Source organism: Opisthocomus hoazin, chromosome 1, assembly GCF_030867145.1.
Source record: "Opisthocomus hoazin isolate bOpiHoa1 chromosome 1, bOpiHoa1.hap1, whole genome shotgun sequence".
Lineage (NCBI taxonomy): Eukaryota > Metazoa > Chordata > Aves > Opisthocomiformes > Opisthocomidae > Opisthocomus > Opisthocomus hoazin.
In genome coordinates this window covers 21,424,623-21,651,585 of record NC_134414.1, presented here as the reverse complement: position 1 = coordinate 21,651,585, position 226,963 = coordinate 21,424,623, and the positions used below count along the sequence as shown (strand labels likewise).

General features: G+C 41.3%; 4 protein-coding genes across 13 annotated transcripts; 2 read left to right on the top strand and 2 right to left on the bottom strand.

The window, feature by feature from the left end:
* The first annotated feature begins 22,269 nt into the window (after window positions 1-22,269).
* On the top strand, window positions 22,270-87,153 carry POGLUT3 (protein O-glucosyltransferase 3). Of its 4 annotated transcripts, XM_075418469.1 has the most exons (12): window positions 22,271-22,492; window positions 39,678-39,835; window positions 42,250-42,394; window positions 46,984-47,032; window positions 49,301-49,427; window positions 70,281-70,478; window positions 71,899-72,185; window positions 72,618-72,834; window positions 74,194-74,390; window positions 75,379-75,573; window positions 76,596-76,700; window positions 77,566-87,153. In XM_075418469.1, exons 1-12 carry the CDS (start codon window positions 22,374-22,376, stop codon window positions 77,689-77,691), a joined length of 1,923 nt encoding a protein of 640 aa, XP_075274584.1. In that variant the 5' UTR covers window positions 22,271-22,373; the 3' UTR covers window positions 77,692-87,153. The 4 variants fall into 4 exon arrangements, with proteins under 4 accessions (XP_075274565.1, XP_075274584.1, XP_075274574.1 ...); XM_075418476.1 differs by lacking the exons at window positions 22,271-22,492; window positions 39,678-39,835; window positions 42,250-42,394; window positions 46,984-47,032; window positions 49,301-49,427 and adding an exon at window positions 63,024-63,234; XM_075418450.1 differs by lacking the exons at window positions 70,281-70,478; window positions 71,899-72,185; window positions 72,618-72,834; ... (2 more) ...; window positions 76,596-76,700; window positions 77,566-87,153 and adding an exon at window positions 51,394-59,243 and having other exon boundaries at window positions 22,270-22,492.
* Window positions 87,154-101,180: 14,027 nt separating this feature from the next.
* Window positions 101,181-176,606, bottom strand: ATM (ATM serine/threonine kinase). Of its 5 annotated transcripts, none has more exons than XM_075418420.1 (63): window positions 176,443-176,606; window positions 174,901-175,002; window positions 174,709-174,821; window positions 173,324-173,469; window positions 172,759-172,923; window positions 170,076-170,241; window positions 169,543-169,781; window positions 168,583-168,746; window positions 168,025-168,194; window positions 166,192-166,563; window positions 165,449-165,643; window positions 165,019-165,114; window positions 163,784-164,009; window positions 161,681-161,812; window positions 160,821-160,946; window positions 160,610-160,699; window positions 159,414-159,585; window positions 157,991-158,190; window positions 157,414-157,496; window positions 157,152-157,307; window positions 156,624-156,699; window positions 156,340-156,470; window positions 154,880-155,000; window positions 153,396-153,572; window positions 152,444-152,613; window positions 151,891-152,137; window positions 151,170-151,285; window positions 149,744-149,870; window positions 148,092-148,291; window positions 145,574-145,748; window positions 143,451-143,615; window positions 143,046-143,178; window positions 139,279-139,374; window positions 137,727-137,898; window positions 137,147-137,288; window positions 136,332-136,508; window positions 136,002-136,176; window positions 132,703-132,790; window positions 132,199-132,354; window positions 130,384-130,492; window positions 129,208-129,296; window positions 129,008-129,110; window positions 128,109-128,257; window positions 126,496-126,600; window positions 125,853-125,972; window positions 124,541-124,775; window positions 122,545-122,712; window positions 118,181-118,300; window positions 116,933-117,150; window positions 116,022-116,229; window positions 114,993-115,106; window positions 114,447-114,605; window positions 112,736-112,874; window positions 112,297-112,379; window positions 110,828-110,968; window positions 109,715-109,831; window positions 108,052-108,201; window positions 107,174-107,339; window positions 105,769-105,855; window positions 105,576-105,690; window positions 104,007-104,070; window positions 103,206-103,342; window positions 101,181-103,087 (listed from the first exon to the last, which is right to left on the bottom strand). In XM_075418420.1, the coding sequence occupies exons 2-63, from the start codon at window positions 174,970-174,972 to the stop codon at window positions 102,904-102,906; spliced, it is 9,207 nt and encodes a 3,068-aa protein (XP_075274535.1). In that variant the 5' UTR covers window positions 174,973-175,002; window positions 176,443-176,606; the 3' UTR covers window positions 101,181-102,903. The 5 variants fall into 5 exon arrangements, 3 of the variants coding, with proteins under 3 accessions (XP_075274535.1, XP_075274544.1, XP_075274553.1); XM_075418429.1 differs by having other exon boundaries at window positions 101,181-103,084; XR_012763695.1 differs by lacking the exons at window positions 101,181-103,087; window positions 103,206-103,342; window positions 104,007-104,070; ... (3 more) ...; window positions 108,052-108,201; window positions 109,715-109,831 and adding an exon at window positions 111,951-112,180 and having other exon boundaries at window positions 110,889-110,968.
* A 380-nt stretch (window positions 176,607-176,986) lies between these two features.
* On the top strand, window positions 176,987-204,931 carry NPAT (nuclear protein, coactivator of histone transcription). Of its 3 annotated transcripts, XR_012763685.1 has the most exons (19): window positions 176,987-177,132; window positions 181,121-181,239; window positions 182,876-182,936; window positions 184,458-184,530; window positions 185,021-185,061; window positions 185,809-186,039; window positions 186,261-186,345; window positions 187,873-188,005; window positions 188,542-188,633; window positions 188,717-188,804; window positions 190,524-190,620; window positions 190,921-191,052; window positions 191,825-193,516; window positions 195,159-195,274; window positions 195,368-195,476; window positions 196,541-196,598; window positions 198,691-199,846; window positions 200,675-201,362; window positions 204,294-204,931. XR_012763685.1 is itself a non-coding variant. In XM_075418397.1 (18 exons), exons 1-18 carry the CDS (start codon window positions 177,096-177,098, stop codon window positions 200,750-200,752), a joined length of 4,395 nt encoding a protein of 1,464 aa, XP_075274512.1. In that variant the 5' UTR covers window positions 176,987-177,095; the 3' UTR covers window positions 200,753-203,615. The 3 variants fall into 3 exon arrangements, 2 of the variants coding, with proteins under 2 accessions (XP_075274512.1, XP_075274499.1); XM_075418397.1 differs by lacking the exon at window positions 204,294-204,931 and having other exon boundaries at window positions 186,264-186,345; window positions 200,675-203,615; XM_075418384.1 differs by lacking the exon at window positions 204,294-204,931 and having other exon boundaries at window positions 200,675-203,615.
* Window positions 203,267-221,602, bottom strand: ACAT1 (acetyl-CoA acetyltransferase 1). The gene is made up of 12 exons (XM_075418408.1): window positions 221,499-221,602; window positions 219,794-219,841; window positions 216,538-216,655; window positions 215,480-215,575; window positions 214,503-214,603; window positions 209,648-209,791; window positions 207,616-207,766; window positions 206,953-207,048; window positions 206,173-206,286; window positions 205,706-205,770; window positions 204,925-205,082; window positions 203,267-203,642 (listed from the first exon to the last, which is right to left on the bottom strand). The coding sequence occupies exons 1-12, from the start codon at window positions 221,550-221,552 to the stop codon at window positions 203,522-203,524; spliced, it is 1,266 nt and encodes a 421-aa protein (XP_075274523.1). The 5' UTR covers window positions 221,553-221,602; the 3' UTR covers window positions 203,267-203,521.
* Between the last annotated feature and the right edge of the window lie 5,361 nt (window positions 221,603-226,963).

The following is a 226,963-nucleotide window of genomic DNA, read 5'->3' as shown; positions in this document are numbered from 1 at the left end:
TATTATTTTGATTCTATAGTTTATTCACTAGGTGCATTGCTCAACTCTGAGGTGCACATTTCTCTCCTAATTATAATGATATAATAACACCTCTTTGTGTGGCTGTGAAGTGTAATCCACCCAGCCTGCCCTATCTATCTGCATATTTCTGGCTGTAGAAATGAAATTTGGTTTAAATGTTTGTACTCATTAGACCATATTTGATAGCAATGGATCATGAGACCAGTTTTAGAGAAGAGACATGGTCTGGGACTCAGTCACAGAAAAGCAATGTGGGAAGGCAAAAAGAAATCAGAAATAAACTGCCTTGGTAGTACCTGTTTACGCTGACAGAAGTGATGTGGGACCCATGCCCATGTCCATACTACTCAACCATTCCTACGGACAATCCCTGTACTTGTGCTCTGGTAGGAATCCAGCGTGGGCCCGTACGGATAACAGCTGCATGAACTGTAAGGTGGTCAAACCAGGTTCATCCTCTGTATAATTGCAAAGTCACATAAAAAATAAATTTATCTTCATGCTTTATTGTTTCAGTTGTACAGGATTTCTCAAGTAGCAGGTGTTGTCAAGACTCAGGTGAAAAGGGTACTGTCACGATAGTATGAGTAGCTAAAACCAGAATGATCGCAGCAATCTAAAATACAGAGACAGAAAAGCTGCTGCAATAAATCCCCTCATCTACACAGTCGCTAATGCAAGGAAAGGGTACAAGATTTTCTTTCAGGGGAGCAGTATGGTGATGAAGCTGTGCAGATTCGTCTACAGTTCACGATGGGTGGAGTACAACCATGTGCCTGAATAGTTGGATAGATCTGAATCTAACTAACATTTCTGTACTACTGCTGGTTGTAAGAACACAGGATAAAGCAAAACCAGAAACATCGTTAAGAAAAACAACATTTTTAATGGGAGGTTCTGGATGCTTTTGTTAGACAAACCAACGTGATTTAGCATTTCTTAACAATATCAAATCCCAGGGGTGGGATTCAGTTCCAGACTGTAGATAAATACACATAGGGATCTAAATGGAGCGTCTAGGTTCAGTTGCTCTGTTGCCACCTCAGATGCTGTAAGGCATCCTGCCTGAGCCTCAGCTGCCTCTCCACAAGGACATATGCCCCATGTCATATCTGCCAGCCTTGTGCAGATGGTTCTATACCCTAGGGCACTAGAAGCGTATGTTTAATCCTGCTGGAAACTGTAGAGCTATTTGGCTCATTTTGAAAGGGACATCTTATTTAGTCATCTGAATCCCCCTTTAGAGTCCATTAGCTGTATTGACTTGATCTCCACTCACTGTAATGGAAGCATGACATGTAGGCATGACATTTAAGTGCCTACAAGCAGGAACTGACTGTCCCACATCCCTCCCCAAAGAGTTCAGTGTTCAAATGTAAAGACTCAATAAGAGGCATGTGAAAACATGGACCTAAAAAGCTTCGCTGAGCCTCTCAGCAGGTTAGTGTTCCAGTTTCACTTCAGTTAGCAATCCTTTAAATCATTTTAGCATCAACAATAACACTCAGGAAACAGGTTGTTTCAGCAGATGTGGTTGATTTATGGGCAAAGTTAAAGTCTAACAAATCTTCCAGCGGCTATTTTTTTTGATCCGGTTCACAGAATGTTCGCTATTCTTTAATGAAATTAGCATCTCTACTTTAGATTTAAATTATACAGGTTTAACAACTCATAACAACAAACAGACAAAAAACCCATGAAGAACTCTACACAGCTCTACAGAAGATTGGTTCCTGCCAAATTCAGGAGCCTGACAGCCGCAGCCGCTCAGTCTAAGCTGACAGGCTCTGCCGCTCAGCAGACTTTGGCAGCATAAAGTTCCTACCGCAGAGCTCAGGTTCATGGTTTCCAGAGGGGATGCAGATAACCATGCAACTGTTGGCACTCATCTATGCAGATGTTACTTGGCAATCTCCCATTCTGCTCACAAAGAGAACAAATCAAATATGCCTGAAAAATATTTAAACTATGTTTATAAGTACTTCTTGCACAAATAAATATTTTGAAGAGTAAAGGGAAAGCACTGCTGGCAATCTGTAGGGTCTTTTCTGGTCCATGATTTTCAACATATTCAGAAGTGATCTGAAAATGGAGTTAGGAGTGAGGAGGCAAAGCCTTAGCAGTGGTCTTTGAGCTATGTTGCAAGTATGCCCATGCCTGGCCATGCACCACACTGGTCTGGACACAGACCGTGATACACGAAGTTGACTCCCTGGCTTGACCCTGGAGCTTGGATCACCACAGACTTATGTGTCTGGCAATCACTGGCATGTGGCTGAGCTAGGTGACCACCACGGGGCCTGCTCTGCTCGCCCTGCTCAGGTACCGTGGGACCGTGCCTGTCCCTGCCTGCCTCGCTGCCAGCCGGCACTCCCGGCTCTCCTCTCTTTGCAGAGCAGCCCTGCTCCTCCCAACAGTGCATTACCTCATGTGACAAAGGATTTCCTGCGAAGGCTGTAGGATAACTGTCTCAGCAATAAAACAGCAATTAAAATTCAATGTAAATAAAGGTGAAATTATGTACACGGGGAACAACCATCCCAACTTTCTATGTACCAAAGAAGCGCTCCGAGTTGATTTTTACAACCCATAAAATCTGAGTGATATGAAGAGACAGTTTCTATTCTAGGATTCTTATTAAGACATTCACTATCTAGTTAGAAATTATCCTGTGGGGGATAAATAGGAGCAACTAGAAGTAAAAGCAACTAAAAGAAAAAGCAACTAAAAGTAAAAGCAACTAAAAGTGAAAGCGACAAAAGCCCCAGTGCTATTGCTGTATACCATTATGTTGTATATGTGTATGTCGTCCAGCTGGATGGCTACATGTAAAGCTTTAATAGCAACAGTACTCAGCTTTCTACCACCCAGACTGTAAGTCTGTGAAGATTTATACTGCATGTCAGTCAGTAAAGTCCAAAGCAAGCCTTCTATGCTCTGGCTTTCCTTGTCTGGCACAGAAGAAAATTCATTCGCATCAACCTATACCAGTCAGTTTGGGTTTTCCATACCATCCGGCCCCTCAACAGCCGTGTGACATCAGGAAATAGTAGGACCTTCACTGCACAGAAAGGTAAAGAAAGGCAAGAACACCCGAGTAGCTTAGCTTCTCTTAGAAGAAGACCCAGAACACTTGCATCCCTTTAAACACAGCAACTCAAATACTGCAAAAAGATGAAATCCAGTCCTCGCTGGAGTTTTACATTTACAGAATGTCCACAAGGCTTAGGTTTCACTCTGCAATACTTCAGATGTGGCAAGCAGGTAGCTCCTTCTAGGGATGAACAGAACTGTAAGAAGGACATGTAATCACGCTGAGTGTTCGCAGAAGCACACCATGGCAAGAATGTGTCCCTTCGCTGGACATTACCTCTGTGCTGGGGGTAGTATTGATGAGTTCAGAGAAAAACACATATGAATTCAAAATTGGAGTGACAAAAAGCTTCTGTTCTTCCTACCATTTATTATTGTTACTGTGTTTTATTGTTACTGTGTTTTATTGTAAATCTGTGCCTACTGTTTGTTGTGCCATAAAAATTAGCATAATACATATCAGCATATATTGCATATTATGCTATTGAATGAGATTAAAAGTTAACCTAGAAGACAGGTCTTGCTTAAAAAACAAGTGCTTGAAAAGGAACTAAAGAACAGAGCAGAAAACCCAGGACACACAGTGAGAGATTTCAGTTTAAGTTTACGAAAAAGGAAGAGGCATGTGAGTTGCTTTTTATTTTCTCCTAGAGGAGAAGAAAAAGATTTAGTTTTTCCTAATGTGGCATTGTTTTAAACAGTGCAGCATGTGTGAACTTGGTGGACTGAGAATCCAGATCAATAGCTTTAACTTACTTAGAACAGTTTTTGTGTGCATGTTTTGCTTTGGTTTCCCTTCAGTCACCTTTTGAAAGCAATAACAACCAAAACCGCCCATTCATCACCTTCTCTTTGATCCTCGCTCCTGATAGCATCTATTTTGCATTTTCATTCTAATCACTCCACCCCATTCCTTGCAGTCATATTAACGAGAAACTTCCTGTTCGTGGATGCCTTTCTGCAACGAATCCAATTACTGCGGCTCCAGGGAGGGGTTCAATGGGCAGCGAATGCAACAGGGAAGACAGATTGGTGTCACAGATAGATTTTTAAAAGCTGTTCACAGTCCTCAAGGTTGTGAGGCAGACAAGGCAACGGCTACAGGTCAGAATAGGTAACTGCATTTGTTTTAGGCCCTAAAAAATCCTTGTATAGGATGAACAGATTTTGTGCCAGTTCTTGGCCAGTATGGACTGGAAAAATACGCTTTGCCAACCAAAGAACTTGGAGATATACTTACTGTAATTCATAAAGGATGTAAGGATCAATTCAAATTTCAAAAACTGTGGTGAAAAATAAGGTGTTAAAAAACATGCTCTTTTTAGAAAAACAGAAAAGCCTTTATAAATCCCGTGACGGGCATAGTTAATTGTATCTTTTAAAGGGATTACAGACTAACCATATCATGAACTATCAGATTAACTCTCTACATGCTGATTTTTTGTGCAAGACATTTATCTGAAGCGTTCAGGCAAATGGCTCCGAGCAGACCTTGTCTCAAACCCTGCTTCCCAACACCATGGTGGGGTGCGTAAGTCCAGCACATTTCCCTGACCCTTCAACAGCTGGGCAGTGTGCTGCAGGGGAGCGTGGAGGCACCAGGATGCCCAGCGAGTCCTCTGAGGTTCTTACAGCTGCCAGGAGGAGGCTGTACTCACAGTGTTAAAACTCTTGTGAACCGGTAAGCTGCAGATTTTGAAGGGTCCTTGCTGTAAATTTATCACCATTTCCGTTGTCTTTAGCAGCTTAAATGTGCAAGAAGCATCCGCAGCGTATTGCTTTTGAAGTATCTCAATGGTCTCAGCTGACATTCCTGTGTTGGATTCAGATTTTACTGGATAGATGGAAGCTGCCCTGGAAACCTTGAAGCTTGATTTTCTTTCATATTCTGTGGTCTAGGATCAACATTAACAGGGTGTAAATTTTGCTCCAATAGTGGTTTAAAATTACTGAAAAGTAACTGTCTTGGATTTACTTCATGACTTTCTTCAGCAGTAGCAGACTGTTATCTGAACATAAGCTCACAGTTTACTACCCTGATCACTTAACCACATCATTTCACCTCTGCAGCATGTAAATAAAGAAACAATAAAAGGAGGAAGAGCAGATTATGGCGAGAGAGGAACAAAATCCGTAAGGATTTGAGACTTTCATTGTACTATCATAATGTAGCCTTTAAAAGTAAGTTGGGAAAGTACTTTACAGACTGGATATTCTCCAAATGTAGACGGCTCCTATCAACAGCTATCAAGATATCAGTATTAAAGTAGTTTCTCATATAGAATTCAACATTAACAGTTTTTCAGTGAAGAGTGTAGACACAGAACCTGTGCATTTACATGCCTTTAGAGACCTTTCTTCTGACTCAAGGCCTGATTTTGCAACGTATGAGGAGATGAGAACTGATGACATATAAGTTCCCTTCTTCTCCTGAGATTCAAAATAAACAAAACTAACTTTTGCTTAGATAGTGAAAACCAATCCTTCAAAACCAATGGCGTATGCTAGTTTGTTTTTAAATAATTTTACAAGTATTTATGCACTTATTCGGTAATTTGTCATTTTGGTCTTCCAAGAGCTTCTAATTAAAGCAAAAAAGTTGCACTGCAATTTCTAAGATAGCACTGTGTGTTTTTGCCTTGTTGCCACTTATAATATCCATAGCATAGCTACGTACAAGGATGTGTAGATTGTCATATAGCAGATCTACAGCTGTTGAAGTGACATCATTCACAAATGTTTTAATGGATACCACATCTAATGAGATGAACTGGTGTTATCAGTCTTCTGCAAAGGCTTCTACATGTAATGGTGACAGAGAAACAAACACTTCCCACAGATACACATAAAAAGTACCAAAAAAGAACCTACCAGCAGTTTGTCCCAAAGAACACTGAATAAAGATATTCAAAACATCTAGAAATCCGGCATTACAGTACAATCATATGCAGTTCCACTGGAAATACAGGGTGCATCTTTTTATCAGGAAGACAACTTAGGAGGAGTGGGTGGAAAATAGCAATAATATCCAGGGGTCCGAAGAACAGACAAAAGATAAGAAAAATCCTCAATGGCTCCGTTGCCTTGTACTTTGAACAATAGTTTATGTTATCACCACATGAACATAATACACTAGTATAGTTACTAACAATGACTCCAATTTATAATCACTTTGCACTGGAGCAAGATCTTATTTCATAAAGTCACTAACAAATTATTGATATTAAGTCTATGCTTACGTGGATCCCCATTTAACAAAGTTACTCAGCCAGTTTGCAAATACGTCAGTGTATATAAACTGTGTTTACCCTTAACTCAAGGAGCTAGACAGTATTCAGGACTATTTTGTTGGATCATTTTCACTGGTAGAAAAATATCTGTTCCCTCTCTGCATACCCTGGTTGTGCAAATCATCTGCCTGAAGTTCTACTTCCTAACAACTGTAACAACACACGACAGCAGGAGGGGAACTTCCACATTCTAAAGCCTAGCTCTGCTTCCAGAGAGGTCTGAGTTCAGAATTTCTGACCCATGTACAATTACAAGTACTGGATTTTACTGTTTGTTTTATTCCTGTAGTGGAATACAGGCATGAACACAAATTCGATGTTTACTGTTTTCTGTTAAATGAGAATTTTATAATTCTGTGGCAGTGATAATAGAGAATTATATGCCATTAAGTAATGGGAATTAAAAATCCAATAGAAGATTTGAAGGTTGTAAGCCAGTGACTGAGACCTACTCCTCCTTTTGGGTGCCCCTTCAGGCCACAGTACTAGTGCTCTGCAATGCTCCTTCGAATTCCAGGGTGCTTTCATGCATGCACACAGTCTGATTCTCATGCAAAAAAATCAAAATTCTTCCCTTTTGCCGTTCCAGAAGTCACTCTGGTTTTATCATCAGCTAGAGTGGAGCTGAAGCCTCCTACAACTAGGTCAATAATATTTTAGCATCATGACACAAACCAATGACCTCGTCAAAAGTATTCTCTCAGTTCTAAGTTATTCCAAATATGTTGCTGTGACCACTTCGCACTAGCAGGCTTTGTCAGGTTAGGCATTCCCTCTCTGTGCAAGTGGTCTGCGAGACTCCACAGCTGCCTCATCATCCTTTTCATCAGTTTCTCCTACACTCCCTCCTCATCATCAATACTGGTGATCATTGGGTCTGGATGCTGCGGTTCTAATTGAACACTTTGCTTTAACTTCAGACTCTTACCTCAAACTTTTCCTAATCTTTCACTCAGTCTCTCCACTGGGCATTTGCCTTCCTCAGAGCCTGTTTTGTTCCACCCTCGGCCCATGCTGTTGCTTCCACTGTCTCGTGCACAAGCAAGGTATCACCACAGCCCACGCTGGAGCCAAAATCAGGTTTCCCAGGTAAGAAGGTCATTTGCTAGGTCCTTTCCTGGTTTCCTCTTTTATCATTTTCTGGGCACACAGCCAGGTTATGAGCATTTTGCCAGCGCACATGCCAGCACGCACCGCACCCTGGATCTCCTGTCTTAGTGCCTACCTCACCCCTGGAGCTGTGCCTGAGGCCGCACCCCTGGCTGCACCCCTGCAGTGGAGCTGGTCCCAGCCCAAACCCCTCTGCGCCGGCCCCACCTGGGAAGCCGTGCCCAGGCGCGGCTGCTCCCCACACCCTTGGCCTCGTGCTTCCCCACTGGCTTCCTCCGCATGTTTACCCAGCCTTGGAACCCGGCCTGAGTCCTTCAAGCTGTAGTGCTTCGTGCCTTGAAATTTGAATGCAGACGAAACATATACACAAGTACAATTCTAATTTCTTCCGTTTGAGAAAAGGAGAGAACGTGGGCTGTAACAGTATGCTTCTCCCCCAGATAAGCATCAATCATACATCCAACGTGTTATCCATTCTTAATTGATTTGTAGGTTGACATAGTGATATGCCATCCCCAGACGCATCAGGCTCCTCTGCAGGTACATCTTCCAGCACAGCACTTCCTCTCCTCTCCTGATGACTTTTGCTGCAGCAGCAGCAGAACATGATCGGCATTTGCACTGGGTCTGGCTGCGGTGGAGTTAACTTCCTTCACAGCAGCCCATATCCTGCTGTGCTTTGCATTTGGGACTAAAAAAGTGTTGATAACACACCAGTGTTTCAGATGGTGCTGTGCAGTGTTTGCACAGCATCAGGGGTTGTTTTTTTTTCTTTTCCTCACTCGGCCCCACCAGCGAGTAGGCTGGGGGTGCGCAAGAAGCTGGGAGGGGACACAGCCAGGACAGCCGACCCAGAGAGGTGTTCCATGCCGTGTGGCATTGTGCTCAGCACTAAAACCTCGGGGAAAGGAGGAGGAAAGGAGGATGTTTGTGTTTAAAGCATTTGTCTTCCCAAGTAACCGGTACGCGTGCTGAGGTCCTGCTTCCCAGGAAGTGGCTGGGCGTCTGCCTGCTGATAGGAAGTAGTGATTTAATTCTTTATTTTGCTTTGCTTGCACCTGCATCTTTGCTTCACCTGTTAAAATGTCCTTATTTCAACACATGAGTTTTCAGCTTTTGCTGTTCCAAGTCTCTCCCCCATCCCTCTTCGGGGGGAGTGCGCAAGAGACTGGGTGGGGTCTCAGCTGCTGGCCAATGTCAGCCCCCCCCAGCATCCAAACTATCTTTTCATTACGCTGAGTTAATACAGACCTGTACTTTGTCACCAGGGCTGATGGCAAACAGGTACAAGTGTCACCATCAGGGCATGGAGGAAGAACTGGTTTTGCTCCTGATCTTGAATGAGGAGGTGTTTGAATGAAAAAGTATTTTTGCTACTCTGACCTGATCATCTGTGACAAGGGTTAATTGCAAAGGCAGAGAATTATTTCTGCCTCCTTTCTGAGCATTTTCTGCCAAGCATCACAGTGCCAAGGAAATTAAGGAGAGAGCGAAAATTTTTGTTGTTCTGGGTAGCAGGATTCAGCCCGTCCTTAGAAACGTAAACTGTTTTTTTGTTACTATTCCTCCCATCCCCATCCCCAGTACAACATGTCCAGCTGCTAACAGCATCATGATTTTTAAGATTATACAAAAAGTATCTACCATCACCAGAGGCTGCCATACAGGGGAGAGAAGTTAAGGGTGATAGGCAGCTCCTAACTCCCTCCACATTAATTATTTTTCCAGCTGGGAGGCCTACTACTGCTTCCACTGCTGCTGGCAGCTGCTGCTATTGCCGAGTAATGGTGTGTCACCCAGGTAATGCAACATGTTGCTTTTCAGTGTGCTAAAACGCTTAGGTAGTCAGTCCTACCAGATTAAGGTAGTCAGTCTTACCGGTGCCATTTTCTATTTCCTGGGGCAGCAACTGATCTCAAAACCAGGTTGTCAGGTACACCAGCACCACTGCGTAAGGATCCCTATAATGCAATAGGACTGGTATCAAAGGACCTGCAGGGTAGGCAAGTCCTTGCAAATTAGCCTGTGACAGCGTATCCATGCTACACGTGGCACAAAATCATTGTTGTGCAATTTTACTAATTTGGTAATGACTGTTGCCATGCTGATCATGTGGCAACATTTCCACCATCAAGTCCAGCAGAGTAGATGAACACGATTATTTACCGAACACACAAATCTCAGATAAATCTCAGCCATTACTAAGACTTTGCCACCTGGGTTCTGTATTGTTCGTTTGCTCTTAAGAAAGAGGCTTTTATGTAGTTCATGTGAGCTTGTAAATAAAACAAGAAGCTAAAACTGGGCAAGTTACTTTAACAGCTCTTGTGCCATCAAAATGTTTTTACTAGGACTTCTGTGCTAGCAACTAAGAAAGTGAAACTCATCCTATCTTTATAGTGTTATAAAACTTGTGTGTAATGCTTTCATCTGATGAAATAGACCCATATAAGCTAAAATTTATGGATGGTATTACAGGAAAATGAGATCATATGTAAATTCTTCGGCACGTCACCATGCCAACAGTTACCAGAAAATGTGGATTATTGATTCAATTTCTGGTTTTCGTTATTCCTCATAAAAGCCCTAAGTAACAGATTGCCTATCACTGTCACTTTGAATGCACACAAACTTCATCTTTCTTTCTGTATGAAATATAAAGTCTGCAAGGTTAATTAACAAAGTGATAATCTGCAGGAAAACTACTAATGTAGTTAATTCAGTTGGTACAGGAAAGACTTCTTAATTCTGCATCCCTTCAGGACCTAGAGTTTCAGTTAGTCTACACCAAATTTTCTTAAATACAGGTTGACATGATTAGAACAATTCAAGCACAGACTTAGCCGGGAGGAGAGCACCAAAGGTGCTGAACTTACCCTACTAGCATTAGATGCTATCATCTTCAGTACTCCCCATTAAAATCCTCTGCAGAGCCCACAGTTCTCCCTTACGCACTTACACAGACCGACTGTTCACAAGGGGCTGGATGTAGTGCTGCAATAAAAGGTAGCCAGGATGTTGAGTGGGTGAAAGCTAGAAATGGCACAGCACAGCTAGTCAACAGGAGAACTGGTTGGTTAGTAAAACTCTCATGCCACAAGAATGGGGTAGGGAGAATAAACATAAAAGCATTTGATTTTGCATCATTGTTTGTTTCTAACCTCTCGAAGATGCTTATATTTCCCTGTCTAGTTAAATCCTCTTCTTTTACTGCCAGGTGCACCGGAGAGAGTCCTTTGCCTCCAGCCACTCCCATACTGATCCAGTTCTTCTAATTTAATCCTGCTACTAGTATGCAGAGTAGCTACTTCAGTTTTTAATATGTTTGAAAGAATCCTTCCAAGCTGACCTCTTTTGCCTTTGGACTAGGGTTGTCAAACAGGGGTTGGCTGGAGAACCTGTAAGGTACAGATCTCAGCGCAGAGCCAAGAAAAGACAGGCTTCTCCCTCACACTGCTCACACAGCTCCTGGGAATGTTCTGGCTTCAGAATCTCAAACCTGTATTACTCTAAAGGAGATTTTCAGATACAAATAGAAACTAAATTAGACAATAGAGGTTTAGAGTTTAACTCTAGAGTTTGGCAATCTCACTCAGATGCCAACTGCTTCAACACAATTCCCTCTCTCCCCTCCTTCAAGACATCTGTACCAGTTGCACATGCAAATCAATGAACTGTGAAGCCAGCTAGATATTTAGCACAAATTCAGCAAGGAATACAAATATTTGGCTATGTCTTTCCCATTAGTGCAAGCAGAGGCTCCTGGCTACATGTCACGGTCACAGTCATGTAAGTGCCTGCCCACTGTTTCCTCAGTTCCCCACACTGAGATCAGGACTGGATTACGCCCGGGCTACACAGTGTATCTTCACTGGTTTCATTTAGATAGCTGTTCATTTTCATCAGCTACACTAGGCCCCAAAAGTTTTTATCAGATTTTCCGACTACAGCTCCGTTGTACTTGTTGTATGAATAGTATTACTTGCCTACTGTTATCTGGGGTCCAGCACTGAGGAGGTTGCAAAAGTGACAATGCAAAGCAAGTTTCAGAGTCATCACTTAAACAGAGCAATAACATCCTTCTGGACTTTGTTTAATATATTACACATATTAATTAAAGGGCAAATCATCCTGTGTAAGGAAACAATATCTGTACTTTCTGGTGTTGCTTGAATTAGAATTATTAAATACATTTATCACTAAAGATTTATCTATACAACTCACATATTTATTTTAAAAGATGGAAGGAAAAACAATAATTTACAAAATCCCTGTTCAAAGTATAACCTGTATTTATAGAATATCCTTTCTCATTAAGCATTGGGTATCCATTTCTCATTTAATTTAGTTAAGTATCCTTGATGAGAGAGTAAACAAAAATAATTGACAAGGTTCATTAAATTCCTCTTAAAACATACAGCTATTGACTTCAATGGGAGTTGAATCAAATCCTAAATTAAGAGCTGAATTGCTCAGGATTAAAACAACTTGTTTTAAAGCCTGGGGACAGTTTGTTCATTTTTATACTGTATTGGCGTTCTTCTTTTATTAAGTGTACAAACAGGTGGGATGGGATTCCTCTCACCTAACTTTAGACATGTACAGTGTACACTTCTGAGCTAGTCATGCCAGACTCCCTTTTATTCAGCGGAGAAAAGGAGCCTCTTTTAAGGCATGATTCATCTGACCTATTTTAGATGTCTACTTCAGAATGAGATAAATTGTGTACTATAAGCATTTGGTTTTCTTCATTGAAAATAAAGGTAATTAGGTAAACTCATTTAAAGGGAGCTGTCTACACTACAAGTGTTTACATTTAGTAAAATGAATACTTTCTGTGGCAGGTGAAGATATTTAGACTCATTGTCAAACAGTCAATGTATGTAGAAGAGGATTAGCTAGCGAGTTGAACTGAAGCATAAATGTGTCTTTCACCTGATCTTCCAGGGTGAACTTGCTTGGTATAAACAAAGTGAGGGTAAAATATTTTTTAAGTCTATAGTACTCTTCATGTTTGTTCTTCTGACATACTATATTCATAGCTGACCAACATCAACAGCCACTGATATTTAAAAGAAAAATGTGAATGGGCTACTCCTCCAGCTTCCACTGTTAGGAGTATTTATGCAAACCAAGTAGAGTAAGGATTTTGCCTTATCTTAGGGGTCCTCCTGCAATAAAAGCACTCTTGGAGTTAAGTGCTAAAAAAGATCACAGAATTATTTGTGATATAATTAAGTGCTACACAATCTGCTTCTTAGCTGGAATGGAAGGCATTTTCACTCCACAACTTACATTGATTTCCCCTGGTACATTCACAGAGGCAAAATGACACTGTGGTATCGTAGCTGCTGTACCTTGTCCTCCAAAACAGAGCATGAGAATAAACCCAGAACTTTCTCTGAGGTGTTAATAACTGTACTTGCTTCAGGGTTTAAACAAAGCATGATATGCTTTTAGTACAAACAATTTAACTAAACATATCCTTAAGTTTTTCTGTTACGCAACTTCAGTTTAGATTGTGGTATTTTTATTGTTTCATTTATTTGAACTTTCTTAATTAAATTAAAAATTAAGTAATATTCTCTGTAAGATGTACTACCTTTCTTCTTCATCCAGCACTGGAATTTATGAGATTCTAAGGACACCAATCACTGTTGCTGATAGTTACTATCTCTAATAATCTGGTTATTATCCTTTAGTAACAGATGAGCTGATGTATACCATGAAACAAGCTTCTTCACAATGGGTTACATTTACATCTTGCATTCAGTACACAGAAGCATTATGTATCTCTGCAAATTGCTGTTTTGAAGATTTAAGTGTGACATATATGCTATAAACCACTTGGAATCACAGAAGCATAAAGTCATCTAGACTGAATTTGGGAGGTCATCAGGTTGAATCCCCTGCTCAAAGCAGGGCTAACTTCAATGTTAGATGCTCAGTGCCTTCCCCAGACAAGTTTTGCATATCTGCAACCTCCTTAGAGAACCTGCTACAGTGTCAGTCTGGAGGGAGCTTTGAACAACTCGATCTAGTTAAAGATGTACCTGCCCATGGCAGGGGTTTGGACCGGGTGATCTTTAAAGGTCCCTTCCAACTCAAACCAGTCTATGATTCTATGATTTTTTTTTCATAATGGTGAATAAGATTTTTTTCATGCAATTTATGTCCATTGCCCCTTGTCCTTTTGTGGTGTACCTCCCAGAAGATCTCTCTGTAGCCACCCACTAGAAAGTTGTACACAACAATGAGATCCCCTTACCCTTTTCCTCAGACTGAACAAACCCATTTCTCTCAGCATCTTCTCATGTGTCTCAGGCTGCAGCCTTCTAGTCGGCTTTGTGTTCTTCCACTATACTTGCTCCAGTATGCCAGTGCTTCTCGTATTTCGGAATCTAAAATTGGACACAATATTCCAGATGCAGCCTCTTGAGCTCACAGGGAATAGCCACTTTCCCCGGCCTGCTAGCTACACTCTTGCTAATGCAGCCCAATATGCAGTTAGCCTTTGTTGCTGCAAGGGCATGTCGCTGGCTCACGTTCGGGTTGTTCACCATGATCCCCAGGTCCTTTCCTGAAAGAGTGCCTTCTAGCCTCCCAGGCCCTAGATTGTACAGTGGCATAGTATGTTTCAGGCCCAGACAGAGCTTTCGATGAGCTTTACTTGCCTTTTTTTCTACTTGCCTTTTTTTACCTGCCTTTTTGAACTTCAGGAACTTTCTGTCAGGCAATTTCTCTAGCCTATGGAGATCCCTCTGAATAGCAGCCCTACCCTCCAGCACACCATCTTCTCCACACAATTTAATGTCATCTGCTAATGCAGTGAGGATGCATTCCATGTCATCATTCAGGTCATTAGTGAAGAAGTTATGTAGTACCAGGTTCAATATCTAACCAGGTAGTACCAGGTTCAATATCTAACTCCGAGGAATACAACTCCTAACTGGCTGCCAGTTAGACTTTCAGCTACTAACCTTGGAGCCTGAAGGCCCACTCGTTTTTTCATCAGCCTTGTAGTCCACCCATCCTGGACAAGGATCCTGTCCCTCCTGGACAAGATCCTGTGCAGCCTGCTGTAGGCGACCCTGCTTCGGCAGGGGGGTTGGACTAGATGACCCACAGAGGTCCCTTCCAACCCCAACTATTCTGTGATTCTGTGATTCTGAGATCCTGCCCATCTGTCTCAAGTGTGGCTACAAGAATACAATCAAAGATGGTCTTGATAGTCTTGCTAAAGTCAAAATAACCAATAACCACTGCTCGCCTCTCATCCTCAAAGCAGTCATCTAATCATTGAAGGCAGACAGGTATCTGTGGTAAAGTCATGCTGGCTGCTCTTAAATTGTATTAGTTTTTTGTGAAGAACAGTTGTATCACCCTGCACAGCTGTAGCAATTCCAGGGGCTATAGATGACTTTATAATGGAGTGCTCAGACTGGGGCTAGGTTTTACATAACAACACATGCAGAGGGAAGCACGGGGACTCTTGAGCTATGTCTGTACTATCATGTTAGCCTGGACCTGAACTTGCATGCCTTATCTACATCCCTCACATCCTGGTTCACATAAGCCTGAGTTTAGCATAAGCAAGAAAGCTGGCCTGATAAGGAATTAAGGTACAACCAGAGGAGTTCTGAGTTTGAACCTAATTCCTGTAAGCAGTGTGGGTGTAAAAAATGCACAAATCATTTGAATTTGCCTACTCCCAATCCTATAAAGTTGTCCCATCATACAGAGCAGCCTCACGTATCCCTCTGTATGCCCTCATATCTTGACACCACTATGCTTCAACTCTGACACCACTCTGTTAGCTGCAGCTGATGAGATGCAAAATTTTTAAGACTTGGACAGTGAAGAATATCAGGTATAAACAGGGGATCTGTTTGGCTCCAAAAGATGTAACATTTAGTAGTATTCATAAATATCTGGAAATTATTTGGGGACGACCACTCCAACAAGATATCATGGCAGTTAGTCATGATCACATTGGCTGAACAGCTGAACAGAAAACATATAATAAGATAAAACCTCAGGAACACCTAATTTAAGACAAGGAGCCCTCTTCAGCCACATAAAATACATATTCATGACTGCAGTTATGGATCTAATTGTGTGGCAGGTGAGATCCCAGAGACAGGTCTCTAACGTTAGGAATTATTGTTCTCAAAGAAAGTCCAGCTAAGGCTCCACAGCTAGTCCAATTCACAGCCCACCCAGAAGCGATGGTACCCTGCTGTGAGCCCATCTCCCCAGGTTGCATATACATGCCCTCCATGTATGTTCGATAGAGCATGCAAATGCTCATACTGGTTCAGGGCACATGTCCATCTAGTTTAGTGTCCTGTTGCCATGAGCAACCACAAGCAAACACCTAAGCAAGAACAAGAACAGGGAAAAAGTACGTGAAGCTCTCTCAAAATGTGTCTATTCTCAGCTCAGGGTTTTTCCCGGGTGGATTCTGTATTAAATAATCTTGAATGAATCTCTTTTAACTACTTCCACAGTCTCCCCTCGAAGACTTTTGCATCCATAAAATCTTTTGGCAAGGAGTTGTACAAGTTCACCTCCTTTTGTTTGCATTGAAATCAGCTTTCTGTTAGCTCCATTTGATGGCCCCTCGTTCCAGTATTTGAAGAAATGCCGAAGTCTATTCCTTTCCACCCTTTCTATGTCATATACAGATATAGAATACATAGAATTATATATTCTAATTCCATCATCTACATAGAGATTATATATGAATATATATTCAGAATACATAAATAGATGAATCCATGTTCATATTGTATATGAATAATTAATGCAATCTATATTCCATATATAATTCCATATTCATATACAAGCTGTAGGCAAACCATGGATTTATTTTTCTTTCTTAATAAATTCTAATGTTTGATTTGTTCTTCTGATGTTTTCACAAGTTATGCATATCTTAAAGAATTTGCTTCTCCAATTGGTAGTAGTCAGCTCAGGGTCCATTGCTTACATGTGAAAGCTAGCTTAGATGTGAAGCTAGGATTTTTTCCCACACATAGTTCTAAGTCAGTCTGTCTTACAAAGGCCTTTTGGGGTCACCCACAGTCTGCCTTTGTCCTTACTATCCTAAATATCTTCATATCACAAACTTCCATACCACACCAGCAAACCTCACCTCACTGCTCACTTCTTTTCCAGGTCGCTTAAGAGTGTAATGAACAACACAGATCCCAGCACAGAGCTTTGGGGAACTCCAGTGCTGACCTTCCTCCACTGCAATAAGTAACCAGTCCTCTTACCCTCTGTTTCCTAACTTGTAACCTGTTGTTTACCCATAAAAGGACATTTTGTTTAGTCTCATGACTACTAAGTTTCCTTGGAAACTGTTGATGATGATACTGTCAAAAGCCTTCGAAAGTCCAGGCAGATTGGATCAACTTGGCTGTCTTTGTCCAAATATTTGCTGACGCCCTTCAAAAAGAGGATTGTAAAGTAGGACTTCTCCTTTTAGAAGTCACACTGACTCTTCCAAGGTAACTTGTATGAACCCAGGTAACCACTCATTCTGCCCTTTATTACAGTTTCCACAAATTTCCCCAGAGGTCTGATGCATAGTCCCATAGTTCCCTTGATTCTCACTGAAAACTATTTTACAGCTGGTATCTATTTGCCACACTCCAGTCCTCGGGTATCAAGGACTGCAGGGAGCAGTTACAGACTACCGTAAGTCTTGTTAGAACCACTGGATGAAATAACTTCTAGTATTGGTGATTCATTAATGTTCATGTTGCCAATTTGTCACATAATCTCTTCACAGTCATTTCACTTTCAGTCAGATCCTCTTCTGGAAAAGTATTCTGGCACGTGGGTTTTTCTAGTTTCCTCCACATTAAACAACATCCGCTTCCCTGAAAAGGTCTTCTGCTCTCTGTAGTGCTGCTTCTATACCCTGATCATTGATCAGCTCTACAGACTCTCTGATAAGCTTCTTCATGTGTTTGAAGATGGGTTCAGTGCTGGTTTAGAGTCCTTTAGCAAGTTGTTCCTCCCAGCTCTTTTTTTTTTTTTGGTCTGCTTTATTATCAGCCAGAATTTATGAATTTTTCTATTTTCTTCATCTGGAGATGATTTCAGCATTTTGAAGGTTGCCTTCTTGCTTCTAATAATGTCTCCTCTTTATTTTTTAGTCATCCCTGTTTCTTTTTACCTTTACTCAAGCCTGTCTTAATAGGTTGCATGCAGTGGCATATAACCTTAATATATTAAATGCATACTTGGCCTCTGGTGATTATGTTTATGCACATATTAGTTAAGGAGGAAGAGAAGGTTACATAGTTTCTGTCAAGAGAGCAGATGTTATAGGCCGTACTAGCCAACCGATGGCTCTGACAGTCAGGACATCACACCTACAATAAAGCAGAAATCCTGCATCATTTCAACAAAACATATTCTCCCTCCCCTTCCAAAGAGATGGACTGGTAACCACCTTCTTCATAAGCCTCTCCAGGCCACAGCCCTCCACAGCAACCCCCTAAAATCCCAACCTCTCTTCCCTGTGAGGGATCCCGCTCACAATCTTCTCCTCTGTCCAGTCTGGAGAAAGTGCAGTCCCAATGAGTACTCAAAATGAAATTAGCAACTAACTGAATCCTAGATGTAAGGAAGGAAGAAGGGCAGTCATGAGCAAAAAGGAAAACAAAGGGGTGTTGTGGAGTCATTCAAAGAAACACCAAACACCCTGAGAGCAGCGTCACAAAGTGCAAGGGTCAGACTGCAGTCACTACATTTCAGAGATCTCTCTTATGACCACTTTTCTTTGCGGCCATGCGAAGCCAACATGCTTCTGGGGTATCACTCTTGCCTTTCTTCCGGTAGGCAAAAATTTTGCCATGTTGCCCTTGGACCATTCTAAGAGATCAACTGCTATTTCAGCAGAAACAACCCTGTACTGGAAAAAATTGGGGAGTCCATACAGACAATGCCTGGGGTAGGAAGGCGTTAGGTTGAGAGGCAGCGGCAGCAGTGGTGAGCAGTACTTGTGAGGTGAGGAAGCCCGCCATGTTGGTCGGACAAAGTCTAAAAGCAGGGGAAAGGAGTGGCCCACGCTCGAGGGGTTGGGAGGAAAAGCAAAGCGGGTGAATGAGAGACTTGGCGAGAGGAAAGGCTTGAGGAAATTGTGAAAGGGAGCAGTCTGCAGCTGCACAGGCTGTAAGATGTGGCTTGTGAATGTGGTGTACCTTGACGAATGGCTTTCTCTGGGAGCAGGCCTGCCGGCTGTGGCGGTTTCAGGGCGGACAGCAATGCCCTACGCTCCGCAACCAGCTCAGCCTGGTCCCGGCTCCCTCTTCGCCTCACGAGAGGCTGCGTAGCACACAAATGGCTGTAATAACACGAGCAGCATTTGGATGTTGACGTCCAGGCAATCTTCAAAGTGTGCCACTTCACAGCCAAAACGCCCAGATGAAAGCCCAAAGCTCTTTTGAAGTGGGGGCTGAGGGCCCAGTGACCGATCCTGGAGGACACTTGCTGCTCAGTGGAAATGTCTACCCGTGGCAGTGGGAACCGGGCACTGCAAGCCAACACGTTGTCTGAAACACAGCTGGACCTCTAGTTGTTACCTTAACACACATAAAACAATAATTACTATGAGAGTAAACCGAGATATAAATGATGGTCTTGTCAAAGAGAGGGAGAGGTGCTGCTTTCGTTCTTACAAGTGGTATGATCAAAATATTTTTGACCTAGGTTAGTGTCAGAGATATTTCTTTCAAATACAATAAGCAGATTTAATAGATTTTAAATGAAAGACGCTTCATATTTATTCTTTGCCTTGCCATGAAGCCTTTTTCACTTAGCACAGGGAGTTAATTAAACTAGCCTTCACTAAGAAGCGTGACAATTTACACAGTAATTAGTTCAACAGGACTAGACAAGACCTTACAGTTCTTCCAAGCCTCAAGGCTGATTCGAGCCTCAAGGCCAATTGCTACAAGATTCAGCCAACCCTCCTGCACATGCCCCCAATTCCCTAGCTACACAGCATCTTTTAGAAACAGCCCCTCTGGCTTTCAGGACTCCAACACTTTGAAATCCTCCACTGAGAGTAAGTGGCGTTAACACCACCCATTAGTACAACAGGATTTGTGAAATGTGCTTTTTGAAGAATTTGCCCTATAATTAAGGTATGTGTGTCAGCATCCTCTTTAGTGGCATTGGCAATTAACGTTACTAATAGACGTCTCATGTCTGCAGCCTCTCATATGCTGTTTTGTCCCTCTGTTTCAGCTTGCTAAACAGAAGAAATGCTACTTGTTTACAAGGAAACACTTCTGTATCTTCCTGGAACAGCTGTTAGCTAAAAACCATGGAAAAATACTTAGAGCACGTATCCTGTCTTAGGTTTATGCAACAGAAATTAAAGCACATAAGGTGCTAGAGACTCTAAATACTGGAATATGGGCAGTGTTTCCTTGCCATCATGATATGATGAAAAAGACGTAAACTTTAAAGTAGGGTGGAGTAACAAAGAGACATATGGGAAAGAGGTTGTTTTTCACAAAATAAATTTCTAGTAGAAGACTCCACAGATAGCAGCTGTTTCTAGTCATGATCCAAGGCACATTTTGTAATGCTGATACGACATGCCAAAGGTGCTGTGTGAAATGAAGGTCTTCTTGCCATACAAGATGGCTATGCCCTAATCTCTAAACATTCTGGATAAAAGCCATTGAAATCATAACCACCGTGATGTCTGGCAGCATCCCTCTAAAGCCACTAGTGTACGTACTTGTCATTCTTCTAAACAATTCCATCACTTTGTACAGAATTAAAAACTTCTTTCTTTGTTATTACCTGAAAGACTAGACATTGCTCATATATTAAATTAACATCTTGTCTCTGCTCCCCTCTGCACTGAAAGCATGCTAACACACATTTTGATGATGAAAAAAAAAAGGCAATTAATCAGATTGCTAGAAACAACGAAAAAGGATGACAGAAACTTAGAAATATGATTCCACTCTTGCATGCAGAATAAATACAATTATAAAGTCACCAAATTTATGGGGTAATGTCAGTCTTTCTTTGTAAGGTCTAAAGTACATAACTTCCTTTGCAAACTCGTAAGAGCATGCACATCCTTCCTGTGTATTCTGTATGTACATATTCATTTTTTATCATAGAATCACAGAATGGTTTGGGTTGGAAGAGACCCTTATAGGCTATTTAGTCCAACCTGCCCTGCAGTGAGCAGGGACAGCTTCAACTAGACCAGGTTGCTCTGAGCCCCGTCCAGCCTGACCTTAGATGTTTACACAAGAAGGTAAAAACCCACAACTTCATCGATAAGATAAAACATTGTTTTTAAGGCAAGAGTGGGCATTGATGAGGCATTGTGGGGAGTTTTTAAGGCAAGACTGGGCATTGATGAGGTTCGTTGTAGTGGATGTACAGAAAAAAATGCTATCACGTTCCCCCTCAGCTCTGGGAGCAGATGCAGTGTGATGCAGAAGCACTGTGAGCAATTGCTTCCCATGTCCTGCCGGGGCCAGGCAGACAGGGAGAGTGATGTCTCATCCGCTCCCTGGGAGAGTCCCAGGGCAGCTCCACACGCTCAGCTTCTACTGGTAAAACAGCCACTCCACTACGCTCAGAGCAACAGAGTGGGGAGGACAGGACGTTTACTCTTAGAGAGAAGTTGCTCAAGCTCCAAATACACCAGTGATGGCTGTGGCTCTCGCACCTTTAGAAATAACACACTTGGACTTCACCCAGAAGCATCTCCTATGCCCTATTGAAAATTATTATATCTTTTCTCTGTGGGAGACACTTCCTCTTGACATCTTCTAAACATCATTATTCTTCAGAGTTTTCATTACTTTTTCATCTGTTGCCTTGTTTTCATTGTTTGGTCACCAGGAATCGGGTAAGTTCCTCTTTGGGCCAGACTAGTGATGCCAGAAGCTACAGTGAAGGTACTCTGAGGTCCTTATTTCCACTTGTACCACACAACTTCAGTGTGATGGCAGTGACCATGCCCCTGTACTGGGCACTGGTGAGGCCGCACCTGGAGTACTGTGTTCAGTGTTGGGCCCCTCACTACAAGAAGGACATTTAGGTGCTAGAGTGTGTCCAGAGAAGGTCAATGAAGCTGTTGAAGGGTCTAGAGCACAAGTCTTATGAGGAGCAGCTGAGGCAACTGGGGCTGTTTAGTGTGGAGAAGAGGAGGCTGAGGGGAGACCTTTTCACTCTCTAAAACCACCTGAAAGGTTATAGTGAGGAGTGTTATGGTCTCTTCTCCCAAGTAACTAGCAATAGGACGAGAGGCAATTATCTCAAGTTGCATCAGGGGAGGTTTAGATGGCATATTAGGAAAAATTTCTTTAGTGAAAGAGTGGTCAGGCATGGGAACAGGCTGCCCAGGGAGGTGGTGGAGTCCCCATCCCTGGAGGTGTTTTAAAAACGTGTAGATCTGGCACTTCAGGGCATGGATTAGCAGGCATGGTGGTGTTGGGTTGATGGTTGGGCTTGATGATCTTGGAGGTCTTCTTCTGGCGAGGGTCCGAGCGCTCCGGGGCCTCGGGGAGAGCCGCGGCGGCGGCGCCGCGGGCCCTGAGGCGGACGGCGCCAGCCGGGCAGGGGAACCCGCACCACCTCGCACCGGTGCCGGCTGCAGCGGGGCGGCCTCCCCTCCCTGCCCCGCCCCGCCGGGCTGCGCTGGCCGGGGCGGTGCGGGACGGGGCGGCGGCAGCTCCGGGTCCCGCCGTCCGGAGTGTGCCGGCGTGCGCCGTGCTGCCGGGGCTCGGCCATGCTGGTGCGGCTCCAGGCTCCGAGGTGGTCAGCGCTGCCCGCCTGCCTGCGCCCGGCGGTAGCAAAGCCATGACCGCAACTCCTCAGGGGCCGGATCTCAGTTTTTTGAACGAGGAGGAAGCCAGGGCGATTTTTCGGGTGCTGCAGAGGGACTCGGAGCTCCGGCGGGCTGAGAAGGACAGAGTCAGGTACCAGGCTGAACGCCCCCCCCCCCACCTCCCCCTCCGCTAGCGCTGAGGGGTGCAAGGCGCGGGGGGGGGGGGGGGGGGGGGGGGGGGGGCGCGGAGCCCGGCAGCGGCTCCTTCCCCGAGGAGGAGGAGGAGGAGGAGGCCGCTGCTGTTTTTCACCGTCTCGCTGGCGGGGGGTGTAAGGCTAAAGGCGGCTGCCGGGGGCGGGGGGGGGGGGGGGGGCAGCGGTGGCGGGGAAGTTTTGCGGGACCTCGCAGGGAAGCGGGGCGGCTCTCGGGAGCGGTCAGATGGCGGAGCCGATCCCGGCAGGTTTGGGATGGCGAGCCAGGCGCTCCCCTGACTGAAGGGCTGTTGTCCACAAGACCCTTTCAGGCGGCTTGACTGAATTCCCTCCGCATGCAGGCACGCAAGTCACACCTTGTATTTGCCGTAGGAAGAAACAGAGCAGCCTGGACCTTGTTTCCAGCTCGCATCTCTCCTCCGTGCAATCACCAAGGCTGTTTCTGTTGATAGTGAAAGCAAAGGTCAAGGGATTAATGAAAAATTATGCTGGAAAATGAGCCCCTTATTGTTCAAGGTTATAAATTCTTCCTCCAGATGAGAGGTGAGGTGCGTTGTGGCCGTTGGCGCGCGGGAGGCCGTGTCCTCTGGACGCCCAGCGGGCGCATGACTTCCCGCAAGCGAATGCTCTCGTGTGGCAGGGGCGTTAATGAGTAACACTTCTGTCAAGTGGATTTTTGTACCGTCTGTTTTTGTTTCAGACAAGTGGATTTTACAATGGGCATGGTTAAACATTACGTGTCAACAGCGGCTTGTGTCCAAAACTTGTCTTAGTTTCTGCAGCGTGTGAACTCAGATTGAGTGAAGTTTGGCGATTTCTCTCTTCCGTAATTTGGCATTACCTTTCTCTCTTTGATCAATTTCTGTTCCACATGTCCCATTATGACCCAAAAGGAGGAATGTTTTGCTGGATGTGGAGAATTGCATGTCTGGATAGTTGTAAGTTTAAGTTTAAAACTCTGGGTGACACTAAAACCGGAGCAAGTGCAGTGAGGCTTCCAGTGCTGTGGAAAGGCTTCTGCGGCAACAGCCTGCTCTTCAGCTCAAGGCTTTCACCTGCCCCCAAATTTGTATTCGTTTCTTCATCTTTGTTCTTAGGATTTTGTCGATAGAAAGTGGTCTCTTTTTATGCAAAAGCTGTCAAAGTAAACTTGGTATAAGAGGATGGTTCTGGTGATGCTTTACTGAGGTGAAGCCTACTTTAAAGCTCAGCTGAAGAGGAATTCAGAAGCTGTGCAGAAGATAGGTTTATGATCAAGGCACCATACTGAAATCTAGGTTAAACTCTGGATCTGTCAAAGGCTTTGTATGTGTCCTTGGGCAAGTTTCTTAATCTCTCTTGGGCCTAATAAAAGCACTTTCTTTCTTACTCCACTTGTCTACCTGGTGTTATTTAGACTGTAAGCTCTTCAGGCCATGGGACTCCCATCAGGAGCAGACGTGTTCCAGTCTGTGTGGTGTTGCCCTGTGCTACTATAATCTAAGCAGTAACAGTGATCACCCTGGAGGGCCAAATCCTGCAGTTCTTATATGACCACAGTGAGCTTCAAGGCTCTAGACAAAATTGCCTTTGCTCCTCTTGGACCCATATGCCTGCCCTCTTAGCTCTGTGTCATTCTTCTTATGATTATTTTGATAATTAAATTTTTACACATTTATTTTCAGTTCAAAGGTTTTAAAATAATGCCAGAGTATTGTGGCAGGCTACTCCTGGGACGCTTTTGAAGTGTGATTTTGAAGCTATTTGATTTATGCTGTCAATCAAATGAGGCATATAGGAGGTGCTGTGGAATGGAAGGGTCAGTTTCGTCAGTACTACTTTTTGCATGACATCACTGAAGTGAGTTGTCCTGCAGACTCCTCCTGAGCATGGTTTTGGAAAGAGCTAGTTGGAGCTCAGCAGGGCCAGGGAACAAGTCAATTGTAACCAGTGGGCTCACTGGTCAAGTTTGTTCAGTGACCCTCTTTATTTACAGTATAGCATGTCCCTTTATGGATCAGCCTGGACTGGATTGACAGAGAGAATGATGTGTTCGGTGGCAGACCACAAGTCAGATTCTAATGACTGTGCTGATCTTGTGTGTGCTGTTTGATGTCATATGAGCAAGCATATAGCTGTCTGCAAATGAAAAATTGAAATCCATTCCCAGATACAACTCTGGAATCAAAAAAGCAGGAATGGTCTTTTTTTACAAGCTGCATTTGTTACATTAAAAAAATGCTAACACCAGTTAATTTTGAAAGACAAAATCATAACTAAGATCAAAAGATGAATCCTGACATCCTGCATGGCTTATCTTGTCCAACAAAGGACAATCACGGTTCAGGGGAGCTGATTTTCACATAAATACAAATGCACTGCTGTGCAGCATGAAATACTGACCAATTCCTCCTCAAGTGCATTGAGCTCTCAGCTAAGTAACCGTGAGGTCTCCAGGTGAATTTTTTTTTTTTCTTTTCTTACTGCTTACCTACACTGGAAGCTTGATAGAACCACTGGATCTCTCTTCACCCAGACAGCCCACACCTTTGCGAAAATAAACGCGTATTGGGGGTGTTGTTTGGGAAAAGGCTGGTTGCTTTACACAACCCCTCTGTACCTCTCTTTCTTTCTTGCTGTAGCCTTTTTGTAGAGCGGGAATGTGTGACCTTTGTGAACATTTGCGCACGTTTGTGTAGCCGTGGGCCCCACTTTGTGCTGTCCCTCCCTGTTCTTCCCCATGCCCCAGCACATCCTCTGGCTACCATCAGCCCTTGCTCAGCTCCTTTGGCAGGCTTCAGACCTCTCTGTCTGGCTCGGAAGACCTCTCAAGTTTTGCTTTTCCTTTTATGCAGGAGTGAATTGTATGACCTGTTGGACCTTTATTTGTTCTTGCTAGTAACAGGGAGCTGAGTTCCTGACCTGCTCTGTGCTGCCGGCTCCCACGACTACATTTTTTTGCCTGTTTTCTCCTTTCCAGTGCCCTCTCGTGGCTCCTCTCAGCAGTGCCTTTGACTAGCGACAGCAAACCAGCCGTGCCTGACTCCTCCCGTGGAACTGGTTCAGAGAGGCAGCAACAGTCAGCTTTGGTATAACTCACCTGGCTGTTCACTGCCATATACACGGAAAATGATACAGAAACTCAGTAACTATTTAATAATTTAAAAGAAAAAATACACATTAGCGTTGGACTTGGGTAACACCCAGCTTCCGTATTCTTTGTTGTTCGTCAGATACATTCAGAACACCAACATGGAGAAAACCTCATTTACCATAAGTGTTAGCATGGGAGAAAAAAATCAAATATAGGGTGTGTATATCAATATACTTGCATTGTTCCGTAATTGTAATTGCAATATTAAGACAAAAGTCCAACTCAGTCACAAACTGCTATTTTAGTAAGCCTGGTTAATGAAACTCAGGATTTTGCAGGTGCTTGTGGAAGAATGTTCCTTCTTTCAGATATTTCAGTATCACAGTTAGATGCCTGGGAGGAGACAGGAAGGAATCCAGCATGTTCAGAGGGCAGTATCGTGTTCAGATGGCTCCCTAACAATTCAGTTTCCATAAGGACACAATGAATGCTTGCTGTAGGCACAGGTATTAATACCAGAGGTCAACTTTCCATACGTAATGAAATAGGCCTGAACATCATGACATAAAAACATTGCAGGTCTTATTCGACTTCTGGTTTCGAGGCTTCAGGGTGCACCCGGCTCATCTTCTCAAGCTTTGTTCTGCAGCTGCTGGGGACAGAAATTAAAAAAGAATTGACAGCTGATATTTGCATGCAGAGCCCCAGGTCCCAGAGGCTTAACAAACCTGTAGGTGGTTCTCTCTTCTGCCTGGTCTCCAAGCAGGCAATGGGCAGGGTGACCAGGGAGGCTGGCTGCTTCTAGCCTCCTTAGGACAGCACTTTGGAGCACAGCAGGTAGCAGAAGGACTGGCAGTCGCTGTAGGAAGGCTCAGCAGCAACAGGGCGTGAAGCTATGGGATACAGAGGTGGAGTTGCTGCCTTGTACTTCGGAGGCAGCTCCTCCCTTTGCAGAGTGTGGAGGGGCGGACAGCGCCCAAGCAGGTGTCTTTCCAGTCAGTGTTGGGGCTGCGATGCCTCAGACTGCCTGATCACTGGGTGCAGAGATGGACCTCTGCCGCTGACACAGCTCCAGGGCCCAGAGAACGCAGCTGGGACAAGGGAAGCCAGGAGACGTGGAGCCGGCTGCTGAGAAGAGGCAGCAGGTAGGGGGTTGTGGCATGGCAACGGGTAGCTGGTACCTTTGCAGGTTGTCCAAAAAATGAACAGTTGCGAGATACAGCAGAAGAGCTATGGATAAATAAAGAATGTATTGAAAAGGGCAGAAAAGCTCTAAATTCTTCAGTTACTAAGTTTTATTTAGGAGATTCGTCTGTTTTATGTAATGTCCCTATTATGACTACACACAATAGCCTTGTGTCATTTTGGTTTATTAATCCTGGAGAAAAAGGGAAATACTGTTCTCTTCTCTTTCAAATGAGACACCAGAAAAAACTGAGAGACTGAGCCACTGAACAGGGAAATGAACCTACCTCCCTGAGTAGCAGTTTAATTGCTAGATCATGTTTCAAGAAGTAACTATGCCTGAATTGTGTAAGGCATTTTTTCTTTTTTTTAGTAGAAAGAATGGAAAAAGATTAATTACCAGCTCTAGAACATATCTTAGGCATCAGCCACTGTCTTTGAATAGGAACTGAAGAAAAGAGGAATGGGAAATGGAGCTTTTGGGAGAAAAGAGCACTCATTCCATTTGCTTTAATTTGTTTTGCTGGTTTCCAGGTTGGTTTATGCTTTTGCTTTTTTTCTTTAGTAGATTTATTCTTACAGATCTGTGACAATGAGAGTAGAAGGCAGCAAAGCAGAGGTTTGTTTTAATTTATCCTCAAATTTAAAGATAAAAAGCAGAAGAAATTAATGGGAGGTACAGTCAGCACCACTCACTGCTTCTCTCTTGGTGACCTATTAATAACATGATTCTTGTGGGAAAGACGAATCCCCTCCTTATTTTGTTCTAGACAGTCTCTACAACAGATCGTTTGGACGTAGTTATTTTTTACAGGACACAACTGTTTACACTGCCTTACGGCAGATCATTTACTGAGTTCATAATTTGCTGCAAGTAATTCCTTATGGTATTCTCTTGACTGCATCTGCTCTCACTGGTCTGGCAATAGAAGAAGGGAATAAAACGCTGCGTGGGGAGTATATTTTTTAGCTTTTTCCGTACTCATAACGTTGGAAGACATTTGTTGCAGAGGTGCAGCCATCCTCAGCACCCTCTTGGTGCTTCAATTATTTTGTCTTGCTGACAGTTTGAGGGGTCTGACATTGCAGCCTTTATTGTGGCTTATTCACAGAAGTAGTCCCGTTGACCCTCTCGCACACTCTCAGAAATGAAGAATAACTTCTTGGGTGTTAGGAGATCTAGATTAGGGGCCCAGCTCCTGATAATTACAAAGAATTTTTAGAATCCACCCCAAAATACCCATAAGCTTCAGGGGTGAGGAGAGCAGTCAGGATACCAGGACAGCACTGCGTGGGTATATTGCTGTTCCACTGGAGCTCCATCCCTGGACAAAGCATTAATAAAGAAATTCTTTCATAAGAGATACTCCACCCGGGATGTTTCAGGGCACAAGTGCTCCATTGTGTCTTGTTTGTGGAGGAGATACTATTATTATTTATTACTGATACTGTGCCACCTTGCATGTTTAGTGGTTTGTAAACACTTACGAAAACAGGTCCTTGAAGCCCTAAAGCACTAATATGCTAAACAAGTGTAAACAGAAGCAAAAATGGCAGGGCAGACTGTGATTTAAAAACCTTTGCTCAGTTTGGTAAACAATTAGTGTCATAAATAATCCCACTATAGGACTCCCCTTATTCAAGTGGGGGTACTGTAACCAAAGGCAATTAGTTAAGTTGCGTATCAATTTTTTTCCCCATTGCTGTTTTTTGATAATCCTGTCTTGTGGCGGGGCCTGAAGTCAAGGACTGGGGCTTCACATGAGCTGAGGAGGAGCAGATGTTGGCAGCTGGGGGTGGGTGGACACAGTGTGTACCGTTTTCTGTTTCAGTTTTTAGCCCTGTGCATCTGGACTAACTAAACTGAAGTCTCTGGTGTATGGAGCAGGGTCCAGATAGGCATTGCTGCCAGCTCGTTTGGTCTTGTCTTTTCGTAGTAAACTTATTTCAGTGTTAATGAAAGGTCAGTCCTTTCCTCCAAAGCTTTGCACTTCTTTGTGTTTGAGCATAGGGGGCTTTCTATAGCTTGTGGCGGCAGAGTGAGACCCAGAAGCACCTGCTGAGGTGTGTTATGTTTGGAAGAGCATGTCTGGTAGTGTACTAAAAGTATTTCTTCTTTCTTCACGTTGTTGGGGCCACGGGAGCTCCCCATGGGGCTGGCAGGGCAGGGTCCCACCTTCCCGCCCTCCCAGCGAGACAGCCGGGTGCAGCCCCAGCCCGATCACCATGGTGGCGAGGCAGGCCCAAAGCCAGGCCATGGTTTGGGCCAGGGTCAGAATCAGGGCCAGTGAGAGTAACCATGGTCCACCACAGCCCGGTGATCATGGGGCAGGGCCATGGCGATGACGCAGGGCCAAGGTCAAACCATGAAGTCATGTCAGGGCCAGGCCTGGTGGCAGTGACTGGGGTCAGCCATGGCCCCATGATGGCTGGGCAGGCCAGGGCTAGGGTGGCTGGGCTGGAGCCAGGCTGTGACGTCAGCCTGGGGGTCAAGGCCCGGATCAGCACGGCAGTGGCCATGCACAGACACAGCTGGGACGCATCTGGGGCAAGGCCCAGTGGGACAGCCTCTGTTTAACAGCAGCTCCCAGGGGAGGGAGGGGTGGCCCTTGCTGAGGCCGCTGGCCGTCTTTGTGACAGCTTTCTCCAAGGCCACCAGCTCTGCTCTTTCCACCTGGCCCTGGGCCCCAGCAGCCAAACCCACAGGAGAAGGAAGGACACACTCAGGGCATTTTTATCTGTGCTCATTCAAACACAGGCCTTGTGCCAGGGTTCAAACCAATGTTTGCATTGTCAAGTGACAAAATACTGTAAAAATGAAAATCATAATGATTATTATTATCTAGCCTACTTGTTGATGCCACTAGGGGTGCCAAAAAGGAGATACTTGTTGAAACTGATGAGATTTAAGCTAAGGCTTGCAGTTAAGCCCATGGGTAGACATTTTCTAAGTCCAAGTTTAATAGAGAAAGTAGAATTAATTGGGCTGTGTATATATGGATAAATTGACCAGGCTTCAAGAATAAATAGGTGAGGCACAAGAGTACAAGCTAGCATCAACTATGGAGTAGTCAGTCAATATCGGGAGTTATTCTGGAATAGCTAATGCGGAATAGTCTGATTTTGTTAGTTTTTCTGTGGAGCTGTGACCCAGTTAAGGACTCATGCACTTTGTAGGAAGTCTGTGCACTTCCCAGGTTTGACCTTTCCAATAGTGATGTGTATATGTCCTCAATACCCTCTGTCCCCTCCATAATTCAAATGCAGAAGTAAAAATAATCATTTACATTAGTGGGTTGGATTTGATGATCTTAGAGGTCTTTTCCAACCTTAACGATTCTATGATTCTATTCTATGATTCTATGAATTGGAAGTGGCCATCAGGTGGAAGAAGACAGCTTCCCGTATTAAGCAAGCAAAGAGTCATGGAGGTGCATGGAGAAGAGAACTGTCTGAAATACTGAAAACATCAGCAAAGTGTGGTCACTCTCACTTTAGCTCAGCTTTCTTACTATATGTCTATTAAAAGTTGTTTGTAATGCCAGTGGCATGTGCAGTAGGGTCACTGGGCCTCTGGCAGGTAATGCCAGTGAAGTGTGACGTGCGCTGCCTGTCATTGCTGCAAGGGAAGGAATGAATATCACTGTGCAGTGAGCAGCCTTGGAAGCACTCCAGAAATGTTTTCAGGTGCTGACAGCTTCTATACACTGTGTCCCAACACCTTCAAGTCATTGCACATATTTCAGAAATATTAAATAGATTATGCCAGGAACTCCAAAAAGTGTTGCGCAGGAACATGTCTGATTCATGTCCAGGCTGGGTATCTCCCCCAGTGCTGGCACAGCTGTGCTCCAGAGGTGCATTCACATTACATGTGTCTTGTAAACCTGTCAAAGGCTGCAGCACATGCTTTTCGTGGTGAAGCCCAAGGTGCTGGAGGTTTGCTGGGTTTGGTCCCTGAGGTACTTCAGAGTCTTGGGTCCGCCTGGACATGCAGCACTTGCCCCTCCTGTAGACATGGCTCTTGGAGAGACCTGGCTAACGGCTGAGAGCAAAGCTTGCTGGGCTCAATGTCAAGACTTCAGCTGATGTTCGTTGGTTTGTATGAGATACTGTTTTGACAGCATTTGAAAAATGTTGCATGTGTCCGTCTCCTTTTCTTCTTTAAAATTTAGGTTTTGTCAGTGGCTTATATATACTGAATTTAAGCATCCTTTAAAATCTTTTTGCTCTCTGAATCTAGTTTTCAAATCGAGTGGAGTTTGGCCCAAAGAAGTTTTGAGCTTTGGGCACTGAGACTCCATTTTCTTCTGTGTTCCATAACTTTAACATGGGCCCATACAGACTAAGGAATGACCTCAGTTCGCCCCTTGCTGTACTTGCTTTAAATTGAAAAAATACTTAATTCTCTGGAGCTGACAGTCTGAAAAGTTTCACAACTTATATATTTCATGCGAGAAATGCCTTAAAGCAAGTAGGGAAAAATGAGGACTCTTTCTTGAGGATTTGTGCTTGTAGATGTTCACATGAAATGTCTTTCTAATCCTTTTTTTGCAGCTAGATTATTATGTTAACACTCTTAAATATAATAAGCTGTATTTCCATGCCTGCATTTTAAACTCCTACCAGAAACTATGTTCTTTTTATCAGTCTTACCTCAGAAATAAATAGGTATGTGTACTGCTACCATACTAACGGTGACCAAACACATCACAACCACAAAACAAAAACTAAGAGTAAATGATGATAAGTGCGGTCTGTTTGCACTTTATTGCTTGTTAATTACACACCATTTAATTTGTGGTTGGAATAATCAAGGAACTGCAATACTTCTGCTTGCCATATCTTTGGATTTCTGGATACGGGGGCCTGACTGCAGAGCTGCAGTGAAGCAAAGCTGCAGCAGTGTGGCTAGGGTCTCTGCAGTCTGCTTCTTCCTGTACTATAGATTTGCGTGTTCTCAAATATAGATTTACATGTATATATATAAAATATTATGCATATAAATATTATATTTAAAAGTATATTTCTGTTTCCAGTGGAAGATTTGTGATAAATTATGAGATTCTAAGCTACTATAGCAGAGGATCTGTGTAAGTGTACATTATATGCATATATATAAGCTTTATATTTCCAGATGAAAAAGATCTGCTGTGACAACTTTTAGAGCTTACATTTATTCTTATGACTGCTTTCCTTAATTTAAAACAGTGTAAACGAGGCTTTTGTAGTGTTACGGTAACACATAAACTGTGCACAGGTACACTCTGACCTTCTGTCTTACTTGAGTTGACCAGAATCTTGCTTCAGCTCTGTGTGAGACTGCACAAATACCTGAGATTGCAAAGGTGTATTTTGAGAGCCCGAGGCTTCAAGCTTAGCTCTGTACAAACAAATGTCTAAGCCCGTCTGGAGCCTCTAAATTTTAGAGCTCTGTCCAGACCCAAGGGCTATCATACACAAACCTGCTTGCAGAGGTGAGACCTTTGTCTTCATTTGAAACCAATTCCCCTCATTCAGAGTTCTTACCTGGCCAGTGTCTCTGTTTTCTTGGTTTTCCCCTTATATTTTTACTCAGAAAAGATTCTGCAGGAAGAAAGTCATACATTAACATGAGGAATAGCATCTGCATTATATGTCTTTGGGAGGCTGTTACATTTGTAATACATGGCTGAGCTGTAAATTACTTGCATAGATGGTTGTCTTCTTTGCATGCTATCAATATTCATGAAAGATCTCACAGTCAACTAGCAGCACTACCCTGGAAGAGTAAATATGTCTGCTGTTAATCATTAGCTTCAGATGTACTGGGAGACCTAAGAAGACCTGATCCTCAGCCTTCCAACCTATGATACAGCACATATGATATACATCTGTATTTCCCTATATTTCCGTGTGAGATTTTCGGGACAAAAATTCAGGAGCCCAAAACATGCTCTTGTCATGCAGTGTTTTTGGATTGAGACTACAGCTATCCTTGCAAACAAATCAGAATCTTTGCATGGAGAATTATATCCATTGCACCTATTACCATGTATTAATGCTAATAGGAATTCCTATTAATGAAGTAATCTCTTTAGAGATATTAATTACTACAATTCAGCAGCTATGTGACACACTTTAAAAATGATAGGTAGCCTTCCTTTCCATTGCATCATGGATTTGTTTTGTTATTACCATATAATATTGGTAGGTAGCTTGTGGATATTGACAGCATGATAAAGTAACACCCTTTTTTTTTGACCTGTCATTTGCGGCCTGTACAGAAAGGCTGTAAATCATCTGTAAAACATTCTCAGAGTAGGGCTTTCCCATGTAGAGGAAATGGCAGAGGCAGCCTGAGCTGGAGAGTCACCAACAGTTGTGACATTACTAGCGGTATTTCGTCTCATTCACTCTTGTTGACCAGCTGCCCAAAGGACTCAAAGCTTTCATATCCTAAGTATGTATAAACTCAATTAAAAGATATATACTTAGAGCCTTTTGTATTTGTTCCAGCGGGGCTGAAATAATGTTTTCACTGTAAACTCAGGGTAGCTACTAAAGAAATAGTTTCGTGTTTCAGTAATGTTTTGCTGTATTGCTACAGCTCAAGATGGGTGATTAATCACCCTCAGCTCCCGTGATCTGTTTTCAATGCTCTGTGCTTTAAAAGCTTAACTTTATGAAGACAGTTATTGAGCTTCTGGTTTGTGAGCTTTAACGAAGAACTTGTGATTCCTGAGCTGCCAGACCAGAGAGGAGTTATGTGGTCAGCATGAGAATGAACCTCATCCTTGCCCTTGCGACATTTCCTAGTTTTCTCTTTCAAAGGAAAGTGTCAGTCTGTGCTCTTGCCCAGGGGAACAGACAGAAGTTTCAAGGGGAAATGGAGTGTTGGACTCGGTGATGGAAAACAGCAGCTAGAGTAAGTCATTTGCAGTATATTTGTTTCATATAGTTTCATATGAGAAGTTAATGCTTTGGGAAAAAACAGAGGTAACTTTTAGCTGCTGTACAGAGGGTGCTTAAGTTCAAAAATTGTAGACACGAGAGACATTGTGAGTTATAGAGTGGAAAGAAGTATTCAGTGGGAGTCCAATGAGAATGTTTCATGTACGCTGATAGTCTCGCCGCCTTTGTGGATTGTGCGTAATGAATGTACACATTGCCACCGTATTAGGCTACCTCAAAGCAGGTGATCAGCTTTAATTTAAAAGAATAAATCTGCTGAATAGAGGTAGCGTAATAATGTCAGATTTTGTGATTTTTCTGCTTTTTAATTAAAAATATGAGAGGTGAAAATAGAAGGATTTTCCCCATGAGTGGATGAGGTAGAACGTCAGTAAGGGCAGAAAAGATGTTCTGCCTTTAACTCGCATATTTGCTGCCTATATCCATGTGTGAATCTGATGTCTATTGTCAGTAAAGTGTTCTGGGGTCAGAATGACATTTACTGTTTGCAACTATCTGCTGAAGTAGCCCTACTTGCTGCTTGAAAGGGTACTACAGGGTGGGTATTAAAATCATGTGCAGAAGTGGTATCTTTGTGTTTAAAGTACTTCTACCTTTAAATGTACAGTTTGGGAGAAAAACTGGAGAAGATTAATTCCCTTTTCACTTTCTCCCTGCTTCCATCTCCTGGTTTTGCACATCTCTGGAATCTAAATATTTAGGGATAGTTGTGAGCTGGCAACTTGATGCCCCTGTCAAAATGAGGTTGAAAACATATCCCATACAGTTCAGTGTCGGGCTGTGAAGTGTTTCTCCTGTCCTTCAGGTGAACCTTTGCTGGCAATTCCAGTGACTCTTTTCCATCCAGGGTTGTCACCGCTGGGTGACTCTCTAGCAGCCTGACCAGACGCCTGCTCAGGGCAGTGAAAGTCCTTCCATTACATTTATTGGCATTTGGGTCGTGGTCAGAAGGAAACACCGAACCAACAGACTCCTCGGTTTGCCTTGTTGTGGCACATCCTCTTTGCCCATATACATCTTAAGTTTTATTGGTCACATATTCAGGCAAATAGGTCTTCTGAAGGCAACTTAGTGGGCCAATGGGCATTATAAAATCAATACATAACAACAAAAAATGACAGCAGCAGTAATAATAATGAAAAGGATGAAGACTTAGATAGAAAAGTAGTATTTTGGGAGAAGAGAAATTAACATCTGAGTGGTTGATTAGCAACGACCTAACAGGTTAGATTCAAGCATTATTTCCAACACAACATTTTGTTCATCAAAATATAGGGGGCCTTGATTTTTCAGAGGATTGCTGCAGAAATGCTTAATTTTACAAATACAAAACCCAAAGAAAAATCAAGTGTGTTTTCAGTTCAATCTTTTTGCATTGTCTTCAGTGTGTGCAACCAAAACACGGGAGTCAGATTTCCTCTCTGATTCACCTACTTTTGCATAATGTTTTACATGTAATAATGAAGCTGACTTGGTTTATTAACATTAACCAAAGAGAAAACAGTAAGAAAGAAAATAAACAAGAGGTTGCTCTAATGTGAGTAAAAATATTACCAGCTACCAAGAACACAAACTGCCTTAGAAAATAGACCTATTGTGTGTCTGACGTGCTAGGAAAGAGTATCTTGGCTCTGTGTATCATTTTTCTTCCTGGTAGGATTAACCTGGCACAGGAGCTTCTCTGGCACCTTGGAAACCAGAATGTTGTTGTTACTGCTGTCGTATGTTTCTATGAAATGGCGGATAATAATTTTTTCAGATTACTTCAGCTGTGGTAGTCTTTGCCGTTGTCAGTAACACTTCCCCTTTTTTTCCTTTTCAAATAAGATGGCAACTTGAAAGTATGTCTGTAAATTATTTTTATAGACTTAAAGGGAATTATAAGTAAGAAAATATTCTTGCATATGCATTTTACAGCTGCCCATGGCTGTGGTAACAATCAGAGTTTTCTAGAAGATTAACTGGCCGTAGAAATGATAGAGGTGCAGAGGTCACCAGTACGGCATAATGTATAAAACAGTGGGAAGGTGATCAGTTGAAGCAAAAAAAATAGGAAAGAACTGGTTCTTCAGGCACTATTTTTTAAAATTTCTAGCCTTTTCTTTTAGACAAAGGAATACAAACAGAGTAAGACATAAGCTTGTTTTAGGTAATGTTTTTGCAAATTATCTGCCCTGCTGTAGTTTTTATCCAATGCTTTTGGCCCTGTTTTTATTTGCAGTCCTTTCAGCCTTGTCTTCTCAGACACGGAGAGCTTTGATCCAGTGAGCAAATACTGGTCTGCTTATCCTTCACCCAGTGCAATTCCTCGTGCTTGGTGGTTGCTGTCTGTCTGCTCTCTCGTGAGGTGTGTGGTGAGAGTCCCTTACGGCCCAATCCTGCTTCTACTGAGATCAATAGGAATCCGAATTTCTGCTTTGGCAAAAGCGGGATTGAGTCCTCTGTCCCCTGCAAGCGGCAGAGATGTCCCCAGACGTCCTGTTTGGCAACCCAGTTTCTCCTACCTTACACATCTGTCTCCTGCTTTATATTCAGGATGAAGATGGTAAATACCTTTCCTCTTACAGCAGCGATTAAAGGTCCTTGTTATCCTCGCAGGAAGTGGCAGGGGGAGGCTGCAGCGCTTTTCACAAGATTTGAAATAACCCACATGAAAGTCTGGCACATACAAACATTTAGGTTAACTTTCCCCTGGAGATGTCTGTGTGAGAAATACGGAGCCATCCTCGTGCCAATAAGGAAGAGATGTTTTTAAAAACAGCGCAGAGGAAATGCTCGTGGGTGATTCATTAGTTTAGATGCTGTGTGGGATAATAGATGGGAAAAGGTAACGAGGTGTAGCCTGTGAGGTCATTTCGGATTGCCGCCTGCTCCGGTTTGTGGAGCAGTCTCCTGTAGGTTATCCTGGGAATGGCGTTGCCTTTAATCCTGCAACAGCTTGCAGGTACTTTTCCCCAGTCACAGTGGTGGTGTCTCCTCTCAGAGGGAAGTGGCTGCGAGCGTCCAAAGTGGCTGTAGAGAAGCGAGGAGGAAGGATGGATGGATGGATGGATGGATGGATGGATGGATGGATGGATGGATGGATGGATGGATGGATGGAGCAGACAGGGAAGCAGGATTACCACAGTGGGTTCAGAGGGCAGCAGGTGTTTTGACACTGGTAGGGAGCAGTGTCTCAATACGTAATTTGCAACCTGAGTAACAGTAGCGCTGCCTCAAAGGCAACTTCGTTGCAATTCTGACTGCAGATACCATCTTCTGCTGTGGTGGTTTCTCCAGACGGGCTTTCCTGCTGGGTCACAGCTGTCGTTCGCTGGTGTCAGGAGGGGGCACGCAGACTCGCTGGAGCAGGTACACAGGGAGATGATGTGGTTTGGCTGGGAGTCATCGCCACTGCGAAACGTTTAATTGTCATCCGATATTGCAGCTATGCATTCTGTATCTTATTAATATTGTTCGGCACTCGCATAGCTGTGGGTTACATACCCTATGTGTAGGGTTCAGTGTGCGTGTGGCTGTAAGCACAGCGCAGCGACCTGCGGGGTCGATGTCCCGCGCGGGGGGCGGCAGCGCGGCTCCGACCCCACGGCTCTGGAGTATTAACGCCGGCCCAGTGTCGGCGCCAGGCTTGTCGCGCATTGGTGCGGTGAGGGGGTGTTCACGCCGTGCCTGGTGCGGTCCCTGTCGGGGGGGGGTGTGTGTATTCTTACTGCTCTGCGGGATGCGTCCAGGTGACCGGGAGCAGCGCGGGGGCGGGGCGGCCTTCCGCCGCCAGGGGGCGCCGTGGCCGCGCTCGGCGGAGCAGGGCGGGTGTGGGGAGCCCGCGGGGGGGGGGGGGGGGGGGTTGGTCTGAGGAGATGGTCTGCACTGGGCTTGTTATCCGGGAGACGGCTGGGGCTGCAGGTGCTTTTGCTCCTCCCGGTGCGTTTACTCCTCGCGGTGCCTCGGATCCCCTCTGCTGAGGCCGCAGGAGTGAGGTCACGGAGCTGGCGCCGCAGAGCGCCTCGGTCCTCGGCTCCTCCCGCTCCGCGCTGCTGCCAGGCTGCTTTCCGCGCTGCAGAAAGCCTTCACGGCGCTTAGTCACTCCCGTGGTGCGGCAATGTCTGTGGTGATTAACATTTTTGCCTTTGTAATGAATTTCTGGCAAATGGCTGGTGCTTGTGTGTGTGTCTGTGTCATCTTCCCCAAGGGAGATACTCATATGCCAAAAATGTCTGTCTCCTGCCCTCCTAATCTTCAGATGCGACCAGACGAACAAGAGGTGTGATATGGACAATACACCCTGTATCAACTCCAGATGGAAATGCATCCGTTTCCAGGCTAGATATTTAATTTCAAGTTTGTTTTGTGAAGTAACGTTGTCTCAGAGAACATGAGTTTTTATTTAAATTGATAACTGAAATAATTTACGTTCTCTGAGAGCATCTGTATTCCTAGACGTGGGTTCTACCACTGATTAAGGTGGAAGATATACATGAAAGCCTTGCTAAAACATTGGTATTACATCTCCAGGCTGTGCACAAAGTCTTGTTCTGTTGCCATCAGAATCTGCTGGGGCATGGATTTGCTGCGTTTGCGTCTGTACTTTAGGCACTTGTGTAACGTAATTTCACAGAATCACAGAATGGTAGGGGTTGGAAGGGACCTCTGTGGGTCATCTAGTCCAACCCCCCTGCCGAAGCAGGGTCACCCACAGCAGGCTGCACAGGACTGCGTCCAGGCGGGTCTTGAATGTCTCCAGAGAAGAAGAATCCACAACCTCCCTGGGCAGCCTGTTCCAGTGCTCCGTCACCCTCAGAGGGAAGAAGTTCTTCCTCATGTTCAGCTGGAACTTCCTATGCTTCATTTTGTGCCTGTTGTCCCTTGTCCTGTCACTGGGCACCACTGAGCAGAGTCTGGCCCCATCCTCCTGACACCCACCCTTCAGATATTTATAGGCATTTATAAGGTCCCCTCGCAGCCTTCTCTTCTTCAGGCTGAACAAGCCCAGCTCCCTCAGCCTTTCCTCGTAGGAGAGATGCTCCAGTCCCCTCATCATCTTCGTAGCCCTCCACTGTAGTCTCTGCAGTAGCTCCTCAATTTGTCATTTGAAAACAAGTAACTCTGCGTGTCCGTTGCACTATTCCAACTCCTTTGCAACTGTACCTTTTTCTTTTATGTCCAGATAAACAATTCATTCCTGTGACCTCTTGGTGTAAAACCTGAACTTGCTACTAAACAGCTTCTTCAGTTGCAGCTGCGTGTGTGTAGCTTATTCAGCCTTCACCTCTGTGTGGTGGAACATTCATATTCATTATTAGTTGCTCCCATACATATTAAACACAGGCAGAATCACTATGCAGCAAGGAACTGGGAAAATGTGATAAACTCGTTGAACACGTTGAATGAATACCTATTAGCTGAATTCACTATTTATTAATCTCCTTTACAAAGAAAATGTGTGGTGGGGCACTTCACTGTCAAGGCCTCAGAATAATCTTGTCATTGCTTCTGCTTAAATGAGAGAAAAAATATTTAAATAATTCTTTTGTTAGAAAATTATTTATTCTAATTCAATTATTGGCTGAACTTAATCTTACTTTCAATTAGTTTTGTAGTGCTTATGAATTATTACCTCAATTTTGCAAGGAAAAAGGATTCATTTCTTCAAGGCAGAGAATAATGCAAGCATATGTGTCATCCACTTAACCTGGTCACGTAATCTCATTGTTAAAATGGAGAATTCTGTTGTCACTAAAACTTCTGTGTGATTGCTGTGAATGTATGATGTCCCACTGTATCTTTTCAAAAGTCATTATATTGAGAAATGTACTGTAAATACTTAAATGAACAACAGGGAGAGTTCCTAATGACGTGCCTGTAATATCTAAAATGGCTCAAAATAAATTGGAATGTTTTTTTTCCCTTTCTAGCAAACTTCTGAAGATAAAAAAGTCTGAAACAGGGCTGCAGGGAGCAACTGGAGAATGGTTCAAAGAAATACAAAGAAAAAAATTTCCGACATACATTGATGTCAATAGAATGCTAAAACCACCATTAGAGCATCAGCTAAGGAAGAGCAAAAACACCAGTGAGTTGCATTTTTTCATTTACTTATCTATGTTATAATGGTCAACAAACCAATGTCTTAGAGTATTTCAGAGTGTAGTAGCTAAAGAGTTTCTGAAATTGCGTTGAGTTTCTTCTTATGTCAAAGTTTTACCAGAGATATACTTTCAAAATGACTGTGTTTCTTTAAGCAGCTTCTGTTAAAAGCACAGCTGGGAGTCACAACAGAAAACTCCTGATATCCCATAGCTAGAACCGTAGAACCACCCAGGTTGGAAGGACATCGGAAGATCATCTGGCCCAGCCTTCAGTGGAAAAGGGAGCCTGGATGAGGTTACGTAGCATCCTGTCCAGTCGCATCTTGTAAACCTCCAGCAATGGGGACTCCACCACGTCCCTGGGGAGGTTGTTCCAGTGATTGATTGTCCTCACTGTAAAAAATTTCTTAGTCAAGATGAAGTTGCTGTAATTATAGTAAATATAGTGGTGGTTTCCCAGTCAAAGCAGTTATGTTTGCTTTGTACAAAAACTGTTTCAGTTTTCTCTAGTTTTCTTAAAGAAACTAGAAGCACCTAAAAGACATTGGGAATAGGTAGGTAATCTGGGTTTGGGTGAGTGAGGTTTGACTGTACCAGTGGAAAACTTTTCCTGGTAACACTGGGCTAAAGGCATGCCAGTGCTGATTATCAGGGCGGGTGACAAAGCCTGGAAAGTTGGACTGACCGAGAAGCAACTTCTAGAGATCTGGTTTCACAGGTCCTGTTGCCCATGTATGCCCATGCACAAGAAATATGGTGTCTCTATTCCAAGCATGGTATTCTGTACTTTCTTTTTCATCTTCCATCCAGATAATTTTCATGCATAGTACGTGCTTTCATTCCATTCACGTTTCTGCATGTTTTTCATTGAGCTCTACCTGTTTGTGCTTCATAGCAACTGGAAGCAGTCTCATGTATTTCAAAAGAAAAGTGAAACCCTAAAAATTTTCCTGAAACTACTGACCTACAAAGAACAGATCTTTCTCTTTCCTGACCATTTTTCCCCAACACCCCCTCTAGTCCACAGTTATCTACTGTTTTTCTGAGGTGGTCTAATTGATGCATTGGCCAACTAAACTCTGTGTAATTCTTCTCTAGTATTTAACTCTGAAAGCTGCTGTTTCTGTTTCAGATCTGAAGAAGAGGTTGTGTGCCTCAGAGTCTTGTCTGATATTTCCAACTGTATAGGTTGGGTTAATAAAAGGTACTACATCTACCTGCAAGCTTTGCTTTGTCTACATCCCTAGACCATCCTGGCTACGGCAGAGTGCTGTTAGGACTCTCCCGATGTCACCTTCATTGTCATGTCAAACAATGCCACCAAGACATTAGGCTCTGGAAGGGGTAAAGGATGCAGCATTTTGTAATACACAGCGATTGTCACGGAAGTGAAAGCCATGCGTTACACACAGGATTTAAATCACATGACATTAATTATTCACTTCATTTTGGACTAGGTCCGAAATGCTGCCCCTAGCTGTTGTTATCAGTGACACTTTGCTCTCATCTCTGGCTTTGCTTTCTCCTACAGTCATTGGATAAGCCATTTTCAGGCTGTTTTATTGCTTCAGGCATGTGATGTTTTAAATGAGGGAAAAAAAAGATGCAGTGCCTTATTCCTGAGTGAAGTCTTGTTTCCGTACGTCCTCCGGTTTCCTGTGGCATGTTTTAATAGCAGACCCTGCAATTTCTTTCCTAAACTATGAGCAATACTCATCCTCTCCTTCACACCAATTGCCAGCTGCTTTTACAGGCAAACTGCATTTATGTTCCATTTGAAGAAATCAAATCATAACCTTCCCAAAGAAAGCACTCATGATATCTTGCACTTAAAATACAGTTCTGATATGCAGTTTTTGTAGCAGAAAAAATGTACTCCAGTGGCCATGGGAATCCCATCATCAAGAATAGTATGATACGGAAGACATCTTAGTCTGAATTACTGTTATATAGTTACATTACAGTCTATTAAACCATTGTATATTCAGGGTTGTCATATTTGTATTTCTTAAAGAGGTGAAAAGAAAGTGACTAATGATTGTGGGTGCCTCAGCTTTCAAATGTCTAATTTGCCTGTATTTTAAAACAGTTGCAGTTTTCAATTGGTTGAGTGCTGATTACTTTCTGAAAATCAGCGTCATTTATCTCACGTGCATCACCCAAAACCAATAATACTTTTTGAAAGTTTAGACCTGTTTGTCTTGCTCTTAGTCTTCTAGTTAGTAATTATAAACCAGCATGTCACATAGTCTGTCCAAAAAAGTTAATAAAACTGGATTTTCCTGGCATAAAAGGTAAGCAAAAGAAATTTGTTTATGAAGACATAACTTTTTATGTATATTTTAATACTGTATTTAGTAAGAACTTGAAACAAATCGAATTTTTGTAATATTTTTAGATCATAAAGAATTTAAAATGTCATCCTGCACAAATCCTCAAGCACAAAAGAACACTTCAGCTTCCTTTCTGGGGTTCAGATCACCTTTTGCTTGGCTATTCTCCTTTAGAAAATCAAGGAAAAACCAGACTCAGAAGCAACCACGGTGAGCTATAATCAGAACATACATTATTTCCAGCTTTAAAAAAAGTCTATGAATTATTCTGTGTTTTGGTGTTTTACTTAGAAAACTTTGTTAAAATTATTTTTCCAGTCTCTTTCCTTTCACCTCACTGGGAAGACTGGGATTTTACTTGGTCATGTAATGAGAGGTTATCTGTTCTGTCAGAAGAATGAGGACTAAGTGGCAACTAATAGGTAAAGTCTGTTGTGTAAATCTATTTTGCTCAGGTTTCACATAGAGGCTATAAGTCTCTGAAAGCCCCTAGACTTAGGAGCAGCTGTACTGTATTTAATTCCCTCTCAGGAGGACGAGGTGTAAGGCGCATGGGGATCTGGTGCCCCGTGGCTGTGATGTAGCAGGAAAGCGTAGCTTTCCCAGGCCACAGCAGAGAGTACCGGCCCCAGGCAGCTCTGCTGCACCAGTTCCCACCATTTCTAGCCCGGAGGCAGCTTAGAGGCAGGCCTGCAGCTTTAGCTATAGCCGGGCAAACAGGGCGGCTCTCCAGCGCTTTTGTGTTCCGTGCTTCGTCAGGGCTTTGCTTTCACTGGAGCTGAACCAAAGATGGTCTCACACGCAGCGGCTGGAGCTGCTGTTTGAAGAGCATCCTTCTCCCATGCCATCCATGGGGTTAGAGCTGCTGTTCAGAGGCAACGGGGCTCAGGCTGGTTAGGCTGACTGTCCTCTCCTCACTTTTGCCCTGTGTGGTCCTGTATCTCAGCAACACCTGAGTGAAATATTGTTGTGTGCACCTTAGGGTAGCGCTTGGGACTGGCAGTCATAGGTAAACGTGCATTGTGCACTGTTGTGAAATCCAAGTACGAAGCTGCAAGATCTTTGGCACAAAGAGCTGATTTTCACTCTTGTTTGTGAGTCTCAGGCTCGTATTCCAGTCCATGCCTGGGGCTCCTAGGTGGCATGACGCTAAGACAAGGAACAGCTGTAATAAACAATGACAGGGAATGCAAGCCTCTAAAGAAATGATGATTAGTCTGATACCTAGGTTTTATAGCACAGCAGCTTGCCATTGTGGAGTGTTTGTATCAAAGCAGAAGGAGATTTAAGGAGAGGTTTGCATAGAGGCTGTGAGGTTAGCTTTGTGGATGTTTACTGGTAACAATTCTCCTACATAGCAACGGCAGCATAGAAAAAAAAAAAGTGGCAAAGTTTTAACACTGCTCCATACCTGTCGTCTGCTCCCTTCTCTTCCCCGTGACATGGTCATGCTCCCTACACTGGGACACACCAACACCAGACCGCAGCCCTCCAAATAAAATGGAATAAAGGGGCACCTGGGTAACCAAGAACCAGATTTCAAGGGCGCTTTTTCCTGGGTGCATAGTAAGGTAGTCAATGCACGAGCGAGGGTGTAGGCTTTGCTCTAGAGTCTGAGCATTGAAACGATTTCTTAATTTAAGAAGGCAAAAAAATAAACTATGCCTTCTTATTGCATCAGCTTTTCTAATACATGTTTATCTCGCTTTTCCATGGAAAATCTATTGTATCTCATGCTCAGATGCCTTTGATTTCTTACAGAGCACAGCTTGAAAAATAAACAAGTCAATCCTGACGTGTAACTGAGCTGATTGCTACATTTTCTAGTCACGCCTCTCTGTCGAAAACTTCCCCCACCCTCTTCTAGGTGTTGCCGCGGCATGTGGTTTGCTTTATGCATAGACAAAGCACTGAAATAATCTGCCTCTCAGCAGGTAGAGTTATTTTGGAGAGCTAGTGAAATACAATAGGAGGCAGCACTGTAAATCCTGTAAGTAAGCCTAACTGGCAGAAGCTTTTAAATAGCTAAATACTAATGGCTGTTTAGAGGGTCCTTTCTGTGCTGGAGAGACAGTTTCATCAGCTGCGGTGGAGTTTTGCTGTGAGAATAAATTATGGATGCTGCAAAAAAGAGTATACTTGTGTGGAGATACGGAAGATGCTAATAAAAGGTTTGTAACTGGAGTCTGAAGGTAGTGAAATGTTTGATCGCTTTTGGTTCAAAGGTGTTTGCTGTTCTTGAATTCATCCTTATTCTTTTCTAATACGTGAAGCGTGATTCATACTGGAAAAGAAATGCTGTTTAATTGTGTTTTCAGCATATTTGAGTTATGTGTTTGTTGCTTAGCTGTCTTCTTATGTAGTACTGACAAGAATAGTATAGAAGAAAACGGATTACACTCTTGACATTAGACAACTCGGAGATGACCTGGGGAAGGCAGGTGCCTCAGTGAAAATACTAATTTGCAGCAGATTTTGATTCATGAATTTATATTATTGCTACCAATAGTGATAGGGATAAGTAGTCATCTTTTACTTTTAACCTTACATGCAGCTGTCATAAAAAAGATGCATATGTATATAAGTGAAAAAGTATAAAATATAACTTCTTGTTTTCCATAGTGAGTAGAATTTTTCTGGTGGCAGATATTTCTGAACTTGAGCTGTAATTTAACTTCTTTTCTGTTTATGAATAATAGATAATGTTTACAAGTATGTGTGTATGTGCGCGTGCATGTGTGTGTAAAATGATGTAAACATTGCTCAATATCCTTAACCAAAAAAGAAACTTAATTACTTTTTCCTAAAATCAAGCAATATTTCTCTGGAAGCAAGCAAAACTTTAATTTTGAAATGCTGAAAAACTTAAAAGGTTTCAGAAGAAACAGTGAGGTAGTTTAAGAAGTGCAGGGGTTGGCACAGGGAAAAGATTAAAATAACCTTGTCTATGTAAGTTGGCAGAGAAGAAAATAAAACAGGATGCAATGACCAGTTATTTCTGAAAGAACAGTGACAACAAAGACATGGAGGAATTTAGAACAGTGCCAGAGGTGCAAATGAAAACTTAATTTTTGCCTAGACTGTCAGAAGACATTTCTAACTAACATGTCTGCTTCATGTAGCTTCACTGCAACAAGCAATTAATGCAACACCAAGCACAGCACCAAGTGGGGAGAACTGTGGAGCGGCTTTGCACAGTAAAGCTGAGTAACAGGGCTTCTAACAAAGCTTTTATATTTTTGTTATGCAGATAACTAAAATTAAGGTAACTCACTGAGCCACAGGATTTCATTAAACTTGGTTTGCAGGAAATCATTGCAAAAAATCTGAAACATAAGTTTCATTCTTAATGTGTTGAAAAAGCGTTAAAACATATTCAACTTTATTTTAGTTTAAAGGAAGAGCTACATCCATCTCCGAGTCCTGGTTCTGTAAACTTCATTCACAGGGAGCGGTAACCCACTGAATTAATGGCTGTTCATATTCAGTGCTGCAAGGAGAAGTTAGGAATTTCGGATCCAGATTGTCTGGCCGGATCCTAAGCCCACTGAGGTCAGCAGGCTTGTTTCCTTTGGTTTCAGTTGGACCCCATGCCAGAGAGGAATCCTGGTTTTACAGTTCACAATTACAGAAGCAAAAACAAATTGCACCTTTCAACTGTTCTTCCCTGGCTGCAAGCACATTGCAAACAAATGACAAAGCACTTCAGGAGGAAAGGCTGGGCCACAAAGAACCTGCCAACAAGCCGGTTTATACTTGCTGTTGAAGCATAAAAAAGTAGTCTACCTGAGCACAAGAAGGTTTTAAGAGCCTAAGAACAAGGTCATTCAAAAAGACTTTGAGCCAAACAGGACTAAGCAGAACCGTCTTTCCCTACTTCACTTTCTCTCGAGAATTAACTTCCTGGGAAAAAACAGTTTCTGAGACAAGGAAGAACTGGCAGTAAGCACAAGCTGAGGAACATTTCCTTCAGGGCTTTTCAAGGGACTGGGTTTGCTTAGTTGTAAAATAAGGATCTGCAGACTCGAATAGACTCGGTGAAGTCTAGTCCTGTTCTTGTTTCTTTAGTTTATTTTGTTTGTATGTCTGCAAGTCACCCTGTAGAACAGAATACCTTTTATGTTCAGGGCTTCTCAGCTTGTTCTAACCACTGCATTACTTACAGACGCTCTAGCCAGTTCTCTGCCAAGCCCTTGCAGTCCTAAGTAGCTTAGGAAAACTGAGGAGCCTTCTACCATGTGTTAAAAATTGGTAAATAAAGGCTGTTTCAGGTGAGTAGCAGCAAGTTCCAAAGTTCACGCCAAAAACCATCTGCTGTCTGTCTCTGCTGCTTTGCAGGGACAGAGCACAGCTCCGTATCTGAGCAGGGTGGAATGGAAGAGATGAACAATAGAATTGCAGATGCAAACCACTTACAGATTTACAAGCAGTTAACTTCGGCTGTTTGTAGTACCTACTAAATTATTGTTGTTTGGAAAAGGAAGTAATACCATCTTATCGTAAAGCTGGATTGAAACAATTACTTTATGGCTGTTGCAGACATTGAGATGCCGGTAGGTTGAGTTCATTCTTGGCTGTGCAGCTACAACATTTGCAAGCTGACAAGGCCAGACTGAGTGGTACATTTCCCCAGCAGTTATTTGTTAGCAGGAGTTTTGGAGGGGGAAGGATGGATTCGTCACAGAGCCGCCTTTTTTCAGATGTTTCTCAATAGTTGTTAAAATGCTGGATATTTGCTACCTGGTAAAATTACATCACGTTCCTTTTCAAAGCAAATATTTAAATCCTTCTGCCCACAGATATGACAGTTCTGCTAGCCCATCTGCGAAAGTGGAAGAAATGGCAACGGTAAGTAGCTTATCAACTGAATTGTCAGCAATGTTTAAACCACAGATTTTCCAAAAACTAGTCCACTTTGTTTAGGCTGTTGATACAATGACTGTTTAAACAGTGTTCTTGCAGTTTAATTTCCTAGGCCAAAACCCTCACATACTTTGTTAACCAACCTGTAAATAGGTCAAAACTCACACTGAATAAAGAATCTAGTGTATTTACTTTGTTTCTTTTCATTTGTACAAGGCTGAAAAAGAGTAGCTGACTTGGGTGGGCAGTAGGTTAGACCCTCTCCTGCAATATTTCCATGCATAGAATCACAGAATCACAGAATGTTAGGGGTTGGAAGGGACCTCTGTAGGTCATCTAGTCCAACCCCCCTGCCAAAGCAGGGTCACCTAGAGCAGGCTGCGCAGGACAGCGTCCATGTGGGTTTTGAATGTCTCCAGAGAAGGAGACTCCACAACCTCTCTGAGTTATCATGTAAATGTAAATTTTGACAGTAGGAAATTATTTTTTGGCTGACTGTTCCATTTTATAACCACAAGCTCAATTTAAGGATGAAACAACAGATTTATTTCTGATGTAATTTAAAATCACGCTGTTGAAATAAACACATTTCCTCCAAGGATGATATTTACTATTTTAATTACTTTATTACTCTGTATTATTAACATGTCTGTCGTCCTCTTCAATTGTGTGGTATAACCACAGAGGGGACTAAGAAGGTATACAGTATATAATGAATGGTGTAGAGGAGGTAAATTGGCCACCTCCCTTCTCTCACATTTCAAAAACAAAGGGATAATCTATATTAATATATGACTGAACAAAGATCTTATCAGAGAATCCTGCCTATTATATAAATAGACTTTTATAGCTAGACAAGTAAATTATTTTGAATATTGAGAACTAAAACATAGTAAGGGGTTTTATTTTAAAAAAGGAGGAAGAGTCTCAGCTAAAATAAATCAGCAGTACCATCTGAGACTGTGAGCTGAGAGAAATATGGATGAGATAGGAACCTCTCCAGCTTAACGTGTAAACTAAACTCAGCTGGGGAATAGGATGGCATTTTTCCCACTGCTAAGGTAATTTATCACAGCCACCTAAAGTACTGTCTCGCAGTATGAAAATTGACTGTGGTGTTAAATTATTAAATCTCTGTTGGGAGGTCAGTGTGTGAATTTTAAAATGTGTTGGTCAAGGAAGAAGTGCTTAGGAAAAACTAAATTAAAAGAGACAATGCAAGAAGGATGCATATGGAGAAAATAAGTAAACTATGCCCCCCACAACAACCCCATGCAACGCTGCAGGCTTGGGGAAGAGTGGCTGGAAAGCTGCATGGAGGAAAAGGACCTTGGGGTGTTGGTCGACAGCCGGCTGAACAGGAGCCACCAGTGTGCCCAGGTGGCCAAGAAGGCCAGCGGCAGCCTGGCTTGTGTCAGGAATAGTGTGGCCAGCAGGAGTGGGGAGGTGATCGTGCCCCTGTACTGGGCACTGGTGAGGCCGCACCTGGAGTACTGTGTTCAGTTTTGGGCCCCTCACTACAAGAAGGACATTGAGGTGCTGGAGCGTGAAGAGCAACGAGGCTGGTGAAGGGTCTAGAGAACAAGTCTTATGAGGAGCGGCTGAAGGAGCTGGGGCTGTTTAGTGTGGAGAAGAGGAGGCTGAGGAGAGACCTTATTGCTCTCTACAACTACCTGAGAGGAGGTTGTAGTGAGGCAGGTGTTGGTCTCTTCTCCCAAGTAACTAGCAATAGGATGAGAGGCAATGGCCTCAAGTTGCATCAGGGGAGGTTTAGATTGGATATTAGGAAAAGTTTATTTACCGAAAGAGTGTCTAGGCATTGGAACAGGCTGCCCAGGGAAGTCGTGGAGGCACCATCTCTGGAGGTGTTCAAAAAACGTGTGGATATGGCACTTCAGGACACGGTTTAGTAGGCATGATGGTGTTGGGTTGATGGTTGGGCTTGATGATCTTGGAGGTCTTTTCCAACCTCAAGAATATTATGATTATAAGGTCATTATAACTCATGTATCCAAAACATGCTACAGTATGAGGACAAGGTGAGCAAATCTCCTTATTGCATATGTAAAAGTCTCTAAAATGCATGCAAGTTTACAATCCTCAGTTGTACATTTTAATAATACAATATTTAATGGACATACAGAGAGTTTACTGACCTCTATGACTTGTGACATGATTTGTGATGTGACATGGGAAACGTGATTCGAACCCATATGTAGAACTAAAGTGATGTTGCCTTCCAATTTTTAACAGGCTGAAATGTGTAATTCCCCAATGTCAAATGAAACAAGTGGTCATTCTTTTGATGCAAACCAAAATGAAATGATGGCGAAAAGTACACAGGAATGGAATGAAGAGCTGGAGAAGGAGTTTTTCAGTGGTAAGTGTGTGTCTTTACTTTGTTCTGGTATTAGTGTTACTAGAAGTGACTTTGGTGACTGATTTGAGAATTTTCTGCAAAAGTGTAGGCTGTGGAGATACGGCTCATTACTTTCCAGCATAGTGGCTGCATTTTGCTGGCTTTGTCTGACAGCAGAATGTCTACTCTGACATTGACTTCAAGATGTAGATCATAGATTGTATGATTCTATGATTCTATGTGTCACCGGTCACTCTTGGAGTGCATTTCATCTCAATACTAATCCAGTTCAGAAGAATCACATCTTAAAAGCGTACGTTTCTCTCTGCTGATTCTGACAGGAGCCCATGTTGCATCCTTTAGATGCAGACATACAGTTACGTGAGAAGAATTTCATCCCAGTTTCCTGCATACATAATTTTGATAATGATGAGTTGTTGGGACGGGTTTTATGAATTGTAAAGCCTCAGACCACAGAAGCAAGAGGCATTATGGCATTCAGTTAGCTTTCTGGGAGCCCTTATAGCACCAGCTGAAAGTTGCTGGGTTGTTGGGGTTTTTTTCCCATCACTGCTGGGATATGAGGGAAGATCAGACCCAGCCTGTGGGAGTACAGAGGTGTTCTTCCACAAACTTGCTCAGATCTATGCAAAAAAATGTCCATGAATATTACTTTCTACCACCCAAAATTACAAGAGATCACAGACAGAAAACATGATTGGGAAGCAGTGGGTGAAGAGGAGAGCACTGCATGGTGGACAGTGGTCCTTCTGAAACTCATGCCTGTGACTGCTTTTGGGTGTCAGTCTAACTCTGCACACTTGCCCACTGACAGAGAAGAACTGTACATAGCTTGTCTGATGTTCTCCAGATGGAAGACTCAGAAACAACTTGTCCTTTTTCTTGTTCTAAACTGGCTCTTTCAGGAACCTTCTCTCTTCTGTGCCAAAGAGAAGCTTAGAAAAATGCAAAATTTTAGTACCTTTGTATCACGTTTTATTCCAATTGTACATACCTAGCAATGCTTTCTTAATGATTACTATTAAAGAGTACTGTTAGTATTGGTACTCAATGAGTACTATTAGCCCAGATCTGCAATGACTGATCAGTCAGTCATTTCTTTTTAAATGGATTAGGAAATGCTGTAACAAAACAGCCATATCCATTTGTGTTTGTATCTTATCTGTGCTATTTTCAAAATACAAAATGAATACAGTCAGCGAAGGCATAACCAGTTTTGCCAATAAAAATACTTTAAATACATTGCTGTCACTTAGTCTTATGACTGAATATCTTGGTTAACTAAGCTGTATGATGTTTAATTCCAGTTCATGACACTGTCTATATATATAAATACTGCTTTGTTGCTAGAATGAATCACAGGTTCCTAACTATTACATTACCCTTTTTATCCAGAAAATGCCTTTTTTGGTGCTCATTTTAAAGTAATAAGCTACAATTTAGTGGAGAACTCCTTTTCTGAATGAAACAAATGGTGGGCATGCCAGACTACCGCATATGCGTGTTTGATGGTTTGCAGGATTCTGTGTTTTCTTACAGTTACATCATAACTGTGCTTTGTGAACACACAGAAAGGTCTGTGTTTGCCTAGTGAATTCTTTTCAGGAATTTTTTGCTTACCAACTAGATTTGGAAAGTTTACACACACACACAGAGCACATGAGTAAAAATTCAGACTTCAAATTTTGTTTTTCTTTTAAATAGCATAAAGACTAACTTTTACATGAAGAGCAGTTTTAAGATCACTCATGGAGCAGCACGTTTTTTAACTTGTAGTCATAATGGATGACAACTGGAAGGTCCTGTGGCAGAAGAATGTGTGGTTTGGGAAGGGTTTTGAATGCTGAGAAGCTGACTCCTCTCAAAACCAGTTCTCATTATTAAGGTAGTCCATGAAACTTTTTAACATAGTCAGAAGATTATTAGAGAAAACAAACCCAGGTATATATATGTTTTTTCTGTGCAGTTCTGCATGACCTGGATGACCAGCTGGCCCAGGAACAAGCCCAAGACCCACTGGACAGGACAGTTTCTACTAGCAGTGCATCAAGTGTCCAATACAGTAGTGCATTTCCTACTTCAAAGAGGCAGACTGTTAGTAGGGGGCAACACAGAAATGACTGGAGTGACATGCCTAGCACCTTTTTCCCAGATGGACTGAGAACGATAAGAGCCAAAGATGAACACAAGATTTTCATCAGACCAAGGAAGTTACACAGTGCGTATATAAACTGGCAACAGACAGCCTTTCAAGAAGACTACAAATACGGTGATCCAGTCGATGAAAATCCTCACCTGCTTAGTAGCAGGCTGTCTTCCACTTCTTTCGGACGGTCTTCAGAAGGCAGCTTATATCCTCCTTCCGTAACACAGAGCAGTGGATTTAGGCACAAGAGTTGTATGAACAGGGATACAGCTGGCAGAAGTTACTCTGTATGTTCCCTTCGGAGATGTCCATCATCAGTATCTTCTGACCAGCTATCAGCATCTAGTTTACAACATCCGTTGGCAAGGGAGAGCAACAATGGTTTTGCACCGAGGTTTGGTCGGCAGAATCCAAAGAGAATTCCTCTGTCTTCTATTGTATGGAACAACACACCAGACTCTCCTGGACAAACATCAACTCAAGAAAAAATGTTCAGAACCCAATCATTGATGGAGTTTCATGCTGCAGACCACGGTAGATATCCTAGCTCTTTGCAAGAAACCAAGAAATATGCATGTTACCACTCAAAACACCTCTACAGAAGATCTATTTCAAGCAGTAATTGCTTTAGTAAAGTTAGTTGCCCTGACAAAGCTATGTCTCCATTGCCCTTTGATAACTGGGAAAACTATCCATTATACAAATCGGAAAATAATCTCTCTAGATCCTACTATAGAGGTACTTCTTCTCATGGCAAGTTGTACGCAAACCAAAAAAATTCTCCTTATGGAAAAAAAGACAGCTATTCTTCCTGGGCTGATATTCCTCAGTACTACAGTGATGAAGTGTTTATCTCCCCTGATGACAGTTTTGAAGTGATTATGGCTAATTTAAATGACCAGCACTGGGCACATACAAAGAACATCAAGTTTGGTTCACAGTGCCGGCAGAATGATTTCCACGTGTATTCTCCAGAAAATATGAATACTAGAAGGATAACAAGAACTGCAAATAGAACTTCGTCAGAATTCACCAAGGGCTTTCAGCCTTGGCTAAGTTGTAACTCTTCAGTTTCTTCATCTAGTGTCAGAACTGATGAGTCAGTCTTTCCTAATTCAAAGGACCAAACAAAACCTGTAGGACTGAACAGGAATTCAGTCACTGTTACCCAAAGAAGTACTAAGGCAGACTTTACACAACTAGAAAAGGGTGAAGGTATGAAACTGCCAGATGAAGACGCGCCGTTACAGTCAGTTTCTCAGCAAGCAGATAGAAACTACATCAGCGCCCAGAGTTTCCCCTCTAACAGCCCTGCTTCTGCCCTGTTGCAAAGTGATGCATCTCTCTTTAACACTATGAGATCAAAGAGACAAACCCAAGTCAGTGCCAGAGGAGATACTGCAAAAATGTATACAGTAAGTGGCGACAGAAGAGATGTACAAATGAAGGAAAACGAATGCCCACCCAACCGTGTGTTCAGTCAGCCTCCCTCTATTTTGCCAGCTGATGAGAGCAGGAAGGAACCTTTTCTTCCAAGTGAGAAAGAATGGGAATGTAATCTGCGTTATGCAGCAAAAAGAGAGAGCGTCAGCCAGCATCATCAGAGTGCAGAAGCCTTTAACCAAGATACTCCAAAGAGACAGTCCTCACTGCTGAACGTTGCTTCTGCTCCATCTGCTGAAAAATTCGCAAACTGTCAAGGCATGTTGTCCTGTCCTCCTGAGTGTTCATCCAGCTCCTCACAAAGCTCTCCACAAGCACTTTCTCATAAAGACAATTCTAAATGTTTCGGAACACTAACCAGCTCCTCGGTAAATTGCACTCTTACTGAATCTCAGGCAGAAGGTGGAAAAACAGCTCAAGTGAGCAGAATAGGTGTTACCAAAAAGACTTCACAGAAAACAGCACAAAATATAAGCACTTTAGTTACTAAGGACTGTAATGGACAATTCACTACTAGTTCTTCACAAAATGGAAATTCTGGAAATATTTGTATTCGTAGCTTTGACGGAGACCCCAAGACCTCTGAACATAGTTTAAGTTATTTTTGCCTTGAAAAACAAGGCGGAAAAATAAGGAGTAATTCACCTTGTCTTGAAAGGTTTCACAAGCCAGACGGCTTGCTGAGACATACCAGCAGCTGCAGCATTACTGGCTCCCTGAGCAGAAACAGCCTGAGGTCTCCTGACCCGCTTGTTATTTATTACACTTTGCCTAGAAAATCAGCTAGCATTGCTGGTAGTATTATGTCAGATACGCCCATCTCTTTACCTAGAGAAAGCAGAACAACATACGATTGTTTAAGGCCTGAAACTCCACGTAGAGCTGATGCCTTTTGTTCTAATCAAAGAGATGTGTCTTGTTTAGACTCAAAACATTCCTTTTTAACATTAGCATCATTAAATGCTGCTACAAGTAACAAAGGAAAAGATTACCCCAGTCCTTTAATCAAAAGTCCTAATGATTCAGTAAGTAGTACGTCAGTTGAACTGACAGACACGTGTAAACATCTAAGCAGAAGAGAATCCTCAGTGTTTCCAGATTGTAAGGAGAGGGGAAATGTTTTGCAGAAATACAAAACTACAAGCACATTTACAGTTTGTGTTGATGAAGATCATGTCAAGTACCATGAACTAGTTTCAATTTATTACACATTACCACGGAGGCATTCAAGAACATTTTGTAGCCTCTTTAGGGATAATGCAGAGGATACAGATTTACCTTGTCCCAAAGAAAATGCTCAGTCACCAAGAATACAACACAAGAAAAATGAAGGTCATGTGAGTTTAGCAAATGTTTTTTTCCCCAGTACTTTGGAAAAAGAGGTGCCTTCATATTCTTCTGACCAAGTGTCTTCAGCTCTGGTCACACCTCAGAACTTAGGAACTGCTGTTGATAGTGAAGAAGAGAGTTCCCACTTATCTCCTAGCTCTGAGCAGATATGTACTTCAAAGTCAGTGAGTATGGTACGTAACAGGAAAGATAGTTCAGCAGATCTTTCATCAGCAGAAAATGTGCTTTCTGACACGGTGACGAAAGAAATTTCTTTTGCTGGTCCACAATCCGCTGCCGTGGTGGCTAAGTCAGGTGAGGCCGTTTCTGATGCTTCAGGCAGCAAAAATACAGGAATATGTCTAGAAGAAAAGAAGGAAGTTTTACAGAGAGCCACACAGCGAATGTCCACTTTATCCACCCCTCCCAAACCAGGTAGATGTTCAGAGAATCCTTTGTATTCTACTTCAAGAAATAAAAATATTATACAGAAGAGAAACTCTGAACACTGCTGTCAGCCCCCTAAAGTGAACACCAGTAAAAATCTGAACAGTTTACTCCGCCACCCAGGAGAGAAGAGCTCCCGTGGAAGGAACGGTAACACAGAGCGTGCTGACGTGCCGCTTCCTCCTGCAGAGGACACACACAGGGATGGTACTGAAGTCAAACAGGGAGTAAATTTCCTACACCAAACCACCCCTCTGTATAATAATAAATGCAGTGGACTGCAATTAAGGGCTGACGGTTCAAGAAAAGACGCAAATGATTTAAACTCTTGTAGCAAAGTGCTTTCAGAGTCTGAGAACAAAGCATCTGATATAAGCACAGCTTCCCGTGCTGATCCATTACTTCAGCTAGATAAAGTGGCTAGCACAAACACAAATGAATTAAAGAATTCAAAAATTAAAGAGCAAAACTCACAGAGTGCTCAGATGGGTAAAGATTATAGTGGTTTGCAGGAATCGGAGAGGCACAGTGAAGGCAGCCTGGACATTAACGATAAAGTCCTCAGGGTTACACAAGATCAGAAGATAACACAGGGTGCAGAAGACGAGAACAAGCTTCTCTCTGACTGCACAAGAGACAAAGTCAAAGATATAGAAAAAAGAAAAAACAGACCTTCCATTAAAAATAAACTGGCAGCTGTTTACAAAACAAGTCGAAAATTTTCAAGTAAAAATTTACCCCCCAAACGGCACATAAGTAACATTTTTTCACAGAACGATGGAAGTGCCACTTGTTTAGAGGTCGACATGTCCCTTGATTCACTGATTTCAGCAGATTCCCAGGAGCCATTCCTGCAGTTGGACAATGAAAATCAGAATCACAGCCTGGACCCTGATAAGAATACGCCGAGACCAAGAATAGCTGAGAATAAGACTACAAATCAGAACAATCCTTCTTTGCTAGTTAATAACACCAACTGGAGGTCTTTTACAAGCTCATACACCCAGAAGGAAGCTGTCAGTCCCCAGAAAACTACAGTGAAAGTGGAAAATAGGCCAAGTCTTACAACCCTATTTCCAGATAAAGCAGTAACCACAAGAAATAAGAATGCCCAAACACTTGATCTCAGGTTAGAAAGCAAAAGCCAGCCCATCTCTCCCAGTGCTACTACATCAGACTCGCTGGATGGTGAGAAGAGAAGAGCTAGCAGTCCTGCCTGCAGTCCTCCCTTGCCACTTTTAATGGACAGAAACTCAAACACATACATAAATAGCGGCTTGCAGGCAGATATACATCCAGAGCAAAACTTGGCTTCCCAGGCCGTGCTTGGTCGGTGTCAAAATACCTCTCAGTCTGCTAGCTCGAAAAATGCTAACTTGCATAGCTATCAGTTGCGCAAGAGTCATGCCAAAAGCCAGCGTGAGCGTCACCTTTCTGAGAGCGTTTGTGCTCGAGATTCCCATGAGACCTTTGCCTCAGGAAGCAATATTCTGTCAAAGGATGGTATACATGGGAAGAGATTCAAATCTTACTCAGAGCTGTTGTCTTGTGATGAAAATGAGAACTGGGCATCGGATGATGAAAAGTGTTACAGCACTAGAAACTTGATGTATCCTTCTGTTGAATTTGGTATATTTGGCAAAGAACAACAGCTGGCTTTCCTGGAAAACATCAAGAGGTCACTGACAGAAGGGCGGTTATGGAGACCTTGTCTGCTAAATAACCCTGGTGCTCTCAGAGATGGAGAGACCCCTTCTATAAACAGGGCCGAGCTTTGGAGCTCAAGTTCTGCTGGGAGCAAAATGTCATCGGCTGCTTCATCCCCCCGAGAGCCGACTGATATCTATGGGGAAGACCCAGCGGCTTATTCGGACTCCGACAGTGATACCACCACTGATGATGAATACTACCTAGATGAGATAGATAAAGAATCGGAGCTATGACGGGCCGTCGTACTAAGATGGCACAATAGCTCAGTAGTTTCTGGGCAGGCAAAACCATGTAGAATTCTTCGAGCCAGTTCTTGTGCTGCTATAAATTGGTACAACTTCATTAGTTCAAAAGAAGTTAGTATGTCATGTTAGCTGAGCGTTTGGCTTTTGTATTAAAATATGTAGCGTCACCATTGTTGTTTCTCCTAGCAGGGAAAAAGAATGTTAAAAAATGCCTTCCCAAAATTATGGAACATAAACAACTGCGGAGCTTTGGGCAGCGTGACTCCAGAGATGGCTTTCCTCTGAGTCAGCAAGCAGTGGCTTAGGCTCCTGCCAGCTACGCAGTGCTGGAATGGAGAAGTGCTAGCCTGAGCTACTTTTTTTTACAAGACTTAAGAGAAACCCAGGAGGTTGCTTTGCTGATAAATTGCCGTTTCTCCAGTTTTCCTTATTTACCAGATCAGGCATGATCATGCCAATCCATCCCACCCTACAAACACCCCCACAGTTTTTACAGCGTATTCTGTATGAATGTTCTTTTCCTGCATTCCTGGGAAGCGTTGCAGCAATGTCCCCAGCGGTGTGTGTTCTGCTGTGCAGTCGAGGTGGATTCCACTTCGGGATTTTTCTCCTCAGCGTTGCAAGAGCAGTGAGCAACGTGAGCTGCAGAAGTGCTGCTAGGTCACGGGAAACGCCTCGGCAAAGGGCGCAGCGCTGGAAAACACAACGAAATTCCTGAGGATGTTAAGAAACACAGCTGAGCATGGAAATCTGCTTTTCAGACATGGGAGGTTCAGAACCAGCACAGCTTTGGTTACAGTTGAGATGAACGGCCAGATACCTGCCTTGGATTTAGGAACATGTTAATTTGGATTAATAATCCGACACTTTAAACCAGGCAAAATGTAAGAAGATTTATCCCATTTGTTTGCTATATAAACCTCGTGGGTTAAATCCTAAGTTGTCCTAGCAGTGGGAGGACAAGGGTGGCCGAGGCAGGTTGTTATGTCCCCCAGCTCTGCCACGGCCGCGGTGCTGGGCCGGGCCCGGGGTGAGGCCAGCGGGGCACCTGGCCGGGCCGCGGCTGCGCCGTACAGACTGGCGGGGTTTTACACACAAAGTAAAACCAGCAAGAAACGCTCTTTGCCTTTTGCTAAGTTACCATCCCTTTTTGGTATTTTTCAACCATCCCCTCTGTCACCACGGTACTTTTCATCCTTTGAACTGAGCGGCTGTAAACAGTTTCTGGTGGCCCTTCTTCAGCCACACTAACAACACAGTATTGTTACTCGGTAGCCAAAACTCGTCCCTGGCCGTTAAATTTCTAACTAAGCTTTGATCTCTTTTTATGCAAAATCAGAAGTGGCTCACTGAACCAGAATATAGTATTTTTAAATAACTATACATTTACTTCTCCTTTCTTTCTAATTTCACATGTGGTCTAAAATGAAGATCCATATTTTTGATACACTTTTTAATTCAATAAAAGGTCTGTAGGCCATAATTATATTTTTGTAACTGGAAGGACAGTATACTGGTATTTTAGAATAATATATTTTACACAAACCAAGCAATGCCTGTATCACTGACTACTCCACAAGAAACTAACAGATTAAAATATTACAGTAGGCAACTGGTATCCTTATTTTTGTACTGTAAACTTCGTTAAAGAAGTGGGGGTGTAGTTCAAATCTGTACCGATATATAGGTATTATTACTTTATACTGGGGAATTTGACTTTTGTTGTACATAGAAGGACTAATACAAACTATGTATTTATAGTCAGAATTGATCTCTACGACATGCTTGTTTTGGAAGGATATAAACATACGCTGACACGTGCAATGCTGGAAGGAAAGGACTGCTGTATAATCACAGTCTTGTAACGTGGTGTTCTAGGGAGAAGCTACGTTTTTCTGTAAGTGGCTTTATTCCGTGCGTGCAGGCTTCTCTAGAGTCAGGCGATAAAACCAGCCGAGCATCAGTGAGGAACTTCTGCTGCTGTACATTTCTGCAAAGTATGTTAAACCAAAAATTGGGATACCAGCCTACATAAGGTAAATAATAATAAAATAAATGTTTACAAGGGAAGTAAATGGTCATACAGTTTTGCTTGACCAGAAGTGGATGGTTTAGAACATTTTTATTTGTAAGTATTTTCTACCTGTTCAACAGAAGTTGGATTAAGTTCTCACCTTGTTGGCATACTGTTTTTTCATTTGCTATGCTATGTATGTGCAGAAGATCAGGTGGCTCAATTTAATGTAATGTAAGCAAGTGAAAACTGCTTTTGGTCATAAATCAGTTGTGGAAGACTGCAGCCTATTCTGTCAAACAGTCACTTGCATGAAAGCATAGCGAGAAATGCCCTTTGCGTAGCGATCGGCTCCGTTCAGTTCAGCAGATCCAGGTTTTGACACCTTCGCTCCTCCAAGCTTTTTCTTTGGCAAAAGCATATTCTATAAATGTTCATAATTTATAGGATTTTCATATTTAAAATTACTTGTTTGAAATAAATTCTGCATTCAAACGAAAAAATGTATTGGTACTGTGTTTATTTTTCACTTGCTATGGATGCCGTAGACAGTTTATTTTAAAAAAATACATATGAAATCCAACATCTTCGTGTTGTTGCCAGGGTGCTGATGGCGAGTGCTGCCACAGGTGTAAAGCGGGGCACCCAGCCGCGGTCCATCACCCAGCTCTAGGCCGTGGCCACTCTCACGCCGGCTGGGTGGCAGGGGAAGGATGTGCCCCTTAGCGATGACGAGTCTCTGGTACACAAACAGTCGTCCACCAGTGGTAGTATCTTTACAGTAGACATGTTGACCCCCGAGCAAGCCATACGCCTACAACTTGAGGAGCCGATACCCCATGTAAGGGCCAAGGCTAGTATTTGACGAGCAGTTTTACAAGGTGGTGAGCTCCACGTGAGAATCGCTTCAGCTGGAATTAGGCCTGAGTGGAGCCCGGCTGCCACGTGCAGTGTGACAGTGTGTGAGACTCACCGCTGGCTTTCAAGCTTAATTACTACAGCCAGTGTGTGTGGTGCCTGAGTTCAGCGACGCAGTCCCTCAGCCTGGTTTCAGAGCAAAATATGGTTTATGAGCTACGGTGGTGTTTCTGTCTAGATCGCTGCCCACCCATTAGGTCACTCGTGTCCCCAGATGACCTTCAACCTTTCTAACATCTCAGTGACATTTGAAAGAAGGGACAGAAATCTCATGGTTTCATCACAGGATAGCTCAGGCTGGGAGGGACCTCAGGAGGTCTCTGCTCCGTCCTCCTGCTCACAGCAGGTCAGCTCTGAGGTCAGACTGGGCTGCTCAGGGCATCATCCAGTCCAGTCTTGAAATCGTTCAAGGACGGAGACTGGACAGCCCCTCTGGGCAACCTGTGCCTCTGCCTGACTGTCCTCATGGGGAAAATGTGTTGCAGGCTGAGCCTCTCTTCTTTCAACTTATGCCTGTTGTCCATCTCCTCCTTCCACCCTGCGCCATCTCCTCAGTGATCTCCCCAGGGGTACTGGGGGCTTCTGCAAGGTCCACCTCTGCTCCAGGCTGAACAAGCCCACCTCCCCCAGCCTCTCCTCACAGTGTCAGTGCTCCAGCCCCGCCACCTTGGTGGCCTCCTCTGAATTTGATCCAGTTTATTGATGCCTTGTGTTGGTTGGGGAGCCCAAAGCTGGATGCACTATCTAGATGTGGTCTGGCAAGTACGGAGTGGAGGGGGAGATGACTCCCCTCGGCCTCTGGCTCTGCCCCTGTTGATACAGCCCAGGCTGCCGTTGGCTCTTGTTGCTGCCAGCACTTGCTGCTGGCCCAGGTCCCCCTCATTGCCTGCCAGGACCCCCAGGGCCGTTCCCACAGAGCTGCTCCCAGCAGCCAGTCCCAGCCCGTACCTGCGCAGAGGTCTCCTTCCCAGGGACAGGGCACGAAGAGCACCCGGACCCCCCTCCCCAGAGCTCCCCCCACCCTGCCCATGGCCCAGGACACCATTTCAGCCCAGCCTGGGGCCATCAGTCCCTGCCCCAGCGATGCTGTAGGACGCTGATCTTCATCTCCCCTCAGCCCTGCCTGGCCAGCCACAGGCCCCACGGAGTCCGGCCCCACCTGCAGGGATGTCCCCAGGCCCTGCAGCCACCCCAGGGCTGTGCCTGACCCCGGTTTCCCTCATGGGGCCTGATCCTGGTCTGCAGTGACGTCCCTGCCTGCCCTCAGCCCTGCCCTGTCCCCGCAGGCCTGCTGGGGACGTGGCTTCTTGGCTGCCCCAGATGCTGTTTGTCTGGTGGAGCCCTGCTGCTGGCCATGGTGCCATGCTCCTCAACCTCATTCCCTGGGGAGCAGCCCGCCCTCGCTGCTCCCTGGCAACCAGGTGCAGGACTTTTTTTCCTGAATTCCATGGCCCGTTCCTCCATCCTGCCCAGGTCCCTGGGGATAGCAGCCCTGCCCTCGAGCACACCAACTAGTCCCCCTGTTTGGCATCAGTTGCAAACCTGATGATGGAACTCTCCATCGCCTCATCCCAGGCCAGGTCCCAGTGGTGCTCCCTTTGTCACCGGCTACCAGGCAGAGACGACCCATTAACCAGCCCCTTGAAGCCCAGCCAGCCATCCTGAGGGGTTTTTACCCATCTGGTTGTTCTCCATCCAGACCACAACATCCTAGCCTGGATACAAGAGCACTGTGGGGGACAGTGACGTCTTTGCTAAATCTAAGGTAAACGACATTCCGGGCTCTCCCCTCCTCCGCAGAGCCGGTTTATCGCCAAAGGCACTTGGGTTGGCCAAGCATAGTTGACCCTTGGTCAATCCACGGTGACTGCTCCCAGCCATCTTCTTCTCCAGATGTGCTCCCAACTGGCGCAGAGGTCTTGGGTTGATGGTTGGACTTCATGATCTCAGAGGTCTTTTCCAACCTTAATGGTTCTGTGATTCTATGAAAGTCGCCCTCGCCAGTCTCTGCACTGAGAGCAGCAGCCAGAGATGTCCTACCTGGCCAAAAAGAACATAGCTAACTCCAGATTAACACTGCACATGTCTTCCCTTGCCTGCTGGGAGTATCACACACGGTACGTCGGTGGAGATCTCTGGTTATCTGAGGCGAGGGAGTTTCGGGCACTAAAGACAAGAGCAAGGAGGAAAGCAGGCTTGATAATTCCACTTTCAAGGAACCTGTTTTCCATGGTCTGTATGCACAGAGACTTGAAGTTCACGTTCTTCAGAACCACGCAGCATTCATTCATGCTCTCATTGCTGTGCATGTGAAAATCCAGGCTTGCATGGAAGCTTGATTTAATTCCCCTGCAGCCTTGTAAGCCCCCCCATCTACTGACACCCGGCAATATCTCCTGGCAGCAGCAGCAAATGCTTCTGATGAGATGATACAGCCACCTCAGGAGACAAATCATTGGCGGTTTCCCTGCATTCCATCATTTTACATCCATGAAATTACCGCGTTGTTACCTTTTCTAGAGAACACCATCATGCTCCGCCTTCCCCCATCACCGAGCGCTGCCGCGATGAGGGATGCCGGCTGCGGGCCCTCACCCGCAGCCCCACCAGCGCTCCCCGGCTCCCGGCCGTGCGTGCACGCCGAGCGGCGCTGGGACGGGGTGCTGAGATGGGGCGCTGGGGTCGGGGTGCTGGGACAAGGTGCCGGGGACAGGGGTGCTGGGATGGGGCACTGGGCTCGGACCCTCGACGGGTCGGAAAGGCGAGCCTAGCAACAGCGAGGAGAAATTTTAACTTCCGTGGTGTTTTCCTCCTTTCGCAGCAGTCTCTGTCTGTGCCTAAGCCGACACGGGCAGTAGCGATCAACAAGCTGTAGACAAACACGGTTTTTTTACATTCCAGGCCAGCTGCCCCGCCGCGGCCGAGCCGCACCCGACCCGCAGGCAGCGGCTGTGCCGGCGGAGGGTGAGGCGCAGCCCGCCCGCTCCTCAGGGAACCCCTCAGGACACGGCGGCGCTGGGTCCCCCCGCCTGCCCGCAGCCCGCTCCTCGCTCCCCGCTCCCGCTCTCCTCCGTCTCCCCGGCTCGGCCGTTTCCCCGGCACGGCCGCGCCCGCCCTGCCCTCCGCGGGCCGGGGTCCCGCCGGGGAGGGTTGGCGGAGGAGGAGGGAAGGCAGCGCCCGCCTCAGCCGCGCGGCCCTCCGCGCGCCTCCCTCCGGCGCTGCCCGGCCGCGGCGGGGCGGGGAGCAGGCGGCGGCCGCCGGCGGGGCGCGGGGCCGCGCAGGCCCGGAGCAGGCCCCGGCCCCCCGGCGCCGAGCGGGCGCGGCCAGCGCGGCGCGGCGGGGCGATGGGGAGCCGCGGGCTGCTGCTGCCGCTGCTGCTGGGCGCCGCGCTGCCGCCGCTGCTGCTGCCGCCGGCGGAGGCGGAGGCCCCCGTTAGCGCCGAGCGGAGCCTGGCGTGGGGCCCCGGGCTGGAGGCGGGGCCCGCCCTGCCCGTGCGGTACTTCTACATCCAGGCGGTCAGCGCGGCCGGGCGCAACTTCTCCCGCTCCCCGCCAGGTACGGGCGCGGGAAGGGGGCGGGGAGCAGCGGCGGGGGCTGCTGTGCGGGTCGGGGGCGCAGCGGGGCCGCCTGCCAAGTACGCGCGGCCCCGCCGCGCCCCGTCCCTCGGAGGCTGCTGGGTGTGAAATGGAAGAGCAGCCGTGTGCGGTACGGGGCCTGGCTGCAGTCCGGCAGGAGCGCGGGGCTGCGGGTCTGACCGCCTCCGGCTGCTGTCGCGTCCTGGCGCTGGAGTGCAGTGAGGGTAGGAGGGTGTGAAGCGCAGCTGGGTTCTCCTGTTAGGTTACATCCCCCAGGATAAACTGATAGGAGGTGGGTACTGAGGACCGAGCTTTTGACCTCCGTGTGTTTATGTACGTCTGTATTTATATTCGTAAATGCAGTGTCTCTGGGAGTGTTCCCAGCTCCTGATGCCCTCTGGCCTGGAGCGGTCTCCGCTCACGCCGTGACATTGTGTAGCCGCCAAGCCCAGGCGGTACGTCCGTGCTGCTGACAGAGAAGAGTTGTTGGCTAGGTAGGAGAGTGCCAAGGATCCTTTAACAATTTAGCGGTACAGGGGATCATATTCCAGTGCGTGAGCACTGTGTAATGTGCTCATATAGACGTGGGCTATAAATTTCAGTTCTCAAAAGCTTTTAAATGTTCAAATTCTATTTGTAAAATGTCAAGAAGATTGCAGTTAATGATAGTTACTAAGGCACTGCTTTCCCATATAAACTAAATACATCTCAAAATACCCCTGCTAAATAAATAAATATCCCCAGCTAAATAAATCCACATTATCACCTCCGTTGCACAAGGAAGAATACTGCCGTCAGAGCGGGAGAGCTGCATTAAGGCTTCCTGTTTGTAAAACTTGCCCTAAGTTTTAAGTTGTGTTTTGTGTGGATTAGAATTTCAGTCAAGTAGGTCAGTATTTACTGGTATCCAGTATGAAACTTACACAGGATAATTAGTAGATTTTAAATCTCAGTGAGTTTTTTGAGTGTCGAGTCTGATCGCCAGAATTAATGTGCACCACTGCACACCACACAGTGACGTTGACCAACAGGCTGTAACTCTTTGACCTGTCATGTTACGAAGAAGCCAAATGATGCATAATTCACTCTTTTCCTAGAAAAAATATTCCAAAGATTAAAAAATCACTGCTGAAAATGCAGAATTTACTTTTACAGGGATCCCCTTATCCTTCTTTTCTGGTAGATTCTCCCCTTGGCTTAACCATTGCCCACTGCGTCTTTATGTACAACTGATGACAACAAAGGCATCTGTTAACTCATTTTCAGATGATCTACATATTCTGCTAACGGATGTTGTCAAGGCCTCCCAGGTGTTCCTGCAGGTTTTACCAAACACTTGCAAAGAGAAGTGTCGTGCTTCTTCCAGCGCTCATTTCCGTGCAGCTAAAGAGGGTGCATCTCGGTTACGCTCACCTTCGTACCTGCAGGACCTCCCTTCAGGTCTTTCGTTGACCACGACGCCTGGGCTTTTGTGATGGTCACGGGCAAATTCCTACCACGACCTGGACTGCTTTGTTCCTGGACATAGGCCCTCACACTCAACCCTGTTAAAGGACGTGCTTTTCACAGGAGCCCATTTTGCTGAGTGAACCGGTTTTATTCAGCTGCCTCTCCATTGCCACCAATTTCCATCTGTGAAAATAACCAGCAACGATTTCAGTAAAACAGTTAAGGATAAAACCTTCTTTTTAGATCTTTTCCTTTCTCTACCGCATACATGTCAGAAGTTGGGTGACTGGGTCTTTTGTTCTTCTCTAGCAATTTGCGTAAATTTGTTACCTTTACTTCCTTTCCATCTCTGCATTTCTTCACTCTCTCATCCATGCGTGGAGTACCTCTTTTGCAAGCTATACAGAAGAAGAAATCCCTGCACAAAGGAAGTTTTAGCATCTGGGTTTCTTAAAGTATCCCGCTTTGACCGTGTTTGTATTTTAGTCTGTCTTCAGACAGTTAAAATGTTATTGTATAAAATGGATAGAAAGAGACATAATACCTACAGAAAACTATCTTCTCTGTGATCCTACCTCATGACATGCTCTGGATTTCAAGGCTGCTTCATCCAAATAATACTAGGCAATAGTTGTAGGGAGAGGATACCTGGCTTAAGTCGGTTGCTTTTAAGCAGGTTGAAGGTGGTTGTGACCAGCAGTAACACTTAAAGGCAGAGGTGTCTGTTCCTTTGGGAGAGTCATTCTTGGAATCTTGCCAAATTCAGAAGGAGGGGATTCACTCCTGCATTAAGACCTCTGGTAGTGTTTACTTGAATGACGAACAGAAATTGTTGCTCACCTTCGGAGAAATGTTTCTTTCTTCTTAGTTGGACTACAGCTCCACACTGTCCTCATGCAAAAGACCATTTATGAGGAAACTAACCCCCTGACATTTTCTTCTCAAGCCTTTCAAAAGACTTAACACCATCTTAATGTTTGTGCTGGCCCTAGATTCAGTCTTCAGAGTCTCTGAAATCTCTGAAGTCTCTCCACTCTGATAGAGTAAAAAGCAGATACTTTGGCCTTAAAAGTATGGATCACACAAGAGGAAATTAATCAAATGCTGTCCCAGATGTCTAAGACCTGGGTACGCTGTCCTTCTCATTTAATGAAACTGTCCCCAAGTCTTAACCACAGGGGCTCAAGTTTCTGCGGTGTCATCTTAGTTGGCATTTATTCATTTTCTCTGAAATTCAAATCCAAGAGAAGTCTAATTCCGTCAGGATCATTGTGAAGAACGAAAATTTAAATACTCCTTTTCTTCTGAAGAAGTCATTCTTCCCTGTTGCCTTCTCAGCTGCCTGATATTCAAAGCTTGTCTCTTCTAGCTCAAGAATGGTCCATCCCTACCAGCAGGAAATCAAAGAAAGATGGCAGGAGGCCTGTGGGGATGAACATGGAGCTTGTGGCTAAACGCAGACAGAAGAAGGAAGTGTACAGGAGGTGGAAGCAGGGGCAGGTGATCCAAGAGGAATATAGAGATGCTGCCTGATTGTGCAGGGATGGGGTTAGGAATGCAAAAGTTCATGTGGAGTTGTGTCTGGTGAGGGGTATGAAGGGCAACAAGAAAGGATTCTACAAGTACATCAACAGCAAAAGGAGTATAGGGAAAATGTCAGGCTGCTGCTGAATGGGGCAGGGGACCTGGTGACAAATGACACAGAAAAGGTCAAGGTACTTTGCCTTAGTCTTTGCTGGTAAGACCAGCCTTCGGGAATCCTATGCCCCTGAGACCAGAGGGCAAGTCTGGCACAAGGAAGACCTATCCTTGGTGGAAGAGGATCAGGTTAGGGAACACTTAAAAATCTGGACGTACCTAAGCCTGCGGTGCCTGATGGCATGCACCCACGAGTGCTCAGGGAGCTGGCTGATGTCATTGCGAGGTCACTTTTGATTATCTTTGAAAGATTACAACAAATGAGACAGGTTTCTGAAGACTGGAAGCAGTCATGTGAAATTCAGTCTGAACACAAGAAAAAAGCTTTTTTTTTCTGTGAGGGTGGTCAAACACTGGAGCAGATTACCCAGAGACATTGTGGAGTCTCCATTTGTGAATATACTCAAAACTCAACAGGACACAGTCCTGGACAGCGTGCTCAGGCTGACTTTTCTGAGTAGCGGTGTTGGACTAGAAGATCTCAAGAGGTCCATTCCAAACTCAACAGTTCTGTGGTTCTCTATCCTGTGTTACTCCATCATGTATCTGTTATCAAGTGCATCATGTTATCATCAACATGATCTTGTACAGACTGAAGAAGAACTGAAGGATATGTTTAGAAAGAACCTGACTGCTCTCTGAATAGTTCTGGATATCTGACTCACGGACAGTTTTGAAACTAGTTACAGGATTCAGGCTGATTCAAGGAGAAGAAAACAAATGGAGAACTATAATTCATTGTTTCCCAGAACTTCCTTTAATGCCTGTAATTCTTGTGTTATCAGACAGAAGAAGTTTTAAAACAAGTGTCTTCTCTGTAACATGTAATCACATTTTGGAAAAAGAACTGCCTTAGGATGCTTTTCATACGACAAATAGCAGAATGTTCAAATGGGGGATTAAGCAGTCATGGAAAACATCCACTGAAGGCCATTAAAACTATGTGTGTACGAGTTGTGATTTTTCAAGTCCTTTTGTTGCAGATTTCTAGAAGGGGGAGAGTGTAAGTTCAAAAGTATTCCTCTGTAATTTCTTTCTATCTTGCGCTTCTCTGCTAGTGACAGCAAGATGCAAAATACTGAGCAGACCTTTCTTTGGTTTAAAGGTCAATAAATTGCCTGTGGTCATACAGCCATTAATACATTATCAGTGTACCATTAACACGTTATCAGTGTAGTTCTACTTTATGTCATCTTGAAAGGTAGTCAGTAGCTGGATGTCAAAAATACATGGAGAGGGCAAAACTATACTGTTCTGTCTGTTCTCTGATGATGACTCTGCTTGCAGATGCACCAAAACAAGTTGAGGAGCTCCCAAATAGGGAGCCAATCTGAATCAATTCTATTCACATAGATCCAAGCTGTAGATATCCAAAGCTGTGACAGGCTTAGATCTAAACCAATATACCAATTTATAGAAATTATTCTGGAGTTTAAGTCTTAGCATTGCTTGAGCTATACTCGTACTTGCCCAAGGAAATGTCACACTGCATAACTGTTCAGCTGATGTGTCTTCAGCCTACCACCTAAGCAAGCAGGAAGGTGTCCACTCATCATTCCTCTGAAAAGGAAGTACCTGTATCTGGAGCAACCTTAACATTCCTCTGCTTCTCAGAAGTCAGAAGTGCACTTCTGGAAATCATTCTGGACTGATACTTAGTCAAATGAGGGCTTCTTATGATACATCTGCTAGCTACCAAAGATAATATTCTGCATTCCTTGGTGGGAGCACTGCTTGCCGCACTGGCATTTTGAGAAGGAATGAACACTTACTTTGTTTCGTTTGCTCAGTATGTTGTCAGACGAAGATATTCTGACTGGCTTCTTGGTATTTCATAAAGATCAGCAAGGCCAAGTGCAAGGTCCTGCACATGGGTCGGGGCAATCCCGAGCACAAATACAGGCTGGGCAGAGAATGGTTTGAGAGCAGCCCTGAGGAGAAGCACTTGGGGGTGCTGGTTGATGAGAAGCTCAACATGACCTGGCAGTGCACGCTCATAGCCCAGAAGGACAACCGTGTCCTGGGCTGCATCAAGAGCAGCATGGCCAGCAGGTCAAGGGAGGGGACTCTGCCCCTCCGCTCCTCTCTGGTGAGACCCCAACTGGAGTCCTGTATCCAGCTCTGGAGACCTCAGCACAGGAAGGACATGGAGCTGTTGGAGCGGGGCCAGAGGAGGCCACAACAATGATCAGAGGGCTGGAGCACCTCTGCTGTGAGGGAAGGCTGAGAGAGTTGGGGCTGTTCAACCTGGAGAAGAGAAGGCTGCGGGGAGACCTTATAGCAGCCTTTCAGTACCTGAAGGGGATCTACAAGAAAGCTGGAGAGGGACTTTTTATGAGGACACGTAGTGATAGGACAAGGGGTATTGGCTTCAAGCTGAAAGAGCGTAGATTTAGATTAGATATAAGGAAGAAATCCTTTATTTTTGAGGGTGGTGAGGCACTGGCACAGACTGCCCAGAGAAGCTGTGGATGTCCCCTCCCTGGCAGTGTTCAAGGCCAGGCTGGACAGGGCTTTGATCAACCTGGTCTAGTGGAAGGTGTCCCTGCCCATGGCAGGGGGGGTGGAACGGGATGATCTATAAGGTCCCTTCCAGCCCAAACCATTATCTGATTCTATGATCTTCAGCTAGCATGGACTTTGAATAATGACAAAACTGAGGGTTCATTACAAATAATCTACATTTTATATTCTTACGTTTGAAAACAAAGCAGAAGAGAGGGTGTGTTCAGTTTTGACAGATTCTTCTCCTCGCAGACATTGACCATATGTTTATAGGGAGATCCACTCTGACAGCAATATCTGGAAGAATCTGAGTTACTCAGGGTGACTGTTCTCTCTGTGGAGAAGCATGGCATCTGTTGTCAGGAAATACACATCTGAAATAATGTTTCTGCCTAATTTAATTTGGAGGCTCTTGCACAGTAATTGAGTTGAATCCAGTTTCAAGATGCAGAGCTCTAAGGAAGACAAGATTGACTGTTAAACGACTCTTGTACTTACATACCACGTTAGTGCATTATCACTGTCTTATGGATGTAAAGTATATAAAGCTATGAATTGCAATAAGTAATATCTTAATCTTTTAGTGCTGTTGGAACACATTCAGACTTTAGTAGCATCTTGATTTTATCTGGATTTTTCCAGTTTCATTTCTTTCTGAACACTATTTTGTGGTAACATTCCTTAGATTTGTTTGGTTTGCAGTGGTTAGACTATAACATTTTGAGAATAATCTGTCCCCCTCTTTTTTGAAGAATAAAGTCGACAATGACCATTTGTGACAGAGATAAGGGAAAACAGATTTGTGTTTATGCATACTCATGTTGTCCACAAAATATTCCATGCCCACTTAAAATACCACGGTGCTTTAATGGTGAAATGCTGGTGATCTTTGAGCACAGGTCAGACAGATACCCAGGAAACATCTCTATTACCATTCTCTTATCCCTGCTTTTCAGTAGCTGGGACTTTAATTTTGCAAGACAGTCAGCTGCAGCCCAAAGGTGAACAATTTGTATCTGAGTCCTGCATGCTGCAACTGCCTTTCCACAAGCTGGCAAGTATTCTTTTTCCCTGTCATTTTGACTTGGTTTCCTATCTCTCTTACTCTAGAGGAAATGATTGTTCCTCAGAGCACTAACTTGAAAACTTAATATTAAACCTAATATTTGCTTCAAAATACTGTTAGCTTTTCCTTCTATGTTGTAATCATTATTTAACTTTTAATCTCCGTATACAGGTTTTCCATTTTTCAGGTATGTGATTAAATTGAATTCCATGGACATAATCCAGTAGAGTTTGCTCTCACCTTTATTTCATATATGTGATTCTTATAGCTTAAAGTGCTTTTATATGGTTTTGTTTTCCTCTTTTCAGGAAGAACACAGTTTAAAGTGGTAATTAAAGCACTCTCTCCAAAAGAAGTCACCAGAATTTACACCCCTCGCCCTTTGGATAGAAATGATGGCACATTTCTTATGCGGTATCGGATGTACGGGAGTGTCAGAAAAGGGTTACAAATTGAGATACTTTATGGTGAGCAGCATGTAGCGCAATCTCCTTATATTTTGAAAGGTAAGGGTATTTTTTTCATTTAATGTAATGTACAATGATAGCTACAGAAATGCTATGGACTAATTTACTGCTAGAGGTAGAATATAAGAGGCTCGTTTGCCCTTGTTCATGCAGTCTCCTCGCAAACATTCTCCTTATACAGAGAAGTAGGCAGTGCCAATCTCTATACGTTGCCAAGTTACAGGACCTAGATGCATAGGCATGTAGATGATGGACATTAAGGTGATGTGTCTGGACATCTCCTCTTCCCTCTTGCCAAAGGAAGCAGATCTTTTCAAATTTGGTAGGGAATAAGGGAGCAATGCCTCTATTTTTACTGTTTTCAAGCAGCTATTCACTTGAACATTGTGTTATTTTTGTCTAAAGTAGAAAATATTACCTGCAAAAGCAAGGAGTTGTTCCCAACACTTTAGAATTCAAATGTTTGTGATTTCTAAAACATGTGGTCCTTCATAACGACAATGGTTTTTTAACCAGACAATATTTAACTTTCTTTCCATTAGCCCAGTTTAATTCAGTGCAGGTCTATACTACGGAAGAACTATTTAAAAGCAGGGAAAGCAAGGCAAATTATTCTCTCGTTGCAGATCTGCTTCTTTAACTTCCTTCTCTTGCTCCCAAATGGACAGCTGTTTAGCAAAGAAAAAGTTAATCACAGAATCACAGAATAGTAGGGGTTGGAATATAAAGTTACTTCTCTGGAGAGTCTTGTTTCAGTTCATGGCTACTTCTTCTAACCAGAATTCAGTCATGGGTTCTTTTAGTAAAATTTCCTAAACACAAACTTTGAAGCTTCAAACTGAAATAAAACTGTCCTGAGTCCTCAAGGTAGTTTGCTGGGGCACATTCGCCAGCAGCCATGAAACTGTGACACAGGACAGAACCTGTTTTGCTTAGAAGTCCATGAAATAAGGGCTCTTTATTCACACTCTAAGAGACTCTTGCTTATACCTAAGCTCTCTGCTTCAAAAGGACAGAAAAAACTGTTGATTATACATAAAATCAAACACCTTATGCCAGAGGTAAAGACTACTGTATCAAAGTTCTGAATTAAGCTTAAATTGAAACTGTAATACCTGAGCTTTGGTAGTTACGGAGAGTTAGAACAATTCTGAATGCTTTACGTGGTTGACAGGTAGCACAATAATGGAGCTTCATTTTGCAGATGAATTTTACCCTGATAACAAAAAAAACGTAGTATTTTGATTTCTGAAAAGAGAAGAATGTTGCTGTTTTTTCAGTTACACTGCTAAACCCCAGAAATGTTACAAGGAGGAGGATTTCCCAGAAAAACTTAAGAAAAGTTGGAATCAACAATGTCAAGCCACTGTAATGTCTACACCTGTACACTCATGTGTTTGGGGAATTATGGTTGCTGTAGAATCACAAATATAGACTCTCAGTGCTTTGTTTTCTGCAGGACCAGTTTATCATGAGTATTGTGACTGTCCTGAAGAAGACCCTGAGATCTGGCAGAACCTTATGTCTTGTCCATCCCAAGAACCTCAGATTACAAAGGACTTCATTTCTTTTCCCACCATCGACCTTCAGCGAATGCTTAAGGAAATCCCAACAAAGTTCAGTCAAACAAGAGGTGCTATTGTTCATTACACTATCCTCAATAATCATGTCTACCGTCGTTCCTTAGGGAAGTATACGGACTTCAAAATGTTCTCTGATGAAATGTTCCTGTCGCTGGCAAGAAAGGTATCAGTTTCAATCATTTAAGACTAAGAAGTCATGTTCTGATATGTCAATACTGCATTTGTTGTTGTATCTTCAGATTTAGAATTCCTGAAGTAAGATTTGTCTTTTGTTTTTTCATCAAGATGACAGTTTACCTTTAAGGATCAGGCTGTAACTAACGTGTGGGGTTTGACCTTCACAGTAATGAAATTGCTGGGAAAGCTGCAGGGGCTAAGGCCAGACTCTGCAATCCTTTTCCTTGCCTCTGTGAGTGTTCCTTTCATACTTGGTTGCGGTGCAGAAACTTGAAATTCATACCTTAAGCTCAGCTAAATCTGTATCATCTGGTAGGTTTATTGATTCTGCACGACATAAGAGAACTGAGGAATACATGTAAGAGTGACAAACAGCTGCTCTCTTTGTGTTGTTATCCTTTCTTGGGTGTACATTTAGGTTCGTCTTCCTGATGTGGAGTTTTATCTCAATGTTGGAGATTGGCCAGTTGAGTATCGGAAAGCTAATGATACACCTGGTCCTATACCTGTCATTTCATGGTGTGGCTCTGTGGATTCAAGAGATATAGTCCTTCCAACGTATGATGTAACACACTCAACTCTAGAAACCCTGCGTGGTGTCACCAATGATCTCCTTTCTATTCAAGGAAATACAGGTAAATTAGAGATCATGGATTTCAAAAGAGAATTTGTGAATTCCATCAAATTAGCAAGTTGCATTCAAATAATATGTTAAAGTCTTCAGTTCACAAGTGCCTTAGGAGGTCTCTTAATACAAGCAGGTTAGTCTTTACAGATTGCAAACACTTTCAACAGTGCTGCTAAGCAGGTGTTTAATATGGATTTAGAGCCAAAATATGAGAAGTCCTGTTTGCAATAATGGTGAATTTTAACTTAAAGGTATCCAGAAGATAACTACTGTGACCTGTCAAAAGAAGAGTAAATACAATTGAAAGGCCTTTCTCCTCAGTGAAGGACTTGAATCATGTTACTTCTAATCAAATAGTAATCCTTTTCGTGACAGTGATGTGGCCCAGTGTTCTGTTTACATAAAAATTAGTTTGAATCACGAAAGAAGTAAGCTGTAACCTCTTTCAAGTAAGAAAATACGGTCTGTGTAAAAAAAAAATACCTCAGAATGGGATCTTATTAATTGTTTTTCTAGCTGTGAAGGAAGAGTCAGTTTTACTGACGGGTGTCTTCCTCCCCCCCAGGAAATTCATGAGTACTTAGGGATCAGACACATGGCATACCTAAGAAGTAAAACTTGAGTGAGGACGTATTTCTGTTTGATCAGTTCACAGTTTCTCTAGTTTCTAAATTAAATATTTTAATTATCAGTTCAAAGCACTCTGTGTTTACTAATTTAATACAGCTGCTTTTCCGGTTAGGAGATGATAAGAGCCTGCTCCACTTTAGTAGGTCCTTTCAGGAAGTTTCCAGCAGACGGATGAGGAAGGATATATTTAATGTTTTTAAAAGCAGGCAGTAAGCAGAGATGAAGTCTTTCAGGCTCTTGCTAAGTATCTTGAGGACACAGTATAGCTATTTTTTTTTCCTTTTGAAGTAATAGTTAAGTGATTCCTCAAAGACCTAACTAAATTGCTGGATAACAGAAGTGGATTTTAGTAAAGAAATTTGGGTTATTGTGGCAGGCTTTATGGATGGATAGTTACTTTAATTATTAGTATTTTACTTAGCATAATTTGATTAAATTCCTTATGTAGGTTTCAATATATTTCAAGTTATTTAAATATAAAATTGTTGAGTGGAAAAGCAATTCTCTGATTTTCCTTTTATAAGTGGCTCAGTTTCTCATCCCAAAATTCAAGGCAGAACTGGGAGTTTAAACGCTGTGATTAATAAGTGATTATGGATTCACTACAAGAAATCATGCCTGTTCTACCATGCCTCTGAGTGTAATGCCACTGTCATAGCAGGTTCCTTATTTGCACTAAACATACCATGAACATTTCATTACTGTTTGCTTTTACCTTATCACTCAATGCTCATAGGCCCATTCTGGGAAAACAAAACTGAGCGAGCTTTATTTAGAGGTCGAGACAGCCGAGAAGAACGTCTCCATCTTGTCAAGTTATCCAAGGAAAATCCAGAACTACTAGATGCTGGAATAACAGGATATTTCTTCTTCAGAGAAAAAGAAAAAGAGCTGGGAAAGGTTCAGCTGATGGGCTTCTTTGACTTCTTTAAGGTAGCAAGCAAATTACAGTCTTGGATTAATTTTCCTGTCCAGTTCTTACCGGCTGAAAAGACGAGGTTTACTTTTGCTAATTCCATTCAGTAAACAAAACAATTGTGCTACACTGGGAACACTGGTCTGTGCGGGGTAGATAGACAATGTGTAATCAAAGTCATAGGAAAATTCTAAAGAAAGCCACTACACTTTTCTTGTGGTGTCCCTTAAAGAGAGTTCTTGGAGATTTTTTTTTTTAAATAGATTTTTTAAGTAGAATCAGAAATTTGATTTCTCACCATCAGGGTTTCTTTTATTTGGGGTAAATATGAAAACAGTGGACACAACTTGTGTCCATTGCAAGTACATTATGGATGTCAGAAAGAGTCCTTGTAATAACAAGTTAGAAAAATAGATGGGTGTTTTTGTTGCACCTTAACATACAAATTCCACTGCAACAGAGGTATAAAAAGTAAAGGGGACAGAGTCCTGTAAAAAGCAATTATAATATATGGCAACTGAAGTTCTGTTCCAGAGATTAATATATCAGAAATGCTGTAGCAGCCAAGAGCAGTACATTCATTGTTACTTTTAGTATGTTTCAGATTATTTTATATAATAATACATGTTTCAGGTTATTCTACATAATAATACAATTTTAAGACAGAATAAATTTCCTCTTTCTGAATTTAAGTATAGATTAGTTTTATTTCCTTCCCAGCTCTACCCCTTGCTCTGTCCTAAGACACTTTAATAGCATACCCATCAGGCAGTCCATGTGACACACAGGTTCTTGACTGTCACTCTTGGGTTGAAAACAAATCCTTTTTCCATTATGTTACCCAGAACACCATGAAACTACACCTGCTTAACACTAGACAGGTTTGAAGATGAGAATTCATAAACACAATTACTTCTTACCAGTGAAAATGATCTTTTATACAGTCAGCGTTCCTGTTCCGATTCAAAGCATTTCACCTTTTTTCCCTCCATCTTCATGTTGTAGTACAAATACCAAGTGAATGTAGACGGGACCGTAGCAGCTTACAGGTTTCCATACCTCTTGCTGGGTGACAGCCTAGTATTGAAGCAAGATTCCCATTACTATGAACACTTTTATATTGGATTAAAACCTTGGAAACATTATGTTCCAGTTAAGAGAAACTTAGAGGACTTGCTAGAGAAAATAAAATGGGCTAAGGTAAGTTCCATTACTAATTCAAAGTTATAAACAAACATGTAAACCAATTTAGCTTAATACTCTCTTCGTTTTGTATTTCCACATACATATTTTGCATGAACTCTATTGAGATCCTGGGATAAAGGAAGTACATTTTGCTGTTAGTATAAGATGGGAAGGCCTTCATTCAAGTAACCATCTCTATTCAGGGAAATACTTAATTCATTCTAGATATGTGCAGAAGTGTTTCAGGAGTCAGAGCCTTAGTATGCTGACTAATGCAGGTAATTTTCAAAGAAATGCCCAGAATCCTAGATAGTGCCTAATTAATTCTATTGCTTTTTTTAGGTCCTGACTAGAACAGAAGTCATCGCATGTTCTGTTCAAATTAACAGAAAAATTGCTGCTCTGTAACATGCTCAGAATCAGAAGCTGGGATTCTGTAACCAAACAAACCAATACAGTTGTGTGGTTGAAAACACCACTTGTGCTTTAAGTTTAGCTATTAGGTTAAAACACATAGAAAAAGTTTCTGTTCTGAGAGTACTGTAGTTCTTCATAAAGAATCAGATGAGAATACTAAAACTTCTGAAATACAGACCTAAAAAATGTGACAGTAAGTATATGAATTCAAGCAGAGTTATTTTTAAAAGGAAGACATTGAATTGCATTGCATAGGAGAGGACAACGGCTGTGGCTTTATCTTCTGTAAAACTAAGTATGTGTGGGAGATGTCAGACCCAGTTTGGAAGAGGCTTGTGGCTTGGACAAAACAGTAGAGCAGTAATCAACTGAGTTTTCAAAACTGTACAATTATCCATGAAAGTTGTTATTGATAGCCCTCAGGTACCAGTTGTGACCATAAAAGCAATCCAGTCTTTTAAAAAAATCTGCAATTTAAAGTATGCCTTTGCAGTCTACGAGTAATTGCACATAAAGCTGCAGATTGGAATAGCCTTTTTAATAAAACTTCTAATGCCAGCCAGGCTTTGAGTAACTCACTGATTGCGTTGTTATTCGTTCGTTTCATCTCAATTTTCAAGGAAAACGATGAAGAGGCAAGAAAAATTGCTAAAGTAGGACAATTAATGGCAAGAGAACTGCTTCAGCCTCACAGGCTTTACTGCTACTATTATAAAGTGCTCCAGGTTAGTACCATAGATCAGTTTATTACTTTTCCCCAGCTGCTGCTGCTACCAATGCTACAAATGTCATATTCAGTCCTTACTTTCATCAGTAGCAGACATGGTTCGTGTTATTCACAGGAGATCAGCGTGAAGAGCTTTTCTAAAGCTTGCTTCATCACTGAAGAGGCAACCTGACATAATAGTTGTTTTGCAGAATCAGATATTTTAATTTTTTTTGCCCCCATCCCCACAGTCAGACCTGTTTCCAGTGTCACTTGGTATGTGGTTTCTATTAGGCGAGGAGATAACCTATACACAACTTTCTTGCCTTTTCCCTTCATACTTACCCCTTCACAAGCTACGCTGCTGTATTACAAAGCAATGAATACATGGAAAAGAAATTCCAGAAGTATGGCTAATAGAGTGGTAAGGGGAGAAGCAGGCGAAATAGTTATTGCTTCCACAGGAGATGCAGATCTCTAGTGAAAGAAGTTTCTGCTCTCTGGAAGTACTAATTTCTTTTTCCTGTTTTGCTGTGCAGAGTTAGATCTCGGCTTTAGCAGCCACAGGTCGACACAAAGTTTGGAACTGTTCAGTGTACAAAAATGACAGCATTATCTGCATAAAGTGGTTAGAGGCACAAATAATGACAATATTTGAATTACCATTAATAATAGGATGGGGAAAAACATTAAAGGAGGTTTTCAGATGCATTGTAGCCTATTAGTAGGTGTGTTATAAAGACACCTTGTAAACAGGTTGTAAACAATGACATAAGGAGCCTGGATAAAGGCAAGCTTGTGAGTGGAAGGGAGGAGGAAAATTCTGTTTCATGAATTATACGTTGGTGTTTATAGCATTCTTAAATGTTGTTTACATATTTCAGAAATATGCCAAACGCCAAGCCAGCAAACCTGAAATACGGGATGGAATGGAAATTGTACCTCAGCCTGATGACAGAGACTCAGTATGCAGCTGCCACAGGAGAAAGCCTATAAGGGAAGATCTATAACTGTACCGGATGGAAAAAATCACCCACTTACAATGCAAGAATTTAAATAGGAATTAAGCTGTGAAATCGTAAGACACTTACGCACCAGCAAACTTTCTTAGTTATGTATTCTTCTTGTATTTACATACCCTTTTTCACACTGACTCTGATCGGCAACATCGGTTCCCACAATTTTGGCTCCGTGACCACCACCAGGCAGATACTGAGCCTGTCACAGGGCGCGTCCAGGGGATCTGTTTGATGTACTGCATCATCAGGAAGAAGTGTGCAGTGCTGCTCGTGTTCCAGCTGGGACCTACTTACCAGAGTTTTATGAGGAACCGGTCATCCACAAAAGATCTTCCATGAGTCAGTGCAAGTTATTCTAAAAGAGCATTTGCAGCATACTAAAACAGTGTTATGATTTCATCATAAAGTTTACCTCAGTGTTAGATTATTTCTTGTATACGAAACGATTTTCTAACTAGACAAAGGAAAACAATATTTGAGATTTACAGATATCAAATCTGGTGTTGCTTTGAGATAATTTTGTGCTCTATGACAGATAACAGAGAACATGATATAATATTTATCAGTTTCAGAGGAAAATGGAGAGGAGGGGGAGAGATCAGAATAATATTTTTATAAGCACCATGGCTGTGAATGACCAAAATCAAATGCTGCTTGAAAGCAGACTGTGTAGTTACCACAATCACAGTGCTTTGAATGCCAAGACACCACTCTGAAGACCTGTTCCCTGCCAGTGACTGTGTCTGTGAATATAGGCACAGATCCACAAAAAGGCTTAGGAATTTCAGGTGAGGCCAAGTGAAATACCCGTCTCTCAGTTCAGCGACGCAGTCTACAGTATTCTAGGCTACTTGAGTATTCACACACCTGAAATTTGTTACTAGAATTTTAGACTGCTTAGGTTTAACTTCTGTCTAGACCTACAGATGCCGCCATCTTTTTTACTTGGGTTCATGAACTACTTTTTCCTGTGCCTAAGTACCTAGAGGGATCTTACCCGTTTTCTGAATTTAGACCATACCTAATACTGAGATCAGACAGCAGATCAGATGTCAGTGTTTTGGTTCAAACATATGACAAAAACTGTGCTGCACTTTCTACGTAATAGTGTAGGGGTTAGAGACTACACTAAGCAACTGGGAAGCCAGTTGTCCTCCTTGGTTTGATTCAAAGCCGTATTTCCAGACAGTGCCTTAGCTCCAGACTGGAGAAGCAGTCTTCAAGTCTTCCATTAAAGTTGCACAGCCATGAAGCTAACGATACAAAATTCACAGGGCCAGAAGGAGCTGGTCATACCATTGCAATAAAGTGTGCCTTTGGATGTGGTGAAGGAAAAATCCTAGTCCTGGACATGGCTCCCAACACCTCTATTGATCTTTACCCAAGTTTGTCTACTTCAAAATGCATTAACAGTCCTGGAAGGAGATGCCAATGCCAAGGCCAGTGCCCACAAGCACCCATTTCTGTCCTGTGCATTCTCCTCTTTGCTCATGTAGCATGCCTAAGCAGCTTTCTACTCAGCTACACTCAGATGATGTCTTTCATGGGTCCCAAATTCTCCCTCCACAAAAAGGAATGGGAATGTCTTAAGATTGTGGACTCATCTAATTGCTTAGGTGCCCAAAGTTTAGTGCTCTGCATCTCATGCAGGCTTTACTCTTGGTTCTACACTGCAAGTTACTCTCATAAAATACATAAAATTTCTGCACTAGAACAGGAAGAAAAATTTTTTAGTATGCTAAATATGGGAAGAACTTCAGGTTTCCGAAGAAGTTAGTGCAACTGTCCATCAGTCATTTACTACATTATGCCAGTTAAGAAAAAAACCTGGAACGTGTTGCTCTGCCCTTCATCCTCTTTGCTCTGGTTCTAACACTGATACATATAGTGGTTATATTTTTATTTAGCATGACAGTCAGTCCTAGAACTTCAGACTACAAATTTATATTCAGCTCATCTGACATAAATTCAGGAACAGAGTTCCGTTGCTGAAGTTGACACTTAAAAATGAGTATGTATTCTTCTTCTCTATGTACAGTCATTTTTACTGTATGATACGATCTTATTTAGTAATATTATCCATTATACCATATGCATTTTATATTCACCAGTATTTACGGAAGTGAGGTGCTCAGCAAAGGCAATCTCTTGCACACATCTCAAACCAAACGTCCAAAAATGGTCTGTTTATATTTTTAAAAATGGGAGGGAAAAGGGGGAGTCATGACACATGCTTTAAGGTTCTTTGGAAATGTCTGTGTAGGAAAACTTGCCTGGCTTGAAACAGAAGTCTTTCAATCTGGAAGAAGAATCAGATAAAATTTAAATAGTCGTGAATGTAAATAAATGTGAATATTTTATGCCTCCTTTCTTCCCTGATAAAAAGGGGAAAAAAACTATTCTAAATTCTTCTCTGCCAAAACTCCTTGCTTTTGTAATAAGCATCCCGTCAAAGCAAAGACTAGTTTGTCACAGAATGCCTCATAGATGCTTTTATAGCTTAGAGGCAAGAAATAGCCTGAAAAATATGAATACATTCATCTTCCTGCCAAAATTAAAAAACAGAACAGTAGAGACACAGGAGAACTTTCATTAAAAGAGCTTAGTCATTTGAGAAATCTGGTTCAATTTATAACTGCAGATCTTCCAAAGATAAAAGAAGTAAGGCAAAGCCTCTCTTCTTTCCATTGGTGGTACTATATGCAATTTAAATTGTAATGAAGAGCAATTGTAACAATTGTCCCTCCAGGCCAGAAGAGATGTCAGATCTATGTTAGTTTGATGACAGGATGATACTCATTGGCCTGGTGTGTTACAGGAATTGCTAAATATTCAGTAAAACCTGTTTGTACAAGTATGGTACATACATTACATGGTATTTTTAAGCAACATACATTCACTAGAGTTTCTATTATTCTATAGTAGTTCTTCAATAGCAGCTGAGTAAATCTCTTGTACACCCAGCAGTTGGTGGTAATTTTTAAAAATAGTTACCATACCACAGTACTGAAGTTTGCTACAGTAATTTCAGTTTTTAATGCACAACTTTAATACAGAGAGTGAAATCTGTCCTGTTTTCATCAACAGTAGTAACTTTTAACACAATGTAGAACTTAGCACTGATGATGGAGACAGGTTTATTTGTTTGAAATAGTATGTCCTAAAGTCCACTGCCAATATTTTCAAACAGAGGCATCTACACAGAAGTGGTCTGACTTCCAAAAATGTTGGTCATGCAGAGCCTTCTTTAAGGTTCCTTATTTTCAGATCCCTTTAACCTTAACAGTGGTTTCATACAGTGAACACTCCAGAAAATTAGTTCTTTTAGGTTATGTCATATATATGTCCTAATATATTTAGGCACCCACATTTGGAAATACCCAATTTCATCTCGAAATGAGAACTGTTAAATCATGATCTGTTGAACAAAAAGGAGTTACAAATTCAGTACATTTTTAGACTGTGTTTTTTGAGATTTACCTCAAGATAACTAATATACTATTTTCATGAGGGCATTGTGGCAGGTCCGCCTTGTAGATTCATAATTAAACCCTATAATCAAAGCTTGCCTGATGGAATGTTAGATTCAAGCATCCATCCTGGGAAGCACACGCCCCACATTTATTACATTAGAAAGTAAATTATTTAGTTAGGGAGGAGAGCTGACAGAGAAAACATACATCACCTGTTTGAGCATGTTTGAGACGCTTGCAAAGTAATGATAATAAAGAAAAGAAGCATTACATAAACCTAGGATATTATCAGCTCCTTTACTGCTTCAGTTTTTCAAAAGTGTAAGAGCAGCAATGAAGTGCAAGATTTTATATAAATATATTATTGTTTAAGTTCACAGGATTTATACTGTGGAGAATTACAGCACTAATTTTGTATTTTGCTCTAAGAATAAGCGAAAAAGGATTATTTTGCATGTCTGTCTGAAGACATTTGAGACACCTGTACTGCATACCTTAATTGAGTCTCATCATGTGAGCAAGAGGTGTATTAGCAAGAGTGCGGCCAGCAGATCAAGGGAGATGTTTCTTCCCTTCTGTTTGGTAGTTGTGAAACTGCAACTGTATTCAATTTTCGACTCCCCTATACAAGAAATACGTTGACATAGGGGAGCAGATCCAGCCGAGGACTACCAAGGTGATGAAGGGGTTGAGGCACATGAAGTACAAGGAGAAGCTGAGTGAGCAGGTTTGGGTCAGCCTTAGAAGAAATGGTAAGGGAAAGATAACCTTGCTGAACTCTAAAGGGAGGGTGTAGAAAACATGAAGCCAGACTTCTCAGAGGTACACAGCAGGAGACCTACAAACAACAGACACAAGCTTCGACATGGGAGATTCCAATTAGATAAGGGAAAAAAAATCTTCACACTGATACCCCCAAGGAGATGAAGCTTGGCCTACATGACCTCCAGATGTTCATTATTCTATGAACTACATTTCAGTCATACAACAAGCATTTATCTAGTCACATAGCAGGAGGATAAAAACATCCAGATCTCGGGCGTCTCCAAAAGGCAATGTGTCTTTCTCTGCTGACACTTGACACTATTCATGTTTATGTCTCCCTTGATAATATTGACTAAGTTTTGCAAATATTTTAACGTTGGCTAACAAGGCTATAAAAGCATGACGTATTCCCATCCCACTCCCAACACTAAAAAAATCAGTCAGGATTATCCATCTGTACCACAGATTTGCAATCTAGCATAGAGATGCTCAAGACAGCTCATCAGAATACCAGAAAGGCCTACCTGAAGTAGGCTACAGCTTCACATGGTTACCTTCCTGCTGAAATCCCGTGGAATACATTATTCCGGATGGAACCTGCCTAAAAGCCAATCAATTACAGAATCACAGAATGGTAGGGATTGGAAGGGACCTCTGTGGGTCACGTAGTCCAACCCTCCTGCCGAAGCAGGGTCACCTACAGCAGGCTGCACACGACCACGTCCAGGCGGGTCTTGAATATCTCCAGAGAAGGAGAATCCACAACCTCCCTGGGCAGCCTGTTCCAGTGTTCCATCGCCCTCAAAGAAGTTCTTCCTCATGTTCAGCTGGAACTTCCCATGCTTCATTTTGTGCCTGTTGTCCCTTGTCCTGTTGCTGGGCACCACTGAAAAGAGTCTGGCCCCATCCTCCTGACACCCACCCTTGAGATTTATAGGCATTTATAAGGTCCCCTCTCAGCCTTCTCTGCTTCAGGCTAAACAAGCCCAGCTCCCTCAGCCTTTCCTTGTGGGAGAGATGCTCCACTCCCCTAATCATCTTTGTAGCCCTCCACTAGACTCTTTCCAGTAGCTCCTCATCTTGCTTGAACTGGGGAGCCCAGAACTGGACGCAGTACTCCACATCCCCTCACCAGGGCAGTGTAGAGGGGGAGAACCTCCCTCGACCTACTGGCCACACTCTTAATGCACCCCAGGATCCCATTGGCCTTCTTGGCAGCCAGGGCACACTGCTGGCTCATGGTCAACTTGGACACCCACATCCCTCTCCACAGAGCTGCTCTCCAGCAGGTCAGCCCGGAGCCTGTACTGGTGCATGGGGTTGTTCCTCCCCAGGTGCAGGACCCTGCTCTTGCCCTTGTTGAATTTCACCAGGTTTCTCTCTGCCCAACTCTCCAGCCTGTCCAGGTCATGCTGAATGGCAGCACAGCCTTCTGGTGTATAGGCCACTCCTCCGGGTTTTGTGTCATCACCAAACCTGCTGAGGGTACACTCTGTCCCTTCATCCAGGTCATTGATGAAGAAGTTGAACAAGACTGGGCCCAGTACTGACCCCTGGGGGACACCACTAGTTACCAGCCTCCAACTAGACAGCACCGCTGATGACAACCCTCTGAGCTCTGCCATTCAGCCAGTTCTCAATCCACCTCACTGTCCACTCTTTTAGCCTACACTTCCTGAGCTTCCCTAGGAGAATGTTGTGGGAGACAGTGTTGAAAGCCTTGCTGAAGTCAAGGCAGACAACATCCACTGCTCTCAATTCAAGCTGTACTTGCGAGACTGTAATTTCCACTATAGCTTATGGGACTCAGAGTTTTGTTTAGCATTAGCAGATGTTGTTGCTCACCTTTGGGTCAACAGTAACCACACTTCCAGCTGGTTTTCCCCCAAAATGTCCAGCCATGCTATCATACCATTCCAGCTGTAGAGATACTCCACCTTATGACTAGATAGCCAGGCTACACCAAAATGGTTGCTACCAAGTTAGCATCCTGCAGGTCCAACATCTGACTTCGTCTTGCATGTTACTCTCACCAAATTTTTCACTGTTGTAACAGAAAGAGATTTGAGCACTTTATTAATTTTAACATGGAAATCTGCTGACAGTGCAAAAATGGTTGAGAGCTAAAACTGGGTTTGCTTCCAAGTGATGATGGTTTTGATCCTATGCTCAAAACCATCAGCTGTTACCTCAGCATGAAAGTAATTTGATCAGCACAGTTCATTTCACTTAATGAATTTTTAAAAAATACAAGCAATAGTATCCCAAACCAAACCAAAAAACACACTGCTGGTAAAAGTTGTTACTCTTTTAAAGAAAGATGTCTGCTACAGATATTTTGCTGTATTCTTTGTAGTGAAGGCAAAGCATGAAGTGAACTTTATAAGCAAAATAAGTTTAAAGGGATACTTCAGTAATAGTCTACACTATATTACTGTACACTAATAGTGAACTCCAAGATTAGGTAATTCACAGCAGTGAAATTAAGAGTCAGGGTTATACAGTAAGATTTTATCAGCTAAAATATAAGATACAAAATAATCAAGAAAACATAATTTCTCTGACATAACTACTCAAGCAAAGTCCTGTACAGAGATGCAACTCATTCTGTCAGGTGTCCTAAGATAGTTTACTTAGCTGTTTGGTAAGATGGGTTATTTAAAAAAAGTCAGGAATTAAGTTGCTGATAGAAGTTGCATATCTGCCAATAAATTCTGCTTTTTTCTGCCCTGTGAACAAAGGTACTCTAATGTGGGCTACCCCCCCGACCAACTCCAGCATGCATTTTCACACTACAGCCATTCCATCTTACTTACAGACTTTGGCATTTCCTCTGTTCCCTGGGAGGTTCACTTGTGTCTCTAAGGTCATCAACAGTCACACTGATCCAAAACTTCCTGTAACTGAACCTGAAAAGTAGGTGTAAATTTGAAATATCTGATTTGTACTTCATTATCTTTTCACTCTCTAAAAAACCCAGGCATTCAAAGGTGGTACAGATCATGCAGATATGACTTCATAATGTATTGTAAATATTTGGCAATACTTAAATGTGAGTAGTACATATATGAGAAGCAGAATAATTCTGAGCATTTCTTATGAAATAGTTTTCAAATTCCAGTCACTTGCAGGAAAATAGATTTTCTTGTGATAAAATGCTGTGTCAGACAAAAAATATTTCAAATGATCCAGAAAAAGTGCAGCTTTTTCCTGGCTATTAATAATACAATATGTGTAGTGAATTGTTCACTGGAATTGAGACCATGGCTATTGCTATTTACTCTTTTGCAAGATACTAAATTTCACTTCTCACAGTTCCATTCTAGTAACAGAAACACGCAGTAGCAACTGGATCTTTTATTTCAAAATAAAGAGAGCCACTGGAAAAATGGCTTTTCCCTGTAAAACTTCAGCTGATCGACTTAAAACAGGCAATCAGTGCACTGGAAGATGCCAATTTGAATGACATCTCCTCTAGGGACAGCTACTGTCATATGCCTGTTCATGAACCAAATTAAATGAAATCTTGGGGAAGTCCCTCATGAACACACAGCTCTAAGTACCATTAGCAAACAAATTTAGGCATTTACTTGAATCTGATAATCGAACTATCCTTGTAAGCAAGTAGGTGTTTTCTCCATTCCAATCACAAGACAGGATTACTCCAAAGCCAAATAATTCCTCTACTCTGGAGTTATCACCTTTAACCTTCTCAAGCAACTATGGTCCCCTATCAAATTTGTTTGCTATATTAATTTAATATTAAGTTACACCCTGCTTTGAGGGCATGCACTAATGTGTAATAGTTGTCAAACTGGATCTGTTAAGTAGGTTACTAGGTGCAGTTTTCATCAGTTCCTTGATGGATTATCTTGTTAAGGAAGCCATTATAAAATCACTTCTGATGGGGAATACAAATTATATTCATATAGAACGGCCAAATTCTGGTCCCATTAGAGTAAATGGTGTAAGATTTTTGCTGAGTGCAATCATTTTTGTTAAAAAAAATAAGGTCTAGAAGGTTATCTGATCCATTTTAAAAAATTAAGCAAGAGAAAAGTACCTACTGTTCATAGGCAATTGTAAAAATTAGCTTGAATATCTTTGGATTTGAGATGCAGGACATCTTCTAAGACTAGGTCAGCAGTTTCCTGTTTCTAGGGTCTTAATACAAGTACAATACAAGTTGTCCCCTAAACCTTTATCATTTTTCAAGAGTAGTTAACAACCTAAAGGAAGTAAGAAATGATATGCAAAACTGGCAAAATTACAGAGAAGAAGCTGTTACTGCTTGCCAGTTCAGTTTGTTCCTTATTGTTGGTGTACAATTTTAAGAATCTATGATGAGATACCAAGAGCCTAATGAATGTGGCTGATAAATGATGTAACTTTCAGGGCAACAGGAGCAACATGAACTCTCACTGAGCCTACAAAACTGGCCTTTTAAAATTACATCATATAGATTGTAGTCTCCTACACGTTTCTGAGCACAAAATGGTCTGTTCTAAGGCGTCCTCAGTTCTACAGAAAAAGAGAAAATATGTAATGCTACTGTTCACTTAAGTAACCCAATTTATAAGTAAGTGAATAAATTCAGACCTTTTCTGGGGCTTCTGGCTTAAAACGGTTTGTGTTTTACTGCAAAACTGTGTTAATTAACCATTTTATTGATTTTTTTAGTTTTTGAAGTGGATCACTGTGCTGCATTGTCCCAAGTTAATAAATGGTTAATGTAACAAGTGATTTAATGGGAAATAAATATTTTCTGATAAAATAAATATATTCTGATAGTGCCCAAAGACTTAAAGTGGGTTGCATGAAAAAGAAGGCAGAAAGAACTAAGCTAAAGCTACACTTCACACAAGAAATATTGTATATTGGACTCAATCAAAACCTATAAAGTTTCTCCTCTTTTGCTTCTAGAAAAATCATCAATTCATGATGAATCAATTGTTCATTGACTGCTGAGACAGCTGTTCCTTTGGGAAAGAAAACAAAATCCTGAGTAGCAAAATTAGCACTCCGACTTCACAGGCACACTTGCTCCTGGCATGGAGCTGGCAGATAATCCCTTGGTTAGCATCTCAGGATCCCAGAGCCATGACACCTCTCCTGGCGTTTCTGTATTACCAAGCAGAATTTGCTTGCAGCAGAGAAACTAGCTCCTGTATTTTCAGTTAGGTCAGCACTTATTACAGAATCCTCACCGTTCTTCCAATGAACAATGTCATGTATTTATCTTTATAGCTACCTATTTGTATAATAATGTACATACGTTTGTATTCTTCCTATATTGTCAAACTAATACTTGTCTGGATTTAGCTTTGCATTTTAATTTAATATGAAATTACATATAATTACTTTCAGTAATAAATTTTAATTTGGAGTACTGATGAAGATGAAGGCCTCTGGCAAGATCTGGCTGTTAAAAGTGGCCTGAGCACCTTTCAAAAGCTATCTTGCGAATTAGCGTAGTTGGGCCTACTTTCAAACAGAATTCATACTACTTACACAGCTTTTTGATCGCTGTTTCCAGGTCTTCGTCTTTGAAACCAAGTTGCGATGTGATCAGTGAATCTGGGGTGGGTTTCTTCTTGTGCTTGATGTCCCCATCTTCATTCAAGGATTTTGAATCTTGTTGTCACATAGCAGGCAAAACTTTTGGTGAAATAGTGTCTCCTGGCTTAATCAGCACAGGCATTCTTTCCTTCTCTTTTATCTGACTGTTATTTCAAAGATTTATTCTAAAATATTTTAGTTATGTTTTGCACTTGATAAATAATACAGAATAATATGCTACACGATAAGAAGCATTAATAAACCAAAATGAAATCTTTCTCTGATTAATTTAAAAATTCCCATTACCTGGAACTGGATCTGCAGTGTGAATACTAAAGCCATCTATCAGGTCTTCACATTATTGACCAGGAAAGTTAAAGTAGTACATATGCTGCTACAATGTCTGACTGATCACAGGACGATTCAGGCTGTCCAGAAACAAAGGGACTGACTAGGTTTGATTGATTTGATTAGTAATCTCTGATTTAAGACACAGAGATTGCATTTACCAAAGTGATGGACACTGCATAAAAATACAAAGGGACGTACCGATCTGTTTTAAAAGGGACTGATCGGTTCAAGCGCCTGTCTTCAACTGTCACGGGCATCAGGGACAAAACCCACCTCGTTGGCAGGGGGTATCATTTCCTTATATTACTCTTTAAAAAATTAGATGTTCTGACAGGGAGGACACTCACCGATGTTTTCCTTCCTGAATGTTCATGATTCAATAACAATTTAAACTCCTAAACTATTCAGCGTAAGTATCATACTAAATAAACAGAAAATTTTAAAAAACCCCAAACCCAGAAACACCACCTTTTTGCCGCTTCTGCAGCCGGGAGTCGACACCAGACGCCCCGAGCCCAGCCACCGGACCCCGGCACCGGCTCGGAGCGCCCGAGGGCGGGCGGCCGGGGGCTGCCTGCCTCGCCCGGGCTGCCCGCAGACCCCGCACCACGCCGACCGCTCTCGGCGGCCGGGACCGCGCAGCGGCTGCGTTGCGCAGCCGTCTGTCCCCTGAAGCAGCTGTCCGCGCCCCGGGAGCGCTCTCGGGCCAAGAAATTCCTTGAGCCTCTCCTAGTTCTCCTCCTGCGAGCTCTCCCCGCAGCGCCCGGCGGCCCCGCCGGGGCGGGGTCCGCACCCGGGCGGGCCGCGGTTGCCGCCGTCGCCCCCGTTCCTGCACCGCGGGGGAAAAGGCGCCTCACGCTCCCCGCACACCGCTCCGCGGGGCAGCGCCGCGGCCGGCGCCGCCCGACCGCAAGCTCCACCTCCCGCTGGGAGCCGGCTAACGCGGCTGTTGCCTCCTCTGCCGGGAACCGCTGCTCCCGCAGCCCGCCCGGCCCGCGAGGGAGCGGGAGGGCGGGAGGCCGGGCCCGCCCCGCCGGCCGCGTGCCCCTGAGGGGAGCGCAGCTGAGGCGGCTGAGGCGGGGAAGGCCCCGGAGCCGCCCGGCGACCCGGAGCGCGCTCGTCCTGTGGCGACGGGAATCTCGGCTGGGGAACAGACCTGCCCGCCAGCCCGGGGGGGAAGGAGCGCCCTGGGGACACGAATGGATCCAGAGCGGAAAATGGAGGTTGTTTCGTCGCTCGGGTGTTAGGACAGCTTTCCGTGGTCTGGGTGAAAGCTGTGAAGATTTTTGAAGGAAGTGCTATGTTTGATAAACAGGGGTGAGCGAGCGGACAACCCTGGGATTTTTCAGTAAATTGTGAACTTTCAGTGCAGTAAAAACATTTCTAAAAGCACCACCTTTTTCATACTCAAAACTACAGACCAAACGGAGAGGTGGGAGCCGTAGATCTTAAATAGTCCATTTGCCCCTTAGGGCTTTCTTACACCGATACGTTTCAGACAGTTAGCTGGTTTATAGATGAGCTGGTTTGATTTTTGCATATGGTGCAGTTCTGACTACATTTTAACAAAGAAAGAAGAAAAAAGAGTATGAAGGTAAAATAAATTTGTTGGCTAGAAATATTCCCTGAAGCCAGCTACTCGGGTGGATGGTGACAGGCAACGTCTTTAGCCAGAAGGTCTAAGCATGGGTAGTCAACAACAAGAAATACTGGCTGAGCGTGCACACCATCTCGTTAGCATTTTGGAAAATTTTCTGTATGTAATTTTCTGATGTTTTGTGGCAGAGATGTTTACACATCCATCTTTCCTCACATAAACCCTGGTTCTCTGTTTCTCCCTCTGACAACGAGGTTTGTGTAGGTATCATCACTGACAGGGCTGTTCTCCGCTCACTGAAAATGTGAAATCTCATTAGCAATAATGGCAATTGAGTTTGTGCATCAAAAAGAGAAAAGATCATTAGTAGTAGTTTAATCGCTGCCTGTGATTAATCCTGCTGAAGCAGAAGCATTGATAGTTTTTTCTTTTAACCTGAGGATGTACCTTTTATATTGCTCCAAAGTGTGTTCTGTATTATGAGGATCAGAATCATGGTATTCAGACATCCAAAAGTCCCTTTAGCTCATGCTTTTTGCGCCACTGATAATGCAGATTTGTTCGTTACTAGAGATGTTTCCCAGTCTAGTGCTTGAGTCCAGCTCCCTCGGCCTCCCCTCATAGCAGAGATGTTCCAGTCCCATCATCATCCTCGTAGCCCTCTGCTGGACTCTCTCCAGTAGCTCCTCATCTTTCTTGAAGTGGGGAGCCCAGAACTGGACACAGTACTCCACATGGGGCCTCACTAGGGCAGTGTAGAGGGGAAGGAGAACCTCCCTCGACCTGCTGGCCACACTCCTCCTAATGCACCCCGGGATCCCATTGGCCCTCTTGGCAGCCAGGGCACACTGCTGGCTCATGGTCAACCTGTCGTCCACCAGGACACTCAGGTCCCTCAATGTATCCTGTGTTATTACTTAGATGTATCCTTTTAGATGTATCCATTACTTACATGTATCCTCTGTTATTACTTAGAAAGCTGCATTTTCTGCCTGCAGTGTCAATCTCACCTTGTTTTCTGTGGATCATCGGTCATTGTGAGACAGAATACATGGAGTAGATGTCCTGCTGAAAACTGTCTGGAATCATCTACTCTACCTTTTATTTAGCGTCTTTGAGTTTAACGTCAGTTTTTAATCTACTTTCCCTCCTGTGGCAGATGTAAGGTTCCTTACAGAATTACAAAATACCATTGTTTTTTGGCATTATATCCATTGCTAAGAACTCACTGACAAGCACCGAGAAGTAAATAATCTGGAAGCTCAGGTCAGTTAACCTAAGACGCCGCACTGCAGTGTTTCAGAACATCCCTGCTCTGCTACCAGTAGACACAGACCAGCCCGTGGATCGTTGGGGTTTATGGTGTTACCTACCAGCCTTAGCGTGTGGTGAAGGACTCATTACGGGGACTTCATGGACAGCCCTCGTCAGGAGGGCAGTGCTGCACTGCTGGAGGAAAGTGTGCTTCAAGAGTCGCAAGTAGGTACTGATGGCTAGAAAAGCATTCAAGGAAGGATCTGGAGATGATGACCTGATTTTATTAAAAAAATGTATATGTTGGGTAGGATTAAAACATTATTTTTAGGAGTAGGTCTGTAAATCTAAGGTGGAGAAGAAGAGCTGAGTTTTACTCAGTGGTTTTTTTTAGGACAAATAAACTGAGGGATCTAGATGCTCAGTTGCAACACCCTTTCTAAGCAGTGAATGTGGAACTGTACTTTATACTGATACGTATTTCTCTTTAAAAGATTTTTCACTATTAGCTTATTCTAATATAAAAATAAACTATTTCTTCTAACAATGTGTTCAATTTCTTCTACACAAATACAATTAATTCGACCATTTCAAAGACCGTGATTCTTAAATTCTCTGAGTTTGGATATGGGAAAATCTGTTCACAGCTTTTTTCCAAAACTGTAAAATAAAGAAGACCATGGCTTTTTTTGGTGTATTTGCACTGCTCTGCAGGATGTGCTTATGTTTCAGTACAACAAAGAACTTCAGAGTTTTAGAGGAACAGATCCTCGTCTTCCGGTGAAGTGCATTGACCCTCAGGAGCTAAGGGCTGTGCAAGTTACACAGCACAGCGCAAAGTGAGATACTTACGTTCTTAGTGGCTTGTCTCACTGTTTTCTATTTGCGGCATAATGTTGGAAACCAAGGCTCGTTACAGTAATATAAATCAAACGGTGGTTTTGATTGCCCCCAGTCTTTTCTGGATCCCACAGTTACGGATGCACTGTGAGGATGAAAACAACCGTAACTATGATCCAAGGGAAAACAAAGCTGAACATCAAAGTAAAGGCAAACAAAACAGAAGCAAAGAAAGAAAGGAGCACACAGAAGGCAGCTGTCTTTCAGAAATAGTTATAATGGACTGGAACCCATTTCTTACAAGCCACTTGAAAGCTGTTTGATAATTATAAAAATATTTATAGGTCCAGTTGACTTCCTTCACTTATTCCTGGGTGACTGTAGGTGGTGTGTTCTTTAAGCAGCTTTGTCTGCTTGCTAGAAACCTCATTATGTTTCTCCTGTTTTCTAGTTTCTCTAGGAAAGGACCTAAACATGATCAAGAGCCTGTTTCTGCAAGTACTACCACATAATTGAAACAGGGTAATCACAGTAATATACTGTATCTGACTTAATTTCTCAGTAGGATGGAAGCATTGTAGGTCATTATTTTTCTACTTGCAAGGCAGAGTTGCTAGGTGTTGGAGCAGGTGCTTTGATCAAATTCAGACTAGGTGCTGTAGGTATCATTTTACAGTACACAATATTCACTGTCGTAATCATTCTGGATGCGCAAAATTGCCACTGCATGAAAGCATTAAGTATAGTTGCATACATAAAATGTTTTCAGCTAAGCAGCTCAAAGTGGATAAAGCTAGATTCCTAAATCCACCATCTCTGTAGTCCTAAGCACTTGTCAGTCTTACTGACTCGGAGATTTGTGGGTGGTCTACTCCTACTAAAAGCACAGCTTTTTTAATGTTAGTCTTTCTGCTAATTTCAGTGGAACCAGCTTTTTATGCCAGACTTTTAGTGGCCAGATTTATTCCACCCATCTTTGGTCACTTAGCGGAGATACCTCAGCAGGGAGCATAGTTGTTCAAGGTCCCTGTGTAGTCAACAGGAAGAAACCGGTATCTCTGAATGGCAACTGATACCTTAGCTGTTGTAAAATTGCTCTGGGGTGGTACCTGTCTAGCTCTGGTAGCTACAGAGCAAGCCTATGGTGCGTAGGCCTCTGACTTAGACACTGCAGTGAGATTTGAAAAATGGTATGAAATGCTTAAGTATTCTTTCACTTAAACTGTCTTGGTACATGCATCTGCTTCGATTTAGGCATGAAATACTTGCCTCTTGATTTTTGATATTTAAATAACTTGAAATATCATAGTTCTGTGTAAATGTCTCATGCTTTTAAGGTATTTAATTAAGAACTAAGAATTATGGCTACAATGCCTGAAATTGCTGGAAGGAAGCTAATTTATTGCCAAAACTATTGCCCAGCTCTCTGGCATTTTTGCTAGATTTTTGCTTTTCTTCCAAAATTATTTGGTTTCTGTTCTAAACCTCCCCGTCCTTACTTAACATTGCCTTATGAACAAAACACCATTAGTATACCCCGCATCAATCATATGGGAGGCTAATGAAGCGTTAGACACTACTTAGACTCCTGTTCAAGTTGTAGTGTTAGAGGCCAGGGTGAAAAGTTAATTTATTTTTAATAAGATGATCCCCTTCAGTAAGAGTTAGCATGAAGCAAGGAAAGAGTATGTAAGCAGGAATTACAGAACCATTTCATAACTTCCTAGAGAGAAAAATACACATACCATCTGTGCAGTGAGTTAGAACTCCAGATGAAAGTAAAGAAAGGCAAATATTTTGTGCCGGCCTCGTCGTTGCCAGTCGTGATTCAACATTTATTTCTGAAGTTCAGTGGTTGTCGCTCCAGACACAAGTAGTGTTCATCTTTGAGAAAATAAGCAAATACTAGTCACTCTTACCATGTAGGTTGACACTATCTAAGAAAACTGTCTTTCCACAGTGAAGTATCACATGCAATTATTGCCATGAACCCTCTTCTATAGCAATAAATAGCAGGGCAAGTCAGCTGAATCCCAAAGACTTAATGGTCCTTTAAAGCATGGCTTGAAATACGCAGCTGTTGCAGTCATCAAGATTTCTGCATACTTCATCTGTACTTCTGAATTACTCTAAGGATTAACTAGTTTTATTGTATTTTATTGTTAGCATAGGGTTTTGTTAATCAAGGTTATAATACAGCTGTGTGCATACTTAATGTATTTTAGAATTAAGGATATTTTGCTCTTGACTGCACTTTTCGAAGAGAAACAGACAATCTCATAAAGACCAGTGTGGTTCTTTGCAGCACTTTCTGTCTGTCTGTGTTTAGCACTTCCAGTGTTAGGAAATGTGTGTCTCCTTGCATGTAACAAAAAACGTCACAAAGGCCCGACATCAACACGTGGGAGTGATCTCATGCATCTTTCAGGAAAACCACCTGGTTCATATTATTCCACAAGGATAAATCACTCTCAGACCATAAAAAAATTGAGCGCTCTACAAAAGGAAGCCCTAATTTTCTTCTTAGTGGATGAGAAAGCATTTTTCAGTAAATGCTAATTAGTTCATGGAGAGACTTGGAAGACCAATATCAAAATAATGAGTTATTCATAAACTGGATATGTTACATGCATTGTGACAGCCCGCATTTAAGCTAAATTACTTATTTTATATACAGAACATGTTGTAACAGCCTCCTCCTCCAGCTAAGACATCCATGCAACTCCTCGATATAGAGTCAGTTGGATCACTTGCTTGTCACTGAGACATTAATATTTCCAATAAAGAGTAATTGGACAGTGCAAATAGCATAGAAATGTAAAAAAAAATTTCTTTTTATACCACCAGATTAATTTATTAAAATGATTTTACGGAAATGCAATTTCTTAAAGCATTATTTATCTTTAAAAGCTTCAAGCAGGCCTATAATTGAGAGGTGAGTAGTTCTTTGACAGCGGCAAACTATAAAAAGACCCTTGAGCTACTTCTGTCATGCAGATGCTGTAATGCTGTAATGAAAACAGGAAACAATGAGTGAACTACAGGAGAGACCGGCTGAAAGCTGCATCCATTAAGGGCTTTTGGAATAAAAAAAAAAGGATACTTCAAAACCATTAGAACCGAGACTCAAAAAATAGTGTGGGAGTGAGAAGGAAAGCGGCTGGGAAGAACAGTGGGAAGAGTGCAAACAGGGAGCCCACAAGCTTACTTCTGTGTTTTACATAAAGTAAAGCTGCTAATTTGAAACTGAATGATGACAAAACACTTTTGCTTTAAGTAATCATCGTATATCCTGAGGAGAACCACAGTCTCAAAGGTCTGTGTTTATCTTTCCGCATATAATGTCTACCTTAGCACAATACCTCATGTATTGTCATTGCTTTATGAGACCTTGCGTGTAAATGGCAGAATTAAGATAAACAGATAAGAGATAATTATAAACAGATGTGTGTCACATGGAGGTTTGCACCCACGGTGGTTTTCACAGACCTAAATAAATTGATTTCAAACTGGTTTTAGTTACACCGGTAGGACTGCTGTGTGCTGACAGGGCATCAGTTAGGCCTCAGTTTCTGTGTCTTGACATAGCCCAGGGGTTTTTAGTGTGTACGATCTACTTACGTATTATGCAATGCATAGGTGTGTTAACACGCATTATCGACTGATTAAGGTAGTGAGGCAAGTCAAAAGACCAAAACAAAATCAAATAAAGAGCCAGACTCTTTTCTCTTTTACACTTACATAACTGAAATTTTTTGATGTAACTTAGGACTTACACTGCTGTCTGGAAAAAAATGGGCCAACAAACTGATTTTGTGAGAAATAATATTTTTTTAACAATAGAGCAATATTAAGTAGAAATTACTAAGTAAAAAAACCAGCATTGATATCAGATTATGTGTCATAATTACAGAAACTAGTTTGCTAGATGCATAATCTTAGGCAAAGCTAATTCTCTTCTATCTCCGTTTCTGTAACACAAATAGAACTCTCTAGCTTTGTGGTTTTGGTTTTTTTTTTTAGTTTTAAGTTAGTTACAAGGATTTATAGCAAGTATAGGTAGAGATAGTGTAATTTTAAAGATCTGAATTATATCTTTACTTGCATTTCCACTCTCTTGTTTAGTACTCCATTTTTTTAAGTCACAGCATGATCCATATGAATTGTTTCAGATTCCACACCATAACTTGGAAAGAACAGAAACTTTTACTGCCTTTCATGCAAGAGAAACAGTCTTTGTATCAGGACCAGATGTAACACCAGTGAGGTCACCTTTTCTCCGAGGAAGACATTCTTCCAATGGATACAAATCCTAAATGGTAATTTTGCTAATATTTGTTTATATTTTGCTCTACTCCATTGGGATGTGGAGTTGTAATTTCAGCAATAGGAGCTGACTAAATAAGCACTCCCTGACTGAAAAAGCAAATGTCAGCCGCTTTAGAGTGGACTCTGCTGTTCATAAACACAAATGGCAACGTAACCCAGTTCTGCTCTGAATCACATTTGCAGTAATTTCCCTTTTCAGAATGCATTTCTTCAGAGCACAGCACAAGGCTTCTGCACGGCAGATTGCTGAATTAATGCACAAACATTACACTAATATCTGAAAAAGTTATTGAAAAGTGGTACTTATTTTTGGCACTTTCCACCAGGATTTTTAATCTTTAACCTGTTTCGAAAACATTTACTTAAATACGGTTTGCAGCCCACCTGTAAACTGTGATTATTCTGTCTCTCTGTCCAAGGGCATCTGCTTTACTTCTGGCCGTTGACTGAACACAGAAGCACTGCTCAGGAAAGGGTGTTATAAGGAGGTATTTTGTTGCAGTCAGTATCACTTTCAGGGAAGATGAAGCCTAACCACAAGGCCTGTCTGAAGTGTTAGCTCTTCGCCCTGAAGAACCATGTAATTCATCTTGGATTCTGCTTAACTAAAGTCTTTGTCCATACTGCGAAATAAGAAAGGGGCGAGGAAGTGTGCTTGAGAGCCATGAGTCAAGCAAGCTGGATCCATGGCTCCCCCCACTGCTCAACAATCATCTAATTTCTGGGCTCTGTTTTGGACAGCACCAGCTGGCTCTTTGGAGCAATACTTGGCTTTAGTTTGGGAGACACTTCATCCCAGGAACAGGGTCCAAAAGGGGTGGTGGATAGCACTGCACAAGGTGTGGCTCTTCCCAGCTACACACTGCCCCAACAGGCTTTACATCCTTGGACACTCCCAGCTAATCTCATGTTACACCCCACTCATGGAACACAGGCTTCACTGTGGTCCTAAAGCAGCAACTGCAAATCAGTCTGCAACAGCGAGGTGTCACAGAAACTGACCAAAAGCCTCCTAGAAAGCAACTGTGACCTACGGTGATAAACGTACGTGGTACCCAGAAGAGCCCCAGACATGGATCCATCCTTGGACTTGGTCTGTGGGTGCAGTCAGGTAGTCTGCTAGACAAAAAGGAAATGCAAACAGCTACGAAGACAAACAGAATGACAGATACTAATGAGGTTGGTTAGATATTGCTTCATTTTTTGTGTCTGATAGAATAATTTACTTATTTTTTAAATATTAATTGGATAAGCTGATGTTATTTTCACATTAAAGTTTTGCATAACATAAGCGTTATCAGCTATCCTGGCAAACTTCATGGAATGAAAGGAGGCGTACCGGTCTAGTGCTGACGTGCCAAACACTCCAGGAGTCTCCCCTGCGAAAGCATTTGGGTTGGAAACTGCCCATGGGAGGCACTCATTTGAGCGAAGACTCTTGTGATGACAAGCATTATCTACAACTTCCGTGGCAGCTTAGGGGCTGGAAGCAGGGCTGGAGACAAGGACTGAAACCGTAACCCTCTATCGAACAACGACGGTGTTGATAAAGTTTATGGTGTACCACCTTGCTGGCAAGAAGCTGAATTCCCTTAAAGAACAGGGCAGTGGGGGTGGAAGACAGGTTGTGGAAGGCACACACCACAAGCTTCAGCTTTACAACTGTGAAATTACAACTAGGTAGTTTCAGATTGTCCTTTGGCTGACTGTACATATATTTAATTACCGATGGGCCAAAATCCAACGGCAGTGTTCAGTCAAAGGTAAGCACAGGGGTACGACGACTGGAAGGTTTCTGGAAATTCCAGGTAAGTCATAAGAGATGAAGTACAACTACCTTATTAATTGATTATTTTACTATAGTCTGAACTCTGTATGGAGCACTTCTGGATAGAGTTTACAAAGCCATCGTTCTCTCTGCAGTGGCCATAGAGACCTGAACCACACCTACAGCTAAATGTTCAGTCTTCTAGAAAAAAATCTGTCTCTCTGGGAGATCTGAAGAACTCTCTCATGGATGCAGGTAGTTTGGGGAAGGTGTATGTAGAGGCAAAGCTGGTTTTTGTATGGAAGTCTTAACATCTTCGGTAACAGTCTAACAGATCCTTGTCTGGGTGGGGAAAAAAAATCACATAAAAGCAGGAATCTAGTATGTCTTTACTGAGGTTACATACTGTAAAAGATGCTATAATCATGAATAAAGTGGGAAGCGTAATGCTGTGGGCTCATATGCGGGACTGGTGAGAACTGAAAAGATTAAAGTCTCTTGGTGGAATCAGATCTTTTTTTCAGATGAATGCATTTTAAGATACGTCAGTAATACATATATCCTTATATAATAGATGTAGTAATGGATGTAGAAAAATTACTTAACCACGGATTGTTAAATGATGCACCAAAATCACAACTGTATGGACTTCGCTCAGCTTAAGGAACTGCCACGTTGGCTCTTTAGATGCTGACATCTCACATAGCATAATTTTTTCCACCAGAAAAATCTATTCCGTAATGCTGGTCAAGGCATCACAGGCTGAAGAATTTTTTATGCTTGACAGCTGTCCAGCTTCCTATAAAACCAGTTCTAGCTGTGATGCAGAAGCAGAACTACATTTTAGGAAATGGCTTCATCCCTGCTACGCCACTTGGTTAATTTCCAGAGCACAAAAATGCACAAACTCAACTTTCTCTGCTTTTGTGAAAGCAAACATGGTGTGTGGGGGTGCAAAACAGGGGCTTTGGGTGAACAGATCAAGACACTAAAAATGTTCCTGCAAATCAAGTACGTGTTCTTTACAGCAAGATTTCCCTGCCCTTGTAGCACAGTACTCTGGAAGAGCGAGCTGACTGGGCAGGAATTCGCATTAAGGACGCTAGTTATAGTCCAGAGGCACACTCAAACCTCGTATGCCCTGCGACTGGATACTGGAAAACTATTTTGCAGTAGTCAGAGAAGCATGCAGAGTGTCTCTCTCCCTCTCTCCCCCACCCCTTCCTTCTCCCATTCTTGATGTATGAGCATAGGAGCATGCCCAGCACCGTTTCAGTTCCGTTTTAATCACAGGGAAAAAAACCATTGTTTGTGAAGAAAATTAGTACTTGGTCAAATTCTGCTATTTAATAGACAATCTTCAAGAAGCAGAGTCAACCACCACTGAGCACCCCCAGCGCAACATTGCTTCATCTGAGAAGCTGCAGGAAGACTCGGTGCAGCACAGCCGAGGAATTCTTAAGAGCGGAGGACTACTTCACAACTCAGTCCAAAAAGGGAAGTTCCTTCAAAAGGCAGATCTTTGATAGATATTTGCATTTTCTTACAACCCTTTCTGCTTCGCATCCAGCACAGGTGGTACATCGCAACCGAGGCAACCAAATCAGCTCAAACCCGTTCTGTGTTGTGTGTTGTTCAGCAAAATGGGTGCGGAGAGAGGAGAGGGAGGAGCAGCTACAGATGCAGCACAGCAGCTCCCCAGGGCAGGCATGGCTGTGGTCACTCTGCACCACATTTCTGGTGGACACATGTGCAGCAGTGAGGAACAATGAGGGAGCAGGGAGAGCAGAAGCTGTGCGCGCCTTTGAAGATACTACTGCTGTTACTCACTGGGCAGCTCCGAGAGGGCAGGTACAGGTGTACTGCCAGTGTTAACGTGCAGGGCAGATGACGAGCGAGAGCATGTGTTACATGAACAACATGTCAGCCTCCTCATACAGTCGGGATACAGGTAAGACTCTGAAATGTGGTGGGAGGAGAACCTAAACCCTCCCTTGGACGCTTCCCAGCTTTCTTGCTGTGGTTTCACTCTTCAACCTACCTGAATACCAGTTTATTTAATGGTAGTATTTAAGTGTCATCATGAAGTGCTAGTATGAGGTAATCTCTCCCCGAGAGCCGTTTCAGCCTATCTACAGGTTCCATGAGACAACACTACTGCCTTACTTCAGCTTTAAATTCACCGGGCTGGAAGCAGCAGTAAAAAGGGACAGTGTCATCACTGACCAGTCACACCACCAAACCCCCCACGCAGATTTCGGCAGCGCCTGTTTACAAAGGTACCGTTACTGACCCTTTGTCCTTGAAGCATTACCACTTGTGCAGGTACGGAACAGCAATATCCATGAAGAGCACAGTTAGTAACAACGTGTAACAGAGCGCATTATCTCCTGAAAATACGAAGCCTAACATTTTAGTGCATTTAAAAACAGTCATAGCGACTACTTTTTATAAACTCAAGAGTTTCATAGTAACATAGAATAGTGACCTAACTAATTCATAGTTACTGAGAAAATTATTTTGGGGTGGTTTTATCTGTAAGAACAACAGAAGTTTTCAGATCTGCACTCCTGAAGACTGACATCCTTGTTTTCTTTACATTGGATGTACCTCAGCAGGTGGACAGTTTAATCCAAATCCTACTCACGGGACAGGGCTGCCTGCCGATGGAAAAGTTCAGTCAAGGTATATAATTCAAATTGGTTTACCAATTACTTAACTTTTTACAGTTCATACCCCTGAGGACATTTCTCCAACAGATGTTTCACCAGAAAAATCTAATTTCAAATAAATATGTTGCTGTTTAAAAACTCTTCCCATCATACTGGATCACAGGCTCATTTTTCTGAGAACTTACCTTTTCTAAATGTAAACGTTTAAAACTACTAAGATGCATTCCAAGAAAAAAATTCATGCTAAAGAGGCAACTTGTCTCACATACTTCTAGCTTACTAATACAGTAAATATACTTGAGGCTCTCAAATACTAATCCACCTTACCTTCAGTAGTAGCATTTGCAGCAAAACCATTGCTGAGAATCAAACAGTATTTCCATCCAGGTTTTATTCTTCTGTTCTTATAGAAGGACAGTGTGTATCTATAGATGTTACCTTTTTGAAAACCCTTCACTTTCTAATTTTGACTTTTAAAAATTAAAGCATTACTGTAACAAAAAGAAAGCGCAGGCTCTGATGGTTACTATTTGGCTACGTGGGGCTTTGCACGGATGACAATTAGCTCAAGAATGTTAGGTTAGCTGAACTCAGATCTTACAGTAACAGGATTGGGTCACATTGATTTTGACAGTGTTTTGGAGACTAAGGTTTGTTAATAATTCAAACTGTTTTCATATGTTTGTCAGGTAACTGGTGTTTCACTGCTACAGGAGCTTACAAATGATGTAAGCAAGTTTCAATTCCATTTACAATATCTGCATGCATTTTTATTTGCATTTCATTCAGCTTGAACAATGAAAATGTACAGACTTCCAAAATGTAGGAACTAAACACCACGTTAACAGCATTGCAGAGGAATAATGAAATTATTTCCTCTAGACTTTCCTGCGACAACTGTTTTAATGTTTCACTGACTGCTGTAAGGAAAAATCGTAAATTGCAGCCCAGCATGATGAAAATACTCCTTTTCAAGTGAAACATCAGTAACTCATGCAGGAAGGACAGGATCTCCCAAGTGCTTTACGCAATATTCATTTACATGATAGCTAGAGTTCTAGTATTAAATAACCCAAAAAATGCCTAAAGAACTTCCTCTGTAAGAAGCATGAGAGAAGTTTTCAGAAATGCTACCAGATTTTTTGAAGTCTGTGCTTAAAAATAAAAACTCTTTAAGTGCTTTTTGTTTAGTCCTTTCCTACCTGCCATTCTGTAATTGCCTGGTAGGACTTTTCACCCTTCCCTAAGTGTCATTTAAAATTCACATACAGAGTGTGTGCTCTGTCAGTTAAGTTTCATTTTCAGAGAACAAATCACTGTACCCCTGGATGAGAGTTCTTCCCCACAGAAAATCCAGCATACGCCTTTGGTTCCAAAGATCAACAGAAATTTATGTCAGCTTCATCAAAACACAATACAAAAGACTCATCTTGCCATGTTGACATTAACTTATAAAACAAAGACACAGCATAAAAATTGTGGGAACACTGTACAAATAAAAACCAGTGAAATGCTAATTGTAACCAATACTTCACTTATACTGCTGTACAAATGCATAAAGTGTAAACTAAGATAATGTGACAGTATGCAAAATTTTATTCATATTTTTAAATATCAAGATGATTTGGGAAGATTTATTAAATATACCAGTGAGACTGTTATTTGAGCAGATTCCCCTATCATCCGTATTCACTGACTGTCCAGTTACAGTAGGTCTTTTTATTTAAGAAAGGGCAATGTCTTCTGTAAAACTGCGTGCAATCAGACTGAGATTTTTGCGCTCAAAATAGAACTTCTATGTTTCCGACAGGTGTTCATGCCAGATACAGGATGACCGTTTGCTTTAGAGGCGTACCTGGTATGCTAAGCTTCATTGTATAGTCAGTCTATTTTATCAAGGAAGTCTGAGCTACAAAAGCTAAATATTTTGTATTGTTTTACACTATTAATGTTATAAAAATAAAATAGCAACATAATTTCATTTACAACAGGAAAAAACCCAGCTGTATTACACTTGGCTCAAAGTCCATATCTATATAAAGAAATGTCCATTTAACTAAGCTAAAAAAACCCCAACCCCAAGAACCCTCAGTTCATCAAACATGAGGTTCTCTGGTTTTCTTTTACAGTCACTGTAGCATTATCTTTAAAGTACAACCCGCCTTTTGAAATGCACTTTAGCAAGTTATTTCATGACTCCTTGTGTTTAGGCCATCCATTCTACATGGCCGTGTCACCATACAGAACTATTATGTGCAAGATCTCGGCTACTTAACATGTACAGAAAAGTGGTGAATCTCAGGCTTGAAGAACACAGCGCACCCAGTACGCCCAGGCGAAGGCCCCGCGGGTCACAAGGAACATCAAAGCATGGGCTGGTGTTTTATACTGTACAGTGAACATCAGTGGACGCAAAATGTTTTCTCAGTAAACAGGTTATTGAAAAAAAACCCCAACCATCCACCAAATACTAACATGTATAAGCCTTCACGGTTGCTCCTGACATGTTTTAATTGTGAAATACCAGTTTGAAATGTTAAGACACTTGCTGCATAAAAATAGGTTTCTTCTAAAAACGCACTGGACCCTTCCAAGTCACACCCAGGGTTTCCACCCAGGAAAGAGTCGGCTCAGATTTTTGGGGTCCATGGCCTGCTGTATGAGGAGGTTCACCTGCCCTCCCACGCTGAGCACCGTTCCCTCCTCAACACCTTTCAACTTCTCCTGCAGTCTCATCAGAACACGCTCAGCCACTTTGTTAAAACTCTGGTCATCACTGCTGGCAGAATGAAAAAGAAACAGATATGGAACCTGAGCACCACGAGCAACGTTTCGCGAGAACGCCGTAAAGCAAGGCAGCAGAGCAGCAGGTAGATAGTAAGAAAAAAGTCTCGCACCTGGTTTTTCTTTTACATTCTCGTGGATCAGTACTGAGCGTGGAGCTCACGTCAGCCTCGTCCTCTGGTCTCTGCTGCAAATACAAAGCTTTCAAGGGGTTCATGGTCCAGTCGAAAAGAGGATCGTAGAGCAGCACCTACACAGTAAACAAACCTCTACTTAATTTAAACTGTTAATTCAGTGACCTGGCAGGAAGAAAAACACTCAGTTGGTAATGCTCACACTAACCACAATATTAGGAGGTTTGGGTTTTTTTTTTTTAAGCCAGTAGAATTGGGCTAAATTGCTTAGTAGACAATCCAAGAACGAAACTGCATCTGATCATTTGCAGGTATTTGCGTTGTTCATACTTGACTCAGTTTTGCCACTCAGTCCCATCTCAAAGACGAGGTCATTTTTTAATACACTTCTAGGAACTAAGTATCATCATTAGTTTTTAATGCACAGTACAAGCTGGTTTTTAAAATTACTTTAATTCTCTTCTTTGTGACTTATGCAGAGAAGATTTAATTCAGTCGGCGCTACTCATGCTAGGAATGTTGCACTATGGCTAGAAGCGTTTAGATGCTGAAGAGGTAAAATCTGCATATGCCTGAAATGAATAATTCCCACAGAAAAAGCAACTGGTGATGATCTTACTGAAGATTACACAAATTAACAAATCTGGCCAACAGTACTACATTCAAATTCGACAAAAAACCCTACATGAATATTTGGTATAGTAATGCATACGAAGACAAAGACAAGAAACTGAAGACACTCTGGCAGGTTACTGTCAGAAAGAACGGAAAAATGCTTACCTCTACAATAGTCAGCAAAGCTTCTTGAGAATTTCTCATGACAGCCATTGTTTTCTCACAGCATCTAGAAAATATTTTACTGTGTTTTTAGAGGTTTTTTGGTAAAATGGAATAGTGTTTTCATAATTTAAATAATGGATATTTGTACCCTACTTGCAGGTTAATTTCTAACAAATAAGTAACCTCTCTAGTATTTCCGTTTTGGAAAACAAAGGAGAAATTCAGAAACGTAAGACCAGGAGGACACTGGGTATTTCACCGATGATACTCCCTATGGGAAAGAGATTACCTGTTTCGCTGACATGTTTCTATACGCAGAATCAATCACTGAGTTAACACTGATTGCTGTGGTGTGCCACGATGGCAGAACTGCTTGGCTGGATGAAAACGTGTGTGCCAGAGGCACTCAGCAACACGTCAGAGAACCTCAGCAGGGCTCCTTAGCATGAAATGAGCAGATCCAGCAGCCAGATACTAAGCAACTTCTGAAATCTCTCCGACGAGTTCAGATGCTGAAGTGGTTACCTTCATCCACTCCCAAGCAAACTACGCTCGCGGAAGGAGTACGGAGCCTTCCTTACGGGACAGGTACTCCACCGAACGAGGGGTTAGGCCTCCTGGCTACTCAGGATGAGAACACACACGACAAAGTGAACTGACTGTGTTCACACCCAACCTTGAGATGACTTCTTTATGCACTTACACCTATACTGTCAATTACAAGTCAGTCTGGCTGAGGCAGAAACAGCATCTGCAGCAGCACCTTTTATACTGCATTTACTTCAGCTGGAGCCAAACAGTTCATGTTTTTCTGTGCCATGGGACGGAAGTTTCAGAAGTAACACAAAACTGTGAGTTTGACAGCATTTAGAATGTCAACTGCTACCTTACAAAGACAACGTTTACACAACGTACTTTTAAAAAGACCCAAAATTTGGGGTTTTCAAGTGCTATGTTCATGAACACCATGACAGTCTTGAATGAGTGAAATGTCCTGCTTTTTAGGGCTCTCTTGGGTCATTCACAGGAGACAGGATGGAGGCTGACAGAAACTCAGCCCTTTTGGGATTTTTCTGTCTTGCAGCTTAAATCTATGGTGGGATTTGTATTTTGCACTTGCAAAGTGATATCAAATATAGGATCTAAGAGAAGAAAAAGACTGCAAATTACTTACATAAACCTGAACAGAAATAAAAGACAGAACAAAATGGTTCAAAGAAACTTAACAGCTCCAAATATATAGTATAGCTCTGAAAGAAATACATAGTTCTGAAGGAAGAAAAGATCCAGCAGTCTAAATCAAGGGATGAAATTTAGCTGTGGAGCCTTTGGAAGCACTGAGCCATCCCAGAATTCCACAAGAAGGTAATAATAACCCCTTAGTTAGTGAAGAATATGAAAACCTGGGCAGCAGCAATGAACTTATAATTGGTTATATAAATAACAGCATATGAGTTACAGGACAGCATGTATGTTTGGATATTATCAGAAACTATTTATCATACAATAAGCATAATGCTGAAGGCACTCTGCTGCCTCCTCTCCCCTGTGCAGCCCAGGAGCACGTACCTTCTGAAGACTCCCTCCACGCCGGTAATGCCCATCCCGTCCACAATGTCCCTGGTTAATCTGAACGGAACAGTCTCTGGTGTGGGAAGAATTTTACCTTGCTCAAAAGCAACCCCTAAATGAAAGGATAATAAATGTTTTAGAAAATGTTACAGTAAAGACAAATTAAGGTTCTCTTGCCTGTCCCACTTACCCAGATCTATATGCACTAGTTCTGCTGTTTGCTCATCTATCAGGATATTCTGAACATGTCTGTCTCCAAGCCCAAGAATGTAGCCAACTGAAACAAAAAGGCAAGTGCTGAAACCATATTCACATGCCATTAAAACCAGGGAAAAACTTAACAAAGAGAAGATGATTAGAATTAGTGTAGCATGTGCACACAAATTAGAAATGTGCCTATTTCTTCCCCTATGTATACATATTACTCCAGTACAGAGCAGATGTCATGCCACAGATTAAGAGGTTAACTGAACGCAATTGCCAAAAGGTTATTCTCATACACATGTGTATTGTTTTACCTACACAGACTTCTTGCCCATTTCTCTCTGTAGATAGGTTAGGCAAACAATTTCACAGCTTTTTTTTTTAAAAAAAAAAAAAAAAAAAAGCGAGTGCATAATAAAATTAGGGTTTGTTAATATTACTATTTTAAAGAAAATCTTTTAACTCACAGTATCATATTGCGTAATCCAGAAAACAGGACCGGACATAATTCAGTCCATAAATCAGATGGGGCAGCTCAGCTATACCTAAATAGTTTCTGAGTGATTCTTGTCTAAGTCAGTTTTAAAAATCTCCAGCAATACAAGATCTTTCATGTAAGCCTGTTTCAATGCTTTACTGTCATTAAATTTAGAAAACCTCCAAACTAAATCTCCCTTGCTGCAATGTACACCTGTTACTGTTGGCTGATGCACATGGATAGCAGTAGTACTTCCTACAAAAATCTTTCATCTGAATTCTGCTGAACTGTAGATGTACTTCAATTTTTTTTCAGAAAAAAGGGAGTGTATACACAACATGTTAACATCTAAAATAGGATCTACTGCAACGTATACAATCTACTACAGAATGTCTTCCAGAGATTCAATACAGAACTCACTCATCCAACGAAAATCCACAATCCAAGTACATTCTTTTCCTTATTAAGACAGAAAAGTCAAAGGAAAAATGCCTGAGCTTAAATAACCATTTCAGCCATGGCTGATGATGTCAGTACAAAGCAAGTAAAAGATTAAGCTTTTCAACTCCGTTAAAACATTGGAGGCTACAGACAAAATGAATAAATGTTAAAGCAAAACAACAGAATTAGTCAGGTAAAAAAATCCTACCAGAACCTAGAAATACAAACCACTATATAAAACAAAGAAACACAGAATTTCATTCTATCTTTCTACTGCAGAAACGGGGGTGGGGAGGAATGAATCGGAAATCTTAATTACAAACATAATGCTGGTGTTCTTCCTGGCATGTTTTGCCCCCTACTCCCCCTTTTCTGACATGAGACAAACGCCGAACAGCCATTGCCTCTGAAATAGTATGAACTCTTTGTTTACATCATCTAAAAAGCCAGTGTTAACAACCCAACCCCATACCTATAGACGATGTAGCCACACTGCGAGTGTACGCCAATCGTTTTTCAAACCACACAGCTGGATCCAGGAATTTTTCCATGCAGAAATAACGAAACACAGGTTGAAAATTCTCGCAGACGTTCATGAAGATGTTGTATTTTTCTTCAGAATGCTTCTTTTGCGCATCCTTTAAACACACATGAAATGTTTTCCCCGTGACTGACTGCTTTGGAAGGAAATTACCTCTTCCTCTGAAAGCAATACATTCCTCCTTTCTACCACCCTCCCCTCCCCCAAATGCTGTTCTCACTCCTTTCTCTCTCTGAGCTACGCATTAACGTCTTTTACAGCAATCACTCATGCACCTATCGATCTGTTCTACTACACAATTACATTTTCATACACAGCTCATGGGCTACACGGAAGAACCACACTCCTATTTCTTTGGTTCAGCAGGTGTAGGTATTTTCTAAGCACGTACAGGTAAATGCATCTTGTTGGGAGATACTTCCCCTCGCACTCTGCTCTGGGACCTTTGCCTGTCTGATGGTGTCATGTCACTGTGAGAAAGTCATTCTCACTCACTCACGTGCAAAAGCTGCACAAAGCCAAAATTAAATATACTTTTACCCTGTTAATACTACACAGATTTAAAAGGAAACAATTTCTTGCACGATCATGGCTGTATAAAGTAACAGGTAAACCTCTTTGTAATTTTCTAAATGTATGGTGGTTTCTGGAACTAAACTAAAGTCTGAAGTTCTATTAATTCCATGTCACTGGTCATATTCATTTTTATATACTAAAAATATAGTATACGATTCTCGGTCAATTCCAACCGCCCCCCCCCAGTAAAGAATAGGAGCCAGCTATTTTTTGTTTTCGTTATTTTGACTCACCATCATTATCTTCTGACACTGGTAACCAGAGTAATCCTTTGGCCTGTACCGCTTGTGAGCTCCCTCATCGGCGTTCACCAGAAACTCCCCAATGGGGGTTGTTCCGGAGCACCACTCCAGAACACCGCTTCTCTGGGACAGGGGGACCACCTGCAGAAACACCACCACTGCTGCGCGGGGCCGGGCTGCGCACACACCGCCACGGACACACGCGCTGCGCGGCGCGGCTGCCTTCTTGTGGTTGTTGAAAAATATGAAAGACCAAACCACGCAGCTGACCACAACGCATGTTTTAAATACACACGTAGCCTGCTGTAGGTGACCCTGCTTCGGCAGGGGGGGTGGACTAGATGACCCCCAGAGGTCCCTTCCAACCCCTACCATTCTGTGATTCTGTGATTCTGTATGCACATATAGAATACACTCAAGGCTGTTCTCCCAAATAGTTGCAATTTCTTTCCTAGCCCAGCGAACTTTCCACTAGGTACTTCAGTACAGATTAATGATTCTACTTGATTTGAGGGTTTGCATCAGTACTCTAGATGATTTGTGACTGCCAACAGCTTGCTGTGCTTCAATGGGACAGTACAAGCACTGTGCGAATTGCACGTAAAAAGTAAAATCTGGAACAAGCACATGGTAGCTGCGTGAACATATTAAGCTTGTCTCAGTCTACTTCCCACCCTAGGGAACAGTTTCTCACTTCATAACTGGCTGTGACAGTTACCTCAGCTGCTGGAGCAGACAGAACGATCTCCTGTCCTCAGGGAAACAGCTACCGCCTGTTCCCTTCAATTTCCCTTTTTCATGAAAGTCTCTTTATCTCATAATGCAACCCCATTCTCTTCTTCCCTGCTCTCATTCATTTTAACACACATAAAAAACTGAGTCTTCATTGCAAATTACTCAAAAAATGTGACTAACTCCACCTGTGAATTCTTAAATCTATGCCAGCAGTTCAGATGGGCTGCTTTAGAGATTCTGCAGCGCACATCTCCCCTTTGTCAAAGACAAAACCTCTTACCTAGAAAGCACTTATTCAGAGGCTATCTTCACTGCTATTATTATAATCCCACGTACATACAAGGAAGAAGGAGGGAGAAGTTCCTGTTCAAATATATTTTCTGCATTCACAGTAGGAGTTTATCTCTGTATTTCCAATTCTAACAAAAACAGTTCTGCAATTAAAATTCTGCATGAGCAGACCCTAGATGGCCCTTCTGGATTCAATTGTAAGGAATACAGCAAGACTAAAATTAATTATGAATTAAGGAATATGGCAAGACTAAAATCAATGAGAATTCATAAACAAACTCATATGATCAAGTTTAATGACTTGCAACTTACAATTCAAGGACAGTGCTTGACTTAATTTCTTTTCAATTATATGTTCATCTAAGAAAGCTTTGAAGAGTATTGAAATATATATTGGGCACCAAAGGTTTTTTCAAGAACTTGGAAAAAATTTAATTGTAATAATTGTTGTAAATGTAATAATTAAATTGTACTAATAGTTTATTCCATACCTTAAGGAGCAGTGACTATTTCAATAATACATAAATGAACACACTTTTATGTTGTCTTTGGGTTAAAAAGAGGAGAACAGGAAATACACTTTATCGGTAGCATTTATCCCTCTGTTGCAGCAGCTGTTCAGGGTTACCTTGTATCTTCGGATAGTTAACTTTCTCTTTCGTGTTTCAGTGTTTTGCTGGAGCAATGTATTGCACATCTGGAAAACCTGTTGCATAACAGCATCTTGTCTCAGGTCGTCACGCCCCTTCAGCAGAAACAGAAAAAGCAGTTAAAGAACACTTCTCAACATCCAACGTCTTGTTCAGCAGCTTCAAAAAATTATATTAAAAAAATCCATAAAACACAAGTTACTTTTCCACAATAATCACCTGTAATAAACTGTAATTAACAATTGTTTTTTCTCTGTATTTGGTTTTCTCATAGTGCTCAGCTGCTTAAGCAGAACCATCATTAACTTATATCATCACCTTTTGCTTCTTTTTTTTGACACGTTATTTGATTAAAGTTTCAGTCCACCTACATGCCTTATGGTACCCTTTTTAAACCAAGCTGTTTCATTCACCGTATTTCACAATCCAGCATGCAGCTGAAGCAGCACCAGTTGGCACCGCAGTTCTGATTATCGGATGCAGATCTGCCGCTTTAATGCTTCTCTTTCAAGCTTTCAAAATTACCCCACCCTTACCAGCAAAACAGAATTCTCCCAGCAGCTGCTGAATGTTTACATTCAGAGACAGACAGAATGAAATCACCTGAATTTAAAGAGAAATAATTTTTTGTTTTGAGATTTGCGCTTCTATTTGCATGTTTTTGATTGTCTCTGAATTGTAATTCTTTTTATATGGGGAAAGAAAGAAAAAATAAAGGTACTTAACACAACGCACTGCTGGCTTTTATTTGCTGTACACTCCAGGTCACTAGATGTGACATGACCACACATGTCACAGGTCAGGTAGTTGAAGCTATTGCATATTACATGCATTGTTGAAAAATAGTTACAAAAATATCTAATATTATTACCATTATATTGTTATTATTTATATTATATTATTGTTACATTGCTTATTATGACTTTGTAATTTCCTTTACTAAAGCATTCCTGAACTGAGAAAACTGACACTGATCTGTGAAAAACTCTGTTCACAGTACAGAAGAGATAAATGAGAAAACTGGCAAGGGAACTTAACAAAATTCCACTGTGCCAAGTCTCTGAGATGTCATTACAACTGACAGAACCTACCTTAACCAGCTGCCTCCTTTCTTTACCATCAGATCCTACACAATCTATTATTTTAGGCAGATTCAGGCCTCCGGCTAAGCGAAATTCTGGCTTAAAAGACCTTATTGTCACCAAATTTTCGTATTGTCCTGTGGGATCCACCTGAAATTATAAATTAGTTTAAAAATAACATCACTGTTACCTCCGTTTCACTCAAGAGAAAGTGGTAATGAGTTGTTTGCAAACCTCATTAGCAGACTATATGCTAAATACTAATATGAGCATTCCACCACCTGCCAGGATAATACCCACAAAGGTTACAAGATTATGCTGAGCAATGGAATGCGTTTGATTCCAACTTGTTCACCTCCCTGGCAGAGGGGACGTGGCTCTGCAGACTTCCACTAAACAAGCTCCGACACAATTTTGGCCTGTCCCAACCAGCATTCTCCCAAGACCAGGCTCATGTACGGCTGGTGGGCATCAGGCTTCCATCAGGCTGCAAATGGACCCAATCCACAATCCTAAAACGGTTGCAATCTGCAGGATGTGTATCTTCAGCCTTCCTCCCCAGCCTCACGCCACAAAGCAACCCTACTCAGTTACCTGTAAGGAAATCTCGCTCCAGCTGTTTACACCACAGACCTCCAACTATTTCAGATAGTTTGTACCGGAGAAGAAGAAAGGCAAAGAAAGGACAATCGAGTTGTACAAAGGAGCAACACCTGGGGCCAACAGAAGCCCTACAAAACAAATGCTGTTTAGCATGGGTGGCAATTTCTGGCCTCTGAAGTCAACCGGCATAAAACAGTCCCTTGGCTTGTTTTATTTAGCTTTATAGACATAGCCTGAGGGACTTCAACACAGGGAAGTCTGGCTTCATCACATTCAAATTTTAGGTGTCTGGCCCAAAAAGCAACTCTACACTCCTGAAACCAGTAAGCCTCCTAGGTAGAGTCTGTGGCGTCTGAGTGCCTACGCACCCACCCCATGAACCACCTCTGCGAATGGGAATGGATCATTCACCGTTGCTGAATGGTAAAATCATATAAGCTGGCCATTCAGGAACAGCGGAAGAGGCATATCTGTTAACTCTCACACCTTTCTGGACAGTTAGTGCCTCCCTGAAACTCTGAGCCAGCACCTGCTAAACAGGAGATTCGGATTCCCAGATCCTCTCTGTGATTCAGGTAGCTCATCACCCCTTCTGCTAATGAAAGGCTTGTCAGCGGTAACAGTGGTGAAGCCATTTTCATACGATAAACCTTTATCCAGCAAATACAAGACTTGGGGTCAAGGTCTTCTAAAGCCCAAGGAAACCATCTCACCCTGCATCTCCCACCTGACAGGGGAGTACCCCTGGGGTAGGCTGACCTGTAAAGAACAATGGAATTTGATGAAGAGATACATGCTCTGACTGCTATTATAAAAATCAGAAGTTGATTCTACGACTTCATATTATAGTGTATATTTATTTCATCTTCAGTCACCTTAATTTCCATAGTAGGAACAACAACATTCTCCAAGTTCTTCAGTTTAACAATTGGCTGGTCAGCTGGAATACTTATTCCTTCTGTAATTAAAAGGAATTCATATTTTTAAATTCAGAACTATAAACATACACAAAGTTCACAAACAACAGCTTACATTACTTTTGGGCTCAAAACCTCATGGCAGACTTCTGTTGAGCTGATGAAGATGACCACAGGACAACTGGAGTTTTCTGGAGTTTCGTACTCAGAAAGTCTGAACCTTATGGTGCAAGTAATTACTACAACTTTTAACCCAGACTAAGTTCTACATTTATCAAAACTAGTACATAGTGCTATCCTTCAACTAAATACAAAGATTTAGAAATATACTTTTTAATCCAAGAAAATAAAATGTACCTTCACTATTAAAAACAAAAATAATTTTTCCAAGACTTACTTCTTTGAGCTTTCCATGGAGTAGCATCTACATTTGCTAATGTGATGTAAGCATCACAAAGCGCTTCAACATCTCTAACCATATGAGCTCTCCTTTTTCTTACGATATTGATTATATTGCTAGCAGCCTCCATTCTGTCCTAAAAAATCCCAGCAGAATACAAATATCAGATCTTGCAAACTACATCTTTTAAGATTAAAGGTGCATCATAACATGCAGTTAAATAAGTGCAATTGAGATACATCCTACGAAAGCAGAGAAAATTGCAATAATGGACAGCCCTTTGTGATACTGTTGGGGTTGATGTAGCTTGAGAGTTAGCATGATTAGGCCGCTTAAGCAAAACAGTTCGCATAACTGAACAGGTCGCTGGAAAGGGCAGTTAAGAATAGCAATTGAGAAAGTTCTGATAGTGCACATGGTGTGGGTTAGCAAAAACAAGATGTGTTCAAGGACGTGCAGGCGGTCTGTTGCTATTGGCGTTAGTGCATAGTTACCAATCATAAGGGAATGTGGGGCGTGCGAACAGCGCGTGATTTATGTCTGTAGCCTATCCAAATAAGCGTGATCGCGTGTGCAGATATGGAAAATGTATATAACCACGCAAGTGGAGCAATAAATCGAATCGACTGTGCATTGCATCAGTGTGTGAGAGTCATTCCTGTCCCTGCATGGATGCTGAAACTCTGCAGTGATACAAACAGAAATAATTTGAAGAAAAGTTCTGTGTTGTCTAATCTGAGACAATGAGTAAAGTCAATTATTAGTCGGGATGGAAAGGATGCAAATCTGCCCAGGGGAAGTGCAAAAAAAACCTGCAAAAATTCTTCAGAAAAAGGGACAGGTCGTTTTGGATGTTCTTCCACCACCTTCCTGCTTTGGTTATTTCCTCCCAACTGAGGAAAAAGCCCGTATGCAAAACGCAAAAATCTGACCACGCGTCCCTTCTGTGTCTACCTCTGAGAGACTTGGTTGAGTTTAGCACAATCCTACTCGTAAGGGTGGAACCACAAAAGAACTACAAATCTGAGAGAAAGGCGAAAAAAAGCCACACAAAAATGTGGTGAAAAATTGTATCAGTGTCGGGGGTAAGAGGGTACCGAAGAACAACCATGCCAGGCCTATAGTGATGGGGGAAAAAGGGGCACTAATCTAGATATGAGATGATTCCAAAGACAGGTTCCTACCAAAATCAAGCAAAACCAACATCAACATGAAGCCACAGCTGAGTGTTACCCATCATCATGGCTTTTAACACATGAAGGTCATATAAAGGAACAAAAGATATACTACACAAGGCTAAATACTTGGATAGAACAGATGTTATCACTTAAAGCAGAAAAAAGACTCAATTCAGTACGTACTTTTAACAATAAACCCACTCAAGTCTTCGCTGGATCTAAAACACCTTTTACAGAATCACTTATCAAGGACATTTATCAAAAAACTCTTTGCAATAATTGGGGCTATTTATTGCAGGAAATGTTAACCATGTTTTGTTCAACCCCACAATGACTTCTTTCACTAATAATTACCAAAGTATGCATAAAAGGAAGGGTTTTTTATTATTAAAAGTACTTTCTTCTGCTCTTTCTTAACAGAAGTCAGCTGATGAGCTCTATACTAAAATACCCATTGACATATCTTTTTTTCATATTTTAACAAAATGAAAAGACTGGATGTGATTAACAATAGAATTTTTTGTAGTCACCACATCAAGCTGGGAGATCTCTTTTGGTGCATTTTTAATTAACTTATTTCTTCTTATTGCATCTGGTTTTGTGAGGAGTTCATCTTTGTTAGCGTTTGACAAAGCTAATATTATAAACAAAGTATGATGTGGATGATCCAGTGAAATTCTAGACATTAGCTGTCAAGAAAAACAAAAAGATGTCATTATTGAACACTGTACAGAAGAAAAAAATTACTTAACTAACATTATCTTGAACTTCTAAAGTTCCTAATAAGAAACAAAAAGGAATACTTAGATGATATTTTCACAACTAATATACATTCAAAGTATACTCCTATACTTGCATAAGACTATTCTTATACAACCAGAAAATCAATTAAGTAGCAAGAAAAAAAGCTCCCAATCCTCCCCCCACTATACGGATTTTGCATCACTTTTTTAATACACCTTTATCACCTACATAACTCATTTAGCTATAACTGCACAAAGGAAGACACGTATTGTTTAGAAGTATGCACCACTAAGCCAATAAGGGTATCTTTAGATATGAAAAGCATCAATTACGTTATTCAGAACTTCATGAAATCCTAAACCACCCATCATCTTGGTTCCCATCCGAGCAGCCAGCTGGTACATCAGAGGCAAAAACTTGTATGAAGGGATCTTCTCTGCATTTTTCTGTAGTAGAGAACATTCAGTTAGAAAGCTGTACTAACCACCAAAAAAACCCCTGCAATCATGAAATACGAGGTAAGGGCTAGCAATTTTGGTTTTGCCTTTTTTTTTAAACTGAGTAATCCTTGCTGTGTGATCAAATGGCAATCCCGTGAGTACCACATCATCCTGGTCCGTGTCTCCTGAATGCTACAAGTCCTTCAAAAGAAAACTACTATCTTCTACTCTTCTGTTAGAGCAGAGCTGATATATACTGATTCAGAATTCATGTCTAGATTCTTTGTGGCAAGGGACAATCCTAATCGAAAAAAAATTACAATTCTCGTTTAAGACAAGAAGCAATTGTGTGTTCAAAATATGAATAAAGGAACACTTTCTATTTTTCAAATTATAACACAAAGCAAAGAATTAAATTTTACAGATCTCTGTTACAACCAGATCATTCAAGGCAAGAATTAACCGATTTCCTGCACAATTCTAGAAATGATGGAACTAGCTTGAGAATGAGAACTTTAGCGGTGCCTGGCTACTGTGTTACACAGACAATCTAAAAGCATACCCTTTTACTTAAAAGTATATGTATTATACGCTAGAATAATGTACTAAAGGATGTTGAAGATGGGTAGTATCCAATGGATGTAAATAGCAGGGTGACAACAGTGAAAGATACTGAGATATGCTTTATCATACAGACTTGTCAAATTAAAATGTAAATTAAATTAAGTTAAATTAAAATGCATTGAGAAATACAGCTCTCTGATGAAAAACTGATGAGCAATGTTTTGAGGGAAAAGTTAAGGAGATACCTAGGAAAGCATGCTGCACGGCACCACAATTCATCTTCTAGAAACACAGAAGGAGAACAAAGATGGATAATTTAATGTCAAAGCATAAGGAAAACCAACAGCAGACATGTACCTTCATCATCTCATTGACTCTATCAACTCCAGAATTCTCAAGCCATAGGGAACAGAGTCGGAAGATCCACATATCATGTTCTTCTCCACTTAGTAAACAGCTGATATAGTTCTCCACTGCTTTACACAAGAAACGTTTACGATCCTCAGTTAGGGCACGTATGGCACATTCATCCAGTTCAAGTTCTCGCTGAACCTTCACTGTGTATCTATGTCAACAGACAAATTTACTTACAAATTTAACAAATTTTAAATTTGTTTTGTATGTACAAGCACAGTAAAATCAACCACTGAGAAACCAAATAGTGGGAGCTATTCCTCTGGTGTATGTCCACACAGACCCACCACTCTAAGTAAATTTTCAGTAAGTGCCTTTTTTCTTTTTAATGATTTAAACTCAATATTGGTGTAAACGTGAATATCCTGTAAAGAGAATTTGCGTGAAGACTTCAGTTTCCAACAGCTGAAGTTAAATTTTTTCCACTCGCAATTGTACTTACTAATTCTTTAAGAATTCTGTACCAAGATGAACTCTACTCTTTCACCGAATGTATATTGGACAAAAATTTCAAACTCATTTATTTTTACTCTGTAACATTTTCTCTGTCAAATAAACTGAACAGATCCAGGGAATAAATGTGATTTCTGGCTCACAGTCATCCCTGCTGTTTACCTGTTGCAACACTCCTTGGCTTAGTTTTGGCCCATGCTACCTAGCACTGTCCTAGACCACGCTCAGGCACAGTTCAGAAACTATTCGCAACAAGCACTGCACATGTGGCCACTGTTCCGTGCAGAAGGAAAATTTCAGCTGTAGAGACGTGACCCATGCTGTACCACTTGCCCAGAGAATTAGTAAAGACGAAGACTTTGAGAGCTCCATAGCGACCACCTCTCCGTTTGCATGCTCACCGATTTGTCTGAACTCTACACTCCCTCATGAGGCCGACCTCCTCCTTGGCCTTCTTCAGTAACGCCTGCTTATTTTCAAACTCTGAGGATTTCATGTAATTCTCAATTCGCTGGTACTGATTATCTGAGAAACGAGCCAAAGACAGGAAAGCCTTCATCTTTCCTTTCTTCAGCTCATCACTGCTGTCTCCACTGTGGCTTGCAGCAATTTCCACAGCCTAAAAGGGAAGTTACTGTAATGATAAGACTGATATCAGATTAGCAGTGCTGCATAATACTTGATTAAACTCCATTATCACAGAAAAACAGAATGGTTGAGGTTGGAAGGGACCTCTGGAGGTCATCTTGTCCAACTCCCCTGCTCAAGCAGGACTATCTGCTCCAACAGGTTATTTAATGCTGCCTATGATGGAATACATACACACACAAAATACAATCTACCAGGCTGAATGCTTTTCTTCCAAGCAAATTTAATCTTTGAGGAGTGCTTCAGTGCAAACAGCCAAAAAGATTATCCCACATGAAATAGCTTTAATAACCACACAGAAGTCACCTACAGCTATCTGTCTTTCCCAGTAACTAGGCATGAAGTTTTATAATTGTTTTACAACCTTATATCACAAGATGGTGAGAAAAAAAATACAAGACAGTCCAAAAAGTGCCAAAAAGGAAATTATATGTGAAAGTCATTGATTCAAATCTTCAGAGTGAAGAAAGCATGTAGAGAGTAACAGAGAAAAACAACTGCAGAGTTTCACAAATTAGCATGAAATAAAGAAATCAGAGTGGGCAAATATTAATAAAAATGTTTCTACTACTGACTAAGAGCTGAAAAAAAATTACAGTACTTTGAAACACTAGAACAAGATTTTCCAGCACCTGGAAAGAGAACGTTACAAATACAATGCCCATACTGAAAACACAGTAAGTGAACTATTTGTCCGGAGAAGGAAAGGATGGGAATGGAGTGGAACAGGAAAGGGAAACTGGACTAGTAGTTGTAATCACTGCACTTCTAAGCCATGTTTACACAGAATTTTCACTGTAAATTCTATACAGTCATATTCTGAATATTTTATAAGATTACAGTGTTATACAATACTGTGTGAAACCACAATATTTTTATAAGAAACCATATTTTCAATCTGGAAAAATAAATGCTGCATTGAAAAATTTACTTCACATTTTAAGACCGTATTTTAGCACAGCATTATCTCAAAGACTGCACACTGCAAAAACTGAATGCACCTTTTCCAAATATTTCTCCATGATGACTGTAGGGTTTTCCAAGCATGTTTCTGCTAACCAGGTTCCGCATAGCCTCAGACACTCTGTATACATCAATTTCAGATGATGATCATTCTCAACCTTTGAGAAAGCAAGTTTTGGGAACAAAAGAAAAAAGAAGGCATATGAGGTAGGCAATTTATAAAGCTTTTAAACCCTGAATATAAATCAATCACTCACGCCTATTACATGGAATTTATCTACAGAGTGATTTACCATCCACATCTACGGTAGTCAAAAACCTTAAATCGCATTCACATTCTATGTCAGACTACAGGAGAGCACAGATTTTTTAATACCTGACAGTTTGAACAATGAAAAACAGAATAAAACAACGACAAAATGTAATAAAAGTTAAATAAACTCCCAGCATGTTTGCAGAACTGTATTTTCTAATATCTGCATTTGGTCTGAAGTACCATAGTACTCTAGGTACTAGAGTAGGAAACATTCTGTAGGAAACATTCAAGAATTGCAATAACTATGTGTGATCACTGAATTTTTCAGACAGAACTCCACATGGAAACTTGGTTAAAAGTGCTCTGAGAAGATGATGGAGCAGGTTTCCAAAGGACTTGCCTCCAGATTGGAAGCTCGGCTTTAACTCTGTAGTAGGACAAGTTTCCAAAATACTTTTACTATACGGTACATATTAAAGACCACTTGACCAAGATGGCAACACCAACTCTGAAATACTGAAAGATATCATAGGCTGCAAAAACACAAAACCTCCTTACATGGACAGGGTAAACTTAACACTGTAAGGTGAAAGAAGGACTCAGTTTCTGGAGGCCGTCATCAACTGATTCATGGAGCAACCATGAAAATCAAAAGCAGAGCAGCAGCTCTTGATTTTGCCCTGATATGTATGGAGAACTAGGCCCCAAATTTTACAGCTTTTCTGAAGTGTGATATTCCTCAATAACGTATATGGATTCAAAGCAAATGTTTATGACCCTCCAAAAATACTCCAAGAAAGCCATCACAGCAAAACACAAAGGTAAGGCTGATAAAGAAATTTTTACCACAGCTGTACACAAAATGAAGTTTTGTTCAAGTGAAAAATAAAATATATTGAAGAACTCATAAAATATCCTGTCAAATGAAAAAATAAAATCCCACCATCAGGCTGATAAAAAACCCAAACAACTTGAAGAAGACTCAACAAATAATAAAAAACATTTTTTAAACACTAGGAGCAGCCAGCCACCAGACAGTCCACTTGATAAAAAGACAATAGAGTTATAAAACAAATTGCACTCTGAGAAGCTAAAGCAGAAAAAAAAAATTTTTTTGCATCTGTGTTCACTGTGGAGGAGCTTGCAGAGTCGCACTGCAAAGCCGTTCTTTGTGAGGGATTCAAAGGTCTGTCTGCTACAGAAGTGTCAAGAGCAAAGGCTGCCGAACAAACACACAAAATGAGAACTATCAACTCACCAGGACCAGAATGTATTTTTTCAAAAGGTCTACAGCAATTCACAGATGAAATAACTGAACTACTAAGAAGTATAAAAGCTTTTGGTTAAAACTGCCTTAATATAAGAGGAGTGGCAGGTGGCAGATGAGAGACCAATATTTTAAGAAGTTCCAGGGAAGCACAGATTAGGAAGACTCTTACCAGAAGTGGACAAATGAGCCAAAAAAAACCCCCAACCAACCAAACAAACAAAAACCCCACAAATAGAACAGACCAATTAATACGAAGAAAAACCAGAATAGCTTTTGCAAAAGGACATCATAGAATGACAGAGAAGTCAAGGCTGGAAGGAACTTCTGGAGACCATCTCGCCTAAACTTTGGCTGAAAGCAGGGCTTTAGATTAAGTTTTCCAGGACTCTCCTAAACTGAATCTTTGCTATTCATTTCCATCTCGCAAGATTCCATCACTTCTTTGGGCAAAGTGTTCACAGTGTTTAGTGGTACAGAATTTTCCTCCTGTATCCAGATGGCATTTCCTCTGAAACGACTTCTGCCATTGCTTCTTGCCCTTTCACTGCACGTCTTCATGAGCAGAGGTACCTCCATCTTCACTGCAACTTCCTTTTACATACTGGAAAACTGTGACTAGATCCCCCTAAGCCTTTACTTCTTAAGGCTGAAAAAACCCAATCCTTACAACCTTTATTCCTTTGCCAAGTTCTCCAGCCCTCTAATCATTGTGGTGGACCTCTGCTGGATATTTTTCAATGTCTCTATTGAATGGTGGGCCAAAACTGGACACACTGCTTCAGGTGCAGGCTAAGAAGTGCCAAATAGAGTAGAATAATCACTCTACTGGCTACACTCTCGGTGACACAGCGCAGGACATGGTTCACCTTCATTGCTACAAAGGCACACTGGTGGATCATTTTAGTCTACTGTTCCCTGGGTCCCCCAGGCCTTTTCTGGCAAAGCTACACCAGAGGCAGTCAGACCTCTCCCTGTAACGCTGCTTGAGATTATTCTGTTCCAGGTGAAGGGCTTCCCATTGAGCTCGTGCAATTCCTATTGGCACAACATTCCAAACTATTGAGGTCTCTCATTCAGCCTACTCCAACAGATTCCAACAGTCACGTGACATGGTTCTTCTAAAAAAGGCTCTTGAAGAAATGAAGTCACAAGAAATAAAATGCATGATTCTCACAGGGATAAAGAGCTAAGGTAGGGAACAGAAAGAGAAATAAATGGGACGTTTGTTACAGTGGAGTTCAGTCACCAGTGAAAAACCTCCAAAGATCCAGTCTTAAGAAGGCAATGAGCAGTGAACACAAGATCTGGTGATGATATTGAGTTATTCAAGGTGATAAAAACAAGGACAGGCTAAAAAACTGCACACAAACAACACAGGATAATAAATGGAATGAAACACATCTGATATTACCAGCAAAATATAAATGTTACTTAACACATGAGAGGGCGAAAAAGACTTCTTGTATACAACAAAGGACTGTGAAACCTGTTTGGAAATGTAACTATAAAACTTTACCTCACTATGGAGAATGGAGTCAGGGAACATATGTTCAGTGTTTTTTCCAAGATCAGAACTAACACAAAATGAAGACAGGGTGTTCAAAACAAATAAAAGGAAGAGGCTCTTAAACCAGCGGGAATTAAGCTGTGAAACTCCTTATTGCAGGGTTTTCTTGGGTATTAAAAGCATACAGAGACTCAGAAAGTGACTGGACAAATTTATGGTATAGAAAACATCAGAAGGAATTACCTATAAAGAAACTACCTCTGGTTCAGGATGTTCTTATGCTGCAAATCAGTCAGAGGGAGCACTCTGGCTATACAGCCCAACTATTCTTTACACTTTTTCCTTGGAACTTCCTATTGCCCATTTACTGAGAAAGGAGAGAGGGATTTTTGTTTCAGTTCTTGTATTCTGGAGATGGGAATGCATTTTTTGCTTCACATCGTGACAATTTTTCAGAAAGCTTACAAAAATATCTAAAATAACTACGATTCAGAGGCACCTGCTGAAGTCAAATTTGATGAGAAAACATTCCTCTGTTTGAGGTAAGATTCCATTTTCAGAAGTACAGCATAAAACTCACAGCTCAGTGTGCTCGTAAATGGGAGAGGATTTGAAGACATGAAACAGCACCCCAAGTCATATCTGTATTCCTTGATAATGGATTAGTTCAAGGGACAACGAAGTCTGAGGTACAGCAGTGAATGTTTATCAGTCCCAAGTGACAGGACAAGGGGAAATGGCCTCAAGTTGTGTGAGGGGAGATTTAGATTGGATATTAGGAAAAATTTCTTCACCAAAAGGGTTATCAAGTGTTGGAACAGGCTGCCCAGGGAAGTGGTGGAGTCACCATCCCTGGGGGTATTTAAAAGACATATAGATGTGGTGCTTAGGGACATGGTTTAGTAGTGGACTTGGCAGTGTTAGGTTAATGGTTGGACTCAAAGGTCTTTTCCAACATAATTGATTCTATGACTATGTCTAAACAATCCTGCTTGGATTTCTTAAACTGCTAGAACAGAACAAGACGATACACCTCTATGTAGCAGGTTTTATTAAAACAAGTTGATATTTTATCAAGGAAAATAATCTCTGATTTTAAAAAGCGATGTATTTCACAGTGGTGGCACTGGAGGCAAAATAACGAATAATAAATTCTAACATTTGCCACTCTTACAAACTCGCTTTGAAAACCCCTGCTAAGATTTGCTAATACAGACTTCTTTGCTTTCAGACGTTCTGAGAGTACAAAACAGATTTAATAATACTGTAGACAGCCTTTTAATTTTCTTCCAAGGGAAAACTTCAGAAAGTGGAATTAGGATCTTAAATAATTTAATTCCCATAAGTTTATATATTCTATAACACATACCTGAAACCAATCTGCATCTAATTTTTTTATCATCCTTTTAAGAATATTCAGTGCAAGACTCTCTTCCTTTTTAGCCCAGAAAACCTGAGCTTCTTCTAGTTGCCATTCAGAAACTTCATACCCCGTTGGATTGTATTGTTTGATCTGAAACATAGCTCTTTCTGGAAGCTGAAATGGAAAAAAAAAACATTGTAAACAACTCTAAGTCAAATACATGTATCTCACAGCAAGTTTCGCTTTTAAACTCCATCTTGATTTGCTCTACTTGTGTAGCATACTCTGCCTATCCAATGCTAAGAATTCATCTGCAGCGAACAGATGAAGTTATTTTTCTATATACTTGCAAAAAATCCTGATTTGCAACAAAACCAGACTACGGATTTAAACTTCACAAATTCCAAAATAAAGTATCAATGTTTAACATTTCAAATTACTTTGAGGTATAAAGTATAGAAATTCCATAATCAGTACCTACTGAAATAATGGATTTATAACTTTAGCTTAGTGATTATTATTACATCCTAAGTGACTGCAGAAAAATAGTATGAAAAGTGGCACCACCATACACTAATTCTTTTGTATGCCTCCTATCACTGAAGTAACATCCTCATTTAGTAATCTAACACCACTACGATAGTACCAAGAGCAAACTACCTTTTTAACAATGTCAAAGATTGAGACTGAAGTGTATTTTCACAAGTTGTCCAACCAATAACCAAATCAGTCAAACTTTTGAATAAGCAAGGTAAACAATTAAAATGTAAGAATGCCTGTAAACGACAAAGTAAGTTTGGCTACTTCAGTTGGTGGTGTGATGATTCTGTACGGTACTCTCCTCCTGATGAATGGTAGTGGCACCAAAGATGAAGAAAAGCCATTAGCTGCCAAGAGCGCTTTCTCAAAAACTTTTCTTCATCCAGACACTTAGTGTTGTCAGTGTGCCAAAAGGAAAGGGTTACCATCCCATGGTTTGAAAGACTTATCAGGCCCAGAAGTACGTCCCAAAGGTTGCACGTGACCTATGAGACTGACGAGGCTGGGATGACAGTGTTTTCAAACACACTGGCTCAATCTTTCAGAACCTTCTAATCCTCCCAAAATACGGCACCCTCATTTTAATCTTCTTCTGTAACTAAAAATCAAAGCAAAAAAAATGGAACTTCTGCTGATGCTCTTACAGGACACTCATCACCACAGTGTTAGTGGCTGGGCAGGCACGAAATAAAAAAATTCTGAAGAAGTAATTTTCTCAAAGAATTCTCGAGGCACTGAGTAAACCTGATTCTACTGATTTAATCATTATTCATGAAAAGAGTTAGAAGCTTCCTGAAACCAATGTTCAATATAGTTTCACATATGTGAAGTGTTAAACACCTTTCCAGGTTATATATTTAGCTGGAAGTATTTTCTGCAGAGGTTCTTGGAGGATATTGTTGCTCTATAAATTCTTGTTGAGTTACTACTCCAGATGCACTACCTAGAACAAGACAAGGCTGACTCTGGACCTTAAATGCATTCACGGCTCCAGAAACCACTGATACTGCAAATCCCATTAAGTCATTCACAGAGAGAGTTTTACCGTAGTGCAATGGTGCTTTGAAAGTACAAAACCTTGAAGACCACACTAAATGTACAAATGCAATGGAGTTCTTTCTGCAGCTTTACTCTGGAACACTAAAACAGTATGACACAAGCGGAAGATGGATATATAAAACTGTACCAAAATAAAGTAACAGCGCTGTAAGAGCATTCTTCACTAAAAATGTTATTTTTCTATTATCTACCTCATAGAGTAGCTTACAGTTATGAACAAAATTCAGAAAACATGCCCATAAATACAATTTAGGAAGAAGTTCTACAGAGTCCTACACAGTCTCTAACTGATTCATTGAATAAACTTAGAATACAGTTACTCTTCAGTACTGTTTAAAAATTAAGTTCTTTTATAAACTGAAAAACTAAACATCTGTTACTGATCTTTCCTGGAATTTGTTACCTGTGTATTTTTAGCAGTTCTTGCCAATCTAGAGAGCTCCACTAGATGTTTGGTCAGGATGTCTTTAATACATTCTCTTTTGGTATTTTCACTCTCCTTTTCAAGCAGAATCTCCAAAATTACAGTGCGCAGAGCCATGACAGGTTCCTGGAAACAGAAGTCACTGTCCTTGAGAAGCTGGGACTGTCTCTGCCATTTCAAATAAATATCATTCAGTTGTTGAGTAGTAACAGATCTGCAATTGTTACCAAAAGAAAAAAGACCTGTTATTAATTCTCACTAAATATTAGTGAAATGCAAGATGAGTAACAGAAATAAACTGCCGAGGTAGTTCACAATCCTCAGTTCAAAACCAAGAAACAGTCCATAAAAGCCTACAATGATTAATATGCAGAATAAACTGGCAGGTTTCCAGTTTTAACAAACATGAAGATCAAGAGAAGAACATTAGTAACGCACACAATCCACTATAAACATTGTTGACTAAGCATCAAAATCTGTTGTGTTAAAGGTCCATCAGCAAAGGGAATCACATTCAAACATAGGGCTACTTCAAAGATTAAAGATCAAGGTTCCTATTTCATTATATAGGTCATATATGGATTAATATAAGAATAAATTCCAAACTGTGACATTGTAGCTGTGTTGGTTGTCATTATAGGTGTAATTTTCTTAGGTGATTCATTAACTGCAAATAGCAATGGTTCATAAGGTCCTGGACATGCTAAGTGACTGTAGGATGACTCTGAGTTACCAAAATGATACAACTATAGCAGAAAAAATCAAATGTTATCAGCACTACAGAGATAAATACCTTCCTAGGATGAAAAAGCAATGTTAAGACTTCACGCAGAATACTGATGGTAATAATGGTCCATGAAGAAAGTGACTCAAACTGAAACAACTTTCAATAGATACATCGGTAACATCAAGCAAATGGAAAACATTTCTAGAAAGGAAACTAGAAGAGGATGACTCAGTAACTTTAGCAAACCAAAGGCCAGGAGATAGGACTGCTAGCTTGGAGTATACCAGGGAACTCAGAACAAAGGAAATAAAACAATTACTTAAAATACAAAATTGGCATAATATCAAAAAATTAAAACTAAACCACAAATAAATCCATTCTGGAAATGAAGAGAATCTAAGTTTTTCTTCATGTAGTAAAGCTAAAATCCATATAATTTTAAGAAGAAGTTTGAGATATTAATTAATAAAATTTGTTGAGGTGATTTTATTACTGTGCTAGACTTGATAACCAAAAATCCTAAAAACTGAGAAAAGAGTATAAAACAAGCTTGAAAAAAAATACCTGGAGAACAGCAGACCTATGTTTTCCAACTCTCCAATTAGCTGGAGTCTGCAAAGAGTTGGATATAATGAATAAACAGACTCAAGGCTGCCTTTGCACAGCTCTTCTACTTCATTCACTCTACGGATTTAAGAGAGAAATAGTAAATGATTTTTATTTTTTTTAATATCCACAAGAAATTCCAAATATCCATAATGTAATTTCCATACAGCGAACAGAATTTCAACAGCAAAACTATTCAGTTTGATATTATTTTGTATTACCATTAAAGTTCAAAAAATAAAGTTTGGCAAGAAACGAAAACATGGTAAGCATATATAAACTCCAAAGCCTATGTGACAGCTCAGCTAAAGAAGAGTAGTCAGCATTCAAATCCACTTAAGAGGACCACAAAGTAAGGGATGTGTACTACAGGAAATGTATCTTTAATTAGCACACAGATTGTATACCTACAAAAGACAAATTTAAGTTGAAAAACTTAGAAATGAAGTTGCAGTCCAGAAGTGTTAACTTTATTCAATGCATGAGTCTTTATTTAAGCTCATAAAACCCTGTAATAGTCTTTCATACATAACTTGTGACTGCAAACACACACACACACACACTCTCTTTGTCTCTTGCAGCAGAATTTTTGCATAGTTACCTGGCATCTTTAAGACTGTCATAGAAAGCAGAGAATTCCTTATCTCGTAAAGACTGAAGAGCATCATACAATGATTCATGGTACCCTGGTCTCCCTGTCTCATCTCTTAAAAATCAAACAAAAGTAACATAAAAGGAAATTATTTTTTTTTCACAAAGAAGTCAGTTTTATCTTTGTGACAAGTATTTTTAGTAGTACATTTTCTGCAGTTAGATGGATCACTGTTTCGCATGATAAAAAAACAATGCAACCCTTTAAATTTTAAATTAATTTAGTATTTTATAAACTCAAGCTGTTCTTTTACAACAAAGAAAAAACAGCAATTGTCAAAATGTTTGGAATATGGAGATGTTCTTCATGGTTATATCAAAAATACGACAAAAACACAACTGCACAATAAAAATTTACTCATAACACATTTTTACAGTATTATGCTGAAAGATATGTATTACGGTTCTCACAGTATTATGCTGAAAGATATGTATTACGGTATGTATGCAACAAGTTCACAATGAAGAATTTTTTACATTTAACTTCAGAAATATTTTTAAAAAGGAAAAAGTAAAAAAAAATTGGAAGGCTGAAAAAACTCAGTGTTGAATTTCATTTTCTCTTCTTTACCCTTTTCACTTCTCTTTCTTCTCCTTGACCCACCTCTTCCCCGCCATCTCTTTTTCTCTCTTTTCATCTTAGATGTAGTTTTTTCTGCTCCTGTATTAAAGCTGAACATTCTATTTGCCTAAGAGGTTTATAACCAAAGCGGTTTATGCAGGCCCTAACTCAGGGATGAACAGAGTCCACCTATACGAAGCTTGTTCTGCTTGTGGCATGACACATGCCCTCCAACAGGATGTATCTGTGAAGTCCTCCAGGTGCTTCTAAACAGCGGTCTTAAGACAGTGCAGGAGGAGAGAAGGAACACAGTAGGAGTGTGCTCCCCAGACCCATCTCTCGGTAGCAGTCTTAGGAGAAAGAAAAATCCTCCATTCTCTTGACTACTAAAAGGTAGTAGGAGTTACTGAAGACCTCATCATGTAACTTCTGCTCTTGCCAAAACGTAGTGAATCTATTCTGTATTCCTCTCAAAATGTGTGATGATGTAGCTTTACTAGACAGAGTTCACACTATACCCTGGCAAGTCATATGAAATAGCCAATGCCAGGCATCCAACATGACAAAAGAAAGGAGATTACTCCTTACCAGGGCATAGCCATGAATCAACACTGGTGTTTGCCTATCCAGGTCTTGATTACCTCTTGTGGCTTACCGAGTAATATTTTTCCCCTTTGCTTATAAATTAAACATTAAAAACTATCTCTCCCTCATATGTACTTAAGACACATCTACTATCTGAGTAAAAAATGGAAAAATTCAGTTTATAGTTATGAACAACCAAAAAGAAGAATCAGCTACGGCCCATTTCCTGGGAAAATGAAGAGAGATGTGCACACAAACCAGACAGGTCTAATTGAAAGTGACTGCTTTTCAAGTCAATGATTAAGATAAATTAGGTAACTTGCTTCATAAAAGCTATATTCTAATACAGTCTTTTTGCTTGGAACCAAAAGCATTGGCCTTCACATAAAGAACTAGTAAAAAGTAAGTCAGTTTACTTGACAGAAGAGATGTGGCCCCACTGCATATTCCTCCATGCTGCCTGGTAGCGCATTTCCTGCAGTTCTGCACACCACTCCATGTTTTCATGTTCCAGTCCTTTTAAATAAATGGAAAGAGTGTGGCAAAGCCCAAAATTCTGCAAAGCCTGGAATTAACAAAATTACTGAAAGTTGGGTTTCATCCTTTAACAAACTGAACTGTTTTTTTAAAAGGCTTTGTTTTACCTTTGGGAACAAAGAAGCCTTTGCGAGTAAGGCAGAACCGTAAGCATTTCTAAACTCAGCACTAAATAAGATGAAAACAATGGAACTTTAACAATGATATCAAATAATCTGGGGTAAGAAAAGTACCATAGGAAAATGAAATGAGGGGAAACACAGATATACCTGTGCTATGTTATTATAGAACTGGTGTAAACGATTTTAGGCTAAAAAAAGCAAAATAACTTTAAGGGATCAAAATAAGACAACATCAATTCTATTAATTTATTTTATCGGAAATACCACAGTTTCAGTATAATAGTTGCCATAATGGAGAGGTGTAAAGAACAAGATGGCAAAAATAACCAATTGCATTACTTTTTATATCACATCATTTTAGGAGCTGGCCAAATTCTGTATAAAATTAAATATATTTATTTTGAAATATTTCACAAAATTCACTACCCAAGATAGGGATTCCAGGTGAGTGACTAGAGGACTAGAAGCCTTAATGTTTTCAGGACAAATAGCGAATGTCTCACATTATACAGTTTGTCTGCCTACGACAGCGGGCTGGACTTGATGACCAAAGACATCTCTTCTAGTCCTAAAACATTTCTGCATTTACTACAAATGACTTTGAGTACAACGGATATAAATTCCTACATTCATTTCCTATTAAAAAATAAAATTACCTCTATTATTCCTGCCTGGCGAGTAGATGGAGAGAGGCTTGCCTCAAGGTCATATGTTACAAGGGCTTTCTCCCATACTGCTTCATGCTCATACGTTCTTATCCTGTTGTGAGTTAACAAGAAGTTTTCGATTTAAGGTCCTTTTACTAATAAATGAAAGCACTGACTTTAAAGAACATAAGAACATTAATAAATTATACCGCGCTAATGGCTGTAACATTCTTCCTCCGCCGCAGCCATAGAGACTGTCAGGTTCTCCAATGCTTCTATATATGTCCATGAGAAGATCCTAGAACATGTGCCATAAAGCAAAGAATTACCTCTTTTGGAAACAGTTCAAGTGAGTTTTATACATATCATGTAAATTCATAAATACAGGTTATTCCACATAACATGTTGTTATCAGTGCTTGATTTTCCTTTATGCAACATCTGAGCGTGCCATCATGACAGCAAAAAATGCTTTGTAGTCTAGCAAAACCCTTTAGGACTATCTAACTTCTCTGATAAGATCACAGAATCATAGAACGGTTTGTGTTGGAAGGAACCTTTAAAGGCCATCTAGTCCAACTACCCTGCAACGAGCAGGGACGTCTTCAACTCGATCAGGCTGCTCAGAGACCCGTCCAACCTGGCCTTGAATGTTTCCCGGGATGGGGCATCCACCACCTCTCTGGGCAACCTGTGCCAGTGTTTCACCACCCTCGCTGTAAAAAACTTCTTCCTTCTATCCAGTCTAAATCTACCTTCCCTTAGTTTAAAGTCATTACCCCTTGTCCTGTCGCAACAGGTCCTGCTAAAAGATATTAAAAAATAGTGCTGGGCCTTAGGTGGACTGGCTGAAAAGCAAAAGGCAGTAGTACCAAGTGAGCATCAGACATACCAGCTAAACAATGCATTTTAAAATATGCAAGCACAGTTCTGGAATAATGAACTACGGGAAGAAGTAACTTACAACAAGGCTACAAAATCAGCTTTTGCATATTAAAGAAACTTGTAGGAGATTACACCACTATGATTTTCATTATTACAACTTGCTACACCAACTCACTTGCTGACTTCTAATGAACATACCCCTCCGACAAAACAAAGCAAAAAGATACTTGGCTGGCTACCACCAGGAGGTCCGTTCTTTTGGGGAACAAAGTTTGCTTTGCTCTGATTTAACATTTGCCTGTTAATCAGTGTTTCAAGGAATGAGTACTCAATCTAACTTGTTCATCAAGGCCACTGAATTCACCGTGAATTAGAGCATGAGGAGAACCTTCAAATACAGTTTATGAAGTTCATCTAGATCTGCCTTCAGCTCAGATGAGATCTACTGTTAATTGTAATTCTACAAGGTTTGCTTTCAGATTATTAAGCACACACACGTACCTGTAAACTTATGCCAGTTTCTTCTTTACTTTTTTCATTCAAAATAGTAATAGTTGTTTTTTGACTTTCTTCCTCAAATGTCAAACTCTTAGCTGCTTTAAAAGATGACCTACGAGAAATGTTTCAACTGGTAAAATGAAATTTCATACAAAGAACTAAAGAAATGCTGAAACAACTTAAGCAGAGGCACAAACACCAAATGCAAGATCACGCCTGTCATATTCCCAGGTTATTCAAAATGGATCTCCACCAGAATGACAAAATGATCAGCTGAACTTAGAATATCAACATCAACGGATTTTGGTATCAAGGTAGGTTTTTTTCAGAGGAAAAATGTAATGTTTCATTACACCTTGTAACGTCTAATCCTTTATTAAAACAAATTGCTTTTGTGCATGCCTGAAGCAAGAACATTCTCTTCCGGGAAAGAATAAAAGCAACCACACTTTTGTTATATGTTCATTGCCTTGGAGTTATTTATTGCCAAAACAAAGCTAGTAAACTGGTTTTGTATTTGGATCTTGCTAGACCAGAAAACAAAGATAACTGTCCATTATGTAAGAAAGCTGCTTCTACAAGGATCACTCAGCTCTACGCTAAAGATTATGAAATTCTGCAAGTTAAAGTCATACAATTCTGGTCATCATTCTGTGCTTTCTTTCTCCCCTTGATTCACTTTCAGACATAATTTAACCACTAGCACACTAATAATTATGAGAAATAGAATCAGAAAAAGTGTTCATTTTAAAAAGTGAGATAGTATCCCAGAAGGACTAGCCTTAGTCAAGTTGCTCCAGAACACACACTCCTAAGAACACCTCCTCGTTAGAAGTCAAAATGACACTATTTTGAGTACGTCACAGCTAGCAAGCTAGCAAGGTTGGGATTACATTCAAGGACTGTGACATCTTGACGGATGGACCACTCAATGCGTAAGGAATTGGCTGGATGGTCACATTCAAAGAGTTGCCGTCAGTGGCCCAATCCCAGTGCAATCCCAAGCACAGAGAATGGATTGAGAGCAGCCCTGAGGAGAAGGAGAAGGACTTGGGGGTGCTGGTGGCCAAGAAGCTCAACATGAGCCAGCCATGTGCGCCTGCAGCCCAGAAAGCAAACCATATCCTGGGCTGCATCAAGAGAAGCGTGGCCAGTAGGTCAAGGGAGGAGATTCTGCCACTCTACTCTGCTCTGGTGAGACCCCACCTGGAGTCCTGTGTCCAGCTCTGGAGCCACCAGCACAAGAAGGATATGGAACTGTTGGATCAGGTCCAGAGGAGGGCCACAAAAATGATCTGAGGGATGGAGCACCTCTCCTAGGAGGAAAGGCTGAGAGAGTTGGGGCTGTTCAGCCTGGAGAAGAGAAGGCTCCAGGGAGACCTTATGGCAGCCTTTCAGTACTTCAAGGTGGCTTGTAAGCAAGATGGGGACAAACTTATTAGCAGGGCCTGTTGCGATAGGACAAGGGCTAATGGTTTGAAATTAGAAGAGCACAGATTTAGATTAGCTGTAAGAAATAAATTCTTTACTTGCAGTGTTCAAGGCCAGGCTGGATGGGGCTTTGAGCAACCTGGTCTAAGGGAAGGTGTCCCTACCCATGACAGGGGGTTGGAATTAGACAATCTATAAGGTCCCCTACAACCCCAACCATTCTATGATTCTCTGACTGGCAGAAATATTTGCCAGGTCAGTACACGCATCTAAGGATTTTTTTTAAAGTTTCCTTGACTTTTCACGTAACAAAACACTACCGGGACACAGAAAACATGATCCATTTTACTAGAAATGTCAAGAAACTGCATTCCTGAAGCCTTGTACCTTTCTTGCTGTTTGTCTATATTTATCTTGTCAGCGTAGATTTCTGCATACAGCAAGGCTGTGAAGTGAGCAGCACAAGACTGTGCTGCTATAGCAACCTCAAGGTAATTCAGATCTAGCCAGAAGCTGTCATCAAAGACTGTACCTGAAACAGATCTGATTAAATAAAGATTTCAATTTTCCTGTAACAGACGTTCTCTCTAACATTAAACAAAATAAATCCAATCTAAATATATAGCCTTCCAAAGGCTAACTTTACCTTAGTCGCCCCCGCCAACCCATACCACAGCAGGTTTATCTGACAAAAAGTTTTCAGATAACTCATTCAGCATAGTTAGAATCCTGTAAGGCTAGCCACATCAGTGCTGTGACAAATGCAAGGTCACTACATTCTTTTAATCTACATGGTCTCTACCACATCCTTCTTCCTTAATCTAGAGTATCAACAGATCTTAGCACAGTCATCAATAAATTAAAGCAACATTTTGGAAAGCTATAATTCACCTCTTTTGTCGTCTTAAGTAATCAACAACAGCAAGCATGGCTCGTCGAGATACTTTATCCAAACTTCTAAAATTATGGGTTTCTTGCTCTGGGATGTATATTTCAAAAGAAAAAATATAATGAACTTTTGTCATGACATATTTGTTTACAAAATAAAAAGGTTATTTTGTACTCAAGAAAATAACTCAAAACTTCCTTGGATAGCATTTCCAAAATTAAATTAATAGCTCATCACAAAATGTATTTCCCCTCCTTATATGATGTGACATTACAGTAGTTTATAATGTAATTTTCTTTATCAAATTATCTTTGCATTAATAACTTGTGGATTCTATTTCTTCTTATAGAATTCAGAGATGATCCAACCTCATTGCACAAAGCTCCTTAACAGACCTCTTCCCTTAGGCTTGACCCGTATAAAGTTACTCCAAAGCCGCAGAAATACTTAATAGTAGCTTTACTGTAGATTTTATAGTGTGTATGCTTATACAAAAACCACTACCTCCCCTAGACAAACACATACTTTTAAAGAATTCATATTTCCATGCCTTCATTCTGTATTTAAAAAAAAAAAAAAATCTGACAACTACAAGGTTGAGTTCTGGTCGTTGCGTTAGTAATTTTTTCATTTTTCTGGATATTTTTAATTCATAAACTACAAAAAACAAGAAATAGGGAAAAAGCAAAGGTTTTATTACTACTACCTCACAGTAAGAGACGCAGAAGTAGAAATTTCCCCTAAAGAAAGAAAAAGCCACATAAAGGAAGAAGTATGTGGGCATTTCTTGTTTCCAACAAACAGAAATGAACAACGCCTACTTTCCACTGCTACCAAAGACCTTCTAGAAGGAACACCATCTCCTTCTTTATAGGTCATCTCCCACATGCTTAACTTCCAAAAGTCATACAGTGGGAACATCTGACTCTCAGTTCCTGAGGCACCACGACATTTTGCTCTCCAGATCCATATCCATGCCTTGCATTACTTGCAAATGTTGACACCGCGTCTCATAGGCAGGGTCCACTCCGTTAGCACCATACAGTCAGCACCCCAAGGAGACTGCTACTCCCTCCTTCATAACTTGATCAGATGAAAAATTGAAAATTCCCCACTGAATTATGTTTGGGTACCGGAAAATATTAATGAGTCAGGGGAAGGAAAAGGCACTGGCCAAGAAGACTGGAAGAAAAAAGTTATTCTTCAGGATTTGTTGAACAACAGACCAAATGACTATAATAGTAACTATAAGCTGTCAGCACAGCGTTAGTACTCACTCGCTAACAAGTTTACCGACAGAAAACAAAAATTGTGTTTGTTTTTTCATGACATCAGATAGAAATTCTATATCCTAAGGACAAATATCTGAATGTGTATTTTGAAAGATCCATTCATCAAAAAATTACACCTCTTCTGCAAATTAATATTCATCTGAGACATGATTCTGGCCAGACTGATACACACCAAATCCAAAATGTTCTTCAGTTTTAGTTTGATGGGTCTGACTCTTGTCAAGCAGTTGGCAATTTACGATTAGGCTTGGTTTCTCAGGCAGAGCAGTGATTGGCATGATGTTCACACCACTTATGCTTTAAATTGCCAACATCAACAGGCAATTCCCATAACTTGTACATCAAAATGGATCAACATGAAGACTCTTGTTCAGAAGCGCTCAACTCTCTCATGCCTAACTGCTTGGTCTTTGCCATGGTTTGGATTCTGATGGAGCAGAATGAAATTTATCTAGGTTTTCTAGGAAGGTTTTTCTCCTCATTTTGATAGGGTAAGAATTTCTCCTTGAAGAAACTGGTCATCATCAGATGTTTAAAATTTTGTTTTGAATACTGCTGATGTTCTACCATTCCAATTTTGGAATTAGCGTATCTTTGCTCTGCTGGCTAGTGCACCTCCAGTTTACCTGGAAACAACTACATACACAACAAGCTGTGTGCTACTTCATCTATTTTTTTTTTGGTACTAGGACAGTTTTTAATCTGAAAAACTCCATTCAAAGCTTTTACGTGTCCTTTATTTTGCTTTTATTGCCTCTGTAAGATTCCTTGCATAGAATCACAATGTTTGAAGAGGCCTCTATCATTTGCTCCTTGGTGTCACTGAACTGGAAGTTTATAAAACTTAGAAAAAGCTCTTCATATTTTTCATGGAACATTTTGAGTTACTCTGTATATCTGAGCATAAATTTGTGTAGCAGTTTCCCTGGCTGCTTACAGAAAAGAAATAGGAAATTATTAATGCTTATCTGTCTTACAAAGTGGGACAATAACAAAAATATATGGATTGTGGGAGCAGCTTGTTAACTAACTTCCAAAATGTGAAAGAATATCGGCCTAGTCTTTCTGGCCAGGATAGTCAGCGTCTATAAAAAAGTCCTTTAAAATACACTAAATATCATTAAGCTTATTTACACCACTCTTAGTAGAAACATCAATACTAAAGGTTCCTTTACCTCTCTGGCAACCTGAAGTTTGCATGACTTGTCTTTGGTGATTTTTTACTGAAGAAGGGAGTTGGAAGATAAAGAGTAGCTACTGCACAAAAAAATACTAACCTGAAGTTACTATATTTGTGTTAGGTAAGGGACATGCATAAATAAAAGAAATACATGATTTCAGCTCCTGAAAGTAAGTGCAGATACCATTCCCATAGTCTAATAACAAAGATCTTACTTTTTACACAGATTTCTGCTAACTTCAACCACAATCTAAGTGGAAAGGACACCAGCCAGACTGATTAGAAGGTGCTTTGCTTTTAATGGAATTTATTGCATTCCTCATACTGAGCTGCAGTTCTTTTGGTTACAAGTCCCTTCCATTCTGCTGCAATGGAACACGTATTTTGAAAGTATATAGAGACCATTATCAACATTAGGCAAAAGCTAAAGCAAGTGTTAGTCTTTTTTCCAAGGGGAAAATCCGGGTGAAAACTGCCTTTAATCACTCTTGTTTGAGTAAGAGAGGAATTTAATTGCCTATTAGTCATTTTAAGAGACAGTCCAAGACTCAGTCTTACAGCCCACAACACTGGATCACCTCTAAATTCATCAAGTAATAAACATTATCCAGTTGTCAATAAGGAAAGAAGCTATACAGAAGAAACTACTTGGATGCTGCCAATGAACAGCTTTGAAATTACTGGTATCTCCACTGAAAAAGATCAAACAATTGGACAGAAGCTTGAAAAATTCTGCCTGCCTACAAGTGCATACCACACGTTTGATGTCAAAGATAATTTTTTCACAAGAATCCCTCTTTCATCTGAAACAAAAATATTATGACGTTACCTGAATCAGAATTTGGTGGTGTAGCAGATCTACTAGATGAGGCAAATCTGCAACAGGCTGTAAAAAACTTCTGGATATGAACTGACAAAAGATTTCTCCAAGATTCATCTGAGTCATGAAGAAGGATATCATGAATCAGGTATGGAAGCAAAGTTTGACACAAGTCTGTTTTCACCTAGAAAACAATCAAGCAGAGCAGCTGCTAAGAAAAAAAACCAAGCCAACTTAATAGCAGAAATTACTATTTGCTGTCACGATGAGTAATCATATATTTTTGTGCATCACAGCGCACATACCTATATATATGTACATACACATAATTTAGCTCACCTCACACAGCGGCTTCATTAACTGGAGAACTTCATTTTGCACACCTCCACTGTCCAGTATTGAACTAGTTAAGCGCTTGATCCAGGTCTCATGACTTTCTCCCAGAGGAATCCACAGGTTTGTGTCATTCAACGTTTCTATAGGAGTCTCTGTATCATTAGCAGGTACTACAAAAAACTAGAAGGGAAACACACGTATATATATAAACAATTCTATGGTAATTTAAAAAAACTATACTGCAATCTGCAGAGATTAAAACATACTGAATATTAACTGTGTTTTAATTGATTCACAATATCAATTTTATTCATATAAATGTAAAGTTTTCCAAGGAAACCTGAAAGTATTAAAAATAAAATTTTACTGCTAACATCAACAAGGCTGTATCAGAGATCACATTTAGGTTACAAATCAAAAGTTTAAAATTAGGAAATATCCAATTTACAGTTAATTATCCACCTTTTTTCTGACCTGTTTTTCACTAAGTTTTTGCATCAAATGATACCAGAATCCTGAGAAAGAATGTATTAGATTACCGAGTAGGTAATCAAAAAGCATCTCTCTAATAATGAAAGTACATGGCTTTCTAATGTTAAATTGGTAATTTTCTACGTGAAGAAGCCACAAATGCTGAAACAGAAAGGAGAAACAGATGTACAAAAGCAATCACATTTGCAATCAGACTGATGAAAAGTCCAAATTTTGCATTCATCGAAGGCTATCTCAAAAATATTTTCTAGTTTACTTTTTTTAAGTATCTATTTTTATGTTTTCTTTATCTCCTACGCCATATAAATAAGGTATATCAGAAGTACCTTTTTCCTAGACATTCTGAAAGGCTGTAGATAGATTAACATGGGATCAGCTTTATTTTTATAAACTTCCCAAAATTCACTGCCAGACTTGGTGGCTAATATGTTTTTCAAACAGGAAACAGCAGCAGCTCTAACATCAATGCTGAAAGAATAACATACACAATGTCACTACTATTAATTTCATTCAGATATTTTATTTTCAAAATCACCTTTATAAACACACACGACAAATAATCCCACAATCTAACAACACATACATCAAATCAGAAAATTTTGGACTAGGACATGCCATTGTATATTTTGTTGTAAAGCGAAGCCTCAATATTTGCTCCATAGCACTGCTGTCCTTGCTATCCTCCACAGCACAGAACAGACTCTCTGGTTCAAGTCCAACTAGAGAATATCTAGGAAACATTTAAGCTTGACTGGATAAGCAATCTGAGCCTTGAAGAAGCACATGGCTGGACATTAAGAGGTGTTAGTAACACTTTCAGAGTGTTACTCTGAGGTGATCTGAACAACGTACAACTTACTGGCTCCTATTAAGCTTTGAACTAAACAAATAAGCAAATATACTCACCAATTATCTGTTAAAGCAAGATTTATTTGAGTTAACATTATGAAGACCCACTGAAGTTTTCTGTCTTCAAGTAAATCCACCACTTTAGAATCCAATGCACTTTCAGCACGCTGAAGAGCTATGGTGGAGAAATCCATGGGACCTATTTCTCCCAAGCAACTTCCAATGGCCTCTGCAAATGCAGGTAATTTTATGGTCTTCTGCACACCAAAACAAGGTCATGCCCTAAAAAGTTGCCAACTAATATAAACCACTTTTAGAACTGAGATTATTACGTGTTCAAAAGCTGCAAACATTTATAAATAATCACTTAAGCTTTATGATTGAAATTACATTTATACAAATTTTGCAGCTTAAGACTCATAAATAATAGTTATGCTTTCCAACTCAATTTTCTAGGAGTGCCTACGGCTCTGGATTTTGCAGTTTAAATCAGACATAGATTTTAGTTTTTCTCAGAAACAGGTAAGTGCAAAAGGTCAGAACCACAGCCAGTAAGAGACACTCATTTTCATACCCTAAAGGTATGAGAAATACAAACAGTAGCCTGTAAACTCAACACGAATTAACTTACATTTTACATAAAATGATGTATCAATGTACTGCTTTCCAGACAAAATATTTTATAAAAACACATGACCACATACAAAAACAAAACAAATTTGACCTTGAAAACTGTTTTCAAAAAGGGATGTTAATATTTGTCAGAAAGAAACCAAAATCTATTTCTCTGCTCTTTCATTCATACTCAGCATGTCTTGAAAATGTTTCCATTGTCTAAAACATTGTTTTACTACCAGAGCAAATAAAGAACAGACTGAGGACATACAGGTTGTGTTTTGAATGAAATTTAACAAATCATCTGAGGAAACACAATGCAGAAAAGACTGAAACTTACAGCTTGCAGAGGTGCTGGAGAATGTATCATACTGAAGTCAATGTGAGCTTCAATTGCTTAGCTTTGTAATTGTCAGTTATTAGTCTTTTAGACCAAAATAATTTAAGGTAAATGTTCTCATTACTTGTGTTTCTGTCTAGTTCAGACATCTAATTTCAGTAAACATCACCTTCATGGAGATGCTCCCCAACTGGGGAAGAGGGGATGTGGATTTTAGCATTAGTGCTTTCGATCTGACATTAATCAGGTGCTCCATGTAAAAGGTGAGAATAATTTAAATAATACAGAAGAGGTTGTAAGATGGAGAACAACTTTTAATTTCCACTAAGATATGTCCTTCAAATTTTCAGGTAACTTCTCTTAAATTTTTCTTACTATTTTTCAACCCAGTAAGTGACCCATATAACAGCAGATGACTCTTAATATTGCATATAGAAGAGACCAGGGTCTAAATTGATGACAAGCTAAGTTATTAGTCAAAGCTGTAAAACACAGTGACTGAAAACAAGACTTATCACCCATTTTAACATTGCTGATGGTTACCTCTGGCAGCAAATGCAAAATAGCAGTAGGAAGGACACTGAGAACATCCACAGTGTCAACCTGGGGTTTGCAGTGACAGGCCTAGGGCACCTGTGGGACTCATTAACTTACCCAGCACTGCTTTTTCACCTGTATGGTTAACTGCCATCTTGGACAGCTGCAGTAAGCTCACCACCAATTTCACTACCACAGAGTCTTCTGGCTTGTCTATCATTCAGAAAGAAAAATAATACCCCAAAATGTCATTGTGTATTTGTAATGTGAACATATTAGAAAAAAACACTGCTTTATAATCTTTTATTATCATTCATAATGCTTGTTGACATCTACAAATATCAACAGGCATTATGACTGTTGAAGCAAGCTGGTATTAAACAGTACATTAAAAAAACATTAAATTTTCTTATTCATCATGTCTTGAAAAAATTTCTATGCATTTGATTATGATAAAGAATCCCTAAAACTAGAATACACAAATGCTATTATTTTCAGTGATTTGATGTAGAAATTATAATTAAATACATGAAATATTAGCATAAATTAGTGTAAGAATGTTATTTGAAATAGTGAAGTCATACTATGTGACTCCACTGACAGCACTTAAGCTAACAACATCATTCTGCTCTAAATCCAAATCCAAGGAATATCCCAACATAAGGCTTTCTACCAGGAATTTCACAGAATTTTACTTGCTTTCACTTGCCTAATTAACTTTGCCAAATTATAAACTCTCAAGATCAGTATTTCCTTACATATTTGCTGCTTGCCTAAAGTATTTTTTTAAAATAAACATTCCAAACAAAATGTTTTTGCAGTTTCCAGGAACAAGGTCTAGGAAAAAATATGATGATTTGCCAAGGTAAAAAAAATAAAATCAGTATTTTCTTTAAAAAACCAACATCCTGCAGCCCTGTTGATTGGAATGGAAAACTGGAATCACGCTGTATGCTTGCTGACATTTTTATAAAAATGAATACACGTGGCCAAACTGCAGTAGTTATTTCTTAGATGTTATCTTTTAGCATACAGTTTCATAGCCTTTATCAATAACTGTGGTTTTACTTCTTTTAAACACCTAAAATAATAATAGTAAAGTTATTTGGAAGTGTTTAATAGACTTTTAGTATAAGGCAGAATCAAGGTAACAGGCCCATCAAGACTGCTAACCCACCTCCAACAGAACAAGAGTAATTATTTCTTCTCGGGTTTTGCCAGTCAGCAGATTGGGGATTTCTGAGCAGATCTCCATACATAATAATCTCTATGAGATATGTCTAACTCCTTTTAAGGTCCATTACGCTTCTGGTCTCCACAAGAAGTGGCAGTCAGTTCCATGCTGTATATATTTTGTTTGAAAAAAATATGTGGTTTCTCTTGTACAACTGTTGCCAGGTAATCTAATCTGTTCTTGTACTGTCATAAAAGTGTTCAGTGTTCCCTACTCAGCTCCATCATACCACCCACCAGATCATACCCCTCTCAGTATTCCTATTGCACCTTGTTTCCAAGCTCACAAGGCTCTCCTATGATGGAAGTTGTTCCACACAAGCTTCTTGCCCTTTTACTAACTCTCTTTTCAAGCAGAATTTCAAGACTAAAATTGTAAATGATATTCAAGACAGAATCATAGAATCATAGAAAGTTTTGGGTTGGAAGGGACCCCCAGAGGTCATCTCGTCCAACCCCCCCGCAGCGAGCAGGGACACCACTAACTAGATCAGGTTGCTCAGAGCCCTGTCCAGCCTGGTCTTCAATGTTTCCAGGGATGGGGCCTCCACTACCTCTCTGGGCAACCCGTTCCAGTGTTTCACCACCCTCATTGTAAAGAATTTCTTCCTTATATCTAGCCTAAACCTACCCTGTTTTAGTTTAAAACCATTTACCTTGTCCTGTCACTGCTGTCTCTACTAAAAAGATTGTCCCCATCTTTCCTGTAGACTCAGAATCACAGAATGGTAGGGGTTGGAAGGGACCTCTGTGGGTCATCTAGTCCAACCCTCCTGCCGAAGCAGGGTCACCTACAGCAGGCTGCACTGCACCTTGTCCAGGTGGGTCTTGAATGTCTCCAGAGAAGAAGACTCCACAACCTCCCTGGGCAGCCTGTTCCAGTGCTCAATCACCCTCAGAGGGAAGAAGTTCTTCCTCATGTTCAGACGGAACTTCCTATGCTTCAGTTTGTGCCCATTGCCCCTTGTCCTGTCGCTGGGCACTACTGAAAAGAGCTTGGCCCCATCCTCCTGACACCCACCCTTCAGATATTTGTAAGTATATATTAGGTCCCCTCTCAGCCTTCTCTTCTTCAGGCTGAACAAGCCCACCTCCCTCAGCCTCTCCTCGTAGGAGAGATGCTCCAGTCCCCTCACCATCCTTGTAGCCCTCCGCTGGACTCTCTCCAGTAGCTCCTCATCTTTCTTGCAGTGGGGAGCCCAGAACTGGACAGAGTACTCCAGATGGGGCCTCACCAGTGCAGTGTAGAGGGGAAGGAGAACCTCCCTCAGCCTGCTGGCCACACTCTTCTTGATGCATCCCAGGATCCCATTGGCCTTCTTGGCAGCCAGGGCACACTGCTGGCTCACGGTTAACATGTCGTCCACCAGGACACCCAGGTGCTCCACTTAAGTACTGAAAGGCTGCAATCAGGTCTCCCCACAACCTTCTCTTCTCCAGGCTAAACAAGCCCAACTCTCTCAGCCTGTCCTCATAGGAGAGGTGCTCCAGCCCTCAGATCATTTTTGTAGCCCTCCTTTGGACCCGCTCCAACAGTTCCATGTCCTTCTGCTGAGGCTCCAGAGCTGAACGCAGTACTCCAGGTGAGGTCTCACCAGAGCAGAGTAGAGGGGCAGAATCACCTCTCTCGACCTGGTGGCCACGCTTCTCTTGATGCAGCCCAGGACACGGTTGCCCCTCTGGGCTGCCAGCGCACATTGCCGGCTCACGTCCAGCCTTTCGTCTATCAGTACCCCCAAGTCCCTCTCAGCAGGGCTGCTCTCGATCCTTTCATCCCCCAGCCTGTATTGATACTGGGGATTACCCCGACCCAGGTGTAGGACCTTGCACTTGGCCTTGTTGAACCTCATGAGGTTCACACAGGCCCACCTCTCCAGCTTGTCCAGGTCCCTCTGGATGGCATCCCGTCCTTCTGGTGTATCAATGTGGGGGGTATCAAGATGTGGGAACACAATGCACTTACACCATGGCCTTATGACAGCCTACTATTCCTCCCCAGATTTTACTTTGCACTTATTTACAATGAATTACGTCAGCTCTTTTTATCTTCCCATCATGCACACAAGCTGATAAAGACTTGATGCAGAGGAGAAAAGTGAAATGGTCTGGCACAAGCATCTGAAAACCAAAACAGGAAGGAACTGGGTCTGGACTGAGGGCTGAAACAGAATCCTGGGATGTGGCAAGGTTCACCTAAACTAAATCCTATCATTTTAAAATTTCTGTGAACTTTACTTTTTAACATACTATATCTTTAATAAAATCTAGCTTCATTATATTTAAAACCATAGGGAGATTCATATACAAGAAAACTCATTAAGCAGCCATAAAGCAATATACTCATATGTTACTGTGATCATTCACAATCATAAGTGCCCCATGCCAAAAGCTGGAAGGGCATTTTATCCTCTCTGCCACGTAACAGCTCATATAATACTTATAATACACTCTGCTAAAGATACTTCATATTTTGCATGAATAATAAATGCCACTCTACTCTATATGTGAAATTATAATAAGGTTACATTGTTGACATACAAAGAAAGGAGACACAAAATAAAACATTCAATGCCAAATTAGAATAGAGTTATATTGTTACACATCTAAAACCAGATACAAAAGAAATAAAACGCATAATCAGACTTCAGTACCTTGGAAATTTTTCAAGAGATCCTTCATCTGATCTTTATACTGTTCCAATTGTTTGCGTAAATCATACAGTCCTTCAAGTCTTGTTAAAGGCAGTGAATCACAAACACCAACTGAGAGAAAGTGATTAATTTCCTGCAAAACAACATTTTGTATTAAGCACATATGCCATACAAATAAAGGCTTCAAGTAAAGACGTGGCTCTCAACAGTCCACAATATGGAGAACAATATATGCAAAATAAGAAAGGAGATCTACAAATATCTCAGTCTATGAAACTGGCAATAAAAAGTATCCACATGTCGAATTTAAATCTTTCTCAACCATACCTATAGATGGAAAATTGTTTTTCTTTTGAAAGTTTGCGTTACAAGAAACAGTATGCCACAAGACATAGTTTTAACTACCTCCAAAAGAGAATATGGTCCTTTACTGTATTTTATCTTCTGTTGAGTTGCTCGCAGATCTTTAAAAGCAGGATATTCAGGAAAAGGATCTAAGCACTTGATTGCTTGATACAGATTTTCATTATCCTTATTATCTATCACCAGATACCTCAACAAGCCTAGGACCTGCACGTAAAAAGTAAATGAAAAACAAAAAAGACAGAAAAATATATTTGAGCCATATTTCTTATTCAGGTTCCAAAGTTTGTATTTCTCGAAGTTCCATTAAATTCTATACGAAAAAAGTACGATAATTTAATTACACTGTTAAAATGTTTAGAGGCTTGGGGAAATCACAGATATATGCCAAAATGGAGAGGCGTTTTTGCTACTCCCCCTCCCAAACAGACATCAAAGCTTATACTATCACAGCCTGCAGTTTTAGCCTGTCTTTTGATGAAGCTGATTTCAAATATGGGACAATACAACCATCACAATATTGGCAAGGATTTAGCAACACACTGCGCCTGAGCAGTCCTTCTGATGTTATTAGGACTTTATTATTCTTACTAACTAAAGTGCCAGTAATTTGAAATCTGGACAAATGCCTAAATATCATAATTTACTGCCCAAATTACTGAAATCTGGCAGAGTTTGCTTTATAACAGATCTACAACTTGAATAAATGCTTGCTCAGGGGTACCATACTTTCCTTGCAAAAACACTGCTTTTATACTTTATTTACAAATCAATGCAGTTGGATATTTAATCCAGGCAGTTTTGAAGGAGTCTACAATCTAAACGATGAGGCGTTTATTTGGACACTTGTATTTACCTGACAATGATTAACTAGCCTCCATTTAAAGCTGGAAGAAAAGTAAAGAGAAGAAACTGAAAAGTGATCACTAGAGGAAGGACTTCCCTGCAGGAGTATGACATGAGAAAGTTTCATATTTGATATCTGTTCCAATTCAGAGAAATTTCTGCCCTCCCCACTTTGTTTCCACCCAGGGATGCCCTGACACATTGCTTTTGCAGTTGTGGACGTAGAACTGTTTGCACAGACAAATATGATCATGATCTGATCATGATCGTTAAGCTGGGAAACAGATTGCGAAGTTATTCTCAGCTGGATCAGCACAGCCCTCCCGTTGAACTGGAAGTACAAGGAGGAGAACAATGAAGGGCTACACTGCAGCCATGAAGGCGCACATGTTGCCACGGGATCAGATTAAGCCAGAAGGCAACCATGAGGACTGAAGTACAAGAGGCATACTCTTCTCATCTTCAGCTACTAATTGTAAGTCTCTGAATGTAAGTATATCTCCACCCCCAGTAGAATGCACATACAAATCATCATCAGAAGGAAAACAAGGCTTGTCACACAACAGAAACTGCTTCATTTCCCTTTTAAGGCCTATGTGCTAAATTTATTTTAAACGGTAACTTGTTAAATGAATAGCTGAACTACTGAAATCTGCTCTTTGCACGTATTTCCTCTTTGTCCCCTAAACACCTTCCCCTTCCAAAGGACTTCATTGTATTTCCTGTGAACTCATCCACAGAGCTTTGTAGGTAACTGCTCGGCTACTTGACTTGCTTGTACTGATGAGACTGCCATCCCCAGCAGTTTACCAATGCCTGTGTTCGTTCTGTATTTTCCTTAGTGGATTTGGTGTCTCTACTCAACTAAAGGAACAATTTCCCTGAAACTTACCCTGAAGGTTTTAAATCTCTTTCAGATTTGGCTGAAAAAGACTGACATATTCAAAGCAGACAAACAACATTACAACACCATTAAAGCTCTTTAAGAAATCAGATTTTTTATAGACTAAGTAAATAAAGAATTAGAAAGCGATACAGTAATCTCAGCAATTATGATACAAATACATCTCAATCACTGTTTAAAGCCACAGGAATTAAATATGGAACATAAAATTTGTCAACATAGAAGTATCAAAAGACACTTATTTAAAAAAACCCAAAGGTGTAGTGTTACATCCCAAAAAAATATTTGTTATATAAATCTACAGAGCATAGAAAAAAAGAATTAAAATTGAACTTGAGTGTAGATACAGCTTTTACGACAGTGAACATGAACTAAAAAGCCAACAGATAAAGAATAAGCAGCAACGCAAAACTACCTGTTCCTGAACCTCAGGCTGGTCCACGGCAAGTGGTATTAGGGTTCCTACAATAACATGAAGGTGGCTCTCTAGAGCATCATTGCAACATGTAACTGCTGTGTGGCAAACATGATGAAGAAGATCACAACAGAGTGAAAAGCTGCGCATGGATATATCTCTGATAACAACAGGCCTGTCACAGGAAACAAAGAAGTGAAATTAAAGAAATACAAATTGTTCTTGTCTCAAGTGTTAACCAATTATAAAACAGGGAAGAATAGGGGAAAAGGGGAAATATAAATATACTTTTTCCGAGGAACTGATTCTAAAATTTAAAATTATCAACTCAATCAGCTCTAAAGATCTACCTCAGGAGACATGGGACAAATAAAACACACAGAATTTGACAGACTGCTTTAACAAATGGAGTAAAAAAAACTTAAAAATACATTCCAAAGAGAAAAAAAAATTCCAAACCAACCTGCAAAGGTTTTTACATTATTATTTGCCAGAACAATGTTGACAGAAACAGAACCAAGTGGAAAACATGCTCTCTGAACCCTCCTCTCTTTCACATAACCATTAGATTTTTTTTAAAAAGTAAAAAAAAAAAGAAATAGGTTACGAAGGGCTCCTGGGGATTATCTAGTGCAGCTTTGTGCCTGAAGCAGGGTCATCTCCAAAGTCAGATCAGGTTCTCAGGGTTTTGTTGAGCTGAATTCCGACACATTCCTTGGATGGAGAATCAATAGCCCCTCTGAGCAACCTGCTCCAGTATTTCAGTATTCTCACCGTCAAAATCTTTTCCCTTGTGTCCAACCAGAATTTCCCATATTGCAACTTCGTGGGTTGCTACCCCTTGTCCTTTCAGTGTGCACCTCTAGGAGAAGTCTGGCTTTACCTGCTCTACAAGGTTATCTTCCCCTTCAGAAACTGGACAACAGAAATCAGATCAACTCCACTCACCCCCTTGGGGGTCTTCCACTCAACTCATCCCAGTTCATCACTGTATCTCATTGTCGTGGCTGGAGCGGCCCCACCTGGACACAGCGGTCCTATTGCAGCTTTGTAAGACTCAGATGTGAATGACTACTTCCCTCAGCTTGCTGGCTACACTCTTGCCAGCACAGCCCAGTACACAGTAAGACTTCTGTGATAAAAGGCACCCAGGACTCCTGGGTGCTCTTCTGCAAAGCTACTTTCTAGCCAGTCAGCTCCCAAGGCTGCACTCACCCATGGGGTTATTGTATCCCAGGTGAAAGACTTGGGTTGTCTATGCCCAGCGTACCTGTTGTCCCACTCCTACAACCAGATGAGGTCCATCTGAACGGCAGTCTTGCCCCCCAGTGCATTAACTGCCCCTGCCCCACTTCAGTGTTGATCACAATAATAAGTCTCATAATAACGGCATTTACCATAAAATCCACACCCCTCTCCAATATTTCAGGGTATGAAATGCTTCCAACAAGCAAAGCAATCAACTTTCACTTAAACTCAATAACGTTTAGGTGAGTAACTGTCTTGGAAATTCAAAGCTAAACCTCACATAAGAAAGTATCTCTAGTCCTCACGAAAGGTAAGAATCTCTATCTAAATCGTAAGGCTGATGAAGTACCAGATTCCTCAATCTGAAGACAAGCTAAGACAACATGTGCCAATTCTCATTCTGTTAGCTACTTACTGGTGAGAATGTCAGTGTCAATACTCTTTATTTACTCAGTAAGCACATTTTATTTGACATGTGCTTACTTTGCACTTAGCTCCACAATCTCAATTTTTCACAGAATCACAGAATGTTCAGGGTTGTTAGGGACCTCTGGGGATCATCTAGTCCAACTTCCCTGCCAAAGCAGGGTCACCTACAGCAGGCTGCACAGGATCACATCCAGGTGGGTTTTGAATATCTCCAGAGAAGGAGACTCCACAACCTCTCTGCAGCAGCCTGTTCCAGTGCTCCGTCACCCTCAGAGGGAAGAAGTTCTTCCTCATGTTCAGACGGAACTTCCTGTGCCTCAGTTTGTGCCCATTGCCCCTTGTCCTGTCACTGGGCACTACTGAAAAAAGTCTGGCCCCATCGTCCTGAAACCCACCCTTCAGATATTTATAGGCATTTATAAGGTCCCCTCTCAGCCTTCTCTTCTTCAGGCTGAACAAGCCCAGCTCCCTCAGCCCGTCCTTGTAGGAGAGATGCTCCAGTCCCCTTATCATCTTTGTAGCCCTCTCCCATATCCTTTAAATTCCCAAACACACTTTCTGTCATCAAAATCTCCCAACATTTCTTATTTCTACAGTGTGATAGCCTATTATAGATACAAAATTCCACAGTACAGTGAACATTTAAACACAAGGACAGCACAAAACGTTCCACACTTTGTTAACCTGTAAATTTAAATTCTGAAATTATCAAAGAAAGGCAATTTATTCTTTCAGGGAATTTCAATTATTTCTACAAATGAATTCATATTTACTAGTGGTACTGAAATACAAGGTTATAAGAATAAGGGAGTACAGACAGGGATATGATTGGCATATTTACCTGCTATTGATGTGGTGAATCAGGGTGTAAATTACATCTCGGAGGACAAAAGCCCATGCTCCTCCTAAACCATCTTTTATCTCTTTAAGTAGCAGACTAACAAACAAGTGATAAATTATAAGAACTCTGTGTTTCTTGTAAATGTTGTTTGTATCTGACGCATGCTTACAAAGGGCTAGAAGGATCTTCTGGAATGAATCCTAAAAATGAATAAACTAGTATTAAAAAAATACTTCACAATGCCTATACAGATATACTTTATACCAAGAAACGAAAACTTTAGCAATAGCAATACATCTATTTTTAAAGGACACGGACAAAAAGGCTTAATTATTTTCACTGCTTTAAAAAAAAAAAAGACCTACACAGAAACCGATTCTTCAAGCAGGACTGTAAGCCCCACATCTAGCAATTTCCCCGCGCCTCCCCCCCTCCCCAATGAGAAAGGTTATGCCTGTTCTTCAGAAAACCAAACAGTTATGGCAGTTTTCACCAAAAGGAGAAACGCCAAATAAAACCATTAAAACATCAGGTAGTGCTTCAATCTATATTCTGTCAAACATAATGTTCATACGTACAAAATGCATTATTTCATCAAATACATGAATACAGATTGCAACTGTTAAAACTGTAAGCTTAAAAAACAAAGTAACTGTCTTAAAATACTAAGTAGACTGTGTTACATTTTAAACAATTTATTCCTGGACATTAGGAGGCATTCTGGACATCAAGAAGCATTTCTTTACCAAGAGGGTGGTCACACACTGGAACAGGCTTCCTAGAGAGGTGGTCGATGTCCCAAGCCCATCAGTGTTTAAGACGCATTTGGGCAATGCCCTTCACAACATGCTTTAACTCTTGGTCAGCCCTGAAGTGGTCAGGCATCAGTATAGGTCCCTTCCACCTTAAATATTCTATTCCATTCCATTCCATTCCACTCCACTGGCCGGCAATATTAACTTTCACACCCAAAAGATTTAGACAAACATGGCCTAGCAAAAGGTTTTTTTCTCATTTTTAGATTGTTTATGGATAGGCAAAGTTGTTGACAACATATGCAATAAAATAGCATAAACTTTGAAAAGATAAATTTCTAAGAAATGACATTACAAGAAAGTAATATGTATACGATTTATTGCCAGGCTGCATAATTTTATATGCCTTTGTATTTCCCTTTAACTACTGAAAATCAAATGTCTAAAAATACCACACACTATAAAATTTCGCACTGTCAGTAAGAGAAGCAAACTTTAATATCTTAACCGTACACAGTATTTAGATAAAATTGTCCAAATGTAATTATTTTAGAATGTTCTTCAGACTTATGTCAAAACAATATATTGCATCTAAACTGTGTCTGGTACACACAGATCTCCCCAACCTTTAAAATAACCCTCTCTATTTATACATTATTTCACATGTATTACATAATGCATGTAATAGTTCAAGCATGTAATTTTTGTAAGGTTACTGTGTCCTTGAACTTAGAACTTCTTTCAATTTCAAAAGGCAAACAAAAGAACAGAAAAGTTTCCAAGGTTGTATTCTTTCCTCCTACATATATATGATGAAAATGTCTAATTAAATCACATTGTACCCATAAAAGAAATTTTATATTCTACCGAAGAAGAAAATCATCACTACATACTTACAGGGCTTTTAGAAAGAACTGCTACAAGACTTTTTAATTTGCTTTTATGACAGTTGCTAATGTAGTCCAAGGTTGCTTTAATCACATAAGATGGAAAATGAGGAGGATTAGGAGCAGGATCCAGTTCCCTAAATAAATAAAAAAGATATTATTTTTTCCTTCCTACAATCAAACCCCATGTATTAAATAAAATGTCTCACTAACATGTAACTCCAGGAAATCTTTTCTGCTTTCACTAAGAAGCAGCAAAACCATCCAGCAGAGCGAAATACACCTTATTTTTAGCCGTCTGTTGTCCCTCTATGGCAGCTTTCTAAGCTGTACAACATCCTTGTATTATTTTTTGAACGATCATATTGCTAAAAACTCACACACTTGTCTCATCTAAGGTACATCACAGGAAAATCTATTTGCAATTCATAGATAAAGCTTCTGCATTTTGTGATTATGGGAACAATTTGGTTGAGAAAAAAGTAACCGTGAATCTCTGTATTACATAAAAAGAGTAGTCAACTTGTCTGGGACCTCACAAAGAAAATAAATGCACTATGATAACAATAAACCAGCAAAGTCTAAGTTTCATCACTCGTATTCTTACCCTTTCCTTCTTAAAGAAAAACTTTGGTTACAAGCAGACACCCCAGTCTGTTAATAAACTCACTGAAACAAATTTCTTTTATAAAGTTCTGAAACCCTCAGCCATTCAACTTGGCAGATTTTCACAGAAAGGCTTTGGATTCTTTCAACTTTCTACTTCTACAATAAAAGTATCTTCTTCAATAACTTCAGGAAGTGTAATGTTTTTCCAAATAGTCTCTACCTAAACAAAAAAAATCTGGAAAATTATTTCCAGACATAATTATGCAAATAGTGATATTTTTAGGATAACAACAACGAAAAGCTCATAAAAATGAAGATACTTATGGCATTAAAATATTTCTATTAATTAGGAATTATTTGGCATTGCTCAAGCAATCTCCTTACCAAAGGCAAGAGCTGCCACTACAAGAACTGTTAAGAAACGGTTCGGTTCACTTCTCAGGTGACTTCTAAATATTTAAAGACCTTTAAAAAGAATCACTTTAATTTAGACACTAAAACCTGACCAATTTTATAGAGAGGGCAGTCCACCCAAATTTGAACCAACCTAAACTGGCACTGCCGTAGTCCAGCTCACCAACATACAACAGCATTCTCCTACCCACCCATTCATTCTTTCCATCAACTGAAGTATTACAGAGGTTCTCCTTACTGATACTGCGGAGTAACTATGTGAGAAAGCATGTCTATGATACATCATTACTAATGACAGTAAGTTCCTTTAATTCTCAACTTCAAGGTCACCTCTTCTTATGTCTGAAGCACGTGTTTTAATGCACAATATTATACATATACATTCAGCATTCAGAAAATCTACCAAGACATACCTTATATATTTAGTTAGATGAGCTCCTTCTACTGTGCTATCAGGTGGCTCATGTAAGGTCATCAACATCTCAACCACAATCTCTGGTAAGTTATTATGAGATAAACTGTCAATTTGCTAGAAGGGGGAAAATAGTGTTTTAATAAGAAAAAGAATATTTTAGCTGGAATAATTTAACATTTCTTCTCCGAGAAAACCTATTTCTTCCTGTCTGGATTCTCGATTTGTTCAATTATCTATGACATGCAATTCATTCAGATGTTAAGCCTGGTTAAGCCTATGGCAGTCACAGGTAGAAAAATTTGCTTTCCTACTGTATCTGGAAAAAAAAAAGTTTAATTTTACTACTAGTTCTGAATATAAAGTCTGCCTCTGAGGAAGATGGCGCCTGATAAAGTACTAACAAAATATTTTAAGAGGCAAACATGACTTACTTAAACAGAAATATAACAGGGAAACTCAGGTATGTATAACTAATGGCAAAAAAAAAAATTATTACATTCTGAAAAAATTATACTTCAAGTCAACTGTCTGCCTGAAAGTTTCTACTGAGTAGAAACACTTAGCACTGGAAAAACTTAGGATAAAAATTTGGCTAGTTTGGCTTTATTAAAATAATAATTTTGTATCTGTAAACTTGAACTATTTACATTTTTAGAGAAAAGTTTCTTTCAGGGCTGCTAAATGCCACAGAACTCAATTTATCCATTTGAAACAGATACCTGTTTTCCTAAGCAGTTTTCATCCTTTAGCATGTCGTAGACTTTAGAAGCCGTATCTCTTTGTTCTGCTACTTCACTCTTTCCATGGCTTTGACAGGCAAAATACGGGAGGATATTCACAAGTATCTTTGGAAAACAGTCTGCTAGAACCTGCTTCCAGTCTTTTTCAATCATGTTGGCAAGTGATTTCACATCGTCAAACTGACTTCTAATCACCAGGTGTGGAACCAAAACTTTGTAACAAGACCTACACGTAGTAAATACATTTCCAGCATGTCCTTGAATTGGATTTTTAAAAAAAATCTCAAGCATAACATAGCAAACACCATTCCTCTACTGTATAACTAAACTTGTAATTATTGTTTAGTTACTGCTATACAAACAAATTTACCAGTGCAAATATAATACGCAAGATACCTGAAAAACATTTTAAAAGCTCTCAATGCTATCGCACAACAAAATCCTGATGCATTATTATATTCAGAAATTTGAAATTCTGTTGTCATAATTGTAAAAAAAATCTAAATAAACTGCTTTCATCTAGCAAACTTACCTGTAGAATTCCTCAAGGCTGGTATAGTTCAGAAGAACATAAGGAAAAGTAGACAGGCTATATCCACTGTCATTTATTTTCAGCCACTCCATCACCAAATAGTCTAAATGTGATGTCATGAAGTCTTCTATAGTTTTATAGCCAAAAACGTCAGATACTTTTTTCAAAACCTGTGCATGAAATAAGGTTGCAGAAATAACATGCAGAGTACATGATACTACAGCAAACCGACAGTACTACACCTCCACATCCTCCCCCTCCAGCCTTTTAACGAGTATTTGTATAATTCAGCTCCTATTTAGCATAAGCAATTTTTTTTATTATTTCTATTGCCTTGTCTCCAAAGAGTGCAATCAAGGAATGACAACTACCCCGTATGAGGTGGTATGCAAAGCAAGGACAGCCAGCACACATTTTGCAGGGTGGAGACTGTGTGTAAAACCAAGAGGCAACGAACAGAAAGAAAGGATAAAAAGGAGAGAACACGCACACCAAAAAAGTGACAGGCACAAAAAGCTGCAGTATAAACAACAATTATTTCAATATACCCTTATGAACTTCAAAATGAAAGTCCACAAGACACATACCATCTTCCAATACTTTGCATGTATTTTGCCTATTTTCCACGTCAGAAAACTCACTTTACTTCCACTGCATAGAAAGATTTTCTTAAACGAGATCTGCAATCTTCAACGTATAAAAATCTATTCGCATTTCAGATCTGCGCTTTTAACACGTAAGATTTACCATTAAAATTGCTTTTTATGATACCATCATTTCTATGTAGGTCATGAAATATAACTACAAATTCAGTCAGATATTTAAGTTCCGCATTAGTCACACTTTTACAAAGTTTAACAACTTTCAGTATTGACAAAAACATTTTGTACTGTTCCAATTTTAACCTAACCTAAATTTATTACCTGAATATAAAATGGAATTTTATACTTGCCTTTTTCACAAGGTAAGGTTCTAATCCATTCTCTTTCACAGACTGGCAAATAGCAAACAAAGCCTGTTTTTCACAGACCGGACTGCAGCACAGAACCATGGTTATAAGCATCAGCAAAACTGCTTTTCCATTACACTGTTTGTCCAAAAGATCTTCGGGACTTGCACCACCCCTGACCTTCAATAAGAAATAATAAACTCCTTGTACAAGTATTTTGTTAAAGCAACCTCCTAATTAATAAATGAGCATAAATAATTTAAAATTCAGGGCATTGACATAAATACTGCTGAAAATCTTCCTCTGGTTGCTTAAAAATAACTTCCCCCCAGCTGTCTGCTCCACTCCTCAATCAGAAGTTACTGCCTCCAGCATGCCAGCACACACGCTGCTACCTCACACACCCCAGTTCATATTATAGCATCAGCAGTTTAAACAAAGGCAATGCACTTAACACAGAAATGATCGAGGCACTGACAAGACAGGTCTCCTTTTTACTCCTCCCTGATGCACATAGGAGAAGAACTGCCTTATAATTCACATGCACTTCTTCCACTGTTAAGGCATGGGATTGACAAGTGATGAATATTGAATAAAAGTAACAAGAAACTGCAACGAAAGTGCAGAAGCTAATAGGCACCAGCAAGCTGAGGTGACAGAACAGAGAACCAAAGCAACAGAGAAATGAGACAAGACGACAAAGAGCTGGAGGCGACAGTACAGAGCGATGACATGAGATGACAGAGAGATGAGGCCTCAGCCGCAAGCCCAAGCTACAAACAGCAGGCAAAGGGAACGCAGAGAAAATCCGTCAACAGGTGACATGCAGATAGACTGTAGCATGACAGAAAAAAAATGGAAAATGTAGATGACACAGATGACTTGCACACAGCACGGAAGAAAAATGAAAGACACTAATACAAGAATTAATAGTTAAAGAAATTCCACAGTAATATACACCATTCCATTTTCAGTCACTGCACTGAAGTAAAACTTTTCCTTCATTTGAAGTTTCAACTGAATAGTTTAATTTTTTAAGCAAATTTTGGTTTTGCGAAAGCCACTGCTCTAATAGCACTGGAAACATGATCTTACTGAAATTTACAAATCCGGTTTTATACTACATAAACACACAATCTGAATTTACATTGCCTCTTATTCATTGTTTACATGTTGTCTAGAATACTGAGGCTCCATTCTTCTTTGATTCTTAAGTGTTACAGTACCGAAACCCACAACAACAAATCCTGTGATTCAGAAGAGCAGCCTGGAACATACAGTGAAAAAGTTTAAAAACGTCTAATGTGGGCAAAACAGAGACTGACTGGACGTGTAAGGAACTTCCTGACTAGCACTTTGTTTCACCACCTCACATTATCAGAGGTCCAACAGAATTAATGTTCTTGGAAAACTAAACATGATCATTTAAAAGGTCATCTTATTCATAAGACAAAAACTAGGCAAAACTAATGACTATGTGTTGGTACCAGATTTCTCATTCCTTCTTGAACTCTGAGATACGCATTCTCAAAAGCCTTTTGCTGGAGCTTCAAAGGAAGAGGTTTTGACATTCCAGAAGAATCTCTCTGTTTCACATCTTGAAACAAACTTCAAAAAAAGAACAGTAACTATTAGCATAGCATTTAGTCTACAGAATTACTGCATTCTGTGCATACAAATAATAAGATTCTAATTTTCTGATTGTCATTATTTCCTTGTTAACTTTCTTGTACAGCAGCCTTTCCTTCCTCTCCCTCAAACATTATCAATAACACTACGAACATCTGTTGCAGCAAAATAGTGGAGAACAGCCTGAACACATACAAAAGTTTCCCAGTCTCTGCCAGTGCAGGAAAGCAAAGTTCAGCTGTCCATCGTAATGGAGCATTTCATGTCATGAAGTACTTTGGGAATACATTTATTGAACAGGTGTATATGTAAAAAGAGTTTCTCAAAGAACTTATTTTTTGTAGATGAAAGCCCAACCCACTTTGCTCTTTGTAACAAAAATGAGAACACCACAGTGGATCAGACCTTTAGCTATTTCTAAGTGACTACTAGTAGATACCTAAGAAAGATGACCATATGCTCACCCTGTGTACATAATAATTCCTTGAATACAACATTTGACCACAGGTGGCCTAGGCAGATCATGAGTTAGGAGTGGTGACTGTATTTAGTATCCTTCAATGATTAACTCTTTTGTCAGTTTGTTGCTTTTTGAACCCCTGTAAACATCCAGACAGTTGAAGGTAGTAGGATAACACTCAGGATAACTGAATGTTGTACGAAGAAGTAAACCATATTTTCTTTGAATCTTAAACTGTTAGCTTCACTTGATGTCCCCTCGTCTTTAAACTGGAAAAGACTGCAAATCTTCACTTTGTTCCATTCCATATTTTGTGGAGCTATGTTATACCACCCGCAATTCAACTCTTTTTGTGCTGAAGTGTTCCAGTTTATGCAACCAACAGCTGTGCATAAAGCGTTTCATACTTTTGTACATCCCTCCTCTACTCCTATTCCAGTTCAATTACATCCTTATTGATGTATGGAGAAAGAACTATATAGAGTATTCAAAACCCAAGATCCTTTAAGAAAGTTCTCATGCTACACAGTGTATCTAATCTATTTCTAGGGGAAAAACAAACCTATTTCCTACTCAAGTTCTGCATAATAAATTTAGTGCAAAATTTGCTGTCATATATAGCTTTATACATACATAGTTTACCTCTCTCTAATATATATCTCTCTCACATCACGGAATAATTGAAATTTAGGTAAAGTTTGAACACCTCAACCAAAGTAACTTGGTAGGCTTTTATATTCTGTCAAGATTAAAGCCCCAGAAGCACTGAAAAGAGCAGGTATACACTAGCAGAAGTAAACGCAGTTAAGTGAAATTCAGCATTGTTCCTATAAACAGAAAAAAGATTTACATTATCACCTGGTAATCGACTTGGCAGCAAGAATGCGAACTTCATGGTGACCATCTGCGAGAAAACGCGGGAAAGCATCACTCACAGGTAGATCTTCATTTATCACATTAAGGATCGCCCACTTGCAATAAGGATCTGCCTGAAGAAAACTAATATTGTGGCTTAAAACATACAGAAGGCCTAGAATGGAATATACACTGACATATGCAAAAGATTTTTAGATACTGTTTTTAAGTAAACCTTAAGTATATATGCTTAACACGCTAATGAATGTCAGAAAATCTGGGATTACCTCAAGTAGGGCTTTCATGCAGTTCAAAAGGGCCACTCTTACTGGTGCTGTGCATTTCCCTCCTTGAGCTAAATGCCTAAAATAAGGAAGATCTGAATAAAGGAAAAAGTTGCCAACAATTTTGAGAAAAAGTCTAAGTTAGTTTCTGCTGATTACAGTTCATTCTTTTGTGCTCAACAGGCATGTTTGGGAGGATTTGATGTTTTTATTGATAACCTACAATTGTATACGATATCCATTTCTGGTTGCTGAAGTTATCACTTGTTATAATTACTGATGCAATTCAGAGCACAATAAATCTTTGTTAATATACAACAGTGTAGCATTTATTGTTCAAATACTATCTTAATGACAATATGATTCTTTGCTAACAAATACAACATGACACAGAAAATCTGGAAAGTTAAATACTGGATAAAGATACCATAGGATACCAACAGCAAGACACACAACAGCACTACAGTCTTCACACTGATAGCAAAGTTAAAAATTTTATGCTCAGTCTACTTCTAAACAGATAGACCATACCAAAAGGCTCCAACAACTGTGAAAAATTGTCCTTGGGCATCCCCTGTCTCTTCAGCATGTGTGTTGGACTGGGCCAATCCTACTGCTATAGGAAGCAAATTATTTAGAATTATTTTACAAACTTCTTGATCTCGACGGTACGAAGAACACACAGCACTGAAAGAAAGTAAGAAAAAATATCTTGAAACACTAAACAGTACCCAAATCCTCTAGCTGCTGAACTACAAAAGCTCTAATACGTGCTGAACAGTTTCTCTCTTACGAAAGAGGCCTAAGAAGCATAACAATGTCGTCTTCAGGCAAGAGTTGTTCTTCAACAGGGAGCTCCTTCAAAAGGACCAAGTACTGGGGAATAAAGAAAAAGAACCAAAATGGAAAATAATACTTAAGAAAATAAGTAGACAAAAATAAAAAATATAAAACATTTTCAGTAACTCTTACATGAAATCACGCAGCAAAGACACCTATTGTCAGCTCTTACATGTTAGACTGACCATCTTTTCATGTAAGGACTGTCACACAGTAATGTTAGTCTTGGCAGTCAAAAATATTTCCTTTTTAAACTAAAACACAGATCCTGTTCTACTACAGAGACCATTTCTAGCTATTTAACAAATAATTAATGATAAAGGAAAGCTGTTTATACTTCTCCACTTTTTATATTCTGGCTTACAACAAATTCTAACTGCTCTTTCCCTGACCACAGCACTCTTCTGAACACTAGAAGTAGCCATTTTCATGTCTTCTCAGGGTATCGATGACGAGAGAAAGACAATATACAACTGCCAAGAACACACAAATTTAAAACCAGTACAAATACAGAGATGGGTCACACTCACCATGTGCAGATGCAATGGCTTAGCACTATCAAAGACACTGCTGTCAGTCAGCATTAACAGCTTCCTCCGTATATCAGAGGCTCGGAAGCTCACTGTTTGAATTTGGACTGTGTTTACACAAATACACAAGAATCTCAGAATTTCAAGGAGAAGTAAATCCTGCTTTGTCAACTGTTCTTCAGCTAATGGGCTCAAAGCACCTGAAAATAAGATTTTCATGTAAGAAATGCTTCTCCAAGGACAAAAAGTTGGTAACATTTCAGGTCTTTACAAAGCTAATTTAAGTTCTCAAAATAGAGTACTAGCAACCTTTAAGTTTATTTGTTATAGAGCTCTTACTGCACCAGTAACAGCTTCTTGAGCGTGTCTCCCACTTCTACAAAGGCCCTCTCTAAAACAGAGGCTTTTAATTTATGTGCCCCTTCATATGGCTGATTTCTCCATCAAGGATAGGATGAACTCAGTGCAACCACCTGCAGCTGTATTATTTTGTGTTCCTGCCTATAACTTAGGATATACCTTAAACTACAGATTCAAAGCTTCCCCAGAATTGAAAATGTGACAATTACTACTATGTTAATACCCTCACTGAAATTTCAATTATAACCTAAACGTAATAGTTACAAACACCATTTTGCTGTCACATTTAGAACTCACGTAACTTTCTGCAATTGCAAACTTCATTTACTAGAATTACTTATCAGGTGGTTGGAGAAGATACTTCTAGACACTTATTCAACATGATGGGGAAAATGGACCAGCTGCTGTTTGTGGCATTAATGTAACACCCTGATTTCCTTCTCATTCAGTAACAAACAGAAGGCATAGTGCTGATTAAAAACTTAAGTACACACCATTTTAAGAAAGAATTTAAACCAAAAGAGAACATCAGTACTTGTAGCTGCCAACAGGAATAAACAGATTCATGCTCCTGTCCCTCTGCAGGTCCAGAAATATAAGAAAGCTGACCTTGTCAAGAATTATTGATCAAGACAAGGAGAAAAGTTAAATATGACTACTTTTAAGAAAATAAAGTACAGTCTAATGAAAGAGACAGGTATCCTATAGACACACTTTCTAGTCTTTTCTTTGCCAAAACTTCTGCCTGACTTTGAACAAGTTAACTAGCTTCTCTGCTTGTAATAGTAAATCTACTTTACTACTGTAATAGTAAATAAATAGTATTTATTTACTATTAATAAAAAATAGATTTCTCCTTTCCAAATGAGCTAGAATACTTCACTAGTATCCTTCAAACACTAATGAGGTCAAAAGAATTATTATTGTTTAGAAAGTATCTGGTTCAACAACTACCTGCTTCAACTACTAATAAAGTAGCACAATTATGTATCCCACTGTCGTTCAAAGAGTATTATGTAAAAACAAGCTTTTGCAAATAGTTTTGGACACAGAGAAGACTTACCTGTTATATTTTGCATCTCACCAGATTCATTTGTATCACTGATGTCAGTCACTGAATGATCATCAAATAGATCATCAGATACCTGGTTATCTACTTCCATTTTACTCTCCTCAGGATCATTCCCCAACAGATCCACTTCTCCCAGTTCACTTGGTTTTCCATTGAATGTCATCTGGCAAAAACACCACATCCGTTTACAGTTGGCTTTTGAGTACAGGAGAAACACCACAGGCGTAACACAAGGAAAGACACTACAGTTTCCCAGTGAACTGGAACAAGTGAAGACAATAAGGACTACACCAAACTGATTAATTTCATTCTTTGTGATAAACTTGTCTTCTATGTACGTGAATTATTTCATCTGAACTATTCTCTTTTGGACACACACTTCCTAAGATAGATGCTAGTCTCTGTGTTTTAGATGGTGCCAAGGACATTGTTAATATTTGAAAAACAATTCTCTCTACAAGACTCACAAACCTCTCCCTATACTTCACAATCACAGAGAAACATAGGACCTTTCTGAGGCACACTAATTAGTACTTTCCCTACCAGATGACAAGTTAACAGAAGATAAGACTCTCAGCTTCTCCTCACCTGAAAAAAGCAACGGATATTGTCTACCTAGACCTGACTACAGGAGAATGTGCCAAAAAGAGAAACTTTAAGAGTCGTGCTAAGCACAGTGATGTGCCACCCTATTACTTCTGTCAGTGAGAGAGTCATCTACAGTTACAAGATTTAGTATCTATATAATAAACACCTTTAAAGTGTTTTAAGGCACTGAAGTCCATCAAACAACAAAATAAAAAGAAGCTTCTAATACTTCACAAGTGCATTAAAGTTAAATGTCATGTGTTGCAGAAATTCTTTCCATGGCATAAAATCTGTATATACTTTTACTCCGACACAGTATTAAAAATTTTCCAAAAATAACATGATTTGTTATTTAATGTGAGCTGGCATGCTACCCTTGATCAAATGTTACCCATTTGCTCTCATTTTTCCCCTACACCTGTTTTCAAATGTTAAATAAAAATGTTTCCAGTCAGGAGTTCTCTATAAAACTCAATGTATTTTGATATATTTTTTTCAGTATTAAGTATTTCATTTGGTTTTCCTTCGAATTATTATACTGTAAAAACAATCCTCTCATAGAAGAGCACTGTATTTAGAAAGATACAGAATGTACTTACCAGACTTTTGCAAATATCTACAAGATCATTCATAAATTTTGTTGTTAACAAACGCAGGAATATATTAGACAACATCTTATTAGTACTGTTCTGTAAGAAAGTAAGATGTACAGATAGGTTAATTCATTTTTTTCAGGTACCATATGTATGATATTCAACTTTGTGATCTCATTAATGAAGAAAGAAATATAAATTCCTTTATAAACTTTACCTTGGTACAATTGCATAAACATTTTGTACATTGTGTTATCAAAGTCCTCAGTGAGTTTATCTGGACATCTTCATTTAGTTTGTTTTTAGACTGAGAAATGCTTTCTCCGGCATAGTGGATGAGAGACTAGTAGAAATACAACACAGTTAAAATACCCCAGTTAAATTCCTTCGTACATTGGCACATTCACAGCACACACAGAGACAAAAGGACATGATTCTCATTCATACATTCTCATCCACATAGTTTTGGTATTTACAGTGTGCATTAATGATTTGGACTTTTTCTTTTTGTTCGTTTCATTCTGCTCCAGAAGTGACTAAAAGATGGCCTAGACCTGCCTGAAACATTGAAATTTTCATCACAAAATAAAAACACAGCATCTCTCCATAATGTATAAGTTTTGAGTTTCCATATTTAAGCAAGAAACCACCACATATAGAGTAGTAGTAATAATAATAATAATAGCAGCTGTCTTCATACTGGTTTAAACCATCAAATGATCTTGACAAATTCCTGCATAAAAGACCCATAAATGAAAGGACTTGTTATCCTCTAAGTGGTCCTTTGTCCACATGTCCATTATTATTTTACTTTTTTAAAAGGCGAGACCCAGAAATGTATCCATATTTAGAATACTCTCCACTGCAGAACTGCTGCACTGGTGTACTGACAGAACTTCAATGACTCCTCTCTTTCAGCAGCTGTAACATATTTAAACCTCTCCCAACTGCCTTTTTTAAGCAGAAACCAGTGCAAATATTCATGCTCTGAAAACCTGCCAATATGAATAAAATTTTTCACATTATATTTACTGGTTTATTTTGTTTTTAATAGCTCTCATACACATTGCTGCTTACCTTAGCGTTCTGGAACAACTGTGATTTACAGGCATCCTCTTCTTTAAATGTTCCAGTGTAGCAATAGCAGCCAAGAACACCAACCAAGAGACTGACACATCGGACAAGGTGTTCTGCAGCAACAGTCTTAGACTAAATCAAATATACAGTATAAATACCACTGATTTGTCATTAAACTTTTTTAACAAAATACAGAATTCTATTGAGTCTTTTTTAAACAGTTTTATATACAGATTTCACCAAAATTAATGAAGATTAGCGTCTTAGTGTTTTGCACTGCAGCTGCCTCAGCTCCCTAGCAAGTCCTCTTGGCTCTCCATGTTATAATATTCTCTGTATGTCCCATGGCTTTGAAGCTCCCATCCTTCGCAACATTTTAAATTCTGCCTCTCCTTTAGATTCCATTATAGTAATATTTCCAGCTCTTCCCATGTGCTCTGTTTATTTATTTTACCTCCTGCCACGACTAGGTACAGAATGAGCTAGTCAGGAACTGTATCATATTCCAACTGCTGTCACTTCCAATCTTAGTAAATTCCTAAGTTGCTTCTTAGCAGCTAGTGTGTCAATAAACAATGGCGTAGATGGCTGTAAACACACACAAGCTTACTGCAGGCGTATTTTAGAGATCGCTCTTTACCTGTCTAAATTATATGGATCAAAGGAGGAGAAAGAGCAGACAAATAACTACTTGTCTGTCTTTCTCAGGAAGGGAGACCAAAAAGGATTGCTATCACATTCTTGAAAAGCAGGTATCTATGAAAAAACGATGGCAAAACATATGCACACGTGCCATTGTTACACAGGCAAAACCAGGGATAAGTTTTATAGCTCCCAATTGCCAGTACCTTGTTTCAAACTGTGGTACCGCCTCTTTGGCTCACCAAATATCACAGGACCTTAGCGGTGAATTGCAAGGAAGGCACACCACTGTATTAAAATCAAAGCTAGACTGTCAAAAGAACTGGAAGTTTAAAAAGCCTGCTGCTTTTGTTTTCACAAACTTTCTACCATTATGTGGTGGCTCTTCCTCTACAAGTCAAGATTTTTCTCCAAAGAACAAAAACCTCCACTTCCAACAAGTGGAAGATAAAAATAGCATCACAGGATAGTTCAGGATGAAAGTTCAGCATGGCTCTGGTCCAACCTCCCGCTCGCAGCCGGGTCAGCTCTGAGGTCAGAACAGGTTACTCAAGGCTTGATCTAGTCAGGGCTTGAAAACCTCCAAGGGTGAAGACCACACAACCTCTCAGGCAGGGCAACCTGTGCCACTGCCTGACCGTCCTCATGTAGACAAAATTCTCCTTTTATCCACTGTGAACTTCTCTTGACTCTGCCTGCCGTCTCTCACCTTCCTGCAATAGACCACTGCAATGAGCCTGGATCTGTCTTCCAGACAATCTTCCGGCACTGACAGGCTTCCCCAAAGCCTGTTAGGCTCCCCCAAAGCCATCTCTGCTTCAGGCTGAACAACCCCAGTTTCCTCTGTGTCTCCCCACAGGTCAAGTGCTGGAGCCCCCACTATCTCAGTGGCCTTCACTGAAGGCACTAAATGTCTGTCTTGTACTGGGAGGCCCAAAACTGGATGCAGTATTTCAGATGCTGTCTAAAGGCACTGAGCAGAGGGGGATAAATCAGTCCCCTTGAGCACTGGCTGTGCTCTTGCTAGTATAGCCGGTATTTGCGGCTTTCTTTACAGTTACTCCTTTACACAGCTGCCTCTTTTTAAAAAACCTGTTTGAGACCTCTATGCCTCAGGCTATCTTGGCTGAAAACTGGCAAGAGCTTAAAGCTTTACAAGGGCACAGAAGTTGAAATCAGTATCACAAAAAGCAGGATAACAGTGGTTTATGTGGCAACTTTGCACACACTTCCACTTCTATGCAGCTTCTACATATTCCCACATACTTAAGAAAACTATGGATATTTTGCCAATGATGTAAAGAAATAGAGATTTCTCTATTCCATATTATTGGATATAGTTTTTAAAATGCTTGTGGCTCATTTTCAGCAGCAAAAGGAATGAAAATCTATGTATTTTGCCTTGAAAATATATTGTTTGGGAGCACAAATACACGGATGCAACAGTAATTTCTGACTTACCTTAGGAGAACAGCTGCTTAAAAGCTTTTCTGACATTGCTAAAAGACAGTACTCCAGTGTTTCCCTAAGATTTTGGTTGATGGCAAGTCTTGAACCAGTCACATTTTTATCTGCAACATTTACTGCAAAGTTAGTGAAAATATCCATTTCATCAAATGTTGTCTGCAGATACAGCTCTTCAACATCAGAAAAACTGTTTTCTTCTTTCCCTTGCAAGTGCTGCACACTTGAAGAAGAGACAGCATTTTTACTTCAGCAGCCAGTATATGACTTCCAAGTCTCTAAAACTACTATTTAAATGCAAGAAATAAAAGCAAAATAAAATATTTTATCTTTTTGGGCTTCCAAACTCTGGCTGATCTTTAATTTTAGAGGAAACTTTCATTGTAAATGGATACTACTATTCTAGCTTCGTCCGAAGAAACTGCAAGAAAAAACAAAGCCTGCACACACATCGTATGTTCTACTATAATTCACATAGCAGCATCTGGTTTGTATTAAGATGGCTGACCTCAACCTACTTTACACAATCGGAGCAGAAATTCACAAAATCCCTAAAACTAGTATTTTTAACTTCTAGTAGGAAATTCTTGTCTTCCATCAGAACATGTTTACACATTTTAGTTTCATTAAGAGGAAACTGGACACAGTTCAAGAGCTTGAACACATGCATCAGTGAAAGATGCAACAGCATGTATAGAGTGACTCCAGCAGACTCAAATTAACGTGTGGCTCGGCCACAAACACAGGTGGAGCAGCATGAGCACATATGGACAGTAAGCACCTAGACGACCTTCTACTTAGCATCTCTCTTCAAGAAAACTCTTAAGACGAGTGCTTCCTTTAGAATGGATGGTAATGTTAAAAAGCATGAATATATATTTGTATAAAGTTACAAAATATTAAAAAAAAAATTGTAATGAGTTAAAAATACCTAATGTACTTATGAAAAGAGTCAAGTATTCAGCTGTATTGCTGAAGAGAGATGATACACATATCCCTTATAAGGTATCTTGTTCAGTACCTGAAGCTTTGACTCTGTCAGCAGGAGACTATTTTAACGTCTGCTGCATCTTAACAAATTGCAAGAGCAATATTATTTTTATGAGGTCTGAAAGATTTTGTACAGAAAGATGCAAAAGAGCTTGAGGAATTATGCATTTCATTATCTCAACTTGCTAAAATGATAAATATAGGAAGCTTAAGTATCTATAATGATCGATTTTAAAACATACCATTTAGCATCATTTTGGAAGAAAATCATGGCAGCTCTACAGTTCTTCATCGTAAGGCTCACAAGAATTTTTTGTAATGTAAGATCAGGAAAATCACTGTAAAAGAAGAAAATTGTTTTGTATTTTCTTGCAATCAGACAAGCTCCTGGGATTCCTGAAGCGCACCCAAACATTAAGCAGATAAACAGCATATCTTCAAACAAGCTTAAGTTTTCATTTCAGATTTCTAACACGTAGTTGATGTATCTGCTATACCACGGACAGAGAACTGAATTATGTCCCTAGAATGACATTCTACAGTAAGATTAAGAACGCCATAAAATCTACCAAAGCATTAACATAATACAGTTCTGCAAATCCACTTATCCCTACGCAATTTTCTGCGTTACAAGGTGAGCTTACATACAAAATTACACCACAAAGACTTTACCTGCAGAGCACAGGAGGCAACTCTGCACATTCTTCCATTTCTTCCTCAAAATAGCAAGACAGTACCCATTTCATTATCACCTCCTTCAACACGGAATTCAGATTTCTTTCACAATTATTCTGTTCCATTCCTACATCCAAATTTTCTGGCACTGAACAGGCAGACATCAGTAATGATAAACAACATACAGCAGAACTGTAACAGAAGTGGAACACAGGGCATTTGTGAGAAACAACACGGTATTTGTTGATCAGCACTCTAAAGCAAAGTCAGTGTTTCTGCATGGTCAGGGAGCATCAAGTATATAACGAAGTCAATAAGCACGTGTACTGGAAAACTCCTTTATTAGCATTTTTGTATTTTCGAAAGCCACATTTTGGCTATCATAGTTACTTCCTGTCTACTTTAAAGACTGTTTCAGAATACTCATTTCAGAATCAAAACATATTTAGAAGAAAACATACTAACTCAAAAAAAAATCAAGATTTCTTTCAGTCAGATTTTAAATTTTTAGTCAATTTTACACTTTTAGTCAATTCTAAATTTGAAGAAGTTTGCCTCTCCTCTTCTGACTCTGCTTACGTATGTATTTATGCCCATTTCAAATGCTTAAAACACGAATGTGGGCGGTTCTTAACAAGAAATACAGCCACAACAACAATACTATTTAGAACAACACAGTGATTTTCGTTGCACAGTAATGTGATTCACACACAAAGTATTATCCTTGCTTCCCATTTTACCTTGAAGGCTTGCATGCAGGTCCTGAAAATATCTTCCAGAGTTCTTTATCTGCTACAACAAGGTTTCCTTGAATCATAGCTCCAAGCAGCCCAAAGCTCTCCACTTCAATTTGCTGGAAACTTATGCTACGAATGGTAAGAGACCAAATCTTTGCCCAAGTTCTCTGGAGTTCCAGCTTGTGGGTGCTTTTCAAACCAGTTTTCTGGTTCTGACACAACGCTACCTCTGTAAGACACTTCAGGACGTACGGGGTCCTTTCTCCTCGGCGCTGCTGAGGCAGTAACTGCTGAAGTACATTGAGTAAGGGAGGTAGCTCACTGTTAGGCAGATTCATAGGATACTTTGATATTAATTGAGCTGTGATCTGTAACCTTGAAAACACAAAGTGAAGCAATTAATATCACACATGTATAAATTTGCATCTTGAAAAGTAAATGAACAAAGCATTCTCCGACTGTCATGTCACATTTATACTTTCCAGTATTGAGCTGATTTGTTTACTCTCAAAGGTTAAAGATTCAGTATTTCTACTGTTTTTACTTGTAATGTCTGCTCGTCTAACCTCACTATCACTAACAATTTCTTGCAAGCTGAGTTCACCGATTTCTGACCACAAGGGAAGAAAATTTCAGGCAAGAAAATTATTTTTCTCCTTCTTCTGGGCTAGCCTGTTACACATTGTGACCCAGGGAGTGACCTCAAGGGTGAAACTGCATAAACAGGAAACATTACTATGACATCTCTGCAGACAAGAAAAATAACATTCTCTTCATTTGATAAATTCTAAGCTGGGAATCATAAATTGGAGGGGTTTTGACCACAGTAATGGATGCAACTCTACTCAAATCAGCAAATTACAGTACTCACAGTATTTCTTGGAGATCACCACCTCTACATAGAATGGCACTTTAATTTCTCAATCAGATCCTAAATAGCAACTGTGCCTCAATAGTGCGAGCAGTAAACACACACATGTACACAGACACGACCTGCCGTCCCAGCTCAGGACCCAACTCACAAGCAGCTACTCTATTCTGGTAGGTTGTACAGCAGTTTCCAACAAAACTCAGAAAGACAGAGGAGAAGAGTAAGAGCAAAAAACATCCAGTTTAATCTATTTTAGCTAAAAACTCAACATTCTTTGGCTTAGGACTACAACTGGTAAGTTCTGGAAAAATCTAGCTGTGCTCTTTTAACAACGATCTGACTCTGTGCTACACTCTCTGCTACGGAGTCCTTCGCCGGCAGCAGTCAGTGGAAGAAGACCTGTAGCTACACCTCCAGTTCAGAGGACTTTCATGTCAAACAAAGCACCCCTCAATCAGGGACCAAGCTAAGATACCAGGCCTTGCACTTCAACAGTTTTTAGGCCAGATATTACGGCAAACTGTGTGAACTAGTCCAGAATGGCCAAACTGTTAACAGTTGCTGCCCTATGGCACAGCCAGCTTAAGACAGCAGCAACCCTCACGTCAATTTCCTAATACTCATAAGTTGGATCGCACACACATCACTTAACATAAGGACTGGTAATACCTAGCACAAAAGGCAGGTAAAATATCAGAGGCAGGAATATCTTACACACTACAACACTGTTTACCAGACCTCATTTTTTATTTCTTAGGAAACCAAAGATACCAAATTTATAACGCAAGAGTGCTGAGAATACTACTCATTACTTTCCAAATGCTGTGAGAATCTAACCTTATTGCTTAGATACATAATTACAGCATGTGCAGACACCTATTTCGAAAGCACAATATATTCAAGAGAACAATTAAATAGAAAAAGATGTCTGCAGTGATATTTGTTTCATGTAAAGATGTTATTACCAAGGTATGACATCAAAATCCTTCTGTGATCCTTGCAGGTTGTCTCGAATTACCTCCCAGCCTAGTTCAATCCTCCTGCGCTTGCTTGGTGCTGTTTCATCACTGGACTCTCTCTGTGAAATGGCATACGACTGGGTAATTTCCATAATTTTGGTATCCTCTGTAAAAACCTTTATAAAGAGAAATTGAAAAGTAAGCAAATAAAAAAAAAAAGCAGTATTTACAGGAAAACTGTAATGTCAAAACTAAACTGGTCCATTTTTGGACCAGTGTGTAAAGCTTTTTAAGAGGCACCCAGCATTTTTATTATCCTTTACTATAACAGAACTTCTGCTTATATTCTAATAAGCAGCACTAGTGAAAGCTAAAATAACGTAGGAGTCCAAACATTTCTAAACTTCACAAAACTGAACAATTAAACACAATAGAACACAGACAAAAGGTACTAATACTTCAGTAAATGACTCTGAGGAAATGTTAAAGCCATACTGCTTTCAAAAGCAAAACATACATCACAGTAAGTATATAGTCAACTTCATATTCAACTAAAAATGTTACCTGATGACAAATATCAGCCATTAACTCAATCAAATTTTCCTTTACAGCAATATTACGTGAGCCTGAAGAATACTTTCCTCTACTACCGATGAGATTTATTTCATTCACCAGCAGATCATACAGGTTATGTAAGATACTTTGCCATTTTATTGAGTCATATGCACCTGTACGTGCAAAAACAATGAAAAGGTAACATATGTACCACCCACTTTATACAATATGTAAACCTACTTGGAAAACACAAAATACAGCCAAAATTGAAGTAAAGCATATGAAGCTTGACAACAAATGCAGGCCTGCAGAACAAGTCTTACAATGGAGAATGAATAAAGTAAAAAACTGAAAAAAGTTAAGAGAGAATTTAATCAGCATATACAAGTAATTAGGGCAGGAACGAAGTTTCTAATAAACAAATCTTTATCTAATTGGAAAGACTACAATGAAACTGAACAGATAAATTCTGACTAATTAGAAACACTCTGCCATTTGTAGACAAAGGCAAAAAAAAAAAAAAAAGCTATAACAAATAGGCCATAACAGACAAACACAACTACTGAGTGATGTTCTCTGAGCACTTTTATGCAGTGTCAGACTTAGAATACAGTAGTAATTTCTGGGCTTAAATACACCTGTTAAGACACGAACACACGTGGCAATCTAAACTCAGTCTAAACTATTATTTACCTTCTTCAAAGACTTTGTGTTTTTAGTAATTAAAATAACCTTTTGATAAAAAATCAACTTTTACAGACCTTAATATTCTCTTAGTCCATACAGTTTGAAAACTTGTTTTCAGTTTCACTCAATATTAACCTATAGCACAAAACTACTGAGAAGAAATCATCACTCCCATCAATGTTTCCAAGCCTGCATATCAAAATTCAGACAGCTGGCACAATAATTTGAACAATGACATACAGTGATAGAAAAAAAAAAAAAACAGGAAACTTTTTATTGTACCTTTTTCCTGAGTTTTCGCACCCTTTGGGTGATGAATATGAACTTGAAGACGAAATAAATCAATTATTGATTCTTTCAGGGAATCCTTTGGCCTATAGTGAGTCCATATATAAAGCACTGTAGGCAAAATTTCTTCCCCTATTTTACAAATCTGTATGCGACAGTTGGCAGCAAACTTATTGCAGAAAACATTCATTGCTCCAAGAATATGATCCAGACCTGCAGTATTTTTCTCCTGCCTGCAACATAAATCAAAGACTTTAAAGTTCCAGAAGAAATAATCTCCTTTCTTTTCATAGGAATTTTAAAAATGTAAATACTAGTAAGTAACTATATTCTGAATATTATTCGTTTAACAAATGCAGATGTTACTAAAATTTAAAGAATTTATGAAACTGGTGTTCAAAGACTGAACAACAAAATATGTCTAAAGAAGTATTACCTGCTATTACTCAAGTCTAATCCCAAATACTCAGAATTAGTTATTCTCTAAAAGCAGGTACTAGCATACAAAAGGAGCACTTGCAACATACCTTGCACACTGCATTGCTTTTGAAAAGAAGATAAACATATCAGAACTCAACCCATCAGTTTGGAAGCAGTACCCCTTCGTGAGTGTGTGAATTATCCTAGCCACCAAGACTCTGTTAATCTTCCCAGAAGGTCTGAGGTATAATTCGCCATACAGGATCAGCAACTCTGCAAATGTATTTTAAAAAATATATATATATATGATACTGTATGTATATATGTTATAAAATATCCAAATATATATAAAAAGTATATATATTACAGAGGATTACATTAAAAAATACTTGAAGCAAAATATTGCATTAAATACACAAAACCCACTATTCTGAATTCAGCTGCATGTCATTAGTCACAGAAGTTAACTGGGAAAAAAACCCCAAACATATGTGGTCTTGTCTACGCTGGAAGTAAAGTTATGTTCATCCTAAGCTGGGAGATAACACAGAGCAAAGCAGCTATAGTGATATGGTCAACTTTCTACAACTCAACTTCTTCCACACTCTACTTCTACTCTACCTTGATTGCTCAGGCACCGTGGGCTCCACATGTTGAGGAATACACAATTAAAGTACTCAGAAGCAACTGACAGCCACGCATACATCAACAAAGAACTTTGTGCAGCAGGGACAGGTCAACGGATCGGAACAGTTGGTATTGAGGCTCCCCATATTTCGATTACTTGCAGCTCAGCTAGTTCACTCCAGCCCGCAGACCAACACATCCATGCTTTGCATTCATTTACAAGTTTTCTGAAGGAAAGGCCTCTTCCACAGATTTTTGCTTTCTTATCTCAAGGCCCATTTAGGAATCATGACACTGTCCTTTCATCAGCCTCATACAAATCACAGTAGCACATTATTGATCCAACCATCATCCTCATTTTAACATGACATACACAAAAGCCTTGCTGATATTTATGCCACCTACAAGTGACATGATACTGTCCCTCAGTCCACGAATGGACAACATCCACTGCAAAGAAATACTGATTCAGTTCTGTGACCTCAGCAGCTATTCTAGGACAACACTTTGAATGAACGGACATCCACCCCTCAGGCCTCCTTTTCTCTAAGGAAAAATATAGGTAGGATAATCTTTTGGGAATCCTAGCCACTGTGACTACTTTGTTCACAGTCAACCAGACATTAGCTCAGAGCAGCTGTATCATACAGTCCTTGGGATGCAGAATGACCAGTTACTGTATTTTTGCTCAGTAGAGCAACTATGACCTAGAAGAGTCTGACCACCCTTAATTCTACCGGTCAGAAGCTCATCAGTTTAGGGCAAGTAAGCTCCCCACAGACAGAATCAGTATCAAGACTTCTGAGGCACTCTCTCAAAATCTCTTCTTTTGAACACTTCGCTTGGGTGACATTGCTGACATCATCCACAGCTTTAACCTCTGGACTCTGGTACTGTGGAATAAACACCTCAGGATTACTATAAATAAATTGCAATGCTACTGCTTCATTGTCATGCAGGCCTTGGTAGAGTTATGGGCATCTTGGCAGACTCCAGCAGGACTCGTAATGCCACCTGCACCAGGTCTTTCATAACTCTGGTCTCAGATTCAATAGGGATACCAGCACCTTACAGAATCATAGAATCATAGGTTGGAAAAGACTTCCAAGATCATCGAGTCCAACCATCCACCCAACACCACCATGCCTACTAAACCATGCCCCGAAGTGCCACATCTACACTTTTTTTAAACACCTCCAGGGATGGTGACTCCACCACTTCCCTGGGCAGCCTGTTCCAATGTCTGACCACTCTTTCAGTAAAGAAAGTTTTCCTAATATCCAACCTAAACCACCCCTGGTGCAACTTGAGGCCATTTTCTTTTGTCCTATTGCTAGTTACTTGTGAGAAGAGACCAACACCTGCCTCACTACAATCTCCTTTCAGGTAGTTGTAGAGAGCAATAAGGTCTTCCCTCAGCCTCCTCTTCTCCAGAGTAAACACCCCCAGCTCCCTCAGCTGCTCCTTGTAAGACTTGTTCTCCAGACCCCTCACCAGCCTCCTTGCCCTTCTCTGGACACACTCCAGCACCTCAATGTCCTTCTTGTAGTGAGGGGCCCAAAACTGAACGCGGTACTCGAGGTGCGGCCTTTGCACTCAGTTCAGATTGCATGCTGTCTCATTACCCAATTTTTTAATCTGATTTTGTCTATTTAAATCTTAAGATTTCTATTTTTTTCTTTATATGCAATATGTGCGTATAACAGTAACTCCATGTTTTTTTAGGACCTTCATAAGCCAACAAAATACAGATAATAAAATTTAAGACTAATACACTAACTATATCAGAACTATACCAGCCAATACCTAGTAACTTGCAAACAAGCGCACACCAACATCAGCTTTACTCAGGCTATTTCCAGCACACGTTGCATGCATTTGTTATACACGTTAAGCCCTGTGGAGACCATGCATACATAACCTGATTGTGCACAAGTACATATGTTTCAGCAAGCAATAGATAAACAATGTGCCGAAAGAAAAAAATCCATTCCTAATCTTTGCTGCTTTGCTTATTTCAACTGTACGCCTTCAAGGCTGACACTATTTTACCCCATGCTTTGTGTAGTACCTCAAACAACAGGGCATCAAACAAATTAAAATGCACCTGAACATGCTTCTATAATAGGAAAAGACATTTGTAAGTAGGCTTAAAAATATTACCCGACCACTGCTGCTGGGATATCTCACACCAATATTTCCTTACTGAGAGGATATCTTTTAGGAGTATACTACTACAGTCAGATCCATAAGCAGCACAACTTGTTGGATCTCTTATAATTTCCATGACATAGATCAGAAGTTCCTGACATTTCAGTCTGGGTCCTCCTACATGAAGAAACAATGTGAGACTGTAATTAATCCAAAGTGTGCCAAATAAATCTGGAATTAATTGCTTGTAAATGTTTACTTAAAAACAAAAAACCCTCTACAGTTCAGAAACAGTTCTGTTAGGAATCATCTTCTTAAACAAACTGTTTCTAAGAAAGAAATTACTTACGAGACAACACATCAGTTATACACACATTGAGTAATTAGAAAAAGGCACCATGAACATCAACAAGGACAGAGAAGGAGCACAAAGGACTGATTCACATGAAGATATTTAAATTGTAAATCTGGAAGCAAGCAAGATGAACCCTACCCTGGTAACTTACTTCAGAGTAAAAATTCAAAGTTGAAAGCAAAGCACCTAAACAGTAGTTCTACACAAATACATATTACTGACTTTTATTAGCACATCTGATGAAATATTTGACCAAACTTCCAACTTCTTGCATCTTTTTCTGTCTGGCACTTTGGGTTGAAGCAGACGCATTTGGTTTTGCCAGTTGTAGGTTTTTAATTTCTTTCTGGAAATACTTCTGCAAGACACTTCAAAAGTAAAAGAGATATTAATCAAGGATCTGCATACTTATGACTCAAATAAAATAGGTAAACATTGTTTTAGCCTAGAATGTCAGGGCTTGTTCTTCTCACAATTCTAATTATCAAAGACTAAAAACAACCGAAATATATTATGGTCTAAGCATGACAGAAATAGTCTACAAAAAGAAATCTAACTTTTAAAGATAATCCAGAAGCAACCTGAATAGGAACCAAACTTTCCTTTAAACTTTGCATAATGCTAAACATACAATTTGTAACTAGGAAAAAAAAAGAAATGCTACGTCTTTTTATCTATGCTGCAACATTATACAACAAAATAATAAGAAGTACTCTTCATTGTTATTATCAGGAAAATCTTCAAGTCCTATTTCTCCATCATTTAAAATTTACATATGGATTAGATTTTAGATCTAAGAATAGATTAAAACTTTTCACTGGCAGTTAGTGTAGATTTTTCTGGCCTACCAGTTGTGTTCAGTTTGGAGCCTCTATTTTTGTATTTCTCCCACATATTTCTAACATAGTATTGGCCATCTCAAAAGCAATGTACAGAATTTCTCAAATACTTCTTACAATATTTTTGGTACAGCTACGAAACAAGAACTATTCCAATGCTGTCCAATTAAAAAACATAATGGAAAGCTGACCAGACACCAGTCTATGAAAATTAACACTTCAGATGCAGTAGAAACACGAAATTTAACACTAGTCCCAGCTGGCCTAAGAACCTATCAGGCTCACACTCGGTCCAATCTTGTAGCACAGCTAAAGCAGATTATTTCAAAGATGGGCTTCTACAAACCTCAGCACAGCTTCTTTAATTCACAAGCCACAGTCCTTCTATTGCATCTTGAAGAACTCAGTAACAGAAAAAATTCTAATGAGCTATCTATCATCCACACATGAACTATACATTGAAAAACAGAGGCTGAGGCTAATTCTCAGTAAAAGAAAGTAGCTACTAGTTTGGCAAGGAAGAATCACCACCCAATGAATGATCAGTTTCCCAGCAGTTATACTTCCTGTATGTGATGAGTGTTGCATTTTTGGCTATTCTAAATTTACTTCCTTTAGTGACTAACGTAAGTAATTTCTTGTTCACAAGCTGACAAGAAGTCTAAATCAATCTGTGGAAAGATAAGCATTAAAATAGGCACAAGAAACAAAAGAAAGATGTTCCATGTAAGAAAACTGCAACCATTCACAAAGAATAAAAAAACCTACCTAAATACAGCATCCCAGTTGAGTTGCTTTCCTTGTTTAGAATCAGAATTCCGGTCCAGCTGGAGAACTGTTTCAGAATCACGGAGAAGTCGCTTCAAATTTTCAATCTCCTTCTGGAAATTCAGGAAAAAAAAAATTACTGCTTCCCTTAATTGCTAATTGAGGCACACATACCAAAGGAAAACTCGTTACCCTTCGCTCCACAGCCTTCTTATTTTCAAGCTGACGACAACAAATGAGCAGATCATGTAATGCAAGACTCATGGTTCAGTTTAACAGAAGAGTCATTTGTATCTGCAAATGGAAAAAAAGGATAAAACAGTAATTATTTTGTTCAACACAGAGCCAAGTAAACCAGTCAAAAAACTGGGAATGCAATATATTGAAAATCCAGTATCAAACACAACCACGGCGTTATTTCACTGAAAAGCTCATCCATGTCTGGGTTAGTCTTCTCGGTCACAAGACTGAGGCAAAGCCTCATGTCGAGAATATAACCTACTCCCACAGGCAACAGCCGTAAATAACAGCAGAGAGACCTCCTTCACATGACTCGGGACTTCCTCCCATTTTATGAGTGGTGTCAGAGTAGAGCTGGTCAGAGAATATGGAGCAAAACTCTAAAAAGATTAAAATGACACAGAGCTGAATACATTCAGGCACACAGCACTTTCAGTAGCTAGCCGTTATCAGTAGCTATCTTTAACTCACACTGCCAGGAGAAGGTAGCACTTTGAAAACTCTCTTCCTCTCTCATACCCTACATTTTCATAGGTATGCACTATCCTATTGACAAGTCCCTCTGGACTCAACTTGTCAAAGGATGCTCAAGTATACATCGTAAAAGGAAACAAGTTTTTCCTTCTGTGAACACTTAAAATTGCACCTCATCTCCTTCAACAGAGGTTGGAATTAGCTAGACATTGCATTTCTGGTGTAAAGTTATGCTGATGCAGATCATGACAATGATGTTGTATACAACTTCCATGCTTCTCCTTTCACGCCTTTAAAGCAGACTCAGGAGAAACTCTGAAGACAGACAAGTGGGAAGTAACTCCGAGCACACGGTGCTGAGGCTGCAACAAGCAACTGAGTGTGGGCATTCACGATGCGTAGCACTGCATCTTGAGCACCTCAGTGAGAATATAAAATCATGCATTTAGTGCGTAGCACTGCATCTTGAGCACCTCAGTGAGAATATAAAATCATGCATTTAGACAAGTAAAAATTTATATATCTGCTGTCTTAGAGTACATTTATTTCCTTCGGCTTCAATCAAGCTCAGGCTGGGACCAAGAATGATCACAGATATGGTGGCATGTGTGAAAAGGAAGATGCTGTAAGCATGAAGGCTGGCTGTACTGCGCAACTGAGCTCATTTACACGGTGAAGCGTTCCTTTACCGACACGCTGCTTTCACTGAAACAGAAACAAGGAAGTCGCTTTTTTTAATGGCTTCTAAAAAGCCAATGGGCTGAAAAATGGTTGACTGCGAACTGCGGCAGCACGGGTCGCACGCTGCGGGGTTTGGGTGTCAACGGGGAAGGTGTCAGCCCTCTCCCCTGCGCTGAACGGCGTTTCAACAGCAGCACTGAAACACCCCTAAGGCTGACACCATCTCGTTTTTCTCCTAAAAGTTAGAGAGTTCTCCAACTCCCATCTTACGGCGGCGTTCATCCCCTATAAAAGTTACACCGGGCAGGGAAGGACCGCACCCCCCAACATAAGAAATACCTGGCGGAGAGGCGTTTTCGAGGTGCCCGCCGCGGTGCCCGGGGGAGGCCTGGCGTTACTCACAGCCGACGGGCGCTGTTCCACCGCCCCCCGCCAGGCGTGAAGCCCCTCAGGGGCCTGCAGCCGGGCCCGCAGCCGGGCCCGCAGCCGGGCCCGCCGCCGTCCCGGGGCCCTCGCCTCAGCAGCCCGCCCCGGGGCCCGCGCCTCACCCGCCCGCGCGCGGCGGGGCGAAGGGCCGGGCTCTCCCCCCTCCCACCGGGACCCGAGCCCGAGCCAGGGCAGGCAGAGCAGCCCCTCAGGGGAAGAGGAGCGGGCCCATCAGCGGCCGCCCACGGCTGCGCTATGCGTCCCCGTCCCGCCCGTGCCCGTGCCCGTGCCCGTGCCCGTGCCCGTGCCCGTGCCCGGCAGCGCGGAGCGGCGCGGCACGGCGCGCACCTGCGGCGGCGGCGGCGGCGGGCGGAGCTGGAAGCGGATGCGCGGCGGCGGCGGGTTCCGGCGGAAGGGGCCGGGCGCGGCGCTGGCTGGCGGAGTTTCCGCGCCTTCGCCTCGGTGGTGGGGCGGCTGCGCTGGGGCTGCGTCTGCGGGAGCCGCGTCCCGTGTCCCCCCGCCTCCTCCCGCCGTCGCCCTCGCCGCCGCCCTCGCCGCCTCGGGCCATGCTGCTGCCGTCCGACGTGGCCCGGCTGGTGCTGGGTGAGTGAGCCAGCGAGGGCGGGCCGGGGCGGTCGCTCGCCCCTAGGCGCGGCGAGGACTCCCGGGGCGGGGGCCGGCGGCCGCCCGGGGGGCTCGGCTGGCGGTTGTCAGCCGCCGGCAGCGCCCGGAGCGCGGCGGGAGGGCCGAGCGGCTGCGCCCGTCACCCTCGTCCCCGCCGGGCGGGGGGAGCCGCTGCCTCGGCCGAGCCCTGGGCCCGGCGGTCTGAGGGCTGCCGCCCCGTGCCCCGCCGGCCCGGGCTCTGGCGGGGAGCGAGCGCCGATCGTGAGGCAGTTTCGGGCCCGGGGAGCCCGCCAGGCCGTGCGGGCCGGGCCCGGGCTGGGCTGGAACGCGGGTTCTCCACGGGCTGAAGGAAACGCGGTGGTCCCTGGTGTCTACCGGCAGCAGACAGTGGATTTTTTTTAAATGACTTTATGTTTTGGATTATTTGGGCCTTCCAAAGATAATAGCAGATGGATGGTAGTCGAAAATACGAGCCACATATTGAAGTCCCAGACTTAAGCACCTGCTGGCACAGGTTGCTGGAGTTTCCTGGCAGCGTGCGTTGTGAGATTCAGGTTTCGGTTCTCCACCATTTTTTTGAATCCATAGCCAGTAAGGCTACATCTTGTTTTCAGTGTTAATCCAATACAATTTATTTTTCAATAGTGCTTGAAACGTTTCTTGCTGCTCTCTTGAGAAACAAGGCTAGTAAGAGATGCAGTGTTTTTATTATTGTGAAGTAATAGAGGATTTTTAGAAACCCCGTGCATTGTAAAAGAACATTTAAAATCATGCAAGGGACATCTCTTGCTCTACTTTTCTATAAAAAATTGGTTAAGTTACAAGTTTCTGGGTAGAAAGCTTATCTTGCGTGCTTGCCAGAGACTTGCAGATGCAGTAGACAATCTTGGCAATGTCACGTGTCGTAATGATCCAGCCTGTCTTGTGTCTGCTGTGGCATGGTGCATGCATCGTGTGTGGAACACTTCTGAGCAACCTAAGGCTGTAGAACAGGATGCTTGTTGTAGCTGTTACTGTCTTCTAGTAGGGATTCCTCTTCCATGAGGCATCTCTGAATTTAGGCAGATAAACAGGTTTCCCAGTGCAGCTCTTCTTCCATCTTTTTTTTAATAGTTTTTTAATCTTTTTTTTCCCACTCTCTAGATAAGTCTTTCTGATGCTGTGAAGGTCGATGAATATTGGTTTAAGAAATAAAACTGAAATGACAAGATGAGCTCACCCGTAGAAAAATATATAAGAAAATTTATCTTTAATTAATGTAAGAGTGAATATGTACTATGAGTTAGACGTGTGTCTTTACCTTTCTTAAGATAGAACAAAATATTGAATCATTCCTAGTTTGGAAGTTACTGTACCTTTTGTGCCTTCAGATTGGTTTTGGCAACATTGAAGATGATGTACTGTTATGTCCTTATACAGTGTGTGCACAAGCAGTTCAGTTCAGTTGCACAGACAATCTTCACAGAATCACAGAATAGTAGGGGTTGGAAGGGACCTCTGTGGGTCATCTAGTCCAATCCCCCTGCCGAAGCAGGGCCACCTACAGCAGGCTGCGCAGGACCTTAATTAAGGATCTTAATTAAGGCATTTTTAAACTTTGGAATGCCTTCTTTTGTAGGAAATTGGTGAATGTGCCAGATGTGCCGGTATGCAAGTATTTGGTCATTCCTTGCTATACTGTAGCAGTAGGTTCAAGAAAGAAGAATTGCAGCTGTTTATGTAAATGTGCAGATGAGTTGGATTGTGAGCACAGCCATACCAGCACAGATCAAAGCTGCACCTAGCCTAGCACCCAGTCTCCCATCCTGGCCATCCGTGGATCGTATAGTGGATAGGAATAAGACTGGCATAGAGTTGTGTTTCCTGAAAATACACTTCCAACTTCCAGCAATTTGTGGCTTGAGAGTTTTCTAGCAAAATGTATTTGAAATATTAAATAGGACAGCCCTTTCCTTTCCAGCAGTACCACTGATGTTCTCTGTTGGGTAGGCAAGCTTGTACATCGTGATTAAACTCACGGTGGCTATTCTCAAACTGTATTTAACTTTCACATTTGCTTATTTGTTGGAGACCTGAACAATGGCTCGTGTGTCTGAAATAGAATCTATTTTTTCCAGCTATGCTCAGATCTGCTGGCAGATGTTTGTCTTCGTGCAAACTTAAAGGCCGCATTTTTCTGTTGGCATTCCTGAACTGAGGTGGACCATTTTGGGGGTCCGTTGAAATAGATATGCTAATGTACATATATCCTGCGTTGTATAACTAGGCACATATTTTATCTTTTCTTTGAAACATTGCATGTTCAGTTCTGTTGCAATCAATAAAGAGGAGACATTTTCTTTTGTGGGTCTTTGTTCTAGAATCCTTCATTAGACAGGTCTATTTCTGTCTTTTAATGTTTAGAGTATTTGAAGATTAAAGCAGGGCTTAAAAAGTTTGATTAAAGCAGAACATATTTGCTGCGGAATGGAATTTTGGAAAAGTAAACTTTTTCAATATATTTCCTTTCAAGGTAACTACTGAGTCTTGGGGTGTGTACAGGGCACAAGTTGCAGCTAGTACATCTATTTGAACTGAAAATTACAATGGAGGGGGGGAATCTTTTTCTGTTACTAGTTTTTGTACAATGCCAATTCTTTTAATAAATCTACACTTGTAACGGCTGCGCAGGTTTTACCTGTTTTGAAACAGGAGGAGGCGTGGAGAGTTATTGTTACATAGCAATGCATTTTGTTAACAAAGTATTGTAGAATTCCATTTAATTATCAAACTGGGTTGTTCATCCCCTGTGAGAGTTAGTTTGTCAGCCTCCTGAGCCAAGAACTTTGTTATCTGTACTAAAGATCAATCCAAAATTGTTCATATTGCCTCACTTCCAGTTTTGAATAGTTTGTAACTATTATATATTATAATAGTTTGTGACCTGGACAGGCTGGAAATTTGGGCAGAGAGGAACCTGATGAGGTTCAACAAAGGCAAATGCAGGGTCCTGCACCTGGGGAGGAACAACCCCATGCACCAGTACAGGCTTGGGGTGGACCTGCTGGAGAGCAGCTCTGTGGAGAGGGACCTGGGTGTCCTGGTGGACGACAGGTTGACCATGAGCCAGCAGTGTGCCCTGGCTGCCAAGAAGGCCAATGGGATCCTGGAGTGCATCGAGAAGAGTGTGGCCAGCAGGACGAGGGAGGTTCTTCTTCCCCTCTACACTGCCCTGGTGAGGCCTCATCTGGAGTACTCTGTCCAGTTCTGGGCTCCCCAGTTCAAGAAAGATGAGGAGCTACTGGAGAGAGTCCAGCAGAGGGCTACAAGGATGGTGAGGGGACTGGAACATCTCCCCTACGAGGAGAGGCTGAGGGAGCTGGGCTTGTTCAGCCTGAAGAAGAGAAGGATGCGAGGGGACCTAATAAATGCTTATAAATATCTGAAAGGTGGGTGTCAGGAGGATGGGGCGAAGCTCTTTTCAGTGGTGCCCAGTGACAGGACAAGGGGCAATGGGCACAAACTGAGGCACAGGAAGTTCCGTCTGAACATGAGGAAGAACTTCTTCCCTCTGAGGGTGACGGAGCACTGGAACAGGCTGCCCAGGGAGGTTGTGGAGTCTCCTTCTGTGGAGATATTCAAGACCCGCCTGGACGCAGTCCTGTGCCGCCTGCTGTGGGTGACCCTGCTTCGGCAGGGGGGTTGGACTAGATGACCCACAGAGGTCCCTTCCAACCCCTACCATTCTGTGATTCTGTAAATACAGCATAATGTCAATAATCTTGTATGCTCTTTCTGGTTTTAACTATTAACGAAGTATTTTGCAAGGTGTGTGTTCTTTCAAAAGAACTTCACTTTCCTTGTCTAACATACAAATCTTTACCTGAATATTTCAACACTGCATGCAGCTGGTTATGTTAAGGCTTTGATACCTGCTGAGCGGAAGTAATGAATGAAATAGCACAATTTTCCGTCTGATTTGTTGCAGGATATTTACAACAGGAAAAGCTTCTAGCTACCTGCCGTGCATTTATTTTGGAAAGCTCAGATTTGAAAGAATATGCAGAGCATTGTACAGAGGATGGGTTTATTCCAGCCTGCTTGCTGGTGAGTTTGTATTTGCAAAGCAGAAAGTTAAATTGTCTTGCATCATGGGAAAGAAAATTGAGATTTCTCAGGGTAACAATTACTTCTCAAATGCTGCTTAAAATGTTTTGTTAGATCGTCCCTTCTGGTCTGGGTTTGTTCTGGTGGTTGTTTTTTTTTTTTTTTTGTCCTGTGGTATTAGCAGTTACTTGTTTTTTAGTATTTTATCTTACTAAGAAACATTTAAGCGTAAAATATGCAAATTGGTTTCAGCGTATTACATTTAGTCTGCTTTATAGCTTTGAGGTTCATTTATGGAAAGGTGTTGCAAGGATTTTGTTATTTCAAGGCTGTGCTTGTAATTTATTGGATATCGCTTTCCTATCCTAGACACCGCAGCCGGTGATGTTCCATTTCAAGTACATATTAAATAGTTAAGTAAGGTACGTCAGCTGTATCTAAGGCTACCAAATTTTGTTGACAAAAACTGTGTTTCGGTTCAGCTTCCTCTTTGATCAGTATCATCTGCTTTGTCGCAGGTGAAACGTGGAACTTTGGGTGTCCATAAATACAGTGTACAGCTACATATGTAGATATGTGCATGTAGCTACAGGGTAATTAAATGCTTTGCATTTTTTACCTATACAAAATGGGATTTTTAATATAGTATGGAGATTACAGAGTTTAGATATTGCTACGTATCAGCCTTTTAATGTTTATATGTGCATCTTCTTCCTGTTTTCTGTTTCATTCTTCTAATGTATCAGTTAATTTTATGGTCTGGGATTTTGTCCACGGTATTCAGTATTTGTGAAAAATCTTTTCTGAGGTCTTGATGCACCTGTTCAAACCAGGCCATTGAACTTATTTCATTTACAATTGTTTAGTCATCTGTACTTTGGGAGTAGGAAATTGAGAAACAAGCTATGGCCAGCAAAGTTAGAAAAACAAAATGTAAATAGATTATTCAGATTCTTAAAGCTTTTAGTTATCTTCCGTCTCTCAGTAGAAACATTTTTCCTGTTTTTAATAGAAAAGTGATGATATGATAATGTCTAAGAAAAAATTCTCACTGCAGCTCAGAATAACTTGCGGTAAAGGGCTGTGTTTGTCATACCCTGTAGAGTTCCCACTAGCAAACAAGACAAGAAGGTACAAGAAATGATAGCGGTAACCTTAAAATGTTAATTCTCTTTGTTTCACCTAAAGTAACAGAACAAATAAATATTATATGAAAGTTAATTCTGTGTGACTGTTAAGAATTTTACTTTAGACAGAAGTACTCTTCACATTTGCATGTTAACACATGTTGTGTTCCAGGATGATATATAGTCATTACTCTGTTACAGCTGCTCATCATCTTATTTTTGTGGTTTGTTTCCATATTAACAAAGGTGAGTGGACATCATGCAGTGCTAACTGCTGTACCAATGTTGTGCGATGAGATCACACACTTCAGGTTTTGTGTTCATAATGGTATTTTGTTCCATAGATTGCTTTCCACCTAGCTTGAGACAACTCGACACCAGCAGCATAAAGTACAGTTCCATGTGTCAGCATGGTGCAGTCTTCTAAAGAGCTGCTTAAATATAATGTGATACAGCAGATGAAGTATAAGTTATTAGTGAGGATTCTAAGACCAGTATTTTTTTTCCAGTCCCTGTGTGGAAAAAACTTGACAACTATTCTTAATGAATACGTAGCCATGAAAACAAAAGGTAAGCCTTCAGAATAAGATTTTTATTTCATTTTTCTTATTTATCTGTTGTGAACTCCTTGAGGAAGAGATAATATTTCTGCCTATATATGGACTTAAAGCAATCCCCCATCGATGCCAGAAGTTGAAGGTTTCCATATTATTTAGACAATGGCCAATTAGATCAGCATCTTGTGAGCAGAATTAATTAATTATATTAGTTTGGATTTACCAGTATGTATTTTCACTTCAAATTTGAGCAGAACTTCTAATGTCGTAAAGCACAAAGATCAATAAAGTGTCCAAAATGTATGGGTTTACGCTTGTAAAATTATACTGTTTATTGTTTATACTGTAAACAGGAGAGGGAGGTGCTGATCTCCTCTCTCTGGTGACTCGTGATAGGACATGTGGAAATGGAATGAAGCTGCGTCAGAGGAAGTTCAGACTGGACACTAGAAAAGGCTCTTCACTCAGAGGGTGGTCAGTCGCTGGAACAGGCTCCCCAGGGAAGTGTCATGGCACCAAGCCTGACGGACTTCAAGGAGCATCTGGACGATGTTTTTAGTCCTATACTTTAGTTTTAGGTAGTCCTGTGAGGAGCAGGGAGTTGGACTTGATGATCCTCATGGATCCCTTCCAGCTTGAGATAGTCTATGAAATAACCAGGATGAGTCCTATGGTGTGAAATGTTTCTTGCCTTGTTCTTAAAACTAATTAAAATAATTTCAGAATAACTTAATATTTTATATGAATATTAGAGACAGAGTTAGAGTGTTTCCTGTTTTTAAAAGCAGTTATTGAGCTTCTGAATATTGCCAAGCCTTGGATTTTTTTGATACACGTTTGATATGATCAGATTTTTAGTGGTGCTTGGTTCTAAAACTTGCACTTGAAGACATACCATGTTTGGAACATTTCTGCATGTGTTTTTCATTTCATGCTAGGTTTAGTAGAAATGGTAACTGAGACACAAACATACCTTCTTCAGAATACTTTGTATTTGGCACCTTGAAAAACTTTGATTGATCTGCTTACATCTTTCCACTTATACTTCGTTGTTCTGTGCTTCAAAAATACCACGTGTTTTTACCTGTTTGAGTGACATCTTAAAAGAAACCATTATTTTTAAAGTCCTGTCTTCCAGGTTACAATTTTCAAAAGCCTACAAGTGACCTGGGAATATGAATACCGTTTCTAGAAGTGAGTTAGGTTGTGTTAGCATGTGTTCACCCAGGAGTCAACATCATGTGCAGATTCCATTGAGAATTATTATCCTGAGTGTCTTTGCCTCAGTTTCATTTAGGCTTCTAAAACTGAGAACTGTATTCACCATTAGTGTATGTTCATATGAATCAAAGTTCTTAAACTAGGAGTTAGGGCTCTCTAGCTAACAGAGTGTTAAGAAGGCGACTAGACACCTGAAGATAGATGATGTCTGAAGCACCCTATAATAATTATTTTGCTTGTGATTTTACTTTTTCTCAACATGTATCTGTTTTAGGCATCTAAAATGGTTTTTTTTTTTAATGGTTTATTTTAGAAACAACAAATGAAGTTCCGGCAATGATGTCATCTCTCTGGAAAAAATTAGACTATACACTTTCTCAGATCAGGTAATGTAGTTTTGAAATCAAGAAAGTAAGACTTCACTTCTAAGAGTGAGCCCCTGTGTTGATCAACTCCCCTTATCATTGTATGACAATGGTTTTGCTCTCTATTGCCTCTGAGAGATGATGAAAAAGATAGGTAGCCGAGACCTGATAGTGGAGTAGACATTTCAAGATTTTAAGGCAGGACTAGCAGATAAGGAGGGCATTAGTGTGAGTGTGTAGCCTTCCTGTAATGAAACAATATACTGCAACTCATTTAGAATCCCATACCATTGTGGTTACTTCATCAAAAATATAACGGCAAGCTTCATTTGAAGGATCTGTAACCATTGTTTGAGAGTATAAAACCAACCATCAGTAGATTGAAGCTTTCTGCAGTAATGTGTGGTAGGGACCAGACTGACATTAACCATATGATAGATATCATTGCACTGTGTAGCTGAGTGTTTACATTTGTGCTCTTTTTATTTGTCACCTGCTTTATTTTTTTTAGGAGCATGCAGAATTCCACAGGATTTTCTGCTAATCAAAGGAGTAAGTAACTAAGCCAATTCCGTGGGATTAGTAGGCCTTATGTTCAAGTCGTCTGTTTTGGCAAAAAATGGGAGAATGCTGCAGCAATGAGTAACACATCCTTAACTCTTAAAATGTTGTCAGATCTCTTCTGCAGTGTTTTTTTAGCATGTCTGTTAGTCTTCAGTGCAGTCTGTGTATTACTGTAATCATCAAGAAAATAAGAAAAGCTGAGCTTTTTGCAAGGGGCTTAAATTCTCTATATAGCGTTTTCTTCACTGTTGAAAACTTCAGAAGCTTACACAGTTAAAATGTTTAAAAACTGCTGCTTCAGTCCTGAAGCTGTTGACTTAATTTGTGGTTCACAGAGGAACTGAGAACATAACCAGCCCAATTATGGTTTCATTTCTTAGAAGGGAAATATAAAAATATATTACAATCTTGAAACTGTTCATTTTTTATGCTTACAAACATATATCTAAGCAAGATAGGAAAAGGTACTTGCTCTTTCTAGAGTTGTTTCTTTCATTTCAAAAACTGCTAAATGAACTTTCAAAAAAGAAAAGTTATTTTACTTAAAAACAAATTTTAGCCCAAACCTGTGACACAGAACACAAAGATAAGTGCTGCTTACTTTTTGAGTTTCATTAATTAGTTGTTGAAGCACAAAACAGTTTCAATGGAGCATCCTTAATTAGTTCTTGGAAAATCAGCAACCTTTTTAAATTCCTTTATCATATATTTTTATCTTGTCTTTATTATCTCCAGCACGTACAAGAAGTGGAATTGTAGAAATGAAAAGACAGAGAATGCTTCAGCAATCAGCTCCTGCAAACTCAGGATTGTTGTCCGTAGCCTATCAGTCAGGGCCACAGAATTCCTCTTCCCTTGTATCTCCTCAAGTTATTCACAGGCCAACAATAAATCAAAGCATGTCACAGACAAGACTGAATACGTTGTTTGTGCACCAGTCACAAACTCAGGAAAACAAGATCAGCAGTAAGTGGCAAATTTTATAAACCTTTTTTTCCTGTGAAAAATGTATAGATATAGATGGATGGTTCTCATTTTCATGATAATACCAAATCATTTTGTGTGAATTCCCAGGAACTGGTTGCAACGTAGAAAGTAATGTGTAGATTTCTGTAGTATTTTAACAATGTCACTGGAAAAGGTATTGGCATCATGATCTTTTTTTTTTTTTTTATTTATTTATAAAGCAGGAGATTTCATACATGTTCAAGTTCCAGCATCACAAGAACGAAAGCTTCATTCAAACTTGCTTTCTCCAGGAAGACGAAAAAGGTAAACACGGGGAGGTTTTTTGTGGGGTTTTTTTGTTGTTTTTTAAGATTGCTTAGAGATTATGCAGTGTTCTAACCTCTAATGTAAATTTTGTTAGATGGAGTGTTTCACATTTCAAATCCTCTGAGAGTGGCCAGTGTTGATGTTTCACAAAGGAAAGGAAAGTCAAAGAACTTAACATTAGACTGATAGGAGGCCACCTGTGCTTCTTTATTGCATATAGCTGGTCTTTACATTATTCCAGTATTAGACATAGGCAAATAATATTGGAGCGTGAGATTTAGTATTCCTTCCAAAATACCCTGATCAATTGTGAAAATTCTCAATATTGATATAAATGTGCATTTTGTCTGTTTTTAACTTAGAAAAACTATTGGCTTCAGTAAATTTTGTCAGCAAAAATTTACATACTTGCACTAAAAGTGATATGAAAACCTGTTCTTATACTAGTTTTGCAGGGTTTTTTTATTCTTTAATTCCAGTGTCCTTTTGTTTTTAATGAGTTGACTCATCTCTTTGTGTTCCATTTGGAACTAAATCCCAGTCAGTGGTTTTGCTTATCATTCTTCCAGATCCTTACTAAATCCCAGTTGGTGGTTTTGCTTCTCATTCTTCAAGATCCTTACTCATTTATACCTTTTCCAAGTCCACTATATTCCTGCATGATTTTTTTTGTATATAAGTGATTTTAGTGCCACTGCCGATTGATGGTTTCAGAAGAACATACACCATGATGTCATATAAACTCATTACATTTCCTATTCATCACATAAATTCTTATGCAACTTGTCATTTGATTGCTTCTTTGACAACAGCTGCTCCTTGAGACATCTTTATTTTCAGTGGTGATGCCCAAATCCTTTTTTGAACGGCAGTTAATTAGAACCTGTACTATTAGTTAACGTGACGTGTACTGGAGAGGGAAAAAATACCTGATAGAATCACAGAATGGTTTGGGTTGGAAGGGACCGTTAGAGGTCATCTAGCCCAATGCCCCTGCAGTGAGCAGGGGCATCTTCAACTAGACCAGGTTACTCAGGGCCCCGTCCGACCTGTCCTTGGATGTTTCCAGGGATGAGGCCTCAACTGCCTCTCGGGTCAACCTGTTCCAGTGTTTCACCACCCTCATTGTAAAGAATTGCTTCGTTATATCCAGTCTAAATCTGCCCTCTTTTAGTTTAAACCATTACCCCTTGTCCTATCACAACAGGCCCTGCTAAAAAGTTTGTCCCCATCTTTCTAAGAAGCCCCCTGCATGTACTGGGCGTGGAATTCCATTTGCCATTGTGCTGTTTACCCACAGTCTCTATATTTGTTTATAACTTCATAGAAGTCAGACACAATATATGCATACCACATAATGAAACAGGTATTTGCTTTTGTTGAATTTCGAGTATGTAGCTAATTTTCTGTTGATTAAAATCTTTTGGTTGCCAAGAAGGAAGAGAAACACTTGTTACTGACCATTAAGTCTATTGTTTGCTATGTTCTCACACAATACACGGTAAATTTCCTGGAATGTTTCAGTGACTCTCAGAAGAGGAGGAGTGTTGCAACATCTGGACCTCTTTCAGCAACTAGAAGTTCTCAAGATCCTGATGAAGTAATAATAGAAAAAGAAAGTGAGCCACTTGAAGAATTCATAGATGGTAACTTCCCAGTGAGTATATACTTATGGAAGGTGTTTACATTTAAGAAGCAAATTCAGACTAAAGGAGAAGTAGTCTTTAACACGTTTGTCTTGGGTATTATAGAAATTAACTTTAGAGGATAATTTTATTGTTTCATATTTGAACTAGCTCTTCTGTCTACTAAACTAGTGAGGATGGCATGACTATGTAGAGATTTTTTTTCCTTGATTTATTTGCTTTGCTAAGATACCTGTAAGCTGTCAAAATATAGTAATTTTTTAGAGAATGGAAACCACAATAAGCCTTGCTGTATTTTTAGGAGAGTAGAAGTACAGGAGTGGTTTGGGGTGATTTTCATAGCAATGTCATGCAGTCACAGATTGGCTGTCTCTCTGTTATAAAGAGTGTTCTGTGTGTTGAATTGTTTGGTTTGTGGGTTTTTTGGGGTTTTTTTGTTGTTGTTGTTGCTGGTTTTTTTTTGTTTAAACTGGTAGATTGGAAATTCATGCTCCCTTTCTAATGATGATAAAAATAGAAACCTGACCACTTCAAAACTGTTTTCCAGCAACTGGTTATTGAAAATGCCAGAGAAAAAATCTTGAGCAACAAATCTCTTCAGGAGAAGCTTGCTGAGAACATTAACAAAATCCTGGGCAGGTAATAAAAGGAACCTCTAAATGTCATACGTATTCTTATCTGATTTATTTTGGCATTCTGAACTAATGACTAATGTGTTCCAGTGATGGCAATGTTGCTCAGGTGCCTAAGCAGACAGACAGTGGTCCCATGGAACAGGAGACTTCAATTGATGAAATCCTCGGACTTCAGGTGGGTATGGGTTGCCCTGCTTACATTGTTTTGAAGGTTAGACACGTGAAAACGATCAGTTATGGGAACTGTGCTGAACCTCTCACCTCTTTCTCTACTTTCTTTTTGTTTGTTTGTTTTACAGTGCAGCTGAGCTTATCTAATGGCTAGCTTCTGCCCAGGGGCGGTTCCCCAACTGCTCTTGCATGGGCATTAACTCCTGTCTTGTGTGGTGGTGGGCAGGTTCAAGGAGCTGAGCTGACAGGATACTGCTCTTTGTCGGGGTCGTTTGAGCCAGTTTCGGGCTCTGGATTCATTCCCAGTGCCTGTACAAGGCAGCATAAGCATGCAGCAGGATCAAAAGCCAAGGGAGCAGGACCACTTCTGGGGGTGGTTAGCGGGTAGCGTTACCCACAGACTAAGTACACTGTTTCACAGTCACCCGCTGCCTGCTTGTCACTGGATCTTTGGTACCAGTAATTGGGTACCAGCTGCTGACTGGGGATCTGATCAATAGCCCTGTAAAGGAAAAAAGGATTTTAAAATATCTTGTGGTCTCCAAACATGTTCAGTCTGATCTGATTTGCTGTAAGATAAACATGGATTGTCTAGTATAGCAAGAGAAATTGTCTTTGGAGCCTAAATAAGGATGCTTTTTCTTCAAATTTAATATTTTCTTGCTTTTGGAGGAAATGCACATTCTGCTTCTACAAACTAAACTTCTAGTGTTCTCCGTTCTGCTACAACCCTCGAGCTGACAATCACGGAGTTATAAAGGGCTCTTAATGAGGAAATAATAATCTTCACAGTCCTCATGAAGAGGGCAGGAGGCAGTTGCCTGTTTACAAAGTAGAAGTGCTTGTTTTTTAAAAGCTATTCTTCTCTCACTTGGTGATATTTAGGTCAATTTTTGTCAAAATACGAAGCTGAAAAGCTGTATTCCTTTTTTCTGAGCTGAACAAAATCATAGCATCTTCTTGGCTTGGTTGGAGTAGCTGAGACAAAATAATCAACACGTCACATGGGATATCCACCCTTACAGCCACTGTATCAAAAGTTGTGGAGTGGTTAGAGGGTCTCCAGGAAGTCAGGAGAAACTTTGTATTTGAACACTTGAGTATGTACTGAGCGCCCACTTGTTTTCTTCCTGGGCTGCTACCAAGCAAGTCAGCATGAAAAAGGAATCGTAGAGCAGTGTCCTGTGTAGCTGTGCCTTCCAGCTGCCTTCCCCAGAGAAGTGGTTGGAAGTTATATTGTAGAACATGTAATGGGTAAATGAAATAAAACTTCCCATTGCGTAGCATTGTCTTCTAGATATAGGCAAACCCAAGAAATTAGGGTAAATTGGGGGATATTTTTGCCAGTGGTTGGCTAGTGCAGGTTCATGGCATTTGTACCGTCTGCATAAGCTTCCAGTGTAGCCTGAGATTTAGTCCTTAGTAAACAATGCTGTGGAGAATACTCCAGTTTAGTCCTTAGTAAGCAATTATGTGGAGAATACTTGAGTATGCACGCGCAGGGTGTAATGTCTGAGAAAGATGTTTCGGAGACTTTGTTTCTTAAACTTCAATCACTACTATTTTTTAACACACATTTGTGGCAGAAACGTTTCCAGCATTAGACTTTATGTTTCTGTGCTGAGCAGAAATAACAGAACTAAAAACAACCTGAAAAGAACACAGTTCTTGTCTGTTTTTAAGTTAACTGTCTAACAGTTCTGTATATCTTGTCTTTTCTCAGGGTGAAATTCATATGTCAGAAGAGGCTATACAGGACATTCTAGAACAGACAGAATCAGATCCAGCTTTTCAGGCACTCTTTGACTTGTTTGATTATGGTAGGGTGTATTATACTCAATTGTACCATTTAGACTCTTTTATTCTAAAGGATGATAGTTCATACTTGTTTTTCTGTGCTGTTGTAAAATTTTTCTATTTGTCTCATCAGGGATACTCTCACATAAAATATAAGGACATTTTTATGCGATTTCTGGACGTGAAGATAAACAAATAGTTCTTTGAGTTTAGGATGGCATTTCTTGAATTTGAAATCTCCTTGCTTCATTTAGAATGTAATAATCACATTTGTGTGTAAAATGACATATTTAATCATTCTTCATGCTTTATTTTGAAAACAGGAAAGAGCAAGGTAAACAAGAACTTACCTGCTGGTATTTCTGGTCAGAGTGGAGTAGAAAATACAATCCTGGTGGATGAGGACAACCTGGAAACACTTGAAAGTTCTTTAGGAACAGAAGATACTAGTAGATGTAGGTTGTTTGGGGTTTTTTTTTCTTTGAAGATCTCCTCTAGTCTGTTCACTTTTCATTATGAAAATATTTTCAGACATTTCAAAATCTCTCTGTTTTGCATGGTAATATCCAATCTAACACATTTTATGAACATACGGATACACCTAGTCTGTTAGAAAGTTTCAGTCTATTAAATTTGACGGTAGTCCTTCAGTGTCATAAGCTCCTAAATGAAACCAGAATATCTGCAAATCTGTTTTCTCATTCAAAACAGGAATGCTTTGCAATATTCGTTGTGGAACACAAAGATAATTATTTTACATCTAACCTTGTTAATCTTTTCTCTCTATTCTGTAATGTGTTAGTTAATTAACACACAAAAATAGTTTTACTCTAGACAAAAGGTATGTTTAGTCTGTCTCCCCCATGCTTAACAATAATCCATCAGTAGCAGATATTTGGTGACAGTATATGAGAAATAGAGCCAAGAGGTCTTTATCCTGAGATGTTTTTTGTGCTTCTGGAAATCTGATTTAGTGACTTAAGCCATTTGCTTATTATGTGTTACACTTACTATTTATGTACAAACTGTTTTGTCAGATTGCCTAATGTGTATAACCGTACATTTCATGTAATTTCCACTCACCTTGCAAGTAAGGATGAGTAGCATTATTCCCACTTAGTTTCATGTTAAACAGTTTTCCACAGAACTGATAATTTGCTCCTAAAACAATGTAAAAGGATCATCTGTTCTAACAGTTACGGAACTGATTTATTCTCTGTTTTACAGGTGATAATTCTAGAGAATCGCTATCCTGTAAAGGTTTTCAGTCAGGAGAAGCATCATGTGCCTTGAAGACCAGCATTAATGATGATGATATGGCTAAGAAAAATACAACCAATGAACAGTTGCCTGGACATTGTAGACCAGGGAAGCAGGCTGAAGTGCTCAAAACCATTACGCCTGAACCCATTGGGGAGCTTGAGATTGCTTTTGACTCTGTGCCTGGTTTAACTGAACCTAACAAGAGACAGAGTTCTGATACCGAATGTAATGAACACTGTGGAGATTCTTATGATAAAAAAGAATCGTCTGCATTAGCATCTGAAAGTGAAAGAGCTATGGAAATTGAAAAAGGGCCACTAAGTCATAGCGGTCAACGTAGTCCTAATTTAGAATATGTTCATTCTGGTAGTCCACAGATTTCTTTGATTTCAGTGGCCCAAGGTGGTACAGCCAGTGAAAATAAAACACATTCTGGAAGTAAATGTCACTTATCACCAGATACATTACTATCTGAAAAAACAGGTACTGAAAGCCCTTCTGGTGGGAGCCCTGGCCACAGTGTACAGCTGAGAAAAAACAATTCATCATTGAGCCCATCAGCAGATGCAGCAAAAGAACAGGCTGTAACAAACGATCCAGCTGCCTTACCTGGCGTTTTACCGGAGGACTCTAGGCACCTCTCTAACCATCAGGAACAGAGCACGCCGTCAGACTCTGCTGCAGGATCTGCAGTGAAGATTTCGGATCTCGACAAAACGGAGTTGCAGCTGGAAGTTGTTGATACTTCTAACACAACTTACTCAAATCATCAGCATACACTTGATAAGCCTTGTAAGAAAGATCTTAACCTCCCTTCAGGACTGTCAAACTCAGAGGGAACACAAAGGGAAATGCAAGAACCTTCATCTTCTACAAAAGTAGATGCTGATAATATGTATTTCTCTTCTGGTGGTGATGCATGTACAGAAATTTCTGTGGTATCCACTGAGAATAATCTTACTACATCTGAAATATGCCACTCTCCTCTGCCGGAAACTGCATCCTCAGCAGATGAGTCGGGTACTGGGGCCAAAAGTATAAGCGGTGTATCGTCTAGTAGTCAGCCAATGGATGTTGATCCTTCCAATATAATGTCCCTCAAGATCATCATCAGCGATGATCCATTTATTTCATCAGACACGGAGTTAAATAACGCAGTTTCCAGCATCACAGGAGAAAATTTGCCGACTATAATATTGTCTTCTCCAGCCAAATCCCCAACCAAGACTGCAGGCCTGTCCCAATGTCTAACTTCAGAAGACACAGAAAAAAATGTGGATTCAGCTTTGGCAGAGCAGAATCTTCTTGTGCTTAGACCTAAGGATCCAGTGGTCACCTCCGTTACCACTCCGAATGAAGACTGCGCTGTTTTTTCGGTTGCAGGTACAACTAATCTTTCCAAGGAAGGGGGATTTATACAGTTGATGCCAGCAACCAGCACAGCTTTTGGGAATTCAAACAACCTTTACATAGCCACCTGTGTCACTGATCCAGCTACCTTGGGCACAGCTGTAACACCATCAAACGTAGTTGTTTTGCCCGGCAGTTCCATGCCGCTCGCTGCCCAGGCTCCAGCTGTACAACAGTTACGGACTCCGCCAAGATCCAGCAATACGTTTGCAGCAAACCAGACTGTCTCCCCAAACTTCCCACAAGGTAATCTCATTAGTAGAAAGTGCGGCCTTTGTATAACGTTTTTATTCTTTTTTTGCAAGTGCATTAAAAGTAAACAACTTTTAAGCATTGCTCTGTCTGCCCCTTGAAACTAGCCAGGAGTTACGTATTTTTTGAGTATATTAGTTGCTACTAAAAAGGACATAAAAACTATGAAGGGTCATTGACCAGTCTGCTTTGAAAAAGTAGCCTCGTATTTCAGAAGCTTAAATTATCTAATTTTAGCAGTGATAAATTTAGGCAGCATATTTTGGCTTACACTAGAAAAGATTCCATTGTTTAGGCTAAAGGATTTTTGTTTATTTTAATAAGAGTCCTGCTATAAATAGAATGCTATGTGTTACAGGTATCCATACTTAGTTTAGGTAACTGGCTAGGTACAGATAGTCCTTCCAAAATTACCTCCTTGTCTTGTTTCATTTTCCAAAAACCTATTCTACACTACAAGTACATTTAGACAAGTATAAAAGTAGAACATTATTTCTTTCCACAATATAAACTACCTCCTGGTACAAGCACTTTTATTACTACAGCAATAAAAAATTTAAGTGCTTTTTAAATGTTAAACCTAGCTATAAACCAGCTGTAATCAACACATTTAGATTTCTTTCCAAAAGTAGAAACTTGTTGCAGTTATCCTTGAATTTCTGTGTGTAGCCATTTCGTGTGGTCAGAGGCCAGTGCAACAGTATGTGCAGGACCTCAGAGCGCTGGCCTTTTCTGTCGTTAGGATTTCTTCATGCCACTGTTACCTTCATGGGGTTTTTTCACAGAGAGAGAACTAAAAGTTTGCCTATTCTCCTGTGTTTGATGTTTTTCCTGGTGGCGCTCATGTAACTGAAGAACTGTGTAGAATAAATCTTTTGTTCACTTTTGAAATTTTTCTTCCACTTTTCAATTAATGTGCTATAATAGTTTCCGTATTTTGTAATTCCCGTATGTCTGGCAGGCAGCCACTCTTATAACCTGTTAGAATAACTGTTTTAAAACAACTGTTTTAGCAATGATTTAAATAGTTAAATAGGAAACTTTGGCTTAAATATTCCAGATTAGAATAATAATTGTACTAAAAAACTAGAACCTTTGTGTACTACGTTGAACACCACCTGCCAGCCAGGAAGATACATTAGGTATCCAGGCACGGACCAAGCTCACCTTTCCCAGCTTCTCGTGTGCTTGTAAGGGGGAGGCGTTACAGGGACACTGGAAGAAGAAGAAAATTCTGCTACTGACTTTTGAGCATGCTAACTGTAGAGAATGGGATGCAAATCATAGTTTGTTTTTACTAAGCAGCAAAATGAGCTAGCTGCTGTTACTTTGGCTGGTTTTTATAAATCACTTGAATTCAAAGTTCAAGCCTTAATGTAGGTTTGTCATACTTTGAGCTTGATTTTGAACCATTTCGTAGAAAGGAAAATGGACTTCAGCTAAAATAACAGTGGTACTTACCCTGTTTTCTAGGAGTGATGTCTAGTAAGGACAGTGAAGTTTTTCTAAAAAGCCAGAGCTTTTCTTGTCGCAGGTTTGGCCGTGCATAATTTTAGGAATTCTTGTCTTGAAGGTGGTCTTTTCGCTGAAGTATTTTTAGTTTCTGTACAGTTTTAATACTTTGATTATTTTTTAGGTTCTGCCATTATAATTGCATCTCCGGTGCAACCTGTTTTGCAAGGGATGGTGGGAATGATACCTCTCTCAGTAGTAGGACAAAATGGAAATACGTTCTCAGCACCTGCCCGCCAGGTAGCGCATCAGAAATAAAGCTTTTCAAACTTAAAGCTGAAGTGATAAGGAGGCTCTTGGTAAATTGTAATGAAATATGTTGATTCTTTCAAGGTTCTGCATATGCCTGTGGCTAATCCAGTGTGCAACAGAAGTGTCCCAAAACTTCCCATCCCTCCCAAATCACAAAAGATTCCTGGAGCAAGAAACAAGACTAATACAGGTACCCACCTTGCATTCTTGAGAAGGGCAGAAGAAAAGTGGCGTTCTGAAGACATGTCAGTTCTGCATAATAAAGTTTTGTAAATACCAATGCTCCTCTGCTAGGTGACTGCTGGGATGGCTTCGCAAGGCCTGTCCCTGCAGCTGGTAACTGTATTGGCTCAGTTTACAAAGAACTACTCCCAGCAGGTAAAATAATTCCAGATTTGGGATCAAGTGTATTTCCAAAATTTAATGTTTCAAAGCAGTTTTAAAAGTTTACTTTTCTTCATATTTCTGATTATTTTTCATCTCGTTGGTTGTAAGTACAGTCTACTGCTGCCATTGAAACCAAGCCACATGGTGACAAAGAAGTTACTAGAAGAGTCAGCAATTTTAAACATTTATTAAGGAGGATATTTAATAGAAGCGTTGCATATTCAAACAAAAAAAATGCACTCTGCTTTCTGTTTTCTCTTTGCCATTTCAGGTGTACGCTTCTGTATATTCATTTCATTGAGACCTTGCTTCTTTAAGTAGTAAATTCAAACAGGACTGGAGTTACATTCATTTCTCAGTGTTGGGTAGGGGTAAAGAAAAGTAATTGAAAAGAGGAAACAAATTGTGTTATAAGGACATCTTGTGCTTTGGCCTGTCTACCTTTTTAAAAAGAGTAGGTTTACGCGTATAAATGAAAATGGAATGAAGTTGCAGATTAAGAGAAAAGCTAGGATTGTATAGTTAGTCTGTGTTCTGGTTTGCTGATGGGTAACTGGGAGTTCCCTGTGGTTGTTTCCCTTCTGCTTGGAAATCCCTGCTGCGCATTAGTAAGTCCAGCACAGCTGGTTTTGTCTTGCCAGGCCTCCGTGTTATCCAAGTGTAGACAGCAAGCTTCTTGTTCATACTTAGTTGGCAACTTTTGATAATCTATCAATCTGTAAACTTTAAAATTACCAAAAAAATTGTGGAGTTTTATTACTGGGTTTTTCTTTATTGATCCTCTGTCAGGTGAAATGTCATTGTACTTACTGTGAGCTCATTTACTCGGAATATCGTAGTTTATTAATCTTTCATCTGTTGTTCCAGGAAAACTGGTACCAAGTGCAGCTGAGCCTTTGAACCACACAAATTCTCGAACACAAAGGTCAGTAGTGCCAGGTATTCAAACCTGTGTTTCTTTTCTTGCCATGAATTTCTTTTTACGATACTGGTGGAGAGGAAAGCAGGTTTTTTTTAACAATGGCATAAGCGGTAACCCCTTGTATTTCTTCCTGTCTTTCTGCTAGGAGTATTGGTACAGATCTGTGCTAGTACCAGTGCAGCCTGTGCTAGAATTTTGCTGTTACTGTTCCTATGTTAATTTTGCATGGCTTTGTGTTTATTTTCTCCTGTCTCAGTTGTCAAATAAAAATTGTTTGAGCTGAGTCCAAGCTAGGAGAAATTGCCTGTTCTATTTACTGGGAGTTTTTAATGACTAAAACCTTTTTTTTTCTTTTCGGATGAGTGGTACCCATGGTTTTGTAGTGTAGCCTCATTGCCTTTACCACTCTCTGGCCCAAGTCCAGTAGAGCTTGTTAGATTGGGTTCTGCATCTGTGTTCCAGCTGTGCAGATTAGAAGACTGCTTGGTGGTTTGTAAAGTGAAAAGTCAGAGGAAAGAGGGCGAGGAGAACAGCATGCTGTCTTTATATTGATGAATGGGACTTAACTGCTACTAGTTTTCTGTTGGGCAAGTGAGAGAGAAGAAAGCCAGGCTTCAGTAGTAACTCTCCATATCGTTAAAGGACTTAAGAAACAAAAGGGTGTTGGAATGAGCAAAAGAGTGTTGGAGGAGATAATAAGTTCAGTGTAAATATCAGAAGTGAAACGTTCTTTTATTGTAAAAATAAAACATATTTTAAAAACCCCAAATCTGCCTATTCAGAACTCAGTTAAGGTGTTGGAAAAGTGGAGGAAAACAGGAACAATAATGTCAACGTATTTAAAAAAAAAAAAACAAAACCACAAACGTATACTAAGGTATGCACTATAAATGCATGCAAAAATTAGTGATTTTTAAAAAGCCACAGAAGCAAGATTTTAGATAGTACCACTTTGATAATTCAGCTTTCTGTTAATTTTGATTTCCAGACCTATGTTTTGCATAGCCAAGAAAGCAAAATGTTCCCCATAAAGAGATGTAATTTCTTCATTTCCACTGTCTCCCCTCTGCCTCATCTCAAATTTCACGGAAATAAACCAAACTGCTACCACCCGTACCTTCTTTACCATCCAGAGGTACCAGAGTTTCCAGCCCAAAGCCAATTTGACTTTTCCTCACAGAAGCCGTAAAAGCTTATCTGCGTGGGGAGAGTCTTACCAGCACAGGTGAATATGCAGGAGCTTCTCTTGGAAAAGCAGCACAAGCCAGGAAGAGGGCACGGACGTAGCAGTGGTAGGAGCTGACAAGAGCAGAAGCATTTTCCTTTCGACGTCGCTCCGGTGCAGTGGTGGCTTTTTCACACTAGTTCGGCTGGTTGTCAGGTGGAGACCAAGCCCTAGGGCGTTGGGATGTTCTCGCTCAGGTGCCCACTGGAGGTTTTTTGTCTTGCGCTGTATCCCGTCGCCTGCAGCAAAGGCAGCGGGGAGAGTACGAGGCAGGTGCATGAGGACATTGCCCACAATGTTCTGGCAGCCTCTTAGCCACTTCAGCTCCAAGGGCTTCCAGAGCCACAACCAGTATTCTGGGATGGACTGTCCCGTCATGAATGCGCTCTGATTCTTTTTGAACTCGAGTAAACTACCAGCATCCACAAATAGCCCAAGGTAAAATAGTTCCCAGGCTTAATTACGTGCAATGTCCAAACCTCCTTGTTTTGTTTTGAACTTGATACTAGTTTTACTTGATGCTCCTAGTTCTTCCACTGGAATGTACAGCAAATAGTTGCTTTTTTGTTGGCTTTTTTCCCCAGAGCTCTGTTGCATTTCCCCTCGGTCATCTCTCTTTCCAGGCTGAAGAGCCCCACTCTACCTAATTGTTCTTTGTACGGGCTCTGTTTCATGCCTTTTTGTCGTCCTTTTTGGCCTTCTCTGAGCTTTGTGCAGTTGTTATCCCTTACTCTTCGTCTTTGCATGCTGATTGTATACTTCCATTTAGAGAATGGTGTTTTGAGGGGCGGTGGGGACTTCCAGCCAGCTGACACGAACTTGCCTAGTAAGAACAAGTGTGTTGCTGAGGTGTTTTCATCTCATTTTCAGGGCTGGAAATTCAGACAAGCTTATCACTGCAGAACTAGGGCGGAAAGTGGAGGAGAGCTTACCTGTTGCACCAGTAGACAGCACAAGCTCAAACTCAAGACAGACTGAAAGTCACAGGAGAGTGCTTTGCTTTGATAACATCCCACCTGCTCCGGGAGGAAACGCCCAAATTCAAACTACTAAGAGTTTATCCCAAAAAGAAAGAAACGAAAATACTTTATTTGCTGTTGACTCTGCGTCATCCTCTGCAAAGGCACAGGTAGCAAAGAGGGAGAAAGAGAAAACGCTGCCTAGAATTCTGTGTAAGCCAGAAGTTGGTAGCAACAGAAGCGCATCTGTGAAGGAGCCCCAGCCAGAGCGGAAGGCAGCGGCTGCAGGGCTTCCGTTGGATCCCTTCCACAAGACCACAGCAAATAAAGAAAATGAGTTACGAAGGGATAGTGATGAAAAACAGAAGAACCAGGACACTGCCAAACTCTCAAACGGCCAACAAAGTGTTAGCTTGTGGAATGAGAAGACAGTTGGTTCGGTGCAAGAGCTGAGCAGAAAGCAAGGGTCACTGTCGAATGGGAACGGCAAACCTTCAGCGTCCGTTGCCTTGTCGTCCAAGGAGCCAAAGCGAGAGCCGACTAAGGCTTCCAGCCAAGGCCTTTGCCTCTCAAGTCCCTTCACTAAACAATGCGTGGAAATGTTGCAAGACATTCAATGGCACAGCCCGGCTAGTAAAACAGCTGAGAACGGAGAATTGCCAGTACCCCGCACACCGTCTGGCGTTGGGGACAGGCACACAGACGATACTACGGATAGCGTGCGGACACCGACCTGTCGGCGCTTCAATGAGGACAGCACGACCCCTAGGATAATGGTACCCCCCGCTACACCAGACTTGCCTGCCTGCAGCCCGGCTAGTGAAACGGGCAGCGAGAACAGCGTCAGCATGGCTGCTCACACGCTGATGATACTGTCGCGGGCGGCTATAGCAAGGACTAGCACTGCAACCCCCCTGAAGGACAATACGCAACAGTTCAGATCCTTAAGGAGCACAGTAAAGAAGAGGAAGCTGGAGGACTTGAATGAGGGCGAGAGAAATTCTCGTTCTGCAAACAGAAGAGACCTTCAAAGCTCTCCAACACCATCAAAAAAGAAGAAAATAAAGGCAAGTACAAGCATTTACTTTTTAATTTAAAATTCTAAATATATATTAGACATGTGTATATAATATTTATAATGCAATTGTTCAGAGGTGCTAGTCCAAATCCCCAACATAGTTTGTCAGTTTTACTGACTTTGCGTCTTGAGCCCACTCTGAACTAACAGTTGTCTTAAGATGAGTCTTCAGCTACACACAAGCGACTTGTGCTGACTGCATGTACCTATGAAAATCAAAGTATTGCTCTTAGAACATGAAGGAGTTTCCAAAGCCTAACTTCAGACTAAGTTTCTAGGTGGAACATAAGAATTTGGCCAAACTTAAACCAGGCCTTACTAGAATTCAGGCTATTCCTGCATCCTTGTTTAGCACCAGGGGTAGGAATACACACTTTGTGTATTCCGAGTCCCTGCAGTCTACAGCACCGTGCCTTTGGCTTGGGGCCTTCATGGCAAGTAGCAGAGGTGTGAGACGTGAAAGGGTGATCTGTGTAAATAACCAAAAAGGAGATGCGGTATGGCTTCATAATTCACCAGACCTAGTTACAGCGTACTCCTGAAGTACTGTAACTGAAAAATGCTCGCTTGCTCGTCCGGTGTGTGACGGGCGGAGAGGCCGTGCCTGCCCCAGGTCTGGTGAAGCTGCTCCTCAGCTGCTCCTGCCCCACAGCCATGCCGTGCGTGGACGCTCTTCAGAGTCTGGTTCCTGGGCGAGCGCTGTGCAGTTCTGTCTGCAAGGCAGATGGGAGGATGAGGAGGAGAGGAATGCCCGCAGGCTCTTCAGCATCCCCAGGTTCTTTGTATTTAACACAACTCTTCTTCTCCTCTCCTACAGAAAAAGAAGCTACCAAATTCTTTTCCAGCAGGAATGGATGTGGACAAGTTCCTGTTGTCTTTACATTATGATGAATGAAAAAAAAAAAATTGTTGAACTGTGACTGTCTAAAGCTAGGTATCGTTAAGCTGAGGTTTGGCATGGGAAGAGAATTTAATTCTAAAGGGTGAGTTGCACTTTCAGTGCACTGAAGTTTCACTTTATAGCAAAATCATGCTGTTCCCGAAGCAGGTTGCTAAGTGTAAATATCATTGAGTTGGTATATGTTTATTTTTTAAAAAGCACTTGCATAATTATAGAGCCATTTAATTTGCAAAATTGTAAATTTGTATAAATGTAATGTAAGAAAAGTTGTATGTTTCCCATTACACCACGGTGTCTGTGTTCTGCTGCATTCTCTCCTTACTCCTCGGAGCCGCTGGGCCAATCTGTGAAAAGGCGGTGAATCTGGAGGCGGCGTTTGGAGCGCACCGCTCGGAGCCACGTCCCATTGCCTTGCTGAATCCAGAAGGGACTTAATCTTCAGATGTGACTGGCTGGTACCGACACTCTTTTCTCACGTAACTGTCAAACCCGTGTCATAAGGCTTTGAACGAGTTAACAAAAATACCAGTAACTAAACATAAGGCCCTTAAAACCTCCAGACTTTTTTCTCATCTAAGGAAGCTTTTCCCAACCAGTCATTCAGGTAAGAACATTCATTTGGATAGGCCTCATCTGTTCACAGCATTTGCTGCACGGTTGTCACCTGAATGCAAAAGCTGTTTTCAGACTAGGTGCTTTGTTGTGGGTTAAGCCTATTTTCACACCCTGGTGTGAATACTTAAACTGTAGCAACAGCCAGACAAGAATTTCAGCATGTTCCATTGCAAAAGTCAGTTCTTTAACTGTCATTTGTACCACTGAGAAAGCGTGTGTTGATTTCACTTACGCTTTCAGCCAGACATGGAAAAAGTTGCATCTGATCTTTCTGTTTAACATAGACGTTGTCACAGCTATTGTACAAACTCTCTTCAAAACAGGCGCAGGAGCAGCTCAGCCTGCGTTTTAGTACTAATTAGCATGGGTGAAAGTTACTACACTAAGTCTTGCTCCAATACTGCAGTTTCCTCTACTGGTATTTCTTCCTTTGTTCTCAAATTGTTGAGGTCTTAAAAAATGCAAGTTTTCTTCTAAGAGCTCTTACAGCAATGGGGCAATGTTTCAGATAGTATACAAGGATTCCTACGGAACCAATATTATGCAGTAGATGTTTATATTAAACCCATCCAATAACAAAATACTGCATAGCATTTACAGCTTGAATAAATATTTTTGTTTTAATAAAATATTGAGTGTCTTGCTTAGTATTTTGTAAGTCCACTAAGCAGCTGTGCAGATACTGTGTAGAAAAGTCATGTCGATCGGTAATTTTTTAAGACCAAGAGTTCAGTAAGTTCTAACAGCAGCATCAGAGTGGCAAAACCAATCACCTCGTTGCTACATGGTGGCATTTTATGCTTAATAGTATTCTGACAGGCAGTAGGTGATGCTTTTAAATAGATCTGCTATTTATTGGTCTCTTTTTCATGGGACAGCCACTATCCACCATCATTTTTCAGTTCAGGAGGTCTGGTAATACTAAAGCTGGGAATTATCTGTTCACTGACACTTTCAAATGAAGCAGCACCTTCAGTTCCCAGCTGCTGTCATAGGGCAAGTAATTTTTAAAAGAACAGCTGTCAGAGCATGAATTAAGGTAAATTTTCTTAGTAGATGGCATTTAAAGCCCCCTGTTCATTTGGTACTGCTACAAGTATATTCCTTCCCAGAAAAAACAGATCCTACTACATCCCAGTCAAAGTATTTATTCCCCTTACTTTATGGAGGAAAACGTAAGGATGAGCAGTGGGTAAAGATGATTTTCTGTTGAAATTAATGTCCAGATAAGAAAGCAGTTAGCTGAGATTTAGGACAAGTGGTTGATGTTTGTCCCTTGTGAAAAGGGGGAGGTGGGAAGAAGTAGTGGTGAAATAGCCAATAGCCTCTGGTAAAACTGCATAAACTTCTTCCTGAAGTCTGGCATGAGACTCCCTGCAGGACAGCAGTCTCCTGTCCCCCCAAAGCTGCCCTAGGAGTGCTTAACCCCGCACTCCTGGAGATGGAACCGTGGGCTTGAGGGGGCCAGCAGCTCCTGCTGCAGAAACAGTAACGCTGAATGTACTCTGCTGCCTCTGCTTAAAAGCATATTGACAAAACCGCACAGTGCAGAGGCTTACATGGACGACAAAGGAGCGGTAGCATTTTGAGGCCATATTGGTACTTGTGCCATCACTTCAAGTTTGCTTTGATCCTGCGCCCCAAGCCAGGGTGAGCACATCCTGCGGCAGCGCTCCTGCGCTGCGTTTGACCTGGCTTCAAGGTACACAACAGTAGGAAACCAACCGTTGAGTAAAGTTATTTTTTCTGTGAAAATCACACAGTAGTTAGGGAAATTAAGCAACAAAACGGTAAGAAACTAGCTGCTTCTAGTAGCAGCACTATGAGTTACCAAAAGAACTCATTTTCAATGGCGTTAGAGAAACCATATGTCAGTGACAGAGGAGCCACAGCTAGCAAACATTCTTTATTGTCAGGTCTCATGACATTATCATAATTGGACATTTTTTATTTTTACTGTATAAAAGCTTGCACTGAGTTAAAGTAATAAAAGCCCGGTTACCTGTTTCAATAATCAGTGATGTTTTAAGAAATTTTAGAATAGCAGTTAAGGACTTCATCCACTTACTGATAAAGAAGATGTAACAGGTACCACTCATCATTTTGATCAGTGAGCATTTAAAGCTTTGTTTCCAACACTGTTTGGGCCTACAGCTTCTCTATCAATATTGCAGAAGCACCTCCTCCTCCATTGCAAATTCCTGCAAGGCCGTATTGTCCTTGTTTCAGCGCATGGGCCATGTGAACAACAATTCTTGCTCCAGACATGCTAAATAAAAGAAAAAAATGTATATAGCTTAGTTTCAAGGAAATTCTTAACTTGACCCACACAGGATAGTTGGCAGAATATAGTGCTGATTCACTGGAGGGGAAAAAACCACCAACAAAAAGACCAAACCAACCCTTTCACCTATATCGAGATGCCATACAGATTATTTTTCTCTAGCTACAGCACTTAAACAGAAGGATTCTTGTACATACACAAACTCCATGTTTATAGAACGTTTCTTCTGGAAAAGGAAGTCACTTCTACATCTGTCTCTATATTACAAAACATCTCCACATGTAGCACAGCACTTTCAGAGAAGGTAACCAATCTACCACAAAAACCAAATCCATAGTAAAAATACCAGTTTCTTATTTGCTTACAACTTGATAGAGTGCAGTATGCTACTTTGATCCACCTAATATGCAAAATCAGACGTTTAAATTCTGTCATTAGACTGTCAAAATTAAGGGAATGTGATTTTTTTTGTCTTAAAAATTATCAGAAGCAAGGGAGGTGTCAGTACATCTTGCAGGATTATGGCTTTGTTTTAGAGCTGTTTATGAGCCACGAAGTACTCCTGCTTGCTCCTGATGTGCAACGTGGTTGCTTCACATCTATATTAGAGGTTTTGCAGTGGGTTTTTCCTTGCAGACCTGGACCTGCAGCACAGTCACTCTTCGGGAGGATTAACGGGATACCAGTCACGAGTGCATTCAGCTGCTGGGACACACAGCAGGTGGTCTGACTCCTCTAACGCGGTGACAGAGCTTCCAGCAAAAGACCCACCAACATCCCCCCGACCACCCTGTCCACTGCAGCATGTTCTAAAGACTTGCGGACTCGCTGCCAAAAATGCTTTGACAAGACCTGGAATTTCACATTGCTGGTGCAAGAAAAATGAAAGTCCTTGTACCCTGTCCTTCACTGTTTTCACAATTTTAAAATGTAAATTTTATTAGCTTAACAACTTGATTATTGTTGTTTATTCTGTCCCATTAATAGCGATTTGGTTTTAATACTTCATAGATCCATATAGCTGTGGTAACAAGCCAGCTCTTTATCACCTGCTTTTATAATTAACTGCGAAGAGAAAAATGGGATTGTGCTCTTTCCAAGGTACCCTGAAATCTAGCACCTGAATTAAGTCACTCTGGACTTAATGACAAATTTCTATTACCCTTCCTACTTGCATCAAATTTGAGAATAAAGGTAAATGTGTCAGCAGTGTGTCTAGAAAACCATGCCTCTGTGCGGAGCAAAACCCCGTGCTTACTTTACCTACCCTATTGGATGTCCAAGAGAGACAGCACCTCCGTTAATGTTTACTTTTTGTGGATCAATACCCAACATTTTAATATTGGCCAGCACCACAACACTGAAAGCCTCATTGATTTCCCACATTGCAATATCTTCTTTTTTCAGGCCGGTCTCACTTAGGATCTAGGAATAACAATAAAAATAATTACTAGTATGAAAAAATTAGGAAGCTGGTTACAGAAATAATTAGGTCCATGTTGAAGGCAGTGACTCAGGCTGCCCAGTCTGATTCAAGCTCACATTTCGGAACCTCTTTGTCAGATGGGAAATGGCAAACGAGGTACTGAAGCACAAACTTCAGTTTTCACAAAAGAAGAAGTGGGGAGTACCCTGTGCCAAGAACAGATTTTCATCACGCAATAAGACTGCTGCTACAGTAAGTACAGTTAAATGGATACAGTATTACCTCATGCAACACAATTGTCTTCAGTTGTTCTGAACTAGTCTGTACTTGTATAACTCTACTTATTTTGCCTTCTAGCCATTTTAGCTGCAAAGCCTCAAAAGCGTAAACAAGCCCAAAGCTGGTGAAAGCAGTATAAAACAATATTCTCTTTCAAAATAGGTGTGAGAAATTTATTACTTTGAAAATCTGCATTCTAGCCTTGATCCTCTGAAAAATCATATTCTTGTATTTATGACTAATTTTGATCCTAATTACAGAAAGATCCACTGAGGGATGAACTGAGGGATCCAGCGCTAGAGTAGTTAGCTGTTTTTCAAGAGCCACTCAGTTTTATTCCTACCTTGGGAACAGCATATGCAGGTGCAATGGGGAAGTCAATAGGATCAACAGCAGCATCTGCAAAAGCTGTAAAAATTGCAAAAGCTGTTTAAAGACCTTTTGGTTTTACCATACCTGATTTTTATTAGTGCAAGCAGCAAATCCAGCTAAGATAGAAAAATTCTGAATATAATGGTCCATGAAATAGATACATCTGAAGTTTAGCGCCTAAAGTGAGCCACACAATAACATTTTAAGATTTTTAGTATTATTCCATATAGAAAAATCTGTTTATGACCAAAAGCCTGCTGGTACAACATCCACAATGTCCAGGACTGTACTGAGAAGATGTAGCCATAATACCCAAGGGCTCACCTTTTCTGTCCCACGAGCGCCAAATAAGCAGCTAAACAGGACTCCCAGTCCAACAGCATACTACAGGAGTATTTTCCAGGACTGTAGTCAAAGATAATAAAAGAAAAATCTTACCTACTATCCGCGCCAATGGTTTGACTTTCAGTCTCTTGGCTGCCTCTGCAGTCATCAGCACCACAGCAGCTGCTCCGTCATTCAGCGTACTGGCGTTGGCAGCTGTAACCGTTCCTAGAAAAGGTAAAGCACTGTTGAAACAGAGGGGAAAGTGTGATACAGCTCAAGTACATCCTGGTAATTTTTTTTATTTTTTTTACCTTAGGCCCTTTTACATAAGCTCTCGACAATACGGTGAAACCTGTTGCACTGAGTTAACTAAAAATGAGTTGTTTTTTTAGAACAGTTTGATCAAACCAGTACAATCACATGTATTCCTGTCTTTATCCTTGGATCACGCCTTGCACATCTGCTGTATTGCTGGCATTTTTAATACCGAATTCCATCTCAAAAAGGGTTGTGAATAAGTGGCAACTTTGATCAAGCTAGAAAGCTGTATCAATTACAGATACAGGGAAGTAACGGGCACTCCATCTCCTGCTGAAACAAGAGCTTATACTTGGTGGACACCAGGGCAGTAGCTAAACTGAAGCCAATCTGCCTCATCGTTTTTAAAGTAAATGTCCAAAACAGAGCTTTTCACTGGTTTAAGTTTCTTGGACCATCTTTTAAGTCAAGCCAGTTCATGCTGTTGTAAAATGTGCTTTTTTATCTTAGCAGACGTTTAAAAGTTAAGGGACTACTGTTGGGCATTCAAGCTCTGGTGGGCGGTAGCCTTCACTATAATGAAGTATCCTTGCACTTGGTAGAAAACTAAGCAGTTAATTTAACAATATTTACCATTTTCTTTTTGGAAAACAGCTTTCAGCTTTGGAACTTTACTAAAATCAACACGTTTGTATTCTTCATCTTCTTTCACTTCTGTATCTGGCTTCCCTGAAATTCAGATTTGGTTTAGTATTTTATAGTACAGTCCATTCTTACAACATTCTAGCACAGTACTTTGATTAAATGCTGCCTTATTTAAACATCTGATTTCAGTAAAAAAACGTGAACACATGTAAAATGTATGTCAAGAAATGTGCTTATGAAAACTGAAAAAAATATTATTCCTTAATCTAACTTATTCACAGAAAACCCATTTAGACTTCCTGGTGGCTGATTGAAAGGGACAAAAAAAAAAAAAAAATGTATCTTTAAAGTAATTAACAGGGAAATTAAAACACAGATGCTTTCAAGCCATACTAGCTAAGTTCAACACCTTATCTTCCACTTACGTAAAAAAGGAAGACGATACAGTATGTAACATGAAAGAAAAATGAAAACCCCAAACCAGATCAGTGACTCCTGTTCACCAGAAAGTGTGCGTAAGGGAAAATTCTTAGCTAATCTAAAATCAGCATTCCTGATACCTGCATGTTTAAACAACACGATTTGCACTGAACACAGACAGTGTCACCGCTTTCAGTGAGAAACACAACTCACCACACCTTTCCATAATACCTTTTTTTGAAATAGTGACAGGAACTATTTCATTTTGCAGTATTCCTGAATCCCAGGCGGTTTTGCTCTTAGTGTAAGAGCCTATGGCGTAAGTGTCTTGTTCCTCTCGTGAAATAGTGAACTTTTTCGCAGTATTCTCAGCACAGTTGCCCTTGGAGAAAACCAGGCACGTTAGATTTGGTATTCTGGGAGACGCGAACTACAAACGTAGCTGAAAAAACTCAACCAGCAGACTTCCAGAACTGAATGTGACTAATATTTGGTTCTTATTTCTAATTTACCGAGTCATGGTCAAATAGCAGCTTCTGTTTTTGCAATATGAACTTCAGATCTAGCAAGCGTTTTCTGGATCCAGATTATGAAAGCCATGAAGGAACATTCATTACAAGGCGCTTTTTTTAAGTTAAAAACTTGCATGCAAAAGTAAGTTTTTAAAGTGATTAGGCTTGATGCCTTCAGAGACTGAAGATCATTGTTCAGCCACAGAACAGTATGTTCACATCATCTTCCTAGCATTTTCATTCCATTATTAGCTTGTCTATCCCAAAGGTTACAAGAACAGCTCAGCACACAGGGCTTACTTAGCCTTCAGGATCCGATACTCTAAAAACTATACAAACAGAAGTATGTGTATCTTTTGTCTGATAACTGGAATGAAATAAGTGGAATGAAACAATCAAATAATTTTATATATAGGCCAATCGTAATTGTAATTATACAATCAGAATTCATTACCAACACTGTCTAAATACCTGGTGACAAAATAAAGAAAAAAAGGATACTCATTGAGTCAACCTGAAAGTTTTGTTCTTAAACAGGTTTTGTTCCACCTCTCCTTCCTGTAGAAAACTCAATGAATCAACACAAAACCCCTAAGTACTGTGTTCCTCCAGTTCTTCAAACAAGCAAGTTCACTTCTGCGTAGTTAGAGAATTTAAAGTGTTCATAGCACCAGCAACATAGTCTATTGCCAAAACACAGACAAAAGTAAGTTCCTAAAGCCATGGGATGGGCCCTCCTGTATGTTCTCGCACAGACTGTTAAGGTCTTCCAAGCCACCTACAGCTGCTATAATAAAGACAAAAGGCTCTGAAATAGTGTCCCCATCTATTAAAACTTCGTGTATTATAACCAACTCCTAGAGTTTTTTCCCACATAGAGGAACTAGCACAGCCACTATTTACATTCCTATAAGAATCCTCACAATCAAAATCCATCTTAGCTGAAATGGGGGAGAGAATTTCAACCAATAGCCTAAGCAGAGTGCGCTGTATTGCCAAAACAGTAAGTCCCACACAGCAGCAGCGAGGTCTGTATCAAACACGTGGATCGTAGTGGAATATTCTTCATGACATGTTTTCCTGTACACCAGCAGGAACTCTAACTGGTCGGTCAGCAATGCCCTACAATTGTGAATTACCACAGGCAAAGGTCAGACCTATTCCTAAACTGAAAGCAGTCATTCTCTTTTCAAACTGTTCTTCCCTGATCCTTGTTCTTCACTATCTTCATATCAGTTTTCCAAACCCATCCTAAGCTTGCAGTTGTTTGTCCAATTCAGGTTACCATGCTGTGAGTGAGCATATCAGCTGGCTCAAACGTTCCAACAGAAGATATGAGACATACACACTGGGGGAGAGTAAATAAACGTGAGAGCCTGCTGGACCATGCAGAGTAGGTACCCTCGAAGACATGATGTAACCTGATTGCTCTCTCCTACAGACAGAGCAACAGCAATCTATCAGCAGCAGAAATGTATTTTTTCCATATCTCTGCTCTAGGCTATTCAGACTTCAGTCACAGGCAGATAAACATTAACACACAATTTGCTGTTCTGGTTTGATCTTCTGTCTAGCCCCTCCGTTACAGTTACTACAGGAAGCCTGGAAATGGAAGCCTTTCCTCCTCCATTAATGTTATTCCTCATTTCTAGGTTCGCTACATGAAGCTGTTTCACAGTAATTATACGCCAGCTCTTCAAAGCTGCACCGTGTCTATGGCTGACGCTTCAGTACTGTGCAAGAATATTTACCATATGGATATTGTTATAAACATCCGTCAGCCCATCTTTTACTATCAGGTCTTCCATCTTTACTCCTCCGTAAGGTGTTGATCCTCTGCTCATTGTATAGGGAACGTTAGACATGCTCTCCATTCCACCAGCAACCATTACATCCTGCTCAAACGGAACAAGTTAAAATTATTAATAACACAGTGTGTTCTCTGTAACTTCTTGAGGAACAGACACCAGCAAAAACTTAAGCATGGACACTTCATGTTTCTAAGGAGTCTTAGAAATAGAGGAAAAAAAAAAAATCTTCATGTGTTTAAAAAGCAAACGGCAGGAACAACAGCTGAAGACAGTTACAGAACAGCTGACCAAACAACTGGACTTCTGTCTTGTATGCAGTTTTAGAAAGCTGCAAGAGCCATGTCAGTCTCTTGCACTTTTACTTCAAAAGCTTCCAAGATCAAATTATAAATTTTACTTCAAACAGTTTGTTTTGCTGTAAATTTCTCATTTTTGTTCTTCATTCGCAGCTCCACATCCCTATGCAACAAGCAACAGTCAGAGTCTAAGAAACCAATACAAAGAGACAGAGATTTAGAAGTACCTGGAGTTTTACATAATATTGTTATAAGGATCATAATATTGTTATAAGGATCAAAACCTTGGACCTCAGGAGGGCTGACTTTGCCCTCTTCAAGGAGCTACTGGGAGGAATCCCGTGGGCCAGGGCTCTCGAAGGCAGGGGAGTCCAAGAGTGCTGGTCGCTCTTTAAACGTCACTTCCTTCACGCTCAGGAGCAATGCATCCCCCTGAGAAAGAAATGGAGCAAAGGAGGCAGGAGACCTGCATGGTTAAACAAGGAGCTTCTAGCGGAGATCAGGCAGAAGAGAAAGGTCCATGGAATGTGGAAAGAGGGGCAGGCCACTTGGGAAGAGTACAGGAATGTGGTCAGAGCGTGCAGGGATGCGATGAGGAAGGCCAAGGCTCACCTGGAATTGAAGCTGGCAAGGGATGTCAAAAACAACAAGAAGGGCTTCTTCAGCTACATCAGCAGCAAAAGGAAGGCTAGGGACAATGTGGGGCCGCTGCTGAATGAGGTGGGTGTCCTGGTGACGGAGGATGCGGAGGAGGCAGAGCTACTGAATGCCTTCTTTGCTTCAGTCTTCAGTGCTAAGACTGGCCCTCAGGAATCGCAGGCCCCGGAGGTAAGAGAAGAAGCCTACAAAGAGAACGACTTTCCCTTGGTTGAGGAGGACTGTGTGAGGGATCGCTTAAGTGATCTGGATGTCCACAAATCCATGGGCCCCGATGGAATGCACACACAAGTGCTGAGAGAGTTGGTGGATGTCATTGCTGAGCCACTCTCCATCATCTTTGAGAGGTCCTGGAGGACAGGAGAGGTCCCCGAGGACTGGAGAAAGGCCAGTGTCACTCCAATCTTCAAAAAGGGCAAGAAGGAGGACCCAGGGAACTACAGGCCGGTCAGCCTCACCTCCATCCCGGGAAAGGTGATGGAGCAGCTTATCCTGGAGGCCATCATCAAGCAAGTGGAAGAAAAGAAGGTTATCAGGAGTAGTCAGCGTGGATTCACCAAGGGGAAATCATGCCTGACCAATCTAATAGCTTTCTACGATGACATGACTGGCTGGGTAGACGAAGGGAGAGCCGTGGATGTTGTCTACCTTGACTTCAGCAAGGCTTTCGACACAGTCTCCCATGATATCCTCCTAGGGAAGCTGAGGAAGTGTGGGCTGGATGAGTGGTCGATGAAGTGGATAGAGAACTGGCTGAATGGCAGAGCTCAGAGGGTTGTCATCAGTGGCGTTGAGTCTAGTTGGAGGCCGGTAACTAGTGGTGTCCCCCAGGGGTCAGTACTGGGCCCAGTCTTGTTTAACTTCTTCATCAATGACCTGGATGAAGAGTTAGAATGTACCCTCAGCAAGTTTGCTGATGACACCAAACTGGGAGGTGTGGTAGACACACCGGAAGGCTGTGCTGCCATTCAGCGTGACCTGGACAGGCTGGAAAGTTGGGCAGAGAAGAACCTGTTGAGGTTCAACAAAGGCAAATGCAGAGTCCTGCACCTGGGGAGGAACAACCCCATGCACCAGTACAGGCTTGGGGTGGACCTGCTGGAGAACAGCTCTGCGGAGAGGGACCTGGGTGTCCTGGTGGACGACAGGTTAACCATGAGCCAGCAGTGTGCCCTGGCTGCCAAGAAGGCCAATGGGATCCTGGGGTGCATCAAGAAGAGTGTGGCCAGCAGGACAAGGGAGGTTCTCCTCCCCCTCTACACTGCCCTGGTGAGGCCTCATCTGGAGTACTGTGTCCAGTTCTGGGCTCCCCAGTTCAAGAAAGATGAAGAGCTACTGGAGAGAGTCCAGCGGAGGGCTACAAGGATGGTGAGGGGACTGGAACATCTCTCCTACGAGGAGAGGCTGAGGGAGCTGGGCTTGTTCAGCCTGAAGAAGAGAAGGCTGCGAGGGGACCTAATAAATGCTTATAAATATCTGAAGGGTGGGTGTCAGAAGGATGGGGCCAAGCTCTTTTCAGTGGTGCCCAGCGACAGGACAAGGGGCAATGGGCACAAACTGAAGCACAGGAAGTTCCATCTGAACACGAGGAAGAACTTCTTCCCTCTGAGGGTGACGGAGCCCTGGAACAGGCTGCCCAGGGATGTTGTGGAGTCTCCTTCTCTGGAGATATTCAAGACCCACCTGGACAAGGTCCTGTGCAGCCTGCTGTAGGTGACCCTGCTTCGGCAGGAGGGTTGGACTAGATGACCCACAGAGGTCCCTTCCAACCCTGGCCATTCTGTGATTCTGTGATCTTACAACGTAAAGAGAGATGACTTATAATTATGGTTTTACCATCTGAAAAGGCCAGCAAATAAGAGAGATGTTAACAATTAGTGATTTCTGAACTTGAATTAAGCTCAATCATTATGGGCATTTGTACATTAGTATACTTCTCAGCTGAGAAAAAACGAACAAGTAGAAAACCTACAAAGAGCAAAGCTATAAGGACTGTAAGTACACCCACTGTCCATCAGGCTATGCCCCCAAAATGTCTACGATCTCAGGATGTGACGAACAGACAACAGTTGTGTTTAATGGCATATTTAAAATGCAGATAAATGTGAGAAAAATACACAGCAGTGTGAGTCTTAGAGTTCAGTAGCGCTGTTAATATAAATTCAGAAAGATTTTACATCAAAACAGCACTAAGAAAAAGATCAAAGCTTTTTTGGTTTCTTTAAGACTCAGAGGAATAATGGTTTGGTTAAGAATAGGTTATAAACTAGATCCAGGAACAGTGACACAAAGTAATAAAGAAAAGAAAGAAGGCTGGAGACAAATTGGAAAGGCAGATAAGTCGGAAAGGCAGTTGAGATATGGAAGCAGCAATAGATCAGAGGAACAAGAGTTCCTGGCATTTCAATTCCATAAAGCGAAAGCCTTGGAGACAGAGTTAATACAATTGTTTATACGCTGATGCACACTGACTCAAGGCACTGGGAACCATCACTGACTTTCCTACCACAGATACCTCGCAGTCTGCAGTCAGGAAAAACAAACAAATGCCAAAAAACTCCCATAATTTATAGCTCTAAGACTAATAACTGGCTGAGTCTCTGCTTTTGCAGAGACTGGCAGCACAGCCCGTATGATTAGCTCAGCTGAAAACTCCAGTTCTCTTCAGAGCTCATGGCCTGCCTGTGTCCAACCGCCCAAACGCACAACCACTCTCATGAAGTCAGTGGACGTAAATTACTAAATCCAGATGTAGCTGTTTACACAGACATGCTGGGCCTGGTGCAAAGTCTAGTCACAAGACTTCCACCGACTTCAGTAGGCACTGGAAACAGTGCGGTTCTCTGCAGAGCAAGGCCAAAGCAATAAGTCGTTGCCTAACTTGACTATCCTGTTATTTTCACAGAAGGGACAACAGAACTTAAATAATTTACTTTTCTCTTAAAAAAAAAAACAGTATGTACATTTCTCACTAATGAGCCACTTTGTAAACCAAAAATATATATTGAACTTACAATATTCACTTCCGAGAAGGGGAAATGTTGCCAAAATGCTTTGAGTATGGAATTAAAAACAAAATTGAAATGCCTCTCTTCACATTCGCACATCTCCCATTTTCTTTCCCGCACAGCATTTCACGGCTTGCTGAAGTTGGTGTGTTTTCCCATCCTACCACTAAGTGATACTATTTTCCCCATCATATAGAGAATCTTAGAGCACAGCTGACAGATGAGCAATTCCCCCCCATTAAGCTCTCTTCAATGAAAACGCTTATTCAGCAACAATAGATTCTGCTTCCTCCAAAACAATAAAAAAAGCCTGAAACCTCTTTAATGTACTTGGAAACAACATTGCTTGAATATGTTTATTTAATTCATTTAAGAGTTTAAAGTGTCTGAAAGTCAAGACTAAATGTGTTTCAGCAAAAACTAAGTCTATAAAAATTTCTTCAGTTTTTCAAACCAGAAAGCTTGAAAATACCCTTTGTTTTTTGGGTGTGGTTTGGGGGGGGGGGGCATGCACAGCAGGTGGTGAGGGTGAAGAGCAGTAGGGAGAGGATGTAAACATACACACAAAAAATCCACCTTATTTGCTCAGCCCTAAAAATACATCTGACAATTTCCTAACTATAATATTTACTTTTTTTTTCCCTGTTTTAAACCAAAACACACTTAAGCGACTACAAAATTAAGATTGCATAAGCAAAACAAAACCTCGCTAATTGGCTTTATTGTCCCAAGTCAAAACACAGTCCTGAATCAAAAAGCACTGTTATTAGCAGGACAGGATCTACAACATTAGTTGTGTTGTTTTCCCATAAAACAGCACTAAAACTGACATACCTGGCTCCCACACATCAGGCTTTGTGCTGCCATCATGATCGACTTCATTCCTGAAGCACAGACTTTATTGACAGTTGTAGTAGGAGTGCAGATTGGTAGACCTGAGTCAAGGAAGTCATACAAACAGCTATATTATTTAAAGGGTCGACTAACACTTTCAGCAATATTTCCTACGGGACCAATTTGTATCTAAGCCCCAGGTGTCCACATTGCACTATTTACCCTGCCAGGGCAATTCATCTCCAGCATTATCCACCTCCAGCACATCAGCTCCATACCAGCAGTGAGATGGGGAAACCAGCCAGGGGGAAGAAAAGAGCCATTTTCACCCCTTTGCCTCACATGGAAGCAGTTCCTTCTCTATGAAAAAAAGTACAGGGACAGAGCCAAGAAAGTATCCAGTTCTTCCCTGACCCACAGACTTCCCTAGCATCAAGCCAAGGTATGGAATCCCATCCCTACAGCAAAAGGGAGAAGAAAATCATTCCTGCACTACAGTAACCTTCGTGCTGCAGTAGAGTGAATCCTTCCAGTGACAGACTTCACAGAAGATGAGTGTAACAACATACTCTTATCTGCAGTTCAAGAAAACCCACTGACCCCTTATCCACTGAGGCTTAAGAGTAATGATAACTGAAGAAAAAAGTCCGTTTCTTGAAAGATTCAAAGGGCAGGATCCACCATCAGCATAAAGTGTTCTGCAAGTAGCATCCAGGTCTCCAACATCATCTTCTCCCAGCTCTGCAAATGCCAAGGCAGTAACATCCATTGCGCATACGAAAATTGATTCCTGAGCAGGCACAATTCGGCCCGCTTACACGTACAACATAACACCCGTCACACACCATGGGGAAAAAAAGCATACACAGACTGTCTTCTCAAAAGGCTGGGCACCACTCTGCTTCAACTCCTAGGTCAACAATCTAAACTGGCTAAAGACAGAAAGCCTTTAAGCCCAGCATCAAGAGAACAAATACCTGCACCCAGGACTGCTTGTCTTGCTGGAGCTTGTCCTTGTCCAGCCTGCAAGACATTACCCATATATGCTTCTTTCACTTCTTCTGCAGGGATACCTATAAACCAAAATTATTTCAGTTCAGAATTTTTTGCACAGAAGATGTAACTCCCTTTTATGAACGTTCCCGTTGAAGTTTCCAATCAAAGACTGATGAAACGTGCCGTGTCCAACCTGTGTGCTAAAAGCAGCACACAGGCCCGTCAGGCGCATCCCAGATCTCTGCTCTCACATTCATGGAACACAGTGAACTGGTGACCCCCGCAGAGCAGAATCACCTTGCTACCCTGCAGAACAGGCTACAGTTAGCTAACTGAAGCAAACATTTCCAAGTCTCACCACTCACTTGAAGAGCTCATTTTCCATGGATGGTTAAATGCACAAAGCTTTCCACCTCCCACAATTGTGTCTAAAGAAACAGTTTCGTTTGTTTGTTTAACAGCAGTGAGCCAAGGCCACAGCTAGCTCCCACCAGACAGAAGCGGCCTGCTCTCCCACTGCATCTCTTGCAACAGCCCTAGTGTTCAAGTTCTGGTAATACACTGTTTTAAGAAGCCAAATTTGGAGAAAATTAACCCTCCTCTCTCCCAAAATGACTTTTTTGCTCATCTGAATCCATCAACAGACTCACAAGGGTGCCCTACAAACCTAAGAGCCCGTGTAAAAAACAGGCAGGGATAGGAAGAGCCACTGGTTCCAGCAACAAGTAGCCTTCGCGTCAGCTTAGGTGTGCCATAAAACCCCAACCCAGACAAACAATCAGCATATTCAATCAGATTTTGATTAGCACAGCTATCCCTAAGTAATAATCTGCTCCTAGAAGCAGCACTTAACTCAGACTGAAACAAAGCCCAACAGTCAACTTCAATACCATTTGTGGAGAAACACTTCAGAGCCAACAGGAGCAAAAAAACACAGCATCTTTTGTTCACCAAGCAACTTACAAACAAAAGACATAGAGGGATACTGTTCTGAGCCACTTGAGGTTTTCTTTGTCACAGAAAAAATATTTACATATACCTGCTCTGTCAATTGCTCCCTTAATTGCAATGGAACCAAGCTTAGTGGCTGGCAATGATGAAAGAGATCCCTGGAAAGAACCAATTGGTGTCCTTGCAGCACTTGCTATCACCACCTCCTAAAAGGAAAAACATGGAGTAAAAGTCACAGTCTCTCACACATGCACACATATACCAGTATTTTCAAAATTTATCCACTTTTACTCTTTCATTGATGTCACAGCTTCCCTTTTATCCTACAAGTGTTTCAGAGCATAATCTTTATTCGCGCATGCGGCACAGGGAATAAACACAAGGAATTAGAGATTGGTGTGCAGTTATAGGACTACATGCTCGGGATCACAGAGCCGTGGTGGGATGGCCCCCATGCTGGGGGGCTGCCATGGAGGGATTCGGGCTCTTTGGAAAGGACAAGCCGGGAAGATGAGGAGGGAGAGTTGCCCTTTATGTGAGAGAACAGCTGGAGTGCACTGAGCTCAGCCTTGGGATGGACGATGCTTGGAAGAGTCCCAACGCCCTGGAGAGAAGAGGGGTTGAAGAAAGCCGGTAAATATTCAAAGATTACCCTATCCAAGTTCAAAAGCCATTCACTCCAACAAGCAAGAAGTCAGGTAAAAATGCCAGGAGGTCTGCATGGATGACCAAAACTCATACACAAGAAGGAAGCATACAGAAGGTGGAAGCAGGAACAGGCAACCTGTGAGACACAAGCTGCCTAAGCATGCAAGGATGACGTTAAAAAAGCCAAAGCCCAAACAGAATTGAACCTGGCAAGGGATGTCAAAGGCAACAAGAAGGGCTTCCATAAACACCTAAAAGGCAAAAGGAAGTCTAGGGAAAATGTGGGCCTGCTGCTGAATGTGGCAAGGGAACTGGTGACACAGGACATGGAAAAAGCTGAGGTACTGAATGCCGCCTTCATCTGAGTCTTCACTGGTAAGACTGGACTTCAGGAATCCCAGGCCCCACAGAACAGGGGGAAAGGCTGGAAGCAAGGAAGATAGACCCTTCATAGAAAAGGATCAGGTCAGGGAATACTTAAGCAAACTGGACATCTGTAAATCTATGGGCCCTGCTGGGATGCACCCGCGAGTGCTAAGGGAGTTGGCAGATGTCTTTGTAAGGTCACTCTCAATAACCTTGCAGTGGTCACAGCAACTGTGAGAGGTGCCCGAGGACTGGATGAAAGCAAACATCGCTCCTGTCTTGAAGAAGGAGAAAACAGGGAACTACAGGGTGGTCAGCCTCACCTCAATCCTTGGGAAGGTCATGAAACAATCAATCCTGGAAACTATTTCCAGGCACACGAACAACACAAAAATCATCACAAGTTGTCAGCATGGATTCACCATGGGGAAGTCATGGTCAAACAACCCGACAACCTTCTACAGTGAAATGACTGGCCTGGCAGATGAGGGGAGAGCAGTGAACTCTGTCTGCCCAGATTTCAGTAAAGCTTTCAACACTGTCTTCTGTAAGATCTTTGCAGAAAAGCTGTTGATGTGTAGGCTGGATGAGCAGCCAGTGAGGTGGACTGAAAACTGGCTGAACAGCTGAGCCCATGGGGCTGTGATCAGTGGCACAAAGTCTTGCTGCAGGCCCGTAACTAGCGGTGTACTCCAGTGGTCAACACAGGGTATGATCCTGCTTAACATCTCGATTAATGACTTGGATAATGAGGCAGTGTACCCTCAGCAGGTTTGCTGGTGACACAAAGCTGGGAGGAGTGGCTGATACACCAGGGGGTTGTCCTGCCATCCAGCGGGACCTCGACAGGCTCAAGAAATGGGCTGACAGGAACCCCACGAAGATCAACCAGGAGAAGTATGGAGTCCTGCACCTGGGGAGGAAGAACCCCATGCACCAGAACATGCAGGTGGCCACCCACCTGGAAAGCAGCTTGGAAGAAAAGAACCTGGGGGTCCTGGTGGACACCAGGCTGAACATCAGTCAGTAATGTGCCCTTGCAGCAAAGGCAGCGAACTGTATCCTGGGCTGCATAAGGCAAAGTACTGGGAGCAGGTCGAGGGAGGGGATCCTTCCCCTCTGCTTGGCGCTGGTGAGGCCACACCTGGAGTTCTGTGTCCAGTGCTGGGCTCCTCAGTACGAGAGAGACACGGACATACTGGAGAGAGTCCAATGAAGAGCCACAAAGGTGATTAAGGGACTGGAGCATCTGACTACAATGTAAGGCTGGGAGAGATGGGGCTGTTCAGCCTGGAGAAGGCTCAGGTGGATCTTGTCAATCTGTATAAATACCCAAAGGTATTTACCCAAAGGGAGAGTGCAAAGAGGACAGAGCCAGGCTCTTTTCAGTGGTGCCCAGTGGCAGGACCAGAGGCAACGGGCACAAAGTGACACACGGGAGGTTCCCTCTGAACGTCAGGAAACATTTTTTCACTGGAACAGGTTGTCCAGAGAGGTTATGGAGTCTCCATCCTTGGAGACGTTCAAAAGCTCAAGTCCCAGCATAATGTGTAAGCAGCAGTTGAGGACATGGTATGACATTCAGCTCTATAACTAGTAGCTCCTCAAAACAGATTTAATGCTATTTTGCCTCTTGGCTTTAGTGTGACATAAACTTACCCACCTGCTAACCCTGCGAGAGCAGCATGAGGACCTCGTACCAAAAAGATGCCCATTTCGGAGCTCTGGCTGCCCCTGGACAGCTACTGAGAAGCAGCAATGAATACCTCCAACTGTGCTGGTTTCAATGGAAGTCAGACACAAAGCTTTACAGGGTCTCACCTCCAGTTCTTTATTTAGAAAGACAAGCAAAGAAAGAAAACACTAGAAAAAAATTAAACGAAAAAAGACAAATTATACTTGTTTAAAACTAAGAAGGTCCGTCTGTTTCTGTAAGCCCTTCTTCATCATGTTTGACTTCAGTGATAGAAACTTACCTGTCCTCATCTTTTGCATTGTAACAGCAAGTTGCAGGATAACATACAAATAACCTTCAAAAGATTAGTTGGCATCAGCTGTGTTTTCCAATAATGGGTAGACAGTTGTACTAATTTCAAGTTAGCTGACACACTTCTAACCAATTTTGGACTGCACTACCGAACAGTTAGCAAAGCAAAATGAAAAACCAAAATCTAACTTTTATTCCAGATTTTGCAATAAGGTGTGACCTGGATACAAGTCACATTGCCTACAACGCAGATTTTTTTGTGATAGCCTTTTAAAAACTTCAGCGATTAAGAAACAGATGTAAAACAGGGATTTACTGCGGTCCGATTGTGCTTTATACTTACATTCAAAGTACGCTGTGACGCATAGCCACGGCTTGTATACTTCAAAGCCTGAAAGTAAGAAAGTCCTCAGAATTTTGTATCAAGAAAGCCAATACCATGACATTTCAGTAATGCATCATTTTCATAGAACTCATTATTTAAAAAAAAAAAAAATCTAAGAAACACTAGAAAAAAATATTAAATTACAAATCATAATATGCATTAAAAAATGTAGCCTAATATACAGCCTCATCATAACATATGTGACAAAATATTTTCTGAAAAATAAACAGATACTCCTTTAAAAACAAAACCCAATTCATTTTGGCCAAGTCTGTCATGTACATATATAACACATGCCAAAACCAGCGAGCGAGCGGTGCTATCTTGAAAAAGTTTACTAGCCCCTCTGTCTGCTTCTCTGGACTTTGGTTCGTTCATTGCTATCACTAACCCTACTGCTTTTTAAACAGTGCCAGTTTGTGTCTACAGCTTCATTTCACCAGCATTGAGTGTGGCCAGCAGGTCGAGGGAGGTTCTCCTTCCCCTCTACACTGCCCTAGGGAGGCCCCACCTGGAGTACTGTGTCCAGTTCTGGGCTCCCCAGTTCAAGAAAGATGAGGAGCTACTGGAGAGAGTCCAGTGGAGGGCTACGAGGATGATGAGGGGACTGGAGCATCTCTCCTACGAGGAGAGGCTGAGGGAGCTGGGCTTGTTCAGCCTGGAGAAGGCTGAGAGGGGACCTTATAAATGCCTATAAATATCTTAAGGGTGGGTGTCAGGAGGACAGGGCCAGACTCTTCCTTAGACAACATTTCAGCACACTGCAGACTTCTGGCCATTACTGAATGAGAGCTAAATAAATACTAATTAAAAATAGTAACTACTTACAGACACGGCAAAAACACCATCAGTTTGATAAATCAAAGAATGCCTCCTGGTATTGCATCCACAATATGAAAACTTAGTCTGTTTCTCTCTTCATTTGACAACCTTCAACTAACACAACGCAGATTTTTTTTTGCTGCTGCTTTTCAATTAGATTTCTTTTTTTTTTTTTCCAGCTCAGGTTGTAACAGCCAACAGAAAATTTTAGACTAAACTTCTCTCTGAAAACGAATTATGTCCCTGCAGGGCTTCACCCTCACCCAGCGAAGTAACGTGCCCTCACTGGACAACACCTGAAGTTTACCTGCGTAGCAACCTGGACAAAACCGACTCCTAAGCGCCACCGGCACCCGCTCGCAGCCTTCGTGCTCTGTGGCAGTTACAGACCTTTTTTTTTTAAACAACGAAACAAAACGCTCCCACAGCTGGCCCGACCCAGCTCCGCATGCGGCATCGCACCGCAGGCTCCACCCGCCCTGCCCCTCCCGGCGCGGCTCCAGGCGGGCCCGGCACCCCCGCACCCCCGTCCGCCGCGGCAGTGCACCTGCCTGCCCGCCCCCAGCCCGGCCCTGCCCTGCCCAGCGGGACCCTCCGACGGCCGGCACCCATCCTCCGGGCTTCGCGCCGTAGCTGGCACCGGGCCCCGCCGCAGGAGCCGGCCCGGGCCCCGCTCCCTCCCTCCCGCCGCAGGGGTGAGGTGAGGGGGGCGCCGCCCCCCCGCCACAGACGCGGGCGTGACCTTGCCTACGCCTTCGCGGGCCCCGCGGCGGGGACGCGGCCGCGCAGGGAGGGAGGAACGGAACGGCTGGGGCCCGGCCCGCCCGCGCGCCCGCCTCACCCGCAGCAGCTCCGCGGCCGGGCGCCGCCAGCTCAGCATCGCCGCCGCCGCCATGCTCCCGCCGGCCGACCCCGTCACCTTCACCGCCGCCCCCACCCCGGCCTATAGGCGGCGACGCCCGCCCCCTCCTCCCACCTCCCATTGGCCCTGGGGCCGAGGGCGTCGCCAAATCCTTTTCTGCCATTGGCTGGGCTGGAAGGCGGGACGGAGAGGGCGGTGCCCGCCCCCGAGCTGGCGGCTGAGGGGGCGTGCGGGCGCTGCGGCGGGCGGTGGATGCAGCCGCGGAACCTTCGCCATCTCCGGGGCCCCTCCCTGCGCGACAGGCGCTCCTCTGTCATCGCCGGTGCTGCCGCTTAGGGACCGGGCGCCGCCCGGAGGAGAGGGAAGGGGGCTGCCGAGGGAGAGCCCCGGGCGCGGGGCGGGCAACCCCTTGCTTTCCGTGACGAGCAGGAAAATAACTGGTGACGAGCGGTATGGCGGCGGCGCGGCAGCTCCCAGCGGGGCGTGAGGCCGCCGCCGGGGTTGCCCTCGCCTCCGCGGGGAAGGGGAAGCGGCGCTGAGGCTGCGCTCCGCCGGCCTCGGCCCAGAAGCTCGCCCCAGCCCCTCTGCGGTGCTTGAGTGTCGGGCTGCCCGTGCGGGTTCCACGGTCGGGCCTGTGCTTCACTTTCCCCCCTCGGGCTCTCTGCCTCTGAGAGTGGATTTCTGGACGAAGGCCAGTGTTAAATCTCTACAGCTGTCCACCGGCCTGACGGTGCCTCTCTCCACTCTGTCTATCCAACGTGCATGGAGCTAGGCCAGAAGAAGCTTAGTTAGTCCTGCCTGGTCTCAAAAGAACAGGCTCAAAAGACAAGGTGACATTCTCTGTGAGTTGTGCCGCTGCACACTGTCTAGCACAAGCGGTTCTGTATTTGTTTCTGATCAGTCTTGCTTACCTTCTCAGGCACTTTTTTAATTCCCAAAGGAGATACCATACCATCTGTTACAGTAACCTATGACTGACTGCTGCATTGCCTGGAGTTGATGTCTACGAGCCAGGTAAAGCAGCGTTTACTTGCACCTTCTCTTCCCTTCCCTTAAGACCATAAACTGGAATAAATGCCAAGAAGCATGCTTTGGATATAGCATCTGGAAAGCAAGAGCATCTAAACACTTGCTGTCTTGACTGAATTTTTTATTATTTTCACATTGTAAAGCTAACATTTATCAAAACTGCTTCAGTTCATTTGCTGTTCTACATCTCATTCATTCCCCTTTGACAGAGGATTTCACTTTTCTCTCTGTCTGCTCTCAAAAGTAAAATACTTCTTTCTTTCCATATATGTCTGAAGATTCTCCAGACACACAGTAAGAGGCTGCTTGGGATTGGCACAGGTGAGGGAAGCATTTGAACTCTTTTGCTTCCTTCACTGTTGGTAGCTGATGCTTTAAGAGTTTGACCGATCTAGTCTAGACCTTTGATTTGGAGCCAAAGTTTTCAAGTACAAAAGATAACAGAGATAACACAGGAACTGACAAATATTAACTCAGATATTTTACCCTGAAAATAATGTGTACTATATAGGAAAGACATCCAAGTTGGTTGGATGAGAATATTTTTCAGAAATGCATAATGCCAAAAACATAGCACAAAAAAAGGGAAAACTCTTAGCGTTGCCTTTACTCCTGCAGTATAAGGCCCTTTTTCTGGGATACAGCCTGCTAATACACCAGGACTAGCGTTCGTATCATCCCAGCCAGAAAGGCACTTGGACTCCCAGACGTATTGATTCATAGACCCTTTATTGGAGCTCACACCAGAAAGAAAAAGAGAACAGTGCAGATAATCCTACCTCCCTTCACACGCTGGGAACCCCGAGCTGCACAGCGTCAGGCACACCTCCAGTGGGGGCATGGCCCATGGTGCAGACGCCATCCGTGGAGAGGTTCCCCAACAATTTGGTCTTTAGAACTCTCGTAGGATCTTCTGAGAAGAAAACAATTCTGGTCATCATTCCTACTGTCAAGCATAAGGACCTTCACGCTGGCACATGCTGCTTCGCTTTGAGATGAAGACAACGTGCCGGTGGTGCAATTGCCAGTGCCGGGAGGGAGCTCCTATGGGTTACTTCGTTAGTAGCTGCCGAAGTATTTTCTGCGGCAGAGGGATAGGTGCAGCATGGGATAGGCGCAGCATAAGGCCAAGCTGCACCTGTGCCACGGCAGAGCACAGCCTGTGCTGTCACATGCCCTGCGCCTTCGCAGGTGAACTGCTGCGTGGGCATTAACTCCTTCATGTGCAATGGTCTTCTGGTCAGGACACTGCTGAAATGCAACTGTTGTAACACACAGCAGTATGTCCCCAGCCTAAAGGGTAAGCAAGGTTAGCGGGTCATTTACCATTTTTCAGCAATGTAAGTATTAACTCTATGTGAATTTAGAAGATACAACTTATCACTGTAATAAAACTATTTAATTGTTCTGCCACTTCAAGTCTCCAGCAAGATGACAGATATTCTTGAAATAACACCAGTTTAAAAGTTAGTCTGGAGCTGCTTAAGAAGTCAGTGCATAGAGAAGCTAAGTGAAGAAAGAAGAAACATCTCTCTATAGTTAATACATATATTTCAGGATACAAATCCTCTAATGCAATATCAAAAAAATACGGAAAGAACACCTTTTAATAGGTCAAACTGAAAATCCATTGCATCCAGCGTTCCCTCCTGCGCCCTGGGACGCCCTGTGTCGCGGTCCCTCTCCCGGCGGTTTGGGCTGCATGTTCCCCCCCAGATGTGCTTATTTACACCCTCCCTATCCCAACCCCACGCCAGTGGCAGGACGCCCTCGCCAGCCACCTCCTGGCCCCAGCCAAACAGCCGTTCCCACCATTGGTGGGAGGAAGATGGAGGAGGAGGAAGAGGAGGTAAGAAACCCTTTTGCCTGTGGTATCTGCGTCCATTCCCAGGAAGCAGTGGCCAGGGACTGTTTGGACACCTTGGGGAGGTGGCAGGCGCTGACAAAGGTGCTCTGCTGGATGCTCCCCTACGTTTTACATTTCATCCTATGATCATCACGCAGCTTCTTCTTCCCCTCCTGCATCTGTTTCTTCCTCTGGTCAGCTGGTTGCTTTTTAGTTTATTTTTTTTTTCCCCTTCCCTTGTCAGCCCTTTTCCTTGGGATAATTCATTTTTTCAGGATAATTCATATTTAAAGGAACTCAAGAAGATGGTTCAACAGGGACTGTAGCACAGTCAGACCCCCTACAACCACTGCTTGAGGCTGAGCAGAAGAGCCAGGGCGCTTCCTCTAGCCTTCCGCCAGCACCCACCTTCACTGTTCAGTGATGTTAGAGGCTCTATCCTTGCCTTCATTATCCATTTATGGGCTTGTTACCCATGAATTTGTCTATCCCTGTTTGAACCTGCTGACACCTGTGATCGGCAGCCCCAGCTTTGCCTGGAACAAGTCCTCTTGTAGTGTTTTAAACCAATCTTTTGCTGGTTTTATAAAGTAGCCCTAGGGCTAATGTTACAGGATTCTGGGAAAATAGTTCTGCCTTACCGCCTTTCTGCTTTTCAAAAGTTCAGTCACATCCACGTTTGAATGCTCCTCTCCCAGCAGAAGCGGTAGCCGTAGATTTGGTTTCCTTCGAACCATCTGACATGGAACCTGGTCAAAAGCTGCTGGCAACATGCTGGCACCCTGGCACTGAAACTGGTTGTAGCAACAGGCGACACACCTTGGCCCGCAGATCTGTTCGCTCCTCGGTTCCTTCAGAAGCAATGGCTGAGTATCATCTGACATCTAGAGTACCTGTCTGGTGCAATAAATCCCACATACTTGCCTCAGCTTGAGCTAAGTTCCAACTGCCTGCTACAAAAAATGCAGGAGGTGCGGTGATTTCCTATTAAGGAAACTAGTAGAAATCAGTGACTACAACAGATGGCAAATCCCGAGCTACACGTATGTAGTAATAGGCTGTGGTCTTAAAAGCAGAAAAGCTTTCAGAAAGAAAACCATAGTGCATGCCCTTCTTCAGTTCTTTCAGCATCTCTTCTCACCACCAACAACTATAATGTACTAATTTCAAAGTCGCTGATTTTCAGGTTTTGGTCATTCAGACTATTAAAAATCACCCTGCTGTGCTGCTCTCCCTTAGCTGAGGAGGTAAGATTGCTTTGAGCGTGCCCCAGGTCAGCAGGTGGAAGCCGCAGCCCACACGCCGCAACCCAGGTCTTGGAGCATGGGGATTTCTGGGCTTGTTCAGCCTGAAGAAGAGAAGGCTGCGAGGGGACCTAATATATACTTACAAATATCTGAAGGGTGGGTGTCAGGAGGATGGGGCCAAACTCTTTTCAGTAGTGCCCAGCGACAGGACAAGGGGCAATGGGCACAAACTGAGGCACAGGAAGTTCCGCCTGAACATGAGGAAGAACTTCTTCCCTCTGAGGGTGACAGAGCACTGGAACAGGCTGCCCAGGGATGTTGTGGAGTCTCCTTCTCTGGAGATATTCAAGACCCGCCTGGACGCGGTCCTGTGCCGCCTGCTGTAGGTGACCCTGCTTCGGCAGGGGGGTTGGACTGGATGACCCACAGAGGTCCCTTCCAACCCCGAACATTCTGTGATTCTGTGATCCAGCGGAAGTTACTGAATGGGTCTCCATCACTGGAATAAATGATGAAGTGCAGGCACCATGTCTACACCTAGAGAGAAATGTTTACACGTAAAGCAAAGACAGACAGACAGAAAGTTCTTAGCTTATCAGAAGAAAGCAGCAGGTATAGAGCCTTTCAGATTTAGGGCAATGATTCTACCTAAACTGCGATTAATTTAAACTGGTAGGATTTGCATCAGCTAAGCTACTCCTGTGGTAACTGGCTTATTTCTAGTGAACAACTCCACCTGGAAAACCCTCATTGTGAAAGACTACACTTCGCCCTAACAGGAAAAAAAAAGACATTTAGAAATAATAGCGGCATGCTATCAAATTCCTGCCTGCAAGAACTGACAGTCTGAAAATCGCCACATGCACTGAACTCAAAAATAGTTATTTATTCCATATAAATAGTTCTAATCTTTGCATATACCAGAAAGCACAAAACACTGAAGTTAGCTGGTGCACTTAAAGAAAAAAGTTGAAATATAAAAAGACATTCACATTAAAAGGCAAGGACAACCGGAGAAGAAAAGCCATTACAGTAATAAAAGCACTCCTTCGGGCAACCGACTGCTCCCACATCGGTGGTTGTTTACTGCAGGATCAGGTACCTGAAGGTCCCCATAATCTGGTCACACCACCAGTAATTTCCAGTGACGCTCATTATAATTTCAGAGACAAACCAACCAAAACGTTCAGCAATCCAAGTACATCCCAGTAAGTTAGATGGAGACATAACCCTTTTTAACAGTGCCATAAACAGAAGGTTAGGCACTCCCGACCACTTCTGACATGGCCAGCTTTGATAAATTTAAAGAGCACAGCTCATCT

Excerpts from the sequence above, each read along its gene's own strand:
- NPAT (XM_075418384.1), top strand. The coding sequence starts at position 177,096 with ATGCTGCTGCCGTCCGACGTGGCCCGGCTGGTGCTGG. Across the intron at positions 181,240-182,875 it reads TTATTCCAGCCTGCTTGCTG|TCCCTGTGTGGAAAAAACTT; the intron begins GTGAGTTTGTAT and ends TTTTTTTTCCAG. Across the intron at positions 199,847-200,674 it reads CAAAAAAGAAGAAAATAAAG|AAAAAGAAGCTACCAAATTC; the intron begins GCAAGTACAAGC and ends CCTCTCCTACAG.
- ATM (XM_075418420.1), bottom strand. The coding sequence starts at position 174,972 with ATGAGTCTTGCATTACATGATCTGCTCATTTGTTGTCGTCAGCTTGAA. Across the intron at positions 143,616-145,573 it reads AGCCTGAGGTTCAGGAACAG|GTCCTAGGCTTGTTGAGGTA; the intron begins GTAGTTTTGCGT and ends TTTTACGTGCAG. Across the intron at positions 105,856-107,173 it reads TGTGGCTACATCGTCTATAG|TTGGCTACATTCTTGGGCTT; the intron begins GTATGGGGTTGG and ends TTTTTGTTTCAG.
- ACAT1 (XM_075418408.1), bottom strand. The coding sequence starts at position 221,552 with ATGGCGGCGGCGGCGATGCTGAGCTGGCGGCGCCCGGCCGCGGAGCTG. Across the intron at positions 205,771-206,172 it reads ACCATTGGCGCGGATAGTAG|CTTTTGCAGATGCTGCTGTT; the intron begins GTAAGATTTTTC and ends CAATTTTTACAG. Across the intron at positions 205,083-205,705 it reads CTGCATATGCTGTTCCCAAG|ATCCTAAGTGAGACCGGCCT; the intron begins GTAGGAATAAAA and ends TGTTATTCCTAG.
- POGLUT3 (XM_075418450.1), top strand. The coding sequence starts at position 22,374 with ATGACCGCAACTCCTCAGGGGCCGGATCTCAGTTTTTTGAACGAGGAG. Across the intron at positions 39,836-42,249 it reads AAGGAAGAGCAAAAACACCA|ATCATAAAGAATTTAAAATG; the intron begins GTGAGTTGCATT and ends TAATATTTTTAG. Across the intron at positions 42,395-46,983 it reads CAGACTCAGAAGCAACCACG|ATATGACAGTTCTGCTAGCC; the intron begins GTGAGCTATAAT and ends TTCTGCCCACAG.